This window comes from Strix uralensis, chromosome 2, assembly GCF_047716275.1.
Source record: "Strix uralensis isolate ZFMK-TIS-50842 chromosome 2, bStrUra1, whole genome shotgun sequence".
NCBI classification, from domain to species: domain Eukaryota; kingdom Metazoa; phylum Chordata; class Aves; order Strigiformes; family Strigidae; genus Strix; species Strix uralensis.
The window spans coordinates 121,383,425-121,671,782 of NC_133973.1; the positions used below are offsets into that span (position 1 = coordinate 121,383,425).

Consider the following 288,358-nt stretch of genomic DNA (forward strand, 5'->3'; position numbering starts at 1 on the left):
CTTTTTCCCACGGGCTGAGCTCACCTTGTTGCAGACCTGACTGATGCAAGGCTTGTTGGTGACTGCAAGACATTATCTTTTTCCTTTTTCTCTGCTGCTTGTTGTCTTTAAACCTGATCGTTACAGCAAGCCATTTACTTATCCTAAATTGCCAGTAAATTCATTTATATGCAGACATCATAAATCACCTTTTACAGTATTTTATAGTCAAAATATGATTAATTAGGTTTGAGTTCTTTTATTTCTGAGTAGTTTAAATACTTATGAACTAAAATTTAAATAATTATAGCCTTCTTGGAATATTTTTAAGAAAGATCTATCAAGTATAAAGTTGAATTTTCAATGCCTCATTTATCATGTTGCAAAGAAGAAAAAGAAAGGTATTAAAATATTTTGTACTGGAGGTTTAGAATTGAAAAGCGAGACCTAGAATTCTGATTACTAATTAAGTTCACATTTAACACAAATAAAACACGCAGGGTTGTAAGAAAGTTTGACAAAGAAAAGCCTACAGAGATCCGTACTTTTTGTGCTATAATTATATTGGTATTTTTATATTATTATAGTTATTATCTTGCCAATACCCATGACAAAAAACCACTATTAAATCCTCTGAAGTTGATAGTATGCATATGTATGTCTGTGTGTGTGTAAAAATGTGAAGAGTTGTAAAAATATTGAACCAGGTTCTGATTTCACATAGTCCCAAATCCTTCAACCACTTAACTGTATCTACTGCAGCACAAATTTCACCTTGTGTCTGTGAGCAATTCAACAAAGGTCAACTTGAGAAGAACCTCACTCAAGTCATGCATGGCTACTTACCCTTCAGCTCGCAGGACTTCCACTGGAGTCATCTGTCAAGAGCAGGCGGGTGAATTAGTGGTTGCAAGCCCAAAGCCTGATATAGACATTGAATACTGTAGTACTGTAAGGACGTTGGCTTGGCTTACAGCCCTCCACCCACCGCCTGTGAGCAATGTGTCTCCTGAGAGATTCTTCAGCGTTGCTCTTGGCTGCGGGAAATGAACAAGAAAGAATGAGGCTGGCAGAGCAAAGTCTGATATTGCTCACCATTCCTTGCTTGCAAAATGTGTGCAACCATGTGCAGTTGAAGCCTGGGGACTGCAGAAACAACCTAGTCATAACCTAGCTGGTTCCAACAGGGGTGTTCCAAGGTTACTTTGATTCAGCTGAGGTGAGAACTGAGCCCAGTGAATCTGACATGTTGCTATTCAACAGCCTCCATTATTCTTGTTATTGTAGATTTTTGTTAGTGCAGAAATGTTTAATTTACTGAAGAGAATAAAATTGATTCTGAGGCAAGGCATGACACCATTTTTCAGAATGGACTAACAGTAATTTTTAACAAATACACTTGGATATTCCTAGAAAGGCCATTTTTCTATTCACGTTTAGACAGCAGTATTAAAGTTCTTATTGAGAATATCATACATTTACAAAGATGCAATGACATGAATTAGGGATGAGGAATACTTTAACTGCATTAGTTGGATAACATTGATCAATTATTTGAAATGAAGTTAAAGGCTAACTGGAGTCTGGAGATTAATTTGGAAATGGTCTATGTGTTTTATTTTCAGGCATCTTTATGCACTTGAAGTGTGAATAAACATAGGGCAATCAAGAGGGAAAGCAGCAGCTTGGGGAAGACAACTCTTTATGATATTCTATTAGCATTATGCTTTCAGAATGAGGCTCCCATAGGGTATATGCAAATCTGGTGGGATTTAGTTGAAGAATTTGTGCGTTCAGGTCAGATCAGGTTTCATTTACAGAAGGTCTTCCACAGTAGCAGGCTTCATTTACTAAAATTGCAGGAGGGACTCCCCCTTTGCAAACCCATGCTGCCAATCTCTAATGAAGAAGCCAGCCAAGCTCTGCTGGCCTTTCTGCACATCAGGAGAGCAGGGAAGGCCTGTAATGAGGAGCTGGTCATAGTTAAAGGAACACAATAGCTGTTCAATAGCTGCTGTTGCTTAAAAAATATAACTTCTTAGCATCTGAGTCTCTAAGTAACGTGCAAAATAAGTAAGACTATGTTAATGAACAGTAATATTTCAGTTCTTTCAGTAATGGGGGCTGCACTTTTTTATGCCTGTTTCACAAACAAAAGGGAGAAAGTTCGGAAAGATCTAAGTAAGCAATGGAAGAAGCAGTGCTTACAGGAGAGCATTTGCCTAGTCTGCTTTTCACTAATGGCCCAGAAACAGCAGTTCAGTCTATGCCTTGAAAATAATACTTTTATGGGATATGGGGAAAGAAAAATTTTAAAGCATCTCAGCTCCTGCTTACCTATGGCTTCCTGTAAATCTTCTCCATGCCAGTGCTCTACGCTGCTTGACTCTGGGTTTTACTGTCAGTGGGGTGAGGAAGTGCCTGGAAGATGCCGAGCTAGCTGGTTGGGTAGGTTGGAGTTGCAGTGATGTGGTAGACACATATGAAGTGCTAAGGCTTGGACAACTGGCCCAAGCCAGAGTTGACCTATAGATGAATCCTGTATATTTTATAACTGATAACCATTGTGCTAGTAGGTATTGTACTAAGTTATAACAAACCACTTATTCTGATGTAAAAGGTGGAAGTATTGAAGCCTGAACAACAGGCCCTAAGCCGAAGCTGCTAACTCAGTATGTAATCATTAGTGAAATATGTATGGAAGATGTAGCTATCTTGAATGCATATTTATCTTTCTTTGTGTGTGGATAAAATAACAGGGTCGTGGAGACAGTTGTCTGGCACTGTGGCCAGATGTCAGACCTTGTGCCTAATCCAGTTAGATAAGCAGAGGAACTCCCTTAGCTTCTCCCTTGAGCCCTGGCCAGGCTCTGGAGGAATCTAATGTGTGATTGAAACCAGATATTTCCGCTTAAAACAAAGGTGCCGGCTAATCTGGCTTGCTGATTTTGGGGTATATAAGGCTGGACCCGCTCACAGCGACTTTGGAAGCCTCACCTGTGGGTGGACACACTGCGTAGGACTTCCCACTTGCAGGGAAAGGCTCTCCAAATCCTCACTGCAACCAGGGCTCCCCAGCGACTGCGGGTCTGGATGATGGTAACGTATGCAAGTGGTGATGTATTTTTCTTAATCACTATTCTCTCTCTCAGGTAGTAATGATTTGATGCATTATCCTGTATTTTCTTATTTGTTTAAGTGCTCTATTCTGTCTTTTCTTACTGTATGTTTTCTGTATTATTCTGTTATATTATTTAGTTATTTCTAGTAAAATACGCCTGCTCTTTTCACTCTGGTGTCTGAGTTTAATTGGTATCCCTAATCAGCAAAACAACATATCTCTTTGCCTGGTCTGTTTTTGCCAGCTGAGGGAATCAGGATTGCCATTAGGAGGGCTTTGTGGTCATGCCCTGGTCCTGGTGATCATGAAGAGAGAAGTCTAGACCATAGATGTAAGGTTACTCAAAATTGGATTAGTTTCCAGACAAAAGCACCTAAATGCATCTCAGCTGGTACTAGATGCCTATGTTTGGATTAATTAATTGATCTAAAGTGATTTAGAGCGTGATTCAGTTCCCTAAACATAGGCAATTCAGATAACTTAAGGTATCACAGACATACACATGAGGTTGACAAGTTCATCATATCCTTGTAGCAATGGGTAGCAAAGGGGTAACTTTCACTCCACATGAGCAGGTCTTGTCTGGTTGTGCCAGCTCTGTTTATCCTGTTGCTATAATTATAGGCATAGGACATGCCAGCCTGACTAAGAATGAGAGTTATCCCTTACCCCTCAGAGCATTTAGCTGTCCTGTCACAGGGCAGGATCTCCAGGGGCTTTATGGAGCCCCATGACCACAAAAGATATATCTCTGCACACTGCTTATTGCCCTATGGACTATGAGCTCATGCATAATGGGCAAAGTTTGCTCTACCCTGCTGCCTTCATGCATGCCCCTTATAAGTTTCCATGTATTCCTAGCTTGTGGTCACTCCTGGCCCCTACACCAGCACCACCAGTAACTTTATGCCCCCAAGGGACATCATATAAACCTATTGATCAGATATATATTTAAAATACCAGTTAAACTTGACCAGAGAGTAGACTAAAGACTTGTGGGGTGATCAGAGCAGGCAGAATTTTGGCATAGACTGTGTATCACAGTTATCCACAGATTCAAAACAAGTAATGATGTGAGCAGAAGGTCAGACTAAGACTGACTTCTTACAAATCTGTGGTGACTGGTAATGTATGAGCCCCAGTGCTCCCATTGCCTTGGTCAGGGCACCAGCAAAGTCTCCCTCCTTTACCAAACTGCCTTTTACATGAAATCTTTGTGCCCTTTCAATTTCCTATTTGTCTAAAATTGGCCATTGGGTTCAGAGGTCATTGAGAAGACCTAGGGAAGTTCACACCCTCATGCAGACAGTGCAATAGCATATGTCACACCTTCCTTGAAAATCAGGCAAACAAAATGCTACTGCTGTAACAAGCAAAGCTCTCAGACAGGTTTACAGATTCTAGTTTAAGACCTTTTCTTCCTTAGTGCTCAAATGAACGATTTTGGCATCATGATCTGTTTCCCAAGGTGCAAGAAGTCTGGGGAGCTCATTGTTCTCATGTGTTTGTTACAGACTACTACCTGCCTGCTATTAAGGTTTACTTGGAAGGAGAGACCAGCCCTCATATCATCTCTGCTCACTCATCCATCTATTCCAAACACAGCTCAGGGCACGAACTCTTGGGGTGTTGAGAACAAATTCTCTTTGGACAAGTACTGTGCTTGGAAGCAACATTCCTGTTTTTGCAGGAGTAGTAAACAGCAAATCAGGGTCTAAGACATTTTTCTGTCATATATGGCTAGCAGATGGTAGATCTCTCCATTTTGAAATCCACATGATCTGCCTTCTAGTCCGATTTCATTAATCCCCTTGAAGACCCAGTGCCTGCCTGCTTGTCCGTGTGGGCAGGCAACCTTCTGTCACACCGCCACTATGGTCTGTGCTTCGCTCCTCTCTCTAAGCACCTTCTGCTCCAAGACTTGCTTTATAAAATGTTATTGCAGGGTGAATTAGCTGCAGAGCAGTTTCACCACTGGTACCAGAGCTCATGCCAGCCACTACCCTGGGGCACCAATTGAGGCTTCTCCTCTAGCAGAGGAAGTGTGTGCCCCTTGTTGTCATCCATGTTTTGCTGATGTGTCAGCACAAAAGTCAGGTAACAGCAGATGTTTGGGCACTTAAAACACCCAGAGACCAGAAGAAGGTTCCATTTTGGAGACTAGTCCATGGCTGTGGGCTCCATAAAAGAAAAATTAGACCAAGAGGTGAATGCTGGGGCTCAGATGCCTGGTGCCATGCTGACAGTCACAAAACACATTTTCATCTGATGGCTTCCTGGAGGGATCTTTATCAAAGCCATTAGCAGCAGAAGGGCACTGGCATTGCTTTCTTTCACCAAGATTGTCAGTACTTTTGGTGGCAGGGGGCTTTCCACCCTCCATGCAGTGCTTGGCAGGCAGAGCCCTCTTTCCTTCCCCTTGGCAGCCTCTCTGCCCCAGCGGGCAGAGGGGAAGACCCTGGGGTGACGGCAGAGGGTAGGGGAGTGACAGCAGGATTTTGGTCAGGCAGCAGCAGTGTTTCACTACAACGGGAGTCTGAGGTGGGAAGAGAGGGCAGGAGTGATGGGGACAGAAAATGAGCACAGAGGAGCCTGGGGGAGTCTGCCTGTGAGGAGGAACTGCACAAGAAGAGGGAAAAGTGAACGGCTGGAAGGGAAAACCATGGTGGAGAGAACATTTCATTGATTTTTGCCCAGGGAAGAAGAGTGAAACTGGAACAAGTGTGATGAGGAGCAGCTCGTGCCTGGTGGCCAGCGGGGCTGACCCAGCCTGTGGCACTGTGGTGACCTCCTGCCAGCTGGCCCCAATTTGGTCTCATACTCTATCAGATGGTATTTTAAATGTTCAGAGCAAGCCAGTGAATCATTAAAGGCTACCTGGGGGCTTTTCACACTCAGCTGTACATACCACATGGAGAATAGCTCTGCTTTCACCTAGCACACCCTTTCTCAAAAGTGTGGCATCAGCCTAAATCGTGGTTGTGAGCTGCAGGATGTCTCCCTCAGTATTAACGTCTCCCTCAATATTAGTATATTTTCCCTTCTTAGATCATTGTCAGTATAGTTTGCTGATTTCTGGTGGTGGCTGGTTGGCTTTTTTTTAGTAATTCTGTAACAAAACCCAGATACAGGTGAAAGCTACTGTGCAAAAAGCAGCCAAGAACAAAGGGGGAAAACAATTGCATCTCTTCCCTGTGGCAGGGAGTTTCACTGTGATTCATTGTGCTGCTGCTGGGCTCACAGCTCTCTGCTGTTTTTTTAACTGCTGCAGGCAAAAGCCAGATCAATCTGTTTTAGGTGTTTGTTTCGTTGTCGGTATTCTGTGCTCTGTCAGTCACAAAGGCAGGGGATGCTCATCCAGAGACAAACAGATGATGTCAATTTATGGTGTGCCAGATGGGGGTGTGTGATTCAATACTGAGTGAAACTGCTAACTAGAAAGGCCATCAAACAACACAGTATCTGCATTTTCCATACGATTACGGTCTGTCAGATCTCTGCCAGCCACAAATATCCACAAGTGACGTCACTTGCGTTTTGGAGCGCTTCTTTGCCCAAGGAAGTACTATTTTACACCTGAGAATTTCTTGGATACCAGCACATGTGTTATCTGCCTGACTGAAGTGTGGGGGAAAAAACAGCAGGATTTTGGCACATGTGAGCAATACCTCCTGTTTTCTCCAAGAAATCACAGCTGATTAGGACAAATTAAATTTCTGTCTTTGTTGCAGTAATTTATGAAGTTAAAAATTACCCTTCATCTTTAAAACATGTACAAACTCTGGCAAAATATTTTTTTTTTTTTTACACCATAATCATACAGAGTAAAAGTCAACCTTACTTCCTTCTAACATATATACAGTGGTCTTGATTTGCTCTTCACACTGTCATTGTACAAGAGCAAGCCCACAGTTACAGAGATTGCCTCCAGCTGACACCTGTGGAAAGGTAACAACACGTCTATGCCCAAGGGGTTGGAGTCAATGGGCTACCATCATCTGAATCCTGCAAAAGACAGATCCCTTTGGTATGCCCCAACACGAAAGATGTGACCTCTCTGGTAGGGACCAGATCTCAAGTCCTTCCACCACTATGACTGCATGACCATGACCTTCAGTGGCTTCACTGGATCTTGCTCCAGCAGCTCTCCAGACCAGGAAGATGACAGGAACATGTGGTGGCTCTGACACAACTGTGGAAGCAGGTCTGGCCCTAGCATGTGTTTGAATTGTGGATGGGGTTTCCATCAACATCTGTTAATACAGACATTGTGCCACTGGCCATGGTTGTCCATAAAGGTACTTGCACTATGTCCTATGATGCTGGAATGAAAGTCTGACCAAACCCTAACTACCTTTCTACTTTTCTCATGGCAGTAGTCCCTTTGGACAATGGTCATTATAATTTATTAGTTACATTAATAAGATTCGAAGCTTAGGCTTGTTGTTTTAGTTTTAATTAGCCTACAATACTCACTGAAGCTCTGAGATTCATTTTGGAACCTTAAATGGAAAGACATGATGCAAAATATTTATTTATCCTAAATCCTTTTTCATACACTCTGCAAAATCTCAGATTTTAAACCTGTACTGGACTGTGGGAGAAGAAAAGAAAACCTGTGGATTCCTTTTGCAAACATGCTTATCTCTGGCATTGCTTTGTCTTCCCCAACTCACTTTATATACATGGAGTCTGATCCAGAAGATCATTCAAATCCATGGGAGTCTTTGCTTTGGATAAATTTCTGAGCAAGCTTATACCTCAGGTCGCCCAAAATATAATGACTTTAGAGCAGAAAAGACTTTGTGTCCTGTGCTATATCATTCTAAGTGTGATGGTACAATAAAGTACCAAGACAGTAAAGCCTTGATTGGCAACCTTACCTGGCACAATGACAGGAATAGCAATAGATACACTAAGAGAAAATTATACAAAAAAACCCCAAGAAAAATATTATTTTCCCCTTCCAGTACCCTTAAGCTCTGTGGAAATAAAAGCATTGCTGTCAATCAGTGGCTGTGGATTTGTTTCTGATTCTTCCCTGCCCCTGGTTTGAAAAGTAAGACTCTTCTTTCCTCCTGAGGGATAGCACTTCTGTTTCCTGGGGATTCTTACTCTCTTTTTCTCCTCCTGCCACCCATCTCTATTGATTTAATCTTACACAATTTGTCATGGAGTCAAATACTCCTATCGTCAGATTTTGTCGTGTTGCTCACAAACCCTGCCTTCCCTTGTCTGTAAGTATTCCCTTGTTCCCACTGACATGAAGGCTGTTGCAGAACCAAGGCTTGCTTCTTTAGCTGTTTTTCTCTTTTTGTGTGTCTCCACAAGGGCTCCTTTGTGTGCAGGGAAATACCTGGCAGGGAAGTCAATGTGAGCCAAGGATAAGGGTTATTTCCTGACGCAGCACCTCGGCAAGGCTGCTGGCATCTACCTGTGCTGAAGAAAGGGAAAAGGAGCATCCTTTTTTCCCTTTCTTTGTCTGCTGATCCTTTGTTTGTATCCTTACCTGATATTATCTGATATACCCTATGTCACTAGGATAAAACAAAAAATAGCTCTTCTTCAGCTTAGGGGGTCTGTGCTCCTGAGAAACAACTTCTTCTCCCTGGGTGTCTGAGGCATGACTGGCTGCTTCTGTGAAATATTCCAGAGAAGTCATGGGTATCTCCAGGCAGGCTTAGATATTGTTTGTCTGCTCCAAAGCCCCACATCACAGCCCCACGTGGACAGGCTTGACAGTTAATCCACAGAGAGATTAGTGGCTGTTAAATCTTCACCCATCCCAGTCCTCATCCCCGGCCTGCTCAGATGAATCCATCTGGGAGACCTGGCAAGGTGGTGCCAGCTGAGCCCTGTGCCTGCTCACTTCACAGGTGAAAAGGTCTGGCCCACGTGCCTGCCTGCTGTACAATCCCCCGTCTTAGAGGGTGAGGTTTGCTAAAGGCGGGCAGGGAGATGCTCCAGATGTCTGAGAAAATGTGGCTCTTCCCATAGCCAGGCAAGTCCAGGTCATAGGATGGTGGATCTCAGAGGGTTCATGCCCCTTGGGAGGGGATCCTGCTAGGCCATCCCAAGGTGACACCAAGCCTATGATGTCTCTCCATGGCCAGAGAATTAGGGAGACGAGTGCGAGGGGGGAGACTTCCCTGTCCCCCCAGGCATGTGGCTAGGGCCCACTCCTGCCCTGCCCTGCACCGTTCCCCCTTGAATTGGGATTTGGCTCAGCAGGACCATCTGTTCCTTTCAATACTGTTGTCATGTATTGGTCCTTTGCTTGTATCCTTACCTGATATTAACTGATATACGCTGCATCACTAGGACAAAAGAATAAATGGCTCTTCCTCAGCTTAGGAGAAAATCTAGCAAAGAGCGTTTCCACTCCAGAGTGAGAAGAGAAAGAAGATGGGACACTGAAGAACAACCTGGTTTGCCAGGCTGTGGTGGCAGTCACAAGGCTGGGGACTATCCCAGCCTCAGCTGGCTGTTCCCAGTGTCCCCAGTGCCTGCACCACAGTGGGAGTCTGGCTGAGTGCAGCTCCTGGTGACTAACCATCCTCCTGCCCACCTGCCCTGGGTAGCTGTGAGGGTCAGCAGCAGCAACATGATGTGGAGGTCTCAGAGTCCTCAAGAGCTCCTTTTCGCCACAGGAAGAAACTTGGGCTGTGTCCTTGCAAAGCACATGAAATCTGCAGAAAGCAGCATAAAAGCTTCTCCTGGTAGCTGGCTGTGGCACCCTGACCTTTCCAAAACAAGCTGTGTGGACCTTGGGCTGGCGAGGGTGAATGGTGATGGTGGTATTTTGCTCCAAAGATGCTGCTTCCCTCCAGTTATTATCTAATGACAAAGCAGCCTCAGATCAGTTACCGATCTGCTTGAAAGAATGGGCAGTATTGACATTACCAACGGGTAATATTTGAACAAAACTTATTTTCCCCAGAATCTGTTAGAACTAGAAAACAGTGGGGCCGCTGCTGTTTGAGTACCTGACACTTCAGTAAGCACAAACTGTAGCTGAGCATGGGAGCACCGTGGCAGCCTTCCCTTTTGTACTGTTCATCAGCCTCTGTATTTGAGTGTTGCTGTTAAAATGCAACATCTACCAATGGTCAAAATATTTTTCAATATTGGGTATTCTTACAAAATGTCATTGTTTTCAGTTACATAAAGATTTTAAATAGGATTGTTCCCCAAATCTTGTCCTCTCTCAATATCGACCACAACAATTCTGTGCATTTGTAGTGCTTATATTAAACTCATTACAGGTGAATTATGGAGGCTCTGGTAGTTATATTTGCATTGATCTATAACATGTTCTCAGGCATTATACTCATTTTTCAGGGTCTAATTTACCTGACTGCAGTAAATATAACTTTGGATTACCTAATAAACATACTAAATACAATCTATGTGGTGGAGGGGACCAAAATTCAGTCTGAGAGCTGCAATAAGAATCCACAGAGGAGTTTGCACTGCCTGCATGAGGGATGCATACAAAGATGAAGAGAAAGATTTTGTCTTTGCATAGTAGTTGGGAGTAGGATCAGCTCATCTAATTACAGCTATCTATGGTATAAGCATAATAAAGGTTGGACTAGATGATCCTGGAGGTCCCTTCCAACCTGGTATTCCATGATTCATTTACAATGAAACGAGTCACCCTAGGTTCCTGTCAGAGTCAATCGAGAGAAGTAGGTATTTTCAAGAAGTGATTCACTTGACCTATTTGTAGCCATCTATTTTGGGATGAAACGCTCCCCCCTCACCCCCAGAAGTGCCTTTTTCTGTGCATTGACTGTAAAGGGCAGTGTAGGTACTAGCTGAAAGGTAAATGTCTACATTTTAGGTTTTTGGTTTTGGCCAAAGGAATCAGTGGATGTTTAGATTTTTCCCTTACTTATTACTGTCTCAGACCCTTACATTATAGTAATGGGTGGTTTTGGGGCAATATGTTCACACCAAGGACTGCTCTGTTTCTGCCCATTTCATCCCTGCCTTCCTTATCCTCGTTTTCTGTTTCTCTTTCCTCCTCTCCGTCTTTCTATGTCTCTTCCTTTTCTCTGCAGCAATTTCCAGTCCTTTCTTATTTTATTTCCTAGGATTGCTTTCAATAAAATAATTGATGCAAGTCCTTAAAATATTATCAAGACTTTGAAGGTAGTATGCCAGTAAGAGCAATGGGAAGCAGGGGAGTTCATAACTCTTGGAACTCCTGTGTTGGTCAGGTTTCAAGGTTATCTTCACAGTCAGGGCGAATGGAAATATGCATTGTAAAATAAAAGCTTAAAGTGTTCAGAACCTGAACGAGTCCTGTACATTACACTAAATGAGCTGCATTCAGAGAAATATATTCCAGGGAAGAGCTGCTTGGTGTGTTTGCTTGATAATGTCAATATTCTCAGTTGCAGAACATCACATTTTACTTCTGTGTTTTTACAGTTGCTGTAGTTGGTATGTTTCTTCATTTGCCCTTTGTTGATCTGACTGATGAGATTACATCCTCGCTTTGCTGAAACCCCTGGAAGTTGACTCTGGACCTAGATTTTAGATGGTCTCTTCTTAGAGGAGACACATGTTTTCAAATTCTATGGGTATGGGTCACATCATGCCTTGTGCTGTCCTCTTCCTCTCTGCTGAGGACTATTGTCTGTATGCTAAATAAGAGAGGGCAGAGGACACAGTAGAGGGAAGAGGGTTTAGTGAGAATGTACTTCATAGGTGTCGGGGAAAATTAACCCTATCCTGGTTAAACCAGGACAATAGGATAATAAGCTTGTGCCACAGCTGTGGCTTCCCCAGACAGTACAGGGCCATTTTACTAATGTAACTTTCAATCTCTTTCTCTTCTCAGAAGGAAAGGTGAGGTCTGAAAAGGTGATGTCCTTTTCTTTTGAAATTAGTAATGTTATCACTATAGGATCATATACAGACCATGAAAACCAGGGGTCTCACACGGGTGGGCAGCCCTTCTGGGAGAGGTAGGTGTACAGTGTCCAGGGTGTGAAATCATCTGATAGCCACAAAGGTGCAGAAAAGCTGCTGAGCAGGCATGGACGGAAGTCCCGATGTTTTCCCTATCTCCCCCAGGGTTGCCATGATATCCCTCCTTTTTCTCTGCTGCACCGAGCCTGGCAGTGTGAACCATCCAGCGGGACATCTGGGGCTGCAGCGCCTGTAAGGGCACTGGGTGGGCAGCTGGAAGGTGCTGGGTGCTGGGGCAGGCATGGCTGGGCTTGCATCCCAGGAACCCCACGAAACAGGAACAGTCCTACCCCTCCTGCTGAGACCTGGCTCCAAACTGTATCCCCAGCCCTCGGCTGTGGTGCTGAGGTGAACAGTGGTGCTCCCTGACATTTTGGGAGTGGGATCTCCTCTATTCACCAATTCTACTCACTTCTCCAGAATTGAAGATGAATATTGCTGCCTCTAACTTTTTTCTTGCAAGCATAGTGGCTTGTTCCTCTTCTAATTTCCACCAAGATTATGCAAAACCTCCATAGCATTAAGATGTTTATCACCTCACCTTTTAAAATCCTGTTGCTTTCATGTTTATGGTTCAGCTTTTCCCAGTAGAGCCTGATTTTCCTTCTGTTAGTCATCTTTGTTTTCCTACCCAGAAAAAAAGCACTCAAACCTCATAAATTCCAGTCCTTTAAAATAATAAAATTCTATTATTAGTGTTGTCTTCAATGTAGAGTCTTATGCATGCATTATGCACATTGCTCTCTCATCAACAGTAAAAGAACCCAAAAGACTTCAGAAGAAGAAATAAAGAACACAAATCTTGTGGCCCTTTCTAAGTCAAATTTCTTTTTTAAGTCAAAGAAAATTAAGGAACAGTGTAAGAGTTGTAATGTTGATTGACGTTTACTGTGACCCAATTCTTTCCCAGAATTTGCTAGCAAAGTTAAGTTTCACACTGTTAAATTTCTTAATCATAGAATCACAGAATGGTTTGGGTAGGAAGGGACCTTAAAGATCATCTAGTTCCAACCCCCTTGCTATAGGCAGGGACACTTCCCACTAGATCAGGTTGCTCAAGGCTCCATCCAACCTGGCTCTGAACACTTCCAGGGATGGAGCATCCAAAACCTCCTTGGACAACCTGTTCCAGTGCCTCACCACCCTCACAGTAAAAAACTTCTTCCTTATATTTAGTCTAAACCTCCCCTCCGTCAGCTTCCACCCACTAGCCCTCATCCTATCATTACAGTCCCTTGTAAAAAGTCCCTCTCCAGCCTTCTTGTAGGTGCCTTTCAGGTACTGGAAGGCCAATATGAGGTCTCCCCAGAGCTTTCTCTTTTCCAGGCTGAACAAGCCCAACTCTCTGAGCCTGTCCTCATAGGAGAGTGGAATTATAAAAAACTACTCAACTTCTGGTTGGGTCCATGAAAGATGATGGGTTGTTCACAGGAAGTAGAGATTTCCTCAGAGTGATTTCCCATTTCATGCAAAAACAGAGTCTGTCATCTTCCAGTAAAATCCAAAGACATGAGAAGTCAACCTGAGATTGGCAAGTTTTAATTGGCAGAAATTTCTGCTTTGATAAGTCATATATCTATATTTGAACCCTTTACCTATCCATTTCTAATTTGCCCTTTGCAACATCAAATCTGTCTCTCTGTCTGCCTCTAACACCTATATTTCTGTTCTACCAAAGCTGAAACTTTGCTCAGTACAGAGACCCCTCACAAGACCTTTCACAATATTTAAAACCCAGTTACCCTGAAAATTCTTCTCTTCCCAGATATGTCTCAAGTGTTCAAATTATGATGGAATTGCTTTGCTTGATAATAACAGGTACACTTGCCTTACTAGTAGGCAAATAAGATCTTTTGCTTCTGTTTTATTTATCTGTACACTTATATGAGTCTGCTTGAATAGAAATTTTACTGTTTTCAATATTTAATCAGCTATATGTTGACTTTTTTTTTTTTTTTTTTAAATATAAATAAAGGTGAGCATAACAGGGAGGAAAGGATGGGAAAGAAGGAGAAGAAATAATTTTGAAACTTGAAATACTTAAGAAGCAATGTTAGCAGTGGACAGGGAGGTAGATATCCCAGTTAGTAGCATAGTACTTTCCTTACTTATTTCCTGAATTTCCTGAAAAATTTGTTTATTTAGGAACTTATTTGGCAATAAGATCAGTGTTTCTTATTCATTCCCTACAATTTGCCTTAGTGCAATTTCATATTTTTCTCTTTTATTTTCAAATTTTGTTTGCATTAAGCCATTTTAATGCTTTTGTGGTAAACAAAAAATAATTACTGTTATATGATGAACTGCATAGGTTAACACTGCAACGCCATGAGCTTTTTTCTACTTATCACTTGCAATGAGTTCAAAGTGCTTCTCAAAATCTGGGGAAGTGTTCAGCATTTGAGGTAGTATGGATGTTTTCAATGTTAACCTGCTTCTTTGTGCTGCAATCCTTTTGCATTCCATTGTGTTTGTATCCACCCAACAAAGAAATTGCTTTTTAACATTTTTGACACTCTTTTCATGTTGAGTCATGTAAAGCTATTGTCAGTGGATGGAAAATATGACACTATTTGAAGACAAACCACGTGCATGAAGAAAAAACAGTGCGGTCAATTTGAGATGATACAGCAGGCATACATTTCACTTCATGGTAAAAACAGGGCATGATATTTTACAGGAGCTTTGTATTGTGCACAGATTAGTACAAAAAATAGTTCAAGCCAACTATATTAGCTCTTTTACCTCTTTGGAATCAAATTCTCATTGCTTTACAGAAGGTATTTTTCACTTCTGTGGTTTAGCTTTAGCTGAATCTTATTATTGAAGAACGAAGCAAAAAACTGATACTACAGGAAACTTTAGTAGTGGGTAATCTGAACGGCAGTGTTCATTCTCTTTGCAAACCAGGCACTTGGCTGCACCACTGCAGTGAGAGCTTAGATCTACCTTGATGTTTTAAGAGAAATATTCCACAGATCTGGTTTGCCTATCGGCTTTAATTGCAAGATGTTAAATACCATTCTCTTAAGATTCAGTTCCATTGTTTCAGGCTCTTAATGGTACTTCTCTGTAAAAATGCTTTGCACATCTGTTTTATTTATCTAAAGAGACCAGTTTTTTAAAACATTATTCCTTTAGCAGCAAATGTTTTTGGTATCTAGATTTTATTTTTGCACTGCTACAAGCAGTTAAATTCCTATTATAGCAGTATGTACCTTGCCTGTGGATTTTTTTTTTTTCTTGCAGAACATTTTGAGACTGATTCACCCAGGGCCTGATTCAGAGAAGTCCTGAGGATTTCCTGCAAGGTGCTGAACACCCCAGCTAGTATCAGTAAGGATGAAAACTACTGAATTTGGCCCACAGTACATTTACATCCACCATGAAACTGAGGTTTTTTGTTCAAGCTTATTCACATTAAGAATTTGCTTTGTAATTGCTTGCAAATTGCGTTGAGAAGTTTGGAATGAAATATGCTACAAAAGTGAAATATTGATGTTATGGCAAACACATTTCAAACCCCCCCCACCAAATGTGTGATTCCCTCACAGTAACCTATCTTTGACAGACATTTTTGTGTAATAGATGTTGACGTGAAAGAGGACTTGAGGATCAATTAGGAGCTTTTCATAGAGAAAAGGATTGGACTTTTTTATCTATATTTCCTTTTTTTATTTGTTTGTCTCCTTCCCCTTCTCACCCCTAACAGAACATTTTAGACAGGGTCCAACTCAAATTCTGAAGCTGAAATTACATATATATATATGTATATTTATTTCCAGTTGTGTTACCATTATAAAATATATTTATTTAAACACTCTCTGTGCACAGCTTTCCTGTTAGCATTCACACTACTGTCTGCATAAAAATATTCCTCTGGAAACCGATGATCTGTTTTGCAAAGAAGACAAGAAACCTTGGAATAGGAAATTGTGGTATCCTTATGCTAAGTAACATCAGCAAGAGTGACAGTGCTCTGAGTAGCACAAGTGCTCATATTTGAAAGTTGTATTCCTTCACCAAAACAAAGTGACAGGAACTAAATGACAGGAAAATAATTTACCTTGGTATTTACCTGTAGCCTTCTTCTAAGGAGCCAAGTGAAAGTGAGGAATGAGGTAAAAAGAGCAATTCTGTTTTCAAGGACTAAAGATTCTAGAGAAGAATGGAAGGAACAGAAAAGTGGGTTCTGAACTGATGCTAAAACTTAAGTCACCATAATTTCTCTAGAATATTAAGATTCTTTCTACACAAGTAGTCGCAATATCAGCAGGTTAGCTGGACATCTGGAAAGGGTCCTGAATGCTTCTAAGTACTTAAAACTGCTATGCACTACTAAGCAGAGATGGACCGAAGTTCACTTTGAAGATACATCCAGTGAAAGAGGCCAGGACAGTCGTAACAGTGTTGTAAGAAGCTACGTACATCACATTTTCCTGCTTGCAGAAATTGCTTTCACAACAGGATCATTTGCCATCTCTGGGTGAAATAGAGTAGATTTTATTACAATAGATTTTATCTAGAAGCTCAAAGGGATCTTTCATTTGAACATTTTGACTGACTATATGTTCAGTGAATAATATCCTGTAGGTAGATACTGTAGATATTTTTTATTTGCTCTGGTACTATCTTAATGGTTTCTTATTATCTACATCTATAGGTATGAGCACACTCCCTCTCCCTGCCTCTCTCTCCCTCCTGTTGCTGAAACTATATGTAAGTAAAACATCTTTATTCCTTTTTATGCTTTATGGAAGCAAGTCATTGCAGACAATTTGTTAATCAGTTCATGCATTATAGGACGCAAAGAATCTTCCAAGAGAAAGTGTTCTCACTCATTACACAATATGAGGTCCCAGTTTTAAATAAGTCTGGGTAAAATATTGTGTGATGTCCTGTCATTAAGATAAAAGAGAATAAGCTAATCTCATCAGGCAAGATGCCAATGTGAGTTAATCTTAGGCCAGTTGGTGAGAGGACATTAATGACAATGATCTACATTTCAGAATTTTTAAATTGGAAAACATCTGGTAGAAGGTGTCAATTTGGGAAGAGATGAACTGCAATAGAAGTGTAACATTTGTGAAAAGGACCATATTGCTCAGATGACACTAAAGAAGATTCAGTACAACACTATGTACTACGTACACTGGCTTGGCTTTCTTTGGTAGAACCTGCTGTCATGCTCCCAGACAGGTCTTGGATAGGCTAGTCAAGAAAACCCTCCTCGCACAAGCTCTGATGCAGGCTGGTCATCTCCCAGATGCTGTGCAGCACTGCTTGCCTTGGCAAACTACTCTTCCATCAGGTTGGGTTCAAGCCTCGTGAAACCTGGTCAGTACCTTGTTACTAATTTTCTCAGGACCTACCTGCTAATTCCTTGCCTTTGCTTCCAGAGCTGCTTTGATTACTCCTGGCCCATCCCCAGCCCAGTGAACACCACAGTGCTGTCTGGAAAATATGTGCTGTGTGAGAGACCGCCAAGGGGAATTCCTAAAAAACAAGCCAGAGCACTGGGACATGAGAGGCACCCTACCTCTTGGGCATCAGTTCTGCCTTCCCTCAGGAGATGAGGCAGTCCTAGCAGCCGTTTGAGAAAATGTGGGGGTCCTGGTTTAATTTAGCCTCTGTCCAGGACATGAGAAGCTCCTAAACTCCTTGCCATCCTGGATTCCCGTGGTGTATGAAGAATGCAGGGAGCTGCTCCAGAAATCTAGAAAAATGTCTGTTTGAACTCCCACTATGATACAGAGGGTGCTTGAAAGCAAATTTTCTTTAATCTCATATGTATTTACCACTTTATTTTCTTTGGATTAGCCTGATTGATGACACCCATAACCTTGGAAAAACTGCTTATAGCAGGAAGTCTATCTGGGAAAAATATGGTTGCAAGAGTGAAAACAAAGTGGCTTCTGTAGGGAGCTGTTCTTCTGTAGTGACCTGACTAAGCTGCAAGGGGGTAAGGTAGCTCTAGCCATATAAGATGCCCATCAGCATCTTCTTGTTTTGGTGTTTTAAATGAATTTGGATGAAGTTTATAGTAACTCTGAGCCAGAATTCATGTAGCGTCTGTTACCTGCTGCCCTCAGGGTAAAATAGGACACAGAATAAATGCTGATCAAGAAAAGGTTCAGTTTACATCAACTGGCGCTGAATTCAGTAAATCTGTCTTTCTGTGCAAACCTAATGGAAACGAGAGGTTTGAGTGCTGTGCTATATTTTTTCTTTTACAATTTATAAATTTTTAAGTCTGAATGTTTAGCCAGCTGTGTGTTCCTTTGAGACATTTAGTTGAGGCTATATGCCATCAGAAGTTCTCCCTGAGATTTGCAATCTCAGTTTTACTTAATCATCTCAGTCAAAGCACTGTTATTTGGGCATTTGTATTTTTTTCACTCCCTTAGCAGCTTCCTCCACCATTTTTTTGTGAAACAGTGATGATGTCAGTATAGCATATGTCCTTCCACAGCCTTGACATCTTGTTTTGATCCTTCTTTGGCAAGCTGGTATAGTGAAATCATTGAAATTACAAATGGATCTGATGCTGGCCATTCATGTTTCAAGCCAATTGATTCTGAATAAAGTTGTCTTGAAGTTAGATTAGGCAACAAGGAACTCTTGATTCTGCTATTGATCTGCTGCGTAGTGTGAGACTCATGGTATCAGTCATCGGTGCTTTGCTTTTCTCATCCATGAGAACAAAACACTTAAAAGTGTGCTGAGGGTCACAGATTAAAGACATTTTATTAGCATTAAGACCTGGATTCTTCTGCCTTCGTTATGTAGTATCTCATCTTGCAGTGCAAACCAGATTCATCATTCCTTCAGTAACACACTGTGCAACATGATGGACTCAAACATAACCCGATTACCAGAACATCAACTTTGGCCAATGCGAATCTGCTGCATCTTGCACATAAACTTTATTTCCGAGTAGCTGAAACATAAAATTGATCTGTTCTTTAAGCCAATTGTAATTCAACAGTTCATTAATGACAAATGGCAGAATGCCCCAGCCTTCCTTCCAGGCAATACTCCAGATGGAAGTCATTGGATAACGAACAGGAAGGTTTGGCAGAATGTGAAAAAAGAATAAATTTGCTACACATCACTCATTTTGCCTGACTGCAATAAAGTAATTGTAATAGAATGTTGTCACAGGATAATGGTCTCCTGCTGCTTTAGAAATGCTTTGCAAAACAGATGTTTACTTTCTCTGTGGGAGACATTGATCCCGGGACAACAATCTTTTCTGTTAAAGGAAAATTAAGTACTTATAGGTTCAGCAGTACTATAAAAAGATCATTATAAAAAGCCATATAATGTAATAGGTGAAAAGATATGAGATATATATGTGATACATGTGACTAATCCCTAAGTGGGATTAATTCAAATAGTTTCTTCTGGCAGCTCTGCAACTAACATTTTCTCAACAAATGCAGATAGGACAATGCAATGCACGATGATGAAGTTGTTTTTGTTATTTTAATCTTCCAAGGCTCTGTGAACTGCAGAAAGACAGCATTTGTAAATAAAAATAACAACATCAAAACTCCAGCATATAATGTCTGATGAGAAATGCTTAGTTATTAACAAATAGATAAAAATAATGAATAAATAACAATAAAGTAACACGTTATAAGTAATGGAAATTAAAGACTATCCATTTTCTGTCAGGCCTGAACTCAGTATTGTGAATTTTGCTTACTAGCACCGAGACAAAAATTTGAAAACAGATAAAAATTTATAAAACATTTGTATGCTTCAAAATAATTTTCTTAGAAGAACAGTTATACATTAGAGATTGTAAAAAAAATTTTAAAATTCATATTTTTCTCCGAACTGTCTGCAATACATGTGGAACACAAACATTGCACTCTGTTGTGGTACGATAGAAAAGTTACATATGCACTATTTTGATGAACCTTATACATTTTACAGACATTTCTGCTATTCATCCAATAATGTGCCAACTGCAAATTTGGGCTGATGAGACATGTATAAAAGAAGACCATTTGTTCTCTTATGTGCTGTAACTGTCTACGTCTATGTGCTGTCACAGGCATTTGACTGTCAGATGAAGCAACCCTCTGTGGTATTTAGCTTTTGCCAAGGTTGTATCCGGATCAGGAGGAATAAAGTGAGAATAATAACAGGGACTGAACGACTTGCTGGCTCACCAGACTCACCTCCAGGACTTGCATCATCTTGGATCTTCTGCTGTCCATTTCTATTTAGCTCAAGACATCTTGTGACGGTGTTTGGTACTTTTCCAGCTGGTGCCTCTATCCAATCCCATGTATTTCATATCATGGCTCCCAAACAAAGTTGCAGTATGCAGACTACCGACATCTCTGTAACCAGAGCAGGCAAGTATCAGGCTTGCTTCCACAAGTTTTAAAGGTCATAGCTGAGCAGAATAGCCAGTGAATAGCAACACTGAGTCTGGATTTACTCAAAGCACTGCTTCAGCTGGAGCAATTGAAGACTTGAAGCTGTAATTGCATTTTTTACTCTGAGTGCTGAACTTGGCTATCTAGATGCTGAAGGAAAATGTTTTTCACATTCTTGAGAAGAGTTGGTTTGGTATAGGAGTGCATTCAGTTATAATAATCCTGACCTCAGGAATAGTCACCGAAGCAAAGAATTTCCCTTCCCATTTCAGGGTCACCACATGAAAGACGTGAAAGGAATACGGCCATGAGAAGCATGAAGAAAATAATTTTTAATGATGCAAGGGTAACTCAAGAGTGCTGTCAAACGCTAATGATAAGTGGCGTTGGGAAGTGCTACTTTAAACTTTAAGAAAAAAGAGGAAACTGAAGACTTAAGAAGTGTCAGTCTTGTCATCTTCCCTAGTGCTGAATAAAATGCAAATATGCCCACAAGCAAGTTGCTTACCCTACAGCTGAAGTACTGCACATGGAACCAGTTGACACTTCGGTATTTTAGCAGTTTAGACTTATAAATATGTATTTGCATTTTCAACGCTAAACTATGCGGCTCTTAACCAGTCGTCACTGTCACTGCATCAGCCAGGAAACAAGTGGAATTTGCTTCACTGAGGACTGTACGATATGGTCTACGAGAAGGAAGTAAGTTTAATGGAAACTGAAGCATGTGAAGAAAGTTAACATCTTAACACAGAGTGTCCTGCACTAGGAATAGTGTTTAGCACCAAAAGACGCCTTCGAGACCCCTTAATTCCTGAATCCCCCCAATGGCTGGAGCTTGGCCTGAGGGCAGGCAGGGGCTTGTGCATCAGGTCTCACAGAATCTGTTAAAATGAGGATTTCTTTAGAGGGAAGAAGGAAAAGGCAGAGTAACTGTCTCCTTTTTCTGTATGCAAGTACTGATGAATATTGTTATTCCCTAGAGGAGGAAAGACAGAGGAAGACAACGGATCTGGAGGTTCATGTGTGAATTAACTTTCAGGTGAAGTCATGTCTGATTCCTGTCCTAGGGCTGCTGACAGCATCACCAGGACTGCAAAAAGAGAGCCTCTGCATCCCAAATGCAGTATTCAGTCAGGCAACAGAAGATAGTATGGACCACTATGGCTTTATAATACATCATTTCAAGCCACAGGCTTCAAGCCCCAGAAATTTAAAAAGCATGGCAAGACAAAAGGAGATTCATTGCTTCTCTTACTCCATATATATTTCTAGTGAAAAAAACCCCAAACAGACAGAAATAGAAACTGGGTGAGCCAAGAGAAACAGGGATGATGACACTGAAAGCAATGCCCTGTCAAGGGCTGTCGTGCCCTAGTTAAAAGCAGTGTGCTCAGTCACAGAGCTGTGCCCCTCCTGAAAGCAGAAACAGGGTTTGTGCTGCCTAGGGCCATGCTCAAGAGCTCCTTCACACCTGTGGCAATCTTCCCAGTCTCTGCAGTGGGTTCTTGTTTAGGCTGCACTCAAACATTTAACAGGATAAGGTTGTAAAATATATGTCATAATACAAAGGGAAAGGTAGAGTAAAAACTATCTTAAAATTGTCGCTTTTGAAAATAAGTTTTGTTTGAACTAAGATAAAGTAATGACAAGCTGTCTTCCTTGATGGTAGGGTGCACCACTACAGCTGAGATCACATTTCCTTGGAGCCTTTCTGCCAAGAAGGACTACCTGGGGTTATCACTATTGCCATGAAACCCTCAAGATGTCTTTAAACTGACCGCATGATTAGGGAAAGTTGGGAAGGAGACACCTTGCACTGTCTTCAAGGGTGTCATCCTGCACTCAAGCTCCTCTGCCTCGTGTCCTCCATCCCCTCCTTTCGCGAGGTTGTAGCACAGGGCGGCTACAGGGGAATGCATTTAGTTTCTTCTTTTCTTGCGTCGGACGTGACCCACAACGTGCTCGCACAAAGACGAGGAGAACTTTTGCCTCCGAAAACTGCAGGCAGCATCCAGCCTTCCCGGCTCTGCAGCAGGATTTCTCTCCGAAGCTTCAGCTTACCGAACGCCATTCCGAAAAGTTGGCTGGCGGTGAGCGACGGGCAGGGAAGCGAGGAGCAGCTTCCCCCGCCGCCCTCCCCGGCCGCCGCCCCTCCGCCGCCGGGAGCTGTCCAGCACGGCCGCGGGCCGCCGGCGGCGGCCGCACCGGGAGGACCCCGGGGAGCCCCCAACGCCCGCGCGGGCGCGGCCGCTCCCCGCGGAACCGTGCGGGGACATCGGCCCGTCTGCCCGCTCGCCCTTCGCCCGGCTCCAAAGCGCGGGGAGGAGAGCGGAGCGCCCTGTCCGCCCCCCAGCAGCCGGCGGCGGCGGGAGCGCGGGCTGCGCGTCGGCTCCGGCCCTCGGCCCGCCCCGCCGGTGCTGCCGGCCGCCGCGGGCCGCGCAAGGCGGTGGCAGCAGCCCCCCGGCGCGGGGGAGCGGGGCCAGGCGGCGGCTGCGGGCCGCGGCGTGCGGGGCTGAGCGCCACGGTCGGCGAGCGGGGCGGGGGGAGGCGGGAGGAGGAGGAGGAGGAGGGGGAAAGGGCTCCAAACAACACGTGATTCCCGCGGAGCAGCGAGCGAGCCGGGGGAGGGGAGAGCGAGGGCGGGCGGCCGAGGCAGAGGAGGGCAGCCGCCGCCGCCGCCGCCGCTTTAAAGCCTCCCGGCGCGGCGCCGCGTAGCACCCGCGCTCCCCCGGCCAGGCGCGGCGAGGCGCGGAGCCGGGCAGCGGCGCCGAGGGGCGCGGGCTGCGCCGGCCCCGGCCCCGGCGCGGCGCCTCCGCCGCCGCCTCCCGCCCAGGGGCACCCGCGGCCATGCGAGGCGGCCGCCCCCGCGCCCGCGCGGCTCGGCGCTGCCCTCCGCGGCTGCCCGCCGCCCCGCGCTGAGCCGAGCCGCCGCCGCCGCGCCGCGGCACCATGTCCCGGCGCAAGATCTCCTCGGAGTCCTTCAGCTCGCTGGGCTCGGACTGCCCGGAGACCAGCCCCGAGGAGGAGGGCGAGTGTCCCCTGTCCCGCCTCTGCTGGAACGGCAGCCGCAGCCCCCCCGGCCCCGCCGACACCCCTTTCGCCGCCGCCGCCGCCGCCGCCGCGGCGGCCAGCGCCGGGGCGCGCCGCGCTCCGCGCCGCCGGCGGGTCAACCTGGACTCGCTGGGCGAGAGCATCCGCCGCTTGACGGCCCCCGCGGTGAGTGCCCCGCGCCCGCGGAGCGCCGCGCCCTCCCGCGCCGTGCAGAGCCCGCGCGGCGGCTCCGCGGGGTCGGGTCTGTGCCGGGAAGGCGGCGGCGGCGCCCGCGCCCTCCTCCGGGGGTCCCCGCGGGGCCGCCGGAGCTCCCTGCCCCGCCGTGCGCGCCCCGGCTGCGGGTGGCCAGCCCCGCAAACCTGCGGCAGGCAGGGTCTCGGCAGCCCGGCCCTGGAATTCGGGTCGGGAGGCACAGACAGGCGCAGCTGCCGGTTTAGCTGGGTTTATCATTTCTGCCGAGCCCCTTTCTGAATTGACGGAAAATGGTAAAATCATAAAGTGCTTATCGCTACCTGGCAGTAGCAACATCTTTTCGTAAAAAGTTACATCTGTGTGATGCATGGCATGCCCGGTCTTCCTTCACCACGCAGAAGACGCGAACTTCTTACATATATAGGGCTTTTTTGCACTGAACAAGGTAAAAAAAAAGTTTCGGCGTTGTGTTCAGAAATATTTCAGCGGCAGATTTCCCTGTGCCTCCCAGATGCGCTGACATTCCTGAGAGATCAGTTTCTTTAAAGTGTGGTTTGAAATCCATGACTTGCGATTATCTGGGTAGCTACACCTGTAGTTGAGAATCTATGAAACATTGCGTGTGCAAGAATAAGGAGGGAATTTGGGTAGAACCCGTAATGTACGCTGGTATTGCTTTGTAAGACTGAAATCAATGGCTCAGGAGTTGTGGTAGGTTCATGTAAAACAGAAGGCTCTTCTCCAGCCTTTCTGTTATGATTGTGCTACGCTCCTATGAACGCCTCTGTGACCATCCCTAAATATTCCTTATAAAGTTTCAGCTGCAACTGAATGCTTGTTCGGTCTCTGAGATATTTTAACGTGGTAAGGTATAAAACATTAATCGCAACAAGTTGTCTCAGTCTGTGAGACAACTATATCTGCTATTGTGGCATTGGATCATCTTTTTGCGCATTGTTATCCAGCTTTGGAAATTACTTATGAGTCTCATCAGCTTTCAGTTTGCTTTAGTTTTAATATACTCTTTTCTGTTCGGTGTTTCTTGAACTGGCTAGATAGGGGTAGACAAGCTGTTTAATGGGAGAAGTTAGCAGTGCATTACATACCTAATAGTCATCCAGTTCCAGTTAAGACTTTTCTTTCCCATTGATTTTTTCCCTCTCCACTGGGAATCTGGTCTTGTAATGCTGGTATTAATAGATGATCTCTCAGGTCACCTGTCTTGTTTTAGTACAAAAAAAAAAAAAAAAAGGCTATTTAATTTGATAATAATGCAACGGTATAATTAGAGCATGTGTTACCCCAAATATTTGAAGTATTCTGATGTAGCTGAGTGCAGTATTTTTAGATAACCTTAGTATTTGTATTTTCCCAGCTTTGACCATTACCTCCTGTATTGAGTTGCTATAAAAGACAATTACAGGTTTACGGCTTTGATGAATTAATTTGATGAATTTGTTTTCAAAATAAGCACATTCTTTGAATTAAGAGATGAGGGAAACTCTGATAGATCTTATAGTCCTCTTTCCTTCCTGTTCTCAGAGAAATTTCATTTAAGAATGCAAAAATTTCATCCAGCCTCGTTTTGATGTCCCAAACAACAGCTTCCATGGTTTCCTTGGGAGTTAATTATAGCAACCCTTATTGCTGAAAAAACGTGTTTTTTTTAAATTTCAGTATGTGATACATATTGCTTAAAATTTCCCTTTTTATCTTGGCATCATAACTAGTGCTTCGCTCCCCTTTTACACATTTTGGCATAAATTACTGTGATTAAGTCTAAAAAGTCATGTTGTCGCAGTCCTGATATAAGAAAAGAGTCAGGTCCCTGTCTTTTAATTTTTCACTCTGAGAATTCACTGTTCAGGTGCATTGTTATTTTGGTGCCTTCTCTTCTTGCTGAGAATCTGTTCTGTGATACTGAATATATGCCTACTTGCAACAAGTCAAGTTACCATATGTCTACCACTTTGATTATTTTTACACATCTGCTAATATAAATCAGGAATAACTTTAATTAGAAGTAAAAAAACCCAATGTTGCCTATAAAATTAGTGTCAAATGTGACTGATTTCCATTATTTGTAAAATTAAAAGGCAAGTCTAAGGGTGCATTGACATATGTTCTTTCTGAACAAAAAGCTTTAATACTTTTACTATAAATGTAGTTGTATCTTCATGATACTATAGATACTATAGATAGATACTCTCTTAAGTATACAAACATATATTTATGTACACACGAGTATGTGTGAATGTATATACTATATATATTGCCTGCAATGGCTTAATGTTTTTCTTTCCAACATAAATGTAGCAGCAATTTGACCCCATCCCAGTGCTGAACACTTTCAAAGTTGAAGGATGCTACAGGTTCCTGATGTTTATACTTTAGCCTTAATTTTGTGCTTTCCTTCGGCAATGGCCAGGACTGAAATACTGAGTGAAGTTTTTTTTTTGTGTTTTCACTGAGGAAAAATTCTGTGCGTGTGTTTAACACTACTGTGGCATGCAGAGAGATCTCTGGGGTGATGTTTCAGTGTGGCAGTAGCAGGGGCTACCAAGGGCTGCTCTGGGGATGTGGAGAGCCTCGAACTGATCAGGAAGGAGTATCCAAGGGGCGAAGGAGCTGAACAAGAGGGGTGTCCATGGGGCACAGCAGCAAGAGGGCTGTGCTAGCAGGCTAGGTCTTACGTGTGGTAGTGCAAAAATGTGTATGAAAATATTAGTATCTCCTGTGCAATGTATTCATGAGTTAGTACAACCGTACTGTCCATGGAAAGAGATTCTGTAGAGTAATGCAGTAATGAAGTATTTGAGGTATTTTATACTAAAATACAGTGAAAAGAAGTTATTGCATTTTGTATCACTTGTAATCTTGGTATGAAGTTTAGCTGAGTGTGACCTGCACAAACACTACTTTTTGTGGAACTGTGGGAAAAAATTAAAAAGTGAACCTTGCTGTTTTGCAGCATTTAATCCAACCCCTTCTGCTTGCTCCCAGAGAACAGCTTCTAGCACTTTGCAGCGCACATGATTTTCCAACTTTTCTCTTAAATACATTTTTAGAGATTTTTCCTGTGGTTGCTAGAGGATATAGGGGCTTGATCCTCAGTCAGCACAGGGTGATTTTATATTCCTGTGGGTTTGTAAACATTTCCCAACATGCCTGGATGGTTGAAGAATGGACACTGTTCATCTGGAACTTGCTTACCCCAAACCCTCTCTTTTTTTAACAGCCAGAACTAGGATGGTAGGGCTCACCTCCCACCAAAACAGCTGCATATTTTGGGGAAAAGTATGCGGTGATGAGGAGGATGAGCAGACCTCCATATGTACCCTACTGTTGGGTGAGCAGAGCATGTTGGGGAAGGTGAGGGAAGCAGGGTGCACCGGGCAGGGAGGCAGCAGCAGTGATACAAGAAGAGAGGCAGCTTTTGTCACAGCTGCACTCAACAAACTGACTGTGCATATACTGAACATCACATGGAGTTGCTGCCCTGTTGGCCCCCCGAGGTAGCATTTTGCTGAGTAAGCAGGAGCACTGACAGCAGGAGGGTTGGGGCTCTCACAGCAGCCGTGCCCAGCCGGGCCATGCTTAGCACCTGAATGTGAAGATTATGTTTTGTGGGACCAAATGCAGCTGCTCAGTGCAGTAAACTCCAGGCATTGTACACACTCAGCTCTGTGACTCCTTTAGCTCACAAGATCATTGTCAGCAGTGCTCCATTATGATTGCCCCATGACTGCCTTTGCTCTCTCACAGCCTTCGTTCCTGTGTTGTGCCCAGAGAGCTGAGCCCGTAATGTGTAGGCAGCTCCCATCCACTCTGACGTGTTCCTAAATCATGTTCCTGACTGGGCAAAGATGTCCTTTCTGTCCTCTTTCATCTGAACCACCATGAAAGGATCTTTGGTGACCTACTCTACTAGAGAAATTTGGAGTTAGATCCAGCTGCTGTCAAAACTAAATAGGTTCCCCTCTCACTGGGCTGAGTGCAGGTTTTTGGAGATAAATAATGAAATGCTGGGAACCTAGTAGGGACATTGATTTATGACCTTGTTTTTAAGAAATCAACTGCAGTAATTATATATACATCACAAGTAAGTGTAATGATATATTTTTCTTGTGATTCCAGCTTTGTTGTTGTGTTCTGTTTTAAAGGATGAATTTTACACCCACAATAACATAAATTTAGATTAATTATAACTAGAGATGATGATACTATATGCTATTCATTATCAACATAAATTTTTCTGCCTTTAAGAGCTCTGCTGTATGGGAATGATGTCCTGGCACTGGTGGACACAGTTTTATTCTGTAGAAATGTCATTTAGTATCTTAGTGAATTCCAGTTCCTTGCAGCAATTTTCACATTTGCTCCAGTTCTATCTTGACTTGTATCCAATACCAGCCTGAAAATAGAATCAAAATCAGAAAAAAAAAAAATTGTTACTGATTTGAAAAGTCAAATACTCTGCTCCCATCTAAGGGACATGGACTATGGTAAAGAAGATGAGGGCGACTGGGCATGCATTCAGAGGAGACTTATGTACCCCCAAGCGCTGTACTGATCTTTCTGGAAAGAGAATTACAGCATGACACAGCATTAAACTGAGTTACATTTCCGTTAGATTTTATTTTCTGAATGGCCCATGTAACGCATCTCTTGAACTATAAACATTATTAAGTGAAAATTGCTTCTGATTGATACACTTTTTTGTTCATTCAGAATTTTTCCTGCTATTCTTTAAAGGCCCAGTTGTAGGCACATTAAAGTAAGAACATTTTTTTCCTATTTGTTAGGAAGCTGCTACTGGCTGATGACAAATAGTTTGAATTTAAGAGTTGTCTTTTTGTATACAGCCTTGTTCCTGCCAGTGGGAGAAAAGCGAACCCAAAGACAGTCATTCAGGTTAGTATGTAGGCTATTACTTATGTCACGGAACTGCTGTAACTTCAAATTGCTTAAATGCAAGTGAATCCTCCAGTGAGTGGAGGTGGGATTTTGGCGGAGAAGTTACAGTATAGCAGCTCAGATCGAATCTGGCTCCATCATAAACCTGTACCACTTACTGTCAAGGAATAACTACTGTTTTTAGTAGCAATAACAAGTTGTTGCCACTAGCAGGAGAGGTAACAAAACACGAGATTTTGAAAAAATTTTTCACGAGTATTCCAAGCTCCTTATGACTCACATTAACCCATCAGGTATATCTAAGCTCTACTGTTGCAGGAATAACTTCTGCCCATCTTTCTGAATGAAGAAGGGCAATGTCAAATGATAACCATATCAACAGTGTGATGAGCTTATTCACTTAATAGCCCAGGCTGGATGAACTTTATGTAACATCCTTCTCAGGAATGAGGGTGTGAAGGAAAAAAAGCATGGAAATGGTGAGGAAAGGCACATCCCATGAGAAACTCCTAACTTCTAATTCCAACAGGCAAACAGGATTAATTTTTTAAAAGAGAGAAAAGCCATTTATATGCAAGGTCACACGAGCAGTCTGTAGCCGGTCAATCTGCTATATCATAGCTTGGAACAGAACTGTGGTGTCTTAAACAGGAACATTCTGGAAAACATTATCAATCTGAGCATCAGAGTGTATTTTGTTTGTTTGTCTTGTTTGGTAGTTTAACATCTCATGCCAGGGAACATCAGGCTCAGCAAATAAAATATCAAAAAAATCAGTTTGGCTGCACCAGAGAGCCTGCAGCACTGTAGTGACCTTGATGAAATTTTGCTTAGGGTGAGTTTGAATATTTGACATCCAGTGCTTAGACCAATCATAGTAATAGTTGCTTTCTTAATGTTTGTATAGTTCCAGGCTGAAACCTTGACTTCCCTACAGTGCTTGGAAAAAAATGTGTCTTGGAAACATTCATGTATTGCAGGCGTCTTTGCTGCCTGGAAGCAGAGAGTGTATCCCCGCTGGGGATCAGGCCTGCCCACAGGCAGAGCTCAACTGCTGGCTGACAGACCAGAGCATGGCAGCACCAGTGTTAATCTCACAAAATTGATCTCAGTGTTTTGCACTTCTCCGCCTCTCCCCCATGTTATGGTCATCAATATATGCCCATAAGTAGCAGTGTGCAGTCATGGCTACATCAAAATGAGGGTGAATGTCCTTCATTTGCAGCTGCTTGAGCAGAGACAGTTACCACTTCACAGTGGTCCAGTGTACCCCGGTGAAACTATAATATTAACACAGAGAACAGCCCTCTCTTTCCTTCTACCTCTTGTGCTAATGTTAAAGGCTGTTATAAAATGTTTTGAGTGAAAGAAATCATTCCATCTCATATCCAAATTCTTTCTAGATGTGTCTGCTTGCTAACTCTCAAACTAAGTTTCAAAATGAAGACCAGAAAAATCTGTGGTTTGTCTATAGGTCTCAAAGGGATAAGCATCTCTGCAGCTCCACATATGAAATTATGTCCAGTTATACTGAGGAAATTGGGTTTGTTCTATCCCAGCAGAAGAAATTCCTGAGAAGGGCAGACATGTAAAGCCTTTCATTTCCTATCTGTCTGCTAGAGTAGCATCGATGATTTTATGTAGTAGATGTGAGTTGCATTAAAAGATGAACAGGTAGCATTAGTGATAGATCATCTGTTCTGTTCTCACCTACTGAATACATTCTGTCTGCAGCACGGAACAGAGCTTCTATCCATTCCAGACATGGGTGAAATTCAAAGATGAACAAAGTGATGCCAGCTGGTATTATAATGGATAGCACCCTGAGATATTTATCCTTCATTGTCAAGGAGTTAGACTAGATGATCTAATAGGCAATTTCCATCCGTAATGTCTGTGATTCTTCTAGTTGAAAGGCAGCTGGAGATGCAGGAGTTATAATTTCTAATTATTATTTTGCTCTACTTTATTTCTTCAAAGTGTTTGCGTTGTTACTAGCATGAAATGGTATGGGGTAAAATTCTTAGTCTCAATGTTATTTATTAAATTAAGGCATTTTCTCTGATGTGCAGAAGTATTTCTCTGTGAAGAGTACCTCAGTTTGCATGAACTGAGGGAGCAGAATGGTCGCAAGTTTAGGTGCCAGGTGGTACTGAGTTCAGGTGCTGCACCCTTGTCCGGTCCTGTCCGGATCATGGAGAGCTGTTGCAGGGCAGCTTGTTTTGCCTCCAGCTGTCAGTCATCCTGCTCTGGATCCCCTAACAGTCCCCTCCTGGGGATTCTGCATCTTCCTCTCTTGATACCAAATCTGGTGCTAGTCGTGGGGGTCTGCAAGCAGTTAGTGCTTTTATCTGAAGTACAAACTCTGGAATCAGGAGGCTGGTTTTCATGAAGGAAAAATACATTTTAACTCATACACTTACAGAGAAAAAAATGAGTGCACCCTAAAGGCTCAGAAGCCAGAGAGTAAATACATATTTTTTTTTTCGTGATTATCAAAAGCACTATTAAACCTCCAAAGATTTTTTTTTTTTTTTTAATTGCCAAATGATTGCTTACATAGGGGCTCTGCTTCTCTGTTTCTGATTTCTGGTTTTGCCCTTTCATTCCATTTTTCGGCTGTTGGGAAGGGGACAGGGAGGGATCCTGTCTGTGCAGGACCTGCAAGGACCTGCTAGGGAGACTTCCTCCTTTCTGCATCATCAGAAAATTATCAGATGCCGAAAGAGCCTTCCTTTTCTTTTTCAGTTCTGCTTTTCCCTAGTTTCAGCAATTTCAATTCTTATCTCCCCGCTCCTGGTTTATGGGAATGGTGATAAATGTTTGTCTTCAGCTGGAGCCTTGATTCTTTGTTTATGGCCTCTTTAACATCAATATTTTGGTGACCAGAAGGACAGGGAAAGAACAGTTTTCCACTGCTTTCATGATCATGGGGTAAATATTAAAAAAAGCCAGGCTGGATGTGAAAATGACTGTTTTGCCATTTATTTCCTTCCAGATGGGCCAGGTACACACCTACTCATGTGTAATCACCTATGCACAAAAACTTGACTAAAATTGGTTCTGAAATATGAAAGAAATGTTTTTCATTAATGAACAATCACCAGCAGTGAAGCTGACAATTAAAGTCTTACACATCTGCTGAGTTAGTGATTGAACACTACAAATTTGAAGCATGTAGAACTTCCAGCATCAAAGTGCTGATTTGGCTGAGGTTTGTGGTAGTTTGCCTCCCCCGTGTGCAGAAGTGCGGATTCCTCTAGGAAGGACTTTGCAGCTCCCCAAGGCACAAGAGTCTGGAGGAGCCCCCTAACCCAAGGAACTTCCTTGAAGAAATTCTGATAGAAGCAAAGTGGTTTCTAGCTGAGCCTATTATGCTTTTCAGTGCTTCAACTTTCATGTTTAAAATTTTAAGCACTCAAGTTTTTAAGAGCATGACTGCTGAAGCACTTCTGAGGCTCAGCTAGGAGCCACTTAGCTTTTACCAGGAAAAATCTTTGAAGCTTTGTTAGGGTTAAGGAGAAGCTCTGTGTACCTGGCTTCTCTCCTGGCTTGGACCTCTCTGTTCCATACAGTCCCTTTCTCCTCTAATCCTATCTGGTTATTTTAGGATGCCAAAGGAATGGGATGGAGAATTTGAAACTGCATTTATGTAAATTTAGACTGAGTCATCTGGGATACTCTGTGCAGTTCTGTCACCTCAGGGTGGGGTTGGTCTGTCCTTAAACATTTAAAAGATGTCTAAGTCTAAAGCAATCACTCAACATCTTTTCTAGACAAAAGAAAGAAATAGGTATTTCTAAAGACTGAGTCCTCAGCCATGTATTAGATGCCAACTGTAGGATGAAATGAATCACTGTGGGTGCCTACAGTTGCCTACCATTTGTTTCCGAAGGTGTTGCGATCAAATGAAAGACATTTCAGAGGCAACAGAAAATGGCTAGGGAATAGGCTAAAGTCTCTGTCCTCTGAGAAGATTGGAAAGCTTACGTTTGATTGCCTTGGGAAAGACGTTTATAACAAGGGATGCAATTAAAGTGGAAGCCCTCTCCTCTTTGTCTCCAAAACTGGAGGCAATGAAGTTGAAAGGAGGAGAAATTAAACTCAAAAAAAGAAAGTAAAATTGTACACAGTGTTTAAACTGGAATCCTTTTTCAAAGGAAGTTGTCTGAGTTAAAAAACGTGGAATACTTCAAGTTCATTTAGACAGATATCCTCATAAAGGTTTTCTCCAGTTAGTCATAGACGTGTTTTTGAAGAGCTGCTACTCCTCTAGCTTCAGGTCTTGAACTGGTTTTGCACTACTGGAGAGCAGGGTGAGATCTAGCAAGAAGGACAGATTTCTCTATGAGTGTGTCCTGCAAACAGTGGCGGCTGGCGGAGTTACAGTGGCTGTCATGGCAGGACTGCCATGGTCAGGATTGCGGCCTGTTGGTGTGCAGTAGCAGTGTGCTCTGGTTACAGCACTGAGGTGCCAGGTGGAAGAGCTGTAGAAGATAGTGAGCAGGCTGTACGCATCAGGGGAGATGGACAGGTCTTTTCAGAGGCCCTGCAGAGCCAAGGACCCGAGCTCCATGTTGAAAGGAAGGAGGGAAAACCAGAGACAAACCTTGAGGGTCAACGGTGGAAACTCCTGAGGTGAAGGAGGGTGGACGTTTGTTACTTCTGACAACACAACTAAGGCCTCTTTTCTACCTATGGTTCAGCAGTTACAGAGCAGGTACAGTGCCCTGGGAAGAGGTGGGAGATGACCTCCCTTGGGATGAGGCATCAGAGCCAGCTAAGCCTCAACCCTTAGTGACTTCAAGAAAAGGAGGGTGGTGGGTATCAGAAACTCTGCTGAGGAGACAGAGGCACTCATCTGCCAGCCTGCCTTGCTGCCTCCAGAGGTTTGCTGCTTGCCAAGAGCTCAGACATCGTGTTGCAAAGAGACTGCCAAAGCTTGTTTGCCTCTTGGGCTGTGACCCCTGCTGGTCATCCGTGCAGGCACCAGTGATACAGCCAGGGAGACCTTGAGTATAGCAGGAGTGACGGCACGGCTTTGAGTGCAAGGGCAAAGGGTGTGAGTGCCCAGTTGGTGTCTCCTCAATCTTGCTGGTGAGGGGGAAAAGCTCTGGTTGGAGCAGATACATGTAGTAAGGCAGTCCCTGGCTGTGTGGGTGGTGTTGCTGGCAGAGCTTTGGTCTCCATGGGCACGTGCTGAGCAAGAACAGCGTTCATCTGACAAAGTGAGGTGAGGGTGTCTGTGCTAATGGGCTTCACAACCTTGTGAGGAGGGCTTTAAACTATGCTTCTCAGGAAAGGTGTTTCATTCTCTGAAGAGAAGGGGAAGCAGTGAAGAAATATCAGGGGAGCAACAAGATGGAAGAGGCCCTTATGCTTACTTCATGCAAGCAGCATGACTGGGAGCCCATCTCAAGTGCCTGTGCCCAGATGCAGGCAGCATGGGGTGCAAACAGGTGGCATTAGACATCCCCATGATGCCACTGAGCTTGGACCTCCTGTGGGATTGCACACATCCTTGTATGGAAAGGCTCTGAAGATGGGAGTGCTGCAGGAGATGGACACAGGCTTTTCAGGAAGGACAGGCTGGGGAGGTGAGGAGCAGGAGCTGTGCTCTACTCAAAGAGGTGGCAGCAGTGCATGGGCAGTTCCCTTTGGACAGAGCAAGCTGGCCCAGAGCGTGAGGGTCAGGAGCAGAGGACAGGTGAGCTGGGGTGGTGTGATGGTACGTCTGCTACACACTGATCAAGAACTGAAAGCAGAGGAAGCCTTTAGACAGCTGGAGGAAGCCTCAAAATGGCAGGCCTTGGTACTCATGGGGGACTTCAGCCAACCTTGAATCTACTAGAAGGGTAGTAGGTCTGAGCACAAGCAATGAAGGAGATTTTTAGAGTGTGCTGAAGACAATTTCTTAATGCAGGTGATCGATGACCTGACAAGGCAGGGGATACTCTGCTGGAGCTATTGCTCACAAACAAGGAAGAACTAGTAGAAGGTATAAAGGCTGAGGGCAGCCCTGGTTACAATGATTATGAGATGCTGGAGTTCAAAATACTGAGGGAAGTGGGAAAGACAAATAAGTGGAATCACAACCTCATACTTCAGGAGAGAAGATTTTGGCTTCTTCATAGGTTTTCTTGGCAGGATCCAATGGGCAACTAGCCTGTAGGGTAAATGGGCACAAGAAGCTTGTTGATCTTCATGGACCCTTTGACACTCTCCTCAATGCACAAGAACAGTTCATTTGCTGAAATGCTAAAAATGTTGTCTACAGAACTTGGGCGCAGGGTTGGAATGCCCTGGAGAGATATTGAGGTATTATCTGAGTGTGCAGGAATGGAGATGGGAAAGCCTCCCAGTTATGGCAATCAGGCAAGGTACTTGATGACCAGGAAAAGGTAAACATCATGCCCAGCATCAAGAAAGACAAGGAGGATCCAGGGAACTACAGACCAATCAGCCTGACTTCAGTACTTGGGAAGGTTATGGAGCAAATCCTTTTGGAAGCCTTTTCTTAGCACAAAAAAGGACAAGAAGATGGTGATTGGGAACAGCCAGGACAAAGTTTACCCCTTTATTCCCTTTAACACCCTTTTGATTTCTGTAATGAGATGATTATCTCAAGGGACAAAGGATATTGTCTACCTTGACTTTAGGAAAGTCTTTGGCATGGTCTCCTTTAGTGTCATAACAGCCAGATTGGTGAGATATGGACTGCTTAAGTGTATGGTATATTTGGTGGAATAGTAACTGGACTTTAGGGCTCAGAAGGTAGCCATCTGAGTCACAAAGTCGAATTAACAACCAGTTACCTCTGCATATCCCTCAGGGATTGATACTGGGGCCAGCAGAGGACTACCAGGATGGTCGGGGATGGAGCACATGACAGCTGAGGAGAGGCTCAGGGAGATGCATCCATTCAGCTTTTAAGAAGAGGCAGCTTTGAGGATATCTTGTTGCAGTCTACAGCTACCTGATCAGGGTGTGCAGAGAAGATGGAGCCAGACTTTTCACAGGGGTGCACAGTGGAAGGATGAGAGGCAACAAAGCTGGGAGATGGGAAGTTTCAAATCGGTATTAAGAAAAAAAAAAAAAAGTTGTCATGAGTGCGTTCAGACACTGGCACAGGTTTCCCAGAGAGGTTGTGGGATTGTTGTCCTTGGAGACACTCAAAACTTGTCTGGAGAAGGACCTGAGCAACCAGTTGTAACTCTGAGCAGGTGGTTGGACTAGAAGACCTCCAGAGGTTCCTTCAAACCTGTATAATCACATTGATTATAATCATACATTGATTTGGTGATTTTTTACAATTTATTCTGACATATTAAGGCTTAACTATGGCCTGATACCTGGATTCAGAATTAATTCAGGGAAATTCTATGGCTTCCTCCATGCAAAAGTCTGAATATCTTCAGTGTTGCCTTTTACCTTATATATCATCATTCCAGATGAAGCTTGGTATGATCTGGTATGGTAATTCTTGGATTAATGTACAGTTAACAATAGCAATACTAGCATGTTGTAATTTGATTTGCCCTTAGAAACATGAACTGATGTGACTTATTCCTTTTGCAATGCATACCAAATATTAGTAAATCATTATAATCAAAATGAACTTTTAAAATTTACTGGTTTAGGTAATAGTTGCTATTTTACATTTATATTAAACCTTTCATTTTAAGTGGTCATGAAGCTTTAAAACCTCTTCAGTAGATAAGCACCACTGGGTACCTGCCATGGCACAAACTTACATTGCTGTGGAGGAGGTGTATTGTTACAGGCTGTCTTTTATCCTCCTGAATGGCAGAATGATGCTTCTTGGAGAGGTGATATGTGTCATGCTACGAGGAGAGGGTTTAGCTATTTTGCCTCCATCCAGTCTTGCCATTGGGTGCAGAAAAGAGGTGGAAATGTTTTCCTTCCCACTCTCTCTCTCATGGGCAATGCATAGTCAGTAGTGGAAGAAGTAGTACACCAAACTACCCTTGTAGGCAGCTATAAGCAGGTGTCATATCTCTTCTTTCTGTTTTGTTTAGTCATGGCTATAGTTACAGAATTACATCTATAGCAAAATGACATTCACCAGCAGTGAAATACAGCAAACTGAGAAGATGAGCACAGTGGCTTTTTAACCATGCACAGTGACATGCTGTAATAATTCTTGTCAGAAATCAAGAGTGAGTTTGTGACTCCTCAGGTCAGTTTTCATACTGGCTCTGAGCACATTACATAGAGCTCTGTTTATGACCAGTGTTTTAATCATAAATCCTATTTTTTGTCTGTACATAATTTCTAAGGTTTGATAGGAGATGCCAGTGAAAAGGGGTATGAGTTCATGGGATTGTATTAAATTGTCTGACAACAGCTAGGCAGCTGATTTAGCTTTCAGAAGACACAGTTAACGTGGGCTATTTTTTTCCTTCAGCACTGCAGGAGAAGGGAGGTCTACTGACGAAATAAGCTCAGGACTTGGAGGTTGCTTGTGTGGTCAAATCTTGAGGTATTCAGAAGGTTTTTTCCCTGGGTAAGGAGTGCAATATCTGTGTGTTAGGCATGAGAAAGGCAAAGACAATCAGTGGAGGATTGCTCAGGTGTCATAAGCTGCAAAACTTCCTGAGAAGACAAAAATCTATTTTCCTTCCTCTCTGCTGTGGTACCAGATATTGCTGCCTTCCATACCCTTGCTGTAAAAGCACTTTGGGAGAACCAGAAGGGAGATTTAACAATCAAACATTTCTACCGTTCCCTATTTTGTGTCAGAGGAGTTGCTGGTGCAGTACTAATGTTGTGTGTGTAGGGAATGAGACTGAGGGAAATGCTGTATGGAGATGGGAGATGGCAGCTGTCCGGACCTCTTTGCTTAAAGCCATTTTGCTTTGCTTCATTGCTAGTCTGGGAAAATACATCTTTTCTATATGTGAAGAATGGATTTTTCTGCCTGCTGAGCACAGGAAAGCTTCTGAATCTCTGTGAAAACGTGCCATGAAATATATTTGTAGCTCATCGGGCCTAAGGACTTCAACACCTGCTGTACCACTGAGAAGAGGAAAGTTTTTTGATATGTGATGGTTTCATTCATATGGTGCTTCCATTGTGTTTTACAAGAGAACATATAACTTCTAATGCCTTTTAACACAGGAAACTTAGCTCCCACAGAGATCAACTGATACAGAATTAACAAAAACCCCCTTGTTTCAAGGTTTACATCTATTTTGAGTTGATTTTTGTTCATAGAATCAATAGAATACTTTGGGTTGGAAGGGACCTTTAAAGGTCATCTAGTCCAACCACTCAGCAAATGAGCAGGGACATCTTCAAATAGATCAGGTTGCTCAGAGCCTCGTCCAGCCTGGCCTTGAATGTTTCCAGGGATGGGGCATCTACCACATCTCTGGGCAACCTGTTCCAGTGTTTCATTGTAAAGAATTGTAAAGAATTTCTTCTTTATATATAGTCTGAATCTACTGTCTTTTAATTTAAAACCATTAACCCTTGTCCTATCGCTACAGGTCCTGCTAAAAATTTTGTCCCCTTCTTTCTTGTAAGCCCCCTTACGCACTTGTTAAGTGCACGCATTTCTACACATTTTAATTCAATGGGGCAGACACATTCTTATAGTTTGGTATTAAAATAAATGTTTACAGTTGTCCAAACCTCGTGCAGCCTGGTATACACTTTTTCATTCCCACTGTCCACAAAACAGATACCTCCTTCTGCAAACTCAGGAGCAAGAGTAGGGAGAAAGCTCAGCTCTCGAACTGCTGAATTTGTACAGCAGAAGCAAAATTTGAGACTTTCAAAGGTGATGGTGGTTTTAGAATGAAATTCGTCTAATTAAGCGGCATTTAAACTATTACTTCCCAAAACAATTAGGTGTCTTTTCCAAAAGATAGGGAAATACTAAATATCTCAACATGTCTGCTGCTGCAAGTCTGATCAAAATATCCCCGTGTGCCTCTGATACAGAAGGAAGGCTTATAAATTCCAGTTGCGTACCTTTGTCTGACCTCTGGCACCAGGACAAAATGGACAGATGAAAAACCTCAGATTTGGTACAAACTAGTCATTTTAGAAGAATGATGTTTTGCCGTAAGTGACTTGGAAAATTCAAAAGAGAATGACATGATTTTCACATTTGCTTTATTTACCCAAAGATCTCTCATGAATTAATTCAAAATAATAAGAAAAGCCTCAGCAGCAGCAGTAGTAAGGAAAATAAAAATATGTATGTACATATGTATTTTGGTGAACACTGTAGTAGTAGTAGTGATGCAAATAAACACATATATGCACATATGTAGTTTGGTGAACAACTATTAAATCAAATAGCATAGAAATGCTTGAAGCATGTCATGATTTTCTTTTGATGAACTTGAGTTTCCTGATAATTTAAAAGATGACTGGAGGGTCATAGCTTTTCAAGAAAGTAAGCCAAAATAAATTGCATCTTTATAATATTTTTTAGTACAAAATGTTCTAGGGACCATGCAAAGTTTAAAAACCCAATGCTTTTTCCTAGTGGTACTTTCATCACAAAATAATAGCATTTTCTTGCAGACTATTTGAAATTAATAATTTTAAATTAATAATTGGTAAGTGATAGTTTTTGAGAGCTAATAGTGAAGTGTCTCCTTTGTTAGGCACAACTCGTCTTGAAAGCAGTATTAATTACTAAACTACACACTAAAATTAATTCCTGTTTAAATGGTGAAGTAACATACAAGGAATGAATAATATTTCATATGCATTGTTGAGATGGGCATTTGGCAGGTAGAAGATCAAGAGGCGTAAAACTGGAGAAAAATAGTGTGTTAAAAGATCTGTTAATTTAACTGTACTATACTTCCCTAATCTTACATTTTTTAAAATTATTCTTCCGTAGCCTCAGACCATTCGGCAAACTCTTCAAAGGACATTGCAGTATTTTGAGCATCAAGTTATTGGGTAAGTGTTTATGTGAGGTAGTGAAAGGTGCATGGTAATGTTTTGCTCTATGCTTCCCAAGTCACTGACTTGCGTGACAACCTTTTTAATTTTTCTCTCAAATTCTTAGAGATGCTCTGCAATAACTCTACATACTGTGGATGTTGATGATAAACTGCTGTCCAGTCCTGCTTCCATGCAATCCCATCAGAGCATGACTGCTCCATTAACAGTAATGTTTCCTATATAAGGAGAACAGGGAATCTTTCTGTAAAAGTATAAGATCTATTCCAATTTGCCTTTCACAGAGCTTGCTGAGAATGCTGGAGAAGTTTTTATGCTATGACCTGACGTCCAGATCTTGCAAAATCCTGCATCAATGTTTGTTACATACACATATGGTCGCATACTTTCAGGTTTTTGCAGAAGCAAGGCTGAAAGCCACCTCCCAAGAATTTATGAGATTATGAGATAGTTTCAAATCTCTGAGCACTGTAGGAAATTGTCCTTGCCTGTTTCTCAATGTTTGGTTAAAATTCACAGGGAGCCCTAACTTGGTGGGTGATATCAGCAATATTAGCAGTCTGGCAGGCACCTGAGGGCATCGAGGGAGCCATTCTTGGCAGGTAGTTGTGATGTCTGCTGTGGGGCAGGCAGGGGGAGAAGCCTTCTGGCTGCTGATTTTTTTCAGTTGCTGAAAAAATTGCTTGAAGTCTCACATTAGGAGACTTCAGAGGATGATACAGCGCCTTGAGGAAAGCATGTGTGCAATAACAATGCAGCTTTTTATTTATCGCCACATGTGGCTTAGATGTAGGTTTAAAACCAGGACACTCTGAAAACCGGTAATTCATGTGACTTATGATACACTGACTAAGTTTTTTGAACATCAGTATGAGTTGGTTAAAGTATCATCTGCACTAGCGGATGTCCTATATTTGTCCTGTCCCATGATATTTACTGTTGGTACACGCTGTGGTGGGTTGACCTTGGCAAGCTGCCAGACCCCTACACAGCTGCTGTGCTCTCGTAATTACTCCCCCTCCTCAACAGGACAGGGGGAGAAAATAAGATGAAAAAACCTTGTGGGTTGAGATAAAGACACTCCTGAGAACTCTACCTCCTGAGTGGTGCAGGAGGATGGGGATGGGGGTTTTGGTCAGTCCGTAACAGCTTCTCTCTGCTGCTCCATCCTCCTCATGCTGTTGCCCTGCTCTGGCACAGGCTTTCCACAGACTGCAGCTTCCTTCAGGGCATGTCCACCTCCTCCAGCATGGGGTCCTCCACGGGCTACAGGTGGAGATCTGCTCCACCACTAACCTCCATGGGCTGCAGGGGCACAGCCTGCCTCACCAGGGGCTGCATCACGGGCTGCAGGGGAATCTCTGCTCTGGCGCCTGGAGCACCTCCTCCCCCTCCTTCTTCACTGACCTGGGTGTTCACAGGGCTGTTTCTGTCAGTTCTCCTCACGCCTCACACCTCCATGAGGTGTTTTGCTCTTTCTTAAATTCATTTTTCCAGAGGCGCCACGTACTTGGCTGAGGGGCGAAGCTGTGCCCTGTGGTGGGGCCATTGGAACCGGCTGGAACCAGCTGTGCCCAGCACAGGGCAGCCCCAGCCTCTCCTCACAGAGGCCCCTGCAGCCCCCCCTGCCAGCACCTGGGCACTGACACCTGATGCAATGTGAATGTTCATCAAATCTCCCATCCAGGTCAAGATAGAATCAAAGAAACATAGAATTTAGGTTGGAAAAGACCTTTAAGATCATTGAGTCCAATCGCTAACCTAGCACTGCCAAGTCCACCACTAAACCATGTCCCTAAGCACCACATCTACACCTCTTTTAAATACCTCCAGGGATGGTGACAAACACTTCCCTGGGCAGCCTCTTCCAGTGCTTGATAACCCTTTCAGTGAAGAAATAATATCTAATCTAAACCTCCCCTGGTACAAGTTGAGGCTGTTTCCTCTTGTCTTATTGCTTGTTGCCTGGAAAAAGAGACTGACACCTTGCTACAACCTCCTTTCAGGTAGTTGTAAGAGAAAGATAAGGCCTCCCCTCAGCCTCCTTTTCTCCAGGCTAAACAACCCCAGTTCCCTCAGCCATTCCTCATAAGACTTGGTCTCTAGACCCCCAGCTTCGTTGTCCTTCTCTGGACACGCCCCAGCTCGTAAATGTCTTTCTTGTAGTGAGGGGCCCAAAACTCAACACACTGTTCAAGGTGCAGCCTCACCAGTGCTGAGTACAGGGGGACAATCACTTCACTAGTCCTGGTGGCCACACTATTTCTGATACAAGCCAGGATGCTGTTGGCCTTCTTGGCCACCTGGGCACACTGCTGGCTCATATTCAGCCGGCTGTCGGCCAATGCCCCCAGGTCCTTTTCCATGAGGCAGCTTTCCAGCTACTCTCCCCCAAGCCTGTAGGGTTGCATGGTGTTGTTGTGACCCAAGTGCAGGACCCAGCACTGAGCCTTGTTGAACCTCAAGATCAGAGGTGAAGAGTGGCCGTGGTGTCATTGAGGGAGTCGGTGACACTGGCTGAAGAGGCCTGGCCTCCTGGAGTGGCGGTGGGGCTGGGCCGTGACTTCGGGCTGTGGGTCAGCTTGGACAGTGTGTCAGGATGTGGCCTTCTGCCAAGCACATGGCCTGCCATCACTGGAAATCTGGAAGGTGGTACAGACCATGCAGCTCACTGCAGAACGCACCTTAAGTAATATGAGCCCACTCTTCCCAATATGCTTTACTCCACGTGGAGAACCAGTTTCCCTCTTGGGGGGTAACCTGATGCACAGCTCTGAATCCTTTCTAGTCTTTTTCCACAGGTGCTGGCAACCCAGGTGCTGAGGTTTTGCAGACTTACCCAGATGAAGAGTCTAATCCTTGAAACTGCTATTCATGATTTATGAAGTATAAACAAAGTATGAGCACATAACAAAACTGTTAATAAAATACTCATTAGAAAAGCTTTTCTCTGTTCATTGAGCTAAATCGATTGCATATTTTGCCAAGTGCATTATCACTCTGCTCCAATATTTTCTTCACTTGTATTCCCTCTTCTGTTCTCATTATCACCTGCATAAAGCTTTGTTTTAAACATAGTCTCAGCTTCTGTTCTGTTTCTGTTGAACTAAGGAAAAACAATCCAGCAAGCCAAATCAAATAGCATAATTTAGATGGTAGCTGCTTTCTTGCTGGTCAGACCATAGCTCTGTGCCTTTCATCAGTGGTGTAATTCTTTTTAATTTTTCTTTAAGAGGCTACAACACAAACTTTATTCTTGATAGCATAGTGAATTTCAGCTTGACATCCTTCTTTCTGCTGAGATCTTTTCAGAAGATAATTCACAAAGAAAGCTAGGTTTTATACTTGCAGTGATAATGTAATGTGATGTGGAAGATATATTATTCTTATTAGATACTTGCATTGCCTTACAAACATTTTGCTTGTACACCTTTGTTATAGACAATGCTCCAGTTGGAATGATGTATGTCAGATATGTATGATACCCTTCCCTCATGCTTCAGCCCTTTGGTACTGTTTTTTTCTTACGTCTTCATTCTCATTACAGGTGATATTCCAGATTCTAGTATAATACTTGAGATACCCACGCTACTAATAGAATGTCATCTGTGTGTGATAATGCATGAATGGAAAGGAGGTGATGGAGGGGAGAAGAGGGCGGAGACAAGGGAGGCTAAAGGCATCTTTTACCACCACTTCTGAAAGACATTTGTTGACCTTGCGTTTGTATAAGGAGGTGCTATAACTTTTTTACTTTTTTTTTAACTGTAGTTACAGGGATGCAGAGAAGAACTTTCACAATATATCAAACAGATGCTCATATACAGACTGCTCTGGCAATGAAGAAACTGAAGATGTCTCAGGAATTCTCCAGTGTACGGCTAATGTACTTGGTATGTATTTTATTTGTTTCCTTTGCCTGGAGCAGAGATGGCTTTGAGAGGACCTAACAGCAGCCCCCAGTGCCTATGGGGAGGTCCTCAGGAGAGCGACCTGGGCTCTTCACAGTGGTGCAGCATGGGAGGGCAAGAGACAGCAGGCCTAAGGTGAAACAGCAGATGTTCAGATTGGGTATTTTTTCCCATAATGACAGTCAGACAAAGGCAGGTGGCCCTTCTTTGGGCAACCTGTGTGCAGTCTCTGCCCTTGGAGGTTCCTAACCCCAACTGGGTAAAGCCATGAGCAACATAGCCTGAATGACCAGGCAACTCATGGGGTCTTTTCTAGCTTGAAAGCAGCTCTGATTCTGGCCCAACTGACATGAAGCCGCTGTTGATACCATGATGACATTTTTACTAGTTGAGTACTGAGCTTTTTTTTCTGAACTTCTGTATAGTACTCACAACACTTGGGGTTGTACTTTGTAATGTTGAAACCCTTTTTTGCTCTTCCATTTGAGGTCTTGGTAGGCTGCTGAAGTTAGGGTAGAAGGCATGAAAGATGGCTCTCTGGTTCATAATAAGTTTACTTTCAGTTGGTAATACACAGTATAAACCTGTGACATTTTTATGGGATTATGCAGTTAGAGAGACTTTCTTCAACAGGAGGCACAACACTGAAATCTGACCTTATATGATAATTAAAGACGTGATTTACCTTCCATGTCAGGGGAATGTGGTAAGGTGATACTCTGCCCACATTGCAATCTGGACTATTGTATCCTGCTAACTTAAAATCCTTTTGGAGGTATATGCATTGCATGTCTGTCTTTTCTATCTCAAACTGTTAAACAGACTTGGTACGGTCTGTAAAATAGCTGACATGTTCTAGTTGAGAGATGACTCTGTTTTCACTGACATTCAGAATTTTTTGGTGTCAGGTACCTTATTCTGCAAGGTGCTAGGTGCTGTCAGGGAGGTTCTCAGTGCCTTTAACTGCTGCTGGGAAGAGGTGGTACTTGGCATTTTGCACAGTTGGTCATGGAGAGAATTTAAAACAAATTAAATTGTAAATATGTCTAGTATTAGTTACTTCTTTTTTGTTTGCATTTTAAAATAATTGAATGCTAACTCTCCGAAACAAATGCTGCAAGTGAGGAAGGACTCATGCAAAGCAAAAACTTTTCATGTTATCACATGCATATTAATATTATAAAAAAACAAATTAGACAGTCAGTACTTATTTCACCATGACAATATGTGTCCTAAGAAATAGTTATGAATGTTTTTTCATCTTCAGAGTGCTTTTAAATCAATATGTTAGTCTTGGGCCCCTAGCATGGCCGAGTAATGTGCAGCTTTTTTTTTCAGTGCATGTGTGTCGGGCAGATTGGACTGTTGGGATCCCTGTGTAGGGATAGCATCTAGACGTTACTGTCTTGGGTAATTGTTAAAGTGGACTTTGTTGAAAATAAGTTTTCAGAGACTTACTCTTGGAGAGTAAGTACCTTTTAAAGAATGAATTTGAGTTCATCGCAAAGCAAAATTTCAATGTGAGTAAAACACTGAGATAATTTAAAAGCAGTACTTCTTTCCTTCTTATCTGGGCCAGGAAGATAAGGGAATGAGCAGTAAAATCAGCTTCTTTGTTTTAATTGCAGCTCCTATCACAACAAGTAAATAATTAATGGACCTGTGTAATTAATTCTCACATACACAGTTATTTTTCTGGTTGAATAAGGATTAGTGAGAGCTGTTTCTATGCAAGAAGGACGTAACTGTTGGGGTGTGTACCTAGAGCAACTGGCATTGCTGAGACAGGAGACAAGAATGAATCTGACTGTGATGCAGGCAAGAGAAACTGTTGAACCAAATCTGGCTCTCAGTTTATTTATATAGGAACAGGGACTTGATGTCTAGGGCTGGAAGAAAGTGTTTTCTTAAAGGTGCTTGGAAGCAACTTCCTGCTCTCCTACCTTAGATACTGCCAACATGATTCCCCTCTCCTGACTCTCTAACTGCCTCTAAAGTAGTCATTTGGCATTCCTTATTCATCAGAAGACAGCAAATGCTGAGATCATTAGTAAGCTTGGAAGATTGTGAGCAGATGCTTTGCACCATGGTCCTGGTCCTTACACTGCTCACAGGAAAGTGATGACTGCAAGCTGTATGCTCAGCTCGATGCATGTGATTTATCATGTATGAATATGGGAATTTTTTTCCTGTCAAGTCATCACTAAAGTGTGACACCATCTTCCCGCAGTGGAAGGACCTGATTATCCTTGTCTCCTTGCTGAGCTGCTCCTGCTACAAGTCAACAGAACTCTTCCTGCTTTAATCCACAGTAATTAAGGGAGCCACATCCATCGTGCTCACAATGCTGTAAACCATGTCTGATACCAGATCAGTGGCAGAGCTTTTCTTTGTGGTGACAGCTTCTGAGGCTGGAATATTTAATTTAACTTTGTAAACTTTCCAAAATAGTCCAGACAGCTTTGCGATGGACTCTGCTTTCTTTAATTGGTGCATGCACACTTTGACAGTGTCCTTCATAAGCATATAGAATCAAAGAATCATAGAAACATTCAGGTTGGAAAAGACCTTTAAGATCATCGAGTTCAACTGTAAGCCTAACACTGCCAAATCCCACTAAACCATGTTCCTAAGCACCACATCTACACGTCTTTCAAATACCTCCAAGAATGGTGACTCAACCATTTCCCTGGGCAGCCTCTTCCAATGCTTGACAATGCTTTCAGTGAAAAATTTTTTCCTAATATTCAATTTAAACCTCCCTTGGTGCAACTTGCAGCCCTTTCCTCGCATCCTGTCACTTGTTACTTGGGAGAAGAGACCGACACCCACCTGGCTACAACCTCCTTTCAGGTGGTTGTAGAGACTGATGAGGTCTCCCCTCAGCCTCCTTTTCTCCAGGCTAAACAACCCCAGTTCCCTCAGCCGCTCCTCAAAAGACTTGTGCTCTAGACCCTTCACCAGCTTCGTTGCCCTTCTCTGGACATGCTCCAGCCCCTCAATGTCTTTCTTGTAGTGAGGGGCCCAAAACTGAACACAGTATTTGAGGTGCGGCCTCACCAGTGCTGAGTACAGGGGATGATCACTCCCCTAGTCCTATCATCCAAAGGAAAAACAAGTGACAGTATATTGGAGGTTGGGAAAAAGAGAAGAGAAATCCTAGCTTCGAAAGGGAGCCTTTATAAATTTCCTAGTTGAAAATAAAGTATTTCAAAGAATAAGCCTTCATGACCTGTCTCCTGCTTATCTTTTGGGCAGACATTCCAAGCAGGTCTGTGCTACTGAGCTTTATGAAGCAACAGAAAATGCCCAGTTTTCATTTTTCAACCCCACTGTGTACTTCTGATAGATCACATGATGTTTCTCACATCCCAGATGCACAAACTAGATAAAAATTGTACAGCCTTCACCTCACCTCTTCCAAACACTTTTTTCAAACACTGCACACGATTAACATAGTCTTTATGGACGTGAACTATTTTTCCCTCTTATGTCAGTCCTTCACAAAAAAAACCAAAGGGTGTTTCATGAAGGGAGTTACCTGTTTTCCTTTAAATGGTACCAGTATTTCCTTTGGAGTGTCTTTGCATCTTGCTGAGGAACTCTGTAATCTGTCATAACTTTGATAGTAAAACTAATGAAAAGTAGCCTAAATTCATCAGTATGTATAAAAAAATCTGTTGTGCAAAATTTGCAAAGCAGAAGTAGATGTTCATACCCAGTCTTTAATGACATGGAATGAATTTTGTCTTTGAAAGCCTATTTGTGCATTAGACTACAATATCTAAATTGTATGTACTGTGGTACCATGCCCTATGTGCTGCATAATTAACACTTGCCACACCTTGGGCACACAGCCTGAAGTTACAAATGCACTTGTATCAGATAATTGTTTCATCAAGGAGGCCTGGAGAAATAATTGCACCTGACTTTCCATTGCTTAAGATACAGAAAAACATTCTCTTCCATTTTTTTTTTATTCAAGAAATTTATTTGTACAACAGAGTTCTTCTTCATCTGTTACAAAAATTTGGCTCCTAAAATCTTACTACAATTACCTCATTTTCCTTAAAAAATGCACACCATACGTCAGTGGCTGCTAAGTCAGCTCTGCATGTGGACTCGTGTATTGCAGGATTTTTTTCTGTTAGGCATTCTTAACTTACAGGTGAAAAATAATGCACGTCCTCTTGATTTTGCTTCTGAGAGTGATGTGAGGACTTTGTCATTTCTAAGTGAATATGTTTCAGGGCATCTTCCTTTTGGAGGATGATATGACACAGTGGTGAGGATTCCCAAATCCCCCAGTGATAAGTTACGTGGAATCCCAGCCCAGACACCTGTCCTGTCAGGGAGAGATAAATCATGTTTCTGGATTCAGCCTTCCCAAGACACTTAGGAGGAGGTGGAATCCATCGTTGGTGTAGGGGTTTAGAGAGCTCTTGCTCTGGGTGCCATTTGCTTGTCACCACCGAAGATATGTGCTGTAGGCTGCTTTATATAGAACAGATCACTTCATGCCTAAATATATCTTGCAGGGCTGTTCCTTCATTTAGTGCAAAGGGCATAGTTCTATAAAAGTCATTTGTTCTCTGTACATTTGTCAAAGTTGCAGATCTGTGTTTCCTTTATGAAACGAAGAAAATCTCAGCTCTTACTCATATGCTGTAGTTAAGGAGCAATAAATTTGGGATCATTCTGGTAACTATTAAATAAATAATAACAGCACATCACTGCTGAGAAATGCTACATTTGAAGAGGCCAGAAATACATTGAAAAGGAGATGTTAGGACAGATCTTAGCCTACCCTGAGATTAGACCAGGTGATGTAGCTGGAAAAGTTGGACAAAGGTTTGTCACACTGACTGAGAACTATTAATGCTTATATATTGAAAATACATAAATTGCTACCATTTTTCCTTTGAGCTAAGAACTGCAGATAGTCATTAGGCTGCAACTAATTTAGGATACACAGCCTGATTTATAATTAAAGTTGTTGGTTTACAAGTGGCATAAAAGGAAATGTTACATGGCCCAGAGGACTGGCAATACTAATGGATTTTAATATTACTTGGAACTCTATCCGGGGTGGGGGGTCTAAGCTATATGCACAGGATTCTATTATTTAGCAGATGTTACAGCGCACTGGTAATACAAAAGTAATCTGAACAAAAATCACATAATTCATGTGATTTCAAAACTGAGATGAATACATCTAAATTAGAAAAGGACAAATGTTTATACCAAATGGTCTTAGTCGTCCCACTCTTCTCAAATCAGAGCTATTTATTGTTGGAAAGCAGATGAACTACCAGTAGATAGTGAGCAGTTTGAAGTTATAATGTACAATAACATCTTGTAGAAGTCTATTTATAAAGTAGAAGACATTCTGGCAGTGATTCACTAACTAAATGTAGGTGTTTGCAATTATTTTAGGTGCTGTGGGGTATCTTGTGTGGCCTCTGTCAAACCTTCAAAAACGTGTAGGTCTCCCTTAAGTCCTGTATCATGGCAGATATAACTATCTGTTAGTTCTTTTGTAGATGTCTTGGATGCCTAATGAAGGCTAAGTAGCATTAGATTTCTATATTTATTCAGTTGAATTGAGCCCTTTATATATGTGAGGAATTATGAGAGATGATTTTGCATTTCATGGGAAGAGTTTTCACATTTCATTACGATCTTATTCTTTCCAAGAAGTGAAGTTCTGCTCCCTATGTCAATTCAAAGACATATATGCTTATTTTAATGCAAAAGCAGATGAAAAAACTCTGTTCTGATTGTGTTTGATTTTGAGTTAACATGAAACAAACTGGATCTGCCTTATTTTTAGGAGTTGCCAACCTAGTGATTGCAGTTTTCATTTAATAAACGCTGTGCAAATTTAAGAAGTGAGGTTTCTGAGATGTGATGGGGAGGCATAAAATGATGATAGTCTTGCTCAGACAGCTTGACTTTTGCCTGCAGAATTGGCTGCTACTGAAAGAACTGTATGGGGAAAAAAAAAGAACATTGCCTGTTAGCTGAGCTTCCTGTGTCAGCAGTTTGGAGCAGAATCTTTCACATGTATGGTGAGCACAGGTGATCAGGCCCTCAAGGTGGTAATTACAATGATAGTTCTAAGCATCATTTGTCAGAGGAGACCCTCACTTTAACAAGGAAAGAAAACACTTCATTAAAATTGGATAAAACAAGTATTATAGGTGAACAAGTGTGAGGAATTCTTTCTAACAACAATTCTCATTTTTATTTTATGAAAACTTGAAAGATATGCAGACCCTGTATGGCACTGTAAGAGAATTGTAGTACCAATTTTACAGTTGTGTCAAAACCATATATAAAGGCATAAAATTATGTTATTGTATTTATGTAAAAACCATTAAAAGGGGTAATATAAAAATGCTATCTGGATTCCCAGGTTGATAAAAATTCACTATCATAATGAAGTAAGATCAAAGTCCTTTATACAGTAATTAGATACTGGTACTAGCTCATTTACAAGCCAAATGATTCAGCTAATGTACCTTCAGCATTAACCTGTACACATCAAAACCTTTTTTACTGAGAGAATAAATGTTGCTCTTCCTACCATCTTAAATTATGCTTTGGAATTCTGAACTGCCACCTGGCTTTCTGTCCAAAAGGCTGTTTAAGGAAAAGATCTTATTCACACCAAAAAGCTGATAATCCAAAAACATTTAAGATATATTTTCTGTAATTGAATGTGGCAAATTCTGCTTCCATACCCAGTATGAGTTCTGGAATTGCATATTGAATTGCCCCATCCCCTTAATATTTGACATTTACAGATTCTTAATGGGTATCCCAGAAAAAAAGGTATTTTTCTATGCCAAAGGAATCAGACGCTGGCCACTCTGCAACTACTGTCTCCATGATTTACTTTAAGGAAGAACTGGATGGCTTGTAACTGCTTCTGCATGCTCTGCAAGTTAATGGATTACTTTGACATTTTTGTTACATCATTTGTTTCTGAAGAGCCTGTGATTTGAGATTTTCTTTATGGGAACAGACTCCTATCTAATTTCTCCACCTAGTAATGTACAAAATACTTAGAAATACCGTATTAGTTCCTTGAGGTTTTGTAGTGGGTTCGCAGTTTAGAGGAACTGCTGAAAAGAAAATGAATAAAGGCCTTTTACTAGCATGTTATTACAGGATGAAGTCATCTATTTCTGCTCCAGTTCAGTGAAATACTTAATTTGTACTTTGAGCCTATGCTTAAAGACTTTGGTAATTTTGGATGTGGCTCACAAGTATAGGATCTGTTCTCTAAACGCCTTTGAGACACATTTTCAAAGAATAATAATAGACCTTATATAGTACTTCTGTCATAGATCCCAAAGTGCTTTGTAGTGGAGGCCCATAGCAATATTTTCATTCTACGGTTGCTTTGCCTCAGTTTCCTTCTACAATGTGTATATTTAATTTCTCTCCAGTATGGGCTAGAATAAAAATGGCATTGTAAGAAAAAGCAACAAAAATAAACTACAAAGGAAAAAAAAAATAATGTTAAGAGATGTGATTTGTCCTCTCAAAAAAGTGGATTAAGTGCTAGGAGCACAGTAGATAACTTTCCAAGAGAAAGGCAAATTGAGACTGATTAATTTTTAGAATTTCATTCAGTATATCAGTAGAAGATTGGTAAATAGCAGAAGCTCAAAATAACAACTGACTTCACTTGGGCAACAGTACAGAGTGTCGGGATGAATTTTGGTTTGTTTTGTATCTTGGTAAAACTAAGGAAGGCTTCTTTGTACTGACTGATGCAAGCTAGTGACCATTAGAAAGCCCTGTCTGTGGTTGTCGGAGTCATGCATGAGGTGATATGGGAATGCAGTGGCCTCTGCATTTGGAAGTGCTGGGCACGCATACAGATCTCAAATATCTTTTTTCTGGGCAGCTGGATGAAAATTTTGATTAGAGGTCCATAGTGAAAAAGAAAGAATGGAAATGCCAGCTTTTCATAAGCAAATCATCAATTTTGATGAAGTTGATTCACGTTTTCAGTGCCATCTACAATTTGAATTATTCTATTGTAAAAATCAAAATGAAAAAATGAAGATGCAGAGAGAGAACTTAATGTGAGATGAGTTTGAAGAGATTAGGCTGTGTTATGTAGATGTATAACCTCAAGGTGTTAAAGATTATTTTGAAGATTTTATTTGTCTTTTCTCAAAATAAAAGAAAAAAAAAGGAAATACTGGATATTTTGGAATTGTAAATCATGCCAAATGTAACTTTTGAAGATAATAATTAGCCTGTGGAAGTCTCCAAATGTAGTAAAGTATGCACTATAGAGACAGTGAGTTCTAGAAATTTTTTAACAAGCAGGTTTTTCTATATGTAATAAAACTATCTCCCAATCTGGTATTTCCATCCATGTCAGTGAACAAGCAAACATTTACTGTAGCAGTTTAGGGAGGAGCTTCCTCAAAACCATGTTTTTTCATGATTTTCCATCAGATTTTACAGTTTTTCTATAGCATCTGATACCAATCACTGCTGAGACAGGGTTTCAGAGCAGATGAATCTGATGCGGTCTGACATTTTCTCTCCTTGTGATGATGATGGTCATTCTGATTGTCTCTTGAAAGCTGAAAGTATAAAGAAAGGGGTAGGGAGAAAATCCCCAGAAGATATTCAAAAGACTGGGACCATTTATATGGTAGTAAATGAAAAGGTTATGATGAAATATTATACAGAGTTAATGTTAGGTAAGTGTGTACTTCTGTTCATCATTTGTTTCAATAGGAGAGGCAGGAATAAGTCAATAAAAATACAGAATAAGTATTTTGTGCAGCTTCACACAACCACATCACTGAATCCAAAAGCTTTGTAGAAATACAGAAAAACATAGTTTGTGTTTGTATAATAGGAATGTAAATAAAGGTTTTTGTTTTAAAGAAAAAACACCCCGCTTCAAGCAAAATTGACCTCTTCTTGGTGTGGCTTAGGAAGAAACTTCCCTGATAGGTACATTATAATTATTTGTTTTAGAAGGTTGTTTGATTTTGTTTAATTTTCTCGGTGTCACGTAGTGTCTATTATTAGAGAGAAAATCCTCGACTAAGACAGGTCAGCATTTTGGTTGAACTTGGACATATCCATTTTCCTACTCTGAGCTAACCTAATTTTCTGCTGGTGCTGTATGTAACTCAATTCAAAGCTAAAATGTTTTTAAAAGTAGTGGCACATCCTTGAGCCAGGTCACTGAACTGAATTTCATAGTATAATACATGTTGCTTGGAGCCAATAGGTTGTGTCCAGATTGAACAGCCAGTCCTACAGTGCGAATGACAAGACCAGTCTAAGACAGTCAGCAAAACCTTAGCCCAAATACTAAGATACAACTCCTGTTAATGATAATGAGACGAGGCTTCCCTATATAGCAGTAAAGTGCATGAGTGATCAGTTCTGCATACCCTATTTTCAGCTAGTGGTAGCAGGGCAACTGACTGTTTTACTGGTCGTTTGGGGCAGCTTTGTGGGTGTTACATAGTTCTGTAACAGTATTTGGTCATTTGTACAAATAGCCTAGGGGTTTCTGATACGGTCCTGTTCCCATACTTTCAAGGCCTCTGCAATCTTACAGCCTTGTGTGCCCTTGCTAGACTTCTCGCTTTCACACATAGACTTCTAAAGCTACTCACAGTTCACTCTACAGAACAATGAGATTTAAAAGTATGCATATGTGTTTGTGTATACACATTAATATGATAATTTCTTAGCTACTTGCTATTAATATCCAATTATGACAATGTTATCGGTATGGGTTAGAATTTAATTATTTTTAGGTTATAGTGAGTATTTTTATGGACGCTATTACAATACTGTTATGCAGACAAAGTGGTAATGAATCAGGAATTGGCACACTGTCCCCTGAGTCAGGATATTAGGGGGCATTGTGTACCAGAGGTACTTTCTTCTGGCTTAGCTGCAGATCTGACCATCTGTGGTCATAAAAGGTCCTGGGAATATTTTTGTAATAACCTAGTTCAGTGACCAAATTTGATTATGAGTAATGGCATTTGAATGAACTTTCCCAAATTATTACTATTACCTCTTTTATAAAATATGCTTTGTCATGTTGTCATGTTGTCCTGTTTATATATATAATTTTATGCATTTTAATCTGCTATTAACCATATCGAAGGTCCAAACAAAACTATCATTGCAGATAGTTTGCAAAGCTGTGGAACGCTCAGATTCCTTGTGAATATTGATCATTATAACTATGCCTGTATGCATAGGCTCTTCAGACGCTGCCTTAAGATGATCAAAGGTTATTGTCTGAAAAGGTTATTGTCCCTTGTTACACCTCTTGGGCATGAAAGTCACTAATGACACTGTTCTTTCAAATTTAAAAGCCTGCAAGCAATCTAACCAAACAATGAGTAGTTCAGTGATCCACTGGGATCTTATTAATGTTATAAAGCATGCTGAATACATATTAAAATAAAGGGCCTGTTGTGCCCTTCGGAAATAAATAGCTGCCCTTCATTTCTGTTAGAATTCACAATAAATTTTAAAGTGTTTGACTAGTTGACTGAATTATGGTTTGATTTGATTTTAGTACACTGAAGGAAGTATGTTGTTAATTCCTACATTAATTTCCGTTGAAGGGAAATTATTGCTGGATATTTGTAATTCACATACAACTGATTCATACTTCTTTTTCCTCTATTACAGCTTAGAACAATACAAACATACCTGATTAATTTTGTAACTATTAAGTGATATAGGGATTATATACAGGTGAAATTTAACAGAGCATGTCTTCTCTAAAGTAAGACAGAGGAAAATGTTTAATAATAATCTCAAAATGATTTTTCCTAGGTTATCCTTAAAATGGTATTCCAAACTGGAGTAAGATTTGATGCACATTTGTATCCAGGAGCTTCCATCACTCATATTTTTTCATCCCTTCAGCAATACCAGCCTTATCACCACTGTAAATCAAAACGTTTTGAATTTCTGTGATGGAGACTTGAAGTGACATTGTGAGATACCACAGAGCTGTCCCATTTACTAGCAGTTTAGATCGCTCTAAGAGGCAGGGTTTTTTTTAAAGATGGGTGAGTGTAGAAGCCTAAAATGGAGAGGCTTTGCTCTCCTTTGCAGACAACAGAAAAGAAGTAATTATTCCTTTGCTATCTGGCAGTGCCCAATAGCTATAATGAGAAAAGTATTTTGTCTGAAAGAAAACCCAAACCCCACAACTCCCCTCACCCAGCTACTAAAGTGTCATCTGACTGCAGGGCTTTACATTACTTATTGAAAGCCAAAGGCATGACTTTGAGTCTCAGTAGCTTATTCTTCAAGCTGGTAAGAGCTGGATCCCTCACAAAGGCAGTTGAACAAAGGGGCTATAAAAGCAGAAGACTCATTTGTGGCTAGATCAACAATGGAAGGGATGCACCCATGGCTGGGTGCATTCACACAGTGGCCTGCATGTGACATGCAAAAGTCAGAAAAATGGTAGTGTATCCTGGCTTCCAGCAGGGCAAAGGAGACAGGCAAGTGTAAATCCAACAAGTAGCAGACTGGGACAGCAAGCTGAAAGCATGAGAACTTAAAATGACAGGCAAAAATGGCTTCTAGGATTATTCCCAACCACCAGAAAAAACAGAAGTCCTATAGGGAAGGTATCAAGTGGAAAAACCACTCTCACTGACTTGGAAAATACTGGGCAACTAGAGAACAAGGGGAAAATGTGACACAGTAGCAATACTATGTTGTTGATATAAGTGTCTCATTGTTCTACAGGTTTGAAGTTTGAGGAAATGCAAGAAAGGTTTGGAGAGGAATTCTTCAATATCTGCTTTGATGAGAATGAAAGAGTTCTTCGAGCTGTAGGCGGGACCCTTCAAGACTTCTTCAATGGCTTTGATGCTTTGCTGGAGCACATTAGAACTTCATTTGGAAGACAGGCCACCCTCGAATCCCCTTCTTTCCTATGCAAAGAGCTCCCTGAAGGCAATCTCATGCTTCATTACTTTCACCCACATCAGATTGTGGGATTTGCAATGACAGGAATGATAAAGGCAGCAGCAAAGAAGATTTACCGCTTGGAAGTGGAAGTAGAACAGGTCACTAATGATAAGTTGTGTTCAGAGGGGACAAACCCAGGTAACTGCAGTTGTCTGACCTTCCTTATCAAAGAACATGAAAATGCAAATATCACAAAAGCACTTCCGCCGGGAACTTCCCAGTCCCCCTTAGACCTGCGGATTAGCATCAGCACCTTCTGCAGAGCCTTCCCCTTTCACCTGATGTTTGATCCAAACATGCTGGTTCTCCAGCTTGGAGAAGGTCTTAGGAAGCAGCTCAGATGTGACACTCATAAAACTCTGAAATTCCAAGACTGCTTCGACATAGTTTCTCCTAAAATCAGTGCCACATTTGAACGAGTTCTCCTGAGATTATCTACTCCCTTTGTCATTCGGACCAAACTTGAGGATTCTGGCTCTGAAAATAAAGATAAGGTAAGAACATTATTTTGGAAGGGGATGGATGTATATGTGTGTGATGGGAGAGGATTATTTATTCAGAGAGAAGCAGATCAAGTCCTGTGTACTCTGGAAAGCTCACTTATGACTTGCAAACAGGGGCTAAGTGGTATTCCCCAGCCAAGTGAATATTTTCATAAATTATTTGTAAGCTTTGCCTGTGATGTTGTAGCAAATCGTGACATTGCCATTCAGAAAATTCTGCGCTGTGAAGTTGAATAGTGCAGCTTAAATCAAAAGGCTGAGGAATTTTACAAAATGCCTATATCTAATCCTTAATTTCACTCCAGCTATATTATGATAACAATAATAGTTATTAAGCCATTTACTAGGGAATAGCTTTCAGTATGTTTTCTGAAAGACTCACTGCAGGGTTCACACTGCCTCTTTATTATATCCTACTTCCCTGTTTTGAAACGCTGCTTTCCTCTGTGTCTCTTCTTATCTCTCACCCCGCACTCAAGGGAACCAGAGCTGTAAGTGGTACCAAGTATCACTTAAGCCAGTTTTAATGCTTTCCAGTCATTTAAATAGGCACTTGTCCTCCTACACTGCCTCTTCTGTCAGTGTTTTTGAAGAGAGCTACTAGTGAGCCCTATGTTGAGTTCAGTGCATCCCAGGTGAGTCAGGTGAGAACATGTCTTCAGGAGTGGACCTCTCCAAACACTCGCTGGAGTTTGTCTCATTGCATATGCTTAAATGATGGGAAGGCTTTTTGGCATGGAGTTGGGTTCCAGCTTTATGCACTGAAGTACTTGTAATGCTTACACTGAAAGCTTGTATGTGGGTGCCTTGAAAATACCACTGCCCTAAGTGAAGGAATTATTGATTTTCAGAGTTTTTAAGAGATAGCACAGTAAGAATAGTCAATCTCAATCACACTGGATATTTAGACAGCTAAGTTCTGCTTACGGGTGCCACATTTACAGTTCAGGTGGTCTGGATATAGCTTGAGTAACTCCACCTCTGTTTTGCTACCTACACTGGGCCGGTTTCAGAAAGACTTCTGCGGTAACTGCATGTAGAGTCCTGGGTTCTTTTCAAAACATAGCCACTTCTGACAGCACCAATGTTTCCAGCTTCTCTTTGGGACTGCTCTTTGGCACCAGTAAACATTGGTTTCTGCTGCATTTTCCTGTAGAAACATGCTCCCCCAGGAGAAGAAAACTAGTGCTTCTCATTTTGTATGAATTGATGTGATTTGACCTATTTAAAACCAAAAGGGAGTTTATTTTTCAGAATCTGTCCTCAAAATCACCCTAGCCTTTAATTACGAAAAGGAAATGTTGTGTGAAAGAAAAGTTTGGAGGTGTTGGCTCTGAGCTACCTTTCAGCACAATTGTTTCTCCTTTGAAAAGGGCTTGTGCCATGCTCCTTCCTCCCTCGGAGCCTGCCCATCCATCTCAGGCACCTTGCCCTGCCGTGGGACAGGGTCACAGTCCTTCAACCATCTTCTGCTCTTCATGAATCTGCTGTAAATCACACTGAATCACAGAATCGTCTAGGTTGGAAAAGACCTTGAAGATCATCCAGTCCAACCATTAGCCTAACATTGACAGTTCCCAACTACACCATATCCCTAAGCGCTATGTCGACCCGACTCTTAAACACCTCCAGGAATGGGGACTCCACCACCTCCCTGGGCAGCCCATTCCAACGCCTAACAACCCGTCCTGTAAAGAAATGCTTCCTAATATCCAGTCTAAACCTTCCCTGGCGCAACTTGAGGCCATTACCTCTTGTCCTATCGCTTGTTACTTGGTTAAAGAGGCTCATCCCCAGCTCTCTGCAACCTCCTTTCAGGTAGTTGTAGAGGGCGATGAGGTCTCCCCTCAGCCTCCTCTTCTCCAGACTAAACAACCCCAGTTCCCTCAGCCGCTCCTCGTACGACATGTGCTCCAGACCCTGCACCAGCTTCGTTGCCCTTCTCTGGACACACTCGAGTAATTCAATGTCCTTTTTGTAGTGAGGGGCCCAAAACTGAACACAGTAATCGAGGTGCGGCCTCACCAGTGCCGAGTACAGGGGTAAGATCACTTCCCTGTCCCTGCTGGCCACGCTATTTCTGATGCAAGCCAGGATGCCATTGGCCTTCTTGGCCACCTGGGCACACTGCTGGCTCATGTTCAGCCGGCTGTCAATCAACAACCCCAGGAGGAAGAAGGTTTGGGGGGGGGGGCGGCTTTCAAAACATTTTTTCCTATCTAATTACCGCTTAAACAAACAAAACATTTTCTTACTTGGGCAGGTTTCATACACTTGTGGCTTGCTCATAGGAGAGGTGGCAGGGAGTGGAGCTTGCTGGAGGCAGGTTTTGGCAGCCAGTTTGTGCATCAACTCTGATTTCAAAACCGTGTTCTGTACCATCAAACTGTGCAGCTCCGAGTGCATCTTTGCATCACTGTTGTGGTTTGTACCATGTGTCATTACAGGTGGGCAATGCATCGAATCTGCGGTGGGCCCAGCTACCACTCATGAGAGTGATCCTCTCTGTCTTAACATCATGTGTAGAGTCAGACCCTGAACAAGTATCAGCACTAGCACTGGAGTAGCAATTCAGACTTTCTTGAGAAGCATGTAAAAGGGAAAGGCAGTAAAGGAAATCCTTTGTCTGCTAGCAGTTAGGAGAAAAATTGTATCTTGAACAGTAAGGTGTAAATGAGAGGAAAGGGCAATGGTGAAATGTAGGGGACCTGAGGTAAATGTTATGCTGCAGGCATGAGAATTAATTGAGAACATTAATTTAGCTGAAGAGGTATTTTCTTCTGTCTCACCCGTTGTATAAGCATTTTCCAAAAGTTTGTTTGTGAGTAGTTTAATGAAGCTTTGTGAGTAGTTAAACGAAGCTCAGCATGTGATGCATTTTGCTAGATATTCCCTTTTCTCCCAAAATGAAAGGTTGCACAGATTCAGAGGTTGTGATTGTCTTGCTTACATAGATTTTAAGAGGAGTGACATGGCAATACTGTTATGTCATGCTCAGGTCCTTAATAACTCCTGGATAAAAAAAAAACCAGACTAAGCCTTGTGAACTGCATGCTGTCTTATTTTCCCAGAGCACATGTCACTCATGTAGCTCATTTTGGAATTCTTTTCAATTTGCCCACACTTGTTTGGAAGTTGAATATTGGGCAGGTAGATCAGTGGCTGTAAGCATGACCGGCTTAAAAGTCGGCAGTAACTGACAGGTATTTCCCTATTTCTCTGTCACACACCCCTATTCCGTTCATACTGGCACTGCGATCCCACTTATAGCTATTTATCTTTTTATTAGAAAATTCTGACTGCAATAACCTCAACACTTTTCAGACTTGTTATTTTCAGTGGCAGTTGAAGGGGTGCAACCGAGAGAACTCTGCTGTAGTTTTGAAAGTGTTCAGATGTCTCACTGGTTTCTCAAGAAATAAAAAATGTTTTAAAAGGCTTTGCGATGAGCAGAGGACCTTTCAGCCTCTCTTCAAAGCACTTGTATCTTCATTTCAATACATAAATTAGATATTTTTTCAGGCTTGCAGTGAGAAAGAATAACAAAACATTTTTCTTTTAGTCCTGACATCAGCTCTGTGTTCAGATGAAAGTGAGTCACAAATCATGATCTTTCCCTAACTAAACACCCAGAAGCAAATTAAAAAAAATCACCTGTCCTGACTTTCAGGGTGTTTAGTGCTTGTCTCATTTATGCAAAGTCTCATTTGTATACTTTGATTTACTGGGATTTGAGTAACTGGAATAAATGACTTGGCTTTATAACATTATTCTAAATTTCTGATATAAGGCCTAGAAGGTCTGGGTGATAAGTAGCACTTCCTTCAGAGATGTATGTACACCTTTGCAGAAGCACAGCCTCATGCATCAATGCATCAATATCTCAACAAAGTTTTGTTAATTTGATATGTCACCAGCTTCTACTTGGAGCTCTAAGCATTTCCAGGATCCCGTTGTTACAGGGACTGAGCAGGAAAAAGAACTTTCCCCTTGAAGAACATGGACTCTGTAGCTTTAAACCCAGTTTTCAACACCATCTGTACTCCTGGGTCATAATTGTAATGTTTTGATGTTTGCTTGGCTGATATTTCAGTCTCCATTATACAGTGGACACATGTGGACCATGCAAGCATTTATTCTGCAAAATAGTAAGCAATTGTATGAATTTACTAGGTCAGCAGTCTCACTGACTTTACCTGAACTTATCAGAAGTTTGCAACTAAACACACTTGTAAGGCTGTGGAGAATAAGAACCAAATTGTACAAACTAACCCAGAATAACACAGGATGTGATGGATTACTTCCATCCTTTCTTCCCTCCCTCCTTCCATCCTTCCACTTTATTTTCTGCAGTGATCAAGTTATCCACACTGATGCTTTGGCTTTTTTCTTGATCGCTCTGCACATTCAAAATTGTCTGTATGAACAATTATGACTGTCTTTAGATCAGGTTTCCTAGTATGCATACAGCTCTTCAGATGTATAAAAGCTGAATGTGATTGGCCTCTGAGGTTTCCAGTTTTCCCACGCAGCTAAATTCTTGTTTTTGTTTGTTTATAGTATGGTACTACCCAGATCCTGAAGGGAGTATTAGGACCCTGTTGCTCTACTTCTTGTACAAACATTTTGTTGTTTTTCACACTAATTTATGCAGGGTTTTTTTGTGTTTAACCAGCGAGCTTCACTTGCATACAGTCAGATTTTCCAAATTTTGTGTATTATCCCTAAATAACAAGATCACAAATACTGCTGTTTCACCTTTCTAAGGAAACTCATTCTACACCTCTCTCTATGGGAGCAATTATTTATTGCAGCAATCAAAAATACATTTACTGTGGCAATTACCCATCTGGGATTGATTAGCTTATAGCTTCTCACATGATTAATACAACCGTACTCCACAAGAGTTTAATGAAAGTTAGTGGACTCACATATAGAATAAGATACAATTTAAATTGAGAGGACTGGGTCTGAACTTGTCTGCTGGAGTGTTCTGAAGCCCCTGTCAAGCCCATCCACTGAGGTTTCCTTTCCGTGAAGGTGCTGGCATGTGGGAGAGTTGATAGTTGTGCACTGCCACCCAGGGGACAGGAGCTGCCTTCCTCTAGGCATCCCACAGTCCCTGGGAGTGGGTTCTCCTGGCCAAGCACCTCCAGGTATTTGCAAAAAGCAGATGGGGTGTTTGCACACAAGTCTCTCCCTGACTCCCTCACCTGTGCAGAAAGTATGTTGACATAACAGTTTCAGTGTTTTACTTGTGAGCACTGCACTACTTAGACGCGTGTGGTATTAACACTGCTGAGACAGCATCTGCAGGACTTCCACTTTCAGACTTTTCCAGTGTCAGTTCCTCATCTCTGTGAATCACTGTTGTTTTTAAGGCAGATCATCTTTTACTGCATCTCTTTGTATATGCTGTTTGTTTTCACTGAGCTCCCCAGTGGATATTACCTGATTCTGCTGCCTCAGTGACTTTGCCTTTCTTGAGCAGCCTGATAACTTCCCCCTCACCTTAATGGTGAGACCTTGCACAGATCTTTCTTTTAGTTTCCACCAAGGACACTTTTCACCTTTCCATTGAAATTGCATGACCAGGAATTTTCCACTTTGTCTTTTTTTTGCAGAGAACAAGACAAAATGCATCTGATTACCCAGTAGTAAGTCATGCACATAGCATGAGTGCAGGTGGGCTGCCCTCCCACCATTTTTTGACCAGACAAGGGCTGGAAGCTCCTGATAGGTACTTGCCGAGCACAGTCATTTTCTGACTATACTAATGAACAAGGCCATCTGTGACGTGATGTAAATACTTGCCTCCTTGACAGTACAGTGAGATGGCTGGAACTGCTTCACTTTTTGGCTTATTGGGAAGATAAAGACTGACTCTCCTGGTTTTCCTGTCTTGGCTAACATTGTCCTCACGTGCCACTGCTGTGCCATCAGTGCTGGGCAGATTGAGAGGAGACAGGGCTGCCCTCGCAGGGATCCACTGCGACCCTGAGGCCTTGATCCAGATCCAGTCCTCTCGATGCATGGATTGACAGGACGAGCCCTGCCAGCACTGGTTTGTGGGTGCCTTTCTGAAACTGTGACTTGGCATGCAGTTGGCAAGAAAGTTGAAAGTGAATCATGAAAGAAATTATTTGGTTCACTGCCAGATACTGTGCAGCTGTATTTTCCTTGTACTACTGCTTTCCTGCTCAGACTAACAGCCCTTTTCCACCTTTGAAATAAATCAGTTTTTATAAGAATACTCACTGGCCTTTGACTTACTGTTAGGCCTGCGAACACTTTAATTTAGAGAACTTGGCTAAGAATAAAGCTGGCACCTAAAACTGCATTACTGAAGGTGGCAAGAATTTTCCTGGTGGAATGTATTCTCTTTGAATATGCCATTTTATTAAAATCACAACTTCCCCAGAAGTTTGGCAAAATGTGTTCTGGAAAATAATTTATTGTGGTAAAATGTTTTGTTCAGTGATTTTATATACAAAATACCTTTTACTAGGAAAAAGTTTTACATCGTAAATTATAATACAACATTTAAAATATGAAACATTGGTTTTGACAAAAACAATCCTCTGAAAATTTTACATTGCAAAAAGTTCCAAATACCACATATAATTCAGATTTTCAAGAAACACCAACTCTGTAATGATAAAATGTCCAGCAAAATGGTAGTGTCAGCTTTTTATAGCTCTACTGATTGTGCAGGCTGGCTGAGCCAGAGCCTCATTTGTTGTCAGTGGGGAGGAGAGTTTTATGATAGATGAGCTAGACTGCACCAGAAGGAATTTGTCCCAGTGTACTGATTTAGATAAATGCAAAATAAATAAAAATAAACCAGTCCAGAGCAAAGATTTAAAAAACCTGTATCTGGAAAGTTAGATTCTAAAGTGTGTAGTTAGACATGTAGTAAATGGCCAGATTTTTAAAAATGCTGAGTAATAAACAACTGTTCATTTTAAAATGTAGGCTGATTCAGTGGAAGCTGGTGAGAATTTCCCCTCTTCATTTCCACTGTTTTGTTTAACTGTGGAGTTATTAATCTAGTCCTTCCTCCATGGTATGAGGAAGTGCCATCTCTAGGTCTAATACTTCCTTTCAGTCACTCATCTGTGTATTTGTCATGCACGATCAGATCAAAAGTTCATCCAGTCCAGCATGCTGACTCTCGTAGTGACCCATAGACAATGCAAAATGTAAGAAAAAGTTTAAGCCTGCGGTGCTCTTTTCTGTAATATACCCTCCCAGCTTTTAGCTCTCTCAGGATGAAGGCAATTCCTCTTGCAGTGGCTTCCAGGATGTGACACCTCATAGCTCCCACAGGACCACTCCTCCATAATTTTCTCTAGCACCTTTTGAGCCCAGGTAAGTTCATACTGTTGGCTCTGTGGCATCCTGTGGCCATAAGGTCCACTGTTTACTAGAAGCTGTGAAGATGAGACGTCTCTGGTTTGTGGCCACTTTCAGCCAGGTCTGTGGAAACATCATGTGCAGAGTGGAGCAGCTGGTGAGGAAGCCTGCTTCAGCAAAGCAGTTTCCCATTGTGTTTTTTGACCATTGGAAACTGTATAAAAATAATGCTTTTTAAAATCCAGGAAGTACATTGTCCCCTTTTTTATACTGAGAGTCTATTCTTTATCTGCTACTTTTTAAGTTTATTCTGGACCAACTGAATGAAACAAGTCCTGACACCAGCAGACTAATTTAAAGCTCACAACACACAATCTTGAAGTGTTTTGCTTTTGTTCTGTAACTGTGTTTTTCTTCTTCTAATAAAATTCAAGTGAAGTGGCCTGAAAATCATTCCAGCATGAGGGACATCTGTCACTTATGATCTAGGAATTCGAATTTTTTCCAGAGCTGATTTATTCACAGTCAGTCAGCCTTTGACACTAAGCTTCCATTGCTTTGCAGGCTCCTTGAGCTCTCAGAATCAAATTGTATCTTCTGTTTCTGCTAATGCTAATATCCCACACATTTGCTTGTCAAAATGTGTTTGGACTTTGATGGTTTTCAAGATGAATTGGATTGGATGGCTTGATTGCTTCTAGAGACTGTGGTGGGTTATAAGAAACAATAGATGATGTGACTTTCTTATCTCACTAACAGTTGTGCATCGGAGAACTTTAATGACACTCTGAAAGTGACCCAGAATTTTTAGTATTTCTTCTTCAAGGCAGACCAATGAAAATGTCACTTTTAAAATGTTTTCAGTGATTGGACAGAAGGAGAAGTGTAACAATCTAAATATAAAATACTCCCTTCTCTTTTCCATTAGCTGAAAACCAAAGAAGCTGTTTGGAAATTATTTTGTTGAGTCAAGTGGCTATTAAAACAATTTAACTCCATGGTGAACTCTCCCCTCTTATGATTTGTATAATTTTTTATGATAAGGAAGCTGCATGCACATGAAAATGTCCATCTTTCTCTATTCGACTGAAAGCTCTTGAATGGGTTTCTAAATTACACTATGTCATAACCGGAATAAAAAACCCACATTTCATTAATTTTTACATCACCTAGTGAGAATACTCAGGCACAACTCAGCCTGATTTTCAACAATGCATTTTTTTCTACCTCTTTCTTCTAGTGACTAAAATTAAGTATTGGTTATTCACAAAACATTTGTATAATTTTCCTCATTTGCTTATGTGAGTTCTTGAGTGACTGCTTTTCATGGCATCACAGTCCTCTAATCTGAATAGGTGTGATGTCATCAAAAAGCTATTTTCCTTGGGATGGTTGAATTAAAGTGGAAACATTCAGTCACTCTTTACCTTCCTCCCTCCTGTCCTGGCACTTGCAACTGGGCAATGCATGTAGTCAAGCTAAGGCTTCTTTTCTGTGTCTCTTAGCAGAGGCTGAAGTGACCTTAGAAAGCAGGGGAAGAGCCTGAGTGTCTCTCAGTGGATTGAGTGGCTTTCATGCATGAGCTTCCATAAGTGTATGGGTGGAAAGTCAGAGGCTGTGGGAACACCTGGGTGTGCCTCTGAGCATAAACACCACGTTTATTGCTCGGCAGGGCAGCAAGTGCAAGGCCTGGCACTACCTGTGATGGCAGCTTTCAGTTGTAAGGTCACTTCTACCCAGCAAATGCCAATACCTCCTGCCCTGCTCCTGGAGCATGCTCCTTGCCTGAGATCAAGCCTGAGTTACTCCAAGTTACTTGCAGAGTGGCCGTGCATGGCCAAAGAGTCCAGGGAGTGGAAAGGAAGCTTTCCGCTTTTTTCCTCCACCTTAAATTTTGTCTTGAAACCTCAAATTAGGACCATGGGATTCCTTTCCTGTTTGGTTTTGAGTGTAGTTTAATAGTTTTGGACCAGTTGTCAACTACTTGGCTTGGGTCCTCCGATTCCATCTCATAAATATCTAGGCTTTTGAGTTTATATTGTAGTTGACAGCATGGATTGGCTCTAAATATGTTAATTTACTCATGCCCATTGTGCATGCATCTTGTCCTGGATTCTTCATGATTTATTTCCATGGAGGCAAAGCTCTGATTTTCTGAAACTCTCCATGAAATAGGAACTTGGCTGATGTTTTCTGGGTGGTGGACTCAGGCAGAATAGACAACTGACGGCAAATTACTTTGCCTGTGATTTGTACCTGGTTTTGACCCCTTTTATATTCTGGGAATGTGGCTGAATCAGACATTGTAAATTTTGTAGGTCATAAGACTCAAATCAAAAGAAATACTACTATGAAGTAACGCCTAGCTTATTTTGCATAAGGAATAATTAGCAGTAGTATGAGAAAGGAAGATAATAGCTCTTAGCAAAAGTCAAGACTTAGAAAAGTGACTTGCAAAAACCAGGTGCTGATTTGCTAATACTTAGGTGCAGTGTTTCTCTTATCTTTGCTCAGCAATGGATGCAGAACGGAAAATGATGTGATGTGAATAAGTTTGACTGGGTAGTGTTTTGCTGCCTTTTACTCTTGCCAAGGATGTGCAATATTTACCCTGCTTTGTCTTCCAAGGGCAGTGACCGACAGTCTCAATGACAGCAGATCACCTATTGCCAGGCAGGCGGCCCATGCCAGCAGTTCTAATCATTGTTTTAGCACATGTTTTGCAATGATGAAATGGCGTGTTGAGGAGCCAGGAGTACTCACTCAGGAGGGATGAGCCTTTCCTTTGCAGTTCTTTACACTGCTGAGTATGGAGTCCTCATTGAATCGTACAGCCCAGCCAGGCAGACCAGCGGTTGGATAACTCTGGATTTGCTACTCTAGGAATATTCCTTCGTCACGTGTGTGTTTTTAGGACATGCTAAGACAGAAGTTATCTCAGCAACAAACATGTTAGATGTAGAAGTTACATAAACCACAGAAGTACTTCTTAGAGGGAACACAAGGATGTGCCCGGCTTCTTCTGCTTGTGCTAAGCCATCATAGGGAAAAAAAATAATCCAGAGTTATATAATCTGCTGTTTTGAGGATTCCTCAAATATTGTAGTTGGTCTCATTCATCATTTTTTTGAATATGCCTTTTATAACCATATATATTCACATTATCTCCAGCTAAAACTATCGATGATATATTTCCTTTTAAAAAGTAGGTAACACCACTCTTGTATCATCATGATTAAAGAGAGTGAAATGAGTTAACCCATAAAATAATGTTTATCTTATTTGTTCCTGTCACTAACCTTTGGCTTTTATAAGTGAGAACTTAGAATAAGTATCTGAAAAGAGAATTAAATGTTCTTTTTCCACAGACCCGTCCGGGACAGGCATGTAAGATACTCCTAATGTAATCTTCCTCCTGTTTTGGTTCAAAACAGAAACAACTTGTTCCTCTTTGCAGTTTGCAAACAAATAATAAACATTTGGTACTTTGAGATAAACATTTTAAAATACAGTCCTAGATGAAGACACATTTAAATATTATTTTGAACATTTTGACCAATGTAGTTTCTATTTGCCTTGTGAGTTTTCTGTATTTTATGATACTTGTTACTCTCTTTCTTTCTAAGGACTTGAATTGATCTTCTTGTTCATAGTGAATGCAGCTTTTTCTGTAATGATTCTCACTCTACTAGCAGAGTAGGGTCACTAGCAGAGCAGGGTCTATGCAAGTCTATCAGGAATATAAATAATTTTCATTTTCGTATCACCTTTCTTTTTCTTTGAAAATTTAGAGATTGAATCCTTTTTGCCCTGTGCCTAGAAGGGACTGTTATGAACATACTGTTTGATCTGCATACGTAAGGATGTTAGCTATTAATTGCTGTGTCTTTCTGACAGCATCTTCCTAGGAATATTCCAGTGGCTTTAGTGGATTGCTGTCATGACTGGAGTTGGTAGGGTCTGATTATGTCATGTCTCTGTACTTCAGTCTAGTAATTCCCTCCTCAAACATTGAACCCGTAGCTTTAAAAATGTCTGTTCTGATGAAATTACAGGTCTAGGGAACCCTCCCTAAGGCAGATAATATTACTGAAGTGTTTAAAAAAGACGGTTTACATTGACAGGTTACAAAGTTAACTGCTCCTGAAAATTCATAAAATAAAAAGCTTAGAGCATAAAAATATTTGGCCTGTGCTGTGTTTGGGAGAATTTGAAGAATGACACCAAATTTGTAAGCAATCTATTAATAAATCCATTCCTTAAGCAGGTATTTTAATGGGCAAAGATATTAAAACTGGGGTAACTTTGGAGACCTTCAGTTGTGGCTGTTGAAGGGCTAATACATCTGTCACAAAACAAAAGTCAAGTCATGCCCACTGGCTTGAGGAAGAAAGAAAAAACTGGTCAGACTAACTTATTTTTCATTCTGTGTGTGATGGGGGTAGGCTCCTCTGCAACACCTTGGCACATTCTGCTGTTTTAGTTCTGTTTGAGAAGGGAAGATCAGTGACACTGAGACATGGGCCCCAGAACAGGCATGACGTGTGAATCAGGGGACTCAGTTATGTCCCCTCCTTCCACTGATGCCAAGAATCTTTACAGCTAAAATTCATCTTTTAAGCCTTCTGTCCATAGTTTTGGATGATTTCAGTTGTCAGGTAGCTTCTCCTTATCTGCATGACTTTGCTTAGAAAGGGGTGATATTAAAACTGATCTTATGCAGTACAGCACAGACTGATTTCTTGTATTAGTGTAAAACATGCGTGGGGAATGCCCAGTGAATTCTATATTAATTATATTTTAAATGTTAACTTAAAATAATTGGTGCAATTTTTTGTAAAACCCTCAGTGCTTTCTGCTTTGTTACCTCAGAGGCATATAGCAGAGGGAATATTTGAATGCATTAGCAGAGCCTGGCAATTATTCTCGTCTGTGCTTGCTGTGGCTCAGAGTCCTTTGCAGTGCAGGCTTTTGGATGACTCCCCTACGAAACTACTTTCTGTCTCCAAGGTCATTGCATCTGGTAAAAGTCAGGCAAAAGGAATGAAGAGATCCTCTATTCCCGGACTTCTGTTATGCCAATAAGAGCTACCAAGAAAAGAACAGAAGAGGCTACGTCAGCTCCACTGAAACACAAAGGAAAAAATACCAGTGCTTGGCAAATATTAAAGGTGATACTTCATCTTGAAAGAACTTCAATTTTTCAACTTCATTGAATTGTATTTAGTTTTTCATTTAAAAGGAAAAATATGCTATAAAAATACTGTCTGCGGCAGCGATTTGAGTGCTCCGCAGACAGGCAGTGTTTAATTTTCATGTGAAAGAAGCATGGAACGTATCATTAAAAGGGCATCAAATTTTCTCACTCATCTCAGTGGACTGCTGATTCAGTCTATTTCCTCTTTGCTCAGGAAGGCTTCAGATTCAGTTATTGGATAACTTCTGTTCTGTGTCTTGAACGTTTGGTTTCTGGCATTTGTTCCTGGGAATATGGGGATGAAATAGCTGAGAATATTTTCTGTCAGCCAAGAATGCAGAAACATCTGAGTGGTTTCCTAGCTATGTTCAGCAGCATTAGAGGGTCCTGAAAAGCTTTTGGAACTGTTTTGGGTGATGGGGAACTCCACAGAGAGTTCTAGGGACATGGGAATAACACTGACAAATCCATAAACAGTATTTAAAAATAACTGACTTATTTGCTCTGATTCTGTTTTTTCCCATGGTGTCATATAATCATATATGGGCTCACTGATTGTGATGAACACACCCGGGTACCATACCAAACTAGCATGACTTGAAGGATGATCCTAGCAGCCCACTGCTTGCACTGTCCAGAAATTCCAATTTTTATTAGTAGAATATTCTGTGAAACAACTGTAACAATAAAAAAAAACAATTCTGTGAGTAATAGTGTAGTGAGGTGTGCCTGAGAGTATAAAAGGAAAGAAAAGTGCCAGCAGATGTGGTCAGGATCTCCTGACCCTAACTGACAACATAAGTCAAGTTACAATTCTAAACTGAATATATCATCCTGCCATTGTGGGACCAAAACCTGGTACCTTTGGCCAGGATAAATAAGATGTTATTTCTTGATTTGTCATAATAGATATCATCAACCCAGTTTCAACAGGATTACTTTGGGAGAAGGTACTTATTTTGAGTAAGGAGAGCAAAATAAAGTCTAATTTGACATTAAATGCAGAAAATATATTTGGTGACTGCTCCTACAAATGTCTTGAACATGAAACTCTTTTGGTAACAGAAGCTGTCCATATGGCATGTTCAGGGAATTAGACTTTTATTTCTAAATAGGAGTCATTAACTTCGTCAATACTGTACTGCTGTATTTTTTTAGTTTAGAAGAGATACAATTATAAATCTCTTTTTTTAAAGGAAAAAAATTCTTTTTCTCTATAAAATTAATTTACTGTTCAACAAATTGTGACTTAAAATTGTATAAGCTTTATCTTTTTGTACATGTTAATTTGATTGACATTTTAAGACTTGTTTCTATAGTCACTGTAGAAGTAGAGATTGTAGTATTCATTATGGGAAATGTCCACAAAATTGCCAATGAATTAATAACAAGAAATTACTAACACTTGTTTTCCACCTATGCCAAAGTACAGCTCTATAAAATTATGGGGTCAAAGAACTGATTGACCACCCGCGTGTTTATTTCTGCATTTGTTTTCAGCTACAAATGGCTATTTGTAGGCCAAACCCTAGGCTCCTTTCACTAGCAGATGTTACAGGGAAGTTGTCAGATGCTGGTCTGAGTAACTACCTGGGTAAGGATATAAATTCTGTGTGAAGTCAAGGAGAATTTGACCAAGAAATGACTTAACTAAGAAAATAGGACAGATCCAAGATTTTGTCTTACGATGTTTTAATCAAAGTAGATATATTAAAATTAATGTTAATATTATCTTAATGCAGGTGTTATTTTACAGAATCATAATATACAGATAATTAACCTGCAGTCTGCCAAGGAAAGCAACACCCAAGTGAGGTGTCTGAGATCATGAAATGATGCAAAAAGTTTGATCTGTTGGCTTTTTTGTGGCACAGATAAAAATGTTCTCTACAAAATACCCTATCACCAAAGCTCTTGGTATTGAATCTTCATGCAAAGAATGTGTCTATATGGGAATAGTCTTGCTGGGTGAAACTTTGAAGGACATGTTAGCCTGTTGCTCCTGTGTATTAAATTTTGCACACGCAGGACTGGTCAGGAACATAGTGAGGGCACAGATAACTAAAATACCCTGTGTGGTATTTTTCTGGAAATGTGGATGAGCTCCATCTCTAAACTGGTCCAGCCTGGCCAGCTGTGAATGAGGAGTAAAGTCATGGCTGCTACTGCAACATGATGCCCAAGCCATGCTGGTGCCAGGGGCTGTTTGGCTGAGCAGTGCTGCAGCTTTCCTCGACAGTGGATCAACAGCCTATGCAGTATCAGCAGGAAAGCAACTTCCCAAGTGTCCTCAGGGCATGGAAATTATCCAGAATTCTCCCAGAGCATGGGCTAATGACCTTATAGAAGTGTTGCTGCCTCCAGACTGATTACTTTGGGGAAGGGATGTTGTAGATCTGGGTGAGCTCTTGTTTCTCAGCAGACAGCTCCATTTCAGAGCTCAGGCTTCTTCGATATCACAGCTGAGTGAGGACCACTGCTGCATGCCTAAGTCCTGCAGCACTGATGTTGCTTTTTGAAATTGTTATATAAGTGCTTTTGTTCAATTCAGCTGGTCCCAACCTTGTTGCAGCTGGGCATCACTCAGTCAAATCAGTCATATTCTGTATTAGCAAACAGTTAACGCTACTTTCAAAACAAAGAGCTGTGATGGAGAATAAATATGTGTTTTAAATGATGTCTTAAAGGAACTGTATCAATCAGTAAATGATCTGACTATATGCAAAGCAAACAGCATGTCTGTCTTGTCCCTTGAAGAGATCCAGTGCCCTCTTGCTCACCCATTTTCATACTCTCCACTCCCGTGTGACTGCCTCTCTAAACCAGAACTCTGACTTTTCACTTGCTGTTTGTTTTCGACATCTGATCCACTGCAACCCCACTCCTAGGCCCACAGCTGGAGTGTGAAGGTCACACACATTATCACTGACCATGTGTGGACTAGTGAGCTGTGCGGTTCCAGAAACATTTGGAGGCTCTTCAAAGCAATTGTACTCTTAAATGGTGAGATGCTCCTTGGCATGATTCTGGCTAGTACCAGTTAGTAGTCTCCCAAACATTACCTGGCTCATGGTCAAGAGTTTTCCAGGGGGAATCTGGATGTGACCACTCTGGAAGGGTGAAGGAGGTCAGCTGTGTGGACTCACACCATCCTTCCCTGTTGGTTGCCATGCTAGAGGACAGTCTTGGGTGTTTTACCTTTCTTTACAGAGCTCAGAGTGCAAGAGTTCCTGCAGAAGCAGGAGATGGTGACCCCAGAAGATTGTGTTCTGCAGCCCCGACTGTGCTCCTGCAGATGCAATAGGCAACCTGCTCTTAGGTAGGCAGGGAAGCCTTTTCCATATGCCTGCCTCCCTGCAGGCGTGCTGCTGTGTGCCCCTAGCATTGTACCTGCTGGGCACAACTGAGACAGAGAGTTACTGTCTCTCCTACACATCACTTCTAGCTACTACACCAGGTGACAGTTGTTCTTGCTGCATTTCATATCAGAATTCCTTTCTTTCCAAACCATCCCACCTTGCTGCCTGTGCTGCAGCTAGGCAGTGCTGGTTCTCATTCAGAGTTACAGAAGTCCAATATGCTCCGTACCACTGTTTTCCCATCATGGTACTATGTTTTTTCCTAACTAAAAAGTTTTAAAAGTGCATAAAATGTTGTTTGTTTGTGGACTTGTGTTCTGTTTTGGATCCAGTTACCTGATTACTTTTCTCTAAGTCAGCACTGAAACACCGTTAAATCATTTGTGGCATTCTCCAGGATTTGATTTTATCAGTCTGACAATCTGTGTGCTGGAAACATTATCTAAGATAAGGTTCTCAGTTTGAAACTGTGGTCTGAAGGTAAGATCTTTAATGTGAATGCAAGTGGACATGATATTATGTGGGATAGGCCCAAGCAGTCCTCCAGCTGAGGTCCCCTATGTATCATTTCTATTTGTCTTTATTATTTATACATATTTATACAGGGTTCATGCCTGTATGTAGGTACATAGGATGGCATAGTCTCTTGGATTGCTCAGATTCTAAGCAGATAGGTACTACGTAGGAAAAAATAGAAGAACATCCTAATATATAATGGTTGAACATAAATACACGTTCAGTTTGCAGTTTAAGCTGTTTGCTATGATCCTCTATATGACATAGCCATTTATGATTAAATTTATGACATACGCTCTGTTAGTCTGTGATCTTATTTTAATGAATGTCACTGTCCTTACTGTCCTACTAATTTCTACCTGATTTTGTCTGTGAGAGAAACCCCCAGAACTTGTATCTGAGCCACCTTACTCCTTCCTGGTGCCTACCTCTGTAGTGAAGAGGCCTGTAAGATGTAGGTCCTCTGGGCTTGTAGTTTAATGCCTTTAGCAAGGATGTGACAGAAATACAAGTAACATAAGCACAAGACTTTCTCAAGACAAGGACTTTCTTTTTGATATCACTTATGACCACTGGATGTTTTTGAACAAAGTATTGTGGGATATGTTCCTCTGTCTTTGTTTGACCATCACCTAATCCCTTTGTCTACAACCACCTTCAGTTTATCATAGTGTTTCACGAGTAGTTTGAAGCAGGGGGAGTCCTCCTGCTCTCTCTGTGGGAAAGGCTTTCTTTTGCAATGTGCTTTTCCATGCACAAAGCACAGCTGTGGTTCTTCAGGGTCTCCAGGTCCTTGTCTGGTGAACCCACTGTGAAGCCTCAACCCTTTAGCTCTCTTAGCTCTGGTATTCGAAAACAATTGTGGCAGTGAGTGAGTCATCCAAATTAATGGACACTGCAGATTTTTACCCCCTCCCTGCCCCCCCCCCCCCCCCCCCCCCCCCGTGAATAGTCTTCACATTAGCAGATACTCAGGAGACTTCTTTAAGGAGATCCATGTGCACTTTTCTAGTTAGGGTCCTTTTCTCAAAGGAGACTTTATTGTAACACTTTTCCTGGATATGCAGTATGGAAACTTATGTCAGAAATAGCTAGCTGCCAGATTAGAGATGGCCTTATGCTTCTCTCTGTTAATTGCTTTCTGTGGTGTGTTATACAGCAAACGTTAGTGGTTGCTGTTCAAACAGAGCTTTCGCACATGACTGGGGAAGCAGAAGGATTACATGCGGAGGAAAAACAGATTCCATTTTCTAACAAGCTAAAGAGTTGTTAACATTTTCAGAGTATCTGCATGTGTTTGTGAATTGCGTCTGCTGAAGTGAAAATTGTACAGATGATCAGTATTCGATAACGTGTTACGGAGTGTTAAAAAAGAGACAGTTTCTGATCCCTGCATAGATTAAAAAGCAGGAGGCTTACTTCTTTGAAAGAAGTGCTGTATGAATCATAAAAAAATGCCTTGGGAGTTTAAGTTTAACAGATCTTCCCCTGTGTAATTGTTCAAGCATTTGTATTTGTAGGTAGTAATCTACCTAAAGGCTGCCTGGTGCTTTCCCACTTGAGTTAGAGAAAATGAACAGAAATAAGGCATTCTGCTTAGCAGGACTGATATCCCACAGGAGATTATAAAGGAGCTGAGTAAACCTGTTTTCCCTTTAGCACAAGTATGACTGAGAAATGAGTTTAATTTGTAGGTTTATTCCCCTTGAAGAAATGTATCAGTAAAGGATATTTGTCAATCTGCTACTGCAGATCTGTGAGAAGAACCTAATAATATAACTCTCTGTTCTTGTTCATGAAAGTGATCTAGATTTAAAATAACTTCTCCCGGAGGAGTGGGAGGGGAAGGATTGTTTTAAACTGGTATTAGAAACATCCTGAAAAGTTTACCTGAGTGCCCTAGTTACTGGGATCCATTTACTGTTAATATGTTTGTTGCAGACATATTTTTGTAAAACATTGGGATTTTGGAAAAGCTAAAAAAGCTATGGGAAACAAATGACTCTTTATATAGATAAACGAGAGGCATCTTGTACTTGACACTGCATTTGCACAGGATGTTGGTGCATAGATGTTTAAGTAACGCTGAACTTAGTTGGAAGAAAAGTCCTGTTTCTACTAACTTCAACAGGATTTATGTGAATTGTTGTAAGAGGCAGGATTTTAGCTAAGGTGAAAACAGACAAAAATGTATTCCTTCAAGTAGTCTATTGCTGGAATTACAGAAGGACCATACTGTAAAACTAAAATCAAATTGTAACTCAGAAAGTCCATTTTCTGTTACCTTGCATTTTATTTAAGAGAGGAAGAACAGTTATATGGTAGCTTGTCTTATCTGCTTTGCACAGGAGTCTGAGAAGAAGAGGTGAAGAAATAGCTTTTTACTTATGAAATGTAATGCTGTTTATAATCCACCAATGTACTGACTTTTAAGAGTACCAGTTTGCTTGATCTTCTTTTTTTATTTCTCATTGGAGGCTTTTCATTTTCTACTTTAAAGATTTCTGCTAAGTAAATAGGAACACTTGAATAAAGTAATCAGTTCATATTTTGATTATACCACTGTTGATATTTGGAAATTCAGAATGTCCCTTCTGTTGAATTTATTAATAATATTAATAATACAATATTTTTAAATGATCTTTCGATTGATTTTAAATATGGCATGTTTACTTTTAGAAAAGCATAATATCTGTAATCATTGTTTATACTGTGCTCTAGGGAATCATAACGTGTACATCCCAACACAGTGCAGCTTCTATAGATACTCTGCTAATACATGGACAAATTCCACACTGGACAGTGGGACCATATATATAATTATTTACATATGCTTGTATTAGGAAAAGCACTGATAAATGAAAAATAAACATAGATTTTAGGAGTTCACATTGCAAGAGTGTGTAGTGTTAGGCCTGTTAGGTATTTGCAAAATTTTACTTTTGAAGTGTTTGCCTGTCAGTGTCCATGAAACGGTTCCTTTCTCTGAATCCATCTTGCTAAATAAAACCTTATTCCCTATAGATTTAGAACATGAAAAGCAATATGAGATACACTGCCTTAAAAGTATTCTTTCGATGAAAGAAGATATTACTTCCCAGTAATTTAGATTTTTGTTCAGGACAGTAGGCCTTGGATGAAGTACCCTTGAAGTGTAGAATTCACTTGAAGTTCCATCGTTACCTGGCAAATGAGACTGGTTTGTAATGCTATTACTATTGGCTGGCAAACTTCCCCAATGCTTTTACTAGATAGTTTTAGTTAGAGATTTAAATGTTTTCTTCTTTGTTATTTTTGAAAATACAAGTCTCTTGAGTCATATATATTCCATTTAGTGTGTGATCTTCTTGTAAAATGAAGGGTTCATAATCTTCATAGAATTATGTGTAAATAAGTAAGAAGTTGTATATATTAGACACTGCACAGTACTCAGTGGAGCTATTCTAACTCTATCTTCAAATCTAAACCAAGATATAAACAAATGTTGCTTGCATGGAAAGCAAGTCCTGAATCCTTTTTATACATCTGAGAGGCATTTCTGCCATTTTCTGAATGAGGACTGGTGAGAGAAGAGCTCTAGCCCTTTGGGCTCACTCATGGAGCTCAGCAGGTGGGCTTCTCTGGGGGATCGTGTTCTCCAAGACAGCAAGCGTGATGAGTTGTTGAGATATCAGTGATACTTCAGTCTGCATGGCTACAGGCACTTGCTAGTGCACCACAAATCAGAAAACTGAGGCTTTTGAATATGAAATGCTTTTCTTTTTGCTTCTTTATGTCCACATTACAGGTCTGCCACAAGCTGCCTCATTGTGCTATGTATCTTAGAAGTTTCACTGACTCTTTAAGGAAAAAATTAATTGATGCTTAGAGTAGGAAGAGAAAAAGAAACAGAAAAATTATTTTAAAAGGTCAAAGTTTTTGTCATATAACTTGATGACTGGAGTGAAGTTATATATATGACACCAACTGTGTGGTTTGTTCGACACGCTGGAGGGAAGGGATGTGCCATCCGGAGAGACCTTGACAAGCTTGAGAGATGGGCCCATGCAAACCTCATGAAGTTCAACAAGGCCAAGTGCAAGGTCCTGCACATGGGTCGAGGCAATCCCAAGCACAAATACAGGCTGGGAAATGAGTATATTGAGAGCAGCCCTGAGGAGAAGGACTTGGTGGCACTAATGGATGGGAAAACTGACTGTGAGCCAGCAATGTGTGCTCACAGCCCAGAAAGCCAACAGTGTCCTGGGCTCCATGGACAAGTGTGGCCAGCAGGTTGAGGGAGGTGATTCTCCCCCTCTACTTCGCTCTCATGAGATCCCACCTTGAGTACTGAGTCCAGCTCTGGGGCCCCCAGTGTAAGAAGGACATGGACCTGTTGGAGCAGATCCAGAGAAGGGCCATGAAGATGATGGCTGGAGCACCTCCCATAGGAGGACAGGCTGAGAGAGTTGAGGTTGTTCAGCCTGGAGAAGAGAAGGCTCCAGGGAGACCTTATCGTGGCCTTCCAGTACTTAAAGGGGGCCTACAGGAAAGCTGGGGAGGGATTCTTTATCAGGGAGTGTAGGGATAGGGCAAGAGGTAATGGTTTTAAGCTGGAAGAGGGTAGGCTTACATTAGAAATAAGGTGAGGGTGGTGAGGCACTGGAACAGGTTGCCCGGAGAAGCTGTGGCTGCCCCCTCCCTGGCAGTGTTCAAGGCCAGGTTGGACGGGGCTTTGAGCAACCTGGTCTAGTGGAAGGTGTCTCTGCCCATGGCAGAGGGGTTGGAACTGGATTATCTTTAAGGTTCCTTCCAACCCAAACCATTCTGTGATTCTATGATTCTATGATTCTATAACATTTGACATTTTTGACTTTTTTCAGTTATGATGTGACTGTCCAAGTATTACTTGTTTATTAATGGTTTCTTTCACAGGAAAGATAAGCTATAGTAATAAATATGTTACTGGGGTTTGAGCAAGCTGATGTGTTTGGCCATTTCAGATATCCAATAAGAACAAAATGTTTTCTTTATTTTGGTATGAAAATTGTTGGCTAAATACAGCATCACATGATAAGCCATGCTATGTGTTGACATAAGGCCAAGCCAGCAGTCCTGATATAATTTTCACAGTCCAAACCATTTATAGTTTGTTCTCAGATCCAGTCACCAAAGACCTTGAACTATATTCATCTGCTGGGACAGTAGGAAGCCCTTCCAATAAAAAGCCCTTAAGAGTATCTTAGAAAACATTATTATATTAAGCACATTATTTTTTTGTAAATCTGCAAGTCTTAATGACAAATAAGTATCAGAAAAAACCATCTTGTTTTAAGACAGTGCTAGAACTTTGAAGCACAAGTGTAAAGCGGTAACACATAGAGAAGTGCTTCAGCCAAAGACAGACATGGCAATGGCAGAATACATTTTGAACAGTGAGCGTAGTGGGAGCGGCTCTCTAGAGTCAAAAGAAAAGGCAGTAGAAAACTAAATAAAAATGTATCATAGAATGGTATCATCTAGTATTTTTGAAATCCAAAGCAGACACAGTCTCTGTATTTTGCATTTGCAGGTTTGTATACAAGAGCAAGCCTTTAAAACCAGAAATGGCATCTGAAATCATGGTCAGTGCAGCAGTATGCTGTGCTGTGTTCTGGCTCTAGGATGAGGCACTGAATAAATATGTGGAGTGGCACATATGTGCATCTTTTTTTTGTCCCCTTTGACAATTTAGTTCGTAATGCCCTGGCTAGATTTACTATTTCTGCAGTATAAAACTATTACCTTAATCTGTGCTTAGCTTGTCTGGATCTTGTAATTTTCTTAAAATATCATACCTTTTGATGGGGATGAAGAAGATGAGGAAACAAATAACTTTTTGCTCGTGGATTAAGGTAGCTTATCTTTCAGTTTACCCTGAGGGTGAAATGGGTATGAACTAATTCCAGCTCCTTGCAGGCTTTATGGGAAGGGACCTGCTGAGATGTAGCCCCCATCTGCTCCTCCTCAGGTAGGTCTGTATTTTTCTCACAGTGGAGTTGAGTCTTAGAGGCACAAAAGCAAATTCTGTTTAGAGCTGTTACCAGCATAAGTCTGAAGTGCTGGAACTGAAATCTCTCCTTTAATTCTTTGCTCAAGACGAATTGCTTTAATGAAATAAAGAATATTTGTGAATGATAATTAATGACTGCATGAAACATGATCCATTTCAAACAGAGTACAAAAGAACAAATGGAATTTAACATAAAAGTCTGACCATATTTGACAGAGAAACAAACCCACAACCTTAATATGGACTTTGTATTGTTTGTGGCACGATCATATTTTTTGTCTGTTATATAGCACAACAAAGTACCAGCCTAATTAATTAGTTTCCTAGGCACACTAAAGCATTAAAATAATAAAATTAACGGAAAAAAACCCACATCTCTATCAGAATCAAGGAAGGTATCATCCATGGACTTTGTTCTTTGGAATTTCCATCCTCATACCAAAATTTATAAATACTATCAACACAAGCTAGTTTCTTGACTGCTGGTACTAGGAAGCAGCATTCTGGGGTGCTGAGTGAAGCGGCTCTCACTGGGGATGCCTGTGAGGGTGATGCTACTCTGCTGAAAGCACCTGTTCTGATTTCATTTTATCACACATACACTTGCATTTGAATCTGTTTTCAGAAGAATATTTATGACTCCTTCATGCCCTGATCTCAGGAGCTATAGAGCCTAGCAACATTTAAATAATGTCTTACTTTTCCTGCTCATCCCTTTGCATTTTCAGAGTACTACCTTGCTCTTAGTAATATCAGTTGATGTAGTAAGTGTTTTCCCTCTCTTCTTTCCAGGAGGTAAAACACTCAGCACCCTTTCCATGGAAATCTTTATGATTTAAATTGTATTTAATGTTTTAGTAATGTCACTGTATTTCTCTTTTCAAGGGGAAAAAGCAGCTTTTTTAAAAGCTCAGAACTAAAAAGACTTCCTTTCCAAATCTGGAGTTTTGGTTTAGAGTCTGTAGCAAATTAGAGACTGATGGGACACATTAGAGACATTAGCTACTTTTCAGATCAGCTCTGTCTAGTAAAATAGGTATTAGTCCTATTTGTACTTAACAAATAAGTAATTTGGAAAGTAAATTAGTTGCTCACAGCTATGAGGTGAGTAAGTAACATCTCTAAAAGACTGTAGCACTATGTTGTTCATTTCTTCATCCTTTTGGCTATATTCAACTATTTTAGTACCTTTGTGTAGTCTTCCTATTACACCAATCTGTAATTTACTCCTTCTACAGTGTTCTAGGTATTTTTGTTTTCCATTTCATCCTCTGTAACAATTCTTTCTGTTTCTTCAGTACTTCTGACTTTGCTAAAATGAATTTTTAATTTTGTGCTGACTGTTTTTCCAGATTAACGTTTGTGTTTTTCCAGATTATTACTGTTAATCCCAGTAACAGTGCATATTTTTAGGACCCTAAAGGCTCCAATATCCTGTGATTGCAGACTACTTTTCCATAAAATGATCAAGTGCCATTTTAAGTCGTTTAGATTTTATTTTACCACCAGTTTGCCTATTTGCAAGACTTTCCTAATACTTGACTCCCCCGATGGTTGGAGACATTTTCCAATTTCCTGTTTAAATGTATTTGTTGTTATCTTGCATGTGTTTATTGTGCAGAGAGTGTTGAAGGTATTCCTAAGGCAGAGCAGTCTAGGTCCTGATGGTTAGGGAACTCTCTTACAAGATATGAAATATGAATGGCCATGCCCTAAGCAGAGGAAGATTTCATTAATGTCAAAGACTGTCAGATGACATATGAGACCAATGGGAATGGTAGTTTTTTTTCTCCTCTTCTGTTTAATCATATCTTAGCCTATACTGGTTTTATATCACAACCCATTAGGCCTGTTGAAAGCTCAGAGCTTTGAGATGACATACACAGAAGCTGAGGTTCACTGCATGAGTTTGCCTTTCTGGATGCTTTGCTTGAAGTGTGTGACTGATTATGTTGTTTCTTTGGCTGCTACCGCTGTGTTCTTTAAAAGCCATATTCTATACATAGTTTTTTTTATTACCAGGAATTAGCTTAAACATTTTGCCCTGACATTTTAAGTCTATGAGATATCTTTTTTATCAAAAACATACGATTTGACCTGCTGTATGTATGTGCTGAAAATCCCATTTTGGCTGTGTGATATAATTATCCACAAAATTTAAGGATCAGAACAGACCCATTTTCAGAACCAAATAATAATGAAATTAAATCTTTGTGAATAAAACTAATGCCATATTTGCAATCTGAAGAACAAGTTTTTGGTTTTGTGTTGATTTTATACCATACTGACTCTGCTCATTTCAGAGCAATTACTCTGGTTTACATAAAGTGTACATAATACTAAGATCAAGTCTTTAATATAGGTCCTACTACAGTCTCAGAAAACACTGCTAACTGAAAGTCATATAACTTTTGTTTTGATGTTTCCAAGGAAACACAGCTTGCTTCCACTGCCAGTTGGTTTCAACATGTGTGAAAGATACATATTTTTTCTCATTGTGTAGTCCTCTGGATTGCTTTAAAATTTCATTCTCTGATGACTGTGTATTTCACCCTGCATCTGCAGTGTCTTTGCACTGAGTTGAACCACACTTTCATTCTAGTCTTGATTTGCCCACGTATGAGGCACCACACAGATTCAGCTGTCTTCCAGTCATAGTACATTGTAGCTGATTTTACATTTGAAGTTTTTGTTACTGTTTTTTTTTTTTTCCACTAAATGCTTCCATCATTCAGGCTCTTTTGCTCCTACATGCTTCTGCAAAATGGTTCCTATGGTGACACTGCTAAATATCTTTCTGTGTGCTTTGCATTACCCTCTGTCATCTGCCTTCAGCAGAAAAGGTGATATCATGACAACCCATCCACACTGCTTTTATAATAAGGCTAAAATAACTTCTTTTGGTATATATTTGTTTTATAGAGCATTTTCAGTACATTTTTACTTATAGAGGGTCTTAATTAAATAGCAGTATGCATGCATTTTCAATTCTTGTTCACTTTCTGTTGCTCTGCCCATACTTCTTCACCTTTGTAGAACTTGCTTTCATAACTGCTCTCTGCCTGCATTGTCGGACACCTCTAATGCAAAGGAGACCCTCTAGAAGATGGCCATGCTCTTGGCTTTTAAAGTGCTTTCAGGGCTTCATTACAATTTGAGTAAATGGCTTCATGTTTGTGCATGTTGCACTCATGCATATTTGTTACTTTAGAGACCATAGTAAAAAGGTACGAGGATCAATATGATGTCATGAATCAGCTCATGAAAATGTTTCCATAAAGCAGCCAGTATTATTTGTAGGGTGTACGCTATGGCAACCTAACAGATCACCTGCATACTCTTAGTCTTTGGGAAATGTAAATTAGCTTGGACAGCTTTTACCGAGTGCGATACTTTAGAATCATTGCAAGGTAAAACATGTCCTGCAGCGTAGGTTATGGAGTGTCAGCTGCTTTCTTCATGGTAATTTTTTACCATAGCCATTCCTGTACCTGACTTGCCTCCAAATCTAATGTTTCTGTGACTTTGTAGGCATTTTAAAGAGAGTAAAGAGAGAATGAATATTCCTCCAGCAGGATGATAACATCAATTTTGTCTGCCTATAGATTGTTAAATACAAGTGTGCCATAGCCCTGGGAAGTACTGCAGGCTACTTTGGTTTCTTACATGGAAAAGTTAATCTTTGCTGTATTTATACCAATTTGAGATTTTCCATTTTCTTTTCATTCCTTCTTTTCAAAGCAAAATATTCTGGCAAGCTCTTCTTTATTTAGCCATCTTTTGTTATGTGATTTCTATTGAAGAAGTATTGAAGATGTATTGTGGTGCTAATAGCATTGCACATGTAAACCATTATTCCTACTGTCTCCTGCATAACAGCTTTGGAATAGTTTAAGTGCAGCACAGTTGACTTTTCAGTGAAAATTCTGTCTTGATTTGCAGTTGGGAGGAATTTTTTCAGTTTTGTGTGTATATGTGTGTGTGTTTGTTGAAACTCAATACAGTAGATGAAATACGGAGAAGAATTTTAAAAGTAATGTGCAGATTATGCAGTATAGAAATGAGTGATTAAATCACAGTCTAGTTGGAAGAAGAGGCTCTGCATGAATACTGCTTCAGGAGTTTTGAACTGCTTTTGTAGATCAGTTGGAAAAGGTGACTTCCTATCTCACTACATAATTGCCACTTATGCAATCAATGTAAGGCTGAAATTTTTTACTATTTCTGTGTTTCAGGAGTGAGGATTTAGTAAAAAGAGGCACATTGTCTATCTGTAACATAGGAAAAATCTAGGGGAGTTGCCAAATTCTCAAAGATTGTAATTGATTTGGTGTTTGTAGCAGGATCTTTACTGTAAATGAAGTCTATTAACCTAACTTCTTTGATAATTGGGGTCAAAAGCTTGGAACTAACATAGGCCCTTACTGCATCTTCAGTAATATTCTTAACAGTTCTTAATTTTTAACTTTATACTGCTAGCAAGTGTTGCATATTTTTGCCTATAAAAGTTACCAGGAAATGACTCTAGTCTGGAGTGCTTTTGTCTATGATACAATAGAAATTTGAAACCTAGAGCTTTGAATTGTTAACTACCAAAAATATAAATATTATTTTTATGTTGTAAGAACAGTAGCTTACTGTTGAGTAAATCCAAGATAACTATGCTCCCTAAAAGTTAGAAATATCTCCTTGGAAAGAAGTAGATTTTATCTTATCTACATACTGATAGAACAGATGCCTCTTTTTTTTTGTCCAGAAAGATGGGTAATGATGGTACAAGGTAAGCAATCTCCTCACACTCAGTTCCTGTGTTTTCACCCAGTGGTGCATGGGGCACCCCAGATCGGGAATTGCAGAAAAATGTCTGTTCAGCCCTGGCCTATAGCACACACAGGGCATGTATCTGCTGAAGTCTGCTACCAGCTATCTGATAAACACATTTTTAAAGGGTCTCTGCATTTGTTAATTTGGATGAGTTGACAGGATGCCATAACTACATGCCTGGTAGAGATGCTAAATTTCAAAATTTGTGCTCTTATGAACAAAAATACTAGAAATCACCAATGTAATGGTTGTTACTTCCTACTTCATGAGAATTGATTTGCTTTAACCATGGGGACTTTTTATTTGATTGGTGTTTTCTTTCAAATGGCCCCAAACCATTTTGGTCCAAATTCTCTAATGCTATGACAGCCTGAGGGAGACACTGGAAATGAAAGGTTTCAGCCTGAATGGTTCAAATATGATAGTTATGAGCAATGGAAAATTATATCTGTTAATGGGAAATGTGTCACCTTTAGTTGTAAAAAAGGCTTGTAATATTGCTTATGATGTAGACCGAAAAAAAATTGAGGCCAAAGGTGATGACTCCATCCCTGTTGGTCTCTTCCTGTGTCATTGTTGTTTTTAGTAAAGACCCAAGAGCCAGAGGTGGTAAGTCTGCTGTCTAATGCTAAGAGATGTTGGGGGGTGCCTAGTGTGAGGTGAGATGTGCATTCTTTGGGCTTGTCTTAATTACACAGCTGTCACACAGGTCTCTGTGGTTGCAAGGTCTAGGTTCCTGACAGTCCTTTCCAATCCAAGGTTCCTGGATTCCTCCTGTCGCAATGAGGGTAATGCCAAAGTTGCCTTAAATCTGTCTTCTACCTACCAAGAATATGCCTGAAGATGTCTGAGTTATGGGAACATAAAGACTACCAGGCGTTTGTATTTTCATGTTGCATTACCCATTTTTCAGGGGAATATAACGGTCTGAAGAGCAGCAAGAGGTATATTTCTAAATAATTTGTCTGCACCATATGACTGATTGATTTAGTCCAGGATCTTGTCTCTCTCTGTCACTGGCAGAATATAACTGGAGGCAGTCAAAAGGTAGAATGCACACAAACATATGTGGTGGGGAAATCTTTTCTGACTTTATCTAGTGGGAGGTATAAAGGTTATCTTTTATGGATTAACTTTCAATGTTTTCATTATCCATATAAAGGACTAAATGTTTTCTAACTCTTATTAAATCCTTTGCCTGGATGAGTCTTTTCAATAGTTGAGCAGGGTTATTTTTCAGTGTTAAATAAAAAGAATATTCCCTCTCCTGCTTTTAATTCTCTTTCTTCTTTCATTGTATGTTACGTTCCTCCTTCATTACGAGAGAGGATCATTAAACTTACAAGCTCAATACCTTTAATGTCTATATTACAGATCCCCTCCAGCCTTTCTGGCTGCTTACTTTATAGCTGTTAATTATAAGTTTTGCCATCTCAATATTACTGTGGGTTTTTTGGTGGGGTTTTTTAGGTCATTAAGGAAAAAACAAATGCAGTTCCTTTAAATATCCCGATCGTAACAGCCCTGCTTTGAAAAACTGATCACTCTGTTCTTCATTCCTTCCCTTACCCTGCTTCTGAACTGACAGAATATCTAGCTCCTATATTACCTTATTATCTTCTTATGAAAAACTTTGCCAAGGGCTTTCTAAATGTTATACATGCTCTCACCTTCTGCTGAGTGTTCCTTTCAAAAGGATGCCATTTTCCTTTGCAAAAGTCGTCTTATTTACTTTCTATTATGCCTCTCAAGGTGTGCAATAGTTCTATTTCAGTCACTCCATTATGAATGAACTGGTTAGGACTAAGTAAAAGTTCTACTCACCTACAATTCATATGGTCAAATGTGAAGCTTTTTAGCTGATCGAGCTGCTAACAAAAAAGGAAAAAACATAATGCAATGTCTTCTAGAACTCAGCTGAAAGTTGATATTTTAAGAGCTTACAGACTTCCTCACTGGGGACCTTCCCAGGCTGCTGGCAGTGGCTATTTAATCACCCATTTTTTTCCAGTACCAGCTCTTCTGACATACCTTTCTCAGACTGTGCCTCTTTAATCAGAGCTTCTTAGCACCCTTTGTGTGAAGAAAATTACTACAAAGACATCATCTCACCCCCCTGAAAACATCCTTGCTCTCCTTGGTGAAGAGTTTTATATGTTTTACAACACATGCTGGTGTGGTAGACCTATGAATTCATTGCTCCTTCCACAAATAGAAGTGTGAGAGGATGAAGAAACTCACCTGGGTGATTTGGAAAGCTGCCTACCATCTGGTGTGGTCATACCTGGTTGTTGGTATGATGGTGGCAAGAAGCCTTATCATGTCTGAGCTTGCCTGGGTCTCCTGTGGGGCTGCAGCAGGTGGAGCTGACATGCAGCATGTGTTCAAAAAACTAACTGCTTCAAAAATGGCAATTCATACATTTAGGAAAATGAACTATGTGATGTGATTGTCTCCAGCAGCAGGGAACTGGGCAAAATTAAGTGGCAGATCCTTAATGACCTGTGAAACAAACTAATAAAAGGGACTGAAAAGTGCACACAAAATGCCATAAGCGTTTTATATCCACTGTGCCTTAGTGAAATGCACAGTGAGAATTAGACTGTCTTGGTTTAAGTCTGAGTCTCATAACAAGCAAAAAAGCATACGAGACTGGTGATGAATTATAACTTCTGTTCTATAAATAAATTTTTAAAAACTTAGATAGATTACGATTACTAAAAAATAAACCTGTATGTGATCTGAAATAAATACTCTGCTGTGTCTCAACATAATGCCTTGCCAAAGGGCTGAAATACTAACTACTGAATACCAGTTTTATAATGGACTTCATTATAATTCAGGAATTGCAGAGCTAGCTGGCTTTGAGGAGATAATGCTAACTACTTTTACTATTTGCTAGCATAGAACATGGCGAGACAAATTGATACTTGAGGTAAGGACCAAAACCTACATGCTGTATGGCAATGCAACAGCATTTTCAGAAGCTGTTAAGAACAAAGACCAAACTGATATTTAATAGGACTTGTACTCCTAAAGAATTCAGATGGTTTTGAAAGTCTTACCTGTAATCTATGTTGCAAAATGAACAGAAATCTGTGATCGCAGAAATAGATTGTTTTCTGAAGCAGTTACGTATTTGTGATAGATAAGTGGCACTTGCTAACAGCAACTGACAATGTGATTATTTGACAAACAGAAATGATGCAGGGCCTGATTCTCTGCTGTTGCAGATCACTCATGGGCACTCAAACCTGGGTAGAGTGACATTCAGTCTGTCAGGAGAATACTGCATTCATTTAGCATTTGAATGAGATGACTGCTTGAGTTTCTAGGCAAGGAAGAATTGGGGTCATGACAATTTCATAGCGGGTTTCCAAGTTTAGCTTTATTTACAAATGTTAGCAGGTTGGCATAAATTTAAGCTGGCATAACTCGGGAGCCCTAAATTGTATGCCAAAAAGGGCATGTCAGACAGATTGGCATACATGAAATTAGCTCTGAAGATTATTCATGAATTTTACTTTATGTAAACATTGGATTAGAAACAGACCCAGGCATGAGAGATGACTGTATCTACACTAGCAAGCATTGTGGAGCACTAGGAACAGACCTGGGGGGCAAAACAGTAACTGTTGAGCACTAAGCACCTACATTATTTGTATTTCTGTGGATTTTACTGTGGACAGGCTCTAGTCTGGTCCTGTGGGCTGACTGCCCTTTGGAACATGGAATTCATCAGGGAAACTTCTGGAGAGCAGCCTGCTCTCTAAGGCCACTCTGCCAGGCTTTGCTTCTAAAGTGCAATCCCAATCCAAATTAAAACGCTATAGTAGACATGTCTCATCTGAATCTACTATTTTACTTAAACAATTAAATGATTCAATCATTTTGCTCCTAATTATTGTGCTGTGAGCTGTACGAACCTTTCATTCTTTTCCGTGTAGGCTCCAATGTCAATGTGAAAGGTACAGCAAGGTAGTTCAAATGAACCCTGATCTTTAAAGAAAATCTGTGAGTGGTTAGTTTTGAATCTTGAAAACACCTTGAGGGAGTATCTGCAAATAGGAGAAATCTTAAATCTCAGATGTATCACTGTTGTAGCAGTCTGGCTACATGCTGAACATACAGGCTTTTCAATTACCTGATTGAGGCATATGCATCTCCCTGCGTAGTATACAGGAAAACAGGCACCCAGGGCTTGATTCAGTTGTCTACACTGTGTCATCTGGTATTACTGAGATTCCCTAAATCAGAAGAGAAGCCCTCATAGGGCTGGCAGGAAGTATGGGAGACCTGTGCTCCTTTGGAGCAGCAGTAGGAAGACAAGAATGATACCGCAGGGCACCTCAAATGCTATTAATGCCAATGTGTCAGCCAGTGAATTTAATATCTACATTTCATGCTTTGTGGCACCATGTTTATTAGATACATAAATCCTTATTTGTATGTAACCCCCAAATTCATACAATTAGTAGTGCTGAAAGCAGTGATGATCCACTGTGAAATAAGACGGTGCACTACTGTAACATAAAGTAGCACCTTGTGATGATGATGGTTCACCATGCATTTGAATAAGTAGCTAGCAGGGATTTGTCATATTCATGACTGTAGATGTGTCCATTTTACTTACTCCTTTTTCATCCTTTTTTGGTGGCCATTAGCTGTTTTTTTCTTAAAAAAGGAAATCTCCCTCAGTTTGTTTTCCCTTCACTAAGTTATAAGTTACAAAGTCTTACTTCTTCACAGTAGCATAGTTTTAGTGCAAGATTATGAGTCTCACCTACATCTTTTTTGTCTGGTTGGCAGCAGCTTAGTGTTTTAAGAAAAAAGTTTATACCATTATAAATCTGTTTTTTAACATAAGAACATTAGCATTCTGTTAGTGTATACATGTTCCCTTTCGATGACACTTGTTTTATAATTTCATAATGTTTCATAATTTGTTTTCATAATGACTTTTCAATGTTTGTGATCATCTAAAATTCAAGTCTGAACATCATGAAAATTGAAGACTTCCTTGATGCTCTTTGGATATACTTTATTCATAGAAGAAGGCTGTACAAAGTTTTTTAAACATGCTGGATCTTGAAAATGTGCTTTCTAAGAGTAGAACATCCATTCATCTGCTTCACTTGGCTTTTCCTCGGTCTAGTATTGATTTTAGTCAAGTACTACTACCCATCAGTAGACCAGTTAGATTTAAGTGCATTCTTGAAGCTTGGCATATGCTTAAATGGTTCTCTGAAACGGGAGGAATTGTGAATGCACCCAAACTCAAGGATTTGACCTTCCTCTCCGAAGATATATTTGGTACAGAAAGGAGGTGTGTTGACACTTTCATCAACTGGACAGATCAGAACATGTTTAAATTATTTCCTCCAGAAAAGATAATACAATTTTTGTTATGAATAGCAAATAGTAGACTCAAGTCACTAGTCAATCTTTGCTATTAATGACAGAATCAAATAGTGCAGCATGTTTGGAAAGTGTCAGCTTGGCATGTTTCATTTTCTGTAAAGAGCAAATAGAATGAGACACTTATTTGCAGCATATTTGACTTCCACAGCAAATCCTAACAATGGTGACATTTAAAAAATACATTTTTGCAATAATACCATTACAAAGCCATCTAGGCTTGATATGAGTAGCAGAGGTCATAATGAATCCTTACAGTTATCTGTGGGAATATCAGATTTCTTTTAGAGGAGATAAACATTTGTTAAATGTACCATAAAACCACTGTTACCCAAGGTTTTTAATTTTCCTTTGTAACAGACCAGTTCCATGAATTTTCCTGATTAGCTCTGGAAAAATTAATTTTAAAATTAGGTGTGTCTCAAACAGAAAAAGATAGTGAAATGCTCAGGAGTCATTACAGATTGATTTATATGAGGAATAAGCAGTGTCCATCGTGGGAGCAGGCTGGCTGCACACACAGGGAGATAGAAAAATGGGGTCTGCCAGCACTGACCTGCTCTGAGCTGCTGAAGAGGATTAAAAACCCAGGCTTGATATGAAAAGAGAAATAGGCAGTAAAGCATCTAACTTCTGGGTAATACTTCCCTGTTTTCTTGAAGGGGACTGAGAACAGACCTGGGAGAGGTGCCTGGGCTCCCAGGAAAAAGTGGCAGAGAGGAGTCCAAAATGAGACCTTCATTGCTGTGAAGCAGTAAGGACATACAGACTGCAAGGGGATTGTTGGAAATGCCTCATCTTTCTGGAAATGAGGGCATAAATCAGGGCAAGAAGAGAAGAAGCTAGAGCCCAAATAGGATTTAGAAAACAGAATCCTTTCCCAAAGACAGATGTGAATGTAATACCTATGGGCCAATGAGAGTTTGGTCCCACATCTATTCTGGCAAGTGTATTTACAGCTAGACTACTGTGCAAAACACTGCATAGCAACCTCCTCTGCTACCTTGTTAAATAGTAGTGTCTGTGAGTGAGACATCAGTGCTGTCCATGACGGCAGGGTAATTGAAGAGCACTCACTCTATGAGACTCTTCATGGACAGAAGCTGGGCTTTGCTGCTTTGTTGCCTTCTGTTATATCTCAGGCAGGAGGCTGCTACGGGCCCAGCTGGAGCACCTCTGGGACATGTGTGCAGGCACCTACAGTGTGTTTAGGGCCAGCAAGGAGATGCTCAGAGAGCCTCTGTGTCCCTTGCCACTGTGTGAGGCCTTTCAGGCTGCAGTTTAGGACTTGTGCCGAAAGGCTGCTGAAGTCTTGTTTTAGGTGTCTAAATCATTCCTTTGGATCTCTTGGTTCTTTCTGGCTAATCAGGAATTATAATTGAGGTAACAGAGATAATGATGATTTTGTGTAGATCACTTCTCAAGTTACGCTTTTTGTAGAATGGAGGGAAAACGTATGCTGATGAAAACCGACTTCGTGGTTCAGTTCTGTAAATTGGTAACAAGAGAGTAACTAAGGATGTTACAATAAAATCAGAATGTACATTTTAATGCAGTTCCCTTCATGCAGTCTGTACTATAAATGGCAGGCTACTAAAGGACATTCTCCATGTTGTCATGCATTTTAACTCCCTAATTTGGCTATTCAATTTGAACTACAAATGCAACAGTCTCTGGATTTTTAAACCTCTTGACTAATGGAATAGATGGCTTCAGCAGTGTCCTATGAGAAAAAGACATGCTACAGGCTGTGCCAAATTAACTTCGTTTCTTTAATTTAAGAGGCACATACTTGCTGCTGGTTGAAAACTAATATGAAATTGGACATGGTTGGCTAACAGTAACGATACAATTTCTAATTTTTGCTTTACTATGTCTGCTAAGTGCAAATTTACCTTCAGAGTTCAGGCAAGAGGAAAAATATCAACAATATTAGTATCTGACAGAAAGTATGTTTGTTCTTTTAGCAGTTCTTTTTCTTCATTAGTTGTTTTTTAAAGACACTTAGTTTAAAGAAAATTAATAGTTCCTTTTCTATGGCTGGAGAGATTATATTTTATAATTTTCCTTTGAACATGTATTATCTTTTAATAGGTGTTTTTTTCAGAGAACATGACAATAATTGCTAGATAAAAAAAAAGCAGTTTGATAGAGCTTGAATGCTGGCTTGATCCTATTTCTATTGAAGTCAGAGACTTCTTCAGTAAGAAGAGAGTTGGAATTTGCTTCATGATTGTTTCTTTTCTCCTGCCAAATCCTCTTTCACTCATGCAAGGCAGCGAAGAGTTCTGCTTTCAGTCACAGTGCAGTAAATCTGGTCTAACTGCACTGACTCAATGGGCTTATTTTTGTAGAGATCCGTATAAATGAGAGAAGGATTTATTCCAGTTGGATTCATGCTTCTTGTTAGTGAGGTAATGTACTATATAATTGGCTCTATCAATAAAACTTTCCCAGTATTAGCTTCTTTTTCAGTCCGTGTATGGAAATAGATGGAATATATCATAGTCTCTAATAGATATGAAAGGTACGGTGTCCTGGAACAAAAGAAGTTTTTATTTGGCTGGGGCTTTTCATGTTTTATCCTGAAATTTAAAAATAGCAACAAAGTGACATGTATGGCAATCCATTGCTCATTTTTTGTTCCTTAACTGTCCTAGATGTTGTGACTGCTGACAGAATTGTAACTGACTGAAGGGTTGGATCCTAAAGTAAGAAGCACACACTGTGTCCTTGTGCTGTTTATTATTTATAGCACCCACAAGGTCCTATCGATAGAAGATCTGGGAACACATAGTTTGAATCTTAGACAACTCACACTTAATGAAAGTGAAGAATATGAAGGTAACAGATCGAAGAAAGGCAAAATCTGACAAAATTCACATTATCATAGTTGCATTGAGGGTAGGATTTTAGCTTGAAAAAGTTGTAGTTGAGATAACAAATGTTCTCTACTATAGTTATAAGAAAACAGGAAAGGAGAGGGTCTTTTCTAGACAGAGTGGAGAGTCTTAATACGAAATCTTGGAAGGAGTCTTTATATTGTTTAACTTTGTGGAAAAACAATTTTGAGTGGGTGCTGTGATAATCTGGGAGCTCTCAGGCAATCTCAGTTACTACGTTTTAGAGCCAAGAACTTACATGGCATGGATTTTTTATATGACCCTTGACATACTTACTTTTGCTACAGTTTTTCCAAACAAGAAGGGACCACGCTTAAACTGTGCTTAGAAATCCAGAATATATTTAAATAATAAAAGAGGGAAAAAGATAATTTTTTTCTCATAAATTCTGATATGCAAAATATCTAAAGGTGGCACTGATTTATGTGCTTGGCTCCTCTTTTATATTTTGGCGGATTTCTGTATAGATATTTTAGCTATCTGTTTTTTGCTTGTATGTGTGTGTTCCAATAATTCATGCAACATAAGCATGTAGGTTCTGTCTGATATGTTATTTGTGAGGCAAGAGCCATTACACCTTGTCATTTAGAGATTATAACACTTTCAGGAAGTTTAAATTATTCATCTTTACAGAAGGAATACAAAATTTAATTCTGATTTGAGCATGCCATTTCAAACCACCTTGGTTCTCATTAGGGTTCGAATAATCTAATGTTAGATTCATTACCATCTAAAATTATTGCAATCTGCTGCCTTTTGTTTTGATTCAAAGTCCATAATTGTGCCACATGATGTCAGTAATTACTGAGGCTGCTTTAGGAAGATACGCAAAGATATGGCAAGAAAAGATGATCAAGCCAAGTTTAGATTTGTTATGTGGTTGTACATGTGCGTCAGAAACTACATTTTAGTAGTGTATCTGTTTACTCTTGATATTGCGTAGGTTCCAGAAAAGGAGGAATTATGCTGGAAGATTAGGAAAACAAATTAAATATAGTCTTGAATCATCCAAGACTGAAAGGAAAGGACTCCTAGCCACATGAAGATGAAGCTTCTATTGCATTTAATCTTTTCTTATTCCAGTTTCTTTTAAAGACAATATATACTCTTTGTAGAACCTGCTTCTTTTCCATGCAAAACAGAATAAAACACTCATACCTACTGAAAAGGAATGTTACTGACTCCAAATTACATTACAGATTATATAATTTAAAACACATAAAAATATTTACTCTTTCTAAATAGTAATCCATTTTATTAATTTTGTCTTCTTTTTGTAAATGAATAAGGTAGTCTTTCTACCCCAAGAGGAAGGATGAAGTGAATTTCATCTCTAGTCTTTGTTTTCATATACCTTATTGTGAACGTTTCACTGCTGAAATGAGATTCTACAAAGAATATAAACGTGAAATACACATTCAGAATAGTTTACTGTAATAATGTAACATTACATCACAATTTGACCCATCATTAAAAAAAATTACAGCTTTGAAGCAGCCTGAATCCACTAATGGGACACAGCATTGTGGGTAATGTAGTGTCTCTGTTGTTTTTTGTAAGGTTAAAAAAAAGTGGATAAGAGAACCAAGATATACGGGTGTGATGGTTGGTGCTGAACGTGAAGTATTTGAAAGGCCTTAAATTTCATCCCATGAAATTTTAATTCTCTTAAAATGTTTCAGTCTTGGTGGCCAGAAGCAGTTGTTTTTGACAATTTTGGCAATTTTCTCACTTTAGACTTTTTTTTTTTTTTTTTTTTTTTTTGCATTCTAGTACTTGTGACCACCTTTGTGTTAGAAGCTTGCATTCTTTTGGAGGCAGATGAGAGTAAATGAAAACGATCTCTGGCTAGAGAAGCTATAGATCTTGTGTGTTTTGTGTTTTCATTTCTGATCCATAGAATTAAAGGACTTTCCATGTTGTGCGACTGGAAGTAGAAAGTAGGGGAATCCTGTAAAATGTCAAGAGTTATGTAATGCAGGTACACTTATCAGAGCAAAATTAAAAAAGATTAAGGAAAATCAAACTGAAACTTGGCAAAAAAACCTTTTCCTTTTGGCTTTTGCATGAAGAAAGAAAAAAGCATCAAGTTTGATGTCAGTTAACAGAGTCAATTTGTGGAAGCAGCTATAAATCAAGTGCTGCTTTATTACACTGCTACCATTTGGAATAAGTTGAGTTACTGCAGTGGACATTATTTTAAATTTGTACTACTAAAAATGAGAACATAATGTTTATTGAAATCACTAGCCAAAGTTTAAGAGGAAAAACAGAGTTTAGTAAGAAGAATAAAAAAAGATTTTAAAAAGTTAAAATCAAATGTCAAGAGGTTGCAGTAAATAGACTAGGATTACTACTATTATAGTCCTTAGTCTTACCTTGTTAGGTTTAAGTGCTGCTCTTTATTGTGAATGATATGAAAGAAGGAAAAAAAACCAAAACCAAAGCAGGCTGGAGACAAGTACAATGACTGAACAGTGTTAGAAAAACAAGCTCCCGTCCAGATTAAAGATGATTTTGCCAGATGACACAAAAAGCAGATCGTTGTTGATTACCAGTATAATGAGAGAGAAGATATTTGGAAATTGGCCTCAGATCGCTTGGAAAATTTGGTAACCAAAGAGACGAAACTAGATTCTCTGAAGGTATTAGGAAACCCCTAATGCTACGGGCCAGAGTAAAAACTCCTTACTCCCACTGTTGAACAAAGACTAACAACAGTAATCCCGTTGAAGAGTTCCATCTGGTTTTGTAAGAAAGGGAAAGCAATTAGTGGCTAAAGCAGAACCAGATTACAGAACGCCAACAATTAGCTGCATTGAAGCAAAGCTGAGAACCTTTCGCAAAGCTGCTTAACTGGGAGAGAAGTTCTGGGTTTGTTGTCTCAGAGCTCCCAGTGTGACTTTGTGATTAGCATCCTATAGTGGGGTATTTGGCTTTCTAGCTAGGTCGTTTTAAAGTCCTGATCTCTTCCTCCTCACCTCAAGCAGCAGCTTTTTAGACTTCCTCAAGATAGCTGTCAGAAAAAAACCAAACAGCAAAACCAAACAACCCAAAAAACCCACCTCCAAAAAACCCTGATAAAACCAAGCAGCTCTCTTCTCCCACAAAATACATCAGCAGCCCTAGTGACTTAGTCTGGGGTGTCTGGTGTTGGTCAGTAACAGACAGAAGGCAGGGGAGTAGGACCATGGATTAGTCTAATACAGCAAATTTAGTCCTGTAATTGTAGTGTTATCACAGTGCCAGTATATTATCAACCTCTCTTTAAAAAGAATACATTGTATTCCAAAGTTAATGTATGAATCAGCATAGGAAAAACATTACTTCAGGAATGTTCAGAATGTTCAGAAACAAAACTACAGAAATTCAGCCTGGCTAATCAGAAAGTGTGTAAAGCTGATACAGTTTGCCAAAGACAGTTTAACGAGAGTAATAGCGCAGCAGCATCAGCATGAGAAAGTGTGACATCTGACATTTACTGGTCTAAGAAAAATATGGCCTGATATTGCCTGTGTAGGTGTACAGTGGCCAAAATGAAGACAAAGAGGGGGAAATCACTTTGGTGTTGCATCATAGAGCCAAAGCAAACGAATCGGTTTCTGTTAGCAGTATGTCAGTTATGGTTGATATGAGTATCCTGTGGAAAGGTATGCCCAGAACTCATCTGAGATGAATTTTTAGAAGTCTGCTGTGCTGCATGAGGAAAGATACTTCTGTTCTTGTTGGCCCAAATATCACAAAGTGAGATTTAATTAAAGTATTTACAACCTGAACCTAATTTCATTCTGATAGTACTGATATATCTGTAAATATAGTTTTTTAGCCTGTATGTAGTAAGAGATATGCCTTTGAGTAATACAACCTTACCACCTTTTTTTGACTACAACTGCTGAACAGGAAACTGTTTCTGCTAATTACAGCTAAGGGTATAGTGCCCCATAACAGTCAACTTCCTTAACCTGAGAGAATTTTGACATTTCACAATTTTTTTTCTTCAAAATTAAAACTATGTTTTTTCAAAATTTTGAGACAAACATAAATTTTAGAAAATAGTATTTTTATTTCAATAAGATTGAAAGTGTTTGTTTCAATAAAGACATTCATTTTATATTTTATCACTTTATACTCATGACGGAATTGAAGAGTTTTGAATTTGAGTCCATGTGGATACATTTTTTGTTTCATCCTTTGGTTTAATTCATGTATGCCCGTGAAATAATTTGCTTTCCTTGAATCATCATTCGCTGACACAAAAAGGTATTTTGCCAGGATATTTTTGACCAGATACTGTCACTGTTTTCTCTAAGTCTTAAGGATACATCTACCAGTGTTATCTCAGGGGGGGACTGTATTTGAGGGTGACTAAAGAGCTTGCTAAAGTCAGCATTATTGGAACTGTGTGGCTACAACATCTTTGAAATATGAAACTGTCACCAAATATGAAAAAAAGTGAAATTTAAAATATATTTCTCAGATATGTTGCCAAATTTCAATTCTCCAGAAGAATTAATTTGCAGGTTGTTTTACTAATTAACTTCAACGTTAGAGTTATTTCTGGAAGATTTATTCTGTTACAAACTAAAATATTTGGAACAATCTTGCATCTCTAAAATTTCTCATTTCTTGTGTGATCTGATTTTAATACAAAATCAGGAATTTTAACTTGTGTAACAAGAATGTCCTGATACAACAGGTTAGATGTTTAGGCACTCTAAGACAGCAATGCTGTTGTCATTTCTTCTTGTGTGAATCCAAGACAGTTCTCCTGACTTTGGTGATTCACACACATGAAAACTCTGAGATTTGACTGAGCTCTGCAGAAATTAGGCTTCTGGTGAACTCAGACAGCTCTGGGCATATGGAAGCTGATCTCTGGAAAGCTTTCACAGAATAAACTTTGATTTATTTTTTCTGTTGTCTTCAATTGTTAACTGCTTTTGTGAAATACGAGCATTAAGATGTTGTAAACCTTTGCAATAAAGCAGAGACAGTGTATTTTATATATGGTTGTCCATGTTCAAATAGTATATAATTACATCACATAGAAAAGAAGCTGCAGTGACATTCTCTATATAGTAAACTTGTCTGTTTAGCTATTTATTTCACTAGGTCAGGATTTTTGCTCTGTGGACTTAAATGTAATTGAAGTGGCTTGGTAATCTGTGGTCATTTAACATATTTCAGTCGGGTTATTGTGTGTGAAATACAAAGGTGTTTTAGCTTGACTGAGGGGCCATCAACCAAAGCAGAAAGGAGAGAAGGAGATTTAATTCTTCCATCTTATCACAAGTCACCAGTACCTCAAAATGAGTTTTGGTAAACAATGCCTTATTTTTTTGCCTGTTGAGCAAAGGGTGTTACTTCCTTTCACAAACATGTGTGGGAAGAAATTGAGGAAAATGGCTAGTTACACTGTTTAGCTATGACTGACAAAGCACAAATGTCATCAGAGAGTTGTTTATGCCAGACTGTTTCCATTTATTATAATAAACTGATGCAATGTATACTTGTGGTATATGTTGGTAGATATAACCTAGAATCTTTTGTTTCCTCCAATAAAAGATGAATGCATTTTGATCATTTGAGAGAGGAGGGATTTTCCACTCATTTGCAACCCTCTGTTCTAGAGCATGCTGCTGTCAGAAACAGCCTCCCTGTTAACTTCATACTACTTCAGATTAGGCCTTTTAATTGCTACAGCTCCAGAGCATCCCTTCTGGAGAGCCATGTATTTTAAAGCAGCTGGAAAACTTGTTTAAACAAATGGTAACATACTGTCTTGTGAGAGAATTTGTGTCTTCACACAGAAATAAGCAGTCATCAGTCTGCTTTTCTGTGCCATTTCCTCTTACCTGAAGCTGGGTAATCATCTTCATTTTCTCTCATTTCCTCGGTGAATACAAGAATAGTTTCTCCTTTTAAAGAAATCAACTGATCTGTGAATAATCCCATTGGTTTAAATCAAAAGTCTGTTGCAGTGTGATTAAGAACTGCTTAATTTTACTGTGCCTTTTTGTGGGGGTGATTATTCTTCTCATGGAGTACCGTGCAAGAATAGGTTATTTGGCAGAATTGGCTTATTTTTACTTATTTTAACTTTATAAATAAATCATATGATCACTCATGAGAAGCTGAGGTCCTATATTCTGTATTTACAGCACCTCAATCACTGTAATTTTGAGGGTTAGAATTTTATTTCATAGAATCATCACCTTGATAATGCAATAACATTTAATATTCCTTAAAGTGCTCTGTATACTCTTAACACTTTACTAAGAGATTATGAAAAATAATAAAATAACAAAAATTAAACATTCTGGAGGACAGTATGTCTAGCCAAATATTGCAAGTTATATTTGAAAACTATGGAAATATTTCTGGTTTTTATCTTTGTGTTAGTTCAAGTACCATGAAACATAAATGGATAATGCTCAGAACAGAGGATGGGATTTCCAGTGTAAGTGTGTAGGAAAAATATATGTATTACAGTGTACTACAGCACTCTAGCAATATCTGATATCAGTGCAAGATAATTTAAGACAAGATGTGTATTACCAGGCCCAACACTGGCCTCATCGCTTGTTGAATCCAAGTATATCATGACTTGTGCTGAAAGAGGTGAGTATTTGTGTGTCTGGGCATGTAAATGAAAGAAGCCTCTACTATGTAAGTTTACATGAGTCAGTGACTGGCCATGTAGAGCAAAACCCAAATAAATAATGAAAATGCAGTGCAACTAATAAAAACACCTGTGCCAGAGAAAGTAGGTACTACAGATGCTTAATAAAACTTAGCCTTACGGTGAATCATCACCACAGAAGGCTGCAGATGTCCAGGTAAAAACTGGAAAAACTAAGGTAAACTAATTTCCATGAAGAGAGTCTGTTTTCTTTTAGGCTCTTCTCATGGGCTCTTTTACATGAGAGATTCTAGGCAGGGTCCTTTTTCTTTCAGGAGCTATTGAAGCAAGAGCATCAAGGACCCCCCCTGCTCCTATGACCAAGGGTCAGGCAGGGTCCTTAATAACCCCAGTGGGGACTGAGAAGAGGAGGTGGGGGGAAGGAAGACGGAAACCTGCCAGTGACACTGCAAAACACACACTGCTGAATTACAGCTAAGAACAGTGCTAGGGATCTGTATTTCTACAGTAACGCCCTTGGAGGTAGTGTCAGTTTCAAACAATGTGATGAGCGGGAGGCTCATCAGCCCCTTCCATTTGCAGTAGCAGCACTGCATATAGTCTGGGTATGTCTGGAAAACTTTTGTCAAAGCCCCTTCCTGGCCAGTCCATGCCATGTAACTATCCACTGCCTTTGCAAATAAAGCACACAGCTTCATATTTCTATCAGACAGCACAGTGGACTGTTAGTTGGGTTTAATCGCCTTTGTTGAGATGTGGTATGAAATGAGGCTGCTGAATGTGGAGCAGTGATATAATCAGAGCCCTGCTCTCAGCAGTGGCAGGATCACTTTAGCTCCTGAAGGAATTCCTTTCCAACTTTTCACACACTTAGACTCAGAAGGATATTGTTACAATATTTTGGGGTTTTTTTGTTGTTGGTGGTGGTGTTTTTTCCATATGTTTACAAAAAAATACTCCAGGAACTGTTTAAAAACTTCCCAGTCAATAGCGTTGGGGACTCAGCAGTCATGAATGAGAAGGAAAGTGCTTCTGACCCTTCCAAAGGGAACAGATATACAAAACATGAAATTTTGAAAGGCATCTAGATCTTATTCTTAAAACTGACTTTTGAAATCAGGATTTTAGGCTTAAAGGCTTTAATACTCAAAGAAATATAGGAGTCAAAATGCTGAAAATTGGGGAGCTCATCAAGTCTTTCAGGGAATTCACAGATCCAAATTAGCTGCAGGTCAGTATTTGCATAAATTGGATGAAGCTGGTCCTATTGATGTGTGTACAGACAGCTTTTCCTTAGCTCCACTTAGTCTCTCAGCCTGTCATGGGTAAGCTGGCCCTAATGCAAAAGCAAGGTAGCTGTGTTAGCATCATGCTGTGCCCGAGGAAATGTTTTCTGGGGCTCAGCAGGGTGCTTCAGCTGAGGCCAGAGCACTGTGCTAGGGCATCCTGTGATTTCTGGGGCTGGCCTGGCTTGTGGTCTGCCTACCCACAGCAAGTACTGAGCACTTGCGCAAACTTCCTCTGAGGTATTTGAGGACAGAAATCCACAAGCTGAGTGGGGAGCTTCCTAAGGCAGCAGTTCTCAGCATTTCTAGAATGATCACTTCCCTTGTCCTTCACAGTAACAGCTGGTCCTCCCATTTGCATCTACACTCACACTTGCCCTGTCCTACCAACCTCCCTCCAGGCTTTGGTGGCACCCAAGCAGCAATGCTGAGCAGCTAAGACCTTGGGGACAACTTCACGTTTCTTGTCAGTCTGGGCCATTGAAACAACTTGCTTTAACGGCTTTCTCAATTTGTGCTAGAATAATCAAAGCAACAGAGACCAAACTTTGTTTTTAAAATACCACCTTCCACCTAATTCTTTTAATTTTCTTTGTCACTGTTTCAGGGAAAAATGAATTAATTGCAGTGAAGAAAATGGAAGCTAAATAGATAATTTAATGCATACAGAAATGTGAATATTCACTACATCTGGCAGCTTCACACTCCATATATATTCTATTCATAATTAAGTTAAAGGGATTTTAATGTTTGTGTTTGCTTTTCATTTCTTGATGGGTTGTAAAATAAATATATTGTGTAATTTGTTAAAAATGACATCCTTAACCTGGGACTACTAAACTAGGTCAATGCATTCTTTCCTAATTCAGATCTTTAACATGGCCTGTAAGAGACTCCACATGAAGATTGTTTTTTACTGGTACACGTCAAATATGGTAGCTAACAGAAAGTTATGGATGGAAGGTCTCCTAATGCTGTAACGTGTTGTGTTGAGCATACTGAAAGAAATTCAACATTTTTAAGAAAAATACAGAAAATTTAAAGGCCTGGTACAGTTCCCACTAAAACCAGCTGGATATATATACAGTGATTTTGGTGAGAAGTAGAATGGCTCTTTCTAATTATATCTAACTTAAGAGTGATTGGACTGGGAAAAGAATAAATTTCTTCTCCTGGTGTTCTGAAAATTTATACTGCACCAAGAGATCAGAATTGATTAATCTCGATATCAAAAGCTAATGATAGAGTCTTTTATCAAAGCTGCGAAAGTACTTGATATATGGGGTAATAAAGAGAAAAACAAAGTAAAAATACCAGCAGAGGACTCCACATCTCATCAGTTTCCTTGGTGTGGTGCTGGCAGGAATTTGGAGCAGATTTATATACTTAACATGAAATGGTGAAAGAGTTGGAGCTTGTAAGTCCTAAAGGAGAAAAATGTCGGCAAGCTAGTTAGTGCATAGGCTAAGAGATCTTTTAATCACAGGAATTTTAAGATACCTAGGTTGGTGATGAAATGTCACATCTCCTAATGGTTGCTATATATATCTGTTCTGCACAGATCAAAGGGGAAAGATGCTTCTGCTGCTCTTTGCCTGCTGTTCTCATGAATAAACATATATTCCCATTTAACCAATTCATTGTATTTTGATAAAAACAGTTTCCACAAAGAATCAAACTAACCTGGATCTGAGAAAGAAAAATATTTAGCAAGTAGTATCACAGAATGACTAAGAGTACTTTCTGATAGCAGGTCATCTCAGGCAGCTGGGACAGATCGTGTTCAAATGAGAAGCTTTTGCTAGGAGCTGAATACTGCTAGTGGAAGGATTATGTGCAAGACTGATTTATGCATCTGCACAAATCTTATGGTGAAAACCGTAGGAACTAATCCAAAAAGTAACAACACTGTGGAAAATGGGAGCCTTTCCACTGCCTTCAGTGTACTGGCACATTCCTCTGTAATCTTGCTTGATTGACATTGATAGAAATAAATAAAAATATCTGTCTTTAACAAACTAACAAATAATATTCATCAATTCTAAAGGTTTTTACAGGCATGAGATAGAGATTTGATCATGTAAATATAGATAGCATTTATATTTAACCAGATAGATAGTCTTGGTGATCTTACTTGTGCCATTATCCTGAATGGCACAAGATGTTGCAGTATAAGCTCAGTAGAAAAGCAAAGGTGTGATTTGGTGTGTTTGCACAACGTAGAGCAAAAAAGGGCCCTGTTCAGAGTAGGGTCTCCAGGGGAGTTTCAGCCCCTGGTATTTTTCTTAGCTCTGGCATGTCTGCACACTGCTGTATGGCAGCTGCACCAAAAATAAAAGAAGTCTAGATGTATGGAATGGGATGAATTTTCAGCTATAGTAAGGACTGAACCCATATGTTAGTGTCTTTCAATCAGTTACTACTGTTGTTGTATAACTCAACTGTTCTTAATTTTTTTGTTAAATAATTCAAAACAAATTGAAAGATCTTTGATGCTTGAGTAATGTAAGCAAAAGGTAATAATAAAATGACGTTTGTTTTAAAACAACAAAATGTCATAACTTAAGGGCAATCTTAAATTATACTTATTTATATTAGGCATATAATAAAAAGATTTCCCTGCAGATGCTTTGACTTTTTGTAAAATTGAGTCTAGTGGAATGTGCTGAGCATTGCCTTTCTCTGGGTGCTGGTCATTATGCTGTTTTGTAAGATAATTTCCAAAACAGGAAAAGAGAGGCAAGGTTTCAAAGAAACATTCGAGCAGACAAAGGTACTTAATGATGGTATATCATCTTCCATTCAGAAGTGGAATTTTCTGCTCGTAATTCAGCATGTTCAGACCTATCTGTATAAAGGCTAACATGGTAAGGACCAGCCTGGGCACCATTAAAGCCAGTGGTGAGCTGGGGACTCTCCATTATGTGTGTTGATCTTAATGCCATAAACACCCATCTAACTGGGGGCTGGACTGTGGCACAGACCCCCAGATCTGCTTTTGAGGCAGGATCTGTGGGCTTTTCACATTCTCTCCAGGAATCAAGAACTGAAACCACAGTTTCATTTTTTCAGATTCTTTCTTCCCTCTGCCCCCACCCCACCAAAAGCAAAACATGTTGCTTTGAGCCTCATAACTTTGCTACAGGATTTACAAGATTTTCTTTTGACTAAGTACATTGTGAGAGTCGTGCACAGAACAAACCTTTGGAAGTCAAGGAATAACAATTATAAATGATATTATAAATGATAATGCATATGAATGTTCTTAAAATATAAGCAGGTGCAGAAAAAGACATGAAATGTATTGTGTTAGGGACCATACCTATTAATTTGTCATAATTATTTCAGGTAACTTAATTGTAACCAGCATGATTTTTACCTCTGTGAAGTTGGCAAACTACATGCACATTTGTGTCTCCCTCCACCTCACTGCCTTGTCAGGCTAATGGAGATTTGTTGGAACTGAAGAACCAACTTTTCAGAAAGCTTTAATGACTTTCTCAAATGTTACATTCTTGTTTTCTCATTCTCCATTCCTTTTTTAAAATGGAAAGACAAAAGCAACAAAAATAATCCATTCCTTTTTTCTGGAAAAGACTTAAATAAGAAGTAGTGTTTAACATACATTTTACTGGAAATGTAGTGTAATTCTCTTCCATTTGTTTTTCATCAACACAGAGAGAATATTAAATATGGGAAGTTTCCCTTACACTTTGGTTGATTTGTTGTAATCAAACTGTGATGGGGTTGTAAGTATAAAAAAGGCATTTTGCTTTGGTTGAAATGCAAAATTAATACAAATGTGTGGCTTGAGGATGTCCTGTTTAGAGCATGTTTATTGCGACTGCTGTTCTCACAGTTCCTGTCAAGCAGCAGGGCTTCTGGTTTTCAGGAGTTTTTTTAAAAAGGCTCTTACCTCACTCAAAGTTATATGAATAAATAGTGAAATATCCTGTAAACTAGAATGTCCCCAGCATCTGCAGCTTCTCAGAGCAGTGGATCCTCCTCTCCATTTTAAACTTTCTGTCAAGAATATAAATCTCACTGAGAAGTTGCATGAGGCTCCTACAGTCCTTAACTTCAGATGCTATGTACTGTGTACTGTATCCTACGATTTCCAAACCTCACCATCCTTGAAGAGTTAGGCCAGCTCCACACAATTCCCAGAAGCAATCTAATCAGAGCATTGGGGAGAAAGATCTTAGGCTAAAAAAATGGGCATTTTCCCGAAAATTGTTTTCATTGCTCTTCTCCTGACGAATACAAACAGGTTTTTTTAACCCTGATGCTGTAAATTTATGACTCTGTGTTATAAATGTGGAGTGAGGCGGATAGCTGTATATCTGCATAGGGTATCCCGGCTTTTAATAACCAGCAGAGAGATGTATTATCGATACCTAAAAATCTACCACATTGATCGAAGTGTGTGCAACCTAAAAGCAGTTTTAAGGGTTTAAATAGGTTTTGCAGTGAAAGGAAAAGCAAAGAATCATAGAATATCATGAGTTGAAAGGGACCCATAAGGATCATTGAGTCCAACTCCCTGCTTCTCACAGGACTGCCTAAAACTAAACCATATGACTAAGAGCATTGTCCAGGTGCTCCTTGAACTCTGACAGGCGTTTTAGGTAAAATCTTTGCTGGGATGCTGTCAGGGCACAGCAGGGGCCAGGGGTCCCTGGGTACCAGGAGCTGTGAGGGTCCCCAGGGTGGCTGCGCACGACCTAGCAGCCAGGCCCCATCCCAACCGCCCAAGCCAGGAGGCGGCAGCCTGGGGGCAGCCCCACACGGGGCACTGGCACCTCCCTGGGCATGGGGATGGGGAAAGGCCAAGATTGGGCTGGGCCTTGAGCCCACAGATGGGCCCAGCCCAGCAGGGCCTATGGCCAGGCAGGGCAGGGCTGTGAGAGCTGGAGATCAGTCCTACAGCAGCATCGCTGAGGCAGGGTCTGACAGCCCCATGGGGCTGACATGGAGTCCTAGGCCACGGGCAGGTTGGGGGGATCCCCGGGGGACTGGGCAGGGACAGTCAGGCCAGTGGTGCATTCAGGTACATGACAGATCGTTTTTAAGTATATGAAGGTATTTATTCATGAAAAAAAATCCAATCTAATGTGGATTGTTGACTTTAAAAAGGATTTTGAAATGATCTTGGAAACACTGGTGAGTTTCTTCCTCTTGTTTTAGCAACTGTCTTTTGTTCCTCTGTGCCATGCAGCCTGTCACCAGCACCTTGTCAGACTGCTCTGCCTGTCTACCATGTTGAGTTCACCCACTCCAAGCATCCATGAGGGGAACTGACTCAGGCACACATAAAGTTGAGTTATGGCTCTTGCTATCTTGTGAAGAAAGGAATTCCTTCGAAGGAATCATCTTCCCATTATTTTTATGCCTCAGGGCTAGATTTATCTTGGACTTATCCAAGGAGGAGTCTGGAGTACCATCATAAAAGCAATTTCTGTGTCTTGAAGCAAGAAAGGAGAAATTGTAAATCATCATGATCTTTCCAGGTGTAATCCACCGTTTCCTTTTGTTTATCTAGTTGCTTTGACAGACTAATGTGCAAAGGATAGAGCCATCTCCTTTATCTCTTCCCCTTTCACATTTACTTACAGATGGCTCCATGCTTTGATTTGCCATGCATACCTATGCTTCCTGTGGAGAAGGTCCTATCTAACCCTAATTTATTCGGTTTTAGCCTGCCACACTTTTACTCTTTTGATATCAAGAAGTCGCTTTGAAGGTCCAAGTTTACAACTGAAGGTTTTTAATGGTTCTCTCATTATCATGCTCTCTCTTTTACTTTCTAGAACATGAATGCATTCCCACCAAAGTTTTGGATTTCCTAAAGGTGGGTTCCTGCAGTATTCATGCTGCCATTTTCTGTTTGCGAAGTATCTACGACGTACAGAAAATGTTAAATTTGGTCACTTTGGTCTGTAGACTGTTGCACATTATGTAACACCCCAGGGATTTCTATAAATAACCAGAAATTTGTAACAGTCACTTTGCTGCTGTGTGGAATAATGTTCTTTTGACAATAAATTGAGCTGGAAACTTGTAGGCAAATGCTGAGAGTTATACTTTCACAAGAACCTGAGCACATCCTAAGTTGTGCTGAACAAACACTAACTAGTTTATTCAACTGCGTTAGGCATCAGCTGAAAAAATAGTTTTTCAGTTCTGTGGAGATGATACATATTTCTCTTAGCTTTTTCGATAAAACATAGGTGTAATGGAAGCTTGTGTTTTGTTATGATTTTTATATTGAATTAAGATGCTTTTTGACTACAGATAAGATAGCGAATCAGGACTTCATTTGAATATGAATTGTTCTTATTTACATGAATCTTTCTCCACAGTTAGTTCTGCTGGCTGTGGCTCTGACTTACCCCACTCTACAAGCAGAGCTGGAGTATTGGAGAGATTGTAATGTCTGTTCCTTTTTCTCTGTTTAAGGTCAGAGTCTTGTTCTGCCTGTGTTGGTGGTCAGCCAGCCACAGAACAGAGTTAACTTTACAGGCACAACAAGTTTTGGTTTATCTAATTGATTTGAGATTTGGAGCATTTAAAATAGAGATGTTTTAGACCAATAGAGGACATGTACTTCCCTCAGTGTATGTATATAATGACATTTAGGTGTCTTTAAATACACAGGAATATCTTTATTGCTATGAAGTAAGTTTATTCTGATGGGGGTAGACTCATCTGACCAGTGCAGGCATCTATGTTCAAGCCTTGTGCTTCCTTTACAACAGAGAAATGTAGGTATTTTTACACATGAGACACAATTCAGTTGACCCTGACTTAGACATCTTGCATGGATCACCTGTTGTTGCCTGTAAGAAGAGTAGTAACTAGTTTAGTTGTAAACTAAGTGAAGCAAAGAATTCCACGCTATCCACACTTGCATTGCATTAATTATCCCAGAAATGAGTTGTGTAGTTTTTGTTTGAAGACACAATGATACCCTCCTTCCTCTCTCCTTCCTGTTTCCACTTTGATTTCTGTTAAGTCACTGGTTCATCCTTCTGCTTCCCAGCAAGATTGATCACCTTTGGCAGGTCTCGCAAATCTCCGGTACTGGAGAATCCAGATCTTCACCGCTTGATGTTTCCATTCTCACTGTCCCTATGAACAGAAGAATATCCAACAGGAAACTATTTTTTTTCCACTTTGAGCCTTTTACTTCTCGTTCATTTCATAGTAACAGAAGATTGAGATTGGAAGGGACCTCTGCAGGTCATGTTGTTCAACCTTCTGCATAAGCAAGGCCCCTAGAGCCAGTTGCCCAGGACTGTGTCCAGAAGGCTTTTGAATATCTCCAATGATGGAGACTCCACAACATTCCTGGGCAACCTGTGCCCAGTGCTTGGTCACCCTCTGTAAAAAAAGTGTTTCCTGATGTTCAGAGGGAACCTCCTGTGTGTCAGTTTGTGCCCAATGCCTCTTGTCCTGTCTCTGGGCACCACTGAAAAGAGCCTGGCTCTGTCATCTTTGCACCCTCCCTTCAGATATTTACATACATGGATAAGATCCTCCTGAGCCTTCTCATCTCCAGGCTAAACAGTCTCAATTCTCTCAGCCTTTTCTCATAGGACAGATGCCCCAGTCCCTTAATCATCTTTGTTGCCCTTTGCTGGATACTCTCCGGCATGTCCATGTCTCTTGTTCTGAGGAGCCCAGCACTGGACACAGCACTCCAGGTGTGGCCTCAGCAGTGCTGAGCAGAGGGGAAGAATCACCTCCCTCAACCTGCTGCAGCACTCATCCTACGGGAGTCCAGAGTAGTGTTAGCCTTTGACGCAAGAGCCCATTGCTGTCTTATGTTCAACTTGGTGTCCACCAGGACCTCCAGGTCCTTTTCTGCAAAGCTTTCCCCACTGGATTTGTAGAATAGTGTGACCTTTTTGCATCAGCTCTTAGTGTATTTGAGGAGTTTCATATCCCCACACTGAGATTTTCCTTCTTTGGGGTAAACCATCACATTTTTTCAATTTTTTTTGTAGGTCATATTTTCTAGACCTTTGTCGTGGTTTGAACCCACAGGGCAACTGAGCACCACGCAGCTGTTCGCTCACCCTTTCACCCTCAGGAATGGGAAGGAGAAAATAAAGTAAAAGGCTCAGGAATCAAGATAAGGACAGGGAGGGATGATTCACCATTATTGTCACAGGCAAAAGAGAGAATTCTTAGGGGAAGAAAAAGAACATCACTTTAATTCAAACACTAACAACAACACTTAACAGACAGAGTAGGACAGTGGGAAGCATTGCCACATCTTAAAAACACCTTCCCCCACCCCCCTCTTCTTCCTGGGTTCAGTTTTGTTCCAGATCTCTCTATCTCCTCCCCCACCAGCAGCACAGGGCTGCAGAGAATGGGGGTTATGGTCAGTCCACAGTGGGAGGACCACTCGCATTCTCCCCTGCTCCCGTGTGGTGTCCTTCTCACAGGAGACAGTCCTCCACAAGCTTTCTCTTGGGCTGCAGCCATTCCCAAGCTGCTCTGGTGTGGGTCACTCCCGTGTGTTGCAGTCTTCCCAGCGCTGGACTACAACAGCAGGAGCTTCTTCCCATAGAGTCCCAGCCTTCTTCGGGCACAGCTGCCTGCCCTGGCATGGGGACCTCCACAGGCTGCAGGTTGACATCTGCTCCACCATGGACCTCCATGGTGTCAGGGGGTGTGGCCCTGCCATCTCACCATGGGATACAGGGGGGCTCTCTGCATCAACACAACCCCCCCTTCCTCCTCCTCTCTTCCACTGACCTCAGTGTTTGCATAGGTGTCCTCCTTGCAACTCTTCCTCCCAAATCCCAACTTCTCTTCTCAGGTTCCCCTTCTTAAATACATTATCGCAGAGGTGCAGCCACCATTGCTGATTGGCTCGGCCTTGGCCAGAGGCGGGTCTGCCTTGGAGCCAGGGGAGCTTTCCAGAAGCCTCTCACAGGGGGCCACCGCTGTAGCCCCCTCCTCTGCTACAAAAAACCCCGCCACACAAACCCAGCACAACCTTTCATCACATTCTTTGCTCTTCAGCAGACTCTCCAATTGATCCACCCCTTTGTTATACCAAACACAAACAGATTTGCCCACCTGGGGACTGAATATTGATGGTCAGAGCATAAGTATTACTCCTTGTGTTTTGCAAGCTATATTCTTATTTATATAGTCCTGTATAGTGTTTTCTTTCTTAATGACAGGATGACTTGTTGGCTTACATTCATCTGTTTCACTCTGTAGACTCTGGGCCATCTTCTTAGGAACTGTTAGCCTGCCTATATTTTTTGCAGTTGATTATTTCTGCCTAAGCATATTCATTGCCCTTGTTTTGAATTCTGATTTTAGCCCATTCCTCCAATTTAAGAGATTTTTTTTTTTAATTCCAGTGTTGTCCATCATACTTTCAGCCCTTCTTCTAAATGTGTCACCTGGAAACACGACAAGCAGAGTCATTACATTGCTTTCTGGCAGTGTGCTGTTGCCTTGTCCAGTGCTCACAGAATCCCCTAAGCCCCTAACTGCTCAAATACTTTTGAATATCTTGCTGTAAATGTCCCCGAGACACTGCCATGTATCCTATAGGTCATTCAGAGAAGTGAATCCAGCTGTTTTAAAATTTTCGCTAGCAGCTGGTTCACCTTTCTAAAAGTCACCTTATACTCTCATCCTCAGTGTGCAGCAATGTGGGGTTTTTTTTCTGAGCTTATGTTATTTTATTTGTACCTTGAAGTGATGACGGTGTCCAGGTTGATTTGTCATAAGGTGATTTTCCCCCAATCTTCCCAGTCCTCTAAATAATTATGGGCCTGTTAAAGAAACAGCTTTGTTTATTCTCATTGAACCTGTTCATTGTATGAAGTACAGCATGCATGTGTAACTGTTTACAAAAGTGTGGCCTAGCACTGTAAATTACCTAACCTACTCCCAATAAAAAATGCTAGGAAAAGGCTGTAATAACAGTTTGAGAGGGATTATGTACTGATCAAAGTCAAAGCAGCAGCTCCATTAGAATGTGTGAATTGCAGAGGCTGCAGAATACATGGCCTGGCCTAATGACAAAGAAAATTATTTTTTAAACCCCCAATTCGTCTTCAGAAATATTGTCTCATATTTCCCTTAATATTTTCCAGAAGGTGTGTACACCTTCTCTCAGTCACTATTCTGAAACTTGTGTCTTTGTACAAAGAAGTATTCCTTTCCATCAGTGCAACGAATCACGCTTTTCCTCGTGCTTTTCCTTAAAGACTAGGCAGTGGAGCTGGCATTAAATTCATAAGCTTTTGATCCATACTTAATCCTAGGGTGGCATGCATCCAGAGCATGCAGAGCGTTGGATATTGTGTACCTAATGAAGTAGCTGTTGGTGTACAGCACAGCAGGATACTCTCTCATGTTCTCAAACATCAGCTTTAGAGTCTGTTGGTGTTCCCTGGGTGGGTCTTTGGGGAGAGAGGCTGAAAGAGTTCCTGAGAAGCAGGGCATTCTATTTACTTCCCTTTCTTTGCAGTGGGTTTGCAGGAAAGTAGAATTCAGCAAGGTTTTTTGGTTTTCATCCTAGAGCTACTTAGGCTGCAACCATCATTTCACAGCAACATAATCCTGTAAAATACAATGTGTAATTGTTCATTTCAAAATGTGCTCTTAAACCATTCAGAGAATGTCCTCTGAAAACAGTGGAATTATTTGCACTTTATTTGGTGAGAGTGTAGTTAAAGAGACAGAAAAGCAATGAAATGTAGCAGTAATGAAATACAACTGGAGAGAGAAATGTTTCAATCTTTCTCTGTTTATAAGAAAGATAGATGATGTAATCCTGATTGCCTGTAGGCTTACAGTCCAGGTATAAAGCAGTCCAGCTCTGGGAGATGCCCAGAAGTGTGACTTTCTATGGCAAGCTTCAGGCAAATCTGTTACTTCATTCAGTTATACTTTAAGATACAGAGAAGGATACAAGAGACAAGAGAGTCCAAAGAAAAGAGATGGAGGTTATGTTGAATCACAGTTGCAGACCAAAGCCCTCTAGAAAGAGTCTGAATCATCTCAGAAACTTCTTTGGAAAGGAAAGGACTTTGCAAAAACTGAGAAGAGTGATGCAGTCTTAGCTCTTCTCTACTGTTGTGCTTTAGGAGACCTGAGTTTTGCTCCCCAGGCAAGCTGAGGCAGCTTTGCTTCTGCTATCCAGTTCCCTGATTTGGCACTTGAAGAGACTAGCAGGCCATTTTCTAAAAAAACCCCTCAGTCATCAAGAGAGAGCAGGGCATCATAATCACTAATGGAACATGAAAGGAGTGATAGGAAGCATCAATAATTCCTGTTAAGCAGAGCAAATGATAATAATATTCAGAGAATAAAGCCGAAATAGCACTGAACCTTTGACACTTTTAGGAAACCAGGCAGTTGTGTAGGGAGAATATATTTGCAGAGTTTCTAAAAATGCTTTAGAAACCCTCAATCTTGTTGAAGCAGGGGCTCAGCTCACTTGGGCAGAACAGTTTATTATTAGGCATTTTACAGGATTGTGTGTGTCTTCCATTGCTTCTCACACATAAGTCTCAAAATGTGTTATAGGGTGGTCAGTATCATTGTTCCTGCTGTGCTGAAAGGCCAAATAAGCACTCAGAGTTGATAATTTGCTTGGAGCTACCCAGAAGCAAAGCGTAGGACTCCAGAGTGCCTGCTGAGTACGTTATTCACTAGATCACTGTTCCCTGAAAAGAATCCACCCAGGGAAGGTTGGCACAATATATTCACACTGACAGAGATCACATCAAAGAGTTTGACACCTCAAACTGACAAAGGTGAAGCAAGAGCACAGAGTGATGCATTAATTTTCTTCTAGTCTTACAGCAGGTTAACACAAGAAACAGCTCCAAGCCAGGTGCTGTGCCTTGCTGACAAGCAGCCCACGCCCCAGGCCAGGCTGGCTCAGCCAGGGTCTGTGGTCACACTCTCTCTCTCTGAGTTCACACTATTTTCACCTGGAGGTGGAAGAGAGAAGTGATAATATGAGATACATTTATTTTGCACACAAGTGAAGTTCTAGGAACAGAAAAGAGAAAAACTCTCTGGCAGAGGGAAACAAAATAAGAGGATTTAGAAATGACATACCATGTATTTCATATTTGTCAATTTGTACTTAAAACAGTTTCGCATGCGCCCTTTGAAAGCGTGAGGCTGCATGCATGAAGAAAGCACCTATTTTCCTTATGTTTCGAGCAGGGAGCCATATGTTTTAAAAATTAAAAAGAACAATTAGTCTCAGAGAATTAAATCTGCTCATCTAGGTAGCTGACTGGCTTTCTCACAGACATGGCTGTCCCAGAACGAAGCTGAGGAAACATTAGTAGGTGTGTGGGAACGTAAATTAAGAAAATTCTCAATTTTAATTATTTTAATTTACTTTTATTTTCTGAGTTCCTAGGCTGACATCAGAAGTTACATCTGTTGGGTTGCTAGCAGTGTGGGTTATGGAGGCAGAGGGCATGGGGACAGGGTAGGCTCAGTCCCCATGTTGACAGTAGAATCTCCGATGACAGCATATTATCTGATGTAAGAAATCCCCAAGAGAAACAGGAGCTTCCCAATGTCTCCCCCAAACATGGAAAGTACCATGTAGGGGTAGCTGTCAGCTCAGCAGGAGCTTCCAGGCCTCTGAACACTTAAATCACATAATTATTACAGACACCTCTGGATTCGCTGCTTGAGGTTTTCCTGTTTTCCTTGGAAGGATTATGGATGGAAGGAGGATTAAATGATAAAGTGAATCATGTGAGAGTGAGGGAATGCCTACATGATGAAAGAAAGGGTGACTGGAGGAGACTTTTTCATTTCAGTGGATTGTGTGGAATAGAAAAATACAGATTTAAGGCATTATGGTGACTAACACTGTTCTTAGATGCACAAGGTTTGTGTGTTGTGCCTGATTTAGCTATGAGATCCTTGGCGTAAGGCCTGTGGGGTTTTTTTAGATCACCTAGCATAGTATTGCCCTGGTCTTGGTGTGGTCCTGGAATGAAAACATCAATGATGATTGTTTTTCGTGGCAGAGGCTATGGCAGGCTGCATTTACAAAGAGATATAGTTTATCTGATTTAATTATTTTCTGGTTAAACAAAACATGTTCATCTTAGTTTTCTGTTTGGTTTTGTTTTCTGAATACTATATTCAGGTGAGAAATGTCCTTTGCAGTGTTTGACAGTTACTTTTGTGTGACCCAAGTAAGTTACTAAAACTCAGAATGTATGTAGCCCCAAACGTCAAATATATCATTGCAGTTGGTTTTCAGTGTCCATTTCAGTCTCGTAGTTTTGTGCTCAACTGCCGTCACGAAGCAAGAGGTTATAAGCCAGGGCCTCGTTGGTATCAGCCACTGAACAGCACTCAAAACATCTAGCCATTTACCAAGCAAACACAAAATCTATAAACCAGTGTGATGAACCACCTGCTACTCCTTTCCTACTGTTCCTTCTTCTGTTCTGCAGATACAAATTACATGAATCTATATCACCAAGAAATCCGCAGACTCTAACAGAATGTCAACCTTCAACTCTACTGCATGTTTGAAAAGGCAAATAGGAAATAGGAGCACTGGTATATTTTTTCCATGCCATTCATTATTTTATGGAGTTCTTTCTCACATTTATTCTTATTCGATTCCTCTATAACATGACCACATTTGACTTAGTAGCTGTTTTGCTACTAAGAACAGAAGATACTTCACCATTTCAGTAACCTGCTTTCAGATAGTTGTCATTTCCCTTTAATTTTGTGCTTTTAATAATTTATAGCTAAGTAACAAGAAGGAGCTGCTCTGGAAATTGCTTTTAAGGCTAGGTACATTCCAGAAGCAAAATACAGAAGCATTGTTAACATACCATTCTGAGAAATACATGTTATTGTGGTTGTTTTCTTATATAAATGGGTTGAAATAGAATCCAACATCTGATTTGGGAAAGCTTTTGTGTCAGTATAGGCTATTTTCTGACTCACCTTGGTGAGTGGACTATGTGAGTCTCATTCCTTGAATAGGTGAGTGTATAAAAGACTACAGTTTATGTTTATCAATTTTAGCTGAAAGAGGATGGGGAAAGTAAAATGGGGATCCACATCTATCAGCTATTTTTTCCTTTTTTAAACTCCATTTTTATTTTGCAGGTGATGGAAATTAAAGGACAAATGATTCACGTGCCAGAATCAAACTCAATTTTGTTTCTGGGTTCCCCCTGTGTGGACAAGCTGGATGAACTGATGGGCCGAGGCCTCCATCTTTCAGACATACCTATCCATGATGCTACTCGCGATGTCATATTGGTTGGAGAGCAAGCAAAGGCCCAGGACGGCTTGAAAAAACGAATGGATAAGCTGAAGGCAACACTAGAATGTACACACCAAGCCCTGGAAGAGGAGAAAAAGAAAACAGTAGATCTCCTTATTTCTATCTTCCCTGAAGAGGTGGCTCAGCAGTTGTGGCAGGGGCAGCAGGTTCAGGCCAGGAAGTTTGATGACGTCACCATGCTCTTCTCGGACATCGTTGGCTTCACTGCCATCTGTGCGCAGTGCACGCCCATGCAGGTCATCAGCATGCTGAATGAACTCTACACACGGTTTGACCATCAGTGTGGATTCCTGGACATCTACAAGGTAATAGCTCAGGTCCTAAGTTAGCAAAATCTAATTGCAACTGAGATAGAAAAAAATCCCAGTAGCCATCTTCCTAAATTACAGACCCTCACTATAAAAACAGAAAGGCAATATTTTTGTTTTGCATGAAAAAAAAATCTGAAATATGCCCATTGAAAATCAAATACTCTGATGCTGAGCTTCCCTCATGCCTCATATTCCCATTTTCCTATAGGAATGTACACCTCCTGTATTATAGCCAGGTTTCCTTTAGGTGTCACAACAGCCACAGTGTCCTAAGGATGATGAAGTGCACAGTGATGATCCTAGCCCAAGCTGCAGCTCCTGGAAGGCACTCAAATACTTCCTGTCTCAAATGAAACTTGAATGATTTAGGGTTTAGGCACTTACCTTTCCCCTGAAAGAATTCAAATTTTCAATAAAGAGCAGGTCATTCACTATAAAACTGTTATAAGAGATTTAAACTTCCACTGAAAAACAGGAAGAGGACAGCAGATGTCCATTCACATGTAATGAGTGGAACATGGTACTGGAGTGCCATGCTCCTTCACTACTCTGCAAAAAAGGGGATGTTGCATGTGTTGGTCCTGTTACAGGCTTCATTACCTTCACTTCTCTTTAGTGGATTTGGTGTCCAGTATGTATTTGAGAGAAAAAAGAAGGTAGGTAGAATTTAATAAATGAACTCAAGATATTATCTGTGTAATTATCCTGTGAACTCTACAGAGAATATATTTTATATATGGAATACCTTTAATTTTGTGATAGGAAAAGCAGAGCAAATGTCTTTTTATAACTGAATGCACCAAACAAAAAAAATGTAGTTCTAAAATAATATATTGACTTCATTTTCTGTCTGAAGCTTGTGAAGTCAATCGTGTTTTCAACCTGTTTCAAATAGTATTTGTTGATAGGCTATAGAGAAAAGGTTTTCACAACAGTGACGTCCCTTTTATTTTTAGCCCCTAATCCACTTTAAAAGGCATCCAAAAATACTAATTACCCACCTAAATAATAATTGTGGCTGAAAAGTTACAATACATACCACAGATAGAACTGAACATGGTATAGATACAGGTGGTTAGGACAGCATATCAGAGTAAAAGACCACACTGTAAGAAAGTTTTGTGCTCTTGGGCTAGGGATTTGTGTTACTAACACTCAGAAGCCAAAGGCCATGTTGGGAGAGGGCTATAATGGAAGGTACCAACACTCATTTGAGAATTGTTGCGGTGATACAGTCAGAAAAGATTGGAAGCTTGATCTCGGTTTGTATTAGTCTGATGTTCCTGCACTGGATCTTGAGCCAGCTCTGAGAACAGGACTTGAGGAACTTCTGACCCACAGTCAAGAATGATATCTAGTGACCCTGCTTCACACGCTGTATCTGGTATATGGGTGTAGTTAGTGTTTTCCCAGATGATTAGTTTTAGTTAGCTGTTTTGAGGCATTCAGGACATTCTTTGTTGAAATGGCAATAGGAAATAAAGTATTTAAAACTCTGTGACCTGTTTGGAAGGAAGGTTAGTTGAGTCCTGTGAGAACACTAAGAAGGAATGTTTATACATAGGTCGTGAATGTTGTATTATTTAGACCATGGCTTTCTTCCTTTCACCTAGCTTTGTGCCTCTTTAGATAGAAAGATATTACTGTATGGAAATACAGTCCTGACCAATGAAATGAGATGATAACTGCTAAGATAGGCAAGATAAGATTTATGCATTCAGAAAAGAAATAAACACTCAAAAAAGTTAAGACCCCAAGTAATTCTATGAGCAAAGGAATAAACAAACCCTATTCTTCTGTGGAAGGGTGTCTTACACCTCTAACACCCTTTCCCCTCTGTTACTGCCTTAATATAGCCAATTCTTTCTCAGATCCTTTCATCCTGGGTTTTCCTTTATCTCCCTACTCCCACATGTCCCCTGATCCTTCCTACACATCCCCTGCTTCCCTCCACAGCCCACCCATGAGCAAGGCAGTGTACACTGTGGCTACTTTGGAGTTGTATGTACCATTTTTTTCTCCCCCCAAATCTTTTTTTTCATTTGTTTTTAACCAGAAATCTAAAAAAGTTACTGTGGGGTTAAGTGACAATTACTAAGTTGAGCATTACAGAAAGACAAAACTCAGGCAACGAAGTCTTTTCCTTAGAGAATCAGGCTTAAAATAAGATGACAATTCTTTTAAAAAAGCACTTGCATTTTAAAATAAAAATAGCTTGTGTCTTTCTATCTTTTTCATTTGTTTCAGGTGATATTCTGGAAGCTAAGTTTATTGCTAGGACTGATGACCACCACAACAACTATAATTTTAGAATTTACTGTCAGGCAGTGAATTTTAGATGTGTAATCACTAGTGTTTGTACCCACAGCCAGCCTCTAAGACATACTCCTGTAACTAGGCTACAGAAATTTATCATGTGACCTATATATACATCAAACCAGATAAATTTTCAAATTTGCTTGTTTTTAAGCAACATGGCAAGAATAATTTGCAAAGATTATTGGTGAGTACTTCTGAATACCAAATTCACTGTTTTGTAAACAGAAAATTAAGCAAAATTCATTAAATAAATTCCATGCTGTAAATTATTCACCCAGCTTTACTGTCACAGCATTTTGAATTCACAACCTTGGTGCTTCTGATCTTGGACTCAGACAATGAACATAATATTTTCAATTGTGTCATAGTTCTCAGAGATGTTTACAGAGCAGTACAGCACAGAAAGAACAAAGATCCTCACATTTAACAAGTCAGACATAGAGGGCAAGCATAATGAGCTGTTGGATACAGAATAAGAAATGCTTGGAGAGTGCTGAAGGGATGAATTACACTTTGAAATTTCTTGGAAATAAAAATAAGCAGTTATAACCGATTAGGTAGGGAAAGGATATCCAGTAGATGGATGAATAGGTAAGAATGACACAGGCAGACCATGGGCTCAGAAAATTAACTTCACAGGAGCATTTTGAATGGATACCAAAGATGACGGATTACGTTTGTCCAGGCTGAGGGAGGACATTTCAGTAATTGAGATGCACGGTGATAAGAGCCTGGGTGACAGTTTTAGTAATCTGGAAGAATCTGTGTTTTAGAGAGTGTAACTTTAGAAGGAATCTGCTTACATATAGCCTTGATGAAAAGATCAAGAGGGACGCTCTTGGGGTGATCACAGAAGGGAGAGGATGTCAAGAGAACCTGGCAGTGAATTTGGAAACTGGCACTGCTGACTATCTGAGCTAATTATATTTAGCTTTGAATTTACCTTTGAATTGAGGAATGGGAGAAAAAGATGCTGTTGAGCAAGGAGTGCTAATCAAAGCAATGTAGATGCAGATGCTGGGTAAGCTAGTGTCTGTGGACATGCAAGTAGAAACATGGACTCCAGAAGCAGAAGTGATGGGAGAGAGATCTCAGTACGTTTTGAAATCAGTTACTTTGAGTAAAAAATGTACTCGTTGGCCTGACAGTTTGTGTCTTTGTTTTGATCTGTTTTTCTCTGTATCTGAGTTCCTGTTGTTTCTGAGCCAGGTGCTGGGAAACGATGCTTCAGCTAAACCATCTCTTTATGAAATAAGCTATTTAGATATGCTGCAGCCATGGCTGCTGGCATTTAAAACTTAACCCTTCAGTCTGAAATCTTCCCTGTTTAAGATTCCTGCAACTTCTGATTCTCCCTCCAAGAAATATGTCTGACATAGGATCATTTTACATATTTTTTCTTGTTGAGTCCTTTTTCTTGTGTAGGCCTGCTTTCTCGGCTGTTTTCCCCTCAGTGTCCTTTCTGAAACAACCCCACTTCCCTCCCTCACCCATTAACTACTGCATGGAGTAAAAGCAGCATGTACTGTGGCAGCTATTTTGGCTGTGCATGCACTGACTGGTGGCTATCTATGCTGGCTGGATAACGCCAAGCCAAATAGAGCAGAACCAGGCCTGCTATTCCAGGTGTTAGTTTCTTTGTCCTTTCTCTGGACAGTGCAGCATTTGTCCTTTGAAGGCATTTGCAGATTTTCTCCTAACACTAAACTTCACTTTCTGTGAAGTGCTGCGTCCCACTTCCTATGTCTAAGCAAAGAGTCCTAAACGTTTTTGACAATGAACTATTGGTAGTTGCCAAAATTTCTTTGCTATACATTTTTGTTGTCAAAATTTTAATTAAAAGTTTGTTGAATATTTATTAAATAAGACAATGTAATTCCACAGGTTAATTTTATAGTTATAATTCACAACTTTGTTACGTGAATTTCTGCTTTCTTTTTGGTTTCATTATTTGGCTAAACTGGCATTCTCTGTGAGTGGTGCCACACACATACCTCAGAGTCCTTTAGCAGCTTCCTTGGGGTTCTCCGACTATTATTCCTGGCAATGTTATTTCACTTACTTTACACTGAATTATATTATTTTAGTTTTTCTGAATGATACAGCTAGTACATCAGATCTTCATTTTCTGATTTTATACACCTAACTTTGGCTACAGCCTTAATTTTTGCTCATTGTAAAGACCTGAGACCAAAAAAGCGTAGGAAATCTGGACTGCTCTGCAATCATTCAAGACTGATACTCACCAGTTCTGAAAAATATTGTTTATACTGAGATTGTGATATAATGCTTTTAGGAACCTAACATCCAAAAATACCACTTTACATTTTTATACTGGTAGTTTAAGTTGCAGAAATCAGTATTCATTTTACAGAAAATACGAGGACTTTCTTACTGCCAGGACTATCCCTCCTTGAGAACAGATATTTGTACATACTCATATACATGTTCTTAAGCTTACTATCAGTGTTATAATGATTAAATGACTGCAATGACAGGAGTCATGAGCTTCTGACTATTCTGAGATTTTCCAGGCTTTGTAGTTTGTAAGTTAAAAACCATAGCCTCCAAGTTTTCATGTAAAATCTACGGCCACTATTTTTTCATCTTTCCATCACTTCTACAGTTTTAACCTGCTAAGTTCAGTGCAACTACATGACCATTTTGAGAAGGTCATCTTAGGCATCAGCAGAATGAAGATTATTATGAAATGCAATTAAAATATATAAATGATACTGATACTGATACTCTTATATGAGCAATATGATAAGCATAAAATACTGTAATATATCTTTTTTAAGACGAATAGGTGCAGTTTTGGGGATTACCGGTGTACTAGGTGTTGCTTCTTCCTGTTAGTTTAAAGTCAGTGGGTTTTGAATGTGGATTAGAAGAAAATGGGTAATAGAAGAAAATTTCCATTGCCCAGAAACTGTCTCTCTCCATAATGCCATCCAGCCTGGTAGTGCTGCCCTTCAGCACGCTGCTCTGTTCAGGTCCCACCACAGAGACCTCCTGAACCTTCTTCCTTTTGTTGCTCTGAGCAGGCTGTAACACTGAGTTTCTCCTTGTACCCTCTAGTTGTGCATGGACTTGCTGGCACACAGGTGTGTCTCACTCCAGTATGAAGTCAGGGCAAAGGTGGGGCACCTATCTTTTTTGGGAACTCAGAAGTGTTCTTGGGTTAAGTTTATAACAAAAGAAACACAAAAGATTCCTTGGATTTTCCCTACAGATCTGGTGTATCACCACCCAAGAGCTCCAGGATATTTTAAGACTTCCCATTATGTTAAGCATGTATTTTTCTGCAGCCTTGTGGAGGATTTACGCTTTTTGTCTTTAGGGAGATTTGCAAATGAAGCAGACAGACATGCAGGCTCCAGAAAAGTTATTCTTTACTTTATAAACACACAAACCTGCACAAAGCACTAAAACATCTGTGCACCTTCCCCTGCTTCAGGCAATTGATCACCCAAGAATCCTCTAAAGAGTCTAGGACTTCTGCTTCTGTATATAGTTTCTTCTTCAGGAATGCCATGCTTGTATATATTTCCTTCTCTTTTTCTCTTTTCTCCTTTCCACTTTTCTCTTATCTGAAAAACACACGTTTGTTTATACGTGTCCTGCTCCATTTCTCTCAAGCTGCTTGGGAGCCTTAAAGCCTATGTCCAACTTGCAGGTCCTGGGAGTGCTTCCCAAGTCCTCAGTTTGTGTGTGAACCCTGGCCATATCTTGACTTTTTATTTGGATAGGACTGAGAAGGGTGTCCTCCTTTGGGGCTCCCTTCTCCATACTGAGGAGCAAGATCAGACATAGCAGCTGGACAGAAACCATGGCTAAAAGCATACCCTGTTGCAGCATACAGGTGTCCCTGATGCTATGTTTTGTAAAACCCACCATTAATACTTAAGTCCTTTGCTTTCTTGTGTCAAGCTTTTCCACCTTCTAAAATTTAGTCTCTCTGAGGGACTGGAGAAAATCAATTTCACTGTCCATCAGTCTAGGCTATTTCCATTTAAACAGTCCAGTATTGTGTCAGATCTAGAGGATACATAGCACAACCGTTACAACATATGGCTGGCCCTTCATATGCAGCATCTTCATTCATGCAAATAGCATTCATAACTGTACCTTAATTTCTTAAATTATTTAAGTGAATATGAAGGATACTTAGGTAAGTTAAGAGACACTAGCTAATGTATGAATTTTAAGACAATAAATTAAAGCTTATATAAACTTGAGGAAGATGTTCAGTAGTAGTTTTAATACCAGGGATAACAAATTAAGACCACTCTTACATCTGGAGAAGGGCAGTCACATTAAACTGAAATGTGTGTCAAGTTATGCATGATTATTTTCATATTTGCTTATTTTGTTAAACAGTTCTTTACTTTGACATTTACTTTGACATACTACCTCACATAAGGCATAATGCCAGCCAGGACATTTTCTATTCATCGGACATATCCAGTGTGCTTTTTTTCGATTTCACACTTTTCTACAAAAGAGAGAGGTCATTTATGCACTATGACTTTTGTATTCCATGACTGTTGTGTGCAAACCTGATGTTGACAGTGTGTAAACTGTAAGTCTTCTAACATGTCTCTATTTTAACTAGAGAAAATAACCCTTTAAAAATATTAGATAATAATTCTACACAGCAAGTACTATTTGTGTCTTTTCCCTTTGTAAAGAAAACAGCACTTTAAATTAAAGTGTAGATGAAAGAGGTCCTCCATATATTGGGTACTGAAAGATTTAGTCTTAAGACTGCTAAGTAGGTGCTGTAGAGAGAATTCGAATACAGCACTTCCTGCAAAATGCTCGTGACTTGCCAGCATGTAGCATCATTAAACTCACTAAAAATAAAATGCCCTCAGGCCTGGTAAGAGCAATTGCTTTATAATTAGGCTCTTGGGAAAGGAGCTAGGTTTTATGGTAAGACATTTATTTTAAAAAATGAGCTTTACCAGATGAATAGATTTCTGAACTTCATAGATGGACACTTGGAATCCATTCCTGCTCACATAAGAGGAGTTTTCCATACACTGAACTATTTCCAAAAGCAGAACACAGTGTCATAAAAGCATTGTAGAGTTATCTTGAAACTTAGGCACAAGATTTCACTGCTTAGGAGTCAGTTTTGAAGTTGAGAGACAGAAGCTTTTCTATGCAGTAGAAAAACATATAGAATACTTCAAAATGCAAACAGAACTAGGCTTTAATTTGTATTCACACATCAAGAAAACAAACAGATTTTGATTAATTGGAAAAAGGTCAGTATTCACTCTTTGTTACGTAGACAGAAATGTAGACCTAGAAGCTACCTCAGGATCAAATATGCTTAGGCCATGCTCAGAGGAGGCTTTTCTGAACTGCACTTACACCACCTCCAGAGAAAGAGCAGACACACTTCACCTCTCAGTGGAATAACCTATCTAGTTTCGCTCCAGCATGTTTCTTTGACATTTCTTTCCTTGGAATCTGTGTTTTATATTAAGTGACTTGTTCAAGTCTTTCTACTATAATCTGCCCAGAATACATAACGTCTGTCCTCCCTCCGCTTAGTGATTAATAACATCCCTGACCTGCATGCCAAAATATGCATGCCAAGATACAGGATTTTTGAGCTAAACAGGATCTTTCTGTTGTGCTGACAAACAGTATCTTAGCACTAGCAGTCAACACACTCATACAATCTTTTTCCTGTTTTGGGGTACTTTATGGGAGCAGGAACATACACTCTGTGGTACACTTTCAAAGTCATGGGGTGAGTCATGCATGAGAAGATAACAGCTCACGTAGAGTCTTCTGAGAGTTTCACAAACTAAGCCTTCCCAGTCTGTGGCCATTATGGCCCACATAAACCTCATTTTCAGCCATTTCCCAGAAAAAGCATGCTGATGACAACATGGAGGGGTCCTGCATATCAAATGACAGCCTTTTCCTGATTTTCCTGCTGTACAACTTAGGGCAGAAAACAGATGAAAGTAAAGCCCATTGAGAGATACTCATAACTTCAAAGGTTTCTTACAGAGTTATACTTGCAAGAATTTTATCTTAAGGCTGAATTTTGCTGTATTCCTTTAGAGGGAAGACGTTTCAGCTTTCATAAAAGAAATATATAGTGTTGAGGTACTATGTAGTTCAGTCTTGCAGATGAAAAAAATTACAGATAAACAAGATAATGAAAATTTTGGGGAGGCATAGGTCTTTACTGCAGTACCTGAGAACAATTCCCAGCTTCCAGTTCCAGGTGCATTCCTGTCCTGAATCCTGGCTTCATGCTGAGATGAGACTTAAGAAACCTCCTCCTTATATATTTATATACTCCCAGTGAAATGCAGCCTTGGTGTGCAGGAAGACAAGATGTGCTCCGGTAATCCAGGCTGAGGAGTGCATATGGAACTTACTCTAAGAGATAGCCAGGGACATAGCGTGACTTTGGTCCTTAAGAAACTATTTCCAGGTCTTCAAAACAAAATTAATACTCTAGAAGTCATTGATTTTGTTGTTAATGTAATCATAAGAATCACTTAAACTTCATATTCTCCATTAAATACTGTTCTGAGCCAGGATTAATCTCTAAGAGTAGAAAGGAAATAGACATATGGAGTGTAGAAGGGTTTTCCAGTGGTTCCTCTGTCTATCTGGGCATCAGCTTTCCTGAAGGACTGTTGATTTCCCAGAACTTGCCCTGTCCTTCTAAAATTCCCCTGCTTCTGTGAACCTCCATGTTCACTCTGCCCTTCTGCCTCTTCACATGGTCTTGTTAATTCTTCTGTATTTCTAAGACAGAGGTGAAACTATACTATTTATAACATAGAACTAGTCATCTAGACTATCCTCACTGTCAACAGAGAAAAGTATGAATTTATAGGGTAAGTGTGAATCTTTTTTAGTGTGAGATTCATCTTTTCCTGAAGGAGATGCTTAGCGCACATCATATGACTGCTAGAGTTCCCATTTCAGTTCATTAATTGTAAAGAGAATTGAGAGAGAATAACTCACATTCAGATTACTATATTAGAGGTATCTCTGGTTAGGTGAGCTGAATCCCAGCCATGTAGTCTACATCTTACCAACTTGCAGCCTATATGGTTGAAATACTGCTTCTTCCCTGCTTGTGCCATCTACTTTTCATGTGCTTTATTTTTACAGTTATTTAATCATGTTATATAGTTCAATGCCATGTTATGTTGTTTAATGCATAGAGTGTATTTTGATTGAGTAAAATGAAATTCCACTGCATTTTAATTTCTCACATACAATCAGCATCAACCCCAGTTACTTCTTTCCTAATTTCACTGCATTTTGTTATATTGGCGGTTAAATAACTCCCATCACCACCTAGCATGAGTATTGTGCTGTCTCTCATTAGGGTCCCTTGGAATACTTTACTGATTAATTCAAAGCTTGACTTTCCATGATTTTTGCAAATGGATATGATGATTGTCATCCAAAAAGCTATATATTGCTCATCCCATTGAAACAATCAGTAACATGTAGCATTGACTGAAAGAGGCAATGGAGTATTCATTAGTGCTGATTCTGTTCACTTTTAGCTAAGAAGAGAAATATTAACAGCATTTCATCAACCAAGGAAACTGAGGTGGTAATTTTACTGATGATCATTAGAGAAAGATAAGGAAAGGTTGACATTCTGGCAGATGCTAATCTGCTGGGTGATCACCAGGGAACCTGTATTGTTGCAGCTCCAAACAATGCAACTCTGTGTCTCAACTGAGCAGTAAAGTTATCTATAAAAAAATACACAGAAAAAAAGGGTACTTCTTTCAAAAATTCTCTTTCCCGTTCCTCTCCTCTCCTCCCCTCCCCTCCCCTCCCCTCCATGGGAGTAGAGGTTACAAATCAGAATAAAAGAAAACATTTCATTATTGCCAACAGAGGAAATATAATAATAATTAAAAAAATTGCTATTACTTTAAGATTTCCTTGGGCAATTTAAATATTACATCATGAAAAGTTCAGAAAGTGTGGATAATTTTCAGCTTTAACTTTTCCAGTGTAATTTGTGTCGTAGATTTTTCTTCTTGGAATTAAAAGATACAGTATTAGAGTGAAGAATCAGTATAAGCTACAGTATAAGCTCAATTATCTAAATGTCAGGGGAGACAGGAAACATTTGGATGACTGAAATTTCAGATAATTACCAATATAGCTAATAGGTATACTGAGGGACAGGGCATACCATATAGTTAAAGTCTAGATTACAGTAGGAACTGCCATAACTAGTGCATTATAATGGCTCATGTTTGACAGTATTGAACATGAGTACTTGAAGAAGTACAAGAAGCCCCATGAGCTACTTATGAAATGTCAGGTACATATGGCAGACTTCTTTCTAGCATTTTCATTTTGAGATTTATGCCCTAAAATACAAGGATTATGCTGAAGCATCTATTAAAATCCTCACTGTCTGCAGAAGTGTTTGATGGTTCTCTAAAAAACTTGCAAAATTCTTTTTATCTGAGTAAGATCTTGTGGTCAATAAATTTCACAGGCTTCCTGCTTGCCTAATCCATAAGGATGCTGATGTCATTGTTGTCTCTTGACCTTCTATCCTGCACCACTTTGAAGAGCCCACCTCTGTCTCCTCGAGGACCTCCCACAGGCATTGGGGGCTGCTCTTAGGTCCCCCCAAGCCATCTCTGCTCCAGGCTGAGCAAGCTCAGCTCCCCCAGACTCTCCTCACAGGGCAGATGCTCCAGCTCCCACCATCTTGGTGGCCCCCCACTCAGCTGGATCCAGTTTAAACTGTGATTAGCTAAGCCATTACCCCTTTCCCTGCTGTTTATTTCTATTTTTTTCACTCTCAAGCTCTTTAAGAGGAAACTGGTATCATTGCAACTGCTGTTTGTTATTATTTCAATATTATAAAATTAAATTCTATAGAATATCTCCCAGCAGTAGGAGAGTGACAGGCTATTGGCAGATTATTCATAAGTGATAAGAAATAATTTAGTAATAAGCTTCTCTTCAGCTAAATGCAGCATATATGCTTTATATAGTGTGGCTGTAAACAGGTTGTGAAGCATAGAGAAACTGTTTAATATTCCAAGTTTTCCTGCCAATTTAAAATTACAATGAACACATACTTACTTAAGCAGAGGTAAATATTTCTGGTGATTAAAATGTCATAGACCACAGCAGGATTTGATGCACGTGGAAACTCAACTGAATTTGAAGAAATATGTTACTCTATAAAAGGAGGATAAGAAATCAAGACATGAAGAATATTTATTTACTCTCTCTAAAGGCTATGTGTGTAATACAGTTATATAGATAATCTATATATGTTAATAGAATAAACCAAATAAACTTTGAACAGCACAATATATTTTTCCTCATACATGTACCACTGAAAGGTTTTCTCTTCTCAAGGAAGAGCATCCTTGAGCAAAGGATGGTTATGCAATACTTACGTATTCACTTTCCAAAGTAATCCTGTATTCACTTGATCACTTGCGTATAACAGCAGGGTATCCAGGTGTGTCCTGTAGTTCTTCATCCTGAAATGCACTGTAATTTTTTTTTTCTGTGCCTTGTGAGAAAAAAAAAAAAATCTGTTCTTTCTGTATATATATATATCTCAGGAAGGTGCTGAAGGATGAATGTCCCTTGAATGGATTTGGCTTGAGAAGGGCTCCATTAGCAGTCAATTTTATCTCAGCAGGACAGCCAACTCAAACTAAAATCACTAGTGCAACCTGCATTAAAGGCTTTTATTTATGGATGACACTTTGAGTTAGAGATAGTACTTCAACTGTGTTTATCTCTATAGTGAAAGCAATCCAACTTTTTATTTCCAATTTATTTAATTATCTTGCAAAAGAACATTGAACAGGCCATAGAGACAATGACATAGATTATTTAGTGACATAGAATATTATAACCCCTAGGAGTGAGATAATAAATACCTATGCAGCTCTGTGAATATTTTGGAGATGGAACAATAGTACACAAGTACCCTTCAGAGGAGGGTCAAGGATCTACAAGGGACATGTTCTTAAGGGTAGATTTTCTTCCTGAAAGAAGACAGCAACTTTTGAATTTTCAGGACCATTTTTTGTGTACATGTTTACTCGAGATCATAAGCAAAGAAGCCTTCTTGATATGAGTATAATTTAACCCGTTAAAAAAGGAACACACTGCACACAGACTTATTTATGGCTTTTATGTGAAAAAAATAGTAATGAGTACTCCACTGGAACTGTTATAATACAAATTATCTATTCGGCTTTTACAGGAAACCTGCTGAGAGGGAAAGGACTAAAACTAGAGCCAGTTCTTCCTCCAGCTACTTCTTTCAGTGGATTTAATATTTCTGATTGCTGTAGGAATTTCAGATGAGAATTGCCACGAGAGTGACCCCCATGATTACATTTTTTATGTTTATTTCCAAGCTGTGCTTTGAAAAAGGTGCTAGTTATATTCCTTAGATTATTTGGATTCCTGAATATTTTAGACTAAAATCTTTAAACTTGCCATTGGAGGTTTCACTTACAAAATGATATTTTTTCTGTGTGTGTAACCCTGTGAAATGAAGTGTGACACTTCAGTTCCTTCATTACTTCTAGAAGTTCATGTATGTAATGACTGGTGCATATTCATGCATTCACGAGAAAAAGTACGGAAGCAGGGATATTACTTCAGTACACCACATTTTCACTTCTAAACCGTCCTTGAATACACACCCTGACTTTATAACCAGGGAACATCATTCCGCTACAACTTCCAGTTTCTCCGTTAACATAACACAACACAAGGTTTAGCTACTCATAGTTAGAAGGGACCTGTTGGAGCTGCCCAGGGGACAGTTTATTAATCTCTGTTCTCTGGACACATTAGAATTGGAAAAATTACATTTTGTCTGCTGGGCTACCAGATTCATCTGCAAGTCATATTCCACCTAAAATCAGTATGAATTAAGAATAAGAAAATTACTGTAGAGCTCAACTTCTGTAAAAAGTACTGTTCATGTCTAAAACAGACATATGGTATCTATTGAGGACTAACAGAAGCTGGGTACATAGAAAATGACTTCCCAAAAGTAGAAGATATTTTTGTTTGCCGTCTGCTGCAAGTCTTGTGCATTGTCATTCTACAGTATTCAGCAGTATCAGGATATCTACCAAGAAGCTTTTTCTGAATTGTAGAGTACACACTTCAATTAATTATGAATCTTAATCTTTGATTTGTTGAGGGCCTGACTAAAAATCTTTTGGACATTGCCAATGACTTGACACAGAGTTATAGAAGGCTTTAGAGAAGGCCTTTGTATAGCATTGTAAGTGGCTGCAGTGTTTCCTGGCTTCTTTGTTAAGAATAAAAATTGTATTCTACATTTTTAATAGATTTGTCTAATTTTGAAATCTAAGTTCAACCTCACTTCTCTTCTATGGTGCTATATAATAATTCCCAATTAATGAAAGCTCCAGTGAAGCAGGCCACAGTGAGTGTAAATCATTGAAAAAGGGATGAAAAGTAGGTAAGAGTAGGTCAGGCTGCCAGTGAGTGGCTAGAAATACTAAGAACAGTAAGAAATTATTATTAAACTAGAACAAAAATGTACTAAATCTTAATAAAGATAAAGCTGTCAATCATATGCAAAAATGGCTGAATTCAAAACAGAATATAATTTGTTTTTTAAAAGAAGCAGGATGATGTATTCCAATCTTATAGTGATAACAAAATACCTTCTCTTGCATATGTACCTAGGAAGGATATAAAAGTCAAATATACTACTAATAAAGCACTATAATAGTCACATTAAAATCTTAAAACCTCAGAAGTTAGTTTATCACATGGTGGAGATTTCCTCTGGAGTTTCATTAGTGTATATCATCATCTTGAAGAGCATCAAACAGATCTGAGTGCTGCTATTTTTAGCCACCTTGAGTAGTACCTTCCTTTTCTCTTAATGCTATTGACATTTACTTGAATATTTATGGAGTAAGTTGCTCTCTGGTGTGCACAGTGATTTCAGGATCTACCCAGCAGATAGTTTGAGGTGAGCTATAAACAGTACTTTGGTTTTTTTTGTCTAATTCTTGCTCCTCAACTGAGGCAAGATAAATCCCCTTCTTCCCCATGCGTGTCTGACTCACTGACAGGCCCAGCCTGAAATTCTGAAGTGCGATGTATCACTCTCATTGCAGTTTCTATTTTAATGTCCTCATATAACCTTATGAAGTTCAACAAGGCCAAGTGCAAGGTCCTGCACCTGGGTTAGGGTAATTCTCAATATTAATACAGACTGAGGGATGAATGAATTGAGAGCAGCTCTGCAGAGAAGGATTTGGGGATATTGGTAGATGAAAAATTAGTCGTGAGTCAGCAATGTGCACTTGCAGCCCAGAAAGCCAACCATATCCTGGGCTGCATAAAAAGAAGTGTGTCCAGCAGGTCAAGGGAGGTGATTCTTCCCCTTGACTCTGCTCCTATGAGATCCCACCTGAAGTACTGCATCGACCTCTGGGGCCCCCAGTACAAGAAAGACATGGATCTGTTAGAGTGGGTCCAGAGGAGGGCCACAAAATTGATCGGAAGGCTGGAACACCTCTCCTATGAAGAAGGGCTGGGAGTTGGAATTGTTAAACCTGGAGAAGAGAAGGTTCCAGGAAGACCTTACTATGCCCTTTCAATATAGAAAGGTGGCTTATAAGAAAGATGGAGAGAGACATTTTGCCATGGCCTGTAAGGGGCAACAGTTATAAACTGAAAGAGAGTAGATTTAGACTGGATATGAGGAAGAAATTTTTATGATGAAGGTGATGAGGCGCTGGAACAAGTTGCCCAGAGAAGTTGTGAATGCCTCATCATTGAAAGTGTTCAAGGCCAGGCTGAAAAAGGCTTTGAGCAACTTGATCTAGTGAAAGATGTCCCTATCTGTGGCAGGGGAGTTGGACTAGATGATCTTTGAAGGTCCCTTCCAACCCAAACCATTCCATGATTCTATGACTCCATATGAGAGGACCAAATCAAAGTACCATGAACAACGCGAATTATAAGAAATCCTGGAGATTTTTTTAAAAAGGAGTTGAGGAAAAAAATACAGATAATAGGAAAATTTGTCAAATCTGATTTTGAAGGAGGACTGAACCATGGCTAAAGTTTGATGGAGATACTCAGCATGGAAATTTCAGCTTAAATATTAAGTTGGGGAAAATCTTAGTAGTGACTGAAAACAGGATCACAGAATGGTAAACGATTAGACAATTTTATCAGTACTCATCACATCCAGTTTCAACTACCAGGTTAGTCTCAACAGTCCTAATCATTCCCTTGGTTCTCCAGTATTACTGTCAGAGGAACTTCATAGGGACAAGCACTTTAAAGAGTATCCTACAGTGGTATTATTATATTAATTTTTATTTTCAGAATAAGATTAACATCAGGCATCTTCAGTCTCATTTTTCTGGTAGTACACAGATACGTACAATGCAACTCTGATGATGCTACTCATTCACTGAGTGTAATTTAGCTGTTAAATTAGTTTACACTACTATGGAAATTTCCAAAGGGGACGAAACTAAAGAAATAAGTAGGTTTCCCTGAACATTTCAGTATATGGTCCCAGATCTATACTTGCTTACAGTTGTGTAATGCAACTAACTTTAGTGGAAAAATCATTCTGAAATTAAATCATTCAACAAAGAGCAGTATTTGCATTTAACTTTTGTATTTGACATCATAGACTCATCTGTTTTTGTAGTAACCCCTTTATTTTTATTCAGACTGGTTATGTTCATCCACAAGTTTTAAGAATGACAGTGTGCAGTTATTTGGATCTCTGCTAATTCTTCCTTCTGATTTAGAGAATTTTTACCACTTATTTCTTAGCCATCCAGAGTGTCGTTTTAACTTCTGATACTTTTTCTCGCTATGCTCATGTATTTTCTTCCCTAGTTTCTACATTTTTCACCAGCCATTGCAATATACGTGCCCATCCATTTGTCTTTGGAAAGACGACCTCCTAAACTGCAGGGAGTTGGCAGTCTCTGCTTCTTGTGGACAGAGATCCTGACATTATCTTGGGTGAAACAGGCAGGCAGGCAGCAGTACTGATTGCTCCTACATGTTCCTTCTATATCCTACATTCTCCTTCTATATACAAGTACTATTAGGAGCTTCCAAATGTGACAAGGGAGCTTTAACAGGTGTCTCAGCTCTCAACTCATGAGAAACACTCAGCTGCTTATATCTATCCTCCTGCACAATCAGCAGGAAAGGCTAAGGTGCCAAACTTGACAATGGGCTTGTAGCAGCTGCTGTAAGTTTGATGGTCAGATCATACTGCTATTCTAGATCCATGCTCTGGGTATATTTACATGTAGCGCTTACTTTTTGAGATACTATTTCCAGTTCTGTTTGTCAGGACTGGAAATTAATCTGAGAAGGTCCAGGTCTACTAATGTTAGTAGAATCCCTGCAGAGAGAAGAATCAGCTGTATTTATTCCCTGAATAAAAGTCCTTGCTCAGTGCATGCTTTCCTCTCACCCTAGTCTTTCCTGAAGCCTTTTCTGTCATTCCTGTAGTGCTGTGGTCAGGGTGAAAGCCAAATTAGTTATGTAACAAAACCCAAACTAATCCTTGAGGTCTGAGTCTGCTTGGGCATGTGTTAGTGGACTGTGTACAGAGCATGTGGCAGATGTGTGGGCAAGCAGACTGCAAAACACCATCCTATCAATAAAGCTGTAGGACTAGAGGGCTTCAGTGTTTCTCAGACTACCTTTATCCAGAGCCAGAGGGCTTCTGTTATTTCTTTTGCTCCCACTTCCTCCTGAGGGACAGCTTTCTTTAAAGAAAATCGAGGGTAAGAGAGAGGTAAGGCCTGTCTGAAGAGACCAGGGGGATCAGTCTGCTGAACTTGATGCCTGAAGGCAGGGAATTCTCAGTCAGGTAGCCTGTGTAGTAGAGAGAGGCAACGATTTTTATTTGAAAATAAGAGGCAGGTGCAGTCAGAAGTCTGTAGCAATAGCATCGATTTGTAAATTATCCCAATACCAGGAAGAGCTGCCTGCTAATGAGAAGTTATAGACTCTTCACTGTTTTTTATGGTAATATTTTGCTTTTTCTAATCCTCTTCCTAATACAGTTTTCTAGCACAGCAGATAATAATAATAATGAATTATAATCATGTAGCACTATTCTTACCCAACAGCAAATTCAGCCAGGATAGTGTCAAACAAAGCTGCAAGCAATTTCTCATTTAGGAAAATAGTTTTCTGTATTACTGCTATGGGAAAATGTTGTCATCTCTCAGCTGATGGCATATCAGTTCTAGATGCAATGATCTTTGGTTATAATAGTGATGAACCACTATGCAATCGCATGTCAGGTTTTGACTGCACCTGTTTGCAAACTCAGGTAATTATGCTCTATTGTCTAATTGCTTATTTTATGGATGTTTTGCTCACATGTTTTTAAGCAATGCTATTTGATTGCAGATAACTAATGGTAGGGTTCTCTTCTCATTATCACACTTTAACATCTGATTTGTCTGATTGCTGCAGGTGGAAACAATAGGTGATGCGTACTGTGTTGCAGCAGGGCTCCATAAGAAAAGCCTTAGTCATGCTAAAGCCATTGCCCTGATGGCACTGAAGATGATGGAGCTTTCAGAAGAGGTTCTCACTCCAGATGGGAGCCCTATTAAGGTAACCCCTTTGCTCTTTATTCTCAGCTAGTCAGTGGTACCTGGACCTGATTAATTCTATTGTGTTCTGTCAGTAGAAATCTGTTTATTTCTAGAAGAATTTAAAATTGCAGCAATATATCACAGTCTTTTTTATGGACATGTATTTCGCTGGTGCCCATCAACAATCATCTAAGCTATGCCTTAGTTTTGTAAGCACAAGTAGAACATACAGACTAGCTGTTGCCTTGTATGCACTGAATGCCTATTTGTGTCTGGAGTGCATCAGATGTGCTCCTGGAGCCCTTCTTCCAATTCATTTTAGTGTGAGAAGAAGACAATTCACATGATACAGGACTGTCCCATGCTACAAGCCAAAGCACAGTGTGTGATGGCAATAGGGAAATTCACTTCAGAAGTAGCCTCCCAATCTGAACTTGAGCACTAGCATAGAGGCAGTCAGAGAGATATGTAGATCTAAGGGGCCACACGCATGCATGCGTGTTTTCTAAATAGCTGTTGACCTGTATAGAAGAAGAATGTGTAGACTGCCTGCTCTTTCTCAGTGTTAATGTGCCTCCTTCCCATGCTACTCCAGTTCTTTCTAGATTGGTACAGGAGGTAACAGGAAGTGGAAAAATGTGTGTCCTTTTGTACCATTTTGAAGTTCCACTGCTGTTCTGCTTCTCTTGACCTTATACCAACCTTGTAGCTGCTGGCATTTGGAACCAGTAATGTTTAGGTAGGAGGTGGAGATTTAGCAGGGAGGAAAAACCATGGAGAGATATATATGCCTTTCTTTTTCAAGGGTCAGATTGCACATTGTTTTCATTATGTGTACTCACTCCTGTTTCTGGTTAAATTGTTCTTCCCATAATACAAACATTTTGTTTTCAAAGAAAATGGGGATATTATGTAGAACAATTATTCAACACTGTCTAAAGCCCATAACAAAAGCCATATGTAGCTGGATGAGAAGGCTGGACAGACTTCCCATGGGATGATTTACATCATGGTTGAAATGCACTTTGAAAACTGCAGTTCCTCATGTCTGTTAAAAAATGAGGGTTGCATCAAAAATGCTTTTTTTTTTTTCTTTTTTTCCCTCAAACATTGAAAGACTGAAGGTTTAAAATTTGACAGAAAGGAGGTAAAATTTTAAAAAATATATTCAGGGATGTTGCTGTGATGCTCCTTGAGCAGTAAAATTGTATACTTCTGAGTTCCAACTCTTTTCTATTAGTTAGGTTATATGTTGAACTGTATTCCTTGAACACTTCGTATATGGTGAATCAAAAGAGATTTAATCCAAGTGAATTCTTCTGCCCAAAAAGGAGAGTGTGGATGCAAGGCACTCAAGCTAGAAATTCCATGAAATATGGCAATGCGATATTCAAATTAAAATATATCGGGTTCTGGATGAAATATTTTTATTTTTAGATATCCATGCTGCTGATGATTTTTTTTTTTTAAATGTCAAAAAATATTTATTTATTTATTCAAAAATGGCCACATATTCAAAAGAAGGAATATCTTCGTCTATGGATCTTGAAGAAAATTTTTTTAAAGCTTCATGTGGACATTCATCGAACTCAGAATAAGCACTAAAAGACAAATGTTGTCTGAAGATACCAGAAGACATAGCATTTTTATTTTTGATATAAAACTGTTTCAAATGGGTATTAATTTAATCCTACTAAAATAGATTTTCTAGATTGTTTGATTTCTCTGTTTTTCCAATGACTATAGCTGAAACATTCTAGCTACACTGTCACATGCTGGGAGAGCTGTCTTCCAGATCCTCTCCATCTTCATTTTCTTTTGAGTGATTACTGCAATTGTAGGGAAATTTTGAAGGTGTATGTTTTACTTTGAGAGTCACAGTTTGTGGCTGTTTTCATTACCACTCATTTTTCAGAAAATTCCTCATGATTTCGGTGGCTACATAAGAAAACCTATACAAGAAAGACTATAAAGACGGTGCAGAATAAAAATGCTTGCATAGAGTAAAACACTAGAAATAACCAAATATTTTCAAAAAGTGCTAATAAGCCTCCTTTAGAATTCAGAAGAAAAAAGTCAGTTCATCATACTTAAACTGAAAGTAGAGGTACTGAGAAGCTCTTCAGTGGGTGTTAGTTGTCCTGTCTTCAGTTTTAGGTGACATACATTTCAGGGCAGGAGTGATGGTGATATCGTAAAATGTTGTTGTTACCTTTGTACCTAACCTGGCAAATAGTGTTTACAAAAGCTTATCTTTCATAGAGGCATCTTGATTTGATTTTAAATATATTAAGGTTAGGGTTCCTCTCGCATGGATGTCTACTCTGTGAAACTATTGAAATAAGAACTTTTGGAGAAGGCTACTTTAATTTGTCCCAGTTTAGGCGTCTACTCTAGGATGAGATGAATCACGCCCTAAAAATGTGTATTTTCTCAGTTGTCTGGAAGGGAAGTCTATGGACTTAGTCTAAATGTGGATGTCTACACTATAAGCTTCTACACTCTGTCAGATGAGTCCTCCTACAAATGGCAAAGAACACGTTTTTTCTTAGTGATTATGTCAATGATCGTCACAGTTAAAAACATGTGCGTTATTTCTGAATTGAATTGGCGTGACTTTACCTTCCAGCCAATGTTGAATTGGCTAGAGTGACTCCTATATTAGCGGTCAGTTTTTCACTTAAACTGTGAAGATGCCCATCATGCCACAGATTCCTGTTAACAAATACTCCATGTGCATAATAAAGTCTTAAAGCTGTGTCAGTGGAGGTTCAGGTTGGATATTAGGAAAAAGTGATTAAGCACTGGAACAGGCTCCCTGGGAAGTGGTCATGGTCCCAAGCCTGCCAGTGTTCAAGTGTTTGGACAATGCTCTTAGATATATGGTTTAACTTCTAGGTTGCCCTGTGTGAAGTCAGGAGTTGGACTTTGTTCTGTAATCTGCCTGAAGTTTAAGGCACACCTGGGTATGTGTAACAGTTACTATGGACTCAGCTCAGAACCTGTCATAGGAGATCTACTGGGTGACACATTTTACAGTTAAGCATTGCCATTAAAATATTTAAATATTCATTAACATTAGATACAAAGTACACAATGTAGGCTATAATATGTTTGTAAGTGGCTTGACTTCTAAACAGTGAATTAAATTGTACTATAATGTGGTACTTTGAGCTGGTCCTGTTGATATGGAAGGCAAAACAAGTGCAGTATTCTGACCTTAATTGTTATCCGTGATTCATGTTAACAAGCACGAGTCACATTTTCTGAGTCCTTGCCAAGTGTGTTGAATACAGAATGCTGATGAAGCTTTTGTTTTCTTGTATCGGAAAACCTATGTCAGTATTTGGATATTTGAAAAGAACTTGCAATCAGAGGGCAGTTTTCCTCATGTCCAACGTTTGGTATCTTTGACAGCTTTCATGAGCTGCTGTGTCTAAATTCCAACTTTATCCTTCAGGATAGTCCAGTAGCTATTTTGAAAAAGACAGTTACTTCACTAGTCTAAGACAATTTTTCAAAACATAATTCCTAAAAATAAGGGACCTTCTGATCTCAGGAGTGAACAACAGTGTTCTGTTTTCTCCCCACCCCCCCAAGTGGCTGATAAGCCTTGATTAAATAGGAAGAAATCATTCTCAGCCACATGACACCACAGTTATTTGAAGTTCAATTTCTGTTAGTAAGCTAGCAATTACAGCACAGTTATTCTGTTCTGATTGCATTTTCTAGTAAGAAATAAACATGCTGAAGTCTCCTTGGTGTTTGCAGGGGATTTCTTTTCCAGAGGCATATCTCTTGTTTAAGCTCTTTGAGGTCAGCGCTGGAAATTGCGAGCTCAGAAGTTATTCTCCAGGTTTGTGGGGGGAACGTTTTTTTTTTAGAGTCATTATGAATCTGTTAGGGTTGTCCTGGTTGCAGAGATTTTGGCTCTAGGGAAACCTCACTGCAATTATGAAATGTAGTGCTTTTTATTTGTTGATTACTCAATTAGATATGTCTAACTTTATGATTATGTTTTAATGGAATATATGTAATTTCTAAATTACTTTGATGGATTTATTTGGTTGTCATTTCAGGACTGAATTCACCAGAATGCAAGTATTTACTTTTTGTAGCTCTTGAAATGTTCATCCCTGCGATAGTGGTGAATAACTTATTAAATGACACTTAGTCTCAGAGTTAGGAAGAAAAAGTAAATGAACAAATGAAAAAATACCATATCACATAAATGGGAATTTAGGATAAGATTTTCACCTATAAAGTGCATTATCAGACAATCAAGTGACGTCTGTTATCTGAGTACACAGTTACTGTGAAAATATTCATTGTAGTGATCACAAAAATACCTTGTTTGTACAGCCATGTACACTTCATGAAAACATCTGCCCCTTAGAGCAATGCTTGTGTGGTCACTGAGCAGTGATGGACCTCAGGATGGTGACAAGGTGTATGAAACAGGTCTGGTTTATATGCAGATAATGCTCCCACCCCCTAAGATGGAGTTCATAGTGTGCTGATGAGAGCATCATGGTGTGCAGCTGACATGTACTCAGGCATTTGACACTTCCAGCAGAGCCAAAGGCAGCAGAAATGCATAAGCAGAATGGAGACCCTGAGCCTGCACTCCTTATGAATAGCTCCCTGCATGAATAGCCTGGGATTTGCAGGGTCATGAAAAAATCTTGTACAGAAAGAGAGAGTGAACTATATTATAGCAGCCTCCACAAATCCTATCATCAGTGTTGTAACACAGTCTGCTTTTTTTGAAAGAAATATTTGTAGCAGAAAATGAGCTGCTCATTCTCCTGTGAGTGATGGAGAAGGCTTCAGGTCCCTGTATGATTATTTTTTCTTTAACTCCGTTCTATTTGAGGCAAAATCCCATTCCTTTAGCATGAGCTAAGGCCTTAATACAAAAGAAGAACTCTTGGCTCAGATGCTGCATGTAGAATTGTATATACATTTACATCCTTTTGGCAAAACAGTTTTTAGTCCAGAAGCAATCGTTTGATTTAGGTTCTGTACAACTAATTATATGTAGTGCCCTATGATTGTAATTTGAAAATATTGACTTAAAATTGCCTCCTGCACTTAAGTGTTACTTGAATTTATGATATGCTTCATATTTTACTACACTTTTTCTAGATAAAGTGGAAGTACAATAATTTTAATAGCTAGAGTTAATGCTGTAAGAGTTCTCCAGAGCATTGACCTTTAGAGATAAAGGTCACAATGCAGATCTCATTTGATGTGTTAAAACCCATAGGATATTATTGGTGGCATCACTTTTTATCATGCTTCAAATCTTGCCTAATTCATTAATGTACAGTGTATATCCCAAAGAAATAGAAAGGCTTCCTTTTTGGTTTATTGTTACAAGGGCTGCTCTGGCAGAACATACCTAGTTTTAACTAATGAGATTTCCCAAGAGGTTATTCTCTAAGATTGTCTGCTTATTTTTATAGTGTATGAAGGTGATCCTGATAGGGTTGTGGAGAGTTACTGATCTGGGAACACACAGAGGAAAAAGTAAATGATTTACATGAAGCTGCTGAAATTAACTACAATTATGTAGATTTGTTTTTGTTCAGGTGTTCCTGTCTAAAACATAAGGATTGGGCCCTAGCACAGTAATTCAAAATGGTTTAAAATATGTTCCTCTACAGCAGAAAAATGTCATGTATCTGTCAAATTATTATGTTACAATAAATGAGAATTAGGCCTGTGAATACTGTAATCACAAACTGAAGCAAACACATAGCCTCCCCTTTCTTTTTGCTCACCTGCTAATGACTAGTTCATGAAATATTCTAAATAGAGCAGTGCAGAAAATTTCTAGCTGATACTGGCTGCAATTCGATTAATTTATTCTCAGGTGAGGTAGATGGGACCTTGTATTTACAAGGCACATAGTCTGGTGCTCGGCTCAGTTGTTTATTATCAAGATAGAGTGTTTGACACACTTGCAGCTTCTAACTTTCAGATGTGTGTTGCCAAACCTATTTTATTATTTGATTTATAAGCTGCACTCAGTGTAGTCTAGTATTAGCACTATCAACACAAGAGCTGGTCTTCATCTATCAGCTAGAGAAAGAAGAACAGCATGGCAGAGGGACCATTTCATGTGAAGGGTGGTATTAACCTCATCTAATTTCAAACACTGACATTGTGAACACCTACATCTAAACTTCTTACTGTAGCTCTATCTTTAAATGAAGAGAGTAAACCTATTTTAGTCTGTATTCATCTGACATGCTTTCTGCTTATGTGTCTACTTATAATGAAATATTTGAATGAATATTTGTCAGATAGGTTCTACCTCAAGGGTGAACAGGCTAATGAGCTCTCAGAAGGATGGACAATCCTGGAGCTGGAAGGAGCGGGACTGAAACAGGTTCAAATCTTTGTTCAGTCACAGCCTTTCCATTTGAATTTCAGATGTTATCCAGACTTTCTATACTCCAACTTCATATAGGTGACAAATAATGTTTTACAAGTAGAACCATTTCTGCAGCATGACTAAGCTGTGTGACTTTACAGCCATGCAGCTGCATTAGTTTTGGTTTGTGTTGTCTACTTAAATACCTGTGGTCATGATGAATGCAACAGTGAAAGCCTGAGTTTGATAAATGTCTAATCTTTGCTTGCTAAGTGGTGAATTTTAATAAGCATGAACTCTGCCTCATGAGTAAGGGTACAGAAGAGACAAAAGGACTCTGTGGATTATAATGGCTCATGTCCACAGTGAGAGTGACACACCTTTCTAAATAACATGGAAATAGGCAATGAATTTTAGTGTACATAGTATCTTCTGCTGGCTCATTAAGTATTCCCCTTTGCCTTACAGTTATATGGCACTTGGGTCCGGAACACAAGTGGAGTGAAAGTGCCAGCATTTGCTTGAATATATGGGGTTTTTTTAGTTTCTAAATGAAGGGGCCATTCCCAAACAGAGAGAGAGAGTAGTTTTAGTGAGTGTTGTCTGTGTAATCCTTTTCAGTATTTCTTGCCTTGCTTTTAATTCAGATTGTGGCATGCTATTTTATAACAATTCAGCGGTCCTCACCAAACGTACACCTTTACGTAAGCAGTAAAAGGTTGTCTGTTTTGTTTTAAATTGTGAAAAGCTGAGTGCTGATGCAGGCATTCTCATCAGCCCTGTGTGAAAAGCTGCTGCGTTACTGCAGTGCTCCTTGCTCCATCTGTGGTCTCCTAGCAACTTTGCCTTGTACCTAATGTCTACATCAGTCTCTGGAAGGTATATAATATCCTATTTCAGGCTGCATAACTTCAGATTAGACATTTCCTTGTGTTAAAAGAAAAAAACAGAAATAGTTCCACAAAAGAAACACTTGCAGTAAGAGACTTTTTTACTAAAAATGACCAGCGAGCCAGTACAAGAGTTGTATTTCACAGGCTTACCAACATAAGGGCAGTACAACTCCTCTGAGGATCATTCAGAGCTGTACGTCTCGGGGGAAGCTTTGTACTTTTTCTTGAGAGCATGCCTGGGACATGGTGAGCCAAAGTCAGCTCTGGTGATGGTTCCCTGGACTTGAGAGTTCATGATGCCATACCTCAGTTTGGCCCATTTGCCTTTGGAAATGCAAAATGAGAGGAGCTGATCTGTATTGAAGCACATCTCCCAGGCGTCTGGGAAATTGCAAGTTTTGTTAGGCTACCCTAAGTGAAAATCCACTTTCCTCAGCCCTCCATTTTCACTCAAGTGCTTCCTTTTGTCTTAAAGCAATTATCAATTGCTATAAAAAACCAAAACCACACCCATTATTTGTAACTTCTGTTCTTCTGAAGGGACTCTGGCATATCCAATTATGTTACACCCACTGTACGACAGTGTTACTGCATATGTTTTGCAATAACAAGGGTAAGAGGGGCTTAGTATGACTAGTGGGTGCACAACAGCAGCTTTGTGGAAGAGGCTGGTCTGAAAAATTAGATTGATATTTATTCTGCTGAAGAAGGAAGTTTCCCAAAGGTTTGGTTATTTGTTCAGGTGACATGCATTTGTTGTTTTAATCAGGTACTTAGGTAAAGTCTGCAGTAGATGATAAAGGTAGATTTTCAAAGCTACCAGGGCTTGATCCTGCACAATGTAAGGGTCAGTCTTCTGTGCATGCAATTGCAGGACAGAGGCAGGGTATCCAGATTGGCAACCCAGTGTAAGCTCAACTTAGAAGGTTGTGAAGATATTTTTCTGATTGCTGGGAGGAAAAGACCTGAAAGACGAGCAGAATGCTAATTAATAATGTGAAGATCACTGAGAAGGGGTTTTGTCTTTGGACCTGGCCATTCTCCTCTCATGCCATTCTTTCTCTGACATTATTGTCCTGCAAGTAAGAAACACAAGTGCCTTTCTATCTATACTTGTCTTTATGGCAAAAATAAAGCATCATTGTAGAAACCAGGGCAGTTACCCAGGGCACCTTGTGGACTTTTCCATTATTAGTCCACAGCGACATGTTCACAACAATTTGTGACTCACAGTATTTAGATTTAGCTGACTGTAGAAACACCTCTGTAATTCAGTCATATATCCAAAGGCAGACAAAACCTTACTATGATGGCTGCACCTAGCTTGTAACTTTGTCCTAGTGCCTCACAGTGAGCAGATAGATACTTCCATTTCCTTCTCCAGGTGGTGTAAGTACATGCACAAGGAAAATCAGCAAGGGTTTCAAGATTTAGATTCCTACATGGGATTTGTGGCCACAGGATGTGCAGCTGGATTGTGGGGTTAGGTTTAAGGTCACAGTGTGACATCTCTCACTGGTTTGATTCTCACGGTTCAGCAGTCATTCCAGACACAAACGCCTCCAAGTAATACTCCAGATGGCTGGCTAGTAGTAGAGCTGGTTGGGAATTTTCCATGGAAAACACTTTTTGACTGAGAACACTGAATGATCAAAACCAAAAACTACCATAGAAATCACTTGCCACGTTTTGATCAGGCAAATTTACCAGATTTTGGTAAATTTCTGATCAGAGAAAAACTTGCTCCAGACTTTAAACGGAATAAAGCATTGAAGTTGTGTCCTTTATGAAAAAAAGTGCATTCTTGGTTATCTAGGATGAAAGGTATCCTATGATACTGTTTTGTTACTGGGCTTGGGTTGGGGCATATTGTGCAGCTGCCAGAATTTCACATTCTGTTTTTGACTGTTCCAGTCAATGGAAAACTTCCATGCTGAAGCTGAAATTTTGGTTGAAATTTTGTTATTGTCATTGACTCTTTAATCAGGCAAAAAGAAAGCAATAATAACAAGAACAGCAGCAACACAACCCACCAGGTGAATAAATAATTAAATCTGTGGTGTACACAGGAGTTTTAGGAGGTTGACATTCTTAAATCTTTACAAAGGAGACAATGGAGAAAAATCCTTAGAAAGTGAGAGTGGCCATGTGTATTGTGATGTTATCTATTTATATAAAAAAGACATAAACCCATATAATTCAAAATTATCCATGAATATTTAAAGACTTGGGCTAGGGAACTCAGGGTAGCTGAGTGCTGAACTCTTGTTTTGTCTAAGTACTATGTATCTGTTCTCTTCTTCCCTCATTGTGTCTCCCTGTCATATAAAAATTAAAAGTCAGGTTTCCACTATCATCTACAAGCCTATTTTTCTTATCTCCTGAGATGGAGAAGAGATGGAAGACATTACACAGAAATTCCAAAGTAGTGATACGAGATAATACACAAACCTACAAGGACTCACAGAAGATAAGCAGTAATACTCTGAGAAACAAGCACAGATTTTGCATAAAAATAGTGCTTTATTGGCTTTTATGAAGTTCAGCCATGTAAGCATGAACAGAAAATGCTGCTAGGCTTGAATTGCCACCTCACTGAGTTAATAGGCACAGGTGATCCCAGAGGCCTCTGAGTGGGACCTAGAGGCAAAATGGCTTGCCCTTTGCAGCTGTAGAGGTGGTTGCTACCAGAGTGTCTGTGTTTCCAGCTGTTGAGATGCTGTCAAGCAGCTGCTGCCCTGAGCTGCACTGCTACAGCATCTGCCTCTCCCTTCAGTGACAGAGCTGTCTGCACCTGCTTTTGTTCTGCCTGCTTTAAAATGAAGGAAGCCTCTTCTGTCCAGTGCTAGTGATATTTATTATTGTCATCTCAATTATGTACATTGTCTTTTCTAAACTGGGCAATATTTTTGTTTCAGAACCACCATTACATTGCTGACATCCCTTCATTTTCTGTCTCTATTCCAAGGGTCCAAACAGTGAAGTCCCCTAATCCAAATGTTTTACTTTATCTGCGGCCATAATGTGCCATAAACTGCAGGTTTTGGCAGTGAATATGGCAAATCTGCCTTCTCCTTTGATCTGACTCTCCCCTAGAAGAAAGAGATAGTGTTACGCATCCAGGGGCCCTCCAGAGTGCAGAAGTAATACATCCTCCTGGATAATGCAACTTGGACACTCATGCGCTAGGTAACAGTGACATAGCTCCCTCTCCTTTCACCCTGATGCAGGCTGGAGAAAAAGATTCAAGAAAGGGACTCTTTCCATCTCCTCCTCCTTCCTTCTCCATTGTCTTCTACTACAGGAGTAGTTTTGGGTAAGGTGCACTGGAAATAAAAAGCAGTAAAATGGAGCTGAACTGCATGCACTTTTTCATAGTGCATAAACTTCTGTTACACATCTAAAGGGCATAGCTCTCCTCTCCATGACTTATAATTTATCTTGTCTCTTTAGTATAATTTTGCTGGGAGGATTATGCTCACTGCAGGAAAGGTCCCCCTTGACATAAAGCTTTTTCATGTTGCAAGGAAGAGCACCTCAGTAGTCCTTGTCTTTTCCGACCCTGCATTGCAAGCAGAGCCTTTCACAGAATCCCAGAAGAGCTGCCTGTGGGTTGTTTCAGGGACAACGGTGTCTTTCTCAGCCCCACTGGGTAATCCTGTAGATATGTTAACCTTTATGCAGATCTGTCTCCATACTCTGGCATCCACAGTTACGGGATTTTTAGAAGCAGCTACCAGTATCTCCTCTGCAGGATTAAGAAGAACAAGGTATATTTGTTAATGGAAAATCTCTTTTTGTCCCCCATTCCCTCCAACACATAGAGTTCTGAGAAGAAAAGTCAAAGTCTGCAGTTTTAAGCACCAGTTAAAAAACTATCACATAACTGTTGTCATTATTCTGTGCTAAACAGTGAGTCATTACACTCTGCTATATTTGAGTGAACAGTTCAGATGGGGGGGTGGACGCTGAAGGATTATACTTGGCCTTCTGTTTGAAACTGACAAGTTCAGCAACATTGTCCAACTGTTTCAGAATAGTTTAGTACCCTAAGGAAGAATGCATTTCCTGTCATAAATAAATCCATAAACTAAATGTTTAATGGTATTTCAGCTTCCTTTCATATGAGACATAGAGTTGGAAAAAATGCCAGTACTTCAGAGGAACTTGCGACAGCCTATTCTGTTTAAATATCTTCCTTAAATTTAAACTAGGGTAAAAGTCATTCAGTGTAAATAATCATCTTCAGAGACTTCATACTGAATAACCTGAACTTTTTTAAAAAAACCAATTATCTCTACATTTTGGTATATCTCATATTTGGGTTTTGGTTTTGCTTGAATATCTTAAAAAGAGAGAATAGAGGTAAAGACATGAGTTTTGAATGGAGAAGAAGGGAAAACAAGGCACAAATAATCTAAGGATGTTCAGTTAATTAAAGGGCTCTTTGGTTTCTTCCTAGTGTGTGACCTATTTGATTAGGTCAATAAAAAGAAAGGGGAAAGTGGTATAAACAAAAATGTATTAGGATATACTGGGATTTCTCCCACCTGGCAGAACTTGGAGGGGCCCAAGTGATAATTATCCTGAAGAAAGACCTGATTTTTGTCTAGGTTTGAAGCTTTGTTACAGGAAAAAAATCAACCCTGAGGAGGAAGATGGGAAGTGATGTATTTCTGAGATTCCTTTTTTCCTTCCTGCAAAATATCTACACCAGGAAACACAAGGCCCTGGATAATTTCTTACTGGGATATAGTTTTCCTAGAGTGAGCAAGATAATTCTTGATGTATAGCTAAATATTGTAATACTGGTTAAAGCCTTTGCCATTATCTTAATATATAAAATGATCAAAAACTGATTAAAACAAAGCTTATCAAAAGTCATAGAATAGAAATGTCATAGAACAGCCCAGGTTGGAAGGGACCTTGAAAGATCAGCTGGTCCAACTTTTTGTGGGATAAGAAGCCTAGATGAGATTATCTAGCACCCTGTCCAGTCACACCTTGAACCTCCAGCAATGGGGACTCCATCACATCCCTAGGGAGGTTGTTCTAGGGATTGATCTCTATGTAAAAAATTCTTTCTTATGTCGAGATGAAACCTCTCCTTCTGCAAGTTGTAACTGTTGCCCCTTGTCCTCTTCATGTGGCTCCTTGTGGAGAGAGAGCCTCTGTCCTCTTTGTAGCTGCCCTTTAAGTACTGAAATACAGTGATGAGATCCCACCAAGTCTTCTCCAGGGAGAAAAGACCTACCTCCTTCAGCCTTTCCTCATAGGGCAGGTTTTCCAGCCCTTTGATCATCTTCATGGCTCTCCTTTGGACACTCCCCAGTTTCTCCACATCTTTTCTGAATAGTGGGGGCCAGGACTGGACACAGTACTCCAGGTGTGGCCCCACAAGCACTACTCTGAGTGGGATGATCATGTCTCTATCTCTGCTAGTGATGCCCCTGCAGATGCAGCCAAGGATCCATTTGCCTTTGTTGATGCAGCAGCGCGCTGCTGACCCTTGTGCAGCTTGTTGTCCACCAGGACCCCCAGCCAGCAAGGCTTCGCCCCAGCCACACACATCCTAGCCTGTAAAGGCCTCTTTGGTTACTCTGTCCCAGGTAATGTGAAGATATATTTGTATTATTAAAATTTGATGTTCATCTGGAAGACATAACGTGTCCTTTACAAAAGAGTAAATTTTCAGTTGTCTGTGGAAGTAGTGACACCTCTTACGTTAATTTTAATGGAAAGTGAGTAATTAAATCCTCATGTGCCTTTTTAAAAATATATCTTTTCTGTCATCTTTCTGTAAAATTCCCGTTTTTCTTTCTGTAACAGCTTACTTTGTAGTAGGTCCATTTGTGCTACATTTTGAAAATGGATGAAAAAAAGTAATGCAAACCTTTACTAGAAGAAAGAGTCCTAAAAATAGGGAAATCTTAAACCATCACTGAGTTTGAAAGTTCTTTGGGAAAGGAACTAACTGCTGTCATTACTGTTATTACTACTGTTATTTCTGCAGGGTGGTCCTTTAGGAATCACTCTGTAGCCACAAAGAACACTTTGCAGAATTAGTTACCATTTCTGTTGGGAACATCAATGTGATTTACTTAAAAGAAGCAGGCTGTTACCTTACCTTAAAGAAGTCTTTTCTGATTTTTTGACTAATCTATGACAGTGACAATGACAAATACATAATATGAAATGACACAACTATTTCCCTGTTATTCCAAAAAGTGTTTCTGTGTTTTCCTGAAGAAAATGCTGTGACCTGAAGGTGGCCTGATTGTCAGAAAATAACTGAGCTTTGTGGTCTGAAAATCTGGCATCTGTGGGCCATCTCAAGTACAACAATTAAAATCACTACTCACTCCAAACTTTAAAGTAGGTAGTCTATTAAAAAAAGTTAGTTTTATGGTCTCTGGTTATAGGAGTTTGATCTTTTATTTATTTGTGATTTCTGTTTGTATCTTGTATTTGTCTTTTTATCTTTTCCAGTTTACAGAGCTGATTGTATAGGCCATCTTCAGTAACTGGCTATTGCACTTTCTTTCCAATATTGTGAAAAGGTCATCATCTCACAACACACTGGTTGCTTGAACTTAGAAGACATCTTCATTATTCAGATGTCTGTTTGACCAAAATTCTTATTAATTTAGTCAAAAACAGTCCAGGGTTTCTAGATAGTGGAAACATTTCAGACTTGGTTAGCTAACTATGCATTTGTACATCTAAGTGGGAGATGAGTTCTGGTCCTTTGAGTTGAGTAGAAAATCTTTGCATTCAGCTACCTTTGTTCAGCCTTTGATTTTCTTAGGTAAAACTGTAATTTCTGACTATCAGTTTATAGAGACTGGAAGGGAGATATATATATAAAGACTAAACAGTTTCTTCTCTATATTACAAGTCTGTCTTCAAGAATTTGCTCAAAGTGCTACAACTGTACCATCTTGTAAAACCAAAAGCATGTGGAATGTCTCTGAGGCATTAAAATCAGCTCATCAGCTCTCTGGATTTCTCTTTTTATATATTTTACTTTCATGGAATGATTTTTCTGAAGAATGGCGGGTTCTGAAGGTCTAATCCAATCTGTGAGAGCTTTTGTTTATAGGACACTTGGCTTCCTGAAGTATTAAGTATGTTTTAAAAAAGAAATTATATTTAAGTACCAGCTGTTTCTTCAACTATTAATGCATGTAAGCAATCTGTATTATGTAAGAACTGGGTCTACCTTAGTTGTGTTGAATTACAAAGTGAAGGACTTGCACCTACCAAGTTATTGCAGACCTTCAAATTTCTATACATTTAGCTGATACTCACAATCCCTAAATTAGTCTATTTTTGACTCTTTAGAAAACTGTATCTGTCTGGACTTACTGAAATGAATACTAACAGCTATTCACCTTAGAAAATTACTTAATAGCCAAGTACACATCCCACACACAATTGTATTGCAAACTGCTGTTATGACTAAAAGTAAGAATGATCATTGAACGTGTAATTTTGCTTTTTTTCAATAGTTCACATGTTTCATGATTAAAAGATCATTATTTAAAAAATTAAGTTCAAAATATGTTAGTGGAGCTACTTTTTTGAAAGAAGACTCAATAACATAAGTGTTCAAGAGAATGCGATTTTAGGTAGTGATTCTCTTTTTTAACCTAGCTTTTGCGATAATCACAATTTCAACTTCAAGTGCTGTGGAAGCCTGAGAAGTCCCGAAGAGTTTCTGTAAATACATTGATGGATATTTTTGAAGGATGTAATTTTAAATTCTTAGCTTATATACACTAAGACAACATGAAAATATCTCCCAGATTAATGACTGAGTCTTTCCCTTTTCCTATATAAACTCTTAAACACTAATTAATTTAATTTCAACACATGCTAATTTTAACATGGACAAGGTATTGTAGGCCTTGAAATTTTGTAGCGGGATGAAGACAGTTCCATTATTTCTAACTCCAAATTATCAGTTTCCATTTCACCGGGCTCTCTGTGAATAAGAACTTTCTCAAAGGTGAAAATTAAAATAAGATGATGGGTAGTTCAAACTCAGGTGTTTTTTTTTTTTTTTTTTATTTCTGTATGTGTTTACCTCACATCTCTTAGGAAGCTATTCGATACTCAAATTTACAGTTACTTTTCTTAAACTTTTGGTGAGAACAAAGCATGATTACATTCCGTTTGGTACTCTCTGAAACCTTTCTCTACCATAATTAGAATAAAATTTTCCTAGGCTTCAATGAGCTCTTCATTTAACCCCATTTGTCTCAGGGTACCATCCCTTGCATACTGGGTGCTGTGTTCAAGCACTACATTTGCTTTCAGGGCCATAGTACTGGACTAGATGGTCTTTTGGTCTGATTCAGTACAGTTGTTCTTACATTCTTATCTAATTTACTGCCTGTTCCTAGTCACAGACCTCTGCAGCTAAATGTCAACTTCTTTTTCTGAAGGAATGGCACATTTAATAGCTAGGATAGCTCAGATAACAAACCCAACAAAACAGAGTGCAAAAATTCTGTCTGCTATGACTGAGGTCATGGTATCTATTTCAGTCTGGTTACCCTACAACATTTTATGGTTGCTTATATACTGCCATTTCCTCCCCAATGGACTCATAGGGAGCTTGTGAAATTGCTAGTTACAAACATATTGAGGAGACTATAACATCCTTCTGTTCTCACAGCTTTCATTATTTCTGAGCATTTGCCAAAGAATTTGTTTTTCATGAGCTCTTCCTTGATTTTTGCCATTTGTTGCATTGTGTGTATTGGTTACCTAAATTATGTGACATTTTTGCTCCCTGGACAGAAGAAGAACTTTTTAATGCATGAGAATGAATGGCAAATAGCTAAATAATAAAGCCTACTCTTGTTCACACACGAAGACTATTGTTTACAGGAGATGAGGTTAATTTTGCAAAGATCTGTTTCCCAGTGAACACAGCAAGTAAGTTTTTTGGTCTGATTGTTCATGACTAGAAAGAAATGAACAGTCATTCAGAATCAAAATGATTGTTTGCAAATGTATCTTTTGCAGAATGGAGAAAGGTTATTCTCATAGCAGAACTGCCTCTCCATTTATGTCTACACAAACCTATAGAGCCACACTCTACAAACTGCAATCTATAACAGTGCAGAGCTTCTGATGTAGTTTTCAGTGAGGCTGACCATTGCATCCTGGACAGTGGTAGTATAGGGCTTATCTTGCCTTGACTTAGAAGTGTGAGTTACCATGCTTTTTGATGTTTTTGACAGCTCTTTAAAGTAGAGCCATTTGAGATTTCCTTTTTTCTTTGGTTTTGGTGAAATGTTTTGTGCATATGAAAGCACAGTTTCTTTTAAACCGAGACTTCTTGTGAAATGCGTTAGTTTTAATGATCTTTTAATAGAACAAAAAGTTCTGTGGTTTAGGATGGCCTTTCTGGAAAGATAAAAAGGCATTAAGAGCAGCCAGTGGTTAAGTGGAGTGTAGAAAACAAAGCTTAGTCTCCATGGCTCACATTAGACAAAGGTGAATGTCCTACACTCCAGGTGAATGAGTACCATTAAGCCCAGAATAGCATAATGTCTGTTCTTGAGCCTGTCATAATTTTCTCATTTCATATTGTGAAGGACCTCAGTTTTGTTTCACAGAAAAGATGCTTAAAAACTGCAATTTATACAAAATTGCATGTTTTTCTTGCTAACCCTAACAAGCATCATCATTGCACAGCCCACATAACACTAATATTAAAACGAAATCTAAGCTCTAAACAATGTTTTGCAAGAAGAATCAAAAGGGTTTTTTTTTGCGAAAGTAGAAAGTGAGAAATAGATGCATGTTTTAGAACCTCGTCTATGTTTAGTGGACATCTGAACCCCGCAAAATTATCTTATAAATGCCCAAGTTTGGAGCTATGACCAAATTGCAACTGATGACTACTTTTAGTTTGGTCTTCTGAAGACAGGAAAGTCATATGAAACTGTGGCAGCTTCCTATAAATTCTTCTTTATACCCTCCCCTCCTCCTTCCCAAAAATGAAAAAGGAGAAAAAAGCCAATAAAAAAACTTGGTAGAGGTGATTCTGAACCTCTAAAGAGCAAATCTGTGTGCATAAGAACCAAACAGTGGGTTTACAGACCGTAGAAAGCACTGGAATTTTTGGAAATTTCTGTGAGAGGGCTGTAATACCAGTTTTTCTGTGGCTTCCTTTCCAAGAACACCAGCAAAGAGCAAATCTTCAACTGTACTTGCGGTTTCCTCAATAGGACATGGGGGTTATGCATGAATGTGGGTGTGAGATGTGAATATAGTTTATTTTGCCATCTAGATAAAGAATTAATTTTAATTCATGCTGTTTGCAAACATTTCTACGTCCATCTCCTGATGTGTTTTGCACAGTAATGAGAATGTTATGAATAATGCCCTCACATCCTGATGCAGCTATTTCCTGACTATATTTCCAATTTAGTGGGACAAGGTTCCAAAAAGAGAATGTGACTTGTGTTCTCTCATTAGTTTGGGCTAACAGAAGATGATATCTTTATAGCCCAATGCTGTTACTGGAATTACAGTTTTTTCCACATTTGCTGTGACACATCTGGAATTCTTACTGGTGCATGAAAACCAGATACGTATCTTTGTCTGTTGCTAGCATGTGTCACTATGGGCTTAGACTATCAAAACTTAACTGGTCCCCCCTCTCCACACTCCTCCTCTCCCATTCCTTTGTTTTGTCTTGTATAGGAATTTTACTTCTAAGGCGTTTTCTACACACAAGATTCTCATTTACCCCATGGGACTATGCCCAGGCATATTGGTTATAGTCTTTAGGATTTGGTAGTTACAGCATTAAAATCCCTATGGATTAATATGGATAAACAGGCATTGTCATCCTTCCCATGAATGCCCTGAAAGAGGCCTTTGTTTTATCTGTATCACGCCCTTAACTGCTACAGCGCCCTCTTCCCTTCCCAATAGCTGTTCTCCTTAAACCCAGTCATTTTAACCATCCCACAGCATACTGCTCACTCACCAGCTTGCATTGCCCTCTGCTGTCCTACCTTGCCTTTGACTCAAATCCTTTTTCAGGTAGCCTTTTAGTCAGTGAGAGTTCATTAAAAAAGTTCAAACACTGTTCTGTGTGTAATTCAGATCTGCTGCAGCATGCTGTCAGCTGTTGGTGTCAGCACAGTGCTGACTGAGTGGAAATGCGGTCAGCCAAATCATGTGCTTCAATGGTACCTTCTGTTTTAAACTCTATTGGACTGGACTGAGGTGACGTCAGAAGCACCACTTGTGACCTGCACAGAAATGGCACGTTATCAAAACTGTTACTTTTAGAAATCATTTTTGGGGAGGGTTTCCAGATGTCTCCAGGCTAAGCAGAACTGGTTCTGTTCCTATGAAAAATATTTAAGAATCCATTGTATGCCAATTTGCTAATGAATTTGTTTGTTTAAATAAGGTCAAGGATATGTAGAGGGGAACAAGGACTCTTGCTGCTGAGTCAGAGGACAGTTTTTTCATTGCCTTGTTCTTGGCAGACCAAGGAAAAAAGCTGCAGTCAAGTAAGCTGTCATTAATTAGTGCCTGAGGGTTACAACAAAAGTCTCTCTTCAGTGCAATGAATGGTCGAGGAACCAACCCACTGCATAGCTTTGAATAATCTAGCAAAGAAAGAAGATCATAAATATTCTGGCAATTAAGGGAGAAGCAAATATTGGAGTTACCTGTTCCAGGTTTACACCAGTTAGTTCAAGCAGCTGTAACAGTCTAGTGAGGGCATCACAGGACATGGGGCTCAGCAGAAGGTGATATATATTTCACCTCAGAAGACCCAGTGTCACAACTAGTTGGAAGCAAAGAAAGCTGGAAAGGTATCACTCTGCACTTGTCATGTTCTGATAATTTTTCATAGGTGTTGACAACTTTGAGTCAGGACAGTAGTCCTTATGGCCCCCTGGGATGACCCGATAACAGTGCTGCGCTTCTGTGGCTATATTGGGTCAGATCTGAGCAAGCTCATCTTAACATAGCTTGGAGTGTGTATGCCTCACTGAAACTTACAGTGCAGGTAATAGCTTTAAAGATATTTCAAACAGAAAAATAGCATTTCTTGGTTTGGCAAAAATTAGAGATACAAAGAACTTGTGTTTGCTTGGCAACATTTCCTTATGATTAGTGTGAAAGTCTACTTCCCTGTTAACAGGTTCTTCACATGTAGGCATAGTTATTTTAAAATCTGCATGCTTTTTGAGGTACACTGTTCTGTGTTTTAGACAGACATTAATGAAATGTATGCTTTAAAGGAGAAGGTTTGCCTCCCTTTGCTCAAATTCACATATTAAATTCAGCTACATGACTTTGGATGACTGCTGATGTGAAGAAAGCTCCTGTTTATTTTTGTAGAAAATAATTAATTGACTTCAGAGAAGAGGAAGGGAGTTTTCATTACTCTTCCCGCATTCCTACAATGGGAATGGTGCCTGTGGAACATGTAGTCAGAACATTATTCATCTTTCCCATGGGGATTATTAGAAGTGCATTAGGATTCTCTGAATTTCCTTACAAACCAAGATCAATTTCTAAGTAAGACTAAATGAAGAAAAATTGTGGTGAGTTATCAGACACAGTCCACTGTAGTAGCTGCTTTATAATGAGCTTTGAGACACACCATAATGCAGTCTATTGTTGCAAGTATCTTTTGTACACACACTGCCTACCTTTTATGAAGTAATTGGAATTTAACGTGCTACAGCTTTGAAATGTATGAAGCCAAACCCTTAATGTGGGAAGCTTCTGGGATTAAACAGTTTTGCAATGAGAAATCTTGAATGTGTTTTGACTAATTTCATTCAGTGTTCATCTCCAGCGTTTTTATATAAGTGAATCTCTTAATTTATGGGCCTTACCACTCTAATTAAAGATGTCATTGTTTTCATTTTACATTTCAGTCCTGAACATTTCTAATGCAGCCATAACATTTTTACTTAGTAATGAATTTCTTGTTATAAAATGTCAGTTGCTGATTAGAATTTTAAAAAGTAAATTTTTAAATGCACATTTGGCTGGCTAATGTGAGGTAGTCAGTTTTGCTGTTTTTCCCCTGTAACTGATGATCCAGTAGGTGTGCCTGCTTATCAAGTAGATCAGTGCAACAGAAAAAGATCAGTGGATTGATGGAGTTTGTGCTGAAGCCCTTACATCTACACTCAATTAATTTTGAGGTTTTTCACTTGGACTGATTTTGTTCCTTGGACTGAATGTCTCCACTGTATGTGATCTGAAAGACCAAATGTTTATTTAGACCATGATATGCCCATAAGAGTCTGTCTTGACTTTGGTGTACATCTTGAGCAGAGCTAGTGCTCTAATTTCCTTTGACAGGGGTCCAGTTCATGCAGACCAAAACCGCTTTGTGAAGTGAAGCAATGTACGATCAACTGGGGCATGTGCTTCAAAACTGCACTGTTTCTTTGAACCAACACCACTGTAGGATGTAGCCTCATTTTACTTTGGAGGTAGCTGCCCTTTAAGTGAGGTGACCCTTTCTCTCATCCTCACAAAGGCTGAATGTACAACTGCCAAAGTATTTCCTGTGAAAGGGTTTATTTTGATAGTTATCCACATGAAGCTTAACTGTGGTCATCTGTGAGGTACAGACCAATCCCAAAATAACATGACTACTTCAATGTATGATTGCAGTGTGTTAACAGAACTGACAGTCACATTCCTAAAGGATGATTGTCTAAAAAATCATATTACTTTTTCTCCCTGTCAAAATTACACTGATTTTCTATGGATTATGTACTTGATACTGCAAAGTATGTTCTTAGACATAGATCATCATGTTGTTATCAAAAAAAAAGTTAAAAATCCAAGTTTATATTTTAAATAAAATTGTTTCAACATAGTTGCCATACTCTTAATTTTTATCTCTAATATTATTCTTATACCCTGATTGGATCAGAAGTTTTCTGACAAAACAGGTTTTTGATTCCATGACACCAAGGATGTTTTCCAGAAATGCAGGTTTCAAGAACTATAGTGACAGTTTGTTTGATGCCCAGTGGAGATCACATGGTTTCTAGGATTTCACACCCTTTGATCATTCCCAGTTCAGCTATCAGATCTGGAGTCTGCAGATACCCTGTTCATAGGAGGAAGTTTTAGGGCTCGTCTCCCTGCTGTGCTCCCAGGTTCTTAGGCCCAGCTCAGATGCTCCCTGGTGTCTCTGGAGCCACTGCTTTTGCCCAGTGAGGACCTGAGAAGGTACAAATCTTGTGAGGTCTAGTTCTGCTGATGCTTCTGAGTTTGGAATCCTGGTCTTACTGCTTTCCAAAATACTTAAATTATTAATTCTTAATTAATATTTTCCAACCTGATTCTGCTGAAAATGATACATTTCTTCCCTCGAAAGGAATGTGTTCCTCTTCTTATTCTCACACCTGCTATTACCATAGAAATAGCTGTCCAATATTGGACACAACTCTGTATCTCAGTGACTTTTCAGTTGCTTTTGAGTGTTGCTTGTACTAGGTGCAGAGTACTGACCTCATTTTACACAGATTTGTTCAAAGAGATAAAGCAGATTCTCAAAGTTCTTTTAGATGTCTTTTCAAAATGCTAAACCCTAGTTCAGCCCAAGTTTTTGAAAAGAAAATGTGAACTGAGATACACTTCATTTAAAACTGAAGTTGAAAATTCTGTTTCTTTAAGTGGTTTCAGGACTTTAAAAAAATATTTCTCCTACCCCATCTGTTATTAAGGATGACAGGAAGACAGACTTTCTGGCAGTCATTTGAAACCCTCAAATGTATCACCACTTTCTAATTAGTTGTCCTTAAATACAGTATGATGTTAAGAGTTAAAAAAGACATACATGTATTAAGGCATCCTGTCCATCTTCCTGTCAACATCCTTACAATGTATTTTCAAGTGTTTTACTAGTGCCTTAAAGAGAAGACTTATATGATGTAACTTAGCACACTTGCCTCAGAAGTCTGTCACTGCCATTAATATGATCTGTTTAGGCCTAGGGAAGCTGGATATTCATCTGTGTCTTCATTTCCGTGTTCTTATTTCTAGTTGTGTCCCCATCTGCCATATCTCCCTCTTTGACATTAACACCTTGTAGATATTTGTAGATTATCATGTTCTCCCTATTGAGTAATACTTAGCCAAGCTGTGAATATTTATAGGTTTCTTAGTTCTCCCCCTTAAACAAATCCTTTCAAAGATCTGAACAGATTGTTGATCTTTTCAGAAGCCATTCCTGTTGACAGTACCTAGGTTTTAACTTAATATTTCTGGTGTGGTTGAACTAGAATTCTGTAGGAAGGAACTATTTGGAGTGTCATATGATGTTCATAGCCCCATATTACTACTTTTTATGTGACCCGATTGCATGTTAATTCAAGTTCATTTTGGTCTCCACTCAAGAGACCTTACACAGAATTTTCCAATTTTCTCTCTTGAATTGTGTATTTTTAGTTTGGCATTCAGTTTGTGTGATCAGTTAACTTCAAATATGTGTTGTTTATTGCATATCATTAACGAACACAGTAAATAAAATTCAGCGTAATTTATTTTTATTTTCTAGATGCAAGTACAAGTGAGATGAAGTTCAGGAATATTTGATATGATTTAATCTTCATAAAACTGCGGCCAGAGTCTCTGAAACGTCTAACGATTTCTTTCTCTCCAACTTTTTTCCCTTAATTTATTAAGGCTAAAAGATAGACTTTGAAGCAATAATATCAAGAATAATTTTATTTTTTTCTCCTGTAGATAGTCATAGCTATATTTAGCTTTCCAGTGTAATTTCTGTTATTTATTTTAAAAGAACTATTATTTTATTAATAAAGGTTTAGTAGCTAATTTATTTGCTTGTTTTGGCTGCATGCTCTCAGCAGGTGACCTGCTAAATAAATACCATCTTACAAAAAAGTTGGTATTGATGTCAGAAAAATTTTAGTGTTCATCTTAACAAACCCATTAATGTAAAGATCACTTTCCATTGATCTTTTTTCCTCCTTTTCTCCTGTGGGAATAACACTTCATTTCAGGTGACTTGAATGGTTGCTCCTTCTTTCTGCTTTTCTCATATTGACTTGATTTTATATCATCTGATAAAAGTTGAATTAACTTTTAAAGACAAGTAGATTTTATTTTTGGTTAGCAGTTTAAGGGACAAGGATTGTGAGTTGATGCTCTTCTTCTTTGTGGGAGAAGAATGTATATTTTACTCCTGTTTTTCAATTACACCAGTTACATATATGACATGTATGTAGGGTATGAAAAATATAGTCTACCAGAGGATAAAGGGACTCCCCATGAAAACACATCTTACATGCATTTGGGAGGAAAGGAGTAAAGAATGGGACTAAAAGGTAAAGAAATTGTCAGCTCTTGTCAGCAAAGGTTGAACCAAGAGAGATGGCTGTCAGTGAAGAAGTTGACAGGGAAAAGTTCCAAATAAAGCACAATCAGACGAGCAACAGCAGAAAAGAAGCATGTAATAATAATGCTGAATAAACAAAATCCAGGGGTAGGCATCTGTGTCCTTCAGCTGCCAAATTCACCCAATTAGCAGAACTAAAGGTTGACTGGACAGCAGTGACAAACAAACAATAAAGTTATAGATATTCCATGCTATCATCTGCTACTGCATCCAAAACTAAATTATTGTTTAATTTGTCTAGTGATTGTCAAAAGAACATACAAGGATAATTGGGGCTTAAAGTCTCCATGTCTTTCTTTTTAGGTCTTTCTCACTCACACAAATATAAGCACAAATATGCTTTTATTTGTGTGTGTATATGTTTGTGGATTATGGGAAAATTAATTATTTGATAAAAGCTTGTGAAGATGGGCAGAGGTAGTCTTGACTAAGCATATTAATATGTTTGAATTTTTGTGTTTGCAAAATGCATAATATGTATAAAAGGAATTACTATATCTATTATGATTGCAATTTTTTGCAGAATGCACAAGCTAAAAACAGATGTATGTGTTCCCATGCTTTATCAGCATGTCTCTGAGGGGGGGATGAGTGTGAGATGCAGAGGGACAGATGACTGAATGAAGTCAGACTGAGCACTGAAGTCTTTCCTTCCCATAAGTGGTTCACCTTCATCTAAGAGCAATTTCTCTCCTTCTCTTTGGATTTTGTCGTATTCTTAACATCATCAGGTCTTCATTTGCTAATTGCTTTGAAAATAAGGTTAAAATCTTTCTAGTCATGAAAACACTGGAACATTTGAAACAAACAGTAAAATAGTATCTCGTTTCCATTCATGGCACATCTGACATGCAATGATCATCAGATATTGCTTGTAGATTTGCAGCTGAAATCCAGGAATAGAAAATGTTACACTTTACATGAGCTACAGAGTGATTTTTTAATTGATTTAATTAATCATTTTATTTACAAATTTCTTTTTTAACCTAGTTTTTCAGTGAAGGTAACAGAGCTGTACAGAATACCCTGAGTTCTGATGCTAGCTTTTGTTATACTTGGTTTGTGGTGTCAAGAAAAAAAAAAATCAAAGAAATCAAAGAGAGTTTGATTGCCTTGCTGAAGTGCTGGCTATACATGAATCATGAGAGTCTGTGAATGCTTTGCTGAAATCCTCAGTTCAGTGCAAAACAGCACCCTTTCTCTTCATGCTCATTCCCTTTGTTGTATGAAGTAGTTTTTCTCGACTCAGTAGATTTACCTGTCTGAAAGACTTCAAAAAAATAATTATATGTGAATGTGTGTTTTGATTTCACTGAGGAGGAAATTCACTTTCCCTGCATAAATCTGAAGCTCTGTGACAGTGAATTACAAAGGTCAGTAAGGAGTGTTAAGAAACCCCTTCCCAATTACAGCGAAGATGAAATCTTCGACTCTTGTTTATAGGATCCATACAATCACAGAGCCTCGCTTCTCTTTGTGTGCAATTACCACTGCCTGTTACTGGTAGGTAACTAACCCTAGTTAGGTAGTAACATGGGTACTAACCTAATTAGTAACTAACCCTAGCTGGTAGGTAATGACTACCAGCTGTGGAGACTTGCTCCAGGCTTAAGAGGAGGGTAAATTCTACAAAAATTGTCATTATCTAGCTCTTACATTGGCTTGTATTAAGTCTACAGAAATTGAAGTTCTCAAAAATGAACTGATGAACAAGCAAAGAAACACAGCATCATTACCATTTTAGAGATGGGCGAGATGTGTAAGGATGGTCTTATACTATGAGCTGTTCTAACATTGGAACATATATGGTATGAAATATCTGTATGCCTCAGTTGTCATATGGAAACTTCTGTACTTTACAAGCTAATTTATCCTTTAGTTAAGCATAAGAAAGAGTGATCATGTTGGACATTTAGTATTCAGGTCTCTATGATAATGGCAGTGCCCTGAGTTTCTTCAGAAGGAAGCAAACTATTTTTTAGCTATTATAACTTGCAGCATTTAGCATTCCTTATACACAGCTTGGGATGTTCTTAGCATTTTATCTTTCCATGTGACTGTGCCTTGATTTACTGTATCTAAAAAGAGGGCACATGTTCACTTGTTTCTAGTATTTGTCTATATATTTGGATATATTGTTTGTTAGTTTCTTTAGCATCTCTCAAATCTAGTCTCTCCACTTTTCCTAATTTATGAACAGACATATTTGCAAAACCTGGCCCATTTTTTCTTTTTTTTCCTTGTGTCTGCTGTGTCCACATGGAGGAGGGGGATTAATCAAATTTTTATCAGGATTATGTTTGCCTTGCTGCTGACTGCAAGAAGCTGGTGGATCGAGTAGAAACTACATACTTCAAATGTCTCTCCTCATTGTACAAACAGTATTAAAACACCTTGCAGTGGTGAAGGTTTAAATGGCATAGGCAACAATTTAGGTCTCTAATAGTGTACAAGCCTTTGGGAAGAATCTTGATACAGATACATCATTATTGTACATTGGCTAAATAAGGTTGCTTCTAATAGTAAAACTGTAAGATTCTTATACATCAATGGTTTCTGTAGATTTTAAAGCTGTTATGCAGCAGATCCTTGTTGTTTAGTTCCAAACTCTTCCTAAAGCAGATCAACATGAATTTCATCTATGCATAAAAGCATGTACTATGATCAAAAGACAAAGCATGACTTTTACAATTTCAAAGATTGCAGACTAGTTTCAAAGACCATTACATTAAGATACCTGAAGAAATTTCTGCTGTGCACAAGTAGAATGATCTTCTGATGAGGTCCTGTCCGTCAACAGCTGTTTCTTTGATCTTTTATGCACAGGAGTGTAGCTTATTTTAAGCAAAGATCAAGGTGTGTCAACTTTGCCAGTCTTGAGGGTTGGATTCATCTCTCCTGTCTTTAGCTGTCTGTGCATGAGTGGTCTAGGCTAAACCTACCATTAAATGTCCCTCTCTGTTCCACCAAGAGAATTAGACACTTTCAGGAGTGATTGATATGGCCCTTTCTAGGTGCCAATTTTGGAATGTGAAGAGTTGCAGCCTTGAGGTTATCGACCTCCTTGGTCTAGAAGCTGTCTAGAAATCTAACTTAAATGAGCTGCCTAACTTCTAGGTGGTTGAAATTAAGGTGAAATCTACCTTAAATGACTAAATTAATAAAAGTGTCAAAGACTGTTTTTTAAGGTTAAAACCCTTATGTCCAACTGTTTTCTTAGCATACAGTTTTTTGTTCCCTTAAATATTTTGAGCATATGTCATTTTTCCTTGTTAAAATATCACCCAGTCCATTCAGTGTATGTCATATGATGGCACTGTGAGACAAAGATGTCCTCCTACACTAAGGATCAAACAGAACTTTCTGATGAATTTTTCTCTTTTTTGGGTGTCAGTGGAGAGGAGGCTGGGAAAAATCCTCCACTGCTATGTGGGCTTGGTTGAATGATTAGCTCTTTTAAGTGCCTAGAACGCACAGATTCACATAGTAATTAAATTCCTGCTGTGGAAATTACTATTCAAAGAAAACAATAAAAAAGTTTTTGATTAAATGCTATATCAGCAATGAAATGCAACATTTTATTGGTGAGGGAGAAGCAGCTTATGAAGAAGAACATTAACATTAATGTCTCTTCTTTAGAATCTTAGGGGAAAGATATAGGACTTATTCTATTCTACAGCAACTCTAGAAATTTTCATTTACATGGTTTATACCCCCCCAGTAAATCATTTAATGTCAGATGTTTTCTTACAGATGACCCACATCCTCTTCCAACCCAGACCATGAGCAATGGTATAGTGCATTCACGTGATGCCTCAGGATAGAATTTGGCCCAAAAATTCTTGCCCTAGTATAAACTTTCCTTTGGTGCTAGAACTAATGAGCCCCCAAAACTAGTTTGAGTCTTTGGTTTTCATTTTTACTTCATCTAATTCTACTTCATACTGCTGATGAAGACTCACAGGGGTATAATTTTTCATCATAGGATATGAAATATAGAATCATGAAATAAAGGAAGGTGCAAGGAACCTCTGGAGGTCGTTTAATCCAGCCATTATTCAAAGCAGGGCTAACAGATCATAATGGAAGAACTTAAGGGAAAATAGAAAAGGAATTTCATCCTTCAAGTCTGGAACTTCTTTATGTAGAAAAGCTTCATAGCTTCTTGTTCCACATTCAGTAGAGAAGATTGTATGTCAAGACCATAGTGCACGGATGGGCATATGTAATGTGTATCATTTTATTTTATCATTTTAATGATAAAATGATTTATTTTATCATTTAATTTTATCATTGTATCTTTTACACAAATCACATGATTGCTTTACCCAATAACTATTTAAAATGGATTTACTGATCCTAAGGAATTCAATCCTTGTTAGTTTATTATTGTATTTTTCATTGTCCTTGTATAATTTTCTGTGTCTTTTGCTTCAGACGGGTTGAATAATTCTAAGTCTATGAGTAAGAAATCTAGGAAATTCTCATTAGAATAAAGCTGTGTTCATTTCTCCAAATGTTGTTCAAATATGAGGGAAATATATCCTGTAGTTTAGTTTTATAGAACACCTTGTGAAATTCAAAATGATCTAAATTTTCCTCTGAGCAGGTCTGTTCCTTGGCAACAATTCTGTAGTGAGCTGTACTGTCATATGTCCCTTTCCAGAAAGACACTGTGATATTTATAAATCTATCTAAGAATACAGATAACCCACACACTAAAGCATATGTCAGGGCATAGCTGTCAGTCCTGTCAACTTGCAGTTCTTTGAAGGAGCAGAAAGGCACATTGACTCACCAGTGTGTGGCCCAGATTTTAGACCTCTGAGCTCTGTAGAGTCTATTTTGCGTTAATACGTTTTACCAATAAATTTCCATATGTAGAGATTTAGAGATAGCGCTGTTGTGGAAGCTGCTACAAAATATTAAAGCAGATAATGTCTTAAGAATTTGGCACATTCTGTTTGAAAGGATCTGGCAATGCATCATGGACTAATAGCTATGACACTCTGCAAGAGGTGACTTTTTCCTTTCTGAAGGATACTTCAAGGGCAGAAGGGAGAAGGTCCTTACTAGAACACAGAGTATAACTCAGTATGTTAGGGCAGAAAGTGAGGAGTACTTTATTTGTCTGAGAAATGGTAGCGTTCAAATATCCACATACATTATTGAAACTGGTGTTGAAAGTCCTGATTCAGCAGAACACTTCCTATTTTATTTAAATGCTTTCCTGGCTTGGGACATCCATGTGCCTGGAAGGATTTCCATACAGCTACTGCCACATATCAGGCCTCAGCTCGGCTACCAGCTCAGCACAAAGTCTTGAGCAGCTGCCAGTCAGTCACATTATTAAGGCTTGAAATGCTCCAGGCTGGCTGAGTGGGGGATTACTTCTGCCCGTGGTTGCTTTCCAAACTGTGTCACCTACTTCCCAGCCTGCCCTCACTTCAGCTCAGTGTCTGTGTAAGGCAGGCAGTTCTGTGAAAATGAATTTTGAGCCTTCTGGATGCAGTTAATCTGTGAGGCAATCTGAGACTTCTCTTTCCTGCATGGGAGTATGTTTTTCAGAGTGTGAGAACTGTTTATTAAGGTCCTTCTCTCACTGTGTGCAGTGGGAAGAATGTGTACAGCTACCACTCCCATGAAATATTATCGTAGTTCATATTTGAGGAGGAACTGTGAACACCAAACACCTTTCCTCTACAAAAATAATTTCTTTTGGCTCAGGAAATCCCTGAACTAAAAATTACTGGTTGGAGAGAGGGAATTCTGGAAATGAGCATGTATTTTTGCCCTGTGCTTATCAGAAGACAGGTTATATGTACCTCTGTATTGAATTGGAAAGTCTGCTTGCCTGTTATAACATTAACTGCTCCTTACTGGCAAAGAAAAAGAAAGGAACCCACAGACTCTTCTTTTTCCTACTCTGCCTTTCAATACTGTCCACAAAGAGACTTGACTTTTCAACTCGGAAATCATTCCTCACTGTCATGTCTATATGTAATTCTTCGTGCTGTCGCCTATTAGGAAAGACATCTCTAATGTCTCCTTTCTCTTCTGAATTGAGCATAATTTACGCTTTTAAAAATAGATCTGTAAGCCCTTAACCAAGATTGCAGGTGCTTTTGGACAGCACCATGTACATAAGAAGCTTGAAGAATAATTAAAAAAACAGTTAATTTTTCTTTCAGGAATTACAGCTTGAACCATTATTTTGTGGTCTAATTAGTAAAGAAAGTATTTTTAAGTCTTGTAATGCAATGTCCCAGTTTTGACTGAAGGGAAATACAGGTTTTAATGTGTTCAGTTGGTTATCAATATGCAGACATATATTGGTCAAAAATGTTAGATTTGAGGAGGTTTTATAGAATGTTCTTGAGAAGACAATGATACTTCTCAGACTGTAGAATGGTGTCTTTCCACTTGCATTTTAATGTCAAAGTTTTTTCCTCAAAAATTACGAGGGGAAATTAGAGGGAAAGGAGAATGAATTTTTCATCAGGGTTTCAAAAGACAAAAAAGCTTAGGAGCTTTGAACATAAAGCAAATTATTGGATTTGTTTATTGTGAATGTACTGATTAACAGAAGAAGCTATTAAGGAATAAATCAACAATGATGAAATTTACTTTAGGCATGCTTCTGCATTCCTTTACTCTTCATAAAATATTTTTGCTTCTTCACCATAAAGTGAGTGTAGATGCGTTGTGAGTTTTCAGTGTTGCAATTACTTTCACCTCACTTGGAATAGGCTTTGTTTTGATGGAAGAGTGCAGTTTTCAGTATGGTGCCACTGGAAATGATAGAAACCAGACAGCAGGTGAAAACAAAACAAAACCCAGCACTTTTACCTATAAAAAGGGAAAATCATGCTTTGGCAATGAGGAGGTGTAAAAGGGAGTAACACACAACTCTTCTAAGATTCAGTATATCCGAAAAACACATTATAGAATGTTCAATTCAGAAAAACAAAATATTCTTATATTGATCATCCCTGTTTGTTATTGACTTTTCTCTCTCAGTCCAGTCTGGACTATCAGTTCTCATTGATACCACTTCTGGCACATTTCCCCATCAGAGGATGACCATAGCTCCAGTGCTTTTTATCTTTCCTTGTGAACCTTCTTTATCTATCACTATTATACAAAACCACTATCCCTCCTGTCACTCAGGTGTTAGATATTTCTGCTTCCTGTGCCTTACCCTGTAGGCAATATCCAAATACTGCTACATTTTCTTTAAAATTTTTGGAAGCTTCTTTCTTTTCCACATAGCTATGTCTTTCCTCTCATCCTCCGTTGATCAATGCAGGCTGCTTTTCTTTTACGCCTCTGACACTCACATCAGCTTTTCTCCACCTCACTATTACCACAGCTGCTTCAAAGATCAAATTAATTAATCTTTCCTCTCCCTGTCATTTTCCACTGTAAATCTTTCCATTGCAGCCAGTTCAAGTTGTTCCTCTTTATCTAAAAGGCCTCTCACAGGTCTCTTGCTCTTTTTCACACCTGTTCATGTTTCATTCCCCATTGTGCCTTCCAATATTCTGCTCTAGAAATGTCTTTGGCCTTTGTCCATCTCTTCATTGTTCCTTAACTATGGGGGTCTGGTATCTCCTGTTTTGGGTTTTTTTTTGGGGGGGGGGGTGGCGGTTGTTTTTTTGTGGGGCTTTTTTGTTTTTTTTTTTTTTTTTTTCACATCTGTCTTCTCTTTGTGAATATTTCCAAAGAGCTGTCTTTCCATTTGTATGCATAACGCCTCTGAACTTGCAGTCTCAGTTATATGCTGCCCTTTTATCATTAGCCAGCTAATTAAGGACACATAAAGGAGCAGTCAGCACAGATGAAGAGCATGCATTTTATTAAAAATGCTCAATTTAAGTGTAAATTATACATATAATGTATATTATACATATATTTAAAGGACATAAATGAATAAATATGATAGACAAATAATGCATGCTAGTGTTGCCACCTAATTTGCATTTCATATGTTATTAATAACCTTTACTGATAACTGTTCTGGGAAAGCACTTATAAGGGCTGCATATACAATATAGCTTGGGAACTATAGATATACATGTATAACTGTTGTTATTGTTCTAAGTCAAGCTCTAGGCAGATTTTCTTTTGCTGCAAACCTAATATGAGAGGTTGATGTGCCCCAGTAAGTGTCTTGTTGCTAATAATTTGATTACACATTTTCTTCCTTTGTAAAAAAAAAAAAAAAAAGCCTTAAACTGTTAACACTTTTCAACTCAGTGAGGAAAAAGCCAGAATACCTTATCTGCAGATGAAATAAAATCTTGAAAAGACATTTTTATGAAAAGCATATTTCACTAAAAAGAAATATATGACCAATATAATGGTTATTCTCAACATAAGAAGGCACACCAAGGAATACTTCATGGCAATAGCATCAGTGTTGCAGGCTTTTTCTTGTAGAGAACCATATAATGAAGCAGAAGTGGAGCTTTATTGCAAGGCATTCTTGGTGTAATTTTGTCTTGTATCAGGCATTTATCTCTACGGTTTAATGAGAAAACCTATATCAACTTTCTTGCACCCAATGAAAACTTCAGGTTTTGGCACTCTCATCAGTAGCTTTATGTAGTTTAACCGTGTTTATGAGAACATCTGCCTTTTTTGGTGTAGGAGCATGTTTTTTAAAAAAATCAGATACTACATAACACAAAATGTCATGTAGTCAGACAAACCAAGGGTTTTAAAAATCTCTTTAGATACATACTATATTAAACAGAAAAGCTGTTTCCTTTCTTCTTCTGAAAGTCAAGCAGTTCACAGAAGATCTAAACTATGTACTCCTAAGCGAAATTTTAAATATCCATTTATTTCTGCTCCCAGCCTCAGTTTTTCTGTGGAAGTTGGCATGACTTTAGCTTCATTTTCCTAATCTTGCAAAGGAAAATATTTTTATATTAAGGGTGCTATATCAGCTTGTCTTTTTTTTTTTCAGCAAATCTGCTTTTCTTGGCACATGCAGAAAAGTTATAACCACAAAGGCCATTTCCTCAGTGTCTTTTTGAGACAATCATGAGAAAAGATCTTGAAAGCATTTAGTGTGTGAGTGGGGTTTGGGTTCTTCAAAAGAGCCTAAAACTTTCTTCCTGAGAATTTGGAAATCCTTTGGAAGTCCTATTTCACTGAAGCACTGAATGATAAAAAACTGTGTGGACACATAAAAGGAAGCACTTCAAGAGTGAAAGCAGAAAAACAACCACCAACAACTTTAGCTTTCACTGCATATATTGCAAAAGTAAATTTTATTTTTTTAGTACATTTTTTGCTACCAGATTTTCCTTCCACTCTAATGTATACTCTCATTTCCACTTTCCAACAGCAAAACAAAGCTAGTGGTTTTTCTTACAGTTTCAGTCTGGCCTTCACATGTGATTGAATGTACACTAGAAGAGGTCACAGCAGGTGGTTTATTTGTGATTCTTAAATAAATGTGCAGAGTCGTAGCGGAACAAATAGATAGCATTAGCTCTGTTCTTAAAATTGTGTACAAAATAACTAATCCTTCTTCCATCTCACAAACAAGACATTGTAAATAAGTTCTTTATTGTTTATTGAAAGCTGACAGCATGCTTGCTATTGTGTGAGCAAGACTTTCTGCTTGTAATCTTTTGCTGAGGGCAGGTACTGACCTCACTAATACGCAGAAGGGCTATTTGCTCACTTCTTGACGGCAGGAGCACTTTTTTCACTGGAACTAAATAATGGTGTTTACATGTATTTTGTGGCAAAAGCAGGAAGTCTTCATGCCCCAAAATAATGCAGGTTTGCACAGATGTTCAAAGCCAAAGCAAGTTTGTGAGTGCTTCCCAGCCCCACAGGATAGAGTATTTGAAGTATTTCAGTAGCTGCCTTCCAAACTGTAGTAAAGGTTTGAAAGATTAATTAAATTTGAGTGCTATTTATATTTTTTTAAAAAAAAAATCCTAGTCTGTAATTAACAGCATTATTGTGAAGATTGAAGGTTTTACATTGCCTGTGAGAATGTTGTAAGTAATATCACACTGAATGCAGAACAGTATGTTCTTAGGTTATGCATGGACTTAGTGTATAGCAGATATAATGCTATACCCATTGTCTGTGGCATATAAGAGAGGAATAAAATGAAGAGGGTGCTTATCTGCATGATAAAAGTCTTGGATGCACGGGAAGGACTATACTCAGTGAAATAATGTGGGGTCCCACATGTTCGTAGAACTTCGTGGACACCAAGGTTATAAAATGCTGGCATTTGTCTTAACGCTAAAAACATGAGTACAATACATATTTGAGTAAATATGTATTGTGGTGTTAAAAAAATAGGGATTGGCAGACAAAAGCACAGTGCGATAACTGTGCATTAAATCAAAGGACAATATTGAGTATAGTAGTATTCAAGTCACTGATTCAGACCCCATCAGACCCTCTGTTTTAGTAGCTGCTATTTATTTTCTTCATGTTATCTCATGTTTTGCAGCAGTTCAGTTACTACGAGTAAGAGTATCCTCAGAAGGTATAAATATCTTCTTTTCATTTTTTTAATATTATAAAGTTAACAAGAGAAAGACTTTCCTACTTGTAAAAATTATTTTCTTGGCAAACACAGTTGGTTGTCAAAATGTATGCAGAATAAGTCTCTGTTCGATTATTCACTCTGAAAGAAACTTGGCTGGTGACTTCAAGCTTTACAGAACAATGTAATCGCCATGTCTTGGACAGATACAGGGGATGATTGCTAGAATAGCCACATGTTTTTTTTTAATTTGCTGGAGATTTATTTCTACTTATTTTGGGGGACACACAATTATTTTAAAAATCATTGGTGCCTTAATCTTTTAGCATGTTCACTATTGTAATATCTCTTAGTCTGACAAAGCGAGAAAGACCTTAGACCTTGAGGACTCTGGAAGAAAAAAATACGAAGAAGATAAAAGTACCATATTCATCCACTCCACTTTACTATTCTTTATGCCATTTTGAGAAAATTTGTGTCTTTTACTTTAAAGCCTGTGTTAGAAGTGGTGGCAAAAACAACCCTCCGTAATGTATCTATTTGTGTGATTAGATGGCTCATGCTGCAGTAACTCTGGGTGACCCCATCCTATTCTGTTCATGATTCCTGTTTTGACTGATGTACTCTCCAGAAAATGTGCACAGATGAAGAAAATAATTTTAGTAGAAAGATAACCATGGTTTTGTGTTTGGTTTTTTTTGTTTTGTGTTTTTTTTTTTTTAACTGCATCTGTTTTAAGCTAGAGGAATGGGAGAGCCTGTTTTCTTCCAGTTCACTTTTCTTTGGTTTATTATTTTCTGAAAGGGTTGCTGTGACTGGCTTATAAATAAGTGCTAATGACATTACTGTGGGCAGCACGAGAGAGACAGACTGACATGGATCTCATGTTTTTCCAGATGAGGATAGGCATTCACTCAGGATCAGTGCTGGCCGGTGTTGTTGGTGTAAGAATGCCACGTTACTGTCTCTTCGGGAACAACGTCACCCTTGCAAGCAAGTTCGAGTCAGGAAGTCACCCACGCCGCATCAATGTCAGTCCAACCACATACCAGTAAGTCCTCCTAGCCTTCTCATACTGGTTTTATTTCAGCCTGTTTTGAGTTCAGTCTTGTAACGTTCTGTCCTCAACACATGAACTTCAACAGAAAGTCGTCAGGGACAACTGGAAAGAGGTGTTGCCTGAGGCTGTCAGTGTTCGCAGGTTTGCATCAGAATGTGCAAAGAAGTCAGACAGTGGAGGCAGGAAAGCACAACAGGAGGGCCAACCATTCTTGCCTGAAATAATGTGTAACTGAGGAAGTGGAAGATGTCTCCCAAAGCGCCATGAATTTATGCACTATTAACAGCTTTAGGCTAGGGATTTTGATTCCACCTGCTAGACACAGTTTATGGAGAGAAGCATATTCCCATTGGCTCAGAAGAAAGTCTTTAATTTTGCCAGTGATGCCCAGCTTTGAAAGAGTATTTATGCTTTCTTGAAGACAAAACTTCTTATTTAGCACTGTAAAGAGACACTTGATTGAAGCATTTTCTTAATGTAAGGAAAAAGATTGAAAATGGCAAAGCATTATCCCTAGCTCTTTGAAGAAATTATGCAAATAGAGGGAAAGTTTGATTAAATCTGGTTATGAGGAACAGCTCCTAAATAAAAAAGGTGTTCCTTATTGTTCAAATTTGACAGCTTGACTATTAGAATTTTTGCTGCTTTGATTACTACTGATGTACTCACTTTTTTGGCAGGAGATCTCAATCTTACTCTTTTTCTAATGTTCTGTATCTGAACTAATTTTCTGAAGTACGGCATTGCTCAGGTTTTGTAACTGTTTTTCTGTGGTAAATCTGTACACAATTGCTCAAGTAATACTGCTTTTCTTTCTTTTTTTTCTTATACAGAACTGTGAATCTCAATATTTTTTTCCATACCTCTCTATGTAAATTAAAGTTTTAAATGGGATTTCTTCATCCAAGAATTTAAGTGTCTGATATGCTAAAATGTAAATCAGTCAGAAAATAAAAGTAATGAAACCTAGTGAATAAAATTGCTTTTGTAGAGCCCATTCACTCGAGATCAGATTTACAGAATGGTGCAAGTGTAGTTAATTGGACAAGAGGCAGAAAAACTGAATAGACTTTTCATCATAAAGTGAATGGAAGCAGATTCATACAGTTGTCTGGTAACATGCAAGAGAAACACAGACCCAACCTACTATTTGGTATAGAAAATCATGTTCATTTAAATACAAATAAATTCAGTAAATATATAGGAAATTGCTGTTAGGAGCTTGGTGTCACTTGAAAAGAAGTTGTCTTTGGGACCTTCCAGGTACAGTATTCTAGTGGCTTATGTTCCTGGTCTTCCACTGCGGGATAGGAGAAACCTTCTAAGATATTGTTTGAAAAAAGAACACAAAATTGTTGACCAGCTGTGTTCCAGTTTTGAAAACTTATGCAGTAGCAGGGCCTTCGGTGTTAATTCTATACAAATGGAGGTAAGTGATTCTGGCAAAAAGTGACAAAGGCCCTGTGACAGGGACATGAAATTTTCTTGTACAGGAACAGTTCTTATAAAGGGATGTTTTCCAACCTGAGAAGGTCTTTGAGATACTCTGAAAGTGCAGTTCATACTTTTTCAGAAGAGAGATCTTAGTGCTTCATAAATGTGTTTCAGGGGTGTGATTCCACTCAGGGCTATGGTGTTGCTGAAGTTTGTGTCCCTGAGAGAAGAAATTGATGAACTAGACAGTTTCATGTTATTTCAAGAAAAAATACAGTTGGAAATATAAGTAGTGAGTATACACAGGGCCAATGATGCACAAAACTCTTTTCTTGGCAGAGTCACTTCCAGTCTGCCAGTGCTGTTGAGTTTGGTTGTGAGAGGGATATGGCCCATCTTCTGATCTGTGGTCATTGTTGAGCAACCTGATCTAGTTGAATCCCCCTGATGTTGCCAGGGGATTGGAGCAGATTACCTTTAAAGGTCTCTTCCAGCCTAAACAATTCTATGATTCTATGTTTTTTCATCACATTGCTGGTAAAAGGTCTGTTCTGAAAGCCAGTTAAAGGGCTTGTATATGGAGTTTGTTAGAAATCCTTGCTTTTATGCTGCCCTTTATCTGACTCCAAGTACACTGTAGCACAGAGAAGATGGCTTCTGTTTGTCTGTGTCTCACCTCTACCTGGCTGCCATTGGTCATAGCGTACTGTTAACAAGTCAAATACGGGTAGCTGGGGTTTGGAGAGCATTCCTACTAAGACCTAACTAGCATAATGTGAGTCAGATGTTCTCACCCTTTATGTCTTCCAGGTTGTATGAAAAAGGGGGCTACAATTTTTTTCGCTTCCCTTTAATCCTAGAAATCCAGTAGCAACAGGACCATTTTTTCCAGAATGGCCAAACTTTTACCTTACATGGTTATCATGTCTGGGCTTACCTTCCAGAAAGTTACAAATTCAGACTGTTGCTTTCAAAAAGGGAAGATAGTAGAAAAGTGACTGATGATGCAGTAATGCTATAACATAAAATTGCAAAACAAAACACAACAAAATACAGAATTACTGGTATTTATTTGCATTATTGTACCATGTAAAAAATCTGCCATTATGTGCTGAACAAATTCAGTGCTCAATTCAGAGAACTTTAAGTGCAGGTAACAGACTAGACACATGGTTACAGGCAAAGGAAGTAGAAATGGCAAGAAAATATATGTTTGAATGAGAGGCAGTTATCATTCAAGATGAATATCTAAAAGTAACGGTGAAAAGACTAGGAATGAGTTTATTTTACATGCTTTAGAAATTTATGAAAAAACAAAATTAATGTGCATGAGATGAGTTTGGCTACTTCATACCTTCTGGCATGGTTGAAAGCATGAGGACAGAGGGAGGAAGTCAAGAAATGACACTGCTGACACAGTGGTCAGGAGAGGCTGCAATTACAAAGTACACTATAGGGCAGGATTATTCAGAGCTTCTGAAGGTGATCTAGGAGGTTTGAACGTAATATACTGGTATTATCCAAATAAACAAGTAGTGATCTGATGCATCTGTATATAACTTTTCTTAAATATAATTTGTGTGAGTATATAATTTGCTGTGTACAAATAAAGTGATTCATCACAAACTGAAATGTCTTTATAGTTGACCTTCTATTCCATCAAATTCTTCTATTTGATCATACTGTGCTGCTGTATACTCAGTTAATATTTTTATTATTTAAGAAGCAATGTTTTCCAAAGTAGATAATTTTGCAATCAGTATGAAAATAACAGAATTTTCAATTAATTAAAACTACTGGCATTTATCATTACGTGTTTGTCTATCATGCCCCCTGATGAAAATTCTGATACAGTTTTTGTGCTTACAAAGCATGCAGATACTGGAAACATGTCTAATACTTATCAGCTTCCATTTTACAGTACAGATTATGCATTATAAAGCATCATCAGCATTCAAATGATAATCGCACTTCAGAATGCCTATTATTGGTTTCAGACACTTCCCTGTGAGCCCATAATCTGCCTATGTAAGAATCAGAGTCTAAAATTATAAATATAAGATGTCGCGTTGCCTAGCAGCAGCAGGGAACCTGCAGCAGCCTTGCTCCAGTTACACCTGTCGGGGCACAGCTCTGCGGTGTGAAACAGCACCTCTTACAAAGGTGGCCTTTGAATCTGTTGGGCATAAGAGCTCACTTCTGTTCACAGTATCTTGTTCTCTTGACTCAGACAGGTCTTTTGACTGAAGGCCCATTTGCTTTGAATCACAGAGTACTGTAAAATGAGAGCACTGGAACAGCATGGGTAGAACTTCCAGTGAAACATGTGGAAACTGGAGAGGGAGTGGTCAGGAAGGAATAGGAGAAGAATAACACATTTCTCTGTTCCTGTAGTAAGCTAGCAAATCCGGCTCAAGGTTTATGTAATTCATCTACATTATCCTGAACTGAATAAAATTACCCTATTTTCTATACTCAGGAAGGAAGCACAGTGAGATTTACGAGACTCTTCTTCAGCACAGAAGAGAGAGAAAATATTTTTTAATTCTTTGTTTCAGCCTTGAGTAATTATATTTATCAGATATTAATATAGTATGCGTACATTCATTCTGTTTCCCTAATAGTATTACAGTGTAATGCCTTGGGATCTCAAAGCAGTTATCAAAAGCAGGTAAACATAATTGTTGCTATTTGTCAAGTAACTATTTAAAAATTAATCCTGTTTTACCTCTTCTTTCCACTTCTGGTCTTTTCCAGCATGTATTTCCCTTGTGGAGAAGGTGCTTCTGACATCAGATATTGGGTACAGATACTTTCCATTATCAGATGCTGGGTAATACATCTGGGACCTGAGTTTAGGCAAAGATCAACAGCCTGTATCCCACATCCTTATCTCATTTAGGAGAAAGAGCAACCAAGCATACCTTCTTATTGAGCTGGGTGAGGTCACTGCTAGTTCACCTGACTAAATTGCCCCTCAGCCTTTGAAAATGATTAAAAACTGCAGAATTTGAATAGGTTTTTAACAGTTATCTCACAAAATGTTGTATGGAAAAGGGTTTATTTTTAGGTAATTAAGGGTGTATATACATCTCTATAGGGATTTTAAATTAAAAGTGTGCATTTCGATAAACTCCTTATAGATTTTTATTTTAATAAAATTATTTTTCCCACAGGTTATATCTATATCTACATCTGCATTTTTCTGCCTCCTATGGACAAACAAATGGATTTGTTCTCCAAGAGACTTTTCAGATTATTTTAAATTTTATTTCTGAGCATCCTTTACAAAACTGTTTCTTTTTATATTGGTCAGTTCACCATGGGGACATATTGGTGGACAGGCAATTTATTTATAGACAGAAAGGGAACACAGCTTATACATGGACACAAAAAGTTATTGTTCATCTAATTAAAGTATTAAGTCTAGTCAAAATTAACTGGTTTATTCTTGGTTTTCTGTTCCCAATGTCATTTGCCTCCATAAGGCTGCACTCCCGTAGTCACTGTGATTTGTGATTACGGTCCTGGGGCCTCTGCTGTCCTCCTGTGCTTGTGCTTCGTGACATTACATTTTTATTCAAGGTTCATAGATAGTTCACTCTATGCAGAATATATCTCTGTTAGATCACTGTTCATTAGTTAACAGTATATGTTACACCGCAGTTCCACACAGCTAAACTAAAGCTAAAACGTACTTAGTCAATAGTCATCTGACTGCTAGACAACTGCTAAAACTACAAAAAGCTCAAGCCTAGACAAATTCAGACAAGTCCTGAGGCCAGCACTGTTAGATCAATGCAAAGCCTGGGGCCTTTTACTAGTGATGGTGCAATCCTGTTCACTGAGCCTAATTCTCTGATGTCCCAAACAGGGAGCAGAGACACAGAATTTCTTCTGCTTAGTGGGTGTGAAATAAAAGTATTAAAGGTCACGGACAGGCACTCACCATGCTGAGCTGCATGTGATATACAATCTATTGCATTAAAAAATCATGGCTAGTCCTTTCATAATCTTATTAAGTTGATCTAAATAAAAGAACATCAATACATGAGCTTTCAGAGTTTAAAAAAACCAAAGTACAATGTGAAGTGAATTAGATCCAGACATAGTCAGGTTTTTTCAGTGTCCTGGTCTTTCTAGCATGTATAGAAACTGAGGGAGAAATTCAAAGCCACTAAAATTTGGAACCAAATGCACTGATTTTTGGCATTACAATAGCAAATTCATATTTTTATACAGTTAATTTTATGATCAGCCTACCAATATTTCTAATGAGTACCATAATAATTTATCATCTGAATTCATAAGAAAACAAATGAGCTGGCATATGTTATCAAACCAGATGCCCAGCTGGTGAAGTGACCCAACACTTGTTGTTACAGAGGAAGGGATCAGTAGTCCAGCAGGTTACCTTCTGATAACCCATTTGGGAACCCATTAATTAAATTTTCCTAATTGTACCAATTAATAGGTGGATGTGAACAAGGTTAACTACAGTTTTTACAGCTCTCTAAGAGTTAGGGCAGAAAGAACCTTTTTTTTTGTTGATAGCTATCCCATAAATGTTACCTTTCGCAGGAAGATTGACCTGGCCACTTCACTTTTCTTGGTGCATACTATATTTAGGAAAGCAGTGCATATTCTCCTTTATTTTAGTGCATTGTATTTTTTTTAGAAATATTGTTTAAATTTTGGTCTATACAAAACAATTTTGCTAAAAGACGTTTACACTGGAGTTCAGTTCTGAGTGGATGTTTTTTTCAACTCTGATTCACCAAATTGCCAACCCTGACTTGACTTTTATTTAGGGTGTGTGGAAATTCCTTCTACAGAGGTTAAAATGTGTGTGTATATATATGTACACAAAATCAAAGGTGAATAAATATTTGGCTGTTCTTAATACCTTACTTGAATATTACATTCTTGTTACATGGTTTATTGAGCAAATAGTATAATTAGTCTCATATCTAATTAGATATGAACGTGTGTTTGAAGGTTATTCTGTAATACATATTTTATATACATATATATCAGTTTATGGTACTTATCTCAGGAACTGTGATGTAAAGTGTATCCACTGTACATTTTATGGAGGGCCTGAAGAGGACTGAGGGGAGCAAACTGTGCAGTCAGGTGAAGATGCTGTTGTTCTGGGGAGGCTGATACTGTATCCTCAGCTGTTCCTGCTGTGGTCAGGGGACTGTGAGTGGCAAGCTTGGCAAGCAAGAGCAGGAGCTTGGCCAAGGATGGGCTGCATCACCACCAGGATTACTGTCTGTTGACTCTGGAAGGATTTGGCCTGACTGCATGTCCTGAAGGTGTCTTTTGAGAAAGCCTGGTGTAAAAGGCGAGAGAAAAGACAGGCCCCTAAGCACTACAAATTATGCGATATGCCAGGCTCTTGCAGCCGAACAAACCTGTTGGCATTTGCTGGGCTTTGCAAAATTTGCTGGGATGTGGTGACCTGTGCTAGCCATGTCCAGCAAGCACTAGTCACAGCAATGGGGAGGAGGTTTCGAAGGTTTACACACACTGTACGGGCAATGTGTCCTCTGAAGACCTCATGGTGGAACTCAAGGTATTAGAACAAGCTGAAGCTAGGCAAGTGCTTCCTCAGCACTGCTGTTTCTCAGAGCAGCTAAGAGTTGAGTTGGTTCATGTGGTAAATCATTTATTCCTTTATCTGTGGACATACGGTTCTCAAAGAAGATCATCTTTTGTGTTTCCAAAGGAGTTGCTCTTTATATTTCTAAAGGAGTTGATACTCCAGACTGCTAAGTGGCTGCTCCTCTTACCATCTTATTCCTCCCTTTGGACAGATCCTTCAGTTTGTGATTGTATCTTGTTTGGGAAGGAATAGAGCAAATTAGCCCACTTTTCACAAAAACATCATAAAATATTGCAGCCATCCTTCCTGCTGAGCCTGAGGGCAAGCAGAGGTATTTTTTTTCTATAAGTATTAATAAACCTTCACAGTGTCCAGTGATAAGTGCAAAGGTCGATGACTCTGAGAGATGGAGAGATAAAGTGGTGATACTGCTTTCCAACGGGCAGGGAGAGAGTAAGAATCATTGTGGAAAGCATGCACTCAGCACAGAGGGCCTTGCAACAAATAATTCTGTAGTAACAAATCTTTGTTAGTTGATTTTCTGAATATAGGAACTCACTGATCAAGATGTGACTATTTCTTGCCAAAACAGTTTGAAATATAATTACCCTATCACTTCATCTATGCAGAAAAGAGCTACAGCTTTTAAAAGCTGCTTTAAGGTTCCTACTAAGTATGATCCTAATTTCCATTCACACACAGACCTCCTGACATTGAAATGCTTCTTGTTTCCACTAGAAAATAACCACATTTTCTCCTTCCATACTGACACCTTTCTCTTTTTTTTTTTTTTTTGTATGAAGGAACTGAAAATGAAAAAATAAGTGGGATAATTCTCAGATATCATCTCATTTTGTCTGAAATCAACAGCATTTTCACCAGGGAAGGAACAGAACAAGAATTTAAACAATTCAGGAAGATTTCAGGTTAGGAGGGGAAGCTGTCAAAGTTAATCAACTACAAATCAGTGTTTAAGAAATTCTTCCTCCCCTGAAACATCAAGAAGACAAGCTGAGGGCAGACATAGTACCAGGCAATTTATAGGAATGTTTGAGTAGTGTGACCCTCACAATTTAAGCACTGAATTGTAAATTATATATCCAACCACTTGAGTGAAACCCAGAATTTTGAACCTGTGAATAAGCTTACTATAAAAATACCATTTGCAATAGTGCTCTTAAGGGAAATTAACAGAAGTGATGCAGCAAAGACAGCTGAGATAAATGCTTTGGAATATTTTCAGACTAGTTGTTATATGCATATTCCTGAACTGCGGAGGTTGTGTAACTTCCACTTAAGCTCTATGACTATGGGACAATCTGGGGACATTTTATGTAGAGTTTAAGATGAAGGTGAAGGATAGACTGTGCTCTCATACTTTCAGAACAGGCAGTCTCATGTGGTCACAACAAAGTGCTCTGAGAATGGTCCACAAGGTGAGACAACCAACCAGAACTGGTTGCTACCACCCAGGAAACCTTTCAGACCAGAAGGTTTTATACTGGCTTTTCCCCTGAGCCAGAGGGAAAAGGCAAAAACTGCTCGTGTGGCTTGGCCTTGCCCTCGCTGAGAGTCTGCACTATTCATTCAGCTGCTTGGCTATTTGTCTTCATGAAAAGGAAGACAAGAAACTCAGAATCATAGAATCCCAGGTTCGAAGGGACCTGAGGGATCATCTGGTCCAACCTTTCTTGGCAAAACATAGTCTAGACAAGATGGCCCAGCACCCTGTCCAGCTGAATCTTAAAACTGGCCAGTGCTGGGGGATCTGGGCCATGGCCATCAGCTGCTACTTTTTTTTTTTTTTTTTTTGTAACATTGCAAATGGCCTTAAATATAGGAGGGAGTGTTCCTGCAGAAAAATGTCCTCACTGCTAAGCACTGAGGATTAGCAGATAACTTATTTCTTCTGTATATACACAAAGCTGTAGGAAATCAGAGGCAATTTCTGAACCATGATCTCATTCTCAGCCTGGGAAACCAAGTGTCAGGACCAATATATTGAAGGAATTTGAAGAACCTGTTCTTTAGGACTTTGTTCTTAAAAGTATAAACTAAAGTAAGCAGGATAGAATATGATCATAAGTAGCTTCCATTAGCTTTTGGTAAAGAAAGTTTCCTTGCCATGCTTGCTTGGAAGCAAAAATGCTATCCCAGTAAAGGTCAGCTAGACAATTTCTGAGGGTGAAAGACTGATTCAAACAGGACAACTAGTGTAGGGCTGTGGAGCCTATTACAAGCCATAGTAGTGGAGAAATTTCCAGCAGACTAACAGGTTAGTCACCCGTCACTCCTGGAGCATTTCACTGCAACCAAGTTACAATTCACAAAACAAGTGAAAATAAGGCCTTTAATTAATATCTTGCACTTTTGTTCTATGAGGAAAATAGTGTGAAATATCAACTACGCTCAGTGCCAGCCCTGAACTGAATCAAAGAAAAAAAAAATTTCCTACAGTTTCAGACTTGTATAACTGTCATTGCAATTAGATAATATTAGGCTCTGAGAAGGAAACCATTGATTTTTAGCAAGGCCAAATGCTCCATAGAGAATAGTCAGTTTGGGGAAGAATGACTGCAACAAAAGCTTACAGATTTAGCTCAGAAAGTTCTAAGAGTTCAACTGTTGCTTGCAGAAATCTAGTTTGGGAAGCAGCGAAGAGTTATTTCACTGTATGAAGCCTGCAGTTTTCAAATGCAAAATATTTACCACAAGCATTGCAGAGATGAAAAGAGAGAAGCTTCTCTGCAGAGGCCTCTGTAAACTCTAATGCAATTTAGAAAAGATTACAGTATTTTGATCATAAAATTGACAGTCTGGAAAATAGATTATGACATCCAAACTACACACTAAACAAAGACCACCACAGAAGTTCAAAGGCAAAAACATTGTTGGATTTATAACCAACTGATTATTTAAAAGCTGGGAAGAAAATGGCTTTATTTTTCAGTGAGCTCACATAGATGGTCTCAGCCAAAACCCATGAAAAATGCTCAGTAAAAGAAGTACCATTCCATCTGCTGAGAATCCTGGAAAATTATCCTGGCAACAGGATTCATTTACTTCCCAGAAATCAGCTTTGGAGACATTAAATAAACAACCTATTACAAAGTCCACCGAGGTTTTTCCCACTGATGTTTTTGAGCTTCAAAATGATTAAGAGAATAAATATCTTGGGAGGGGAAAAGGTGAAGAATGCTTTCATATATCCAACTATGCTCAGAATTTACCATTACCTCAAAACTGCTCTTTTCAGTGCTGCAAGGCACTGAACACACCTAACTTAATTTACTGGAAACAAAAAGAAAATGTGTGGAGTTATTTTCTTTATTTTACGAGTCCAACTAGTTTCAGGGAAGATACTTGATAAAGAGGCCCTAAACTTTCAGATCTAGCCAGACAGAGATTTCTCTGCTATGGAGGAAGACGAAAAATGGCAAAAGGCAGTATAGTCAGGTCTGTGATGTTGTGTCACTTGTGTGGGCATGCCTGGAGGATGGCTTCATGGCTCCTGGGAACCTGTATCCCTTTTGACCCCAAGCAGGTGGCCCTGAGTACTTTTGATGAACAGTGTCAGATTTGATTCTAGTTTTTGTTGAAGCTGAATTTGCAGTATTTGAACTTAGTTTATGAAATATAATACTACTGAGTACGAGAAGGGCGCAAACTGACCACTCTGCTTCTACCTGTGAGAGCTCCTAAGCACTGTCACCTTCATACCTACTTTCCAGCAGGAGACCTGGTGGTAGTCATCAGTCTGAAATGTTAATTTCTGCACAACTGGCCAGACCTGGAGTGTTATGAATTTGGTTCCCTTTCTGGTATATGACTTTCTGAATGCTGACACTGATTTTCAGAGAATGTGTTTATTTGGACCATCTTCTCAGTTGATCTCAGTCGACAGAGCTCCTTGAAGTTGATGATGCTAAGTTAATATATATCAGCTGAGGATCCTGACTTAGGATTTTTTTAGATGTTACATAATACTTTTAACTCATTTTTTTATTTGGGACCACATAGGGTCAGTCTCTTCCAAAGATGTTTCTGGACTCTGTTTTACAGTTTTTTATATCCCTCTGTTTTGTTTTTTTTTTCTAGGCTTTTGAAAAAGGAAGAAAATTTTATTTTTATCCCTCGTTCCCGTGAAGAGCTTCCAGAAAACTTTCCAAAGGAAATTCCTGGGATCTGTTACTTCCTCGAGGTCAGAAGTGGTCAGAAGCCGCCAAAAACGTCCATCACATCTGCCAGAATGAGAAAGGTTTCTTACAATATTGGCACCATGTTCCTCCGGGAGACTAGCCTATGAGGCCTGCTGCAGATCAAAGACTCATCAAAAAAGCACAAGCCCAGAACTGGGTCATGACAGGGGAGTTGGAGGTTCTTTCTATTTCACTGCCTTGTTCTGAACAAGCAGTAAAAGCTCCATGTAATGTCAGGCAATAATAATTTTAAAAGGTGGGTGACTGCTGTCAGTAAGCAAAGTGGAGATAGGGAAAAACAAATTAAACAACGTACTTCCACTTCCAGAGGAATTTGTTTCATAAACTTCAGTCTGGCCCCTCTATGACAAACAAAACCAAACCAAACAAACAAACAAAAAAAACCCCCAGCTCTCAAATTAGAGGTTGGTTTTGTTTTGTGCAGAAAGGATCATGGTTCTCAGTAGATTTGCACCAGCTAAGCAGAATTGAGAGTCAGTTCTGATTATGCATTCCTACATTTAATGTGTTCTTCAGTAAGGTAATGATGTTTTTTAACTTTATGAACAAACATTTCATACATATACTGTACACCCGTTGTAACCTTCCTGGCAGGAGGAATTATAACTCAATACAAATATTGTAGGAATTTTACCTATTTTTATACATGTTTCACTTTCTGGACAATTACATTCCACATACTGTAAGCTGAGTGAGCTTAGATAGCTTTTCAGAAGAAGCTACTGTATATTTCATACATTCTACCTGTCAAACCTTATTGTTATACAAGTGGGAAGAAGTCATTTTTTGACTTTTTTTGGCAACAAAAATACTGATATTTTACAGAAAAAAACACTTTGGTAAATCTCTTTACCTGATGTTTATGCTAAAGCTTTAGATGAGCATTGCCTTGCTTATATAAAATAATGTTCAGTATTTGTCCTACAGTGCTATATGTCCAGTCCTTCCAGGACAATGCAAAGTGTAGAAGATCAATGTGTTGACAAACAGAAAAGTTCTGTTTAGTGGGGCTTGTTTGCCACTAAATTATCAGCCAAACTGATTTTTGGTAGAAGTCCTGGACTTTTTAGAAAAAATTGATCTTGTGAAAACTTATTCTGAGGAATTCCAGCAGACACTGGAAGCTCTCTGGAAACTGGTTTTCCACATTTTTTTAATAGGATTTGTGCTCCTACTCCAGTTTGATTATTGAAAATCCTGTTATTAATGATGCTCATCTGGAAATTTCCTCTGTTGCTGGATTGGTTCCCTGCTTTATCTAATGTAGACCAAAAAAACACTGAAAAGGGGAGGGCAATACTTTCCCAGGTTTAATGCAAATGGCGGTTCAAGATTTCGATGAATCTATGTCAATTTAGAAAAAAAAGGCCAATTCTTTGCTGTTGAAAATGAATATAGCTTTGTTGTCTTCAATGAATCCAACTGAAACAAGATGTGGATCTGTTCCCGCATAGGCAAGTTTCCAGGCATTGTTTATTTCTCAGGTTTTCCTTTTCAAAAATAATGGCAGTCAGTTTTCCTCTGCAGGTGTACTTCCTTTAGGGTCATACTGAAGTGGGACAATGTTCTTCTCTTGCAGATTGTTAGTTAACACTTGTGCAGTGATTTTGAAGTGGCTTAGCTTTACGTGGTCCTGATTAAAGCTCACTGAAATCAAAGATAAGAATCTCAGCAGCACTAGGAGGCATGAGAAGCTCTGCATTTCTATAATCCAGACCAGAAATTAGAGTTCACTTACAGATTTAGTAGTAATAACTTGAGGCACCTTTTGAAAATAAGTAAATAACTTTCATCACATGTCCAGATTATCCAGTTAGATCTTTCTGTGGAGTGAATGACAGTGCTGCATTTCTCCCCTTTGACCGGTAGCCCATATTAGAGTGCAAACAAGTCCACATGACACCATTAGCCTGTGATAACGTGTTTCAGGCTTCCTTTCCATGAAGCCTTTCCGGATGAGAAAGGACTATCTTGAACCTGTACAGACTTCAGCATGTAGAAGACATCAGACCTTATTATGGAGGGGTGGTTTTTCTGCCTGAAGAGGGTAGATGCATGGGAATTAGCCCAGAAACTTACTTAAATGGAAATTCCCTTGCTTTCTAGAGGAATACTGATGTTAAAGGTTTCTTCCATTGATATTAGAACATCCTTGGCATTGGAGGAGTTAATCTTTTATCTACCTTGATAAACAGCATCTGCAGCTCTACTGCCTATCTGAAAAATGACTTAAGAAAAACTGTTTGAGCTCGAGGTTGCAGAATTTCCATCCAAACTACAGATCTGAGAATTTTCTGCATAGAATGACAAGTTTTTGCCTGTAGCTATTAGTTTGCACATACACAGGATGTAGCATGCATTTTTTCTCCTGAGAACATCAGAGAGACATGCAAGAATTATAAATGGAGCAAAGTTCATGTTTCACCGCTGGAAGAGGAACACCACTTCCTAGCTAATAAAGCTGTGGTTTTGATGTCATTACTTAGTTCCCTAGAGTGAAAATTTTCCAAATAGCTATTGATAGATTGAGATTTCATTCTGATTTCTCTGGCACATCCTCATTGCTCAGTAGGTGCTGATGTCAGAGTACCAATCTCTCTGGCCAAACTCTTTTTCTTTTCTCACCACCCACAGTCCTGTATGAAGAGAACAAACACAGAGGTTAAGACCAAAAGCTTGTGGCTTAATAACTTGTCTCTCACAGTTGCCAATAGGAAATGTCTAGGTTAATTCTGTGGCTGATCTTGGTAGATCTATGGAAACGTTTTCATGAGAAATGAGGGATAAATGCTAATTCTACTAGCAAATTGGAGAAGCAATCTAAAAAAAATTGAATCACCATCCTCATCCTCTCAAAGACTGTTTATAAGGAAATTTATAATCGCAGAGATCAGTGCAAAAACTGAAAATTGGTGTTGGCATCACCATGGAGACAATGACAGTGTTTGCAAATAAATCATTTAGCTCCCCAAATTAGAGTGGATTTACTGTATAAGAATATTCAGTCTCTGCTTTTTATAAGCTTGTGTAAAGGTAATGTGTCCAGAACTTCAGCACTGATGCTAAGTTTTGTGTTATTTGTTTCTGTGTTATGACAAGGAAAGTTAATAAAAAAGTGTGGGCTCACTAGGGACATTTTTCTATCTCAGTGTGAGAAAAGTGTAAAACAGATTCTCAGCACTCTTTAACTTAGAGTTGCATCTGCTGCCTTTAATATTAGGTTGCAAGTTTATTTTGTTGGACACCTTTATGAAGTGAAATGAAATTTATTTTCAAGGTTGATGCTGTGAAGTCAGTTAGATGGTAGTCAGACTCAACATTTCTTCAACAACACTTTTAGTGATAAGGAAAACTTTTTCATTTGCCTGTCATTGTCTTCATAAATAAAAAGGTTCTCAGAGTTTTTAAACCTTGGGATGATGAGGTTAGAGGTGCTGAAGTGGATGCAGAAATCACAATCTATAGTTGGAATTTTCTTCTAGTATTTTCCTTTCTGTAAACCAGATGCTTTTGTTCTTCTGATTAAGAATTTACACGTCTGTGTTTCTTCACATAGCTGCAGGTAGCAACATCTGCTGTCTTGAGTTTCTGTACAAAACAAAAGCACCCTCTCTGAAGATAGAGGAGATCTACTGCATATTGCCTGTACAAGGCAAAGAAAGGATGATGTGAGGACCCTAGCTAGGGTCATTGGTCTCTTTGCCGCAAACTTCTTCTGTGCAGCTTCCCTCTGCTCCAGGCTCAGAGGGACCAGAGACCATGGACTGACCACAGAGGCAGACGTAGTGGCCAACTTCTTGTACAAAAGTCATGTGGCCTAAGTAAACAGAGGCAACAGTCATTCCCCCAGAGCACTTTTTACAGATCTTGTGTCAGATTTTTCCATCTGCTTCAAGATCCCCATCACACAGGCTCTTTTGTGATGCATAGAGGTCAGGAACTCAGAGCAAGAAGGAAATAGTGATGGAAGTGGTAGAGTCGTGCATAACTTTTCTACTACATCACTCTGGTAATCTGTCATTCAAAGACAAAAGCCTCTGCATGAGAGAATTGCTGCTAAACCAGGACTCTCAAAGTGTGGTTTTCTTACAGGATCCCACAGGCTATTTCTTTTTTAATTCCAAAGAGCCAATAGTCATTAACTGTGGTTGTGGTTTTGGCTTCACTGTTCATTCCCACATCCAGTTTCAGATCTGAGTCTGTTTGGAAAGGCATTTTGGAGTCTGGAAGCATGCCTCTGCAAACAGAAAACCAAAGCTTTTAAAACCTTGGAAATCTTGTATGGGAATTGCCTATTACAAGGAAGAAATCCTTGTAGTTGAGTCATTAGCAGGTCCTACTGCAGTTCATGTGTGTGCGTATGCCATTTCACAGTGCTATCTCCTCCTGTGCTTATGGTGTTCCCTACCAAGCCAACAGCGGTATCAGGTGTATAACTACCTTTTCTATGGTTTTGATTAACATCTTTAATTTTTTTCTGTATAAAGCAAGCAGTGCAGAACCATGACATGCTGCATGTATTTAAAAGTATCATAGCACTGCACTGAGGCTTAAACTCTACTAACCAATTTCACATTGTATATTTCTTCCTCTGAATAGATCCTTCTCCCAGATGATTTAAAAAGGAAGGAAAAAAAAAATACCACCCAAAACTGCAGTGTTGAATTGCAAATGAGTATGAAACCTGCATCAGTTCGTGGGGCAAGTTTAACTGCTGGGCAGCTTTCAGACTCTTCAGCTGCCACAAGCTGTCACACTTGCATGCTTCATGCAAGCTGTCCTGCCAAGAAGTCTGTAATCCAACAGCAGCATCGCAAATTTACAGCATTTTCTGGGTTTTCCTCTTCCAGTCTCAGGCCACGACCTCACCTCTGCTGAATGCTCAGAGCTCACTGAGGACAGCATATTCCCTGTCCTAATGCACTCTCAGAGCTTCTGGCTTCATTTTTGGGTTCCAGTGATCTTTTGCAAAATTACACATGTGTAATACTTGAAATAGCAACATGCTTAAATTAGTAACAAAACAAGAAGCATAAAAAGCTTGTCAAACTCAGAAACAGTTGGTTCCCTTCCTTCAAGGTAATACATTATTCATAGCGCTTTACTAGGATTGAGGGTGCCAGTGACAGTAGAGGCTGTGGATGAATTGAAGATGCTGAGTGTGCAGGAGACTCAACAGGCAGGAGTTGATCGGCTCCTGCTACTGTTCATCATTCCATCACCTTGCACACTATTTCCTGCTCTCAGTCAGACTTCTGCTCTTCAAAAGACTTTCTTTCCTTTAGCACCCTGTGTGTGACATAAACAGTGAGTAATTCTTATTGTTGTTCCTATTAGTATCTGTTGTTGACATGACTGCTTATATCTAAAGAATAACTGGGGTTAAAGGGCTGATCTTACTCTGCAGCAAAGACAAAACTGCGACAGTGACACGGCAGGCACTCACATCCTTAGAGAGGGAGAAGACCACAGTGCAAGTTGTCACTGGTGGATTTGGGTGGAGAAGTCGGTACATTAACAGTCCATGGTATGTTTTTAACTTTCCCAAGCACTAAATTTATCCATGCAGCTAGGACTTATTCCTTATCAATGTTATTAATTTACAATGCATGAGCAGCCTTACAACAAAAATCTGTAAACTGTTTAACTTCATCTACATGATTGATCTTTTGTGGCTTGGCTATTAATCATGCATGAAAGCAAGCAAAACGGTGAAACTGGGGAATGTAACAATTCAGTCATAGGCGACAGATCATTCACCTCTGCAGATGCTTACTTGTTCCTGTGGTTTAGAAAGGTTGACCCCCAGTTACCTGTGGTCCAGGTTAGTAACACTGTGTCACTATAGCAACAGAATGGCCTCTGAAAAACAGCATGAGGCATCTCAGTCTGCTTCCCTGTGGTCTGTGGTTCATGTTGGAGAGGACAATACAGTAAGTGATGCAAAGGGGCAACTTTGCTAGCAGCCTTTAACAAAAGAATCAGTGGAGGCAGATGTTAAACTGGCTGTTTGCTCCTGGGGTTTTAGTTTCCAAAGGCAGAGTGAGGCTGAACATGTTTTATTTTGGACAAAAAGAGAAGACACAGGTTTTCAGAAAAACAAGTGTCTTTCCTGCTTTATGGCTAACAGAGAGGCAACAGAGTGAAAGGGTGTCCAGAGGGACACACTGGCTGCCTCAACTGCAGCAGTGCTTGCTTCTGCTTTCAGCTTTCTGGCCCACTTCGGCTTTAGCATTCCAAGAATCATGTTTACACTGAAAACTGGGGGACAGGTAAGTGCTTCAGGCACTCATCCCCTCTGCTCTAGACACAGCATGAGGCTGCCTAAATCCCTGAGTGTGCTTAACTTTCTCAGTGACCACAGATGGCAAACTTTGCCTAGACATCTATTTTTTAAGATGGCCAAGATAAGTGAGATTGATCCCACTGAATTAAGCTTTTTCCAGCCCAAGTGCTGTGTCTCAAATATTTTAGTCTTGCTGCTTTTCAGAGTTTTGCATTGGCCAAAATAAATTGAATCAAACTATATGGCAGAGGGATAGATAATCATAATCTGGGATAAATAAAGGTTTGATATGGTAGCCGTGGTGACTGTCAAGAACAGGGGCTATTACAGTTTTGGAAAGCTCTTCCTTCTGATGTCTGAAGCCTTTACATGCAATGTCAGCACTGCCAGTCACAACTCCTCAATACCATTAGGACTGTGATCTAGAAAAGTTTTGAGCTTTGAGCTCCTAGTCCATTTATTCAAACTCTCTGTGCCACCTTCACCTGAACTATATGTCAGAATGTCTACATAAAGCTTGTTAGTTATGCTGTAGTAAAGATGATAATAAAATATATAAATTCTAAAGAGCAGAGAGATAGTTGCTAGGTTATCATTAACATACATTTTTTGTGCTTCTGTGAGTTTGTGGGCCCAAAATTAACTTTCCATTAGCAGCAGGTCTCACATTGAGCTACTTGTTTTCTAGATAATTATTCCCTAGCAATACTCTCTAATGACTACTCTTGAAGCAATAAGTAAAGCCATGCTAATCTGTTCTGTGTAGATTCTTGTACAACACCTATCACCTTAACAAACCACCTTTTAACAGAACATTAAATGGCAGAATAACACCCTGTATTGTTTATTTTTCCATCATCTTCCCCAGGGGAGAAGAGTATGTAGTGGAATCATTTGATTTTGTGAGGTGGTGTCTTTTTGTTAGTTTTCTAAAAATACATGTTGCTACTTGCTTAAATAAGAAAGAGCAAAATCAGAGCTATAGACCAGGATTAGAAAAGCGTTTTAGTTGTAAACAAAGTATTTTAAAGAACGCTCACTGAGTAAGACTGGTCTCCCATCCTAGAAACAACAGTACCAGTAATATATGTAAGATATACCCAGGAATTATAAATATGAGCAATAAAACAGGCAGGTATATATAATGAATATCTTCTGCTTTATACACAACAGTAGATAGATGCTAAAGCTGATTAGTACCCAGAGAGGAGGAATACTGTTTAATCTGTTTTGGCATTTGTTTATTACCAGTATACCTCTAAGGTATTATTTTTTCCTTCCCTAATGAGACTGGAACATACTGTTAAATTGATATCAGAGTTTCTGAACTTACTGCAGAGGAACATGGTTAGGAATGCATAACTATCAAGGGGAGTTTTTTAAAAGTGAGCCATTGCTTGAGAGAACAAATCACGTGGAAAAGATAAAAGAGGTATGGACAGGTATATTTATTTTAAAAGTTTATATGGCATTTCTGATTGGTTGAAATAATCCTGAAACTGTACACTTAAAGCACAGCTGCCTGGTTCAGGGTATTTGAATTTGCCAGGAAGGAGGAGGTAAAATTTTCAAAATCACATAAGGGACATACTTCTCAATCCCATTTTTTCTGCTTAAACATTACTTCTTTCTGAAGATTGAACCTGACTTTGCTGAATGATCCTGAGGTTCTGAATGCCTAATTAAATTTTGGAAATGTGGGCTATAAATTCATATAACTTATGTTCCTTCGAAATGTTCATAATGGTATGTGAAAGCAAATTCTAAACGTCCAACCAGCAGCAAAGGTGCATTTTTCTCACCCTAACCTGTGCTGGATGATGAAATGTGGCATTGTTTCTAATCTATGCAGTTTTTTACACCGTTTTTCAAGGTGATGCTCCCAGATGTGTTGCTGTGAGCATATGAATGTTCTGCTCTTCAGTGGGGATGAGGCTCGTTACCAACCTTTGTAATGTTCTGAGGGATCCTAAGAGAGGAAGCACTGCCCAGCCAACTCCTCCATCCAATTTAGCTCAATCTACTGAGGGACTGTGAAGCTGAGTCCAAGATTTACTTTCTCATTACATCTCTAAGTCAAGTCCCACATGCTTGCCAGTGTTTAGGTGTGTAAGCATTCCCCTCTGGAAACTTCCCACAGGTCCTGTAAGTGTATAGGTAGGAAACTGACAGAGGGAAAGCATCTGAAGAGAGTGAAGTATGTGTGTAGGAGAGAGCTGCTGTATATAGATGTGCTTTCTTGTATTTGGAAGTTGGATGACCCAGAGAGTATTCTGGGTTTGATGCAAAATGCAAGTGCTGTACATAATGTCATGAACTCTCAAGGCATTAGGATGAGTTTTAGAGTCCATAATCCTTGAAGTTTTAGTGGAATTGCATGAGAAATACACTATTTTTGGAAGAGGGAAAGATTCTTTGTATTTTAAATAAGAGTTGAATCTCTAGTTGCACAGAAGAATTGTGGGGGGAAAAGAAAGTCTAAAAATTCTAAATGCCAAATGCAAACAAGGATGTCCCGCTTTTTTGTATCATTTGACTTTTCTGGAGGTAGGGCTCAGAATTCCTCTATGAGTTTCAATACTGAATACAAAAAGTAGATGTGAAACAGTACAGGTGAGGTACTTTGTCAGCTGTCAGATGATAGTAAGAATGCCTTTTAAAAAGTATGTAGGGGTACAGTACTTAAATGTTAGCACTTTAAAAAAATGGAAGCTGTTCTGCTTTATAAGTAAATACTGTTTAGAAATGTCTAAACTGAAAGAGAGCTTGCAAGACTGTTGTATCATAACAAAAAGATACAAAGTCTATGACATAACCTACGGTTCACACCATTCCTTCAGGAACAGTGCTATATATGGAGTTTTCAAAAGCACATTGAACCAACAGTTGTTTATAGTTAATTTCAAAGAGAGCAGTATTTCACCAAGCACCTTCTGCAAAAATGCCAAGCAGATCATGTTAGGTAAAGCCTAGATTTAACTCAGTTGCTTTAGAGTGTATTAAGGGATACACGGCATCCCAAGCAAGGCTTTAAATGCACTTCCTAACACGTGTCAGCATTGTGCCTTTTATTGAAGTCTAAACAAAGCCTAGTCTAGACAAAATTCCCATCCCAATTTATATTTCCTCACTAGAAAATTAGCGCTTCACTAAGTTGAAGCCATTAATGTCTTTGATGCTGGAATATTGCTTATTATTCTTGTCTCACGCTGCCCAAGTTGCACTGGGGCCCATTACGCTCTAGAGCACCAAGGGTTTGGGGAATTGCTGTAAGATTAAGCGAAATTCAGCTAATGTAGATTTAGGTATTTAAAAATTATGTCTGACCCGAGCTAGTCAGGTCAGCTCCCTCTACAGTTGGTGCAGACATCCTGGCATCTCAAAGAATGATCGTTCCTGGAGAAAGTGTTAAGGATTAGATAAACTACTGCCTTAGATGTGTTCTTCTCTTTCTCCCCAGTGACTGCAGTGTTGAGGTGGAGGACTAGTTCAGATTAGCTGCCATACTGTAGGTGAGATGAATTCCACTGTTGATAAGAATGAGAGGATCTAATAAGATAGAACAGCAAATATACGTGGAGAGAAACACATCAGTGGCAAGGGCCAGGCTCCAACCAGAGATTCAAAGGGTTGTGGTCGTAAAATTATTAATACTTAAGATTTGAGAGTTCAGGCTAGAAAGTTTCTCCTAATTAAAAGAACATTCCTTTCAACTAAAAGGTAGCAATCTGTGATTGTTTCCAACTCCCTGCTTCTGATCCAAGATAATACTGGTGTGCCATTCCTGTAGGCTCCACCAAGAGCCATCTCTCCATGTGTCATGTTATCTACTGCTTGATCCCTTCTTAGAATAGTGACAGTTAGCAAGCTACTTAAGGAGTCCATCCCTCCCAGTAATGGATATGTGGTTTACGTAACATTGAAATTATCATTCTTCCTCTCCTCTTTCTTTTTTTCTGAAACAGTATATAGGTTGGTCTCTGCAATCACTTGGGAAAGAAGAGGGGAGCAGAGGGGGAGATGCTGGCTGAATGTTCTCTCTCTACAGTCATAGTTGCTAAATCTGACCTGTCCTAAATTGTGTTGTCACATACTTGGAGTACCCAGATTCGCTGACAGGATCTTAGGTTGGGCTCTGAACCAGAGGCAAGTGGGAAGGACAAAGGCTGCCACTCTGCTATACTGCTCCCATACTTCTCTCTTCTGTTTGCAATTGCTCTTCTGATCCTTTGACATCATCTGTGGCAATTTTCACCGCTGTTATGGTTAGGGAGGCCGTGGGAAAGTTCTTGGGAAGAAGCAATAGTATGCAGTCCTCCACACTGTGAATTGTCACTCTCTCCAGAGAAAAGGAATTAGAAATAGTATTGTCCTCAAGAGCTGAGAAGACTTACAGAATTTCCATGTACAGTAAACAGTTTCTATAATTACCAGGAAAACAAAACAGAGAAGCAAAGTTGTGCAGCAGGGGCATCCCATCTCATACACACTGCTGTGATAATGAAATCCAAACCCTGTGGAATTGCAGGCACATTATTCTCACTTGCTTTAAAGGTCAGCTAAGAAGCTAATTTCTCAGATGGGCTCATAGCTCTGAGACAGCGTAACACTAGTCATTTCTTCCAACAAATTACAGTTGTCAGAGAAACTGGATTAGTAACTCATGGAGCTAAAAATAGACATTATGCACTTGGCAGAGAAGGGTGAATTCAGTAACAGAGGTGAAGGTATATCAAAATACCATAACATCTGGAGAAAAAGCAACAAAAAAGTGCTCAACTCAAAGCAAGTTACCCATAAAATTACATTAAAAATAATCTGAATTACCAACTGGAAGAATGAGAGGGTTTAGTCTTCATTCTGTTTATTCACCTTCCAAATCAGCCTTGTAGTTGCTGCTTTATCAGCTGAATCAGTTTGGCCCCAGTCTTTTCAAAGTCATGTACCTCAAGTCAGGCAATGAAAGTCATTATGTTAAAGACATTATTTAAATACTGAAAAAGAACAGTCTTTGGCCTAACATTTTTATCTTCTTTACAGGGGAGAGAGATAATTTATCATTAAACTTACTGAACTGAAAAATAAAAACTAAACTCCCAAAGCCCAATAAGAGATCTACAGTGAACGCAACTTTCCAAACCTCAGCATATCTTTACTAAAAAGTGGGTAATTATTTTTCATTACATCAAACATTTGCATTTTAAAGAATTCTCTTTTATGGCATGATTTTGCAAATTTGTATTACTCCTTTCTTGGACTTAAACAAAAACCGCAGAACACTTCTTCATTCTTGTTCAGTTATTTATTTTCTGTAGCAGAGCAGTTCCACCATACTGTGTATGACCCTGCAGGAGCAGCAGTCCACTTCAGATAGGGAGCCTCAGCCTGTCTGATCAAGGTGAAAAGTTCTGCAAGGTACAGGTTGGGTCTCAGCTGAAGACAGGGCTGGCAGTAGTTGCATGCAGTTTGTACTATGACTTAAGTAATTCTTTTTACTTTTATATTCAGAAGCAGACCTATGTATAGCTCAGCAATAAGGTTCACTACTTTATTTAGAAACTCTTTCTGTAGTATGTATCTCTTCTGCACACCTTTTATAAAATCTCTGCATTTCAGATCTGAGGCATTGACAAGTGTAGGGTATAAATAACTTATGTCAGCAAATCAAATCACTGTGAACAATATTTGCAAAGTATTTATGCACATTGTCTTTTAGATGTCTTACACACTAGAGTCCTTTTTGCAAATTCTAAGAGAGGTCAAGAGTAATCTTGATTTTGGGATTTAATTAGCATCAATACAGTTTTCTGGCATTCACTGTGTACCATTATTACTGCAGTGTTAAGGTTCAGTTGTGAAATAGAAATGTCAGGATAAGTAGCACCAGCAGTTACTGCATTGCACATCCTACATATTAGGTACACATTTCATGGCATACTTTGTATTTTATAGAACATAACTGGTTAAATATGTAGAAAAGTAGTTAGGAGTAAAAAATACAAAATATGTGGACACTGCTGTGTCTGATAAAGTCTTGAGGTGTTATGGATGTATTATCACCTACTCTTGGGATTGCTCTGAACCAAATCATGCATCTTTGGCATCCATCCCTGCTTTGGTGAGAGGCATAGTCATCATCATCCCTTTATTTGTTAAAACTCAGTTACATTAGAGCCCGGAGATTAATAACACAGGAATTTTTCAGCCAAGTATTCTAAGAGAACTAATACTGTGTTTTTCTGAATATGGTGGGCTCTGCTGCTAGGACTGACTTTATATCCCTTCTTGATTTGATTTTAACCTTTCCCAGTTTACAGAAATTCTGCAGTTCCATTTTCCAGGGTTCCATAGTGTTTTGAAGAGACTGTGTATAGTCTGGTTGTGCAATCCACTGGTGCAACACACAAATGTTAAGCTGTTTCAGACCACCATTCTGGAGAGACCAAGCAGTGTTTCACAGCCACAAATAATCCCCTTATTCTCTTTGCCACCTTGCTCTGCCCCTGTGGCTGACTTTAGAGAAGGAACTGAATGCTACTAAAAATCTTCTGGTGGTTTATATTTGTTTCAGTGGGATAAATTCAGGATTAGGAGAAACTTGGAAAACAAGCTAGTATTATTGGCATGAACTTCACAGCCTGAGCCCATCAAGTCGTAGTTCAGTCTCTTCCAAAAGCCTTTGAGAACAAATTGAACTTTGCATGCAATATCTCATCTAGAAGAACTGATAACAATTTTCCAGTTGTCTGTCACTGTGATCCTGACTCTCATCTCATGGAAAACCCATGAAATTCAGGAAACCATGAATGGAAAATCTCATACTTCTGATACTTGTTTAAACCTTTCTCCCAGGAGCCTGCTGGAATTCTGAAATCAGTGATTTAACTGGTAATTCATTCAGACTTATCTTCATTTCCTCTGCAGGTAACTCTAGAGGATGATTAATCTTTGATGCCTTAGAGTTTTATCTTTTGACTTTTCCCTTTCATTTCGGTGTTGCCAAAATAAAATCTGAGGGCTAATTCCTATCTAAGGTGGTCACAAACAGCTCCAATAACAGGGCCAGACGTATGTGAAGGTAAATTGTAGGTATGAGTAAAATACTTGGATTATAGTAGGACGATGGGTGTTCACCTGAGTTCATGATGCTCAGTTTTAGGAGTGGGAATTTTTAGTAAGAGTTATGAGCCACATATTAGTGGTCTGTCATTTACTGAGAACAGAATAAAGGGAAGGAGCAGTTCAGTGCAGTTTTAATCTCAACTTTATGAATGCTGAGACTTGCTGCTTGCCCTGTTTCAAACTTCTCTGTTTTGCAAGCTGGAAACAAATATTTGGTACTTCTAAAATGTCAAAAAAGTCTGGACAAAAGGTCTGCACTCCTGTGGAAATGGACCAGTCTCCCCTAGGTGCAAATGCTTTTTGTGTAATTCCATAATGCTGTTTTAGTGTGGCCTATAAAGCTTCTCTGAAGAGACTTGTACAAGCATTCTGCACTAAGTAACAAGATTACAACCTTGCACTATCAACAAAGGATGCTTAGCATTAAAATAATACTGAATGCCATTAAATAATACTAGAGCTCTATCAGGGTTTAGAGCACTGTGATGTTTGTGAACTGAAGCAGTCTGTATAAAATTTTACAGATACAAGGATAATCCAATTAATGACAGTATTTCCATTTTAGTAATATGCAGAGAAGGTAAGACAGTGTCCCTGGACATTTCTGTCAATTTAAAGATGAAGAGATTAATTTTAGTGCTGTTTAGATCTAAACATTATTTTAAAACAACAGCATTCAATCTACTGGGAAGGGATGTGGCAGGTTAGGAATTTTACTGCGAGACAGCATGAACAGAAAAGTTCAGCAAAGTACGTAAGCCAAGAACTTCCCACACTGAAACCAAGGGAGTAATTGCAGAATCGAGTCTGGTTATTTGTCCTAGCTGTTCAGCAAAGGAATCCACCTGCCAACAGAAGCAGAGTCCATACAAACTATCACATGCTGCATTTCAGTTTTTTTATTGGGATACATTTGGCAGTCTTAGTGGTCTGTAAGTTACAGTAAGTACCTCTGGTTGAAAATTACTATTTCAGTTATGATTGCTTCCCCAAACCAACTGAATTTATTACTAACCAAAGACTTAACTACTTGAAAACAAAACAGTAAAGTTTGGTTCTGTCGTTTATGTCTTTGACTGCGAGCAGTTGAAGTGCATAATATATGTACTAACCAGGCCTGCATTGTGTCATTGAGCAAGTTATTCAAGGCCGCAGCACTAGTATAACACAGCAGAATTCAGTATTTATCCCTTTATGGGAACATGAGTCTATGTAATAAATCGATGTGCCATATGTGTAGGCCATGGGAAAATTGTGTGTGCAGTGAACTACATATGGTCTTAAAAGCTTTAACATTTGTACTGCTCTTCCTATAACAGAATGTATATCTTGATAGCTGTGACCCTATGAGCTTCTGAAAAAAAATGTAATCTAAAGTTTATTCTTCTTGTTTTAAAGTCACTGTTCTGTGAGTTACTGTTTACACAGGCCTCCATACAGCAAGGGATTTTTCTCCATGTGTTGCTGGGAAATGGAAAAGCAGATGCTATCTGTAAATCTTGCACGCTAGAGAGATCAGTGAATGCCTTTCCTGAATCTCCTACTGATAAGCTGCTTCTTTTTTCTGTCAAATGCAAACAGTGCCAGTAGCCTGGACCTTCTTTAGAAGACACAAGTCATTTGTTAAACAGCCTTGTTGTGTTCAGCTTCTATTGATACTTACTAATTTTCTCTTTCTGCCTCCTTTTGAGTAGGCTTTGGTGATGGGATTCTGTCAAAGTCTAACTAAGGGCAAACAGTTTGCCTTTTTTACCCTTTCGTTTTCCAAAGCCACTGAAGGCCTCAAACAAGAAGAAGAAACTTTATAAAACTCACGCAGGCATGTTATTAACAAATAGCAGAAGGATAAAACAGCCTTCTAAGAGTACTCCAAATTATCTTTCAATGGCATGCCTGCACTGCGTTGTGACTTGACATCTTGCTTTTATAGTGTGACCTGCTATAATGGTGTTTGTTACAATAAGGTCCTTTTAGTTTGTCCTAAAAGATTTTACTTGTTTGTCACCATATTAGAAACATAAGGTACACTCTGTAAGAAAAGCAATATACAATATACTATACATCATCTATTTCAATGCCTCTAGTTTTAGGCTAGTATTCATATAAATGTTTATAATCAAAATACAGGTTTTATTGTTCTTCACAGGACCATGCAAAGAAGTTTTGCCTTGTCTAAATACTAACAGTTGTCTAAATACTAACAGTAACATTTCTATTCAACAAATACTCTTTTCTCATGCTTCTTGTTAACTTGTGGTGGGCTCCATCCTGCTCTGATTCCCCATTAACACCTTTGAAGGGGAAACATAATGAGCTATTTCAGTGCATGACCATTGCGCAGTACCTGATTCATAAATAGATCCAAAGTCTCATTTATGAGTTGTTAGTGATCAACAAAACAACAAAAACCCTTTGAAGTTCAGCTGAGTAAGTTCTGAAGATCTTTCATTGCTTATTAAGTTTTGCAAAGTTTCTTGAGTCATTATAACAGACATATTTGATGAAGCCTTTGTTACAGACACTGACACCAGCCTTCGTCAAAAATTGTTCTAATTTCTGCTTCCCATTTTATCTGGAAGTCTACTGTAATGGAGAAATTATCTGGATTTTAGAAAAAATAAAAATCATACAGGTTTCCTTCAAGATAGTTCTCACTTTATTTGACCTAGTCCTCTGGTAGATAGCCCATATTAATTCATTTTTTCATATTACTAACACGATATCCAGAAAAAAATGCTTCTCCAGAGAAACTCCACTGGGGAACATTTTGTTCCTGGTTGTGACCAAGATACCTCTATTTCAGAGCTAAGTCACTGAAGAGGTGATCAAAGAAGACAGAATATTAGGACAAATGTACCAGTTCAGTTACACTGCCGGGTCCTCAAGATACACCATCCAGACTGTAGTATTCTCCCATCATTTAAAAAGGCAGAAGAATAGTTTCAGACTGTGTCTTTACATTATTCGAGTTTTAGTATGTGAAGACTGCATCTGTTGCAGACTTGCTTTCTCATGAAAGAGTAGCTGGCTTCTCTCTTTTGTGATACCTTTTTTGTCTGTTTGGGATTTTTTGATATGTCTTCAACCATGTCAATAGCTTTGACTGGGCAGCGCAATATCTAGAAATCCTGGATAAAAGGCCACAATAAACATGCAGAACAGTTCTGTACCTCAGGTGAGAAGAGTTTTGTATGGTTACGTTGGGCTTTCTGCTAGGGGCAGACCAACTTTGCAAGTGCACTGGACTCATGCTGTAGAATTGGTGTGTATAGGCACAACACATGCTGACACAGTGCTCAGCTAGTGCAGACACATGGTTGTGCATTTCAGTCTGGCAAATCCTGAGGAAAAGCAAGGAAGTTGCAGCATTTGGAATTTCAGATGCTGGCAGTACAACATGATTTGTACCACCTACTCTGTCTTGTGTCATGAAAACTATCTGGAACAATAAGAAAAGAAGGAAAAGAAAAAGCGAAATGAGGGGGATTGTGAGGTAGAGTTCATTTATCAGACTTCATGTTCTCTTAAACCTCCTTCTTTGCCATCCCCACATGTGGAACTAACACCATTCAAATACAGTGGTCAGTGCTGATCATCCATCTCATAGGAGTTGTATCTGAGTTTCCATAGGTAAATTTTATACTGAGTATCTAGAATACTGCCAGGGGGCAGGAGGTGACTGTCCTTTTTAATAACCACTGTTTAAAGATTCATTGCTGAATTCAATACCCAAATACCCTGTTGGGACTTGGCAAGTAGGGTTCACTTTCCAGCAAGGCTTTGTGGTAGGAACTTTGAATGTAACTATGAATCAGAATGGATCTGTGACAGTCCCAAGCTTTCACAAATAAAGCAGATAGCTGCAGCATGGTCAAAACCTTGGTCATTACTGCCATGTCAGAAACCCAGCGTTCTGAACAACTGCAGGCTTCCTACCTCCTGATAACCCTTGCAAAACAAAACCATGTGACTCCTATTATACCTAACAGGAGTCCTTGTTTGGACTAAAGTCTGCAAAGAGCATGGAAACCATATCCTACACTCCTTGCTGTACAAAACCATCAGTGGTCTGATTCTGCAAGTGTTACATTTGCTGGGTAACACTCAGTCTGTAAACAGAACCATAGTCCAGCATGTCGACATATAACGCATTCCATGTAGGAACAAGACAGCACTTTCCCCTGACCTGCATTTGGATTTAAAGCTTAGTTACATGGGCCATTTAGGCTGCAGTCCTGCGTGTGCTCAAGTGAACAGGTAACTTAAAGGACACAGGGGCCTCATGCAAAATGTGCTTTGGCCAGGCCACCTGCAGACGTTGTGAGCAAGGATGGTGGGACTGTGGCCATACCTCATCGGGTGGTTGTAGATGGGAGTCGCACACCCAGTATCTAATGCAGCATTTCAGATATCTAAGGACTTATTTTTCCATACATTCTACACACATTCCTATGTATTTTATGAATCAGGTCTGTGATCAGTGTTTTCAACAACTTGTTTGCTGCGGTTTCATGGGGTTACTATCTCTTTGGTTTGCAATGTAAATGATGTTGTACATCTGCTATTTTATGATACAAATGCCATATGAATTGCTTATTTTTAAAATGTTATAGCTCTGTTACGGTTTATTTACAATGCCATCTTACAGTATTGGTTTAATATACAATGTATCTGTATGGCATGAATTAAAATTGCTTATATTTTACAATGTCAAATATTTTATTTTTGTTTTCTAAAATGAATACATTTCATCCTATGCAGTTTCATAAATGTTTCTTAAGTGGCTCATTATGCCTGGAAATATTGCTTCCTCTCCAGTAGTGCAGGCTTAAGAACCAGTATTCCTGATCACAACCATCAGATATATCATCTAGGAATTTTGGATTAGAAATATATGTACAAAATGTAAGCATTTATAGTTAATCAGAACATCTACTATATCTTCCTTGCTTTTCATGTAATGATACATTTTAATCATTTTGTATACTTTTTTTTGGTAATTATTTGTGAGTCATACACAGTGTAAATAACATTTCATTATGCAAGATTTCTAGGTATTCAAGATTTTAAAAAGTCGAATTTGTATATTAAAAGAAATTGACAGTAGATTGGAATGACATAAAATAAAGTGGTGATGACTATGTTCTATTTATACTGTTCATTTCCAAATGGTCTGTTAAAGAAAAAACATTTCATTTGCCCTTTAATGTCCAACCAGTTATTTATGGTATATTTACATCAATAAATCATTCAAAAGTCTATTAAAATTCATGATGAATCATTGAAATTTTCCCTTTTTCTGTTGACAGCTTACCTATGGAGAGCAGAATTAAAATATACTAAAACCCAATTCAGTGGAAACAGTCCAAAAAAATCAGTGAAGATAGTTGTGGAAAAGAACCTCTTTTCACTCCGAGCTCTCAAACCTCACCTTATACCACAAATCCAAATGTACGGTTGAACAATAAACTAGTAAAATATGTTAGAACAAAATGCTAGATGCTTAAATACACATTGTGTATATCCCTTGATATGTAAGCTTTGGTTTTCATGGACATTGCCATGTAAAAACCTTCCTGAAGCCTTTGTTCCTGACTGAACTTTTGGAGTTTTGAGACAGAGCTGCTTAAGAAATTTAACAGACTGTTGGAAAGAAAATATCTGTTTTGGGTGATACTATAACGGTTAATTTCTTCCAGTGATTGTTTAGTTCTTCGTTCTGTAGAACAGCAGAGCAGAACCAGATTTCAGTCCTGGAGAACAGAGTTAGAAAATGGGTGACATTACAATGAAATATCAACACTAGCTCATTTCTACCAACGCAAGAACAAAGGAAGCTGGCATGCTGTAACGTCATCAGCCGTACAAATGCTGCTTGTGTTGCGCATTTTTTCATTCCTTCTTCACCTTTTTTATGTCCCCAACTGAGAATATGATTCATTCTACTCTGCTATTTTTTACAGAAGACCATTAACTTGAATTGGTTGCAATATTTTTCTGTGGAATGTGTTACTGGGAGAAAATGGAATTTCAATTAATTCAAAATATTGGCAGGGGAGTTTGGTTCTGACATTTCAGTACTGAATGTGCTTGACTTCTATGGGGCTAAAGCTAAAGCTAAGGAAGGCCTAACCTATCCTAAAATTTCAGGGGTTGTTTGCCCTTACCACAGCTGGCTTTAAGCCTGTTGAACATTTTCCAAGAAAGAGACTGATAATTTGCCTATTCTAGTCTTCAGAATTACTCGAGAAAATTATTCCAGAATGGTTAGATGGGAATTTGAGTAACTCTGGTATGTGGGAGTCAGTTCTGGTCTTCAATAGATTTGGGAATACTGTGTGTCAACCAAGAAATTTTGATAAAGACAGTTCTCAGAGTCTTTTTAGCTGGGCGAGTTACTCTTCTATTAACATAACACTGCATTTTGAAATCTCACTTTGTCCAATAAAGCTCATTTATGTGACTCTATAAATGTAAGGAATGCCTTCAGTGTAACGCCCATATGCAGTCCAGATAGTTCCAGCACAGAGGATACAATAGGAATAAAAAAAGGTACAGACAAGGACAACAATTATGAAAGCTGTTGCATATCTTCCAGAAATTAAATAGGCAAGAATTTCCCAGGTTTGAAAAGACATGACTATGATAAAGATCTCTGAATACTACGGTGAAAGGGGATAGAAAATGATTATTCCGTGTTTCTTACAATCACAGAATTAGAGGGCATTTAATGAGGTTACAGGCAGTAGATTAAAACAAGCAATGCAAGAGAAAGTAATTTTTTTCATAGAATGTGTAATCAAATTGTGGGTCTCGGTGCCAACAGAACATTTCAGGGACTAAAATAGAAGCAATTAGAAAAGCTGATGGAGGATAGATTCATCAGCTGATTTTAAACATGTTGAACTGCATGCTACTGTCAGCTCAGGAAGCCACTAATGCTTTGTTGCAGAGGTCTGGGAGAGTGTACCAACCAGAGGTGTCGTAATACTTTTTTATGATCTCCCTCATGTGGCATTCCCTATGGATATTGTAGCAGACAAGTTGTTGGGTAGAGGGACTTTTAAAGAAAAAAGTCTGTGTTTATATTCTTATATGGGAGACACTGGGAGAGTCCAGGATGATCTGCAGGCTGAGGGAAGAATGGGAGGAAGAGAACTGGGAAGTCATGCCAGCATCAGGATGACATAGTGTAATGCACTGAAAACTTACTGGTAATACACAGACTAGACATTGGAGTTGGTCTAGGGGAAAAGAGGTGGGCTATCATCTGGAAGCAAGCGTAGAAGGTAAGGATTTTAGACTGAAAAGGATATTGGCTGGAGCAGGAAAGGGCATCTGGTGAATCTTCATCGGGGGACAAATCAAAAAGGTAGAATGTCTCAACACAGGCAAGTTTCATGTGATCTTGCACAGAACTTTCCCTATTCCTAGGAAAAAAAGAACATATGAACCAATGAAATAAATGAAGACCCAACAATGGGCCAAGATTAGTATTGCAAGAAAGGCTTGGGGTCTTTCATCATCTTCATGGGGAAAACACTGTCATGCGTACTTGAGCACAGGCATTGCGAGATAAAGTCTGAGATGCTGTTAATAAAGCTTTAAGCAAAAAGGATTGTTTAAGTTTTCTTACATGTACTATCCCTCCTTGATTTCAGTACAGAGGCAGAGAAAATGAAATAGTACTGAATAAAGGAGATACTCCTGTAGGTCTACACAGACAAATTATTTTCTCCACTCTGTATATATGAGCATATCACATACTTTAATTCTGTTTTACTAACCTCCTAAGATGTAGGCATGTGTGAGATGCACAGGCTAAGTGGAACAGAAACTGAGGTTGAGCACCATATTGGTTCAGTATTTTCATTAAAGACCTTAGTACAGAGGAGAAGAAATGGTATCTGTTGATGGCACAAAACCAGAAGCTGTTATCAACACAGCAAGAGCCAAATGAAATAAGGGAAGAATGGAATGGCCTTCCAACCACATAAAATAGAAGTAGGATGAAAGGATAAGTAACGTGTGCCAGGATTAATTGCAGGTATTCCTGTAATAACTGGAAGCTCATAATTTAGAAATGGCAGAAGAAGAAAAAGAGATAGAAGGGTATTGACTGAGAAGCATGTGATTATAGCCACTAATGTCAGATGAAAAAATCAAATGCAACCACAGGAGAGATGTTTCTGATAGATATAGGGAAATATCAATGTCATTGCATAAGGTACTCATGGGATTATATCTGGAATACTGTGTGTAATTCTGATTATTTGCATTCAGGAAATTAGTGTATTCCTGTGACTGACAGCAAGGTAAAGCCTAAGGGAAATATAATTATTTAATTAATGTGTTTCTTTTCCAGTGGACTATGCATCCTTTAAAAAGCATATGCAAAAAACATTTTAAATGTGCCTAATGCAATAGTATGTCTTTGAGTAGAGAATATAGCACCATTAAAAATATTCAAAGTGCTCACATTGCTTGCTGCTCTGTTAGACTAAAGAGGCAGAAAGTGATGCAGCTTAAAAATATAACCAAGAGAAAAGGCTGAGTTGCCATCTAGTGTGTCTCTCGACAGATCCAGGTTATAATTCTCTGTACCTTTTCCTGGTTTATGTGGTGCTAGAATCAACAGGTGAAGGACCTTCAGCCATTGCCTGTACTCCTGGCTTTTCTTAAAAATGTGAGAAAGAAAATTAAATATCAATATTTGTGCAAGGCATCTTGGTTCAGCTTCCTAAACACAGACCTCTTTTGCATTTGAGATGCCCTGGTTCACCTTGCTTGGCCTTGTCACAGATGAAAGTATTAACATGGTAATGGTTTTAGCAGCAAATCAAGATTTATTAATGACTAGCAGCACTTAATCATTAACCAGTTTAAAGCTTTACAAAATAATTCAGTAAAATATGTTATAATTAAAACAGCAACTTAACTACAGATTCAAAGATGACAAGATTCACTCTAACTTACTATACTGTACCTTAAATTAATACATACATGCATGCATATTCACAAACACAAAACGTACCGGCAAAAATACACACACTAGAGAAAATAACTGTGTATGCCCAAACACATTAGCAAGCAGAGAGAGAGTGGGTGAAAGAGAAGCTAGCTCAAAGTTAAAATTTCCCTCTTCTCAAGTTTAGAGTAAATACTCACAATGCATCGACATTCCTCAATGGGTGATAACTGAGACTCGAGTGAGTCGACTTCGCCCTGGCTTCCCGTCAGCTCTGACAGCAGATGATCTTAAGGTTTAATACCTGAGAGGTGTCCCAGCTCAGGGGAGATGCTGGTCACAGCCCGCTGCCATGCAGGTGAGCTCAAAGGGTCTCACTTGGGGTTGCAATTTATAGGGTCCAAGATAATTGACTTTTGTCAGATACTTATCACTCCAGCCTAGGTCAGACAATGAGGTGTTCTGGTATTCTCACCAGGTACACAAGAGCTTGATGGACGTGCAATTCTGTTATTGTTTTCTTTCAACTGCATCCCAGGTACAGATGTACCAAGCTGTCAGGAGGTGATGGACTGTTTTAAGCACTTCAAAGGAGAGCAGGAGCCGGACTCATCAAAGGGGTCCCTTAATGCTTTGGTTCCCGACCATTAGTAGTCTTTACCTCCCCAGGTTGGTATGACCCAGAAGAGGGTTGGAATCACACCAAGAACTGAGCAGCACAGCAAGTAGAGAGTGGGAGGGAGGTAGAATTGTACCACCACAGGCCTCTAGGTCCTAAGTGGCCAAAGGACTTCTGTAGAACCTGGGCCATATTTGCCAGTGCCACATCAATCTCTTAGATGCCATAAAATGACACTGTATTCAGGCAACTGCATTAATTATATCATGCTGAGGCTATCATTGATTTCCCAGACAAAAACATCACACTGTTTGAAGGGAAAACTAGCTAACCAGACTAAAATCAGAGGTCTTTTTTTAAGTGTACAAGATGACTTTTATCAGACCACATTCACAAATGACAAAATACAGCTTTGCATATGGTCCAGAGAAATACTAAAAACAGTTTGAATAATATACCTAACACGGTAATATAATGATTTGAGTACTTGTACAAGCAAGTAAAACAGAACTGTGATTTGATTTATTTCATTTGACCCTGAAAATACCTCTTTAAGTCCATGGAAATAGACATAATATTATATAATTTGCATTTTTTCCTCTCATCTCAGTTATTTCTGCTAATAATAGTCCCTTGCTCTGGCTGTTATTTCTTGTATAACATGCTTTATTGTAATTACAGAAAATCAATATAATCCTACAGTGCACAGATTGAGAGAGACTGCTTGTCCTGTGGTGGAGGTGAAAGAACAAATACTGCTTTTATTTCAGTTGTCTGTCTGGAGCTGTCAGAGTTTATTATGCTGCATATGAAAACAGTGGTATTCAGAAATTTGCAGTGGTATGGGAAGCCGAGTGCAATTCTCTTCAGCCAAAAAGACTCCTGACTATGTTATTGGCAATCTTCAATTCCCTGTCACAATTGGCAGGATGCGGCTGCTCAGCTCAGAGTTTCATAAACCTTAAATGGTCCCTCTGCAGTGACAGAACCCCTGGGGATGTCAGGTAAGAAGTGGACCTGTTGTCACACACATGAGTTGTTACAAGACAGGTCATACAGGTTTTTACTGATATTATTTACTTGTTCCAATACATCTATAATTACTTTTTCCCAGTTTTAGGACTGAATATTGCATATTTATTTCTTTCTTTTCTTTTTCTTTCCTTTCAGATATTTGTCTTGGGAAATGCTAAGCTGGATAATGTGTTGTGACAAAGTGCTTAGCTTCATTTCTCATCTCTCTTTAGTGCCAGATGCATTTACAGTTTCTTACCCATTCAGTTCTCTCATGTCTGAAGACACCAGAGTGTTAGAGAAATTGATCTGATTTTTCATTTGCATTACTAAGCACTCTGTTATCAGAATACCAACAAGACATCTTGTGCTAGGTATCCCAGACTAATAGATTCTTCCCCCAAATGGACTCAGAGCTTCTCCAACTCTCACTAACACAAAGAAACATTCAAAAATGCTCAATTGCTCTGCAATTTCACACTGCTTCTTCTCCAACAATAGAAACATCACCATCTGAGGTGAGAAAGACCAGTTTGGAATCAGAGCCACATCTTCCTCTCATATTAACACCTTTATAGATTTCTGGCTGATCCCCCCTGCCGTACTCTGAGTTTCCTCCTTCAGTACAAACCTGTGGTCAGCTGGCAGTATTTGATGACAGGATGTTTCATAAGAACTTCATTTATTGCACCTGGCTATTAAGATCTTTGACTGTGTGTTCAAAACTGCAACTGTCATGTTTTGGATAGCATGGACACTTGCATTTTTACAGGTTATGTTAAGCCTTTGTTTTTTGTAAGCATATTATCAAACTGAGCTGTATTTTGCTCTTATACTGTATTATTTCAACAACATTATTTCCAAATGAGTTGTAAGTCTTACAAGTGGTACATACGCAGTAAGTTCTCCATGGAAGACTTTTAGGTCTTCATTTATAAAACCTTTCGTATACTGAAGCCATAGGCAGTACAAATACTAAATGTCTCCATTTCAAAGAGCTTTAGAAAACCCTGGGCTGAAGTCTTTGGAAGCCTACACAGTAAATTTTGGCTATGCAATGCAAACATGCAAATGTGTCAGATTTAAATTTATGTGTGTGTATGTGTGTTGTATTACATACAAGGCTTGCTGTATTGCTGATTATGTCTATGTACAAAGCAGTACACAGCTGAGTAACGATGTCTTCCAAGAATGATGCATGAAATCAGGCTTAAGCTAGAATCTAGAAATGAGCTCAAACTGAAATGAGCACAAATCCATCTGAAATAGCAGTCTAGGAAAAAAAAAAAAAAAGATGGAAGAAGGAGATGGAGTATAAACTTAGGACTTCCTAAGGGCAAAAGAAGAGAGATGCTGCTGTTACCTGTCAAAAACTGTTTAGAAATCTATAACCAGGAGGTGCTGAGCTTCTGTTTAAATCGTGAAAGAGTAATATTGCAGCCCATTATATAAATCTGCTGCTGAAAACCCATCAATAGCAGTAATAATAATCTTGAATTCTAGAATAAGTGGGGGTTTAAAATTAGCTTGAGCATTGGAGACTGTAGTTTATAAGGAGAAAAGAATCATCTCTTGATGTCTGTGCTGACATTCAAGGGAGGAATACAATTTTTTTCTGTCAGTAAAGAGATTATTGGTCGAAAAAGGAAGCATTATTCCTAGGATCATAGAATCATGGAATACCAGTTTGGAAGGGGCCTCAAGGATCATCTGGTCCAGTCTCTCGTGGCAAAAGCACAGTCTAGATGAGATGTTCCAGCACCTTGTCCAGCTGAATCTTAAAAGTGTCCCATGTTGGGGGATCCACCGCTTCCCTGGGGAGATTATTCCAGTGGCTGATTGTTCTCATAATGAAAAATATTCCTCTTGTGTCTAATCTCCCCAGGAGTAACTTGTACCCATTACCCCTCATCATGTGACTCTTTGTAAAAAGGGAGTCTCCATCTTCTTTGTAGCCACCCTTTAAATACCAGGACAAGGTGATAAGGTCTCCCCTAAGCCTTCTCTTCTCAAGGCTGAACAAACCCATTTCTCTCAGCAGATTATTCTTCGCTTTAGGCTCAGATTTATTTTATATTGGATTCAAACAAAATTCTTCTCTATCTCAGAAAAAGCTATGAATTTCTCAGGTACTCTAGAAAATCAAGATCTAATCAATTTTAATTGTATATACCAGATCACTACCTCCAGGAAGTGTAATACAGATTAACTGTGAAACTTGGCTGAGTATTTGCTGCATGCTCCAGGTCAAAATGAGCTTGTGTAAATGTCAGTGGCATAACTGATCTGTGACACTGGAGGTGTGTGGTAAATCAATATTGTCTTAATTACAGTTTCTTAAGGCAAATATATAATATAGTAGTCAGAGAAGGATGGCATATTTAGCTTTAGCATAATTTATAAAAGTTTAACTAGTTCATTAATAAATTCTTTGTCTGCAAATCGTTAAAAAAAACCCAAGGTTTTCTCATCCTATTAATCTAACTAGGACATTACTGGTGGAGGCTGTGTAGCAGGCTTAGGTCAAACCCATGAGTTACCATGCTGAAGTGTTAATATTTCAGAGACCCAGAGAGATCGTGGCATTAGGGTTCACCATCCCTATACAGTGTCCAGCAGCAAGTCAGATGGAGGGCACAGGGGTAGTGCCTCTGGTTTGCAAAGCGCTGTCTCCCCTTCTCTTGGCCACTGGACTATATCTTTGTGGTAACCACTGTTCATCATCAGACGTCACACGGAAGTCGTAAATGAATCCCAGTGGTTTCACAATGTGATTTGGAAGCAGAGAAAACAACTGTTTTGCACCACTTGAAGCATTTTCCTAACCACAAGTAATGTGCCGATATGGGGCAGACAGTGCTGCTGTAGCGACTGTAGTGCCTGGAGCCAGCCAGCTGCTGAGGCAGCACCACCATGGCAAGGGTGAGTGAGCCCATGAGCCTTCTGCCTGGGGCCTCAGAACAAGAGTGCCTGAAGAAATGTGGCAGATGTGGTGTGATCACAGGAAGGTTTCAGCATTGCTGCTTATGCCAAGGGCTGGTGTGAGGGCAGACAGTTGCAAAGCAATATGAGAGGCTGCCTTCAACCAAGACTGTGGGGTATTCATAACATGAACAGTGGTGTCATGTTGCCTTTTCTAAAGCAGGCGATGCCAAGGGTCTTCTGGCTTTGTAGCACCTGGCAACACTGTTTGATCAATATCCCCATCCCTGAGGACATCACAATTTCCTTGCGGAACAAAGCCTGCAAGAGAAAATGCTTGTTAAATCTTAAAAATGACCAGCTAATAGTCACGGGAACCTTCATTAACAGCCACACACAGTGTTCACCTGCTGATGGGTGGCTTCACTGCACATTGCCATACATTTACGTGGCAAGGGCAGACTGCTCTGTGCAGCATGGGGAAGGGGGAGGTGGTCAATAATATGAGAAGGTGAAAGAGCAATCAGTGGCAAAAAGAGAAATCCCTTACGGAATGTCAAAGCCAACGATGTGGGTATAGCTTCACCCCAGAGAGGGGGTAGGCAGTGGACTGTGGTGGTCCCCGCTCCTGCTCTTGTCACACTGTGGCAGCAGTGGGCTGTGGCTAGAGCTTCTTTCTCCATCAGGGGAGCTACAGCTGAATTTATGTTTTTACTCTTTATTTACCAAGTTTAGGGATCTTTACAATTTTTTGAGGTGTGGAGCAGCCCCAAGAGAGACAATTTATGATGCTTAAACCAGGAGAGTAGTAACACCCAATTCACTTTAAAAATAGGTTTCATACTTCCATTAAGAGAGTTTTAATTGCCACAGCTGCTGTGGTTTCCCATGTATTTCTAAATGCTACACGAAGAGTGCTGAGTCTGGTTAGTGCTTCATCTTACTTTTGCATTTTGATGCCTCTTCCTGGGCACTATAGGAATATCATGGATATAAGTCAGGATAGGCATGTGCTTGCATAAAACACTGATTTTTTTTCTTTGAAACCCTATTCTACTGTATTGGGTCTGGCTGAGATAGAGTTAATTTTCCCCATAGCAGGACTGCACTCCGTGGAAGGGACCAGCTGGAGCTGTTTGTGAAGAACTGCAGCCTGTGGGAAGGACTCTCGTTGGAGAAGTTTGTGGAGGACTGTCTCCTGTAGGAGAGACCTCACGCTGGAGCAGGGGAAGACTGTGAGGAGGAAGGATGGGCAGAGACAATGTATGATGAACTGACTGCAACCCCCAGTCCCTGCCTCCCTGTGATGCTTAGCAGGGAGGAGGCAGAGAAAATCATGAGTGAAGTTGAGCCCAGGAAGAAGGGAGTGGTGGGGAAAAGGTGTTTTTAAGATTTAGTTTTATTTCTCATTATCCTGCTCTGATTTGATTGGTAATAAATTAAATCAGTTTTCCTAAGTTGAGTCTGTTTTGCCTGTGATGGTAACTGGTGAGTGATCTCTCCCTGTCCTTATCTCAACCCTTTTGTCATATTTTCTCTCCCCTGTCCAGCTGATGAGGGGAGTGATAGAGCAGCTTTGGTGGGGACCTGGTGTCCAGCCAGAGTCAACCCACCACAGCTGCACACAGAGCACGTCTCCAGGCTGGGTACTGACCACATGAACATTCAGGCTGACCCAGCAAAGCTGTCATATATGCCTGCCCAGAGAGCCCAGCAGAGACGTGAGCCTCACAGGTCCCGGAGACCTGTTGAGGCTTTGGAAGGACCTCAAGGACATTGCAACACATACCAACAGGACAGGTGAGCAGTGCAGGAGGAGCAGAGGTAATGCGATGGCTCAGCTGCTCCCACCAGCTCTCTGCCATGCTGCTCCTCCTGGGCACAAAAGCAGTCATTTAAAATAAACACTGAAATAAAGCCAAACCTTTTTTTCCTGAAAGCCACTTTTCCTCCACTGTCCCTCCTCTCTAATAAATGGTTAATGCTATAGCATTTGTTTGATTAAAAAGGATTCAAGGAGCTACTACTCAGAGGTCACTGCAAAACACAACAGTAGATTTCACTACTATTCATGCATGAAACATGCAAGATACTCTTTACAACCTCTGTTGTTAATGAGTGCAGGCAGCTCAGCTCACTACCCATCTCGCTGCCCAGGGAGGACTTCTCTGCCTTAATCATAGCTGTAACCTTTCTCATTTTCTTCCCTTATGTAAATAATTAATGCCATGAAAATGCATTCCTTCTTTAATCTGTGTGTTGCCATTTTCAATGTCACTCCATACAGTTAGGAACCTAATTCCTTAAGTAGTCAATTTTGAAAAATGTGGGATCTCACTCAGAAATGAATAGATGAGTGAAAAGACTTACTGATTGCACTTTAGGCGTGCTTGTGAATTCCTCCTCCCTCCGCATACTCCTCAGTAGATGGTGTGGTGTAAATGGAGAACTGAGCCTAGAAGAAAATAGTCTTAGGAGGAGAAATGTGGTGGAGAAATGTGGTATGAAGTAATTATTTATGTAAAGGCTAGGAAAACAAAATAGTTGTGAAAAAAGAGGAGAGAAGGATCCAATTAACAAAGGTTAAAGTGTACAGAACTATTCAGAACTATTTTAATAGCATCTACTGCAGAGGTTAGGAAAGAAAACTGGTGATAAGGAGTAGTCCAGGCAGTAAGTGAGGAAAAGCCTGTTCCACACTGAGACAGTCCCATCAGACTGAGGAAAAGTAATGGGGAGGATAACATAAAGACAGGGAAGGCTGCCCACCTGGTGAAAGGAAACTGATGCTTTTATTTTTTGTGCAGATTAATTATTTTTTAATGCAACTTCATTTGTTATTTCACAAAGAAAAATGCTGTTCATAACTTTTTTTTTTTTTTTTTTTTAAATTTTTTCTGTGCATGGTCCCGATTGGGCTGAGCTGAACTTTCCTCAAATTTCTCTGTAGCAACTTATACCAAATATATGCATTATTTTTATTATTATTTAAATATTGACTTCCTGATTATTTACTGAACAATCAGACCAAGACAATCTTTGATTTTTATTTTTTTTTTTTAATGGCTCATGACTGCATAGATTTTTTCAGTTTGACAAATGTGGTCACCATTTCTGCTACAAAGAAAGTTTGCCATAGATAATTCATTTCACAGTGGTGAAAACATAAAGATTTGTTTCTTGGCATACTCAGAGACTGAAAAAAGAGATGCAAGGGCAGTACTTGAGTGAAGTGGAAAAAGAAGAACTATAGAATAAGATCCACTCAGATGTGGCTTCAGCCAGAGAAAAATATGAGTGTAATATACCATGAGCTCCTACAGATAATAGAGCAGTGCGGAACAAACCACATTAGTATGTGAAGAGAAAACAAGGACAACAGAATTCCTATCACAACTGGCTGCTTTCAAAATTGTATCACAAGTTAGGAGGTGCCAAAGAAGCAATCAGTTTAAAGGCTTTGCATGTGGTCTGGAGAGTTTGATGCAGCACTTCATGAAATCTTGTCCAAAGAGCTGACTTGCATAATGTCAACATATCTCAAGCAAAATAAAGTCCAGACTACAAATTCACTTGCTAATGTATAGCAAGATGTGTCAGAAGTTTTGGTGCCTTGGGAACAGACTCATTTTTCCCTTTGGTTTTGCCAGTAGACCAGCAGGGAAGTTATCTGCTATGGGAACCGTATCAGGGCTCTTTGTAATTCCTTACCCTGCCTCTTTACTGCCTCCTCATTGCCAGGAGGCAGGGAAGCAGCCCTGGCTGGGTGGGTGGCTGCAGCAGCAGGTGATGTAAACACAGCCCAAAGACAGCACATGCTTTGACATCCTCATTGATTCTTGCCCCAGGAGAATCCATATCACTTAGTCTGATCTTCGTAACTCTGTACAAAAATCCTTACCTAATAACTTTTCATCAAGACTATATTCCTCTTCTTAGTAGAAAACGCCTTACAGAAAGAAGGCTTGGTTTAAAGCCATTGGCATGGAGTCTGCAGGTTCAATTTCATTTTTCTAGAAAGCACCCACATAAACACACTAATCCAAAACCTATAGTCCAGCCAGGTATTTTCTGCATCATCTGCAAGATGACACTGGATGTTTGAAAAAAAACAAAACAAAACAAAAAATGCAGCCAGTCTGTGGTCTCAACACGGGGAACAGCACTCAGAACTGTCAGGTGGTAAACTGGAACGTTTAATTGTCCTTCCCCTCAGGACCAGGCACAGCGTGTTTCAGGCTTTTTATTGCAAAAAACTAAAATAATAAATAATGGAATATTAAAACAATGTACCAGGCACTGTTACATTAGCAGTTTTAATAACTTTTCTCAGATATTACTTTGTTGTAATTCATAAAATGACCATGACTACATCAGCAGTGAAGGTGACTACTGTGTTGGTGAGATATAGCTATTGCAGTGCACATTTGCTGTCACCATGGGCTTACAGATAATAAACATAATTACCTCCACAGTACCAGCCAGTGCTTCTTCTTGCATAAATTATTTTGCAATAGTGTGACCTATCCTCATGTGGTGTGCTGTGCTGCTATTTTATGTCATGATCCTATTTCAGCACAGTATTAGGTGCACTGTATCAAAGCTGTGGAACTGTTGAACACAGCTCCTAGAAGATTTCAGCCATTTATTGAATTTCAAAAGAGGAAAGATTAATTTCTTAAGGGAGCTTCAAGACCAAACCTTGGGGTTTTGTCTTGGTAATGTTGTGTAATTTTTTCTATGCATAGGCATGCATAGGCATGCTTATAGAATCTGATTTGCACTTCTAGATTTACACATATATCTGATTTACACTTCCACCCCCTCTCCTGGGACAGTCTAGACAACTTTAGAAGATTGATAGGCAGGAGAGTATCTCAAAGGCTGCACTTTTCTGTCCAAAGCTGCTCAGATGTTTAACAGCCTTTGGCAATAGTCCTGAGTATGGGGGAGTAAACTCTGAGATGGCATGAGTCCTTGGAGAAACAGCACTGCATTAAACATACTCCGCTGGAAACTGAAGAGCATGGTCTTGCACACAATGCATAATATCAGCAAGCTGTTAGGCAAATGTCAGGTTAGCTGATCATTGGGAGCACAGCTCCTTTTCAGAGAGTTCTTTCTTCCCTGCTTCCTATTATTACTTTCTTGCTTCAGACCTCTCCTCCCCTAATACCAACATCAATATCATTTTCCGGAGCTGAGATGGACAGATGCATCCTGTATTCAGTTTGGGGTGAAACCTATTTCTAGCAACCTAATCCTTACTTCTTATAAAGGGAAGGTAACAACACACGTCTGACTCTTTATATCTATGTAATATTAAATCTTTGGAGGGACTGCAGGGATGCCTTGTTCATTCTCTGTGAGTGAGTGATCTGTCTCCTTTCGATCTCCAGTCTGACAACCATCTATCTATCTCCTATCAGCATCACAGGGTGTGCACCAGGATTTACTTGCCAGTGGCATGAAACACGGGGAAAGCTTGTCTTCTGTGTCTGGATGTTGGCTGCCTTCCCAAAGAACTGCTACCAGGCATCTAGTTAGGATCCAATAGGAAGGTTTGCATGTAAGCTGTGCTGTGCCTGACTGGGCACCAGCTTTGTACACTACACAAACTTGACTAGAGAAAACACACATCACACTTACACTTGAAGGACTTCTGAGAAGAGCCCTTTGCTTCAAACTGCCTGTTATTCATCACAGGGCATGCTCAGAGTTTGTGCTTCTCCAGTGAATTACATTCTTTGTACTCTTCCTCTTATCTCTTGTGGGGTTTTATACACTTGATTTTTGCTTTGTGAGTCTTTTAGCATTATTATTAAGAGTACAAGGCTTCTCGGCAGGATGCAAAAAAAGGAAACCTCTGCTGGTGTAAACAGCCCAGGCCCCTTCAGTTCAGCCTGTGAAATGGCTGGCTATGTGTTTCTTTGAGTGGTCTGCCTTTATTGTTTAAATTGATAAGCAAAATCCTAGTTCCTCAGAAATTATGCAGGTGTGAAATTATGCATAAGTTACAGAACAGAAGAAACAAGGCAAATAAAAGTGGAGGGGGAAGCAGTAGTGGTTTACTATGGAGGGAAATAAATGGCATTTTACATCGTTGTGAAAACTGTGAGATATTTATTTGATTTTCCTTTCTATCAGCATAAGCAAATACATATTCTCTGACCAGTAACAATGGGCTCATGGTGGGGTCACAACTTTTCTGAATTTCATCATGAGAGGAAAATTTAAAAATAAACCTGAAGAGAACCTGAGACATCAAAGCATCCTGAGGGGTACCAAACATCACTGTAATACTGAATTGTGAAATTTGTGCTGTAACTACAGTAATTTAGTAGATTGTGTCTGACAAAATACTCAGATACTGATCTCAGTCCTTCCTTTGAAGTTCTGTTTACCAAATATATCTACTGTGGCAAGAGTTACAGGATTTAACTTCTAAGTCTGATATAAAAATGAAATTGGAGTTTGCCCTGTAGTTACAGCTGTGATAGCAGGGATTTGCCCATGTGAACTTAGTCACTCATTCCCTGGGGGGGGTCCAGGAACTCCCCAGCCAGACTCTGAATAGATGAGACATGGGACTGGTTTGGTTCAATGGACTGATGGGTGACAAAGTGCTCAGCTGAACTCCTACTGGCTTCACTATGAAGTGTTTGTCCAGTTTCGACAATGGTTCTCCAGGGAGGGGATTTTGAACAGCTGGGCAGCTGCTGCTGTGCATAGGCCAACTGATAGACACAGCTGCTTTGCCTCGGTGTGCTGAATAACATCCTGGGTGGCAACTCTGGCCTTCCCAGAGATGTCCTGAGGCCATTTCTGCAGCATAATTGACCAAACTGCACATAAATGAGACACCTGTATGGTCAGTAGAAACTGTTTCTGCAGCTGCAGGAATGGCACATAGGAAAGTCCTTTGTACATACTTAAGATAGGAAAAGCTTTTACATAGCTGAAGAAAATCAGTAGCAATGGATCTTGTTTGTATCATGTAGAACTATAGCCCAGCTGGATATAAAAAATCCCCATGGCTAGAATTTAGTGTGTCTCACCTGGTAGAGCTGAAGATGCTGCTGCAATGACCCTTGCAGATCCCCATCACCAACCAGACAGCAGCTGATCATCCTGTCTGAGAGATTCAATTTCTTTTGTATTATCCTATGTAGAGATCTCAATAAATCAGTTTATCTAAAAAACATTCTCTGTCAGTGTCTGCACCACTATGGCAGAAGCCTTATCTTCACATGCAGAAAACTAACAAAATCTTTGTGGTGGGACCCTAATAATAACTGGTATCTTTCATAGCTATTTTTTTTTTTTCCCACAGGCTGTTAAGCAATCCTGTAGAGTTTTATAGCACAGACATAGTTCCCTAGTAAGTCTAACTATTAATAATGCGTTCTCTATAATTTCATTTTACATTAAACTTCACAGTATCTTCCCATACTGTTGGGGTGAAATTCTTTCAGCTCTCAGGAAATTTCTACTACTTTAAAGTTTATCACCCCTCCAGCTGAAGAAAGGCTAGAGGCCTGACCATAATTGATAAAATGAATTTGTATGAAAATAGTACAGTAGATATTAGCAGTTGTGCCACAGTTTTAAATTGTTTTAAATTATTTCTGTGTTAGTAGCAATGAACATTGGCATACTGCACTAATGTCTTAGAAGCTCACCAGCTGGAACAATGCTAAGGGAGGAGGCATATTGAATTTAAAAATACACAATCATAAAGGTTTTAATTTGAAAGAAGAAGGAAATAAAAGAGAGAGAACTGGTATGGAATAAATTTTGAAAATTTTCCTATATGATACATTTGCACAATTTTAATGTACAGTCAGTCTTAATAGATGTGAAGAAGCTTTACAGGCTTTTCTGGTGAAAACCAGCTCACAAATGCCCATAGTGCTGTGCTGTTGTTTCCTCTGCCAGGCAGGAGAACTGGAGACACATCTCTGTGTTAGTCCAGGTTATCCACAGCTGCTGTGGAGAGTCTGTGAGGGATTTAAATGCACTTTAACATTTTCAGGAAAGAAGAAATTCAAACCTTTTTTAAGTTTTTCTCTAAGGTGATGAGTTTGCTCTCAGCTTTCTGTCGTTTCTCCCACAGATTCTTGTGGCTTGGTGAGAAATAGAAGGTCAGTTACCTACTCATCCTTATATTTACAAGGTCACCATTGCATTTCAGCTGCCTCAGAGGCCTTCTCAATCAAAAAGCCAGTTCCTGTAACATCATGTTAAGACAAAATGTTGTTATTTATCCCAACAGCATACACTACCTCTCCCCAGCTCCCTTCCTGGCTTAATCTGAGGAGCTCAAACACTGTGGAAGATAAGTGTCCTGAAAGTGTGATATTTATCTACATGGGATGTCCCTGGATCCTGAGAAAGGGCGTTCCAGAAATGCAGAGCCTTCCTAGGGTGTCTGGGCACCAAATATATCGTTGTTCTCAAATAGCTGAAGGCAAATCTGTGAGCAAGCCTGAATCACTGGTGCTGATCTTTGGCATTGTAATCATCCAAAAGCTTTTAGTAGTGGGCACTGGTTTAGCTGCTTCTGCTGTATTATGGTGAGTTACAGTGATTTTTCAGGAGATGGGAGAAAATCTGTGTTGCTAGGATTTGGGGCCTGGGGATTTGTCTTGCCCTTCTTGTGCATGCACACAGGCTTTCCAGTTATTTCTCCCTGCCAGGCCTGCCCTGCCCTGTTGTTTTGGTACTGCACTTCACTTGAGTTCAAAGCCACCAGTGCTTGATGCACTACCCAGGGAGACCCTGTGTGTGTCGGAGGTGCAGTGGCAGTGAGGCACATGGAAGGGATGTCAGGAGCACCCCACAGTGCCCTTCACCTACTCCCTTTCGCCAAATCCACCACTCTATTTCTCACAAAGCAGTATGATGCAGCTTGCCTTGCCCATGCCTGCATTCCATGCACTGTACAATGTGTTTATTAAAAATAAACTCCACATACAAGCAGCAGATACAGCCCTTCCAGCCTATGCAACCCGCTGATGGTATAGATACAGCTCGATGGTACAGTCTGATGTGGGAAGGCAGTCTGTGTGTTTACACTCATCTGAGCAAAATATGCAGAGGAACATAGGTTTGGAAAAGCCTCCCACAAAAGGCATACTTATGGGCAGTCACTGACCAGATTAACCAGCAAAGCCAGAGCTGGAAGTGCACCACAGGTTTCTGACAGCTCAAACAACAGAAAGGGATATATGAGTTTTCCTATCTCTGGTTTGTGGGTTGGCAGTCATCCTCGTTGCTTAAAAATCTATGCAGGTTTTAAAATATTATGGTACTAATGGTGTTTGTTGTCTAACATACTCCTCAGCTTGACAGAGATACCCTATGTTGTTAGGCAGATAAAATAAAGAAACCTCAGGGGCCAGCAAAGCAGGACCATGCCAGAATTAGCTGGAAATGCAGAAGGAAAGTGTGAGGTTAATTGACATTAATGGCTAACCAGACCACAGCAAGGTGCCTCTTCTGGCTCAAGAACCTCTGCTCTGTCCTGTCTGATGTTCAGTGGCCACTCTTACAAATTTTAGTTTGCCCATGCGCAGTAAAGACCCAACCCAGAGTTGCTTGTGAGTTGCAGCTATGAGACAAATCCAAATTTCTGTGTCAAATTAGACAGAAGTGATATGAAGCCAGGTCTCTGCCATATCTTAATCACCTTCTCTATTGCTAGACTGCCTCTGAATTTTTCTACAAGTGGGAATTAAATTCCTTGCTGTTAATTCAGGGCCTTTCATGTTTTACATTGAGTGAATGTAGATGGAGAGCTGTCTGTTTGCTAATTAGGACCAACTGATTTGAGATGTGATAATGGCAGTCCTGGCTAGAGAGTCTATGAAATAGTGGAGCTAGGGAGAGGCCCCTGATAGCTGGAGACAGGCAAAAGGTCTCCTGTCTTCAAAAAAATGCTGTTCAGGGAACTACAGGCTAGTCTGACTCACTTAGATCCCTGGGAAAATAGTTGAGCAAGTCCTGTTGAACATAGAAGAGAAGAAGGTGACTGAGAGTCACCTTCAGCACAGTTATCCAAAGGTAAATTGGGCGTAACCAACCTAATTGTTTTCCATGAAAATATGACTGAATATTTGGACAATGGGAGAGCAGTCACTTACATTGACTTTAGCAAGACGTTCAAATCCATTTTTACAATATTCTTGTATCTGCCCATAAGCAGAGACAGCTAATGACAGCTTGGGCTGTGTGAACAGGGGCAGAACTAGAGACTGAGGGGGGTTGTTATCCCCCTCTACTCAGTACTTGTTAGATGACATCTGGATTACTGTTGGGTCCCCCATACAAGACAGACTGAAAAACTGGAGGGAGTTCAAGAGAGGCCACCAAGATGGTGGGGACTGGAGCACTTGTCTTGTAAGAAAAGTCTGGGGGAGCTGGGCTTGTTCAGTATGGAGCAGAGATGGCTTTGGGGGGGGGCCTAACAGCTGTCACCCCTGTGTACAATGAGGCCATTGAGGAGCTGGAGGCAGGCTCTTCACAGTGGTGCAGGGTGGGAGGCTGACAGACAATGGGTATAAAGTGAAACAGGAGAGGGTCAGACTGGATCTAGGGAGATATCTCTTCCCCATATGGACAGTCAGTCAGTGGCATGGGCTGCCCAGAGAGGTTGTGCAGTCTCTATCCTCGGAGGTTTTTAAGTTCCAACTGGATGAAGCCCTGACCAGCCTGGTCTGACCTCAGAACTGACCTGCTGTGAGCAGGAGATTGGACAAGAGACCCCTGAGCTTCTTCCCTGACTGAATCATGTTGTGATTCTGTGGTCTTCTAAGAACTGTGGCTAACATCTGCATGGCTGCTACTGTCTCCAAGGAACCCTTTTCTCATTCCCTCACTTACCAACCTTTTCTTCTTACATCCCCTTTTCCATCATCCAGTGTTGCACTGTTGTACCCATTTGGGTACTCTGAGCCTGACAGAGCACTTGCTAAATTGAAGAGTGGTTAAGGGTGGGCCGAAACATGAGTTTTATCTATACAGAGAAGTACTCTGCTATAATCTTTTTTCACTGTGAGGATATACATAGAAGTTTGTAGAGCTTGATGTTCATACAAATACATTTACCTGTGGGAGGCGAATGACTCATCTCTGGATTTTGAAAATGGAAGTGATGACTGGATTGTTTTTTGAAGATAGGCTTTTACACCATCTGCAATGCTGTCATGTTACTGTGAACAGACCCAAAATGCAATCGGAACAACACTGTAAAATAGACTTATGTGAGAAATTCCATTGGCCATACTGTGGGAATCTTACTAATAGCAGTGAGAAATGCAGTTTATATGAAAAATAAAGAAGCCTGGTACTGAGAGAGTTCTACTTGTTCATAGAAGTTAGAGACTGGGTTTAGGCCTGAAAACTGAGGCTTTATCTTATTTCTGACATTCTTCCAGACATTAATTCATGTAACCATTCAAATTTCATTCAACCTTGCAGAATCCTTGACCTTGATTGGACCTCTATCAATGTATTTGCTCCACAGTCTAATTATCTTCTGTAGGGAAAGGATTTTATCAGTTTTCATTCTGACAGCTTTTGGTTTTGTTAGCATAACTCCTTGTTCTTGCATTGCAGAAGTTCCCCATCTACCTCTTCTATCACATTCCTTTGTTTAGCATAGTTATTTCTCAACTCCTCTTACTAATCTCCTTTCTAAAGGAAACAATTCCACTCTTTTCAATCTCCTTTAAATGTTTTTGTGTTCTTAATAATTATGCCCTTCTCTCAAAGCCCTCTATAATTCTGTGCAATTTTTCTCAAAAAATGGTGGCTGGTATTGTAGAACTAGCAACATAATTGCATTACTTTTGTAGTATTCTCCCCCAGTCTACTTTTTTATGCAGTCTGACATATCATTTGCTTTTTTCCATCACTGTGATGTATTAAGTAAAGGTTCCAGTGCTCTATCTGTAATGATATGCAGCTTCTTTTCCTTAGGTGGTAAAGTCAACAGACTTCTAATTCAACTGTTGAAGGAAAAGCAGTTTTGTGGGTTTTTTTGTACTTACCGACTTTACAGTTCACTTCTCTGTATACTGTCTGTTCTGCATTCTAAAGTTCTTTCTCTTATTTTCATTTTTTGAATAGCCTAAATAACTTTATCAGATTTCAGATTTTGTGGACAAATTCTGTAGGTAGAATTCTGCCACTTCTTTTGTATCATTCTTGTTCTGTGATAATACTTTTTTCTTATGCATAGTGAGACTTCAGTTTTGGTTTTCTTCTGCTGGGAATGTTATATTCTCCTAAAGCAAACAGACCTACCAACTTCCTCCAGTTCCTATTTTCCACAGATTCACCCACAAATAATACAACTTACAGATGAAGAAAGGAATAAAGGAAAGGAGCTAAATGGATTTCCAGCTCAGTCCCTTACATTTAGAAGACATTAATTCAGGAGTTGTCTACAGAAGCATCTGTTCATTTCTTCTCCCATCCCACCACACGGAAAACCACCAAAGACCAAATTAAAGTTTGTAAAGCTTTTTAAAGTTTGGAACTTTACTTATAGTGTAAATAAAAATTCTGAAAAACATTCAGATAGTGAGCAGCCCCGTTCAAAGGCATTACTAGCACACTGGGGCATTAATAATTTCAAAGTACAATTTACAAAGTGATGATTTTTTTTTTTTTTTTTTTTATATCAGTAGCTGTAGTTCACTAGAAAAATCAACAAGAACTCACCAACTAGTTGTGGAGGGTTTCTGCTCCATATGCCTGAGAAACTTCCTTTTCTTCCTTCTCCCATGCTTATAGACCAAAATAGCCATGGGAGCAGAAATATATGGCAATGTGGCAGTATATTGTTTTGGTAACAGAACTAGCTTATTGCTGAAAGCAGGACAATGGCATTAATGCAGCCTTCTTCTCAGACTAAGAAGCGGGACCTGATAACAAAACATCATACTACCATGGCTCTACTGTTTCTCATATATAAATTTTTGTGTATAGGGATAATCCCTAAAAGATATTGTGTGGCACTATGCAGACATCACTGCACATCATCACAAAACTTGAGTGCAGAAACTCCAGCCTGGGGGAGCCTGGGTTCCCTTTAAACCCATACAGTGTGTCCCAATCCTGCTGCAATAAGCACTGTAGTGTCTATTCTAGCAGGCTCGGTGTAGCTAGCTTTCAGAAAAAAACATGTATTCACCATCCCTGTGGTCCTCTGTACAGAAGACTTGAAGTAGATGGGGAACCACAATGCTGTCCTGAGAATGTAGACAATGCCAGGTGCAAGTTAGGTCTGAGGGTCTCGCACTCAGTGCAGAAAATTTCTCAAGAATCATGTTCAGCTGTTCATACTTTCTAACTTGTTCATTCACGGTACAGCATAAGCCCATCAATATGGCTTTAAGAGAAGGAGGGAAAGAACCGGCAATTTGCGTTCCAAATGTTTGGAGGTCCTGACTTCCTCTGTGGTCCTTTTTGCTCATACTTGTTTCTTCAAAGCCCCTTGAAAGCCACAAAGCAGTCTGGCAGAATCAATTTTCCACCAAGAGAACCTGACATTAGATTAGACCAGCTACAAAGAAGAGTGGTAAAGTAGAGGAAATCAAATCACAGAGATCTGTCTGAGAAAGAAGCAATGTGTGGTGTGAAGTATAGACAGCTAGCAGAACAAAAAGGTCATTCTGACTGAAACAAAACCTGTAAAGGCATGTAGAACCTGTCACTGATGCTGAAGCAGTTATGTTATACTGGTATTGAAGGAACTGGATTAAAAAAAAGCAATAAATCAGCCAAGGCTGATGGCAGTAAGCAGTGAACAGGAAAATCACTTTCTGTGCTATAACCTGCTGAGGAAAAACTGAAATCAAGGCCAGGGAAAGAAGGAAAGAGTTTAGATTAGTAGTTTCCTAGAAAATATTTCTTTCTAAGTGAAATGTTAACAGTGGAGAAGATATATGAACTGCCCTGCAATGACTGTTTGTATTGAAAAAAATGGTGTGTAGATTTTATTGGGTTGTCACTGGAAAATAACATTATTTTTCTCCTTTTACATGCATTGCATAAATTAGATTCCAGCTTCTGAGCCACGAAAAGCAAAAACCTGTTTAATATCATACTTGCTCTGAGAGGAACAAGCCTCCTGCGGGATACTAGTGGAATGTGTAATTACAACAGCGATGAAATCTTGAAATAACTGAGAAGTTTTCCACATGTGACTGAATTTGCCTCTTTGTCCACTCTATCTATACTTATCCTCTGGAGGTACCTTAAAACCATAGAAAAGTTCATTTTCCACTTAACACCACACATTTTCAAGAGATCAATTTTGTTGCATAGATACATCCCTCAAAATCTCTTTCTTCACCCTCAGGAATATTTTATCTTTCTACATTAGAGCCCAAAAGTCACTCTGTGCTGGAAAGTACTTGGGGATGTTTAAAGTAAAGATGACTTTAGCTAATGAAGAATATAGAAGTTCTACACAATTTTCCTATTTGGAGTAGAAATCTGGCTTTAGATCTGTACATACTAGGTTTCCAGCATGCCTACACTTATGACCATCTGTTGAGTGGCACTGTGCCCATTCTCAGACACATAATACAAGTTCTAAGGAGGAACAGGCACCAGCCAAAGTGGAGCTGACAAGGATAGCCTTCACATCAGAAGACAGCCCTTATGACAAGCTCTGTTGATTAGCACTATATACCTCTGCAAGATGGTACTTCTGTCATCCATCAAGACTCCTTTCCATGCATCAGAGGTAGAGGTTGACAGAAGCTACTGGAAGCACTAGTGGGCATCTCCCTCCAATGCCTTCTGGTGATGCCTTCTGAACTAGTTTCTCTCTGGTGCCCCACTATGCACTGTTTTCTCTTGGATATCTTATAAACATCAGGGAAATTGGTGAAAACCTGTTTTGCTGGGAACACAGAAGTTACAGCCCACTTTGTTGTAACTCTGTCTTCTTGAGCTACTTCTGAGTTCCTCCTAAGACTCCTTACCAAACAAGCAATCTATGGAAATGTTTGCATCATGGATGAGAAGGTATTGTTTTGTACATATGGAAAGGCAACCTGATTCACAGAATCACAGAATCATCTAGGTTGGAAAAGACCTTGAAGATCATCTAGTCCAACCATTAACCTAACACTGACCGTTCTAACTACAGCATATCCCTCAGCGCTATGTCAACCCGACTCTTAAACACCTCCAGGGATGGGGACTCCACCACTGCCCTGGGCAGCCCATTCCAACACATAATAACCTGTTCTGAAAAGAAATACTTCCTAATATCCAGTCTAAACCTTCCCTGGTGCAACTTGAGGCCATTCCCTCTTGTCCTATCGCTTATTACTTGGTTAAAGAGGCTCATCCCCAGCTCTCTGCAACCTCCTTTCAGGTACTTGTAGAGGGTGATGAGGTCTCCCCTCAGCCTCCTCTTCTCCAGACTAAACACCCCCAGTTCCCTCAGCCGCTCCTCATAAGACTTGTGCTCTGGACCCTTCACCAGCTTCATTGTCCTTCTCTGGACACACTCCAGGCCCTCAATGTCTTTCTTGTAGTGAGGGGCCCAAAACTGAACACAGTAATCAAGGTGCGGCCTCACCAGTGCCAAGTACAGGGGTAAGATCACTTCCCTGTCCCTGCTGGCCACGCTATTTCTGATACAAGCCAGGATACCATTGGCCTTCATGGCCACCTGGGCACACTGCTGGCTCATGTTCAGCCAGCTGTCAATCAACACCCCCAGGTCCCTCTCTGACTGGCAGCTCTCCAGCCTCTCCTCCCCAAGCCTGTAGCGCTGCTGGGGGTTATTGTGGCCCAAGTGCAGCACCCGGCATTTGGCCTTATTGAAACTCCTACATTTGGCCTTAGCCCATTGCTCCAGCCTGTCCAGATCTCTCTGCAGAGCCTCCCTACCCTCGAGCAGATCAACACTCCCACCCAACTTGGTGTCATCTGCAAATTTACTGAGGGTGCATTCAATCCCCTCATCTAGAGGAGAGACCAGCGACTTGAATAGCCTGATTTATTTCCAAGCAGAGGGACTTCTGCCATCATACTGACTTTCAAACTTTTGGTATGCAAGCTGGATCTTGATCTCACTGTCCTCTTATTAAAAACAAAAAATGTAAATAAATAATTTTCTGTTTCCCTCCAGAGTTGTGGCAAGGCTGAGTTTAAAAAGCTTATTCATACCATATATTTTTTTTTTTACTGTCAGTGAAATCTTGCTTCCCAGAGAAGTGTCTGCCTCATCTACCTACCTACCTATCTACCTCTCTCTTCTCTGTCTCAAAAAATGTTAGAAATTATCTTCTGAAACTTCTTACAAGAAAGAAAACAGTATTCTGGGTAGTTGACAAAATTCAACTCAATATGCCAGAAGGTCATTTCCCTCAAATAACAATTCCTCTTTTAGTATTCAGTTTGATATGATTACAGTTATGTCACAGCTGTGATGTACCGTGTTCACTTCCCATCATCTGATTTTACTCACATACCTGGTTAGGTGACAGAAGTCTGATGACCAGCATGTCTTTGATGAAGCTGGGCCTGACTCAAACAACACTCAGCTTGTGTTGGGCCAGGGAAAAGACTGACACAGAACCTTGTGTTTTCATAGCAGTCATAAATACTTAGAGCCCACCACACTCGTATATTATGCTTTTTGACAAATTAATATTCTTGATTGCTCACACTTGATTAACATGCTGTGCCTACTAGAGCACTAACCCTTTTAGGGAGAAAGGAGGGGAAAAAAATCACGAGCTGTCAGAACTAACAATGCACTTATGAATTTATAATTGAAATGATGAAAGGCATCAAAAAGGAATTTTAAATTATTTACTAATTGTTTCAGCTAGAAAAATAATTATAGCAATTTATTGAAGGTTACTTTAAAGCAGAGATTTCTTTAAAAAAGTTTTCCAGTTGACTCAGAGTTACTTGAAAGTAATTCACAGCAATCTTTGCATTACAATTAAGGAACGAGACACTCTATAGCATGGCAAAAATGGACTGTTCTGAGTTGCTTTAGTAGCTTTTCTGAAGTGGTCTGCAGCTGGACTGGCATTGTGTGTGTTTTTTGTGTCTGGTTTTCATGTATGCTTTTGATGAGCTCTAATCAAACTATGCTGTCTGTCAAACCTGTGGCTAATCAGCAGAATTATGCCAGTTACTAGCATCTTGTCATACTGACAGCTTCATATCAGGTTCTGGTTAGAAGATGTATACAAAAATGGATAAAAATGGAGAATTAACCCCACACACACCAAAATCAACACAGAAGGATGATTGTTCCTTACCGTGTCTGATAATAGCCTTGGATCTAGAAAGCTCTTTCTTTTTCACAGTTCATTTTCCCTTTCCCCTTCTTCTTTTGCCAGAAGTCCTTACTGTTAGTCATGATTGTGATGAATTGCAGGTGTGTTTTTTGATTTGATTTTGAAATCCTTAGATAACTTTTTTTTTAATTTTATTTTTGTTTTAATGAGGAATTGAGGAATGTTCTTATTCACTTCTGGATGTAAGGGTAGGATACAGATAAAGGTTCAAACATCTACAGATACATGACACAATGCCAGTCCAGCTGGGGGCCATTTTAGAAACGCCATTAAAGCAACTTAGAATATTCTAATTCTGCCACATGTGCGGGCTGCTCTCTCTCTAATTATAATGTGAAGACTGTTATTAACATCTCTAACCTCTGAGCCAGGCAACTAAGCTCCCATTATAGTCCAGGGAGATTTAATCAAGTCAAGGGAGTATAGAGAGCTATTTACCTGACCAAATGTAGGTGTTTGTTTTTAGAGGAAACAAATAGCTCTCCAGAGTCCATATCTGCACTGTTCAGATCTCTGCTGGCTACCATCAAAGGTTATATTTCTGGCACATGCAGATACTTAAATTTAGGTGCCTAAATCTTCAGATAAAATGTCTGAATTTGGGAAACTGTAATGTGTTCAACATTTATTTATGCAATAGACATGTTGACATAAAATATTCTAAAAATCACTTCTCTGTGCAGTATACACCATTTTTTCTGAACATAAGTAAAGGAGTTTTTTTGACAACATTGGAGACTCCCAGACAGAGAATGGAGCTGTTGGGTTCAACAATGTTTGCAGACATTACAGAAGAGTCCCAGTTTCAGACACCTGTCACCTATATAGATCAGCGCTATAAGTAGATCACAGAATCACAGAATCATAGAATGGTTTGGGTTGAAAGTGATCTTAAAGATCATCTAGTTCCAACCCCCCTGCCATGGGCAGGGACACCTTCCACTAGATCAGGTTGCTCAAAGCACCATCCAACCTGGTCTTCCAGGGAGGGGGCATCCACAACCTCTCTGGGCAACTTGTTCCAGTGTCTCATCACCATCACAGGAAAGAATTTCTTCCTTATATCTAATCTAAATCTACCCTCTTCAGTTTAAAACCATTACCCCTTGTCCTATCACTACACTCCCTGATAAAGAGTCCCTCCCCATCTTTCCTGTAGCCCCCTTTAGGTACTGGAAGACCACTATAAAGTCTCCCAGAGCATTCTCTTCTCCAGGCTGAACAACCCCAATTGTCTCAGCCTGTCCTTACCGGGGAGGTACTCCAGCCCCCTGATCATCTTCATGGCCTCCTCTGGACCTGCTCGAGCAGGTCCATATCCTTCTTATGTTGGGGACCCCAGAGCTGAACACAGTACTCCAGGTAGGGTGTTATGAGAGTGGAGAGGAATGATCACCTCCCTTGACCTTCTGGCTACACCTTACTTGATGCAGCCCAGGGTACAGTTGGCTTTCTGGGCTGTGAGTGCACATTGTTGGCTTCCATCCATTAGTACCCCCAAGTCCTTCTCCTCAGGGCTGCTCTCAATATACTCATTTCCCAGCCTGTATTTGTGCTTGGAATTGCCTTGACCCATGTGCAGGACCTTGCACTTGACCTTGTTGAACTTCATGAGGTTTGCACGGGCCCACCTCTCAAGCCTGTCAAGGTTCTTCTGAATGATGTCCCTTCCCTCCAGTGTGTCAACCGCACCACACAGCTTGGTGTCATCAGCAAACTATAGATGCGTCTATATGCAAAACTAGAGAGTCAACAAACAATGGGAAACAAATCTTAAATATTTCTTTCATACTTGCAAAATTTTATTTTTGTATTTATCTGAACAGTCTGCTGACTTGCGACTTTTTAAAGGTGGCAAGATGTATATTTGTGCAAATGTTCTGCTTTTTCTATGCTCTTCCCCTGCAGTTCTTCTCCCGCAGGTGAATAAATTATGTCCTTACTTGCCCATTTCTTATTTTCATCTTTTCTGCTTTCCTATTGTAGAGCATTCAGTCACTTTTTCTGTTTTCCTTTTTAATCTGATTCTTACTGGTCTGTTCCTTGGTCGCTTTTTTTTCCCTGTCTACCTACAGGACTCACTTTGCCTCTCCCAAAAGCAGAAGCGTATCAGTTTGAATGATAACAGTTATTTCCTAAAGGTGAACTTTGCTTACAGATTTAAATTCTCCTCTCAGATCTGTGATGCACCTAAATTTTTTTTTAAAAAAAAACCCTAGAAAATTCCACTGTGTTTTTAAACACAATGATTGCACTATCTGCAGAAAAGCAATATAAGTTTTTTTCTAGGCTGCCACCTTGTATTTTCAATTCTCTATTGTAGCAGTTCTTTTTTATTGGATTGCAGTGTAAATGTTCCTCACTGCTACAGTGAAATGTGAAAATATAATCATCCTGCTGACATCTCTTTTTTGGCTGTTTATTAAATATTAGTCTGAAATGTTGGTAATATGATGCAACATGTCTATTACAGTTAAGGACACTTAAATACATGACAACAAAAAGAAAAAGAATAAGTGCAACCTTGCAAAACTGTGAAGATCACTGTAATGGATATTATTGCTCAAATGCTTGAAAAAGAACATCGTATAACACATCTGCTGAAATAACATTGTCAAATATGCTATTGGGCTTACACTGAACCACTGGAACATTTTCCTAGGTATTACATGAGTACATGATCAGATTTATGTATTTATTTTCCAAAGAGCTCAGTAAACCTGAATAGACATGACTGGAATGTTAAGTCCCTAGGAAATTATGACTCCCTGAGTTCAGTTTTTTGCTTAGCTGCATGTAACTACTGGGAAGAATGGCTGCAGTCCTGTGTCTAGCAGGAAGAATAGAGATTGAGGGGGATGATATTACACTGGCCATGAAGTTAGACAAGTCTAGCTCCTCTTTAGCCAGTCTGGGTGCAAAGTCTTAAAGTTAAATTTAAAATAAAAAATTAAAATAAACAAAGCATAGTTCAGGTAGCAAAATTGTTTAATTTGTCAGACATCATAAATGTACAGAATACTTTTCTGAAAGCAGATATATACTCCCTATTTTAAAGGGAAAATTTGTTTTTCTGAACCTTTGTTCATATAAGCAACCTTCTTCATTTGAGTATTTCCACTGGAGTCAGTGCAGCTGACCAATAGAGCTGTTTTTAGATTTGACAGCTACAAGCAGAGCTGGCAGTCAAAAAAGAGAAAGTGGAAACTTTATTGTGGTCTCAGTCTGGCAGTGGTCTTCAGAGTCTGATGAACTTAATATTTACGCATACACCTGAGACAACTTTTATGCCTCACTATGTCCTTATGGCCAAGAATGTTATTGCATCCTTAGGTAACACGCAGCCTTAGTTATCTTGGTGACTGGATCAGCTTTAACTAAGCTAAGTTCTTTTTTCACAACATATTTCAGATAGAACTTTTCCTGAATATGTCACAATCATCTCTTTCAGAAAATGATAGGAAAATTGGTAGCCCTTTTCATAAGTAAGTGAGACAAATGACTGATAGACCGTGTTCTATAAGATGTCTTTTAAAGCTTTTGTTAGCTAAACTATTTGCAGGTCTTGAGGGCACTTGTCGTCTGCTTTGTCTATGTGTAGGAGGCTGAAGGGAGCTTGTTTCATTCTGCAAGATGTTATCTGTGAGTTAATATTTTAGACGTCAAGCTAGAGGGAGGCCATATAGCTCCTTGGACATGGTACTGTGATATCAGTTGAGATAACAGTAAGAACTTGATATAAAGGAGCTGTTGGGTTTGTCCCCTCCAAAGTGAATATGAACTCAAAGCAGCACTCTAATGTACCACCTTACTGACTTTTTAAATATGTGCACATCAGTCATACTGTAAAGGAGAATTTGCTCTTCTCTATGGCTTTTCTTTCCCTCTCACATCTGCATAGTAGCTGTCTGACTCTGTGGCAAAAAACAAATTTGAATTTTAGCTGGAATAATTCATTTATGTTATAGGTACTTCTCATACATCAGCAGTAGAAGAATGGACATGGACTGGAAGAGATGATGCACTAAATTATCCGTCAGGTTTAGAGGGCAGAGTAAGATGGGTGATGGTATGGTGGTAATCCACTACAGACTGCCTGAACAAGAAGTAGATGGGGCAGCAGGAAGAGATGAGCCAGAAAGGATATAGAGATACTGTTCAAGAGTGCACAGACAAGGTTAGGAAAGCCCAAGCCCACCTGGAGTTGAAACTGTAAGGGACATGAAGGTCAAGAAAAGTTTCTACAGGTACCTCAGGAGCAAAAGGAAGAGGGGAAATGTAAACCTGCTTCTGAATGGGGCACAAGACATGATACCAAAGGACATGGAAAATGCTAAGGCACTCAAAGTCTTGTTTGCTTTGGTCTTTACTGGTAAGATTTGCTTCCAGGAGTCCCAGACCCCTGAAACCAATGGGAAAGTCTGAAGCAAGAGATCAGGTTGAGGAACATTTAAATGAAACTGGACATATGCAAGTCACTGGGACCTGATAGGATACACTCAAAAGTGTTGTGGGAGCTGGCTAATGTCATTGTGAGGCTACTTTCAATTATCTTTGAGAGGTTGTGGTGATCAGGGAATTTTTGGGGGACAGACAGAATGCAAATGCTACTCCTACCTTCAAGAAAGGCAAGAAGGAGAATCCAGGGAACTACAGCCTGGCCAGCCCCACCTCAGTCCTGGAATAAACCTGGAAACTGTTTCCAGACATATGAAAGATGGGAAAGCGATTTGAAGTAGTCATCATGGAGAATCAAGAGAAATCAGGTCTTAGCAACACTATCACCTTCTGTGGCGGAATGACTAGCTTGGTGGATGAGGGGAAAGCAGTGAATATTGTTTGTCTTGACACTAACAAGGCTTTTGACTGTTTCCTATAACATCCTCAAAGACCAATTAATTCTGTGATATGTATGGAATAGACAGATTTTGACCTTTAGTGAATGGAGTTTGGTTTATGCACTTCTTACTGAATGTGTTCCCACTTAATGGTTCTCAGGCTAGGAAAAGATGTGACCCCTTTCCCTCTTGTCTGATGAAAAGCAAAGGGATTACACCAGGGTTCCATGTGTCAAATTAACTCAAGAAAGGATTGTGATCCCAAATCAAATTGCTTTCCTTGCATTAAATTTGCAGATGTGAGGGTCTACAGTAGTCTGGATTTGCCAGCTCTTTTGAAAACTGATTCATTTGAGAAAATGATTAGTTACAGATTTCAGAGCCGAAATGTAGGCACCCATGTTTTTAAAGTCTTGGCCATGGATTAGGCTTCTACTTATGCTTAATTCTCCTTTCTCTCTTATAGTATTTTAAGGCATATGGCTGAAGTTATTCTGCATCTTGCTAAATGTGTCATCCAAGCAACTCTGACACTTAAAATGTTAATCGGATGGTAGTCTTCTATTTGAAAAGTAGGAATATGATATTGTGAAATGCTTGGTTTCTTAGATGCTGCTAAGTATATGCAAAGTATTGTGATTTGATGGGAATTTCAATTTGCCATAACCATGCATGAGTGAGGAAATATAAACAGATGGGTCACCTTGTGATAACTAGAAATAAAATAACAAATGGGAGAGTTATTCTACTTCTATAGAACTATAACTGAGAGCAGAAACTGACTATTAGGGCATTTGTTGTCAGGCTGAAGCCTGGCCTGTTGCACTTCAGTTCCTGACTGTATGAAGTACTGTGTGGATCAATATGTGGAGTTACTGAAACTCACTTCTCATAGATTATGTCTTATATCCACCCCTACCTGCTCCCTCTGCAGTATCTCCAGGTTCTTGGTGTTCCCTGAATTCCCATGATGCCATCTAGTTTATTACATGTTCAGTATCTCTCCTGGTCCCCTTACTTCCATATCATTCCCTTACTATTGTGTTTCCTGTCTGTTTTCTGTTTTCAAGGCAAGAAACAATCATCTCCTGTAGCTAGGTTGGAGTTACAAGTGTGATGACTGGCTATCAGGTACTCATGGCAGGTTGGTCAGTTGCCTATTACCTCTCAAAATGGATAAACACTGAATTCTGCTCTCCTTTTCCTCATTATCAACCATCTGTTGATTTTCACAAAACTTGATGCTGGGTTCTCATGTGATACCTCTCTCAGTTTAACTTCAGTTAAAATTAGCCAACAGGTTTAGAGGTTACAAGTGGGGTGAGATAAGATATTGTATTCCCATAGAACAAGGGATCCCATAAAGATGGTTTCCATGAGTAGAAAGGATAAGAAAAGTATAACAAAGCAAAGAAAATAAGCAGAATAGCTGCATATTTTCTTAGCTACTGGAAATTCTTTTCAACCCAGAGAGCTAGAGAAAAAGTAGTAATTTTTTTGTTTGGGTCTTTATTCTTTTCACTTTTACTTTGTGTGGTGCTATATAAGACAAATGACCATTGGTAGGATTCACATCATCTCGATTAGATGTTTAAACTCATCTGTCTATGCCACTCCATAATCAGTGCAAAGAAGGATATTTGAAAGAAGATTCATTTTATTCTGTGCTAGGTCAAATTAATCTTATGTTGATGATCAACTCTCACAGAGTAAAATTAGCTAACAAGAATCCCCTCAAGTAAGACTAAAGATAGTTCAACCTGATTTTTTCATTTAAACGTAACAAAAAGTTTTTTTACTCTAAGGGTGATCAAACAGTGGAACAGGCTTTCTGGAGAGGTTGTGGAGTCTCTATGCTTGGACACATTCGAAATGCGACTGGACATAGCCATGAGCAACCTGCTCTAAGTGACCCTACTTTGAGCAGAGTGGTTGGACTAGATCATATCCAGAGGGGCCTTTCAATTTCAACCATTCTGTGATTCTGTGGTTCTATTAATTCTGATTTTTTCTGCTACAAAATGTGTGTCTAAGAAAATGGATATAGTCACTGATATACCTGCAGCTTGCAATGCTTCTTTCAAACTCATTATCTATTCTCCTGCCAGACTTAGTGCTCAGGCACTGAAAAATCTATACAATTTGTATGCATGAACTAACATCATACAAAGTTGATTGTCTTGAAAAGATGATGTTTACTAATGATTTCCTAAGTGTTCTCACAACTAACAGGAAAGTGTGGTGGAACACACAACAACTTTGCAGTACATTTTTAAACAACTTTTAAATCTGAAGTATTCAATGTTTTCTTTGCCTCAGCTTCTCCAAGGCCTCCTGTGAAAGGATTCAGGGAGGAGGTTAAAATGACCAGCAGCAGATGAAGACTGAGTCAGGGAACGCTTGCAAGGGCTTGACCCGCATGCATTCACTGGACTCAATAGGCTGCATTCAAGGGTTCTGAGAGAGCTGACAAAGTCCTTGCAAGGCTGCTCTCTGTCATCTCTGAAAAATCATAGAGATGGGAGAAGGTTCGACAAATGACCAGAGGAAGGCAGATGTTGGACTCGTATTCAGAACAGGCCAACAGATCAACGTGAGGAACTACTGGTTGTTCTGCCTCACTTCAGTCCTTGGGAAAATCACATAGTGAGCCCTCCTGGAGGACATTGTTGGGCAAATGGAGGACAAGAATATACCTGGAAAAAGTCAGCATGGATTTTCCAAGGATAAATCCTGCCTAAACAATCTGATTGCTTTCTACAATAAAATGATTCTATGATCAGTGGATCGCTATGAAAACACAAGACCACAGCTAGCAGTAGTAAAATTGAGGTTCTGATTATTTATTTGAACGAATTTCAACTCAAATAGGGATGAGACTGCTGAAGAGCTTGTTATCTATTAGGAGACACTTTTTGGCACACATCTATATTTCATTATGGAATCTGTATCTTCACATAACTATGACCTGAGGCAGTCTGGTAAAGATATACTATGTTTTTGGTTGGTTTTTTTTGTTTTTCTTTTGAGAATATGAACTGTTTGAGGGTTTTTTTGTGCTTAATTCTAAGTATGCTGATATAGCTTAAATACCAGCATTTTTACTGCAGGTAATAGAAAGCACTGAACCCTGAGGTGATTATCAGTCAGTGCTGGGAACAACAAATGAGGAACAAATTGTCACAGTCTAAACCCAGCAGATCTGTTTCTCTTCCTATCTCCTCCTGACATGCCCAAAAAGGGTGGGGTCTCACCCCTTCAGGTCAAATGCTTGGAAGCAGAGACAAAACTTCTCCTTTACTCATTCTCTCTCCTCTTCATCCTCATATAAAGTAACATACCTAACCACCTAAACCCAGATAAATTGCTTATCTACATTTTCCATTCTCTTTTTAAGTCTTGTGGTTGAGATGTACATATATACTAAACACTTTCAATATCCATTCCTTCAGGGAAACAGACAAATGGGATAACTTTTTTTTTTTTTCATAAGCATATTGGATTGACTTGTATGCAATGTAGCTTGAAGCCTTTCTCTAACTCTTAGATGAGAGCACTGAATTAAGCCTCTGATCTTTGCTCATCACATTACGTCCATATGTTCACCAAAACTGGACTGAATAATTTGCCCTTAATTCACTTCTATTTCCCCCCTAGATCTTTCTACAAGATCCATTACTCCATTTTCATTTTAATATTTCTAGCAGGATTTAATATGAAAGAAATTCTTCTGAAATTAAAACCTCTGCAACAAAATTCTTTCACAGTGTAACTCTTTCATTGGCAATGTATTCATTTAGTCTCACTTTAAAAACTCCCATTACTCAGGTATTCATTTTATATCTGTACATATGTGTATCTAAAATGCCATGAAAATAAAAAAACCCAATTAGATCAATGGAAAAAAAACAGCCAAAGAATTAACAACTGAAGTAGAGAACAGTGCAATTATCTGAAATGCTAAGCAAATAAAAGCTTGGAAACCCACCATGAAGCCACATCATGTTTGTTTCATCTGTAGTCCTGTAACCTCGTAATACGATACTGCCATTAGTATAGTAACAGGCCACAGGGTTTGTATTGAGTTTGCAAGGCTTTGTCTGAATTTTTCTTGGCTTGCCTAGAGCTTTGTTCTCACTTAATAACAACAGCAATTTTTCTAATGATCAGCTAGTCGTGTCTAACTTGTTTTACTGTTGCTTATCTGTATATGGTACAGCTATCATTTTTATATGGATGGTAGTAGCAAGTAAACGTTCTGTGTAGAATGAAGTATTTATGATTGTGACTTAATAATGTGGTGTGGAGAAATTCCAGTCTGTTAGATAGCAGAGACCCAGAAAAATGGCTTTGTAGGATGCAAAGGAGAGGATTACAAGCATGAGATGATAAGAGATGGGGTACAGGCTTTGCACTGGAGACCCCATGGCTCTAGGGCAATGGGTTCTCTCCCCAGTGGTTATTTAAAGAAATGTAGATGTAGAGCTGGACAAAACTGGCTTTAGGGGTAGCAAAGAACAAATACTTAACATGTAAAATGCACCATATACAGTAAATTCACATGTAACATGGCATTGTAGACCAACGAAGAAAAAGAAAGTGTATAGGTGAGCTAACAATCATATGAAAATGACCCCAAGTGGATCCTGGAGTGAGGATAGAGAAACCATCACCACTCCTTCTGGTGAAGGACTCTGGATGATGACAACTTGCTGAATCCACTCTACTCCCACCCAGACTGAAACCATCAACCTATGAGTCAGTGGGATAGTGGTAGCATGACCATAGCATCAGGAAAAGCTGTGCTGTATACACACATGGAAATATGCGGATAACAGTTGCAACTGTACTATTATTGTTACTAAGATTTTTTCTTGTATAATAATATTCCTTTTTTTAAATTTCTAAAAGTTATCTTTTTTGTTGGAACTTGCAGCCTATCTCTTCACTAGTTTATATTAAGACAGAACAGCTCATCTAAATTCTCATCTGCAAAAATAGGAGAGCGGTCCCCAAAGTCTAATCTAGTTCGTTGTTCTCCTTTGTTTAATGTAATATAATGTTATGAAAGGAGCTTCTAGGTGATGATGATTCATATCACTCAAAATCTTTTGTGTAGAAAGTGAGCTTCAGTCAAACTCATTTGACAAAATCTCAGTGTAGTGCTGCTGCGGACTCTGAGGTAAACTGCAGGAAACATAAAAGGTGGCCTTCCTCAGTCTTAATACCTGCATTTGAGTTGCAAATATTTAATTATTTCTTTAACACTGTTTTTAACCATTACCATTCCAGGAAAAGTGTATAACTCTAAATAAACTGTTTTGAATTAGGAACTAACCTCAGTGCTACCACTGCACTGCCTTTGGGAACATGGTCCAGACAGAACTTAGTCCACTTCTTAGTATGTGTATATATTAGTATATATCCATATATATATGTGTATATATTAGTATATATCCAAATACAGACCCATGAATACTTGGTACCTGCACCACCAATCATTCCCTTACCACAGTGCCTAAAGATCAAGCTGTCTATAAATCCTTGGTAGCCCTGTGGCATGTACCTTTAGGGCCATATGAGAAAGGACCCTGGATAGTCTCATTTGCCTGACAGCCATGCGATAATGAGATGGAGGCAGGTGGAATATCTGGTGGACAGACTGAGCACAGTTGTCCCAGACAAACTCCAGGAGAGTGTTTGCTTCTGTCCGCATTAATGGGTAGTGCAGACCCAAGGTTTCTCTTCTAGTGTTTCCCAGAGAATACCTGCATGCCTGGGCAAAGTTTCTGTCCCTACTGCAGCTGAACAGCATCTCTGGATCTCAGTGGAGGCTGGAACTGAGAGTATACATGTGCCTGAGTCACTGATTTTTTCCTGTAGCTGGACACTAATAGTTCAGGCCATGACATTTGCTGTGGGTTGTCAGAAACAGCCTTCACCTCCAGGAAAGCTTCTTTGTTTTGATTTCAGGAAAGAAGATCAGAAGTCTCAGGGACACTTCTGCATACACTTGCTCATTTGCATTTCTTTGTTGCTTATGTCAGTTTTGCAGTAAAAGGACCTTGGGAAATACTTGTACCTTGGCTTGGATGGAGTCAACCTTGTACCTTTAAGTTGCAGAAATGAGAATCATTTTGTGTGTGAGTCGACTAGAATGAGGAATGAAAGCCAGCATGCTTCTAATGAATGAAGATGCATCAGAACTAAAGCCCCTGTGAAATAATACAGAAGTTTCATCTAGCATTTCTTTAAGCCTGCAGACATAATCTGTGCCACTGAAAGATGGGACTTGGCAATGTGAAGAAGCATGATTTCCTAGAGGGAATGAACTACTGTAGAATGTGTACTCTCCATTGCGACTGATTTATGCAAATCTTCCCACCCTCTGTCCAACATTTATCTATTTATTCGTCTGTCTGATATTATCACCTGCCAGCACTCTAGATGGCAGGACTGTCAGTGTGGCTTTTTCCTCTGGTGTCTAGTACAGTAGTTCTTATTTGTCTGGTACAGTAGACCTTGTTTAGCATTCCTGGCAACCACTAAAGATAGAAATAGTAATGTATTTTTTATAATAAGAGTTAGGAATCTTGGATAGTACTGGTATATAATTTTGGGCAGCCACTGAAGTTATGGTGTGGTAGTACAGGGATTCAAGTGGGAGAAAAAAAGGGACAGAGGCTGTGAACCTCTGTTAGATCAGTGTGTAAACAACAAAGGCTAAGGCTGTTTTTTTTCCACTGCTGTTGAACACCGGTTGAGAAATAGTTATGTTTTTCATAGGACAAATTCATCATATGAATCATTCTTCCTTCCTGGATCACACTTTAACGAGTGTGCCAGACAGGTCTGCTGTAAGAAATAAATTACTATTTCCTTATGCTTATCAGCACTACCAGGGCTGAGGGATCAGTGTGTGATACCTCGGAGATGGTATGTGATATCTAGGAAGTGAGTATTGCAGGACTTATGTTTCTGTGAGGGTACAGCCCTAGGGCTCTGCTCAGAGGCACGCCTCTAAGTGGGCCTGTCTCGTTCCAGGTCAAATTTCCTCCTATCATTTGTGGATCATGATATTATTTCACACATTCAATGGTATCAAGGTCAGACTTCCAGAAGAAGTCTTTTTTTAACAGCCTGCAAGCTCTTGGCTTTGCATGTTGTTTTAATCCCATCTGAAAACAAATCTGATTTTTCCAGTCCTCAGCTTTTCTGGTGAATTCCTAAAAGCCTGCTTTTTTCTTCCTGGTGTAGGTGCTTCCAAAAGTTCTTCAGCTAGAATAAGCTTGTAGCTTATTAAAAGAGCATGAGATGACTCTTAAATTCTCCTTTTCCTTTTCCATGCACTTCTCTTGGAGACAAACTGAAGAGATGCTGGAAGCTAACCCATCATCTCCAGTTGCCAAAATTCAGACAGAAGTTTCGAGAGGTGGAACTCTAAAGCAATGAACACTTACTGTATTTTGAAACAGAAAGCCCCTTGCTGACCAGAAGAGAAGAAAAAGAAAAACAGATCTTCCAAGTTTCCTGCTCACAATAATTTTTGGGTGAGCCAGAGCTAAAAGCATGGGTCAAACGATGTGTCTAATCCGAGGGTAGAGCCCTGTGATTCACACCACAAATTAGACTTTGAACTCACCCAGAAACAATTATAATTTATATGCTGGTGGTAGGTAAATCTTTTCTTCTTTCTCTTCAGTTCTTCCCTTGACACTGAAAAGTCCCTTGTATAGACATCTGGCAGCTAAACCTGTATGATAAAGCTACACTTAACCAATATGATAGGAGGCAGATGGTTTCCTTAGCAACTTCAGAGCAAATTTTAGAGCAATTTCTCCCCACTCTGGTACATTTCAGTATAACATTCAGTACCTGCTGGCTGGAAAACTGTATTTGTGGTCACTTGAACTGACTAGGCATGATCAGAAGGAAAACGAAAGGTGACTCAAACTGTCTTCTTCACTCAACAAGCTCATGCATGGACGTACCCCTCATATAACCTCAAAGCTCCCTAATCTCCAGTTCTCTGACGTTCTCTGATGAAACAGTTCCCAGACTTGAAAGGATGACAAACCCCTCTGTCATGTTCTCAGTCATGTCTGCAATGGAAGATGTTTCTGACCAGAATTATGTTTAGTCATCTACTTCCTGAAAGTCAAAAGGAATTTAAAGGCAGCAGAAGTTTCATCACCTTCTGCCTATATTTCATGGTTAAAACATTAAAGTAGGTTTATCTAATAGCATTTCAGTAAATGTATGAAGTCAAGTGAGACAATCAAACCTTTATCTGCAACAATTACAGGTAAAATGCAAGAATCATTTGGACTTCAAGGAGCTTTTAATGAAGCCTGGGATTCCAAATTTGACCATACAGCCTGTATATAAAATATGCTATGGGTTTTTTTAATTGTTTGTAGGAAAAATTTGGAAGCATAGCCACTACATGAGTTTTATATTAATATGTCTGTAGGCATATTAACAAACCTGTCTTCTCAGACATGAATTAGTACAATAGCAGAAAATTATGGTTGTCACGATGCTTGATAAGGTCAATAGATGCTGTATATGTAAAAGGCATGAGGTATGCTTGTCAATATAAACGAGACCAACAAGGAAATCTTCCTATTGAAATTCCCTGCACAATGTTGCATTTGGTTTTGATAAAATGACTTCTAAAGCCAGGAAATCCTTAGGAAAGACACTTGTAAAGCAGTAACAACTTTCCTGCTTGAAAGCGTACAACTAAACATCATGGACATCCATTTTAGTTAAAATTTTTAATTAACAAGCATTAAGTATGTATAATATAATTTATGCAACAAATATAATAATATTCAAACAAGATTTATTCCTTCCATTTTTAATTGATTAAAAAGTGTAAACCTGTGTAGTGTCAAGCTCTCCTATTTACGTTCAAGAGAGAAATGGTCTGTATGATCTAGCATGGGAAATGAAGCCCATAGATACAGCTCTGCACTGTGCATAAAATAACCTTGTAATGAGCTCTCACTGGTGAAAAAAAATTATAAATTCTTTAAAATATTCATTCAGATTTTTTGGTACTTTTCCTTTGGATTTCACTCTGTCTGTTAATCAGAATTTGACAGAATTGCATTGGAGAAAATGAATATCCAGTGCTGCCAATGCTGGGATACTGAGCTAAGCTAAACATGTGTTGTGAGGTGCTGAAGATAGGATTTTTTTTCCCTTTCAAAGCACAAACATTGCTGGAAACCCTGGGTGCCATATGTCAACATCTGGGTATCTGAGTGACTTATCCAAGTGTGCACACATGTAGCTCTGAAATTTTAATTATCTCCTCCAGAGACCGCTCTCACTTGGAAGATTCAGAGACCAAAAAGCAAAGCTGTCGTGCAGATTTGAATTTGACTATTCAGACTAATGTGATGTCCAGAGCTCCCTCTGCTTTTCTTATCTCCACTTTTTGATTATTCTACATGGTGAGAAAGATATGTACAAATAGCTCTCACGGTCTTGGTTAGCCTGCTGCTACCAAAGAAGTGGGATAAAAAAGTAGCTGTGGTACAAACTATTCAGAGGAAACCTACCTACACCAGTTACTCCTGTTTTGATATAATCTGGAGAAAAATTAAGTTTATTATTACCTTTTTAATAGGAAAATACTATATCAGAATGCAGACGTAAGCCAGCATGTATTTTTTTAAGAACATTAGAAAGTTACTATTGAATACAAAGAGGTCAGCAGTGAAGACACAGAAGAAATAATTAATAGGAGTTTTTTAGGTAGTTAAAAGTTTATCCTTGAAAGCGAATAGGAAGAAAAAGTGGATGGGAAAAAGGTCCAGCTTGATGATGTTCACCTATTTCTTTATTAATAATCAAGAGATTGCACAGGAGACATACAACTCTGACTGCATATTGTATGTAGTCTTTATTCAAGGATTTATACCCTGGTCTTCTCTGGGATAACAGCCCCCTTATCTTATTTTGCTCAATTCCTTTTCTCCAGTCCTGCCATTTTGCTTCTCTAACATGCAATTTCTATCAAAACACATCTGATACTCAATTGGACTGATTTACAGCAGTATAATTTACACCACTTCTGAATGTTGACCTTACAGTTGACAATATAACAACCATTATTTTTGTTGCCATCAAAGACTGAAACAGGAATGTCCAGAGAAGAGCAAGAGCCTCTGCACAGGAAAAGATAATTCCCTGGGCTAGGTCTGCAGCAGGTCAGTCCTGTCTGTGGAAGAGTCACATGTCCCACAGTCATGGTTAGATTGCATTGGACTAAGAAATGGCACACTATGAAAAACCTCAAGGACTACTTGGGGGTATTATTTATTTAAGGGGGAGTTTCCTATTCTCACTGACATTGGGGCAGCACCAGTAACATTAGCAGTGTTGAATCCCTTCAGTAGACTGACATGGAGCTGCTGCTGGTATTTAACAACATGCCAAATACCTACATGCAAAACATGGTTAATCACTACTGACAGCACATTCACACTTGGGTACCCCATCAAACTAACTGTAGTGAAATGTTAATATGCTGGTGTCAGTGGGAAATGTATACATGTCCTCAAAGACTGTCTTTTTAGACAGTGTGTCTAAAGGCCATGTGTGTCCTACAGTGCTGATGCTCCCAGTCATGCAAATGGGACAGCATGTATGAGTGCACCACCAGTACCCTTCTGCCTGGTAGGGCATATCTGAGCCCTACGGTGACATGAATGCTGGCTGTCATCAAAGCACACAGTCGTAGCTGGGAGCTGGGAAATGCTCCAGGTCCTCTCAGATTAGACTTAGCCATTGGAGAACCATGCCTGAAGGCACCTAATAGGCAAAACTAGGATAAGTCTTCAGGAGCAAGCTTGTCCCCTTGGTTTTAAACTTTTCTTCCCCTCCCTGCCAAAAGGAGTACTCCTTCAAGATCTGTAAGATTCTGGAAGTTGCCAAAGGCCAAGCCAAGTCTAGGAAGTAGTGCAGTATAATGGGAGTCATTTGGAGAAGCAAACAGATTTCAGGACCCAAAGTCTGCACTGTCTGTGTGTTTCCAAGGCAGTTGGACTAACTAGTTCTGGTCTGGCCCTGTGAGTTCAGGGCCCACCAGTGGCCAGAACACCGAGGTGGGCTCCTCTTCTGGTTTAGCTTCAGATGGAAGAACCTGTTTGTGTGCTACAAGGTCACTCCACAGTACAAACCAAAGTGGGAACAAAAGGCTATTTGCTTCCAGACCACACTCATGATCCAAACTGCAGTGCAACTGTAGACATACTCAAAGTTAGATGGTATTTCAGAGACACTATCTTGAAGTGTCCTCCTTGGGGTAATCTAGAGGAGATTAATTCTTAGCAGGTAAATTAACTAACATCTTGAGACAATCAGACCACTTTAAAGCATTTCTGGTGAGACAGTTAAATGTGGATTGTATCTAAAATCATCGGTCATGTATGACAGCCATGACTACAAGCTAAGAGAAATGTAGATACAGGTGAGAAACAGTCATTCTTCTTTTGCTCTTCTTTTCCAGGGAAATATTACTCACCAGCAATAGTCTGTGCAGCTTTCTAGTCAGAGTAATACTCTTCAAGACAACAAAGAACATATTTTCAATTTTATAAACCAATGAAAGCTTGAGACATAAAGAACTCTTGAGAATATACTCAAAAACTATAATAAATCAGATGCAAGAAAGATGAATGTTAATAAGCTGCCTGAGCATAAAGTAAACACCAGAAAGAACTGCAGCTGCCTGTAGTGGGGAAGAATTAATAAAATGGTCAGTCTCTGCAGGGAAGTATTTGCTATGTAAAATAAAGTATTGCATATTTCAGCTCGTTGAGACGATCAGAAGTTCTTAAGAGGAATGTCCCTTTTATTCTTATGGTCACCTAGTTGCCATAACTTCTGGGGATATATCTGTTGTGCTTTTGAATGCTTGGGTCAGAAGAGGTGGTGGTTTTGATGAAGAAGAAAGGGAACCATGGACAGGCAGGGGAAACACAGAAAGAAGAATTTCCCCTATTCTGCTTTATTGATCTTTTTGCTGTTGTGGTGGGTTGACCTTGGCTGGACACCAAGAGCCCAATAAGCCTCTCTATCATTCCCCTCCTCATCAGAAGAGGGCAGGGAAGAAAATAAGATGGAAAAAAGCTCGTGGATCAAGATAAAGGCAGTTTAATAAAGACAAAGCAAAAGCTTTGTGCAGAAGCAGAGGAAAACAAAAGATTTATTCTCTACTTTCCATCAGCAGGTGATGTCCAGACACTTCCTGGCATGTAGGGCTTCAGTATGCATAGCGGTTGCTCCAGAAGACAAACATAATAACAAATGCCCCCTGCCTCCTTCTCCTTTCTCTTATTTTTTATTGCTGAGCAGACGTCACATAGTCGGAATATCCCTTCAGTCAGTTTGGGTCAGCTGCCCACGTTATGTCCCCTCCCAAGATTTTGCCCACCCCCAGCCTACTGGTGAGGGGGGAATGTTAGAGAGACAGCCTTGATGATGTGCCAGTGCTGCTCAGCAGTAGCCAAAACACTGGTGTGTTATCAACACCTTTCTAACTACCAATACAAAGCACAGTACTACAAGGGCTGTTATGGGGAAAATTAACTCCATCTCAGTCAGACCCAATACAGCTGTATATAGGTACAAGAAGATTGGTCAGTGTCTAGCTTTTCTGAGATTAACATCTGTGATAGACTTCTTTTTTGCTTCCCATCCTTTCATCCACACTTGGGTTTCACCTGTTGTTTATGTAAAATTATCATTTCAGATGGACTCTTGTTCCCTATTCACACCTAAGAGTTTAATAGATTTGGTTGATGTGGCACAATCCTTGTTGTGTACTCCATTTTCATCCTGATATTGCTTCTGTTTGAAGCTGAGCTATCACTTGTGGGAACAATTAAATCTATTTTATTTACTCCATTGCAGTCATCTGACATAGTTAAAGCTATTTCTTTCACATCCGCAGTCACATGCCTGAAATACACTGATTCTTCTGCTAGCTGGAGTTACTGCCAAAGTAATGGAAGTAATGAAATAATCTGATAAGATTTCAGTAAACTACATCTTATGTATGGGGAATATAAGTCGACAGGCATGGAGTTACAGAAAATAAGTCTTATTAAGCAAACTGTTTACCTATTTTTTTGGTGCAGTTTCAGATTTAGTCAGTAAAAACTAGCAAATATGGTAAACTTACTGGAGTTTGAGTTGACATAATGGAAGTTTTTTAAAAATGGTTAGTATCAACAACCTGGTATTAAATGTTCAGAAATGTTGATAAGAAGGTGCCAAAAGATGGAAGTTCATGAAATTTTTTTTTTTTTAATTAAAGGGAGGTTTTTTTCCAAGTGAAGTTGTGCAAGGCTAAAGATAAAGTCTCATGGTACTCAGCATTTTTACCAGTCATTAGGAAGTAAATACGCATGATGCATAAAATCTCAGATGGCAAGAAGTGATGAGAAAAGCCCAGTCAGGGTGTGGACTAGGGAAAGCAATGGATCTGAAAAGGCTAACACATCATAATGGAAAAACATTTGGAAGTGAGTCCCTAGTACAACGGTATGGCAAGGGTGGAGGGAAGCCCTGCATGAAGAACTGGTTAGAGAGACAATTTTCTGTTGGTATGTGGATCTGCTGGAAGGAAAACACAGGAGTGCATAAACAATCCAGGAGATTTCTGGTGTGAACTGGTGGCAACTGGAAGCTGTTTCCAAATATATGGATAAGAAATTTATTTGGAATAGTCAGCATGGATTTACAAAAGGAAAATCATTCCTGACCAACACGATAGCCTTCTGTGATGAGACGACTGGATCGTTGATGGAGAGCAGTAAATGTTGTTTATCTTGACTTTAGCAAGGCTTTTGACACTCGCATAACACTTCATAGACAAATGAGTGAAGTACACACTGATTAGTGAACAGTGAGGTGCACTGAAAAACTGGCTGAACTGCCAGGTTCAAAGGGTTGTGATCAGCAGCACAAAGTCTATCAGGAGGCCAGTCAGTAGGGGGATGCCCAGGGGTCAACACTGTGGACACTACTATACAACATTTATAATAATAACCTAGATGGTGGGGCAGAGCACACCTTCAGCACATATCATACAAAACTGGGAGGAACAGCTGACACACCAGATGGTTGTGCCACCATTCTGAGGGACTTGGACAGGCTGGAGAAATGGTCTAATAAAAACCTCATAAAATTCAACAAACGAAAATGCCAAGTTCTGCCTCTGTGGAGGAACAACCCCAGGCACCAGGTCAGCGTGGCAGTGACTGGCTGAAAAGGAGGTTTGCAGAGAAGGATCTGGGGGTCCTGCTGGACAATAAGTTGGTCATGTGCCAGAAATGTGCCATTTAATGGGTTGGTTTTTTGTTTGTTTGTTTTCTCCACTTTTAAGCCAAAAAGATACCTGGATGTTGAGACAGGCTAAACAGAGTTTGAGGAACTTCAGTGCCATATGATGATGTATCAGATGGTAAAGGGACACAGTCATTCCTTGCCCTTCCATTTTTCCAGTCATGACCTAATGCTGAGGAGGAAATAATGTGGTGTAAGAACTGTCCTGTTGATTGCACATTGCTCCAGGACATGGGAGAGCAGGGGAGTCCTTGGGAAATAAGAGGGGAGTTGTTAATTCTTTTGGGTTTGAATTGCACGAAGTTTGTAACAACTGTGTTACAACACTTATGAGAAAACATATGTACCTACATTGATATTAGTAGAAACAAGTGGTAATATTAATACTTCCATGTTGTCTATATAAGGCTGGTTCCACATGAATTCAGATGGAACAATACCAACATCTTAATCATAAGGAACACTTTAAACCACTGTTAAATGAGTGGTATAAAGTTATAGATGCACATATTGCATCCGAATACTGAAACTGTCAATCTTGATTTAGTGTATTATGCAAGGCTGATGCAGTCTCAGCCAAGAACATATAGCTGTGTGCATCCGAGATCTGGATTCAAGCCCTTGTGGTCCAGAGGAAGTAGCCCTATTCTCCTGATATGAGAGAGATCTCTGAATTAGTAGTCTTACCAGGGAGGGCTAAGTTAATAGACTGTGCAAGCCTGGGGGTGAGCAGAGTAAATCTCACCAATCTGCTAGATCAAGGCAGGATATTTGTGATCAGTACATCACCAGCACAGGGAACCTTTTCATTACTTGGGCACAGCACAAAAATAGACTGTAACTTTTGCATTTATCCTTTCAGTTGTTCATTATCAGGTTAGCGTTCCTACATCCAACTTCTGATACCCAATCTTAGAGATTGGTCTCTCTCCCATTATACAGCATTCATACTGGATTAATCTGGTACAGAAGGGTCAAAGGTTTTTGCCACCTCTTGTAGATTCCTGACTACACCAGCAACATAAGTAATGGATTATTTTCCTGAATTCTTGTTCTAAAATTAGTAACTTAAATTTTAAACTACCTCTCATTTTGATGCTTGAAGAAATTATTACATGCCAGTCCACAAGAAAAAGGATATCCTCAGAGGAGCATCTTTTCTCCAAGAAGTTGGGAGACCAAAAAGCTACCTGCATCTCCGTTTGTGGGGAAATGAACAAAAAGATATGTAGGTTTGGCTGAAATGTAAAACTGCTAGGAATCCTTTTTAAAGGGTCTTCAGTAACTTTTGTCTTATTAAGAATTATTTTGAAGTTCTTAAACAAATTTTCAGTGATTAAGATAGCTCCAGTCATGACATGATGCTCTTGTTAGTTTCAGCAAGCCATTTCTTAATTTTTCTGTAAAGGAGCATAACTTGGTGCACACCGCTTCAGAGGCTAAATTACATTCCTGATCATTTTTAAATAAGTTTTAAATCAGTTTACCAAGTATTGCACAGTAGAGAACAGTGATGTCAAAAAAAGCTTTCTCTGCTTGAGATACGATTTGCCTCTTGATGATTAATTTTTATTATATATGGCACACTCTGGAAAAAAATTTTTTCACTGCTAAGATGTAAGAAAGAATAGAAAAGCTCCTGTACCTGGATCATAATCTTCCTGTTGAAAGTAGGAGTTTGTCCCTGACAATCTAAGAGTCACTAAAAGGATGGAGAAGTCTTCCAATGTTTCTGAAGATCACATGGCTTTCAGTTTAAGAGAGTAGTTTTCTGTATCTCACTGGACAGGGACAGATGGGATTTTTTGTAGAAACTCAGCCCTTCACGAGGTCACCAAATGGAAAGCAGAACAGATGTTTTTAAGAAGCAGAAAGATGAGTCTTAGGCATGGCTTTTTTAAGGACTGGAACAGTCCTTTAAACAACTTGGACCTCACAAGGTGTGAGGTCTCTGACTTCCTCCAACAATATGTGAAATCAGTTGCCGGAATGAAAAAATGTAGCATTCCTGCCCTAATTCTATCACCATTACTTACACTAAGTTGCATTTTTCTATTGACATCCTGCACAGAGTGAGTGCAGGGAAAGTTCCTACTCATTGTAAGTGCTGGGAGCTGTGTTTAGTATCTAAACAATAAATTTATATAAACACGTCATCAAATACTCTATAGGATACTTCCACTGAGAAAGTAAAATGTGTCTGTCTTTCTCTTTAAGAATGCATTAAGAATACAAAATCAGATGCCACACATAAACCTCTTTTTCATATCTAAATAAAGGTTCTTTACCCCTTGTGATAGCTAGTTCTAAAGACAAGGATAGAAAACATCTTTTTGGGTTGGAGACAAGTCAGAATGACTTCTAGAACAGAAAATAGTCCAAGAGACAAATCTGCCAGAAGTCTGGAGTAGACCAGTGAAAGTTGTTAAAGCTCACACTTTATTTGAACACAGAAAAGAGAAAGATCAAATGCCTTGAAAGAGACTGTTAAGAAAATTGAATAGACATAGGTTAGTAGAGTGCAGTTATGGATCAGACTCTGTCTATGGAGACAGACAAAAATAGAAATAGGTGGCTAATTGGCAAGATTGGTGACTGAAAGCATGATAGCAGACAAAATTCAGCCTTGGCAAAGGACACATCATGGGACTATGTAAATTGAAATGTTCATGCACATTACAAGGTTCTAGATGAACTGATTAGTTTTAGCTATAAATATGAATACAGTTATATACATATACATGCATACACACACTCCTATATTTTAACTTCCTATCCATCACAGTACTCTGTAGCTTTCATGATGCTGTTGCCCTATTCAAAGATCAGTCTTCCAGATAGTTTTATTGTCTTGTTTCTGTTTCTCTTTCCTATAAAGTTCTTCATCCTTCTAGTAGGGAGAAGTCTCAGACCCACCTATAACTTCTACCCTGAATGCCAAGGCATGAGGGGAGTAAGACAGTCATGCAAAGCTGAACATATATATTTGTCTATCTTTTCTGCAGGTTTATTAAGTAAGTAGCATAGAAATAGTGTGTAATATTTTTTTTCACAGTTCTCCAACTGCATTAACTCTAAATACAAAACTATTCATGAATTAGGCTTTGTCTTCCATAAGATATAAATGTCCATTAATATGAAAACAAAATGCACTGCATATTATCCATCTTCCTTAATGTAACTCTCATGAACACACTGGACCTACACGAGGAATCATCTTGTTTTCTATCTTCTTTGAAATACATGTAAACACTTCTATTCTATTCTATTCTATTCTATTCTATTCTATTCTATTCTATTCTATTCTATTCTATTCTATTCTATTCTATTCTATTCTATTCATCTCAGTGCAAAACTAATTCTCTGTTGTATTCATAACCGTGGAAACAACCACATTTGTTACTGTGCAGGAAAATCTCAATGTGATTGTGTCAGATTTTTGAGGTAAGACCTTTTCAAGAAGACATTGAAGGACTCTTTCTCTGACCTAAATAACAGACTTAGGAGGAAAAGTTTTAAGTGAATGGTATAAAACAAGTACTTCAGAAATGCCCCTTGAAGACAGATGCTGCAGCCCTAATATTGAGACAATTTCAGTAATCCATTCACTATTCTTTTCCTGTTTGCTGAGGTCACTCATCATCTACTTGAACTATCCGGCTCCGTGGCTTTACAAGTCAGCTTGTTTCTCAGTTCAGGAGAAAAAAATATCTTTTGAAGTTACCAGAGCAACCAGCTCCGAATTGCAGAACATTGTCTAGGCAATACAGATAGTCTTTATTTATATTCTTTCTATTTTTATAAAACAACGTATCCTCTAAGATGTGGAGCTATTTTCTCTCATTAATTATGTGCAATTTTAAATTTATTTAAACTATCATAAAAAAGACGACAAGTGAGACTGTTGGCACAAAAAAAGCAGGGTCCAGAATGTCCAAACATACACTCTGTGGAAGGGGTAGGACTGCAATTTGCATTAATTAAACACAAATCAGTGGCTGCCTTGTCAACTAGTCTTGATCATCCCTCTTCTGGCTCACACTGTCTGAATACTGCTCTTTTCAGGCCCATGCCTCTTCCGAGCTCATCTCTTTTGCTGTGTAGCCCCTCCACCAATGCACCCCTGCCCTTTCCCCCCTGCCCCATCTGCTTCCTGCTCCTTCCACCATCTCAGGGCTCTTATTCAAGTCCTAGCTCCTTGTCCATCCCTTCATTCAGCCAGATCTGAATGCCTCCCTGCTTCCAACATGTTAAATCTTCCCCTAGTCCTTTTCATTCCCTTCTTCCCACAGCGGAAAAACTCACTTTAATCCTCTTCCCATTTCACTCATTCACCTTGTCCCACAGCATCTTTGGATCTGAGCTGGCAATAAAAATAGATCTTCCAACTGATATTTTACTTCCTTTTCTTCCTAATCTCTCTTTCCCTTCATGGTCTCAGCCCCCCTCGTCCTCTGCTTCTCTTTCCCTTTCCATTCTCTCTAGTCTCTATGTGACAACCTACTCTCCTCCTTGCTGTCTGCTTTTTTATTCCTTCTGCTAACCTCTGGCCTAAAACAGGAGACATCCTCCCCTTAGGTAATATTCCTAGAGCATTTCAGTGAGAAAGGGAACCTGAAGATGTGTAGTCCATTAAAATCTGGTGGAGAGAGGAGACAAAGAAAACAAACTAAGAAGTATGCTCAAAAGATGTTTGGTTTCCATATGTTTTTCATAACTTTGAATGATATTTCTATTGAAAGGGAAAATGTCATAAAATGAAGTAAAATTTTTAACTGTTGTGATTTAAACCCAGAGGGCAACTGAACACCATGCAGCCTCTCGCTCACTCCCTTCCCCTCAGGGATGGGGAGGACAAAATAAAAAAAAGGCTCAGGGATCTAGAAAAGACAAGGAGGGGTGACTCACCACTTATGGTTATGGGTGAAAGACAGACTCAGTTTGGGAAGAAAAAGAACATCAATTTAATTTGAACACCACCACCACTAATTTGCCAGTCAAACAGAATAGGACAGTGAGAAATGCAACCGCATCTTAAAAACACCTTCCCCCAACCCCTCCCTTCTTCCTGGGCTCAGCTTTGCTCCGGATTTCTCTGTCTCCTCCTCCCACAGTGGTGCAGGGGGGCAGGGGATGGGGGTTGAGGCCAGTTTGTCACTTGTTGTTTCTGCTGCTCCTTCCTCCTCAGGGGGAGGACTCCTCACACTCTTCCCCTGCTCCAGCGTGGGGTCCCTGCCACAGGCTGCAGTCTTCCCAGCAACAAAGTGCTCCAGTGCAGGCTTCCCTCAGAGTTGTAGTCTTCTTCAGGTGCAGCCATCTGCTCCAGCATGGGGTCCTCCACGGGCTGCAGGTGGGCATCTGTTCCACTGTGGACCCCCATGGGCTGCAAAGGGACAGCCTGCCCTCTCACCATGGGCTGTGGGGGAACCTCTGCTCCAGTGCACCTCTCCCTCCTCCTCTTCCTCCTTTCTTCAACTGACCTTGGTGTTTGAATAAGTGTTTCCCTCCCTCCTCCTCCTTCTCTCAGGTTTTCCTTCTTAAATATGTTATTACAGAGGCACGGCCACTGTCACTAACTGGCTCGTCCATGGCAGAGGCAGGTCCAGCTTGGAGCCAGGGTTGCTTCTAGCAACTTCTCACAGAGGCCACCCCTGTAGCCCCCTCCCCCCTACCAAAAACCTGCCACACACAAACCCAACACAGTAATGAAGGCCAATATATTCTGTATGCTTTTTGAGAAGTCTAGTGAAAGGTCTTGGAAGAAAAGATTCTGCAATAACAAAGCAATGTTGAGGACTGCTAGGAAAATTATTTTTCTAGGATCATGGGAAAATCTAGTTTGGAAGGGACCTCTGGCTCCTGTCTGGTCCAGCCTCCTTGTCAGGACTGTCTTCAGAGTTAGATAAGGTTGTTCAGGGCAACCTCATAAGGTCATTGAAACCCTTGGGGCTTTCAGCAGGGTTTGAAAAGGGTTATATTTGTCCAGTGCTTCAAGTAAAGAGGGACAGCTGTTACTGTCATTGATTTCAGTGTTGTTGTGTGGCAAGAAAAGGAGCATCCTAGAGTAAATGTGGGTGGAGACTGCGAGATACAGACTCAGCATCTACACACTGGGAGAAGCCCAGAGTTAAAGGCTGACTTCTTATCTGTGTGAGGGCATCTATGGACATAGAGTTAGGACAAGCTAGAAGAAGAGTTATTGGACCAAAGACTCTGTTACATGAGGAAGGAACTAACTGAACTTCCTAACAGACTGTGCTTTCTCTGGATATCCATAACCTTGTTTTGTGGGTATACAGACTCAGTGTTTAAGGATCAGGAATGATTGCTATGTCTGTGCAGAATTCAGTTTCACCTTTTTACCATGGAAAACATGGTAAATGAGAATGAACTTGTTTAATCCAAAGTTTGGTAACATGAACATGGCAGTCTGGCTGCAAAAAGCAGAGGAGTGGGAGAGCCCTGGTGTCAGACTCCTCAGAGGGAGATAGTTTGTCCTCTGTCCTTGTCCAAGAAGCATCTTGCTCTAGAAGCCAGTGCTGAGCATCCTGAATCACCATGAAAAACACCATGTGTTGCAAATGAGCTTTCCATAGCTTCAAGGTGCCCTTCACCATGTTGATTAGAAAGGGCTTTGGGATGAGGAAACAACCTGATCCATGTGTGCACAACACATGGCAGGGCTACATGAAATCAAAAGGATGTTTAAGCAATACACTACACACAAGAGCTTGTCGTAAGAGCATCGACAGAATCTGTTATAAACCTCAGATGTTAATTTCATAAAGAGACCTGGAGAAATCTAACTGACCTAGCCATCATCTGATGTGGTATGATGTACCACAACATAGGGATATGCTGGAATGTGTGGGAAAATTCCTGCAGCAGTCAGCCCTGATCTCACAGTAGAGCTCACTACCCTGCTGTGGCTGGGTTTGCACCCCAGTGCTTTCTTCACTGGAAACTGATTTTATCCCCTTCTCCCTGGGATAGTTTTCTATGAGGGAGGATCTGGTCATTCTTTTACATTTAATTTGCTTATTCACATATGTGTTTCCTTTACTTTCTTGCTTTTTCCTCTTCTATAATTCCTGTCTTCAGATAATTTGGATCTAATTAAACGCAATTATGCCCGTAGTAAAAGAGTTATTTATTCAAGATGATCCTTTCTGGCTCTACTTCAGATCTTACAGGGATTGTACGTTCACCCACTCATCCATTATTAAACAGAAAGCACCATGCTTTCAAACAAGTTAGTTCTAGCAAACAAAAAGCTTTCATAAATCAACTTAAAACATATTAATTAAAGTATGGCAATTGGAAAATACTGGGGTATTTGCTGTATCACATTTGTTCGTTCACATTAGTGACATCTCATCGGCTCAAAATGCACTAACAGCAAAAATCAAAAGAAACCCAAGTTAGATGTTTGCTAGAAATGTTTGGGGTTTTCTCTGTTGTAGTAGATTTTTGGTACTGAGGACAGGAAATATAAATTGGTAACAGTTGCAAAGCTAACTGCACCAAACAATGTAATTTAATGGTATAATAGCAATAATACTGAATGATGCCAGAGTAATTTGCTGATATGAAACAGACACAAATTTAAAGGCATGATATAAATAGTGTTGGAAGAACTGGACATGTATAGTGGAGTGAATAATCAAATATAAATTTCAGGTGTCTGAAAGACTAATATGGCTAAAACAGGGCAGGTAAAATAGAGTGTGAGAGCTATTCAAGGATTGACTCTCATGTTGAGATTTTCCAGAGGAGGTGAACAAAGGCAGCAGGAAGAGAGGGCTCTGTGTTTGGGTAGAACTGAGGGATCCCCTCTTTCATGGTAATAAACGATGGTGCTATGTCAGTGAACCTGCAGTCTCTGCACAAAGACTTCAGGATGGCTAGAAAAAAATGAAATAACTATTCTGTAATTATATCTGTGTGGTAGGTTGACCCCAGATGGATGCCAAGTGCCCACCAAAGCCTTTGTATCACTCCTCTTCTCAGCTGGACAGGGGAGAGAACATATGACGAAAAGCTTGTGGGTCGAGATAAGGACAGGGAGAGATCACTCAGCAAATGCTGTCACAGACAAAACAGACTCAACTCGTGGAAAATAATTTAATTTATTGCAAATCAAATCTTAAAACACCTTCCCCCCAACCCTCCCTTCTTCTCAGGCCCAACTTCACTCCTGATTCCTCTACCTCCTCGCCCACAATGTCATGGGGAGAATGGGATTGGAGTTTGTGGTCAGTTCATCATCTGTTGGCTCTGCCACTCCTTCCTCCTCTGGGAGAGGACCCCTCACACTCTTCCCCTGCTCCAGCATGGGGTCCCTCCCACAGCAGACAGTCCTCCACAAAATTCTCCAATGTGAGTCCTTCCCACAGGCTGCAGTTCTTCACAGACTGCTCCAGCTGAGTCCCTTCCACAGGGTGCAGTCCTTCAGGAACCGGCTGCTCCAGCGTGGGTCCCCCACAGGGTCACAATTCCTGCCAGCAAACCTGCTCCAGCGTGGGCTCCTCTCTCCACAGGTCCGCAGGTCCTGCCAGGAGCCTGTTCCAGTGTGGGCTTCCCACCAGGTCACAGCCTCCTTTGGGCATCCACCTGCTCCAGTGTGGAGTTCTCCATAGGCTGCAGGTGGAGATCTGCTCCACCATGGACCTCTGTGGGCTGCAGGGGCACAGCCTGCCTCACCATGGTCTGCACCAGAAGAATCTCTGCTCCGGTGCCTGAAGCACCTCCTCCCCCTCCTTCTTCACTGACCTTGGTGTCCGCTCTCATATATTCTCACTCCTCTCTTTGGATGCAGTTGCTGTTGCACATGTTTTTTCCCCCTTCTCAAATATGCTATCCCAGAGGTGCTACCACCATCACTGATGGGCTTGGGCTTGGCCTTGGCCTTGGCCAGTGGCAGGTCCGTCTTGGAGCCGTCTAGGCATTGGCTTTATCAGACATGGGGGAAGCTTCTGGCAGCCTCTCAGAGAAACCAGCCCTGCAACCCCCAGCTACCAAAACCTTGCCATGCAAACCCAATACAGTCTGACAAACCAATGTTCGCTATCCTTCCATTTTCTGTTAAAGATTTGCTATCTTTCTTCCCAAATATTTGCCATTAAGTTAATTTTTTGTGGCCATATTTAACACTCCTGATAAACAGAATATCCATATACACATCCATATCCATCATTTCAACTATATATCTGACATGTACACTTTCTTCAGCTTATGTAGAATTACCTTTTTGAAATCTGGGAGAGTCATAGAGATTAGGTTCATTTTAATGGCAGCGTGAGAATACTCCTTATGTTTTAGATAGAGTTGATAGAATAATTCTCTAAAAAAACCAAACCAACTCAAACTGGTTTTGTTGGGGGTTTTTTGTAATGGCATATTATTCACAAAATTCAGCCTACTGAAGGCTTTTTCCTTTTTCAAAAATGCTTCATTGTGACTACTTGTTACTTGCTGATCGTGATTTGCTCTTTGAGTTGTGTAGAATTTCTGTTTATGATTGGTGACTGCCATTTTTAAAAAATGAGACTAGTGAATGAAAAATAGTGAATTACTTCCAGCCCTCTCTCAGTGAAACAATTGTCCATGCTAAGCTTCATTAAATGTTTAGTAGTCACATAAGCATTTATAAATAAATGGGTGACCATCTGACCACTCAGAAAACATTAATGATTATCATACCATGAAAAATTATGCACAGAACTCAGTATGCTCTATTAAGAGAATATTTGAGCAATGGTGTTTGCAATATTGAAAATCAGAAAATGGAAATCTGCAGTTCCAAACTTATGTTTTCCATCATCATCTTTCTTTCATAAATGTCCAGTCAATGAGTGCCCTTTAAATTTCAATGTCACATTTTGACAACAAAACGCAAGAAAGACATGTTTTGCAAGTGCTTTTTGCAATGAAATGATATAAACCAATGTTCTATAGTTTTGCTCAGTGTTACAAATGCTTTGTCAAAATACTACTTCAGTCAAATCTAAGGTTTTATTTTAAGGTAACACCGAAATATTTAAGCAAACAAGTAGGCTGCTGTTCTAAGAAATGCATTTTCTGGTTTTCAGAGCTGTGCAACAGAATATTACTCATTATCCCTGATTTATTCATTGTAGTTAGTTATTAGCCAGCTCTATTGAATTTCCTAGCAGGATGCCATTCTATTTTAAAGGCATATGTATGTTATAGCAACCTTTAATTTTCTGGTCTTTTAGAGTATAAAAGCCCTAATTGTTGTTGGTTAACAAAGCTGTAATTGTGCTAAACTTTGTCATTTTATTGTCTTCCACTGAATGCCTTGTGAATGACATCTTCAATACAATGTTATAATTAACCTTGTTAATGAATCAGACCAACATATAGCTTGGAATAACCTTCTCAAATTTTAAGAGCTGTCTTTCTTATTTCACTTCTATGAACAAAGATGACTACAACACCTGTGCTGTTTGTGGTTTTGCATATAAAATTGCTCTGCTGAAAACTCTGTGAATAACTGGGTATTCAGAGGTTTAAAACACTTTTTTTGGTGTTTTGAGGAATGAAATCTATATCTGAGTTTTATCAAAATTTCTTGATTTCCTACCATATTTCTTTTGATAAGCTACAGCTAAAAACAACTTGTAGTGAATAACTTAAGAAAATATAGTTCTCACTTAATCTCATTTAAAATATCCTTAGGATTTTCAAGGGCCAGAAAAGCAGATTAAAAATTCTTTTACAAATCATATGAGATATTGCATATTAAAGCGCAGATTAATTACTTGTCTTTGATAAATTACTTCTGACACATGTAATTAAAGAAGAAGATTCAATCATTAACTTCAATCAGTGTGAAAGCACACTTAAAAAGAGCAAATTATAATGCACAAAGGATAATGACCTAATGGCATTTTTTGTTTTTTAAAACACCTTTTACTGGAAAATCTTTATTAAAAAGTCATTGTATATATCTGATTTTTCATACTTCTAAATCCATAAATCACTGAAACAATATGAAAGGGAAAAATAATGCTTGCAACAGATAAAAACAAGCTTTGGAGGGAGAACTGACATTATAATCATTGTATGGTACATATATGTAACACACATCTGTGTTGTTCTAACAGGCTGATATCTGACACTGCTAGTTATTGAACAGACATGAAGAGAAAAATCAGTCTCTGACTCAGAGAAAGGTTTGTGACATTAGAACTGCATTGCTTTGTGATTGCATCACATTGCAAGGAAAAAGGTGCTATACTTACGTCAGAGAAAGGCTGATACCTCTTAGTCTGATTAAATGCCTTGCTAAGGAAAAATGCAGTGATTTTCAATGAAATGACTGCCTTGGAGTATCTCATGCACTGACTAATCCTAATGAAGTGGCTTCTACTTCAAAGTGGCCGGTAAAAACTGACTCTGTCCCTAACAACCCACATTTTAATGGTGTTACTCTATTTCTTTAGGATACTAGTTATCATCTGAATATTGTGCCATTGACTACTACCAGACTTATTACCATTTAACCCAGTAGTCCAGATGATTTTCAACCCACCCAAGTGTCTGTTTGTCCAGTGCACACTTATTTAGCATTTAGACTATATTCAAAGTATATTATATTTTATTATACCAAATTCAAAATGTCTCCAAGGATGGAAACTCCACAGCTTCCCTGGAAAACCTGTGACAGTGTTTGACCACCTCACTGGCAAAGACTTTTTTCCCCTTGTACCTAACTGGAATTTCTCTTGTCACAACCTGTTTCTGTTGTCTCTCCTCCTTCACGCTGAGGAGCCTTCTCTGTATCTTCCCATGAGGTGGTTGAAGACAGTAATAAGATGTCTCTAGAGCCTTTTCTTCTTAAGGCTGAATAAATCCGCTTCTTTCATGCTCTCTTCTTATATCATAATCTTCAGCACTTTGGTCACCTTGATGGCCTCTGCTGGACTCACTCCAGTATGTCTGTGTCTTTCTTGTGCACATTACTCCAGGTGTGGTCTCACAGTCACCAAACTGATAGGAATAATCACTTAGTAGTAAACCTAACCTGTTGTTGCCCTACTGTCGACTGCCCCTCTCCTTCTCAAAAAGTGCTGATTCACATGGAGTCTGGGAACAGGTTTTGACTGTGAAGACTTACACAGAAAAAGCATCAGATGTCTCAGCCATCTCCATATCATGCTTTACTAAATCATTTTTGTAGTCTGTCCTTTTTCCCAATCCTCATACTATTTTTTTTTTAAATTTTATTTTTATTTTATTTCATGAAGAAGGTCTTCAGCCAAATTTCCTGGGTTGCTCCTGCTCTCTCAGTAAGGTATTATTTGTTTACTTGTTTTAAATTAGCCAGCTCTTCTGGGCACCATTCCTCTGATGGCAGCTTCCCAAAGGATTCTGTCCAGAAAAGACTTAAAAAAGCCAAGGTCTGTTTTAAGGAAGTCAGAGTCCTACCTCTGCTGCTTATCTTCACATCTTTCCTCCACATCCTGAACTCAGTCGCACCATGGTCACTGCAGCCCAAATTGTTGTGTGTGACCACACTGCTCAACAGTTATCCCTTGCTTATGAGCAGTGGTCAAGTACACCATTTCCCCTGACTGCCCCCTCTGCATTTGCATCATTAAAAGCATAGCAACATTCTGGGTTGCTTGCACAAAGCTGTGTTGACCTCTCTGTAGATGCCCGTATTGTTGAAATCCACCATGAGGACCAGAGCCTGCAACTGGGAAACTTCTCCAAGTCATTTGTGGAAAAGCTTCACCCAGTTCATCCTTTACATCAGGCACTCTATAACAGACCCCCAACAGATTGTCCCCAGTAATTCTTTGCCTTCTGTCTGGACCTTCAAGCTCTCAGCAGGGAAAAGAGGACACAAATTTATGTCTCTTTTGTTGATCTCTGATAGAGACAAATGGAGATAAATCTGAAGGATCAGTGGCCAGCCCTGATAGATACTTATTTGGTGAGAGTTTTAATATGCTCAAGAGCTGTTTTCCTAATAAATTAGGACTAGTATATATATATAAAGGGGGCTTATAAGAAAGATGGGGACAGATATTTTAGTAAAACCTGTTGCAATAGGACAAGGGTTAATGATTTTGAACTAAAATATTCAAACTAGATATAAGGGAGAAATTTTTTACAATGAGGGTGATGAAACACTGGAACAGGTTTCCTAGAGAGGTAGTAGATACCCCATCCCTGGAAACATTCAAGGTCAGGTGGGACAGGGCTCTGAGCAACCTGATCTACTTGAAGATGTCCCTGCTTATTGCAGGGGGGTTGGACAAGATGACCTTTAAAGGTGCCTTCCAACCCAAATTATTCTATAATTCTATGATAAAGTGGAGAAAGGTTCTGACTGTAATGGTGTTTGATTCTAAGCCTAACTATTCCTAAAAGTTTCTGGAGAAAGATAACACTTTTGGAAAGCAAAAGCTGGAGCTCGGGCACTAAGGGCAGGAGAATCCATCTGGCAAGCCAGTGAGAAAGCTGTTAAAAGATCTCTTGTGGGCAGGAGACAGAAGAAGCTGGAAACTGATCTAATTGTCAGTATTACCAGCTTTCTTGCTGAGAACTGGAACATCAGTGTGGGAAATGGCTGGCAGCAAGGCCAGGTCACCCAAGAACCTCTAGTGCAAGTGTCTGGTGGGACGAGATCAGACCAGAGGGTGCAGGGTGACATGCAGGAGTCCTTGCTTCTCCCCAAGGGTTAACAATCCCAGTGGGTGAGTTTCACGCTACTGCAGGAGGAAAAAAAGCAATTGCTCAAGTTATAATCTCCATTGTCTATAGAATGAGTGCAGTTTATAATAGATGACTTTTAAAAGCCAGAACGAGATAAAATGAATGCCACCTATAAAGGTGAAGTCCTTGCCAAAAGAACAGGAAATAAAAAGCAGCACATTAATTTAACATAGCTTATAATATAGAGGGTGATTGGGATACAGAGCTAAGTACAGCTCTGGCTTCATTTATGGAAATGAAGTTGCATCCACTTACATTAGAACTGCTTATAGCTCCCACTGTCTACATTAAACAACCCCCAGGTCTCACATACCTAATGTGTCCAAAGTTCAAATTCACTTAGCCTTTCCTGACATTTGAAATAGCAATTTGAGGCTTCAATTCTTTCTGTCCTTCTTCATTCACAATTGCTAAATTCTAATTACATTTTTTATTCAAGCAGCAAGCTAGTGACTCTATTAAGCCTGAAGGATTTTTTTCTTTTAAGGAGGGAGTAAAGAGATCTCAAAAAAGCTTAAAACTTCTGATTAAAGATATCAGAAGAAGAGTGTGTTGATTAACTCTACATCTCAGCCTGTTATTTGGTACCATAATCATTAAACATTTTATTCAAGTAGACCTTTTCTATGTGCCTGTTGCTACTCAAACAGGATGACAGGACCACAGGATCACAGGATAATTCAGTCTGGTAGGGACCTCAGGAGGTCTCTAGTCCAACTTCCTGCTCACAGCAGGGTCAGCTCTGAGGTTGGACTGGGCTGCTCAGGGCTTCGAAGAGTGAAAAACTTGTGCCTCTGCTTGACTGTCCTCTTGGGGAAAAAGTTTTTCCTTATATTAAGGGTGAACCTCTCCTGCTTCAGTTAATGCTCATTATCCCTTGTCCTCTCACCCTGCACGTCTGTGATGACCTCCACATAGGCACTGGTGGCTGCTGTTAGGTTGCCCCCAAATCCAACTCTGCTCCAGACTATGCAAGTCCAGCTCTCCCAGACTCTCTTTGGAGGGCAACTGCTACAGCCTCCATCATCTTGGTGTCCCAGTAGGAAAATAAAAAGAAGAAAGACCTGAAGAAAACAGTACTATTTTTTTTCTCTAGATTTTGTTGCAGTGTGTATATTTCTTTTGTTCAGCTTGTTTATACAGTTTCTTACCCATCTGGTTACCCACTCACCCTGGCCGTGGTGTCCAAATATGGATACTAGAACATTGTGGGAGACAGTACCAAAACTCTTGCCAAAGTTGAGGCGCATGACATCCCTTGCTCTCTCCTTTTTCACAAATCCATCCATGTTACTGTAGGAGACAATCAGGTTGGTGAGACATGATTTATCTTGGCAAACCCATGCTGACTGTTCCCAGCCACCTTCCTCTCCTTTTTGTTCTCAGAAATGTGCTCCAAGGGGACAGAAATTTGTGCTCAGGGAAAAGTGCAGAGCTGGGGAATGCAAGAAGTCATACCTACCCTTGTGTGCTTTCCCAGTTTCCAGAACACTTCAGGTTAGAGGCTTTCTGAATCAAAATTTGTATCTTTGTATTAATGAACTTTAAAGTATGTTTTCTCCCAGTAATGCCTCTAGTAACTTTTTCCAACCTAATTGAACAGGTAGCATCTCCAACAACCTGACAGTGAGTGTCACATGTTACTTTCACGCTCTGTGAAGATGTAGATGCCTCAACTTTGGGATTGACAGGCTTCTTCCGATCATCAGTCTTCTCTATATTCAGTGTAGAGAAGTAGGTTCCTAAGTAGGAGGAACAGGCAGGGTTTTTTTTTCCAACTGCAACTGTTATTTTAAACTGTTTGCTTGGAAAAGTAAATAAAAATCTCATTTTTTGAGATGGAGAGAACATGGGATCAAGGACTTGTACAAAATGAAAAGGCTCGTCCCTCCCCTGCCTAGTGACCCTTGTCTGGATTTATCAACATATTCAGGAATCATAACCATTTTTATTTCCATTTAGTTTGTCCTCCGAGTAGAAACACTTCATTGTAATTATTTCATTTACACATACACTTTGCCCAGGGAGAGGTCAGGGAGTTGGAAGTGCAGACTGAATGTCTGGCTAAGCACAATAAATGCAGTACTAAGCAGATTCCATGAGATCCCCAAATCAGACTGTTGGATAATGTCTCTTCTTATGGTAACTCAGATGCATCTTCTTTGTTGTAGGATACCTTCTTTCCAAGGATTTTACAAATACTAAATGCAACCTGCTCTGTTCAGCTCCTGCCATTCAAGATGAGATCCATAATTTGGTCATAACCACGTAATACACAGTTACTCATATAATCTGGACTAGGGCTAACATGCAGAATTTCACTTGAGAGAACAGCAGCTTTACTCACATACCCTTAGACTGTGTTTCAGACTATATACCACAGACAATTTCTGTGTGTACTTTATAATAACTACTTGAATAACCGTTAATTTATACACAGTTGTCAACTTCATTTTTGCCACTGTATGTGTGACATACTGAAGACTGAGTCATATTTTATATCATAAGGGGTAGATGAGTGCTTTAATGTGTTAATTTTTCATACTTAGTTTTGATTTCATCTAGGTCCAGTGCTTTGAAATTTACATGGGAGTTAACAGTATTGCTGCTTCACCGTTGACCCTGGTCACTTCCATAAACATTTCTGGGAATGGTCGATCTCCTGTAGCTGTTCAGTATTCAGGGCTGAGACTTTATTTATGATTAAACACACCCTCTTTCAAGTTAGATCCCCAAAAAGCTGTCTCTGAAGGCAGGAGACATCTAATACTTGTACTTCATAGAAAAATATGATGTATTGCTGTCAAAATGAAAACATTTATATAGGCATTTAATGATAACATCTGTTCAGGCAGGTGTGTGTGTATGTCTGTAATATGGCTGGATTTCATACATATAAATGGATAGTTGAAGCAGTACTGCATTCTTTTAAAAAAGATTCCTTCTTTATATAGAAATAAGGTGTGTGCATGTGAATAAGTATTTTTAAAATATTTAAATAGAAAATATCCTGCTGCTGTTTTATTAGAAAAATCAGCAGGTAATCTTGAAACATCTCATCTGAAATATCTGGACAGGGTACACTTACAAACACAAGGTTTTCATTTCTAAGTATAGAGTCCAGCCAGCAATAACAAGATTTAAGGACAATATTGCAGTTTAAGTAGACATTACAGATACATTTTAAGGCAGCAACTAGAAATTCCAATTACTGTGTACTATGTGGTTCCTTTATATAAGAATACAAAAAAATAATATACTTGAGGGAAACTACATTAATGTAAACCAACTATACTTCTTTGAGAAAAATATTCAACTGAAAAGAAAAAATTAATGAACCTGGTGGCTGAGGTACCAAATAAGTCACACCCGGAAGAGGTAATTTCCTGTAGCTCAGTACCTTTCAAAATATTTTTGTACTTAAATGTTACTTTTTCTTGTGAATTTTAAAATATCATTAACCTAGGGGAGACTGCAAAAATGGTCATGACAGGGATGCTGTGTTTAAACAGAACTTGGAAAAAAATTACAATATCACAATACCATTGGTGTAGAAACTTTAAACTCTTAACTGCAGAGTAGTGGAAGATTACATTATATCTCATCTTGAGTAGTAATTTGAATGGTTTCTATCCTTTCGGAGAAGGGAATAATAAAATTGCGGTTGACTTCCTTGGGGACAGGATTGGGCCCTGTCAGGGTGATAAATCAAAATAATGTATCAGCAGCAGCAGATGGTTGCAACAGATGATTGAATAAGCACAATGTTTCATTTTTATGAAATATGTTTTTTTAAACGTACAGCTTGTCAAGATATTAAATCCGACTCAGATGAATTCTAAAATGTGCTATAATTTCATTACGGCATGTGGGGGGCAATTTACTTGCCAAATTAATCTCTATAGCAATAATATTATACAACAGTAACACAATACATATATTTATTCAAATTCAGAAAAAAAATAGTGTTGATGTGTGTAAGAAGAATGTGATAGAAATAAATAAAGAAAGGCCAAAGGGACAGTAGGAAGAGTTTTTTAAAAAATACCCACTCTCCCTCTAGGACTCTTTGCTCACACTACAAAGTCATTTAGGTACCTATTCCCTGTGAAACTGGGGGAGTTTGTCTTCTAAAAATGGTGAGGCACCTACATACCTTTGCGGATATGTCTCCCGCACACAGCTGAGTAGGGTGTTATATGTAAAACATAGCACTGAAATGTAATGGATGTTTTGACTGATCCTGTCAACACACACTATAGACAGTAACAACTGCATGCATCCCTATGGCTACTACATACACGGCTGGGATTTCCCAGCTAGATAGAAGTGTGAAGCACTCTGAGTGCACAGGCAGGGAGCTCGATCTCTGCTGGAGGCATAAACAGCTGCTCATTCAGCAGAAAAAATAACCTGTGCTTCTACAGCTATCTACCAGACATCCAACAGCTCCAGTCAGGTGTTCCTTGGCAGTTCTGAATGGGCTTGCAGGTACTTGTGCACCCTGGGGAAGGTGTCAAGGGCTTTCACGTCCTTCTGAACAAGCCTAATAGTGTTTTATTACTACACCCCTGTAGTAGTATGCCATAATGACTACTTGGCCTTGCATAGAAGTTGTGTTTATACTATCTGAATAAAATACCAAGGCATTGCCTGCCCTCTGCCTTAAGCATGGCTTGCACCCACACAGCTAACATTGTACATCCAGCTAGGATGGCTTCACCGAGTGCATCTCAGTGACTTTCAAAACAAATATGCACTGTGGACTTCTCCTCGTGCTTCAGATTTTTGGAATATCACTATCCCCCAGTCTATTGTGGGGGGAAATCAGTGTGCTCAGGCCAACGCATGCAAGGAATAGTGCTAAAGATTTAACAGTGCACATAGTCATATAACATGCTTGATCGCAAGGCTGAACTCTCTTCAGTTCAAATATGTTTAAATATGTCAGGAGAGGAAGGAACTTTAGTCATGGACACAAGTTAATTTAGGAAGTCACATTAGCTGAGAAAGATCCTCTTTTTCAAAGTGTTAAATTTATTTAACTGCAGGACTCCAGGAACAAAAAGGCTTACCAGATTTATAATCTCTTCCCTAGATAAAGCAAACTAGACATCAAAAGTTTATTACTGGAGCAGATTTATGCATACAAACTCAGTGTCTGAAAACTGTGTATTTGGTGTGCTCATGGCTGAAAGAAGACATTAACCAAACTTAGTGCAAGATTGAGCTGTGCCTTTTAAAAGGCAGTATAAGAAATTATTGGGACAATGTGTCAGTCACTGTGGGGTGTTTTTTGTTACTGGAAGACTTGAAAGCAATACAGGACAGCTTTCTACAAGCAAGGGTTAAACCAAGGTTTCTAAGCTGAATACAGGAGTTACTGGATAAAATTCTGAGTCACATAAAAGATCAGACAATTCATTGGTGGACACAAGGCTACCCTAACAAGGAGGGGCAGTTCCACCTGAGTGCATACTTCAGGACTGTTCTTTCTCTCTAGTGTCCCAGGTGAACAGACAACCAGTGATGAAAAGCCTGTCCATAGGTAGGTGCCTCATTTCAGGTTCCTGATGCACAGCAGCTGTTATTCTATGATATTTGGACATTTTGATTTTCAGAACTACTCGTCCAGCTGAGCTATCTGATGTCTGAAATCCTGGAAATTGTACTGGAAATTCTGCAAAATGTACTGGAAACAGCAGTAGTAACAGTGGTCTGAGGATTAAAGATGCCATAGTATTCCCGCATCTGAGTGCTAAGCTGTTGTCATGTCTTAGTTTCGTAGCATCTGGGTTGCAACAGTCACTGATCTAGGGACTGCTGTTCAACCAGATGTTTGCAATGTTCCTTTGGGACGATCAGGGTGAAAAATGAACTATAATCATCAGCTATTATAAATAGCAATGGACTCAAAGAGGCTCACAGACTCTGCATGGTATGTGCAGCATTCACAGAAATCTGGCTTTGCATTTGCTATGAGAACAGCAGAACAAGTCTGAGAGTGGTACACTTCCCTCACAGCTCTTGTAACAGTACAGGTGACCTGAAAGGTGATGGGAATCTTCCCAGTCAATTCACAGAAAGTTGGATAGGATCCAGATAGAGCAGAAGAGGACTCTATCAGTTTTTCCTACTTAGCGTCATCCTCTGAAAGGTATGTGCCAGGAGAGGATAAATCATCTGAGTAATTTTCTATACCAATTTCAAGTAAACAGAGTTTACATCATTACAGAAAAACTACAAGTTTTCAATGGACAGCATTCCAGGAAAGAATGGTAAATTAAAAAAGAAAATTAAAGGAAATATTCCTGTGGCATATATGGAGACCAATTTAGTTTAAAAAGGCTGTTCACTTTGGATGGAAAAACAAAACCTTAAACTCCATCATCAGCACTAGCCAGTCACAACATGAACACTTTAATGTTGACTGGTGCTCCTGTGGGAGTTGTTATGACTCCTATGTTCCCTTGATAAATGCTGTTCTCTAAGATGTTCCCAGGGCTTGTGTACATTCTGCTTGTGGCTGCACTGATAGCAAAGTCACATTCCTCAACTCTAAAAACCCAAGAAATGCATTGTGTTCTTTCATGAGATTTGTCTAGCTTTGCATTGCAGAGCCAAGGAAGAGGACATGACACGACTTTTAGCATATAGCCTTCGGCTTATGAGAACATCTTTCCATTTGTACATTTGAGAAATCCACAGCTCCTTTCAGGAAACAGGTCTTGCACAACCAACACAACCCGCATGACCAACTTTCTTTGGCCAGACATGGGAAAGAGACGTGTGAATCACAGAATGCTGTGACCAGTGCTACTAGGTATTAAAATAGATATTAGTGCATAAAACTCAACTTAGTGAAATACCTCATTCTTAGTGAAATACCTTATTCTTGGTGAAATACCTTATTCTAACAGGGCATTCTATAAACACAGCCTCTGGACTGCTTAGATACCTAAGACATCACTGCTGTCTGTTTTCTCTAAAATTCTTCCACTAAAAGTCCCGTTCCCCTGTCTGCTTAGAGGCTTTGCTCTACTGGGTTGATCTGAAAAAATAGGTTCTTATTTTATCCTTAGACAGTCTGGAATTCACAGAACAAGCAACCCTTACCCATATCTCGTGAGGATTCTGATCTTTTACCCTTCAATCATACTTAACACATTGATTAGCCAACAGCACGAACCTTATTCACCCACAAATTTAAGAATTGTAGTCTGCAGAGCCAGTAGGGAGCTTATGGCTTCACTGATGAAGCAGTAATACCATGCCACTGGGAGGGAGCAGTGCTGGGATTATATCTATTTTCAATGCTGACTTTCTAGATATCTGGAAGAATCTATGTACCTAGGCATGGCACCCTACCCCACCACTGCTCAGTTACTCCAGTGTTGTGGCAATTTTGTGTCCACACGTTCAATTCTAGTTCCTCGTCTCTACTTCCCTGGTTGTGTGCATTTGTGCCTGAGCATGTGAGAAACCGCCCTTTTTGACCTGCTTTACCCTCCTGAGGACTCTCCTGCTCCCATCACCCTTCCTCATGTAGTCACCAGTTGTGATCTCCCTTCCCTCACTTAACTGCAGGCTGTTATCATCATCCCCCAGCAGACACAGCTGACAGCCCTCCTCATCAGTTTGGTCAGACTGTTAGCAAGGATGCTTTTGCCTAAATTTGCAGGTGGATCCTACCTCTCCTCAGCAGTTTGTGTTTTTCAAAGAAGGTCTTGTGCTCATAAGAGCCAGAGTGTTTCCTGTGACACCAGCCGAAGAGACAGTTCACATCTTGCTGGATGTGCTGGCCCCTACCCAGACTTTCCCTTCACCAGCAGGATCAAGGGGACACAACCTGGGCCTCCATGCTTTCACTTGCACCCTTGGTGCAGCAACCTCTAGTCACCCTTGATATGCTCAGGGTTTCCTCTGCAAATACCATCGATGCCCACATGGATGACCACCAAGGAGTAATAGGCTGAGGGCTGGATAAATTGTCAGTCTCTTCACAACATCCCAGATGTGGAAACCCAAGAAGAAACAAATGTTCTATGATAACATATCTGGATGTAGGTGAACATTTCTGTCCTCCACAAAGGGAAATTGCCAACCACTCTCACCTGTCACTTCTTAGTGCAGATGCTTGATTTCAAGTTTGATCAAATCTGAAGCCTCTCATGGTGAAGCTTGCTCCCCCTGTCATCTTCCAGGGCACTGAACTTGTCCCTGCTAGTCTGCAGATGGAGTAGGAGCCTTGCTCTGTTGCCAAGTCTCATGTCTCTAGCCCTCAATCCAGTACAACCTCTGAATGTCCCTCCTTTGGTGAGATGCAGGTTCTGTCTCTTGCCTCTCAAGGGTCTCTGTGCAGATACCGTTAATCCTCCTGGATGTGGCTAAGTCTGCTCACCTTCTCTGGAAACTCCTTCAGTTGGCAAGTCAACTCCTCAACAAGACCATGATTCCAGTAGGTAGGGCATCATTACTCCCAGCCCCAGGAGCACTAGGCACTCCCTGTAGCCTGAGTCTCCTGTGGCCATATCCTCCCTCTGAAGCTCACGCTCAGTTGATGCCCCTGATGCTCCAGGGATAGCTTCACTTTGTGATGTGGACCATGTCCTTTGGCATGTCCACTGTTGTTCAGCAGCCACTTGCTCTCCTAAGCTGTTTTGGGGACATTTCTACACCCTGTGCTATACAATCTGCTGCATCTGTTAGCTAGACAACTATGTTCCTGAAGAGGTGAGTCCTCATGAAGTCCAACAAAGGGAAATGCCAAGAACTGCACCTGGGGAGGAATAACCCCAGGCACCAGGGCAGGCTGGTGCACTTATTTACCTGAAGCTATTATTATATTTCTTATTTAAAAGAAACAACAAGCAAACTGAAAAAACTGAAGAAATAAAAGGCAGTTGCAAGTAGAAAGACATCACAGTAGATAAGATGATCTGAAAAAAGCCAAATGTCACATCAACATTCCTGATGATATCAAGACCCAAAAAGACATTCTCATGCTAGTTACTGTGCCACAGATAACAAAGTGAGTCAGAAACTTGAATTCCATCCAGAAATGAATGGGGAGATGCGGGAGAGCATCTAAATCAAAAATTAAGATAAGGGTTAGTTTTATCCCATGAGCTCATTAAATTGGATCTTTTGGCTGCAGTTGTATGACAGCAACTTGATAACTGGGAAAGAGACAATTTCAGTACATTTATCTTCAGTATTGCCCTTGACCTGTTAGATTCCTGGAAAAGTAAGACCAGGTCCCAGTTTTCTAACATATTTGATCCCCTAATTTAACCTCTCAAAATATTTTCCATTTCTTTCAGTATCATGATTAATGAACAGGGTTTTTTTCTTTCTTTTCTTTTCTTTCCTTTTTTTTTTTTTTTTTTTCCTGGTGGTTTCAGACATCTATAAACACTGCTGAATGAGAGATTGTCTCCTGGGGAACCCCATGCAAGGCTTCTCTGAGACTCAGTCTACCAACCCCAGTGTAAAGGCTATATTTATAACCTTCCCTGCAGGACTTAGTAGCCAAAAGGCTTTTACTCTCTCAACTTCAAATGGACACCTAGCAGTTGGTTAAAGCAGCCACTCTAAAAAGTCACGATTCATTCTAAATGTCCCACTGTATTATTCTTACCAAAATTGTGTTTCATCCTAATTAGGTGTAGAATAATGACAGAAATTTACGCAAAATTTACCCGTATTGCAGGAACAAAAAAGGTAACGTTAAACATAGTTACAGAGCACTGTGGAATCTGGCCCTCCATACCTACTATTGACCTTCCACATTTAATAGAAATTGTCACTGTGTTTCCATCATTAAGTAGAGTTGTTAGCTGAACAAAAATGATAGAAGTTTTGTCTGGTACTGCTTAATGGCTAATGCCAAGTATTCAGGCTCTTTTCTCTCTGTAACTATCAATTAATTTCTTCATTACTTGGCTATAGATACTTGTATATCTTTTCACTTCTTGAAGAAACTGGCTACTCTGCTTGACCTTAAACCCTCTAGCACTTCATCAGCACTTATCTTGTTCTCCGTCAACTGATCATCTCTAATTACAGTACTAATTGCAGTTTTTCAAAGGTCACGGTAAGAAGTAGCATTCAGGTGAAGCAAGACTATCTGACCACCTAACCAAAGTGGGGATAATACCTTCCTGAACATACCTTACAAATGTCATGAGGCACCCTATTAAATGAATCATATTTAAAATGCTATGATGCTCTCTTATATTTCAACACAATTACACCTAAAGTATGCTAAGTGACAGACAGCCCGGTCTTTGTGGATCATTTTTTGTATCTACTTGTCCTTGATTCCCCATTAGATCCCGTCTGCCTACCAGAATGAAAGGACTTCATCTTTTATGATGATGATTCAATCTCATAGTAATGGTAAAAGAGCACAGTTCTTGCTCAGAAGTACTTGGAGTATGGTTCATCCTGTCTTTATAGTTTGTTTTTATTTTAGATCAAGACAGTAATTCTAGGTGATACAAGCCTAATTTCTCCTCTCCGTTTATTCTACTTGTATATAACTGATGACTTCCAAGACTACCAGCAGCTGTTTATGACAATACATCTTCAGGAGGACGGTGACAAATTATAAACACCACCTAATTTGACTTCACAGACAGGAATGTCTCAGGTGCTAGAATTCGTGTCAAATCTAGACAGCTCCAGATTTCACAGGCACCTCCAAACAGAGGCAAAACCACCAAATCACTGTAGCTTGGAGAAGCTGGCAATAAACACTGAGCTGCTGTGTTATCTTTGTATGCACAACTTTACCAGAAGTAAAATCAATTTAGAGTATTGGCAGAATATAGTAAATATCCTGACCTTGGCATAAGAGGAGCATTTCAAGGAAAACTGTCTGGATGTCTGTTCATAGCTAGTGATAACAGAACCACAAATCAGTCATGATGGGATTCAGCTAATTTAACTTTCAGTGCCTGCAATGGAGATGCTGGCACATGTGACAACACTATAAGCTTTTTGCACAGTTCATAGAGAGAAACTTGCAATTCTAGGACACAGGGCTATCTCCTGCCCCTTTTCAGATATCTACTTAAGAGATAAATAGAGCTCTGTCTTTCCCTGACCATGCTCACTGGTTGTCTGGCAGGTCACGCAGGCAACTGGTAACATATATTGGCAACCCTAGGAGAAGAGAGTGAGACATCTCTTCTGAAGGAGGCAACTCTAATCAGAGCTTGGGTCCAACTGTTATTTGAAATGATTTTTGCAAAACAGCAGAGATGTAGCAGGTGGGGCACTAAATCACATATAAGAATTCAGGAAGCTAAGAGTGATTTCTGGTCTTTAAAAAGCAAAAGATGAAAATTACAACGTTTATTTTCAGATTATTTTCTAAGGACAAACCCCGATTCGTTTCCTTTGTGCCTGAAGAAGTCTTAGTTTCTTCCAGTCTAATCAAGGTAATACTTTCAGAACTGTGCTAATGACAATTTCAGGGCAATAAGACCCAGGAAGAGGGTTCAAACGTAACAAACTCATAGACGTCACCTAATCTTTGAGTTACCTTCACTGAAATCATAGATTACCTTTTCCATCAACCAGGAAAGGCTATCAATAAACCTGCAAATAAAATCTCCAGACTATTTAATGTAAATATCTGCAGATGCTGAGAGACTGGTAACATTTCTGACACCTCTTTTTTGATTGTGTTATATTTTTATTTATTCTATAGAAGTACTTGAGGCCTTTAGAGAAAATAAGAAGTTGTAGAGATATATTCAATAAGTTTATCTATCACCTTATTGTCTCATAGCTCATGTTTTCTCTCCCTATCCCTTTCCACTTCCTACTAGTCATTACTCTCTCTCCTTTCCATCCACATATAAAGGACATTTCAGGTAGTGTAATAATAATTAGCTCATGTGGATGGTAGCAGGTCAGTGCTCAAGCCCATATTCTAGCGCTATTGAGTTTATTGGTATTGATGTAGCTCCAACACTACCATCACAGTTCATGGAGAGAAACAAGCAATTCAAGAGAGAATTCATCATATACATATTAACTTGCTCAGCCATAGACTTGTAATTACCTATCTTTTTCCTAGGGCAGTCTTTTTTGACTAAAATGTCTAATCTGGATGTTGAAGTTGGAGCAGATGAAAATCAGTCTCACTTTCCAGCTGTCCAATTGGAGTACAATTGTCAGTGGTACTAGACAAACAAATGCAGTGGGAGCTATACCATAGATATTTAATTACAAATAGGCTTAAATTAGGGATGTAATATATAAAAGGCACTCTTGAAAATAATTTTCAGTGAGCTTCAGTTCTCCCAGTTATCACAGGATATGTTTTCTTTCTAAGCATGCTGCAGCAAGTCACTTGCAATTAAGGCCGGTCAGCAGTACAGTTGCAGTTAATTTCTGCATTGTTGTTTGTTTATTCATTCTCCAGACAGGAAGACATTGTGATGAACAGGAGCCTTCCATCTGGAAGAAAGGGTGAATGCATATTATGTTAGAAACTTCTGCCTGGGCTTCTCTTACATATGCTACTCCTGCACATCAACGAGGACAGAGGCTAAGATCAGGAAACTGTCTTCATGGATAAATTATTGCACCTCCTAACTCATATGCCAAGTCAAAATAAAACCAGTAAGAGCAGCAGACTGCAAAAATTTCTGAATAACTTTCATAAGTCTAACAGTGATCAAATTCAGGAGCAAAGTATATCTTTGTTTAAGAACTTTCATTGCTCCAGATTAAGTGTAAAATTTTAGGTAAGTGTGGGGATGTCTGTCAACCCCACAAAGAAACATACAAGGGGAAGCTTGTGCTAGTGGACACATAGCACCAATACGTGCAAAGTAAGTAATGTCAAATAAGAGAATAACAATCCATATACAACAAATTAAAAGAATAGAGAATGTGATGGGGATTTATTTACCATAGGTTAAAAGCAGGAACAATATGGAAAAGTCCAAGAACAAATATTACTTTCACTGACTATGACACTTGGAGTAGCCTGGGCAAATGTGATTCTAAAGCATGCCTGATATAAATGCCAATTATTATCATTGTCCTGAGAGAAGATACTTTCCCTGCAAAGCCTTCCATGGGCTGTTCAGTGTATAGAATGGATTCATCAACATTCATTTAATAAATTGGCTAATTATGATAGGAAGTGTTTGGTGACCCTAACAAAGCTACTTCTTTCTTTAGCCTGCCTTTCAGGCAAGCAGCTCAGAGTGCAGTAAAAGAAGTGTAGTTACACATAATGGAAACAGACTGGAGTAACTAGGCAGAAGCATGGCTGAATAGCTTTTAAATGAGATTGGAAGAGTGGGAGGGAGGAGATGTGCTAGAGGTGCTGTCAGAGAGAGTGCATAGCAGAGTGGGGTGCAGGAATGAGCAATACTTGCAAGTTGAGATAAAGAGTCAGAAAGATGTTTCTCCCTCACTGGATGACTGAAGATTAACTTTGAGAGTGTCGGTGTTACTTTCAAGTCACCATCAATAATAATTCTTTCATTTTCCTCTCTCTTCCTGCCTTTATATCCTATATGAAGCTATGTGCTCTTCACCTTCAGAAAAAAGAAAAATCTATCATTCTTGTTCAATAGACTAACTCAAGCTCTTTGTGAGCAGAAGAACCAGTAAACCCTCTCACCAACCAAGAAACAGTCAGTCACTATGGGTGTAATTAGTTTTGCTTCACCCTGTTACATAGCAAGTACAGTGAAAAACTTTCAAAAACTGAAAGCCTGGGTCAGAAGGGGAAGAACCCAGGCTCTGGCTCCTCAGCTTTTTGAGGGTGTCTTGTCAAGATGCAGAACTTCCTCTTCTTAGTGTTACAGTAGCATTCATCTCCCACTTAGGGGAATCTCCCTCCGGAGACTCCTGTCACCATAAATTATGAAGGGAACCATAGATTCATTCCTTGAAGATATTACAAAGCTGACAGAGCATGGGACTGAGCAACCTGCAGTAGGTGACCATGCTTGAGCAGAAGGTTGGGTTAGATGATCTCTAGAAGTCCCTTCCAACCTCAGATGCTCTGTGATTCTGTGAATATCAAAAAAACCATGTTGGGCCTGATGGCTGTGTTTTAGGTGACTGAAGTTAGATGAGTCCAAGCCTTTGGGGTTATGCTAGATCCTGAAAAAGAATATGCCCTATAAAGAAAAGTCCTAAATAAGCTGTTAACACTGAGCTGGTCACTCACCACCAGGTGATGAGCTGCTCTTCAGTCTGTTGAGGTCTCAGAGGAAAAACAGGCTAGGAGAACAGTTGCAACTAGTTGTTTTCTTTCTAATACCTTCTTTTCCCCTCAATTTCTAAGACTGCTAAAAGGAAGAACTTGGATCTCACTGCCTGTCTGGGAAGAGAGCTGATCTGACATGCATAATAATAACCAGAAACACTTGGGCACACCTGGCCTGAAGGTGGTGTTGGAGGCAGCCATGGTCAATGACACCAAGTGTAGTTATCTCCCCAACTTGTCAGAGCTGTCTTTAAAACTAGCTGAAATAATGTCTGTTTTAGAAAGAAGAGCATGAAATATGAATTATTTTTGGCTATAATTAATTCATGCTTAAAAAAAAAATAATTTCTGTGGTTCAACACATTTTTTCAGAGGCTTAAAAGTGGCAAGATTCTGCCCTGAATATTGATAACATCACGCAGTAGGGTGTAGAGGTCTGTAGTGTACAGCTTGCACTGAGATGATCACACAGCACCATCCTGCAACACAATGCCATGAAAATGTCAGTCACTGAGGGCTTCCACACAGTGAGCAGGGGCCGCTGAGGGGCAGCACTTTGCACCACATGGTGCTAATATGGAAACAAAACCACCAAGGTCCTTCTTGCCAGGAAATGCTGAACAAAAGTCAATAGGGGAGAGCAACAAAACGCACTCTGACCTCCTACAGAAAAGAAAGGCAATGGGACTGGGAAGGGAAAGAAACCAATAAAAGAACTGGGGTAATTATTAGACATCTTACTAACATTACTCTTCCATGAAGAGATGAGGGAATTTCTGGAACAATATTGCTGAAGTTTGGGCTTGTTGACAGAAACACAATTTGGTCAGTAGTTCTTATAAAACAAAACTGTGAGAGCAGTTACTGTCTCAGCTTCTACTATTATTAAATGTCCTGAAATTTTTAGCTGCAATTTTACTTGAAAACAGAATTGGAGGTGGAAATTGTCTTAATCCTTTCCTTTCATTCAAAATTACATGTCATTTGGGTTTTGCACCAAATCTTAGGTAGTTCTCTGGTGCAATGTTTGCTACATTCTTGTTTTTAAATGGTCACAGAGTTTGGCAGTAATTATCAGAATTTTAATACCTGATATAAGAGAAAGAAACTAATGTGGAATGCATTTTAGTTCTTTATTTTAAGCTTAATCTTAGCTTTTTTAACCTTACACCGCAGACCCCGTGAATGACTGCTATGGCTTTTTATAGGGCACAGGTGTGCAAGAACTGATGTTTGGTCTAGAAGCTGCATACATTCATGCTTGACTTTGATTATTTAGACAGTAAGCATGAAAGAACACTCCCATATTTAGTCCATGATCAGGACCTCATAAGAAAATATAGTATCTGAATGTCTGAAAGCACAGATAGATGTGTCAGCATGGCAGATGCCATACTTCCAATTGTACTGCTTGATAATGTGAGAATCTAGCACCATACTATATGTATTATCAGCAATGGCTGATTGCAAATACTAGAAGAAAAATGTCACTGTGTTGTTTTCAGGATAATTTTTAGGGAGCAAGACTTATTTCCTTGAAATGTGAAGTGAGAACTCTTTGATGAAAGGATTGAACAAGTATAGAAAAGTTGGATGTTTACTCTTCATTTTCTGTGTGCCCTTTTTTCTTCAAAGGAATAACAACAAAAAACCCTCTTCTGTCTGAAGAATTTGAATGTAAAAAAAAGACTCTTTGGTAGCTTAAATATCACTACAAGTTTCTCATTTCTCCCAGCATTATCCTCTGGGGTAAAACAAAGCTGTTTCCAGAAAGGTAGCTATTTCTCCTTTCTGTTTCAAAGCCAGCATTTCTACTAAACCCTGGAACGGAATCTGTACAAGGATGAAATATTCCCATAAAGTTGTTTTCAAAGGTGGTGTAAATTTTGATGCAGCATTCATAGCTTCAGCACAGAGAAGTTGGGACAGAAATGTTCAGAGATTGAATGAAAAATCTGGGGAAAAGCTGAAGCTCAACAATGCAATCTTCCAGTTTGGCAAATCCAAAGATTAAATAAATATTCCAACATTTTATTTGCCTTCTGGCTACACTCCTTTTAATCTTGTGTCTGTTAGCTTGAAAGACTAAGGCTTGTTTTTTACCAGAGAAGAGAAAGCTGAAACTGTCGCATAGCATGAGGATACCAGCAGCTGCTACTTGCATGAAAACACAATCAGTTTTGAAACCAAAATAAACCCAAAAAACTTCACAGGTCATTTTTTAGCTGGCTTTCAGATAAGAACTCAGGGCTGAAGGCTTTGTCATCTTCTTGGACAGTGTTTACAAGACATGACATAAATACAGTCCATGTATTCAGGGAGTCCTTGAGTATTGCCAGCTTTGACAATTCATGCCATTTTTGGTGTCCTGTCAGACCTTATCTGTAAAGCCTCCATGAGCTTCAAAATTTACTAGTTTTTCTGTCCCATCAAGAAACTTTGGTTACTTCTGCCATGTTTACGTGTGTTTGGGATGCTGAATCAAGGCTACCCAGAAGGCAGGCACAGCTCCAGCTCCCACCTTTGCCTGCTGTGGGCTTCTATGTGTAAAGGCAGGAAAGAGGCAATAACCAACACTTGTCACAAAAGAGGAGGAGGGAGCAAAATTAGCCAAGTATTTTAGGGCAACCCTACTATGTGTCTTCTCCTCTTATCCTAAGATCATCACGTTAGTCTGCTCCCAACTGCAGAGAAACAGAGAAGAGAAAATATGCAGCTGTTGTCCTAGACTGGGTTTTCTTTACCATGAGTTAAGTTTTCCATGGGCTGAACATTACACATTATAACGTAGCTGAAAGCTAGCATTATGTTGACATGTATGGTGCAGATGGGAAAAGGTTGAAAAGACAGAAAATATATACAAAAGCAAAATAGATCATATACATAGACATATATGAAATTTATGGGAACTAGTCTGATGAGTAAGGTGCTCATAGACTCGAGCTCTTCCTATGTTTTGTTGGAGACAAAGACTTAACTTCAGTTCTTCCTGACACCAGCCTGAAGAGCTAGTGTTTCACAGAAAGATGACCATGTGCCGTGTTTTGTAAAGGGGAGCAGCAAAAGACACACTCCCTTCTTTCCCACAGCATCTTGGAAAAAAATCTCTTTCCTGGAGCACTCCCCTGGGCACTGATTATCCTAGTTCAAGAATTTATTATGAAAATATGACTGAGATCTAAGAGAAGACTCTGGATTTTGCTCATTAAAAGAAGTTTTTGCAACTCAGGGATGGCTTCAAATATGGCAATGCTTAGTGACCAGCCAGGATGAGCAATACATGAATGCCTATGTCCATTTATTCATGTCAATGACCCCATATCTCTACAGAGTTCTTCTTCTTTAGCCTTGTGGAGACTAGATAACATGGCAGTCTGGGGGTTAAGTGGTAGAAGCTACTTTATTATCATGATATTTCAGCTGCTGATTTAGACAAAGCAAGATTTTTGACAGGAAATAGTTTTGTCTAAGTTCCTCATTAAAAGCTTATAGAAACTTATGCGATGAGAAGAACGTTGATATTATCTGAGATCTTTATTAAAAAGTGTAAAAAGTATAGCTGTACTCTGTGGTGTTTATACCAGAGCATGAGTATATGTAAAAGGGGACATTATTAACAATAGGTAATACTGCTAAATTCCTCAAGGAAGTGGAGCTCTGTTTCTCAACAGAGTGGACCATGGACATACAGTGCCATCCCCACTCATATTACTGAAACTCAACACATCTTACAGGCAGGTTGTGCAGAGTACTGAAGCCTAATGGAGTTGAGGGCTGTCAACACCTTACCCATGAAGGGTGTGCATCAGTGCTGCATCTTTGGGAGCAATTTCACCCAAGTCTTCCATGGCAAAAAGCTGATGTGGCTTTGCTGCACAAAGCAAGAGTACCTGGAGAAAAGTGAGACAGGGCTGTGTGAAGATCTTCCTCTTCACCTGCTGCTGGTGTGGCAGCTTGCAAGAGTTATGAGAAACCCATTCACATTTGGAGCTCATTTCTGTGTCTTAGGAAAAAGACTCTTCTGGTTTTTGGTGCTCCTCACTCAGCACACTGGTTGATAGCAGCAATAAGCCATTTACAGTCATTTACAGACTGAGATATTTAAAGTGACCAAGGTCAAATTAGCCAAATCATGAGACTGGACTTTTCCTCCTGGCTTTTCCCCTTGGTAACAAAACTGACCACAGGGAAGAAGGAGATAACTATGTCCTGCATTTTCTAACTCTGGGTACAGTGTTTCTTCCTTAGACATAGTATGCTTAACAAAGTACAAACAGGTGGCTGCAGAGAATATTTTTCACCTGGGCAGAGCAATGGTAAAGTAATTCCATGACTGGTCGGATAACTAGAAATGCAGCAGGAGACATCAGCTCAGTTTTATATTTACAGAATGTTTTCTGAGGAAAAAAAGATGAAAAATTATAAAACATCCTTAAGTTTAATGTTTTGGGGGGTTTTTGTTTGTTTTGGTTTGGGTTTTATTTTGGGGTTTTTTTCCTCACATAGTTTGTATGCATAATGCAACAAGGTCCTAAATTTTCCAAGCTTCTTGCTCCATCTATCCTGAATAGAAACTCATAATCATTAAATAGGGAGAGTAAAAATCATGGATTTGGGAGCAGAAATTGAAATATGTCTACATACATTGCTAAACAGTGTGATGTTTCAATATACAGAGAAATCATAGGCTGACATTCCTGTTCAGTAGTTTTCATGGAGTTTTGGGAAGTATTTAAAGAACTCGAAAGAAATCAGTGCACCTATCTACCTCCCCCATGCAACAAAGAATAATAGGGAACAAATAGGGGTAAAACTACTTATACTGTGCTGGTGAGAGACAGCAAACATTTCCTGATCCTTTGTGGACAATCAAGGAAACATTCTTTTGACTCAGAATTAAGTTCCTAATAAGAAAAATTTCCAGAAAGAAAAAGCTATCTTCAAAGGATTGCACAAGGCAAAATCCCTTAATGGAGCCATGGTTGCCTCTCTGGAGAGCATCATTTCTGCTGTGAGCTATTAGACAAGAAGTTTACACATTTTGCCTGCCAGCATCTGAAAGTCTTACTTGCCACTGCAGATTCATTTGACATAAAAGCTGTAAATACTTTCTACAGCTGCATGTAGCAGAGCATCACCATGACCACTTCTGTTTCTGCGTCTTCCATTGCCAAGGGAGGAAATATCTTTCACCTGAAAATGGTAAGACACAGTGACAACAATACCCCTGAGTCTGTGCCACATTTCTCTTTGAGTCTCTTCCCTAGGACTTGTACTTCTCTGTTCATCCCTGACATCTGTAAACTGCTTTTAGTGTGCAGAAGCTGCCTGCTCTCTTGAGTCTCTAAAGAGAGTCCATTAAAAAACCACTCTGCTACAGCCATGAAAAGAGTTTGTTCTAATGCCTCAAAAAGTGTGTTCAGAAGCCAGTGTTAATGCAAGAGCTTGACTGAGTGTGTTGTGCTTGTATGTGCCAGGGTTTTGGTAGTGGGGAGGGGCCTACAGATGTGGCTCCTGTGAGAAGCTTCTTGAAGCTCCATCAGCTCCAAGTCAGACCCGCCTCTGGCCAAGGCTGAGATGATTAGAAATGGTGGCTGTGCCCCTGTGATAATGTATTTAAGAAAGGGAACCTGAGAGGAGGAGGAGTTGCGAGGGAAATACTTATGCAAACACTGATGTCAGTTGAAGAAGGAGGAGCAGGGGGAGCTGCACCAGAGTAGAGACTCCTCCACAGCCCATGGTGAGAGGGCAGGCTGTGCCCCTGCAGCCCATGGAGGTCCATGGTGGAGCAGATGCCCACCTGCAGCCCGTGGAGGACCCCATGCTAGAGCAGGTGGCTGCACCTGAAGAAGACTACGACTCTGAGGGAAGCCTACGCTGGAGGAGTTCGTTGCTTGGAGGGCTGTAGCTCGTGGGAAGGACCCACCCTGTAGCAGTTCATGATGAGCTGCAGCCCATGGGAAAGACTCATGTTGGAGAAGTTCATGGAGGACTGTCCCCCATGAGAGGGACCCCACACTGGAGCAGGGGAAGAGTGTGAGGAGTCCTCCCCCTGAGGAGGAAAGAGTGGCAGAAACAATGGGTGACAAACTGACCACAACCCCCATCCCCTGCCCCCTGTGCCACTGCAGGAGGAGGAGGTAGAGAAATCAGGAGCAAAGCTGAGCCCGGGAAGAAGCGAGGGGTTGGGGGAAGGTGTTTTTAAGATGTGGTTGCATTTCTCACTGTCCTATTCTGTTTGATTGGTAAATTAGTGTTAGTGGTGGTGCTGTTCAAATTAAATTGATGTTCTTTTTCTTCCCAAACTGAGTCTGTCTTTTGGCCATGACCATAAGTGGTGAGTCATCCTTTCCTGTCTTGTCTAGATCCCTGAGCCTTTTATTAATTTTCTTCCCATTCTTGAGGGGGAGGGAGTGAGTGGCTGCATGGTGTTCAGTTGCCCTCTGGGCTTAAACCATGACACTGAATATCTAGTGTAGAAAAAACATCCCTCAAAAGAGAGAAAACTCATTTCTGGAAAAGAAAGGTTAGGCTGTGAAGTGGGCTCTAGGGACATTTCCTCTTTTTTTTTTCTCAAAACATGCTCACTGTAGTCCTCCTGCATAAGCTTCATTCCATGAACAAAATCCACACATCTCCTTTTTCCCACCATCCTTCCCCCTTTTCAGGGGCTCAATTTGCTGAAGTGCAGTAGAAGGTGCAGAATATTAGTTGAAATGTCTTCTCCTAACTGACATGGAAAGACAACAGCAGAGGATTCTGTAGTTCACACATAACACTGCTGGAAAAGAGTTAGAGTTGGATTCACTCAGCTCTGCCTTGTTGAAGCCTGCATTAAGCATCAGGTTGACAAAAAGGCCAAAAGGGGATCCAGGATAGTAGGGCACTAGTGAAGGCAGTTGGGAGCGCAAACAGAGCCCTGTGTCTGAACCTGTGAGCAAAGCCAGGCTGGGGACAGCAGCTGACCAGGTCTTCGGTCTTGTTAGACCCTTACTGAGGGTGGACAGTCTGATGTGGGACATCTGCCTTGGATTTGCTCTTTGGGACTCATGGTTATTCTGAAGTTAGCCAGCTGCATCTGATATCGTGTCTGAGGAGGGTCAGAGTAACCATATAAAAATATTTTCATTTGTTTCATCTAATTGGCAACTTAATGGTGTTTTGTCATGAGTCTGGGGCAATGTGGTTCATTGTGTGGGAGTCCAAACAGATATAATTCCATGTTCTGTTCTGCCTGTGAGAGAAAGCTTAGAAATTTGAGGAATTAATTCCCTTTTGAGCTGAAGGATAATTGGATAGCAGAGCCTGTTAAGATAATCACTGCAGATCTGCTGCCCTTGGCATTTCTGCACAGTACCTTACAAAGCTTTCCTGCTTGACAGCTTCTGAAAACACCGGTCTTTGTTTCCTGATCCTTCCCATGCTCTGCATAGGGAGACCAAGTACTCAGAGGCCAACACTGTTCAGCCTTGGCAGTGAATGGTTGTAGTGGAGTCCTTCAAAGCTGAATAAATGCTTGAATTTATCCCATAGTTTGGAAGGTTAACAAATGGGCTGAAAAGATCTGATCAACAGTTTTAAAAAATAATGGTCCTTAAATCTTAGAACGTGGGTTTTGGTGTAATACCCATGGAAAATGGTTATTGATTAGTATATCTGATGGGGTCTGGCAAGTTCACATGTGACTGAGGAAGCAGAGGAGGAGTGAGATCAGGCAAAATCACTGATCTGGAACCAGAAAATGGGGCCTTTACTGAGCTGAGGTGGCCGAGAGGAGAGCTTTGAGAAGGTGTGTGGTGCCAAAGGACCTCCACCACCGCCCTCTCCAGCTGCATCTGCGGGCATGTGCTGATCCCTTGGACTGCTTTCTGCCCACCCTCCCTGGGAGACAGGGAGAATGGGGCATGGTGGCCCTTAAAATAGTTCAGATTTAAAACTCAGTCTTTACCTCTAAGTCCTGAACTGGTTTGTCTGTGTTAGAGTGATAAACTCATCCCTAAATAAAATAAAGGAGAAAGGGCACTTACTAGCCCACAAATGATTGATCATCTGGGATCATTCAAAACTACATTCAACATGAAATTGCATCTAGTGTTTACAATTAGTGGTAAGTGCAAGTGACTGGTTAAATACAGCAAAAATACCAGAAAAACACACTGTAAACCAAAATGCATTTACTAAAATGCAAGAACAGAAGCTGGGCAGTAAACCCGCAGACCAGTAAACATTTTTGAGATCATGGAGAGGCATCAACCATCCTCATTTCTTATAAAGTTCTATTTATCATCAAGTTTATTGTTTATGTTTTTTAAAACATAGTAAAGACTCTACAGTTCCATGGACCAGTCTCTGGCCTCACAGTCTCACAGCCCAGATTTTAGGAACAAACACACTAAAAAAGATTTGCCAGACTGGTTGCAGTGGAAATGGCTTGCATCATGGTTTGTGTGATATTGCATGACTCAGTGTAAATACTTACAAATATCAGCAGGATTGTTCACTTTTTCCTGTCCTGTAAGATTCAGCAGTCTGGAATAGCAGTTACTATTCAGGGATGCTACTCTGATGCTTGCAACTCTTCACATCACTTTCTTGCTACATTTTCCAATGCATAGAATTTTGCAACTCTTCAGTTACTGGAACTGAAATTTTGAAGGAAGCTTCTGCCTGGCACTGAAGTTTGTCTGAAATCACCAGAAATATGTTTTTTGAGGAGATGAGGGAGGAAATATGTTATGAACCTCTGCTTAAACAACTCAGTGAAGCTTTGTTTTGAAATTGCCACTCAACCCTGTGCTTTGAAGTAGGAGAGCCTTATTCAGCTAAGCGATTCGCTTTGTGTTACTAATGTCTACCCACACTAAGCCACACTTTGCAGCTTTCAAAACCTGCAATATGTATCTGCTCAGTTGATGCTACCTAGAGTTGGTTGCTAAAATCTTCAGAAATTTTGTATAAATGCAGTATATGCAGAAGAGATCTTAGCTATATCTATAGGGGAGGTGGTGTTGAGGAAGAAAACTGGTCATGATTTTGTGGTGTTGGGGAGACTAAAATGAAGATTGCCTAAGCAAAGGAATGAGCACCTGGGAAGCGGAGGAAGAAGTGGGATAGACTAACAAGAAGAGAAAAGCTGGTAACTGGATTTTGGTTTAGAAACATAAGAGCTGACAAGAGCGTATTAAAGGTGGATGGACAAAAGCACTAGAAAACTGTGCCGCTGGAAGGAGAAACTGGTTGGACAGAGGATCTGTGATAATTAGTATGATGGGTCTGAAAGCCAGAAATAGGTAGGGAAGGGAGGTTGAGGTCCAAATGGACTCTGACAAGGGTGAAGATAGATGATAAGACAAGTACTTGGGGATGGGTTAAAGACTGAGGAATTTTGTTCTCAGCTGTTCACAGATGCTTCCTCATCTTTTGGGAAAGTTGTAGGAAAAGTTTATCATGCTCAGTTCAGCCTTTGCCTGTGTGTGACAACGCTGCTACGTCCCCCTGCACCTCATCAAACATATAAGAGGAGGTAGATGCAGGATGGTTCCTATTCCCCAGCCTTTCGGTTGAATGTGAGGTTACCCAGAGAGAATTTGGCTAACATGGGATTCCTACAGAGCAGCAGTAGCCTATTTAATGCAGCTATCCTTTCAGCCTGGGAGGAAGGGAAACTGCTGGAAAAGTGAGTTACTAACAGCTCCCTCAACAGCATAACAAATAAGTGTCATTCAGGGCTTCTGGCAGTCTTTCTAACCTTGCAACGGACCAAGTATTTTCAAGAAGTTTCCAAATTTTTTCATCCACATGATGCTAAACATGTCAGGACAACAGCCGAGTTATTGAGAGACATAGTCTGGGGGCTTGAGGGTTTAATTTTCATTCTTTTGTAACCAACGAGAAGACAATTCAACCACAACATGTTCTGTCTTTCTGTATTACTCAGGTATGTTTTAGAACTGCATCCTTCTCTCATAGACATCTTTTTCCCTTCATAATGTACAAAGCATTCTCATTGTCTCTGCATTGTGCCCTTAGAAGACAGATTTCTTCTCCTCTATAGTAAAATGCCAAATCCACTAGAGGGGGCATCTATCCTACCCTATTTTTGCCATACTGAAAGTCCCTCAGGTTTCCTTTGGCTTTTGAGACTCCTCCTTTCCTCCCCCAGGACTACCCTACTCCATGGGTAAGGTCCTAATGGAGCCCTTTCATTGAAATCTTACCCTAACTATATTTTCTGTATGAACAAGTATTTACAAAATCCAATACCCTGTTTATCATAATTGGTTTTGACCTCTGTTGGAAAAGCTATTTTTCATCCTCATGATTCCCTTCACCTTTAACAACTCTAATATTACAATATTGATCTAAGCTTCCTGCAAGGTTCTTGTTATCATGTATTGACTCTATTGGCCTTCCAATAACTTAAGTTGTTAAAAAAACCCTCCTACATTATATATAAACTGACAAAGTGGAGAATTGAGTTACAGAATAGAGAAATAGATTAGCATGTACTATTCTGTAATGAGTGTATCTTAAGGACTGAAGATATTCATATGTAAGTGTCCCCTTAAACGCTGAGGTGATGGCACCCAGACACAAGACTGTGACAATAGCTGTGAACTATTCTACTGCCACAGGTTGCAACAAGCTTTTTTCTATCTCCTATTGTTGTGTGGCATATCAGAGTAGAAGCTTTGTATGTGGCTTCCCACATCGGTGCTAGAGGCTGCTGCCTCTTGGTGAGAGGGAATTGTGATGCAAGCCTGTGTAGAGCTCACAACATGCTTTGGTTTAGAAAGCACTGTGTTAACATAAAATAATATTACTGTTTCCCACCTCAATATAAAATGTCCATAAAATGAAAGGTGTTGAAAAAAATATCAAACCCCAACAGTATTCAGCTCTGCCCACATCCATCATGTTAATTTAGAAACTCAGAGAGGCAATAAACCAGAACTGAAAACAGAGCTTTCCTACAGATCCCTAGCAGTACCTGTGGTCTGAGGTTTGCCACATCCCCCAAGGCTAGAGGAGGATTGATCTACATACTGTAGTTCTAATGATTATTTGTCAAATCTGATTTCCATAATGGAGGTACCAGGACTAACATTTTCCTGGCAGATTATTTCATAGTTAGATAGATCATATTTTACTGTTATTCAGACTAATTTTTCCTCTTCTCAGTTCTGATGCTCTGTTATGTCTCAGGTGAGACCTGACAATAATTCAAGAAAATTTTTGTTCCAGATTTTCACCTGAAAATATTATGGAAACTTATCTTTAGCGCAATATTTTTCCCTGTAAACCCAACTTTGGAAAAAAAAATGAATAAACAGATCAGTTTCACTTTGTGTCCAAAGGTCAACAAATTCTGGGCAGCAGATGTCCTAGTCAAGGTTCTTCCACTAAGAATAACAGATGTCCAAACTTTCTAGGGAAAGCACTTTAGTAGACATCAGCAAGTGTTATCTGAGTAAATAAATGAGAGGTTATACCTTTTGTGGCTTGGATCCAACCCATCTGGGCTTTCCAGAGCTAGACTTATTTGAGTAACAGTGTAAACTGCCATACACTGAGTGCTTTTTAAAGCAGGACTCTCATGGCATCAAAGACTGTACTGGTAGTGGTCTCTGAGGAAGCAGAGAGAGTGCTGGAGGACTTCAGGTCATGGCTCCAAATATCTGAGCAACTGCATCTCTGTTAGTGATTTCTGTGTTAGGAAAGACCAAAATGATTCAGGAATAACCAAAGATCTCCCGTGGGCAGCTGTATCCCAACCTTCACTACAGAAGAAACAATGAGATGAAAAGCTTAGCTCATGTGCTAATGTGCCAGCAACAAACTCTGCATTGCACCTGAAAACTTTCTTCTTTCTTTTCTGTACTGCTCACAGGTGAGAAGACATTGTCCACAGTGGTGTGAGCAGAAGCCAACAGAAGCAGTAACTGTTTCCTTGCTACTGACCATCAGGTCTCATTATATTCCAAATAATGTTATTGCTCCCCAATACATATGAATGCCTTTCAGAGTTAGACACACAGGCTCCTAATCTGTTCCTTCCTAAAACAGACCAGGAAAATATCTGGTGTTAGACTATGAGATTTTTTTTTAACTATTTAGATCATATTGCTTACTCAAATTCCGTGGGTGCCTGCACTGAGACCAGGCTGAAAGTGGCACAGCCAAAGGGAAGCTAAGAGCCTGGCTTTTAAAATACATTGCTTTATGTCGATTTTTTTGAAAAAATATGGAAGTACCACATGCGAGATGTTGTATATATTCAAAATTAGCTTTCGAAGATCAACCAAACAGGCCCAGAATGTATTAGAATGGAGCAAAAAATGTAGTTAAAAGCAAATGGTATGTGATAAATTGAATATACAAAATGAAATGAGATGCCACAATAAAATGGCAGCAATTGTATTATATGCAAAAAGGACATGCTAAATTAGAGATGATAAATACTGAACTGAGAATGTGGCACTGAAACACCGACACTGCTTAACAGATGACATAAATGATATAAGCTCAGGAAAAGGAGAGAGAGGAAGCAAATAGACTCACTGATATGAATGCACAAGTTTAACATGAAGGCCTATCAGGTATACTATATTTATAAAATACAAAGATACTGTTGAAAAAAAAATTCGGTCTGAAAGCTGTGTATCTACCTCAGGCTTTCAAAAGAGTTTTGCCTTTAAATCTTTCGAGAGGCAAAGTTTCAGAGAATACATGCAAATGAAGCCTGAACCTGATAATCTGAGACTATGGTTTACTGGAAAAATTGGATCCAGCCACATTCACAGAAGAACATTAAGCAACAGGGTGGCAAGATATCACCTTATTCACTTGATTCTGATCAAAAGTCTTTTTGAAGATGTTTTTCTGACTTTACCAAGAATATATGAGAGTTCACCTGAGAAAAAGGAACTGTATTAACAGCTACAGAAAATTCAGAAGCAAAAGCAAAAAAACAAAAAAGCAAAAAAACCTCTTGTGACTGCTTTGAGAAATGACAGTCTTGTAATCATGAAAGCAGCATTTTTTATTTCTACAAAAATGAGATGAAGAAAGTTTGACACCTACTGCTAGTACAGCAAGCAGCGCAGCCTGTGTCATACTTGCATGCATTCTTTTCACATTCTCAGAATGGATATTTTCCCATTCACAGAGATTTTACCAAATTTCCCCTTCTCTGAACTGCATTACAGACTGTAGTGCACAGACACATGGGTAGGGCCTTTGCATACAGACCTGTGATCCCTTTCTCTGCAGTCCAAGAAGGCCAGCTCCCAGATGAGTCTAGGAAACTAGGAAATCCCCAAATCTCTTGAAGATTTGCAGATGATGAGTGGGGAGCAGAAAAGATACAGCATCAGAAGAAAAAACTTGTCAAAGCCGACTCTTCAGGAAACTATTTCAACTATCAGACACATTCTTGAAACTTTTTTTTTTTTAATTGCTTTGAAACTGATAGAATAAGGGGACATGCGATGTGACTGTAGGGCAGTTTCTCCCTGCAGTAAAAGGCTGTTTAATCATGGAGGTCACAGGTGCTGTGACAATCAGTGGAGAGTCTACCCTGCTGTTTTTTTAATTCTCAGGCCATAATGCTTAGAATACCCTGCTGAGAAGGTTGTTAGGATGGTAATCTAAGACTTAATAAACTTTACTGCTACTTAGATATCAGTCTCCTTAGTGCCTGTCTCCTTTTTATAACAACCCTGACTCCAGCTTTTGGTAACAAGGCAGATCAATCTGCAAATACAAGAAAAAGTTACTAAACGCAGCGGCTCTTGTTTGTGAAGCCGCAGCCACGGCAGGAGAGTCAGCAGAATGAGTGCAAGGCCAAGCCAATCTGCAGTGCATGGGAGAGGCGTAATCAGTGTTACCTTCTCATTGTAATGCTTAATAAAAATAGATAATAAAGCAATTGGAGTACTGTTGAAGCAAAATGCTAGTTAAAATGAATCTGATAATAAAAAGCTCAGTGGGCTTTCTTGAATCAAGTGCCAGCCTCAAGCAATCAAAAAGAATTTCACAACAGCTTGCTTAATAAAGGAATAAAAAGAAATATTTACTTCACATGGCTCCCCATCTTCTGTGGTTAACGGTGTTTGTGGTTGGGACACACAGTGATGCCTTCCAGCCCCCACAGAGTAATAATGTCCAACACAACCTTTCTTTGGTCAGGGCAAGCTGCTTACACACTATAGCGGCTTGGGTTGCAAGGGCAGGAACCACCTCAGTTTCTCATATGTCCAGGAGAAGCTTAAGAAACCTTCTAGCTAAGCATGAAGAGAGAGATTAAGAAAGAGCCTTGTTTTTCTCAGTTCTAAGTGTCAGCAGTGTCACCTATGCACAAATGCAGGGCAATGTGCAGTTGGACATACATAATGTGAGTGATGTGCATTTGAAGGACCTACGGCAATGAGAAACCTAGGATCTAAAAAAGTATAAAAAAGGCATAAGCATTGTCTCTATTTTTCAGATCCCTTTAGCTGTCTCTCAGGTCTAAAAATTTGGAGGGCTATTGCACAATGTAAACAAGCTTTTTTCTAGTTATTTTGTTGTACTCAACCATTCTGTGTCTGAAATCACATCCTTTCTGTGCTGCCTTTTTCCCAGTGCCAGCTGACCAGAAGTGGTAGTGGGTCCAGACTGTAAATGGGACGTGGAAAAGACCATCAACCCAGGCCCACCAGTGAAGAACTACCTTTCAATCAAGTACTGTGCTTTGTCAGACATTGAATGCCTTCTAGCAGACATAGTCTTTGGCATTAATCACACTATATATGGTAAATTCTGTCTTTCAGTGAGAAGGAAGCTCTTTTAGTTTTAAAAAAAAATGGAGATGCTCCCCTTAACTTTAAAATGGAAGATGGACTGGGCTTTAATTTGTTATCTTTCATATGTAAAATAAGTCAATCAACCCTTCTGTTTACCTGGAGTACTGAAACTTATAAGGAGATGTTATGTAATGCAAGGAAAGGTGGTACAGTGCACTGTAACACATTCAACAGCCCACGGGGTGGGAGGAGGAACTTTCTGCATGATACTTCAGACAAACTCTTGCAGATCTCTGACACTACTACATCCATGGTGAACTATAAGTTTGGTTTGCTTTTATTTTCCTAGATGCAATTTTTATACTCATATAACCTCTTCCTTTAGAAAAGTCCTTTTCTCTTTTTCTTCCTTTGTATCTTACTTCTCTGCCAGTTGTCAGTAACAAATAGATGAAATCCATCTAGGTTTTCCTTAAAGATTATCAGAACATGTTTTGACGAGACAGAAGAAAGAAGAAAGGAAGGTGCATCTGTTTATACTTTCCAGTCTTGTGACAAAGTAAAATATTTAGCAGTTTGCTAATGAAGGTGGAAAACAGAATGTGTTCTGCAGAACAAAGCAATCCTTTGAGAACTTATTTAATGAGATGAAGGTTAGCCAATGACACAGCCTCTGGTTTAAATTCCCAAACTACATACATGGAGGGGAGAAGATACAAAGAAATTAAACGTATTTTCTCTTTTTTTTCTCTAGATCTTTTTTTTTTTTTTTTTTTTTTTTTTTTAAAAGAACTGAGGAGGGGAGAAGATAAGCACCAGGTCCAAAAATAGAAAAATAAGATTCACACTTACATAAAGAAAGGAGACGTTCTCATTTAATACACTGTAGAAAACATTGTACACAATTTACATTGCTAAGCTTAAAATCAGTTTGCTGTGGATGTTTAGTAATCTAATACATTATATTTAATAGCATTACAGTATGAAACCATATAATGACATAATATCCAGTATTATTCAGCTAGATCAAATTTAAATAGTAGGGCTAAATACAGTCAACGTTTTCTCCAATGGAATTAACTGAATAAATATAAGTATGACAAATATGGATATAACTCACTGCCCTAAACTGTCTTCTAAGTTAGATCAAGGACAGAAACAGCCTATGCATGTGTACTACTGATTTGAATACTTACAGTTCAGACCAAAAGTTAGAAGCATTACATTTACTTAGGCTAAAAGGCTACAGGACCCTAAGCTATACAAGCTTCACAGGCATATTGTCTTTTCCTTAGTGAGTGATTGGATTTTGAAGCCAGAAAGTATTCAAGATTGAAGAAGTAAGTAAATCCACTATCTCTATAAAGTTAATAACAGACAGTCTTGCACAGAATGCTTTTAAATTGCACTTTTATTTAAACAAGCCCCATCCAGAAAAAATTTAACATCCACTTCTAGAGTTCATAGATGCCACAGACCAAGAAGGATTCTTTCCCAACATCTCATAGTGTCTGTCTATTGAGGTTTGTACAAAACACCAGTATTGGTGGATCTTTAAATGGTCCTTGAAAGCTGTGTGAAATTATCATGACACAATGCATGTAGAAGGTGTTTTATACTTCTAAACTCCTTGTGCCTACAACTTTCATGATTGGGAGATGGCAACTGGCCAGTTCTGGACTTCCCAGTTCTTTGTTGTGTTGTGCCCTTGGAAACTGAATGGAGCTAATGGTCCCCGGAGTATCTGGCATTGAATAATCCTACTACATTTTGTAGTAAATACTTTAATCACACAAAGTGAATGCTGATTTTCAGTGAATGATGCAGTTCATGGTAAACTGATTACTGAATATGTCCTGTTAGTATATGACCTCAACCAATCTGTGTTTCCCACTGTCCTGGTTATCTTCATTCCACGTGTTCCTAGTGTATGTCATTTATTTGTTAGGTAGAAGCAGGCATCTTAGCTCAATATGTTTAACACTCCCTAACAAAGCTAACAGAACAGGAAAGCCGAAACATGCAAATACCTTCACTGTTTTTTTCTGTTTAGGGTGTGTCAGAGGGAGTGGATGCAGCACACAGAGCAAGATATTCTATTTTAAGGAATTCTGTTTTATTTTTTAATACATTCTAGGTCATTTGCTTATTAGAAATAATTCCTATGAATTATCCACATTCAGAGCCAGCTACTGCTACTTAATTATCATGCTATCAGTGCTGAATGAAGAATGACTTGATGGAAAACAGAGTCCTTCATACAATTTATCAGCCTGAATAGCAATCCCAGATAATTAGAATCATAGACTGCCACAGCATGCAAATGGTGTTCCAAAGCCAGCTATCTAGAATCAGTCCAATCAACATGGTTTTATCTTGGCAAGGGTGTTATTCAAACCATACAGAAAGGCCACCATGCTTCCATTTCTTATGAGCTTCTCTTTCCTTAAATGACTGTTGAGAGGTCTTTTTACTTTAACCTTATCATTTTTCCTGTACATGGAACAAATGATGTTCAGAAATGTAGGCTCAGATTCTATTATATCATATGTCAAATGAACAGAGACAAAGAAGACATAACCCACGGACTAATTGATAGGACTCAAAATTCCCATTGATTTTGACACAATGAGGAGGCTAAGTTCATAATTAAAAAAGAATAAAACACAGAAAAAGCAGAATTAAGGTTTCCATGGCAACCTTAACTTTGACTCTTTCCATGACTTAAAAGATGGTCTTTCATTCTTTTGCTCAGGCAATTCTTGTCTGACATTTGATTTTTTCTCCCACTGTAGTGTATAGTTACAGTTCTCTTCTTGCTGTTTAGACATTTTATTGAGTGAAATAAAGCTGACTGTTACAAAATCTGCCTGAAGGAAAGGTCAATGTTTTCACTTTTCACAGAGCAATAAAAGAAACCTTTTTAATATTTTGATTGTATCATTATTATTAATTATTATTAATAATAATGAAGTCTAGCTTATTTCCTCTATTCTGTGAAGAGTCTGAAATGTCAGCAAGAGTGTTGCATAGCCCTCAGCAACCTAAACCAAGACTAAAACCACTGCTTCATACAGCTGGTCCTGCACTGAGTTGATTGGTGATGCTTCTCCATTTCCAGAAGTCTCTTAACAGCAGTGACGATCTGTAGCATCACATCTAGTCAGGCCAAAGAGATAGAGAAGGTCTATCAGTGGGTGTCCTGATGTTTGCAGTGGAGAAATGAGGACATCTCTGAGAACAGAAGCAGCTACTTCGTGGTGGTGGGGAGTGAGACATAAACAAAATGGTGAAAGGGGACAACTCCTCATCCCCTTGTGACAGCCCCTGGATCTG

General features: G+C 39.7%; 1 protein-coding gene across 1 annotated transcript; it reads left to right on the forward strand.

Annotated features, from left to right (window-relative positions):
- The first annotated feature begins 23,430 nt into the window (after nt 1–23,430).
- On the forward strand, nt 23,431–197,450 carry GUCY1A2 (guanylate cyclase 1 soluble subunit alpha 2). The gene is made up of 8 exons (XM_074860156.1): nt 23,431–23,697; nt 39,527–39,588; nt 43,363–43,484; nt 55,290–56,008; nt 113,708–114,193; nt 132,059–132,202; nt 167,327–167,481; nt 178,634–197,450. The coding sequence occupies exons 1-8, from the start codon at nt 23,431–23,433 to the stop codon at nt 178,839–178,841; spliced, it is 2,163 nt and encodes a 720-aa protein (XP_074716257.1). The 3' UTR covers nt 178,842–197,450.
- Nucleotides 197,451–288,358: the final 90,908 nt, after the last annotated feature.

Coding starts and splice junctions, on each gene's coding strand:
- GUCY1A2 (XM_074860156.1), top strand. CDS start 23,431: ATGTCCCGGCGCAAGATCTCCTCGGAGTCCTTCAGCTCGCTGGGCTCG. Junction 132,203..167,326: donor CAGATGGGAGCCCTATTAAG/GTAACCCCTTTG, acceptor ATGTTTTTCCAG/ATGAGGATAGGCATTCACTC. Junction 167,482..178,633: donor GTCAGTCCAACCACATACCA/GTAAGTCCTCCT, acceptor TTTTTTTTCTAG/GCTTTTGAAAAAGGAAGAAA.